Source organism: Panthera tigris, chromosome A3 (assembly GCF_018350195.1).
Source record: "Panthera tigris isolate Pti1 chromosome A3, P.tigris_Pti1_mat1.1, whole genome shotgun sequence".
Lineage (NCBI taxonomy): Eukaryota > Metazoa > Chordata > Mammalia > Carnivora > Felidae > Panthera > Panthera tigris.
Genome location: NC_056662.1, coordinates 43,335,413 through 43,623,770, shown reverse-complemented (window position 1 = coordinate 43,623,770; position 288,358 = coordinate 43,335,413). Strand labels below are relative to the sequence as shown.

Here is a 288,358-nt window from a genome sequence, read left to right as displayed (position 1 = left end):
TCCTTACCATCTAAAAGTCAGGTGCACTGGAGGTATTGGGGCTGCAGGCACACCAGGAGGGAGCTGCCCTTCAAAGGAAACACAGATAGTGTCTTGATAGGAAACCTAAGGAAATGAAAGCAATTATGCAACACTCTGCTAGAGTGACACAGCCTCTACATCTTTTGCCTGATGTAGATATTCAAGAATCTGCTGCCTTCTGTCAACCAAATCCTGGCATGAAGACTTGCCTTCCTCTGCCTGTCAACTGCATTCAGTTCTCATTACAACCTCCCCAAGATGAGCCATGTGCTCCCTGTCTCATTCTGACACGTGGCATTAGCAGCGAGGGCGGACTTTGAGGGGAAGGAGGACTAATTTAGAATTAGCCTAATTCTAATTTAGTCTAACCTGGAAAAAATGGTTTTCAGCACTCACCTAACCAGGATTCCCTATGAATCTGGCCCTGACCTACCCTTCCATTGCAAATATAATAGCTGGTAAGTATTGAGTGTTATCTATGTGCCCAAGATGTGTTAGGTTTCTTCCTACTTAACTACCTAACTAATTTAGCTTTCACACCAACTCTATGTAATAGACACTACTATTATTTCCCTTTTACAGGTAAGAAATGGAGGCTCCAGGGGGTTAAGGGACCTATCCAATGTCACAGCTGGTAAGCAGCAGAGCTGAGATTCAAACCCCAGCAGAACATAAGCTTCTGACCAATAGACTCTACTGCCCATGTGAATGGTAGTCTCATTAATTCCCTTGGCATATGCAGGATTCTAAAGTTTATATGTCATTTAGTTTATATGTGTCTGCTTCAATCACATTTACCTAGTGACAGCCTATTTTGAAAATTTTTTCATATATATGTGGTAGTATGGAAAAAATAGCCAGAATATTTTCTAGAAGAAAATACTTTTTTTAAGTTTATTTATTTATTTTGAGAGAGAGAGAGAGAAAGAGCAAGAGGGGAAGGGGGGTAGAGAGAGAGAGAGAGAGAGAGAGAGAGAGAGAATCCTAAGCAGGCTCCACGTTATCAGTGCAGAGCCCGACACAGGGCTCAATTCTACCAACCATGAGATCATGACCTGAGCCAAAATAAAGAGTCAGATGCTCAACCAACTGAGCCACCCAGACCCTCTATGGAATCTGCTTAATCATAGAACACCAACAAGTAACTTCCTTGGACTGCATGGCAATAACAGTTTCCAAAGATGAGGCCAAATTTTGCTTTTGTGTGTCTTCACAGATATGTTAAAGGGAAGAGAAAGGAGGAATATCAAACAGAGCTACTAAAAAGTCACACGACACTAGGAGGCTCCCATTATGCAAATCAATGTTGTTAAAATTTATGTTCCTTGCTAGCCTACTGGGTCTGGGGTTTCAGAGTGAATAAATCAAACAGTCTTGATCTAGAGCCTTTTCTAGTGATGACAAGGATACCTCCAATCGGACCTCCCTTCCTATACTCAGTTCAGTCCATAAACAAGCTCAGGAAATTGTTTTTAATATTTTGTTCAGAAAAAATATTAGTGAGCTTTTTGGCAGTAACCACTAAAGCAGAACATAGATACTCTATGACACAATAATTCCAACTCTAGGTACACACCCAACAGAAATACATACTATGTTTACCAAAAGATATATACTAAGATGTCTGTTTTTAATAGCCCCCAAACTAGAAACAACTTGTGTCTCACAACAGCACAATGAACACATAAACTGTTTTGTATTCGCATAATATCACATACTATAAAGCAATAAGAATGAACAATCTACATCTACATATAATGACTAAATGGAAGAATCTCACAGATATGATGTTGAATATAAGTAAATTATTCATACTGTATGATGCCATCTGCATAAATCATGTTGTAGTTATGTCCTGCTGTGTAACAAATGATACCATAGTTGGTAGCTTTAAACAACCTTTGTTTGCTCATGAATCTGAATTTGGGCTGGGCTCCATAGGGCAGCTCATCTCTGCTTCACTCTGAGGCAGAAGGGGACACTGGGAAGCTGAAACCTGTATCATCTGAAGGCTCCTTGCTCACACATGTGATGGTTGATGTCCTCTATCAGCTGGATCCTCAACTGGGACTGTGGTTGGAACATATACATGTAGTCTTGCAAGTGGCCAGGTTCCAAGGGTAAGAATCCCAAAAGGATCAGCAAATAGTCATACTGCCTTTTATAAATTAGCCCCAGAAGCCACGTGGTGTGATTTCCACAATAGTTAACAGGTCCACACATATTCAAAGGGAGAGAATGGAGATCCCACCCCTCAAAGGAGGAAGGTCAGCATCACATTTTCAGAAGAGGTAAGATGGGTTACATTAGTACATTCATCTTTGAAAAACATACCTACCATAATATACAAAATAGGCAAAACCAATCTATGGTTTTAGAAGGAAAGATAGTTATTACCATTAGGAAGAGGGCAGTGACTAGAAAGGAACATGAGAGGGGCTCTATTTTCTGAGCCAGGGCTGATTCACTTTGTGAAAATTCATCAAGCTGCACTGATTTGTGCACTTTGTGAATGTATACTATAATTCAGTAAGAGATATTTTTTAAGAATGTTAGGAATGGTATCTTGACAAAGCTTGGTGAATTCAGTGGGTCCAATCCAAAATTTCCTCAACAATAGCCCCAGTCACTTTCACTGGGATATATGATCATAAGGTAAATAAAAGCACTGTGGTAGGATGTTGGCCCTCTTACTACTGACTTACAAATTGTTGGCATGGAACCAATGGGTTTCCTTTTCTCAGGGCCAGAGAAAGGTTAAAGTCCATAGTGATAGTTAATTTTATGTGTCAACTTGGCTGGGCCACAGTGCCCAGACATATGGTCAAACATTATTCTGGACATTTCTGTGAGAGTGTTTTTGGATAAGATTAACATTTAATCCAATTAACATTTAAATTGGTGTACTTTGAGTAAAGCAGATTGGTTTTTTATGTGGGTGGGCCTCATCCAATAAGTTGAAGGCCTGAACAGAACAAAAGACTGACATCCTCCAAGCAAGCAAGTGGGGATGTTGCCAGCAGGTCATCTTTGGACATGAACTACAACATTAGCTCTTTTCTGAGTTTCCAGTCTCCTGGCCCACTGCAGATTTTGGACTCACTAGGCTCCATAATCACATGAGCCAATTCCTTAATATTCTCTCTCTCTCTCTCTCTCTCTCTCTCTCTCTCTCTCTCTCTCTCTGTCTCCATACACATTTTGTTGGTTTTGTTTCTCAGGAGAACCCTAACTAATACATCCATATTTTTGGTGCCTGGCTTATGTTCCTTCTATGACGTAAACTAGATGTCAGCTGGGTGGTCTATGCCTCTCAAGAAGCTGATAAAACTTTCTCACCCCCAATTTCCATGTCTGTGTGAGGTTTCAAAGCTCTCCCTATGGCCTCTCTTCATCTAGAGGTTTCTTCTAAATGCTTCTTTCTCTCTTAATACTGTCTTATAATTCATACACAAACCCAACCCCTCACTGGTTTCCATTAAAAAAAATTATCTCAAGCATTTCATGAGTTCATTGACTTTACTAAAATTTTGAGACAGTAAAAAACAGATACTTGGATTAGTCAGCTATTGCCACAACGTGTTGTGTAACAAACATTCCCAAAACACAGTGGCATACAATAAGAATTTATTCCCTGATCACATATCAATGGAATGGCTGGGGTTTGGCTGATTTAGTGTAGACTTTAAGTAGGCATGGCACATATTGTGGATTGGGTACAGGTGTGTTCCACATGACCCTCATTGCCCTTGGTCTTGCATATGTCCAAGGCATGTTTTTACCATGGTGAAAATGAGAAATGCAACACAGCAAAATCCCTGCCCAAGAGCATTTTAAGCTTCCATTCATGTCATATCTGTTAACATCTCATCAACCAAATCAAGTTAAGTGGACAAACCTAAAGTCAAGAGGTGGGGCCAACACTCAGCCCCCCATCCATGAGGCCACGGCAAAGATGTGGCAATATAACACCAGAGGGGGGGGGAGAACTGAGATTAGCTATTCAGACTCCCACTGTGGGGTCTCCTGCCATCCCTCAGCCCCACACCACCTCCCTCTACTTTCCTCTTTTCACTTCACCTCCCTCCAGGGCTCCAGAAAAAAACCTCCTCTTCATCTCTGCAAGATGGTTTCCCTTTCATTCAGACCTGAAGCATTGTTTCCTTCTCCAAGCTCAGCACATCTCCTTAGTACAAATAGATCTCTCCCACCCATCTCCAGGAAACTTGCTAAAAAATTAAATTTACCTAAAATGTACATGTAGCTTAGGCAGAGCCCCTCAGTCTGTGGCTATTGATGCTGCTGAGCCATCCACTATGTCACTCTACAAAGAAAAATAAGCCATCACCGTCCACCCTCCAAACTCTTTCACTTGTGAGCTTTCAAGTCAGGGAGACGAATATGGAATTTCCAGACTCCCAAGCCATTCAAAATAAAGAGTCAGGTTCCCCTGGGGAATTGCATGAGTCTCTTTCTGAATGAACCTCTGTCCAAAAAACAAACAATACAAACTTCTTTCATAGGAGTCTCAGGGGCAACTCTTTCATGGAGCAAATCCATCTGCTAGCCCTAAAGCATATCCCCAGGCAAGCTGGGAAAATCAAACAGAAAATTAAGCCTGTGCTCCAGCTCCTCTCCCTGGCTGGCCCTCCATCCTCATCAGTGCAGAATGTGGCTCACCCTACTAGGAGGGCCGGTGTGTTGAAGGCCAGGAGTGGGAGTGGGAGGCAGCATCCCCCCAACCCTCTAGGGGCTGCTCTGATGCTGACTCGTTTCACAAAAAGATAATGAACACACCCACAGCTCCTCTGGGTCTGAGGGCTGACATTACCTTTCCATTTTGCTCCAGAAACATCACTGAGCTGTGTTACTAGGCTTGTTTTGGAAGAGTGTGGGGAATGGAGCGACATCTATTGCAGACAATATCTTCAGGAGCCATAGAAAAGTCAAGTGTGCAGACACAGGCTGTGATCATGACAAGGCAGCAGACTTGTGGAAGGTCTGGGTCCTGGGAGTCGGGGAGCCAGTCTACAGGCAGCCATGGGGATACGGTGAGGCACTGATTCTAAGACGGACTTGGTGGGGAGGGAAGATGGAGGCGTAGGAGGACGCTGGGCTCACCGCGCGACCTGCTGATCACTTAGATTCCACCTACACCTGCCTAAAGAACCCAGAAAACCACCAGAGGATTAGCAGAACGGAGTCTCCAGAGCCAAGCGCAGACGAGAGGCCCACGGAAGAGGGTAGGAAGGGCGGCGAGGCGGTGCACGCTCCACGGACTGGCAGGAGGGAGCCGGGGTGGAGGGGTGGCTCCCCTGCCAAGCAGAGCTCCCGTATCTGGCTGGCAAAAGCAGAGGGGCCGGACAGACTGTGTTCCGACAGCAAGCGCGACTTAGCGTCTGGGAGGTCATAAGTTAACAGCTCTGCTCAGAAAGCGGGAAGGCTGGAGGACAAAGGGAGGGAGAGCTGCTGAGCCCCCGGAGGGCAGAGCTCAGCTTGGCAGGGAACAAAGGCGCTCGCCAGCGCCATCTCCCCCGCCCATCCCCCAGCCAAAATCCCAAAGAGAACCAGTTCCTGCCAGGGAACTTGCTCCGCGCAAACACCCAACTCTGCCTCTGCGGAGCCAAACCTCCGGCAGCAGATCTGACTCCCTCCCGCTGCCACAGGGCCCCTCCTGAAGTGGATCACCTAAGGAGAAGCGAGCTAAGCCTGCCCCTCCTGCCCCCGTGCACCTTGCCTGCCCACCCCAGCTAATACGCCACATCCCCAGCACCACAAGCCTGGCAGTGTGCAAGTAGCCCAGACGGGCCACGCCACCCCACAGTGAATCCCGCCCCTAGGAGAGGGGAAGAGAAGGCACACACCAGTCTGACTGTGGCCCCAGCGGTGGGCTGGGGGCAGACATCGGGTCGGACTGCGGCCCCGCCCACCAACTCCAGTTATACACCACAGCACAGGGGAAGTGCCCTGCAGGTCCTCACCACTCCAGGGACTATCCAAAATGACCAAACGGAAGAATTCCCCTCAGAAGAATCTCCAGGAAATAACAACAGCTAATGAACTGATCAAAAAGGATTTAAATAATATAACAGAAAGTGAATTTAGAATAATAGTCATAAAATTAATCGCTGGGCTTGAAAACAGTATACAGGACAGCAGAGAATCTCTTGCCACAGAGATCAAGGGACTAAGGAACAGTCACGAGGAGCTGAAAAGCGCTTTAAACGAAATGCAAAACAAAATGGAAATGACGACAGCTCGGATTGAAGAGGCAGAGGAGAGAATAGGTGAACTAGAAGATAAAGTTATGGAAAAAGAGGAAGCTGAGAGAAAGAGAGATAAAAAAAATCCAGGAGTATGAGGGAAAAATTAGAGAACTAAGTGATACACTAAAAAGAAATAATATACGCATAATTGGTATCCCAGAGGAGGAAGAGAGAGGGAAAGGTGCTGAAGGGCTCCTTGAAGAAATTATAGCTGAGAACTTCCCTGAACTGGGGAAGGAAAAAGGCATGGAAATCCAAGAGGCACAGAGAACTCCCTTCAGACGTAACTTGAATCGATCTTCTGCACGACATATCATAGTGAAACTGGCAAAATACAAGGATAAAGAGAAAATTCTGAAAGCAGCGAGGGATAAACTGCCCTCACATATAAAGGGAGACCTATAAGACTCGTGACTGATCTCTCCTTTGAAACTTGGCAGGCCAGAAAGGCTTGGCACGATATCTTCAGTGTGCTAAACAGAAAAAATATGCAGCTGAGAATCCTTTATCCAGCAAGTCTGTCATTTAGAATAGAAGGAGAGATAAAGGTCTTCCCAAACAAACAAAAACTGAAGGAATTTGTCACCACTAAACCAGCCCTACAAGAGATCCTAAGGGGGATCCTGTGAGACAAAGTACCAGAGACATCACTACAAGCATAAAACATACAGACATCACAATGACTCTAAACCCGTATCTTTCTATAATAACACTGAATGTAAATGGATTAAATGCGCCAACCAAAAGACATAGGGTATCAGAATGGATAAAAAAACAAGACCCATCTATTTGCTGTCTACAAGAGACTCATTTTAGATCTGAGGACACCTTTAGATTGAGAGTGAGGGGTTGGAGAACTATTTATCATGCTACTGGAAGCCAAAAGAAAGCTGGAGTAGCCATACTTATATCAGACAAACTAGACTTTAAATTAAAGGCTGTAACAAGAGATGAAGAAGGGCATTATATAATAATTACAGGGTCTATCCATCAGGAAGAGCTAACAATTATAAATGTCTATGCGCCGAATACTGGAGTCCCCAGATATATAAAACAATTACTCATAAACATAAGCAACCTTATTGATAAGAATGTGGTCATTGCAGGGGACTTTAACACCCCACTTACAGAAATGGATAGATCATCTAGACACACGGTCAATAAAGAAACAAGGGCCCTGAATGATACATTGGATCAGATGGACTTGACAGATATATTTAGAACTCTGCATCCCAAAGCAACAGAATATACTTTCTTCTCGAGTGCACATGGAACATTCTCCAAGATAGATCATATACTGGGTCACAAAACAGCCCTTCATAAGTTTACAAGAATTGAAATTATACCATGCATACTTTCAGACCACAATGCTATGAAGCTTGAAATCAACCACAGGAAAAAGTCTGGAAAACCTCCAAAAGCATGGAGGTTAAAGAACACCCTACTAACGAATGAGTGGGTCAACCAGGCAATTAGAGAAGAAATTTAAAAATATACGGAAACAAATGAAAATGAAAATACAACAATCCAAACGCTTTGGGACGCAGCGAAGGCAGTCCGGAGAGGAAAATACATTGCAATCCAGGCCTATCTCAAGAAACAAGAAAAATCCCAAATACAAAACCTAACAGCACACCTAAAGAAAATAGAAGCAGAACAGCAAAGGCAGCCTAAACCCAGCAGAAGAAGAGAAATAATAAAGATCAGAGCAGAAATAAACAATATAGAATCTAAAAAAACTGTAGAGCAGATCAACGAAACCAAGAGTTGGTTTTTTGAAAAAATAAACAAAATTGACAAACCTCTAGCCAGGCTTCTCAAAAAGAAAAGGGAGATGACCCAAATAGATAAAATCATGAATGAAAATGGAATTATTACAACCAAGCCCTCAGAGATACAAACAATTATCAGGGAATACTATGAAAAATTATATGCCAACAAATTGGACAACCTGGAAGAAATGGACAAATTCCTAAACACCCACACTCTTCCAAAACTCAATCAGGAGGAAATAGAAAGCTTGAACAGACCCATAACCAGTGAAGAAATTGAATCGGTTATCAAAAATCTCCCAACAAATAAGAGTCCAGGACCAGATGGCTTCCCAGGGGAGTTCTACCAGACATTTAAAGCAGAGATAATACCTATCCTTCTCAAGCTATTCCAAGAAATAGAAAGGGAAGGAAAACTTCCAGACTCATTCTATGAAGCCAGTATTACTTTGATTCCTAAACCAGACAGAGACCCAGTAAAAAAAGAGAACTACAGGCCAATATCCCTGATGAATATGGATGCAAAAATTCTCAATAAGATACTAGCAAATCGAATTCAACAGCATATAAAAAGAATTATTCACCATGATCAAGTGGGATTCATTCCTGGGATGCAGGGCTGGTTCAACATTCGCAAATCGATCAACGTGATACATCACATTAACAAAAAAAAAGAGAAGAACCATATGATCCTGTCAATCGATGCAGAAAAGGCCTTTGACAAAATCCAGCACCCTTTCTTAATAAAAACCCTTGAGAAAGTCAGGATAGAAGGAACATACTTACACATCATAAAAGCCATTTATGAAAAGCCCACAGCTAACATCATCCTCAACGGGGAAAAACTGAGAGCTTTTTCCCTGAGATCAGGAACACGACAGGGATGCCCACTCTCACCGCTGTTGTTTAACATAGTGCTGGAAGTTCTAGCATCAGCAATCAGACAACAAAAGGAAATCAAAGGCATCAAAATTGGCAAAGATGAAGTCAAGCTTTCGCTTTTTGCAGATGACATGATATTATACATGGAAAATCCGATAGACTCCACCAAAAGTCTGCTAGAACTGATACATGAATTCAGCAAAGTTGCAGGATACAAAATCAATGTACAGAAATCAGTTGCATTCTTATACACTAACAATGAAGCAACAGAAAGACAAATAAAGAAACTGATCCCATTCACAATTGCACCAAGAAGCATAAAATACCTAGGAATAAATCTAACCAAAGATGTAAAGATCTGTATGCTGAAAACTATAGAAAGCTTATGCAGGTAATTGAAGAAGATATAAAGAAATGGAAAGACATTCCCTGCTCATGGATTGGAAGAATAAATATTGTCAAAATGTCAATACTACCCAAAGCTATCTACACATTCAGTGCAATCCCAATCAAAATTGCACCAGCATTCTTCTCGAAACTAGAACAAGAAATCCTAAAATTCATATGGAACCACAAAAGGCCCCGAATAGCCAAAGTAATTTTGAAGAAGAAGACCAAAGCAGGAGGCATCACAATCCCAGACTTTAGCCTCTACTCTAAAGCTGTAATCATCAAGACAGCATGGTATTGGCATAAAAACAGACACATAGACCAATGGAATAGAATAGAAACCCCAGAACTAGACCCACAAACGTATGGCCAACTCATCTTTGACAAAGCAGGAAAGAACATCCAATGGAAAAAAGACAGTCTCTTTAACAAATGGTGCTGGGAGAACTGGACAGCAACATGCAGAAGGTTGAAACTAGACCACTTTCTCACACCATTCACAAAAATAAACTCAAAATGGACCTGACGTCGCTCCTTATCAGGGAAATACAAATCAAAACCACACTCAGATATCACCTCACGCCAGTCAGAGTGGCCAAAATGAAGAAATCAGGAGACTATAGATGCTGGAGAGGATGTGGAGAAACGGGAACCCTCTTGCACTGTTGGTGGGAATGCAAATTGGTGCAGCCGCTCTGGAAAACAGTGTGGAGGTTCCTCAGAAAATTAAAAATAGACCTACCCTATGACCCAGCAATAGCACTGCTAGGAATTTATCCAAGGGATACAGGAGTACTGATGCATAGGGGCACTTGTACCCCAATGTTTATAGCAGCACTCTCAACAATAGCCAAATTATGGAAAGAGCCTAAATGTCCATCAACTGATGAATGGATAAAGAAATTGTGGTTTATATACACAATGGAATACTACGTGGCAATGAGAAAAAATGAAATATGGCCTTTTGTAGCAACGTGGATGGAACTGGAGAGTGTGATGCTAAGTGAAATAAGCCATACAGAGAAAGACAGATACCATATGGTTTCACTCTTATGTGGATCCTGAGAAACATAACAGAAACCCATGGGGGAGGGGAAGGAAAAAAAAAAAAAGAGGTTAGAGTGGGAGAGAGCCAAAGCATAAGAGACTGTTAAAAACTGAGAACAAACTGAGGGTTGATGGGGGGTGGGAGGGAGGGCAGGGTGGGTGATGGGTATTGAGGAGGGCACCTTTTGGGATGAGCACTGGGTGTTGTATGGAAACCAATTTGACAGTAAATTTCATATATTAAAAAAATAAATAAGTAAATAAATAAATAAGACGGACTTGGTTCCCCATCTGAACAACCCTGAGCTGGGATGCATCCTATTATCAAAGGTTCCTGAAAAACACTCCCTCTAGGAAGTAGTCGTCTAATAACTGTGGCCTACATGTGCTTGAATGTCAAGAGCACCAGTATCAAACCTGGCAGGGTGGTGGCAGCCAACAGCAGAGCACCCAATTGGTGGGTGTGGGAAGAAGGTGAAATATGGGCTCAGCAGCCCCCCATAGAGCAGGAATTGAAAGCAAGCTAGCTTTCCATAATGACAAAACCAGATTATAAGCCCAAAGCCAAGGGCTTTTAGTTCTTGTATGGATTACATCTAGAATTGCTACACCAATGTATCTCTTGAGGACACTGAGGACAATACTTCTGGAGAGAGAGAGGGAACCAGTCAAAAGTGAGTCCGATTAGTCGGACTTAACAATTAAGTAAGTGTTAAGAAATCTAGAGTACGTTCACCAATTTGTTTTGCTTGTATTTTTTTATGTTCACCAAAGAGGAATATATGATAAAATCTTCATGTAATTTAGTCTGAAAGAGTGCTTTCAATAAGTTAAAGATAAATTCTGAATGATAAGAAAGCAGGATGCCCAAGTATTCATGGCAATGCTTTTTCTTCATTGGTGAGACAGCAATAAAAATGCACTTTAAGACCAGGTGGGGTTAAAGACGGTGTTTTATACTGGGCTTCACCAGATCCCAGATCTAATCTCTCACCCCAATCACAGTGCTCAAAAGGGGGCCAGATGCAGGCAGAACCATGAGCCACATTGAGTTCCTAGTCCACATCCCCACCCTCACTTTATGTCACTTCCCTCTCCCTTCCTTCTTAAATGAAAAACCTCTTCCCTCAGATATCAAGTACCACTGGATCCCTTGTCTGAGTCAATTCTCAGAAAAAGCTTTGTTCCTTTCTTCTCCCTGGGAGACAGAGGACATGGAAGGCTCAAGAGAACATGTGTTCCCTAGCATACTTGCATTTTAGCAGTGGCAAAGGGAAAAGCCTCTAAGAATGGGATTCAGGCACTGGCAGTCAGAAAGGAAGGTTGGGGGAGTGAGGAATGAGTTCTTACCCACCACTCCTTGAAATCTGGTGAAGTGAGCCAATGAAGACACATGGACAGCCTGGACAACCTGGGGGGAATGGATTTGAATTTACAAAAGAATGTGCCTTCTCACCTTCAGGTTCCAAGTAAATGTTGTAGGTGTTTCGGAAAATGTTAAATAATCTGCATGCCAGGGAGATAGACAGAAAGCAAATCCGGAAACTACCCACCAACAGTAGATTGGATAAACACATTGCAGTATATTCACAAAAGGAAATATGGTGCAACAAACAGGACAGACAAGTCAAAGAATGTACAAGAAACTCATGAACGGCACAGATAGCACATTGAGCCAAAGAATCCAAAAGCATAAATCATAAAGAGTGCATGATTCTGTTTATATAAGAAGCAAAAATAAAATTAAATAAATAAAAAGCAAAAGCTGGAGAAACTAAACAATGTTATTTTATGTTGTGATTGCTGTTTCCCTTGGTGGGGAGACCAGGAAGGGACTGGGAGGTGGCATAAGGATGCTCGGAATAGTCTGGGTGTGGTTACTTGCATATGTTCACTTTATGAAAAGTCATTGGGCTGTACACTTACAATGTATGGACCTTCTTCGTGTATGTATGCTTAAAGGGTTTCTTTTAAGTTTTAAAACTTAGTTTTAATAAAAAGTGTTTTAAAAGGGAAGATTCCTTTGGTCACTGAGACTAGAGAGAAACCCAAACAGGCTGCCTATAGGATCTAGAGAAAGGAGACAACCCTGACTCATTGGTTTCCACTTCCATCATCCTGCCTGAAACTAAAGCATCACTCCAAGCTAATTATATATTGTATGTCACTACAACTTAATGAAACAAGGCTCAGCAAACAAAAAAGAACTCCCTTGACAGCCCTCAGAAATGCATTTCACACATGTGTCAATCAAGGCTTTGAAAGGCGTCAGCTTCCTTCCCCGGGGCCCCATTTTTATTGAGCTGTTATTGACATATAACGTTGTATTAGTTTCAGGTGTACAACATGATAATTTGAAGTATGTATATATTGCAAAACAATTACCACAATAAGTTCACTTGACACCCAGAACCTCACCTGGTTACAAAGTTTTTTCTTGTGATGAGAACTTTTAAGATCTACTCTTTTATCAGCTTCCTTTTTAAAGGAAGACTTCCAGCATATGCATGCACACGCACGTGCACACATGATGCACTCAAAACCTCTGATAGCTATAATGTGCAACTTAGGCTAAATCATAGCTCTGTTTCATTCATTCCATTTGTCTGTTTGGTGGCCCCCAATCTCTTTCCAGCAAGTTTTTACTTTCCCTTCCTCCAACATTCGTTAAGAATGTTAAATTACTCACTGTTAAATTTAACAGTGAGCGATTATTTATTCGGCCAACATTGACTAACACCTGCCATGGCATAGTCCTGTGCTAGGTGTTTGATATAATCTGACAACAATCATACGAGGCTGGAAACATGGCCATTTCACAGATGGAAAAACTGAGGCACAGAGGGCTCACAGGGCTTATCCAAGCACAGCAAGAAGGGGAGCTGTGATTCACCCAGAGTTCCATTCCTTGTTGGAAATTATAACCTTGATTTTCCAGTTATCTAATACTGCATAATGAGCCACCACAAAACAGCAGCTAAAACAGGAATTTGCTTTGCTCAGAGTATGAGGGCTAACTGGCTCAGCCCGGCAGTCCTCACTCAGGGTCTCTGATGAGTTTGCAGAGAGATGTGGTATGACTGCGTTCATCTCCAAGGACCCCTTGCTGGGGGTCTGGGGTCCTCAGGCAGGTCTCTCTGTATCCCCATGTGGCATCTCCATGCAGTGACCTCGGGGTGGCAGGACCTCTCACATGGGCTGAATGTGTCCATGAGACCCTGGCAGAAGCCTAGGAAGCCATGCAGCATCACTTCTGCCACTTTATAACCAACAGGGCAATCACAAGGGCCCCCCAGGTTCACAGGTAGGGGACCGAGATTCCACCTCTTCATGGGAGGAGTGTGTAAGAATTTGAGGCATGTTTTAAAACCACCACCACCCGTACATTATAACTGTGGATACTGACAACAATTATTGCCCCAATATTTCACTCTCCTCCCACACTTTTTTGTTTTATTTATTTATTTATTACCATTTATTTATTTATTTATTTTAATTTTTTTTAATTTACATCCAAATTAGTTACCATATAGTGCAACAATGATTTCAGGAGTAGATTCCTTAATGCCCCTTACCCATTTAGCCCATCCCCCCTCCCACAACCCCTCCAGTAACCCTCTGTTTGTTCTCCACATTTAAGATTCTCTTATGTTTTGTCCCCCTCCCTGTTTTTATATTATTTTTGCTTCCTTTCCCTTGTGTTCATGTGAGAGAGAGAGAGACAGAGAGCAGGGGAAGGCAGAGACAGAGGGAGATACAGAATCTGAAGCAGGCTCCAAGCTCTGAGCTGTCAGCACAGACCCTGACGCAGGGTTCGAACCCACAAACCGCCAGATCATGACCTGAGCCCAAGTCGGATGCTCAACCGACTGAGCCACCCAGGTGCCCCACCACCACCACTTCTGATTGCAGAATGCACTTCCCTACCTTCTGATTTTGGGTATGGCCATGTGACTTGCTCTGGCCAGTGGGATGTTAGTGCAGTGATGTGCCCATGAGATTGGAACAGGTTTGTGCAAGCAGGCTTGCCATCACCATGGGTGAAACACACCTGGTAGGGCCAGGCTGCTGGTTGGAGGAGGAGGAAAAGGGGTAGGGACCGAAGCAGCACAGTCAAGTCACCCCAGCCACACCTGGCCAAGATTAGAGGACCCTCAGCCAGCCTGCAGACCCAGGAGAATAACTCAGCATCGGTCAAGCCACAGAATGTTGACATAGCCTGTAACACAGGGCTTTTGTGGTTCTAAGTAAATGGTGCACCGCCACACAAAAATGACATGGGGCCCATTTCAGAAAGAATATTTAGGAAATGTGAGAAAGCCTTATGACTAATAGTGTGTGAGAGCACTGGCTAAGATGAAGACATCGTAAATAGGAGACAAATTAATATGTCAGCCAGGCTGGTCAATGACGTTCCAGAATGAAACTACAGGGTGGATTTGTCCAGAGAGTCCCATCAAAGCCACTGCCTGAGTCCTGCTCATACCTGGCTGCCTTGAACCAGCTCACTGATAACCTGCTCATCGTGATGCTTGAGTCCCAGAGGGTATGGGATACACATGTATGTGCAAGTGGATTTTGTGCTGTGTGCAGAGTATGAAAATGGGACAGCATCTTTGGATGATTCTTTGTAATGACGAACAATTAAAATTCCACAGTCACTAGTCCATTGTCTTGAGCTCTGACGCTGGCTATTTCTTTAAATAAAAGGGAAAAAAAGAAAGAAAAATTTATTTGACCTTTATTAAATAAACTTCTCTCAGAAAAATGATCACCTATGCATTACTGATTCACCTACACAACCCCATCCCTTATGGGACCGGCCCCTTTCCACCACCACAATGTCTTTCCTACGAGACAGGGGAAATAGCTCAGCGAGAAGCATCTGGAATCAGAGTTAGAGAACTCTGGCACTTGCAGGAATGTGGGAGTCCACCTAATCCAACTTATCTGATTCCCTGAGAAAGGCAAGGCTGGAGCTCATGGAGGGCAAGTTTCCTCCTGGTGGTCACACAAGTGAGGCTGGGAACCTGCTTGGAATAGAGCTCAGGTCCACCTTTAAAAGATTCCCAGGAAGACCAGTAAACCCCTGGGATTACAACAACCATAGCCTTGCATTCTTCAGTCCTCTGGATTTAAGTTTATTCCACTCTGAAAGGTAAACCCAGGATTAGGTGAATTTCAAAGTCCTATCTAGCACTTTGATTTTTGTTTTTTAAACAATTCTATGGGAGGAGGTTAAGGACACTAAACCTCTCTCAATAAGGTGTTTAGAGTCAAACGTCCCTATTTTCAAATCCTGTCCCCACCCTTATCTTGTGCCCTTGTCCAAGCCACTCAATTTATCTTCCCCTAGATGACCCAGATGACCCAGCAGGCAGAGTGAGTCCCTAGCACGGCCACATGCAATTCAAAGGCACTCGGGGTTTCTCTGCTTCCCAAAAAATAATTTGCTATGTGGCATTTGTATTTATTGGAAAGATGCTCTCCTGAAGACCTTGTGTAAATCCCAGCTCACATAAGGCAAGACCCTCACAAAAGTTGGTGGGTTTTCGCTTTACCAGCTCAAGCAGCCTGCTGCCATGGGCAGTATCTTAAACGCACCTTACAAACCATTCTTTCTTGACAGCTTTCAAATTTTGCAATTCCCAACCAACTTTAATGTAATGATACTCTATGTTTGTATCATGAAGTGAGACTTTGTTATAACTTTATATTAAATGATTTCAGAATCACGTCTCTCAAATTCACATTAAAAATAACTAAAATTATATGTAATAACATTTCAAAAGACATCAAACTAGTCATCATGGAGAAAAACCCAGACCTTGGTCTATCTTTGTGCTTGATTTATAGTTTAGCACATTTTTTATTTCTAATCACATGTGTTAAGCGGGAGGAAGCGCCATCATCTTTTTGAGGCCTAGCCCTTGCCAGGTCTTCACCCTCCCAGTAGAAATGCAAATAATTTCAGGACCTCTCCCAGTGGAGATGACAAGGGACTGAGGTGACTGGCACCTAGACAAATGTGCCCAAGATGCCACCTCACTCTTTTCACTGACCTGACATCTCCTTTCCCAGGTAACTTTCAAATACTGACTCTCTCTTTTTTTTAAGAATTATAAATGTCCAAGGCAAATGGGGATCAGCTGGGGTTGTGTCTCCCATCACAGGCTTGAAGAGAAACAGGCCCACTGGGGATGGAAGGATGGCATCGCACGTCTGGTTGGCCATAGAACCAGGATGACATGGCATTCTCTGACCCTCTTACAGCTTCCCACTGCCTCACGTCCCCAGCCTGCCTGCTGCACACCATGGCCTTGCCACAAATTCATGGCTTCAAGGTTCCTTTAGACTTAGGAGAAAAGATAGTGCCATTGGGAATGGGCGGCTTTCTTTCTCCCCTTGGCTGTTTCTCTTCTTTTTTTAACATCTTATCTTTTATTTTTATTTTTGGAGAGTGGGAGAGGGACAGAGAGAGAGGGAGAGAGAGAATCCCAAGCAGGCTCCACAAAGGGCCTGATCCCACAACCCTGAGATCATGACCTGAGCTGAAATCACAAGTCAGACACTCAACAAACTAACCCACCCAGGTGCCCCTGTTTCTCCTCTCGAGCCTATTTACTGACACATTAGGCTGCAGCCTGGACAGACACTGATACAAAACCCTCAGTTTCCTGGAGCAGAGTCTTATATTTAGGTCTTTGGTCACTGTCCCTTCAGTGATGTCACAGAACCACCTTCATCATGAGGTTTACCAACAGAGCCTGGAGGAATCTGGGGTACCAAAACCTGTATCCTCTGGAAATCCCAGCTTTATGAGTCTTTGGACCCAATTTGGAGAGTAACATCCCCCATCTGAACCTACTCTTCCATTATACAGGGCCAGCCAACATTGTGTCCACATCTTTGCAGGCATTTCTCAGACTCAGATCCCGTGAGGAGGACAAGTCCTATCACCAGACTAGAAGGCCATGCTCTGGCTGGCTCCCATGCCTGACCAGCCTTCTGACAATATCCATCACTGACCACCATGCTCCAGCCCCACAGGCCTGGTCTTCTGTTCCTGGAATTTATCTTGCTCTGCCAGCCACAGGGCATTTGTACATGCTGTTTCCTGTGCCTGGAATGGTCTCATCTCTGCCCCATCTGAAGTTACCTCCCACTCACTCCTCTGATCTCATTCCCCAGGAAGCCTGTCCTGACCCCCATGCAGGCTGCGAGAACCCCCTCAGCTTTTTCTTATGAGCTCTCACCACAATGTGTAGCCAGGGATCACACTGGAAGTTCCCTGAGGAGAGGAGGGGTCCATGCACTGCTCACCACTGCATCCTTTACACTCAGTACAAGGCCGAGCAGACACATTACATAGTAGGTGCTCAGTAATTATCACTGAATGTATGAATATATGCTTATGGGTTGGCAACATCAACAGTTTGTGCCTTTTCCTTATGCAAAGAGCAGGATTCCCAATGAAGGAGATAGTCAAAGGGAGAGGTGCCAGCCTTGAACTGTCTTCCTAACTCCCAACTTCTCATCAAACTCCCCCAGAGGCCCTTCTGAATCCCACCCCCCAAAACATTTGTGCTTTGGAAGCACTCCTGAAGACACCCATGTTTGAATGGAGTCCTCAAGCCTTCAGAGAAGTTTTGAGATCACTTGCCTGTAACAGGTTCCAATCCTGTTTTGCAGGCCACCAGGGACTCAAATAAACTTGAAAAGCTAGGGGATCCTTTTGTCTAAAAAAGATGTCTTCAACCATGCTCTTTTCTTTATCCTCGAGGAGAAAGAAAGCATACACAGCTCCACCCCCTTATTGGTTAAAATCCTGACTAATATATGTAATTCCCCGGAAACAAGCGCGAACATCTCCAGAAAAAATCTACCAGTCCCCCACTTAGTACACTCAAGCTACAAAACAATGAAAAAAGGTACTTAGGGATGAGGCACTTTCTGATCAGTTAAGGGAAAGCCTTCCTCACCTGGAAATGTTCCAGAGGCTGCCAGACAGAACCATGGAGATAGTCACTACTCCAGTGACTACTCCAGCTGCCCCAGTGAGCCAAGCAGCCCTCCATCATGGTATTTTCCTCAACTCCTCACCCCACCCCCATCTCCAGATCACTCCACACTCCTCCCTCCTCAAGCTGTGGGAGCATCCTCAGGGGCCTCCTTCCCATCTGGGTTCACTGGCCACCTGCAAATCTCGTCCTGGACTTCAGGAGCCCCCAGCTGTTTTTCAGAGTTGGCTAAACATGAACTTAAGTACACTGCTGGGCTATATAAATATTGTGCTCCACAGAATGGTATAAAGCAGATATTTTTAGGAGGTCACAGATGTTTCTTGTGATTAGCCAAGTCACAATTCTGGAAGAACTTTTTTTCCACAAAGCAAAGTTAAAAAGGATCTTCAGCAGCAGCAGCTTGTGGGTACTCCATGAGGTAGGCCAGTGCAGGCACTGGGCAGAGTTCTTTCCAGCTAGAAGAGTTTCCCTTCAAAACCCAGCAAGTGGGGTCCAAAGTCCATGACCATGGAGCAGGTCAGACAACAAGTAAATCCCATGCCCAACCCCAACATGAGCTATTTCTCTACCTCTGGACTTGCTCCGCCTCTCAATTCATGCCACAAAACATTCATGAAGTACCTACTTATGCAAGATGCTATGCCACGGCTGTCTTTGCAAACTCAGATACTAAGTGACAGAGAAGGACTTCTGGTTACATGGACCTACAGGAAGGCTCACAGCAGCACTATTCAAAATAGCCCTGGAATCAACTGGAAACAATCTGAATACAATGAAACACCACTCAACTGTGAAATGAACAACGTAACTACACTGGACAGTATACATGACTCTCAGACACAGAATGCTGGGTGGAAGAAGCCATTTATATATATACAAAAAGAGGCAATACTAAAATCTACAATGTTAGAAGTCAAAATAGTGGGTACCCTCAAGGAGGAAGTAAGTAGGAGGCAGCATGAGAGGGGGGTTCCTGGGTACTGATCTGTCTTATTTCCCAACCCAGGTGCTGGTTATGGGGGTTTATTCCATTTGGGAACATCTGTTGAGCTGCACACCTAGGATTTGCAAGCTTTTCTCTACAAAAAGTGTATTTAAAAAAGTAAATGAATAAAAGCAATGTGCCCAAGGTGCCACAGCTAGGAAGTGGCAAGGGCAAGACCCAGCCCCACGCAGTCTCATCCTAGAGTCCAAGCTCTTTCCCTCAACAAGTTAGAGTCCTGCTAGGGTGGCCAAACTCAGCACCTACTACGGTCCATTTTTGGGTCTCACTATCACTGTATACTCCAGTTGATTTCCACCTGCTTGAGAGCTTTCTTAGGTGCCTGGAGCTCACTCTGCCTGGGAGCCAACAGCCCCTGGTCCAGGAGCAGCTATCCACCAAAGGCTGATGGAAGTTGGTTTAAAAATTCCACAGCCTTTCCTTGGTGAGATGATTCTCTCTAAAGTGTATCTCCTTGAACATCCCCATGGGTTCAATTACAAACAGGAATCTCCTGCCTTCCTGTCCAGTCTCATAGTCCCCATTCCGTGACAGGTGTTTCCCAGGACTGCCTTCCAGGTAAGCTGCTGTCAGTCAAATCTTTGCTCTGTGGTCTGTTTCCAGGGCATCAAATTCAGGCAGCCCCTTCTCAGAGAGACCTTCCTTGACCACCCAGCTCCCCGTAGCTACATTACCACTTTTCTCCTTTTCAGTTATACAGTCAACCCTTCAACAACGTGAAGGTTAGGTGCACTGACCCCCCGCCATGTAGTAAAAAAATCTATGTATATCTCTGACCCCCCTCAAAACTTAACTACTAATAGCCTACTGCAGACTGAAAGCCTTCCCAATAACATAAACAGTTGATTAACACATATTTTGTAGGTTATATATATCCTGTATTCTTACAATGAAATAGAGAAAAGAAAATGTTATTAAGAAAATCATAAGGAAAAGAAAATATATTCAAAGTACAGTACTGCATTTATCAAAAAAAAAAAATCTACATGTAAGTGGACCCGTGTCCACTGTGGGACAACTGTGCTCACCTTCTGAAATCATTTTGCTTGGTTATTTGTTTACTGTTTGTTTCCCCACCACCCACATATGGCCCCCATCCAACAATTCGTCCAACAATGAAAGCCTAGGAGAAGAGGAACCTCTGCTTGCTCAGCACTTGTCCCCTAGCACCTAGAACCAACAGTGATTTCCAGAGTATTTAGTAACAAGTATGGTAAAGAAGAAACCCATCATAATGGGGTCTGACCAAAGGGAACGAATCCTGGTCTCATAAATCACTGGTGTAATACCAACATAATATCATTAGTGTCTAACAAATGATAAGTGCTCAGCAAATATTTATTAGATTACTGGATTAATCAGCCTATGAACAAATGAAATCTGGCAGCTCACTGCTAAAAATCCAAAATCTGCCCTAACTTAAACTCTCCAGAACAGAAAGCTTGCCCTTGTTGCTGATGCTTTCCTGGATATCATGCCTAAAGACATGTGAACAAACCTACCTTTGGGAGCTGAGACTGCCATTTCCCCTCTGTGGAGCTAGGAAATCAGCTGCAAAACAGTAGGAGCCCTAACAGTTGCCACAGGTTCCAGAACCTCAGGCTGGACTATACCCCAGCATGGGTAATCAGAGAAACCTCCATGAGGGCCATGGGGGCCATGAGTCTTTTGCCTCATCCCTTCCAGGCCCAGAGTAGGCTAAGTCTTTTCTGAGCTGAAGGAGGTGGATCCCCAAGGAAGCTCTTTTAGCCCAAGCCCTGACCTAACTCCTTTCTCCAGCCGAACCTCAGCATACTTTAGCCTCTCTAAACCCAAGATTCCTGCCCTGAGGATTGTTTCCCAATGAAGAGGGGTCCACTTTGCAACCTTCGCCAGGAAAGCTGCCTATTGTCAGGTTTTCCCTAAAGAACACAAGGAAATGTGAGACAAGTTTCAGTTGGGTAAGTCAAGTGGAACCCTTAATGCTTCAGGAGGGCACTCTTTGAAGAAGGGATCTATGTGTAACCGTTTAGAATAAGTTAAAATGCAGGATGGAGGGGGTCACCTGGGTGGCTCAGTTGGTTGAGCATTGACTTCAGCTCCAGTCATGATCTCACGGTTCGTGAGTTCAAGCCCCAAAATAGGGCTCATGGCTGTTAGCACAGAGCCCACTTCAGATCCTCTGTCCCCCTCTCTCTGCCCCTCCTCCACTTGCACTCTCTCAAAAATAAATAAAACATTTTTTTTTTAATGCAAGGTGGAGAACAGTCTCTGTGGTCAGCTATTGTTCCTGTAAAAACAAAAAAGTGGAAATTGGCACATGTACATTAGGGGGATTTGTACCTATCTGGGAGAGCACACAAGAAACTGGTAACTCTAGGTGCCTCTTGGCATAAAATTAGGAGAAAGGAGTCAGGAAAAGTATGAAGAAGCAAATTTTCTTCACATATTCTTTTGCACTATTTGAATTCTTTTTCCATGTGCATAGTTTTCAAAAAAAATAAGGAGTTTGTTTGTTCATTCTACAAACATTTAGGGAATGTACAGTGGGTAGCAGGCATTGAAAGGATGAGACAAAGTGAAACCAGGCCCTGAGTGATCCCTACCCTCAGCACTGTACCAGCACAGGGAGGTGTGCAGGCCAGCCACATCTCCCATCATCCACGCTGAGACCCTTCTGAAGGAGGCAGTGCCACAAACCGAACATCAAGCCAGAAATGTAAAATGAAACTGTGCTGAGCAACCCAAGGTGCCTGGATGGCCCAGACAGGTCAGGCACCCACAGTACGTGGGCTGGAAAGAAGAGGGTCAGAAGCACTGCGGGAGAGGAAGCTGACAGTGGAGTTGGGGCAGCTTCCTGGAGGAAGGGTGGGTAGGGTTTAGATGGTAGATTTGGAGGGGTGGGGGGAAGTGAGCAGAATATGGCCCCAGGATGATTCTATGCCCTAGTCCCCAGGACTGTGGATGTGATGGCATGTCATGCCCATGAATATACTGCCTGTCAGCTCAAGCTGCCATAACAAAAGTACTGTGGACTGGGTGTTTTTAACAACAGATAACAGATACTTATTCCTCCAGTCCTGGGGGCTGGAAGTCTGAGATCAGGCGCTAGCATGGTCAGGGGCAGGTGAACTCTCTCCTCCTGGCTTGTAGGTGACATCTTCTTGCTATATCCTCACATGATAGAAAAGAGGGAGCTCAGATAAACTTGGGGGAAGGAGGCATAATCATTCAGTCCATAGCATCACCTTACATGGCAAAAGGGAATCCATAGATGTAATTAAGGTGACTCATCAGTTGACACAAAAATAGGGAGATTATCCTGGATTTCTGGGTAGGCCCAACACAATCCCTCAAGTCCTTTAAAAGGAGGCAGAAGATGAAGGCAGAAGAGGTCAGAGAGGTCTGAAGCCTAAGAAGGACCTCCCACACCACCATTGGCTTTGCAGATGGAGGAGCCATGTGACCAGGAATGTGGGGGACCTTCAGGAGCTGACAGAGCATCCTTGACTCACAATCAGCAGGGAAACACTGGCCTCAGTCCTACAACCACAAGGAACTGAATAAGGCCACACCCAGATGAGCTTGGAGCAGATTCTCCCCCCAAACCCCAGATGAGAGCCCAGCCTGGCCAGCATCTTGACTTTACCCCAGATGAGAGCCCAGCCTGGCCAGCATCTTGACTTTAGCCCTTGTTAGATGACACCAGAGCAGAGAACCCAGCTGAGTCCACCCACACTTCTGGCCCACAGAGACTGTGAGATAACAGATGGGCACTGTTTTAAGCTGCTAAATTATGGTAATCTGTCACACAGCAATAGAAAACTAACGCCAGGCATTTCCATTAGGGGGAAGAGTAAGACCATGTATTGTGGGGAGGTGCAGTCATGAAGGCAAACACCTCCAGGGGCCCCAGCAAACCAGGCCCAGCTGGAGGAAACGACAGCCCAGGCTCAAGGGCAGAGGGCCACCAAAATTCATCTTGGGAGTCAAGAAGACAGTGTGGAGCGTGGGGCCCAGGCTTGTCCGGAGAGTCCACCCCATTCTCTGTTTCCTGAGCTGTTGTCTGGCAGGAGTTCAGGCTCAGTGTGACCAAATAATCCAAATTTTCAGGAGAACCCAGAAATCTAATTTTTATATAAAATATCTTCATTCAATCTTTAAAAACACTGTACTAACCAAACTTGTGCAGACCAAGCAACATACAGATGTGTGTTCTGAGCTAGATGTGACCTTCTGGGGCATCAACTGAGTGTAGGTGAAAAGGCAGAAAGAAAGTCTCCCAATATGGACTTTCTTGGGAGGCAGCAGGAAGCCAGGGAAAGTCCCCTCTTCCCTCTCATCCAGAAATAATGGAACTCACTTACATAAGCATGGAAAACCCACCTGGGCCAGTGACTACACTGAGCATGACCTACTAGGAGCTACCCAACAACCTGATGTCATAAGACCTAGTGGCCTCATTTCTAGATGAGGCAGCTGAGGTACAGGGTGGTTCAGTAATTCCCTGTTATTACTTGGATGTGAAGTGGTAACCCAGAGCCCAAAACCACGTTTCTCATTCTAAAATCTGAGTTGCTCCAGCTATTCCACATGGCATCCCAGCACTGTGCGATTTGAAAAGGGGTTTGCTGTTGTGTTTCCCAAGGTATGGATTCTTCTCTCAGGTGTGAACCAGATCACTTTTCTTATTCAAGGCTTTGGCTCTTCCAACTCCACCTAGTACCATGGTGGCTGCCCATCCCCCACAGCGCCTTCTTCACCTACCCCCAATACCCCACATCCCAGCCTTTCAGATGGATTCCATTCCCACTGCTCACCTGTAGCTCAGCCTTTCTGCTTCTCACTTCCAAATCCCTGAGAAAGGGATCTAATTGGCTTGGGACACATTTTGACCCAAGCCATAATGGGTCGTAGGTCACTGTCCAGTCTATGTGATGGGCCTCCCTTTGGTCAGATGGCAGCCTAGTCATGACCCTCTGCAACCCTTCCCTGACTCTCACCCCTCTCCCCCTCCTACCTCATCTCTGAGCAACCCCCATCTCAAGGCCAGCCCCCAGAGGCTAGGACCAACTCAGGGAATGAGCTTGAGCAAGCCATATCTGAACACAGCATCCCAAACACCTGCCTGGCTATGCCTGACAACTCCTAAATATGGCTGTAATGGAGGTGCATGGACCAGGCAAGCTGAGTAGTCACAACAGCACTCAAAATCAGTCAGAAGCCTCTGAGATGCCCACTGCTCCCCTAGGCAGGGGCATTGGCAGGATCCCCACACACATCATCTACCTAATGACGAGGTGAGGAAAGAGACCAGGGAGTGCTCCACATCCCCACTCATAAACCCTGAACAGTCCCTTACCACGGAGCTGAACACGGACTAAACAAAGGGCCTCTTTGTTTCCCACTGAGAGAATGAGATTTTGTTAGCAACAAGCCCTCACTCTGCCTGTTTCTGACAAGGGGAACTTAGGAAGGCCTCTACAGAGCCACCAAAATCAGTAATGGCTTGGAAAGGAAGGCACATGATGAGGTCAGAGGACTTGTGCTGAGAGAAAGGCAGAGCTTTAAATACTCTTTATAAAGCCTTCACTTTGGACAAGGATGGCAGGTTGTCCAGTGTTGCTGAGTTTATACTGACACAAAATAAACTGCCTATGTGTATACAAAGTATACAATTTGATGTTTTACCTATATATGTACCTCTGAAACCATCATCACAATCAAGATAATGAACCTATCCATCATCCCCATGTTTCCTCATAGCCATTTACAGTCGCCCCTCCCAAACCCCCCTGCTCCCCATCCCTGTCTCTTGGCAACCACTGATCTTCTGTCCTCACAGTTTGCATTTTCTAATATGTTACATAAATAGAACCACATAGCCCATACTTGGTTTTCTCTGGTTTCTTCTACTCAGCATATTCTGACATTCATCCATGTTGTTGTACATCCAAGTAGTATTCCAGGGTACAACATAGCACAATTTGTTCATCCATTCACCTATTGATGGACTTTTGGCTTATTTACGGTCTGGGACTATTGCAAATGCAGTTGCTGTGAACACTCAAGTACACATTTTTGTGCCTGCACACATGCTTTCTTTCCTCCTTGGAAAATACCTAAGAACAGAATAGCTGGATCATTTGGTAGGCATATGTTTGAGCACACTGTTTTAAGGACCCTTTCGTGTGGGTTTCACAGTATAAAGGTATGCATGGTAAAGGTATACACAGACCACATGGGAATAAATGTCACCCATAGAGGTCACATCAGGCAGCAGCTGGCTCATTCCAGTCCTCCCAATGTATGGACAGGGCTCCCAGAGGGAAAATCTCCCAGGATGACCTTTGGTTTTGTAAAATGCTCAGTGCACAAGCTTCTGACACTTCAGAAATGGCCCATGGGTGTGGGGAGATTCTAAGAGATCCTTTAAATAATGGCAACATCTCAACGGTCTAGAACAGAATGGTTTTGGTCAGTCCTGAAAGCTGCAGCATGAACTAAGGCAAAGGTTCTCCAGCAGTGATCCCATCAGCATCACCTGCGAACCTGTTAGAAATGAACATTCTCCCCAGCCCAGACCTATGGCATTGAAACCCTGAGGTGGACCCCAGCAGGCTGTCACCAGTCTTGCAAGTGGTATGATATGGGCTCTAGTTTAAGATCCAGCAGCCTAGAACATCTTCCAAGCCCTTGGATTCTCTTGGAATTAAGTGCATCCAAAGTCATGATACACCAAGACCTCTAGACCTTGCTCCACCCACACAGCTATGGAGCCCACCCTCCCAGAGCTCTGCAAACTTAAAATTTCCTCCAAGAACCAAGTTACCAACTGGCATGCAAAACTACACAGTGATAGTTGGCACTTCTTTCCCCAAAGCATAAAAAAACAAACAAACTTCTCAGGAACTCAATCGTGAAACCATCTAAATCCAACTGTCAAAACCACCCATTTTTCTGTATGGCTTTCACCCTAGCACATTATAGCATACATGAGTCTAAAAAAAGAAAAAGACAAAGATTTTAGGTGATGTACTCCAACACTCTTTACTGCTCTAGAACCCTCACTAAAAATGAACACATCAGCATGAAAATTAATCAAACTTGAATAGGAAGCATTTGAGTAAAAATAATGGATACTTTTGCTTTAATCTTCAGTTCAAGCATGATTTCTGCTCAACATAATCGGAGAGAAGTTCTGATCATTTCCTTGTTATTTTACATGCTTAAAATTTAGCCCAGTCTTTGAAAACCCTCTCCAGCTTCTGACCAAGCAGAACTTTGCCACTCACTTTGAACTTGCCGGCAAGGAAAGCCTTCTGAGGGTTCATTTTGCCCAAAACCAACTCCATAAAGATGGGTTCTGGGATTGTGAAGATAGTGTCTGCTGGGAGCCTGGCAGGTCCTGGATACATGTCCCCAGAACCATTCTTCAGATCGATGGTCCACTGCAGAATGGTCTTCCCATCTTTGGTGATGTCCAGCTGAAAGATGGCATTGACTTTCTTTACCAGTTGGGCCCCCTCTTCTTTGATGTGATGGCTAATGTCTTCAAACACAGGAAAGCTCTGGAATTCTGACAGCTCTAGAGCGTGTGACATGGCAGGTTCCTGAGCTGCACCCAGTTCTTTGAGCTGGGCTGCCTGAGGTCCATCCCCTGCTTTGATTTTGGGTTGATGGTCAATTCTCTTCCACATCTTACTGTGCTGCTCCTCTTGACCTTGCCGTCTGGTTTGTGAGCAGCTGTGGCCAGATTAATATCTATAAGTCAGATTGTGACATCAAAGGTAAGGCCCAAGCAAGGAATGAGGCCAGTGTGTGTGCTGCAGTCTTATTGGTCAAACAGATACTAAAATGTGACATGGGGTGAAGTCTCAGATAGGTAATTGTGAGGCATATCCACACCACCACTCCCTCAAACCAATCAGGGCTGTTAGTCTCACAAGTCTGGAAAATTCTGGACCCCATGTTAGGAATAAGAGAAAGGGACCCCAGAAGGTTCTTCGGTGATGTGAGCTCTGTCTTTCCAATGCAGGCATCTCTGGTAGCAATCTTAACTCAGAGAGCAGTTATTTTGATTCCTTCAAAAGTGGATAATCCTTAATGCACAGATCCTGATGTTGGATTTGGCATTACCTGGCTGCTGACGGAAGGGGAAATGCTTTTAGAGAAAAATGGCTGGTCAGAGAAAGAATCAGCACCAGGACTTGCATCAGAAAGTTTCATAGGCACAGTGAGAGAGGGGGGAGAAAGGAATATCCCTAAGATCAATAGAAGATGCTGCTGACCTCACACAATAATTGCATGTAATAATACAGCCCTTACTGTGTGAAGGCACTGTTGTAGGCATGGCACATGTACTAACATTTTTAATCTTCATTACAACCCTCTGAGGTAGGTACTATATTTATTCCCATTTTATAGATAGGGAAACTGAGGCAAGGAATGAAATGACTTGTCCAAAGTCAGACAACTAGTTAGTAGGGTAGCCAGGTTTAAACAGAGGTAGAATGACTCTACAACCCAAGTATATGTTTATTTGTAAATAATGTCAGACTTAGAAAAAGTTTCTAAAAACAGTACAGATTTTCTGTATCACCTGCATCCCATTTCCCCAAATATTAATCAAATGTTAATATTTTACATAGCACAGTACTATGATCTAAACCAGGAAAGAAATGTAGATACAATACTATTAACTAATCTACAGACCATACTCAAATTTTGCCAATTGTCCCCCTAATATCTATTTTCTGGTCCACAATCCACCTTCTTGTCCAGGGTCCTGCACTGAATTTAGTTTTTATGTCTTCCTAGTGCCTTCCAGTCTGGGAGTTCTTCAGTCTTTGTCTATAATGACCTTGAGACTTTTGAATACTGGCCAGTTATTCTGTAAAATGTCCCTCATTGGGGTCTAATGTTTTTTAATGATCAGGTTGAGGTTATGCATTTTGGGCCAAAGTACCACAGAGATGATCTTGTGTCCTTCTCAGTGCATCATATCAGGAGCTACATGGTATTGCTGTGTCCCATTACTGGTGACACTGACCTTGATCACTTGGTCAAGGTGATGTCCACCAGTTTTCTCCACTGCAGTTACTGTTTCTCCCTTGTAATAAGTAACTTATAAGGAGATACTAAGACTTTGCCAATATCCCGTTTCAGATCATACTTCAACCGTCTCCTCTTTGCATCCATCAGTGGTCCATCAGTGTGATGTGTGCCAAATGGCCATTTTCCATCTCCATCACTCCCCTTGGATTTAACAATTGAAATTCTGCTGTAAGAATTGCTGTCCCATCTCCCCCATTTCTTTATTTGTTCAACTATATTTTTATCTCAGTATGGACCTGTAATATTTGTTTTATTCTGTGGGTCATAATCTATTACTATCATTATTTATTTTCTTGCTCACACTGTCCCATGTTTGGCCATTGGGAGCTCCACCAAGTGGGTGTCTATGTCCTTTCCTAGCCATGCTGCTTTTATATGCAAGTGAAACTATATTAAATGGAGTTGCTGATAGCTTTGTTCTCTCTGGGAGGAATGCAGAAAATAAAAAAAAAAGGTTTGGTATATTTTCTTTGGTACATGATGCATGAGCTGGTATTATCAACATGGAGCAGTTAAATAAAACCCAGTGGCCTCCAAAACCAAGACTTCACCTTGAAGCCACCTGGTATGGACATTTGCATAGAGAATTTTAAATGAAGAGGTGAGCAATTCCTCAGTAATATTGCTGTGAGCCATCAACAGTGAACTGGCCCCATTGCCACCCACCCCATCCATAACTGCTTTTCCTCAGGACAGGGTTGTTCCTTCTGAATTATTCACACAGGTCCACTCCTGCCTCAGCATGTCAGAGGGGAACATAGTTCCAAGCCCATATCTGTCCCCTTCATGAGTTCCTATCTTTTACAACTAAGTATTTCTACCATTAAAGAAATTTCAGTATGCGGGCACCTGGGTGGCTCAGTCAGTTAAGTGTCTGACTCTTGGTTTTGGCTCATCTCATGGTTCATGGGGAGCTGCATGGGATTCTCTCTCCCTCTTACTCTGCCCCTCCCTAGCGCGCTCTCTCTCTCTCTCTCTCGATAAAAAAAAAAATAAACTTAAAAAAGGAATTCCAGTATGAATGGCCAATATACACATGGAAAGGTGCTCAACATCATGAGTCCCTGAGGACATGCAAATTAAAACTATAATGAGAGATTTCTTCCCGTCTACTAAAATCGCTAATATTGGAAAGACTGACAATGGCAAGTGTTGGCAAGGCTGTGGAGCAACTGGAGCTCCTGTGTATGGCGGGTGGGAGTGCACAAGGTTGCTGCAGTTGTGGAAGACTGCTTGGTAGGGTGGTCAAAGTCAAACATACACTCATCACACAACCCATAGGTTCTCCTCTTGGGTATTTATGCAGTAAAAATGAAAACGTGTCTACAAAAAGACACATAACAAATGTTCCCAAAAGCACTGTCCATAAAAGCAAAACAGAGGAGATAATCCAAATATTTTCTTATGTCCTTCCTCTTGGATACGAAAATTGGCATAATCATAGAATGGAATACTATTCAGCAACAAAAGGGAATGATCTCTTGATTTACTCTACAGCACACATGAACCTCAGAGGCCTTATGCTGAGAGAAAGAAGACAGATTGAAAGGATGACATACTATATCATTCTATTCATATGACTCTCTAAAAATGGCAAAACTGTAAAAACAAACAAACAGAAAAATGAGCGGTGGGTTAGGGGTAAAAAGTGAATTTGTCTACAAATGGCCAGAGAGAATTTTTTTTTTGGTGGGCGTGGAGTGCAGTGATGGAACTTTTCTTGATGGTGGTGGTAGTTACACAATTGTATGTATTTGTCAAAATGCAGAACTGTAGGGGCGCCTGGGTGGCTCAGTCAGTTAAGCGGCTGACTTCGGCTCAGGTCATGATCTCGCGGTCCGTGAGTTCGAGCCCCGCATCAGGCTCTGTGCTGACAGCTCAGAGCCTGGAGCCTATTTCGGATTCTGTGTCTCCCTCTCTCTGACCCTCCCCCGTTCATGCTCTGTCTCTCTCTGTCTCAAAAATAAACGTTTAAAAATAAAATAAAATAAAATATAATAAAAAAAAACAAAATGCAGAACTGTACACTAAAAGGGATACATTTAAATATGTAAACTATACTTCAACAAACCTGGCTTTAAAAACAAAAAGAGGCATGTTGCTACTGGTATGAGCTCTGTCTAATGCAGAGGGCACAAGCCCTCTGGAACAGTGGATCCTTTTTTATTTAATTAGTTCCTATATCTATCAGTTGCTATTATTGCACTACGTTGCATAATTTAAACTTTTTAATTAAGTCTTATATCAATTAACTCTTGCTATATTATGTGGCAAACAAACAAACTCAGTTTTTAACATTAAACAGCTACTTCTCACACGTCTTTTGGGTGGCTGGGGTGTGCTGCCCTCGGCTGAGGATGAAGTTGTTCTTCTAGGACACATGTGTCTCTCACCTCTCTGCAATCAATGGGCCAGCCAGGCATGTCCCTCCTGTGGTAATGGCAGAAATACAAGAGCTGCAAGCAGAAAGGCCCAGGCTCGGCCCTGGCTCAATGCCACTCCTGCCCTAGACTAGCAGCAAAAGCAACTCTCAGAGCCAGGAGCAAAGTCTAAGGTTGGGGGAGCACACCCTACCCATGAAGACACCATGATGGGGCAAGAGGCAGGGAGAGGAGAAAAGTTAGGACCAACAATGCAATCTGCCACAGCTACTGACATATAAAAAAAGAGAGAATCCACATTTTAAGATGCAGATTTGTGACTTTTTTCATATGCATGGAGAGATTCATAACCTTGGATCCACATCTTCATCTGGCAACAAATTAGTCAGCGTTGAAAAAGGAGAGGCATTGGGGCGCCTGGGTGGCTGAGTTGGTTAAGCGTCCGACTTTGGCTCAGGTCATGATCGTGCAGTTCAGGGGTTCAAGCTCCGCATCGGGCTCTGTGCTGACAGCTCAGAGCCTGGAGTCTGCTTTAGTATCTGTGTCTCTCTCTCTCTCTGCCCCTCTCCCGCTTGTGCTTGGTCTCTCTCCCTCTCTCTCAGAAATAAACATTTAAAAAAATTTTTAAAGAAAAAGGGGAGGCAGCTCACTTCAGGCAGGAAGGGCTCCCCACAACTCACTGTCATCATTATCATCAGGATGACCTCTTTGTAAAGGTCAGGTGTTCTGAGGAAATGTCCCAGAATTCCTGAGATCTTTTCTTCACTAAATTTCATCAAAATCCTACAAGAATTTGGATAATGTGAGTATTCAAGGATCCTAAAGTTTGCCATCATATCCATCCACTCAACATATTTGTTGAGCATCTACTATGGAAAGCACTGGGCTAGGCACTGTTAAGAATACACACAGATAGAAAACAAATGTTGGTTAGGATATGGAGAAATCTGAACCCTTGTACACTGCTGGCTGGAATGAAGAATGGCGCAGCACTATAGAAAACAGCATGGTGGCTCCTCAGAAAATTAACCATAGAATTACTATATGCTCCAGTATATCATATACTTCTGGGAACATACCCAAAATAAGTAAGGGCAGGCACCTGTACAGATATTGGTACATCCATGTTCACAGAAGCATTTTTCACTACAGCCAAGAGCTATCCAACTACCTATCAGCCCCACTCCTGGGAGGCTAATGCCTGGGGATTATAGTGAGGGGCCTACCAAGGGAAAGTTCTGGACGTGGAGGAGCTTAGTTTATACTTCCCAGGTTTAACACCCAAAAAGAATCATCCCAAACATCATGAGAACAACCCTCAACAAAGCAGTTTTACAGGGAACATACCTCAACATAATAAAGGCCTTATATGAAAAACCTACAGTGAACATTATACTCAATGGGGAAAAACTGAGAGCTTTCCCCCTATGGTCAGGAACAAGACAAGGATGTCCACTCCCACACCACCACTTCTATTCAACATAGCACTGAAAGTCCTAGCCATATCAATCAGACAACAAAAAGAAATAAAAGGTATCCACATTGGTAAGGAAGGAATAAAACTTTCACTACTTACAGATGACATGATACTATATATAGAAAACCTGAAAGATTCCACACACAAAAAAATGGCTAAAACTGATCAGTGAATTTGGTAGTTGCAGGATACAAAATCAATATACAGAAATCTGTTGAATTTTTATACAATAATACTGAAGCAGCAGAAAGAGAAATTAAGAAAACAATCCCATTTACACTGGTACCCAAAATAACAGAATACCTAGGAATAAAATTAATGAAAGAGATGAAAAACCTGTACTCTGAAAACTATAAAACACTGATTTAAAAAAACCAATATGATAAAAAGAAGTAGAAAGACAATCCATGCCCATGGATTGGAAGAACAAATATTTTTAAAATGTCTATACTACCTAAAGCAACTACACATTTAATGCAATCACTACCAAAATATCAACAGCATTTTTCACAGAACTGGAACAAACAATCCTAAAATTTGTATGCATCCACAAAAGATGGAATATCCAAAGCAAACTTAAAAAAGAAAAGCAAAGCTGGAGGCATCACAATTCCAGACTTCAAGTTATATTACAAAGATGTAGTAATCAAAACAGTATGGTACTGTCACAAAAATAGACTCATAAATTAATGGAACAGAATAGAAAACCTGGAAACAAACCCACAATTATATGGTCAATTACTCTTCAACAAAGCAAGGAAGAATATCCAATGGCAAAATATAGTCTCTTCAACAAATGGTGTTTGGAAAACTGCAGAGATACATGCAAATGGACCACTTTCTTACATCAAATGCAAAAATAAACTCAAAATGGATTAAAGACCTAAATGTGAGACTTGAAACCACAAGTACTATAAAATAGAGCAGCAATCTCTCTAACATTGGCTGTAGCAACACTTTCCTAGATATGTTCTTGAGGCAAGGGAAATAAAAGCATAAATAAACTATTGGGACTTCATCAAAATTAAAAGCTTCTACCACAGCGAAGGAAACTATCAACAAACCATCAACTATAAAAGGCAAGAAGGTATTTGCAAATGACATATCTGATAAAGGGTTAGTGTCTAAAATATATAAAGAACTGAAACAACTCAACACCCAAAAAATGAATAATCCAATTTAAAAATGGGCAGAAGATATGAACAGACATTTTCCAAAGAACACATACAGATGGCCAACAGATACATGAAAAGATGCTCAATATCGCTCATCGTCAGGGACATGCAAATCAAACCATGATGAGATACCACCTCACACCTGTCAGAAGGGCTAAAATAAAAACAAAAAACACTAGAAACAACAAGTATTGGTAGGATGTGGAGAAAAAGTAATCCTCGTGCATTGTTGGTGGGAATGCTAACTGGTACAGCCACTATGGAAAACATATGGATTTTCCTCAAAAAGTTAAAAATAGAACTACTCTATGATCTAGTAAGCATTCTACTGGATACTTACCCCCAAAATATAAAAACATTAATTCAAAGGTACATACGCACCCCTATGCTGAAGGCAGCATTATTTATAATAGCCAAATTATGGAAGTAACCCAAGTGTCCATTAATAGGTGAATGGATAAAGGAGTTGTGGAATATATATATATATATATACAAAGGTATATTATTCACCCATAAAAAAATGAAATCTTGCTGTTTGCAAAACATGGTTGGAATTGGAGAATGCTAAGTGAAATAAGTCAATCAGAGAAAGACAAATACCATATGATTTCACCCATATGTGCAATTTAAGAAACAAAACAGATGAGAAAGGAGAGAAAGAAAGACAAACCAAGAAACAGACTCTTAACTAAAGAGAACAAACTGACGGTTAGCAGAGGGGAGGTGGTGAGGGGATGGGGGAAATAGGTAATGAGGAATAAAGAGTACACTTACCATGATGAGCACTGAGTAACATATAAAACTGTTGAATCACTATATTATACACCTGAAACTAATATAACCCCATATGATAACTATACTGGAATTAAAATTAAAAATATTAAAACAATAATTCAGGAAATTAGAACACTTGCAAATTTTCTATAATTGAGATTGTTTCAAAATAAAAATAAAATAAAACCAAGTAAAAAAAAAAAAGTCCTCTCATTCAAGTGAGTAAAAGGGTGAAGAGAGGCCAGAAGTGATCCAGGGAGAAGTTGCTTTGGAGGGGATGGGGGCATCTGGGTGGCTCAGTTGGTTAAGCGTCTGACTCAGGTCATGATCTCATGAACCGTGAGATCAAGCCCTGCATCAGGCTCTGCCACTGCCAGCGTGGAGCCTTCCTGCATGGGATTCTCTCTCTCTTCTCTCTCTACCCTTCCCCCACTTGCATGGGCATGTGCACGTGAGCGCACGCACACACACCCACACACATACACACACTTTCTCTCTCTGTCTCTGTCTCTGTCTCTGTCTCTCTCTCTCTCTCAAAAAAAAAATAAACATTAAAAAAAGTTGCTTTGGGAGGAAATCCCTTCTTGAGGAAAGCAGAGTAGAGACCAGCTGTGGGCTCTGTCCTCTAGCAAAGCTAGCTCAGCTGCAGTGGGTGTGGGGAGGGCAAGTTCAGGGGCACCTGACCAATGCAACACAATTTTGCCCAATAGTCTCTCTTTGTGCTTCATTTTCTTCTTTTAAAAAAAAATTTAAATATTTAGTTTTGAGAGAGAGAGAGAGAGAGAGAGAGAGAGAGAGAGCAAGCAGGGGAGGGGCAGAGAAAGACACACACACAGAGAATCCAAAGCAGGCTCCAGGCTCCAAGCTGTCAGCACGGAGTCTGACACAGGATTCAAACTCACTAACCACGAGCTTGAGACCTGAGCCAAAGTCGGATGCTCAACCCACTGAAACACTCAGGCACCCCACACTCAATTTCTTCTCTTTACCCTTCAAGTTTTTTCGGGGATTTTACAACTCAAACTGAGGGATTCTCTCAGCTGCCCTCACTACCCCCGCCAAGTCTCACTGCATGGATACTCCTTCTGTCAGTTAGTTTTGTAACCTGTAAACTAAGAGAACATTTAACATTGTAAATGTCAAAACAGGCTAGCTTCAGTTTTATCAAATATCTAGAAAACAATAATTCATTTTTCCCAAAGGGTACAGATTGAGGGGCTGTCAGAATCAAGCAGTCAGCAGAAACTAGAAGCTTAGACAGAAAAGATGTTGTAAATAAGAAATGTGAACAGAAGCACTGAGACCGCACTTGCCCAATAAAATTTTCTGAGATAATGAAAATGTTCTGTATCTGTGCTCTCCAAAGCAGTAGCCGCTATCCATCTGTGGGTGTTGAGCACTTGATATATGGCCAGTATTACTGAAGAACCAGATTAATTTTATTTAGTTACAATGAATTCAAATTTAAATAGTCAAATATGATTTTGCATCAGCACTCTAGGAAACAAACCCAATACTGTCTTAACCACCATAAGGAAATTAGTGGATGCTGTCCCTGAATTTAATTGCTGAATTACACCAGACTCATATAAAAATCCCCAATAACTCCCTTGAGACTATTATACATGTGGAACAGAGACCAGCTCCCATTAGTGGGATCTGGTCCATGTGAAGGCATCCCATTTTTGGACAAAGCTCAAGATAGATCTTTAAAGACCTAAAGATAGATCTATATCTATATAGATATAGATACCAGATATAGATATAGATCTATACTTAAAATGGTACTGGTTTTTTTTTAATGGTACTGTTATATTTATCTTTGAATAGAACATAAGCACGCCCAAGTGAGTAATTACTGGGCAACTTCTGAGTTAAATTCTACAAGGTATGACTGTCTGTAAAGCCAACACATTCAGCTCCTCCAAACTGTCCCTGATGGATAAAAGATGGCTTTAGTTATCCATTACTGCAATAAAGCTGTGTAATAAAACACCCCCAAACTCCCTGGCTTAAAGCAATAACCATTTCTTTCGCTCATGAGTTAATGGGCCAGTAATTTAGGCTGGGCTCAGCTAGGTGATTCTTCTGTCTCCTCTGGGCTCACTCACATTTGGCAGTTTGTCTTTCAGTTGGTGTGGTCATGCCATGTGACGCTCGTTCCCTAACAGGCTAACCTAGGCACATTGTCATACTGGAGGCAGTGCATGAACAATCCCAACTATGTGAGTACTTTTCCAGCCTCTGCTGGCACCTATTGGACAAAGAACAACACCAGGATAAACCCAGTCACAGTGGGAGGGCACAGCCTACATGGCAAAGGGTGTTATTATGGACTCAGTGTTTGTGTACCCCAAGAATTCATAAAATCAAATTTTACCACCATAATTTGTTAGTATTAAGAAGCAGTGAGGATTAGATGAGGCATGAGGGTGGGCCCTCATAAACGGGATTAGTGTACCTTATCATTACAGTCACACAAAACTTGCTTAGCTTGCTTCCTTCTCTGCTCTCCACCATATGAGGCTACAATGAGAAGTTGGCAGTCTGCAACACAGAAGAGGGCTCTTATCAGAACCCCTCCATGCTGGCATCCTGGTCTTGGGACCTCTAGCCTCCAGAACAGTGAAAAATAAGTTCCTGTTAGGTATAAGCCATCCAATATGGTATTTTTGTTACAGCAGCCCATGCTAGGACAGGTGTAGACACAGGAAAGGGTAAAGATCAATGATGCAATTAATCTTCCACACCCACAGGAGGACAGTGTCAAGCCCTAGAAGCCTTTATTTCTGGGGGGAAAAATCAACTAAACGACACCAAACTCACCTACAAATATATTCTTAAAGTCCCAGTAACTTATTTAAGAATTTTATTTTATTTTATTTTATTTCATTGTATTAGGACTTCAAATTCTCTTTTATTTAAGTGTAGTTGATGTGCAAGGTCATGTTAGTTTCAGGTATACAACATAGTGCTTCAACAATTCTGCATGTTATGCAGTGCTTACCATGGTAAGGGTAATTGCCACCTGTCACCATACAAAGTTACTATAGTATTATTGAGTATGTTCTGTACCCTGTGCTTTTCATCCCAAGGTGTTATTTTATAACTGAAAGTTTGTTATCCCTTTTTTTATATGTAATTTACTGTCAAATTTGTTTCCATACAACACCCAGTGCTCCTCCCAACAGGTCCCTCCTCAATGCCCATCACCCACTTTCCCCTCTCCCCCACCCCCCATCAACCCTCAGTTTGTTCTCAGTATTTAAGAGTCTCTTATAGTTTGCCTCCTTCCCTCTCTGTAACGTTTATTCCCCCCTTCCCCTCCCCACTGGTCTTCTGTTAAGTTTCTCAGGATCCACATATGAATGAAAACATATGGTACCTGTCTTTCTCTGACTGACTTATTTCACTTAGCATAACACTCTCCAGTTCCATCCACGTTGCTACAAATGGCCAGATTTCATTCTTTCTCATTGCCAAGTAGTATTCCATTGTATATACAAACCACATCTTCTTTATCTGTAAGGGTTAAATTGTAGTGTAGGGCTAATGCTTAGCTTGAAAAATAACAGCTTTGTGTTGACACTGAAGGTTAAGAGATAACAGCCTTGCTTTGCTCTGGTAAACTACGCCTCATACCCTTGTAAATTAGGCTTCACCAATTAAGGAAACAAAAGTTCAAAGAAAAGAGCATCAGAGGCAGGGTCAAGGAGATCCACTGGTTGCAACTTAGAGGCAGAAAGTCTAAAGTAAACACCTCATTAGGCAACTGTTAACTCATCTGGAACCTGTTTCTTTGTTTTGTTCCCAGGTGATGATAAAACGATGTGATTGGTTATAAAAACTCTGTCCCCCGGCTGTTCGGGGCCGCACTCTTATCAAGAGTGTTGGTCCCGATCGGTCGGCCTTGCCTCTCATTGTAATAAACTTTGTTGTGACTGTCACTGGTGCCCGTAGCATTCTGTTTCAGGAGTCGTGTGGATGCAACATATCCATTCGTCAGTTGATGGACATTTAGGCTCTTTCCATAATTTGGCTATTGTTGAAAGTGCTGCTATAACTTATTTAAGAATTTTAATCATAAAGAACAGAGATCACCCCCTCCCTCCCTACCCAAAAGGCATCACTTCATTGGCTTTAAGGGCACTCCTATTTTAAGAGGAAGCTACATAAAAGACCAAAGACATGTAAATACCTAAAATAGAAGTTATATTTATCTTGTAATATATCATAGGCATGTCCAAATGGTAATTTTTTTCTAATTAGGTAAAATGTATTAAGTTATGCCTGCCCATAAATTAGTAACACTGATTTTGAATAAACGAAACTGACACACAAGTAGTGTCTAAGATCAGTGGCGCTTTTCTAATGATGTTGCCTTTACACAAAACAGGGTTTACAGTGTCTCTTTTATAACTGCTCTCAGAAACAAAAGGCACATTCTTCTACTGCCCTGTAACCGTTCAGAATGCTTTCAGCTACACGCACCAAAACCAGCCACAACTCACAGGGCTTAAACAGTAAAGGGAATTATTATCTCACATTGAAGTCTTGAGGCAGGGGGAGAGTGATCCCCATGGCGCATACTCAGGACTGAAGGGCTTCTTGGGACACAGGACCTCCAGCGCTGAACCTGGGAAAGCCCTAGACAACTAGGGATAAGCTGGCTATTTCAGGTTTGGTTTCTTGAGCAGCTCAATGAGCTTTCAAGGGCCAACGTCCTTCCTTCCATCTTCCCATAGCATGTGCCTTGTGGAAGCAACACTTTGGGGCAACATCTAGTAGAACAACACAAAGCCATTTCCTCCCATATTTCTCTCTTTTATCCAAATGGCTTATTCTCTAGAAGTCCTTCAGTGACTTCTCCCCCATCCCGCAGGCTAGGACTGGGTCCATTACCCTTAGCAACACTGGCTTAGGTTCACCAAGTCACCTCTGAAGCTGCGCTCATCCAGCTTTCCCTGAATCTCCTAGCTGCGTGGAGGAGTGTGAAATCCTGGAACCAAACCTGGGTGTTAGGGAGGAAAAGAGAGAACTAGCAGTGAACGCTGCACATGCTCTGTGGCGGGAAATCACTCGGGATTCAATCAGAGAGGCAGGAGCGTCAAGAGTAACACAGAATACGGGCCGTGTGGTACATTTGTGGGAGGGAGCTGGCTGCACCGCTTAGGCACAGCTGTTGCTTCGGTGGCGCCCGGCAAGCCGCGCAACAGGCAGCCTGGCCCACAAGTCAGGGAAGCTGATGGCAGTTGCTGCTGGCCTACCGCCGCTCAGCTGTCGAAAGGGCTGCAGGAACGCGGCGACCGCCCGCTGTCCCCCGCCCACCGGTGAGCCAGGGATCTAACCCAATCCCAAGACCTGCTACAGCACCCGAGCCGCACCAGCACCAGCCTTTCAAAGACTTAAAGACCCCAGCGTTGCGTCACTTCCGTCTTCCCAAGCTCGCGAAGTCGCAAAGCGGTCCGCGCTAATCCCGGAAGTCTGCAGGGAATGGAATTCTGGGAAACGTAGTTCCAGCTTAGCTAAATTGACCCGGAGCAAAGCCAGGAGCCCGCCACACTGAGTGTGGCTTTAATTTGTAGTTAAATTAGTTAAATCCTCAAGCCAAGTCTGAGGGATAAGGCACTGGCTTTTAGCTACTGTGGAAGAAGACTGTCACTTTATTCTTATTTTCTTTCATTTTTTTACCACTCACTTCCATGGATTCTGGTTGCCCAACCAGAGCCGAGCAAAGTAAGAAAGACAACTTGCCAAGGCTTTCAATCATTCCCACTAACCCACAGTTTGGACACACTGTTGTGAGTCCTACGAAGGATAAACTGCTGATGACCCCTTAGGGAAAAGTCAGATGCAATTAATCCAAAGAGCTCAGTCAGCCCCTACATTTTACTCAACTCAGTAAATCAAAAGCACTGTGCCCGTGGGACAAATCTCAATAAATTCCCTCAGCAGTTTTGAAAGATTTATCAACCCTAAAGAGAGGTGGGTGGGGAGAGAGAGTGAAACCAAAGGACTAGATCTGGAACAGACAAGCAGGAGAGATGTCTGTTTCAGAAGGATGTTTGGTTCAAGTGTATCACTCAACAGTGGTTACTATAATTGTACAGACATCACAGAAGCCCAAAACCTTAAGGTAAAGAGAACCCTCAAAGATCTTGTCTAATTATTCATTTAAAAAAATTTTTTAATGTTTTTTATTTATTTTTGAGACAGGGAGAGACAGACCATGAACAGGGGAGGGTCAGAGAAAGGGAGACACAGAATCCAAAACAGGCTCCAGGCTCTGAGCTGTCAGCACAGAGCCCGACGCAGGGCTCGAACTCACGGACGGAAAGATTATGACGTGAGCCGAAGTCAGCCGCTTAACCGACTGAGCCACCCAGGCGCCCCTAATTATTCATTTTAAAATGAGGACCCTTACTGATACAACAACACGCCAAATAGAAGCTGGACACAAAAGACTACATAGTGTATAATTCCATTTATACACTAAACCAAGGTAACACTTATCTATAATAGAAAAAAGTCAAAATCAGAATAGTCTTTCAGTGGTGATGGATATATGCCTTTGTCAAAATTCACCATCAGGGTGATGTATACTGATATCTGCAACTTATTTCAAAATGCATAAAAAATAAGATGGATTGACAGAGGGAAAGAAGGTGTGGGACCCAAGGAATTTAACAAAAATCCCCTACCCCTGGACAAGCAGAGCAAGACTAACTCCATTTTGTGCTACACCCACCATCTCATGTATAACCCCCACATGACCTACTTATTGCTTAAGACACTCTCCCACCCTAGTCAAGCCGCTGAGCACACCCTTACTGGAAACCGGCTCATATAGGAATGTGGAACCCCTAACCGCCAAAGAATGTAAACCCCGCCTTTTGCTCGCCAAACTTGCGCGCCAATTCTTAAACCCCACCTTTTTCCCGCCAAACTTGCACGCCAATTCTGACCAGAGTGATAGGCTAGTTCAAACAGTTACTATAGGGTAAATTGTAATTCAACTGGCCACCTGCGTGTGGACTGACATGACTATGCAACTTTCTGTGTGTGTTACAATCTCATTGGCTACTGGCCCCTATAAAACTGCTACGCCTCTTAACCTAGGGGTCCAAGTCCCTGCTCCGCTGTGTCGGGTATACTTGGGCCCAAGCTCGAGCTTGCAAATAAACCCTCATGTGTTTGCATCAGTATCAGCTCCTTGGTGGTCTCTCGGATTTGAAATCAGGGGCATTACAAAGGATGGACAGACAGACATGCAACAAAGCAAATACTGCAAAATGCTAATTGTAGAATCTAAGTGGTTTTTACATAGGTATTCATGGTTCAGCTCAAGATCGAGTCATAAGGAGATGTCAACATACTGACTGGGGAAGAGATGGGAATGAAGCCATTAGAGAAGGATTTATAAAAGTTACAATTAAGAAGAAAATATCAACAGGCAGGCCTGCCATTCAGAGCACAGTGTGATTCACTCCATTCTTCCTCAGATATATGAAATACAGTCACCGCACTGAATTCAGCTCCTCTCACAGTTATGAGGTGCTTGCTGTAATGACTACCCCAAGCTGAGCGCTTTTGCAAATTGTGTCTACAGCCCACTAAGAATCTCTCTCTCCCTATCCCCCTTTCAATGGGCCTGTATCAGTCAGCTATAACATAATGCACCACATAACAAAACACCACAAAATTCAGGGGCTCACAGCAATAAGCAATTGTCTCTTGCTTACATGTTTGCAGAGAAGCTAGAGATTGGCTGGTCTAGGCTAGGCTCAGTTGGACTAGGCTCCAGGCTCCATATGTCTCTCATCCTCTTTGACCAGCAAGCTCCCTGAGGCATGTTCTTCTCATGATGATGATGACAGAAATACAAGGCAAGACTTCCTGTAGAAGTACATTTTAAGACTTTGCTCACATGATCTCTGCCAAAATTTCACTAGGTTAGAGCAAGTAACACAATTAATCTAAACAATCCTGGGCCCCCATACACCCACATATGGAAATGAAGGGTTCACTTCCAGCTCTTTACTTATCACTGCAAGAGATTCTGGGGCTTCTTTGGTCCCAAGGGCTAGGCAACATGAGCTAGAACCCTCTTCCTGAAACCTCCATCTGCTTGGATGGGGTTTCCGTCCATGCAGTAAAAACAAACCTTAAGAGTGTAACTCTATTAATTCAAGTGAACTGTTGTATGTTGCCTCTTCAGCTTCCCTCAAGGTAGAATCCCAAGGGGACAATTACAAACATCTGGCCACGAGAAGGAATACAGGGCACTTGTTTTTCTGTTTTAAAAGAAGTCAATTACAGTTTCAATTTCCACTGTTAAATGTCACCTTTTTACAACATCCTGGAGGGAGATTTGGCAGCCCTGTCATTGGGGGAATAAAAGCTCTTTCAAGGAAAGGCTTATTGTCTAAAAAGACACGGAAGGGTCCAGAGATTAAAGGACCCTCTCAGGCTGCCTGAGTTTCCCAGAGCTCTCGGTTTCTATTTTGAGCTGAACATTTGGCTTCCCTTGTAGCCTCCAGTGAGCCTTTTTAGCCTTCCTGCACCACTTTTCTACGTTTGCAAAAAGGAATAATAAGACTTGCCGCTGGGTAATGCATATAAAGTACACTGAGGAGCTTGGAAGGAAGGTAGGCTTCTCGAGGGGAAAGCTGTCAGCCTGTTTTCTCCTGATCTCTGGATATTTTCTGTGTCTGCTACCCCTCATTAGAGCATCAGGCCCTTTCTCAGAGAAGTTAGACGAAAGCCAGAATAAGTGGAGCGCAGAGGATTCCTTCTTTTGCCTCTGCTGCAAAGGAGATATGTCAAGTTTAGTGATGAATGATTACTATTCTTCACTTGCTAACACTTTGTACCCTATTTTCGAATTAAGGAGCACACTGTTGGCACGCCTGAAAGGTTAAACACTCCCACTTCGTGGCTGCAGTCACTAATTGGTGTTTTATCACAATTTCTGTGGAGGGAACATTTTGTCTGCAAACCCTTCCTCCATAGAGCTGGGTGAGACTTTGAGAGCATTTTGAGTGTCTAAAGTTAGATCACAAATCACTCTCTTGCTTATAGGGGGGTGTTTGGCACCTAAAAAAGACCCCATCTGTTAATTGTCTGCAACTTAGTTTGAAATGCATCAAAAAATAAGATGGATTGACACATTTTTAAAATTCTTTGTAAAATTCTTCACCTTTCATTCTTCTTTTATAGGTGGACTCATTTCCTCCCTATCCTGGTATTTCACCTTCATGTATAGAACAGGAACTTCTGTCTTTTCCACAGTATAAGGAGGCAAGGAGGGGGGCAACCAGAACTCTCATAATGTTGCCAGCGGGGGTGCCAAACAGTTCCACTTTGGAAAACAGTTTCAGTTTCTAAAACTGCTAGGCATTTTTGTTGACTGTAATTCTAGAAGTAGAATCACTGGGCCCCAGGGGATATTTCTAGGGATACATCAACCTGAAATAACTGCATATTTTCACAAAAGGCATATATTAGAACGTTTCAAATAAGCCAAAGCTGGCAACTACACATATGCCCATCAACAGTAGAAGGGAAGTAAATTACACGGTATTCACAGAGTAGGATACTACACAGCAATGAAAATTAACAATATAAATCTATACACAGCATGGTGAAGCTCACAATCATAATTGTGAGCAAAACAAGCCAGAACAAAAAAGACTCCATAGAGCTTCTAGGGAGCTGGTAATTTTCTTTTTCTTTTTCTTTTCCTTTTTTTTTTTTTTTTTTTTTTTTTTTAGAGAGAGAGAGCATGAGGAGGGGGAAGGGCAGGGGGGAGGGAGGGAGAGAGAGAGAAGAGAGAGAGAAGAGAGAGAGAGACAGAGACAGAGAGAGAATCTTAAGCAGGCTCCATACCCAACACAGAGCCCAGAATGGGGCTCGATCCCACAACCCTGGGATCATGACCTGAGCCAAAATCAAGAGTCAGACACTCAACTGACTGAGCCACCCACGTGCCAGAAGGGAGCTGATAATTTTCTGAGTCTTGATATGGTGCTGGTTACATGAGTGTTTTCAATTTGTGAAAACGTATTGAGCCACACACTTATGATGTGTGCTCTTCTCTATATGTACATTATGCTTCAAAAAGAAGTTTAAGAAATATATGCATTGAGAAAATTGCAAAAAAGTCAAAATGGAAAGTATTGGGGAAAGCTTCCACCTAACCTTCTGTCTGCTCCCAACTGCTGGTGAGGAGGGAGGAGGAGCCATAGCCACCCACAGCTTGGGTGGCCCTTTATCTCCCCGTTCCTGAGTCCTGCTCTGATCCTTCTGTCTTGACTGCCATGACCTGAAAGTGAGAGGCAACAATTCTCCTTTTGTCTGGCCGGGCTGGTGGATTGCTCTGCAGACCCAGGCTCCCCTCCATGGACAGCCCAGTTCTGTCCTGAGGGGAAGAAGCAGGAAGGCCTGTCTGGCCGTAGTCCCAACCACATTCTCTGGTCCAGCGCTGCCAGCAAAGAGGTGCCATTCTGACCTCCAATTCCCATGCTTGCATCTATTTCTCAACTGATTCCAAAGATGGAAGGGGAAGAGGCATAATTAATTATCAGCCCTTAAACCTCAGCAACCTCTTTCTCGGCAGTTAAGAAATGAAGACAAGAATAAATGTGTTGCTTTTCTTGTACGGGACATTAGGACCAGAGGCTGTGAGTTCTTAATGCTAGGGTCTGAGGAAAAGATCACTGCCCCTTTGGAATAATACCAACTGGGTAATGAGAAAAGAAGAATGAGATTACCTAATATCTTTTCTATAATATTTCCCCGCATAACTGCTTTTCTGGGTGCCCCCCTGGGGTGGGGATTGAGAGTGGTTTAAAGGAACGTCAGAGATTATCCCTTTCCTGAGTTAGACATCACGTTCACCAACTGCTGTGAATGGGAAAGTGTGGTCACAATAGTTTCCTCCTCTAAGCAAGAAGTGGAGTTCATTTCTCCATCTCTACAGTCTGGACCTGGCCATGTGACCTGCTTTAGACAATGGGATGTACCAAACATAAGTAGAGCCTTCAAAAGTGTTGCACAATTGGACACGCCCTCTCTTGCTGTTAGAATGCTTTCCACCATGTGAAGAAGCCTGGGATAGCCTGCTGGAGGATGAGAAACCACATGAAACAAGGTCCCCCCCACCATTCTGGCCAAGGCCCCAGAAGTAAAAGTGAGAACACCCTAGACTATCCAGTCCCAGCTGAGCTGCCATCTGAGAAAAGCCACCTAGACAACCCACAGAATCTATGTGGGGCACCTGGGTGGCTCATTGGGTTAAGCATCCAACTTCGACTCAGGTCATTATCTTGTTGTTTGTAAGTTTGAGCCCCGCATCGGGCTCTGTGCTGACTGCTCAGAGCCTGGAGCCTGCCTCAGATTCTGTGTCTCCCTCTCTCTCTGCCCCTCCTCCACTACGCTCTCTCTTCCTCTCTCAAAAGTAAATAAACATTTTAAAAAATTAAAAATATGTGTCACCACTACACACTTAATAAAATGACCAAAATCCCAAACACTGACAACACCAAATGCTGGCAACGATGTGGAGGAACGGGAACTCTCATCATTGATGGTGGAAATGCAAAATAGTATAGCTACTTTGGATGAAAGTTTGGCAGTTTCTTTCAAAACTTACCATATGACCCAGCAGTCATGCTCCCTGGTATTCATTCATCATTATGTCCACACAAAAACCTACACATGGATGTTTATAGCAGCTTTATTCATAATTTTAAAACTTGGAAACAACCAAGATGTCCTTCAGTAGGTGAGTGGACAAATAAACTGGTACATTAGACAATAAAATACTACTCAGGGATAAAAAGAAATGAGCTATCAAGCCATGAAAAGGTATCAAGGGAATTTAAAATTCATATTACTAAGTGAAAGAAGCCAACCTGAAAAGGTGAAATGAATGATCCTAACTATGTGACATTCTGAAAAAGGTAAAACTATGGACACAGTGAAAAAACCAGCAGTCGACAGGGGTGAGGGGGTGCAAGGGAGGGATGAATAGATGGAATGTGGAATTTTAAGGCAGTGAAACTACTCTGTATGATATTATAATGGTGAACACAGGTCAATATACATTTTTCCAAACTCTCAGAATGTACACCCAGAGTAAACTCTAAGGTAAATTATAGCCTTTAAATGGTAATGACGTCTCAGTGTAGGTTTATCAATTGCAACAAATGTACCACTTTGGTGGGGGATATTGACACTGGGGGAGGCTGTGCATGAGGGGGTGGGTAGGAGTGCATGAAAAATCTTTGTGCCTTCCATGTAATTTTTCTGTGAACCTACAACTGCTCTAAAAAATACAGTCTATTAAAATATGTGTTATTCGATGCCACTAAGTTTTGGGGTGGCTTGTTACATAGCAAAAGCTAACTGATACACTGGGTCAGATCTTGGGTGGGGAGGGGAATCAAAGAGAAATCAAATCTGTCACCTCAGAGTCACCTACATACATGAAAAAACAGACAATAATACAGCAGTCATGGAATTCAGGAATGAGTTATAGACATACCTACAGTGTGGCTTGTTAGTTAAAACCAGACAAAAGGTTGGGTTTGATATTTTACAAGAACACCACACTTTACAGGCCCCACTGTGTGCTGTTTTAGTTTCTTTCTTATTGTGAAGGGAAGGGATTCCCTGCACGGAGGACTGACAGCAAAATTCCTATTTCTGGAAGTTTCAAAAGTGGAGCACAAGATAAGGAATGCAATTCCTGTATCTACTTTCAAAGGGGCAAAGGGTATGAGATGCTTCAACGTGAGCAAGTTCACCACATGCCTGTCCTTCTTCGGTCACTGGATCCCAAAGAGTCCAGTCATCAGCACCAAGGAGGAAAGAAAAGACAACAGGAAAATTTGAACTGATGGACTACGCAGAAATAATTTATTTGGTTCTCTGTAATGGGTGAACTCACCACCCCTCTGCCACCTCCCTCCCCACCCACCTTGCTCTCTATCTTCCCCCCAACACACACACCCATCAACACAACACAACACGGTGCCCTAGTCTCTCCATAAAAAAGAGCCTGACACTAATAGGCAAGGATTTCTCTGGATGTCAAGGATCATGTGTTTGAACATTGCCTTGGAAGGTGAAATGAGAAAATCCCCCTCAGACGAAAAACTAAAGTTGGGGTCCTGTGGTCAGATTCCAACTTCAGCAAGATTTGGGTCATGGTTGGCATGCAGGTGGAAATCCTCTCACCCAGCTCTGCAACAGACTTTAGGAATCAGGGAGGAAGCTTGGGGAAGGGGTGGGGGGAACAGAACAGAATTAACAGAGGAAGCCAGCATTAGTTTCAAACGAGCACAGCCTCCTGAAATGCTAAGAATTCTATCAAGGCCATTGATTAGCCACTAACCATATGCCTCTTGTCTTTAAATGTGCCTCCCAATTCAACATGAAAATAATGGCTAAAAGCGTAAGAGACTCTTAAAAACTGACAACAAACTGAGGGTTGATGGGGGGTGGGAGGGAGGGGAGGGTGGGTGATGGGTATTGAGGAGGGCACCTTTTGGGATGAGCACTGGGTGTTGTATGGAAACCAGTTTGACAATAAACTTCATATATTGAAAAAAAGAAAAAAGAAAATAATGGCTAAATTACAGACTGGTCCAGACACTCAACTTCTGTACGTGAGCCATTTTATTCATAGTTTCCTCCCCCATTCAAAGGACAAATTCAGGGGGTGCCTGGGTGGTTCAGTCAGTTGGGCATCCAACCCTTGATCTCTGCTCAGGTCATGATCTTATGCTTTGTGGGTTCAAGCCCCACATCAGGCTCAGCACTTACAGTGCAGAGCCTGCTTAGGATTCTCTCTCTCTCTCTCTCTCTCTCTCTCTCTGCCCCTCCTGTGTGCTCTCTCTCTCAAAATTAATAAAGTTAAAAAAAAAAAAAGGACAATTCAGGGTGTGAAGAAACGTGCCCTGCACCGATGATGAGGCAGCTCTGTCCCCAGGCCATCCACCCACCTGGAGAGAAGACAGGAACAGTTAGGGAAGCTATGTTTACAAATTCAGACATGTATTTCTAGTTTAAGTCAAACAATAGCTTGCAGATTTGCCTAAATTCTTGATCTGTACTATATAGGCTGCTAAAAGAAAGAAGTTATATTCACAAGACCCAGTCAGTGTTAATAAGACACATGCTTTTTTTTTTTTTTTACTGTAATGTAAGGTGTGTGTGTGTGTGTGTGTGTGTGTGTGTGTGTGATCTTACCTCCTATTCAAAGTCATATTATGATATTGGAACATTTTTAAAAATTACACAGTTTCTTTTACCAACATCAATCAAGTGCTGACAAAAGCAGGTGCTGGCAAGGAGAAAGAGCAGCTGAGACACTCACACACTGCTGGTGGAAGTGCAAATTTTCCCCCAAAGAGCCTGTTGTTCAATGTCTATTAACATAGAACAGCACTGAGGGAGACAGGGAGTGTTTGTATCAGGCAGGGGTCTTAGTTGCAGACAACAGAATCCACTCTAACAAGCAGAAAAGGCTTAGTCCATTAGGTATCACACATTTCCAATGCCAAGCACCAAGTGACATATAGCCAGGAGATGCATACAAACTTCCCTAGCAGAAACCCTGATGCTGCCACCACCCACAGAAGAAGCTCCGGTGCTGCCCTAGAAGAACCAAATGCCTTGGACACAAGATGTGGCACCCGCATGGCCATGCATTCAGCTTCCATAGAGCCCCATCACTCACATCACCCACTTATGCCTCTCATGCCTCACGCGGAAGGGCCTGTTGGTGGAAGCCAATCAAACATGGCTCCCTAGCTGCACGGGAGTTTGAGAAACATCATTTTTATCTTTCCAGACTCTCCAGTACAGAGAGGCATGCATAAAGGGATTGCAGTGGGTGCTGAGCAAGCCACCGTGTGGTATCTGTCATAACATATTCTGGAGGGAGAGCAGGCTGAGGCCAATGGATTTGGGTGGAGGATTCCCACAGGAAATTGAACGTGGGAAGTAGCGACGGCTTAATGGGAGATCAAGGAGTCGCCTGCAGGGAGATGGGGAGTAAAACAGTTCAGAAAGGACACTGAGAACAAAGGAGAGTGAACGATAGAACATTGGGGAACACTTGCCTTTAAGAAGTTAGGTCCAGTGGGACAAAAGTTAATCTAAGATTACATTTTGCATGGAGAAGGAAAAAAAGCTTAACTTTTCATTCTTGGGGGAAGGATGGGGAGGGGGAAGAAGAGGCATTGAGACAGAATGATATTGCTCATAGAGAAGTGACTGTCAGGCCCAATAGATCCAAATAAGCACCCACAGGAACTGGTCAGGAATCAATAGGCAGCTGACACTTCTGCCTGCCTAGGCCCTCTCCCACTTTTCACAGTTCCTGGCTGTTCTGCTGGGACACCCACCTCCCCCATTCCAGGTGATCCAATCCATCAACTTGCCCAGCTACAACTACCCACCCAAGCAGTGTGAACATGTCCCGAGTCAGCTCCCCAAGGAATCTGAATCTTGAGCCAAACGACACAAAGACCAGAAAAAAAAAATCAGCTGGAACTAAGTTATTCCAGTGGTGGTTCCCTACAAAGGCTGTCCATCAATCCCTGCTTCAGAGACTGCCCCTCCACCTCCCCAGAGCTGCTCTCTTCCTCTCACTTTTGAGGTCTCATTGTAAAACTCTTCAGTTGAGTCTGGGAGACTCCTGATGGCTTCTTACTACATGACTGTTCTGCTTAAGTTAACTAGAGTCTGTTTCTCTTGTTTGCCACCAAAGAACCCTAGCTGCTGATAGGCAAGTGCAGTAGCAGAGAGAGGCTTGCTTTTTTCCTGTTAGGGGCATGTTTTGGTTAATCCTTATTTAGCAGATCATGGAGTGTAGTTGATCATTATGATAATGGTGGCCAGTGAGTCTGTGCCCCTTTGCAATGGGACACTGCTGCCCCTCCCATCAAGACTCCATCCTTGGGGTCTATTTCTCTATCCCTCTGGAATTGGGGTTGTTTTTATGACTTGTTTTGATCAATAGCACTTGGTGGATGTGAAGTTGCGTAGATTCATGAGGCTGGGCCTTACAGGGCCTCACAGCTTCCACTTTCACCTTCTTGGAACCCTGAGACCACCATGTTGTGAGGAAGCCCAGACCAGCCTACTGAAGGATTACAGGCCACTTGGAGGAGAACCAAAGTGTCCTGCTAACCTCCAGAGAGTGAGGGTATCTCAGGCTCTTGAGGCCTGGCCTTGTCATCAGATGATCTCTGCCACATACATGAGCCCAAGTGAGATCAGCAGAAGAACTGCCCAGACTGATGACCCACAGAAAGGTGAGAAATAAATGGTATTAAGTCACCAGGGTTTCAAGTGGTTTATTACACAGCAGTAGACAACTGATCAATGCGGAAAGAAAAGGAGCACAGGGCCCTGCAGCTTTTGAAACACTCTGGTAACTATAACAGAAACATCATGTACCAGGCTAAAAGTGGGTGTATGTATGTGTAGGGAAGGAAGACTGAAGGTGAAATGGACTCTAACTATATAAGAAGCAGTCAGACTTGACTGCTCGCATGTGCTCCTGGAAGAGGGGGCCGGCCAGCTGACAAAACAACTGAGCTCCTGGCTCAGCATGGGAGGTGATGGGGCAGAGGCCAGAGGCCCTGGCAATACCAGGAGGCATGAGACTTGGATTTTAGGCCTGGCCCTGCTGCCGCCTGGCTTGGAGAAGCCAACTCCAGTTTCTTCATCCCCCAAATGGGCCTAATAATACCTTCCTTGCCTACTTCACAAACTTTAAAGAGTAGATGAGATAATGAATGCAAAAGCCCTAAACAAACTTAAGGGCCAGCTAATCATGCAACATCAAGAAGCCACTGGGTCCTAATATTCTCAGAATATTAGCATATGTGCAAACAATTGCCAATCACACCATTATAAGGGCTTCTGCCAGTGTATGGGAGGCCAATTCTCCTGGGGATGTTCCATGGCAAAAGCATGACCTTATTGGTATATATTTATAATGAGCTTCCTCCATTAGAGTACCTGGAAAATGTCTAATGTCCATGCTGGTCACATGGTCAGCCTTGAAATTTCTATTTTGCTTCCTCCAAACCAAGAGCAACACCTTAGCCCCACTGTTCATGAGACTGTACTGAGGGTCTCTAAATCTCTTCCTCACATGACTGTTAGCCATGCCCTCCATTAAATTCATTCCTCTTCCTTCCTGCCCCCAAAGCCAAAGTTTCCCTTTATAACTACTTACTAGCTATTGATAGATCTGGATTTCTCTTCCAATCCATTCTAAGTTCTCTTTAGCCTCCTTTGACCACTGTCTTTTCCTGCTCCTGGCTCCATGGTCTGCTCAGCCCGATAGCAGCCCCATCTCTTTTAGAAACCAGAAAATGGCCACACCTTATTCAGAACCTTGTCCTTCCTTAGCTCATCCTTCTACTCTACCCCAACAGGGCAGTTATATGATTTCCTAAGTTTCTCCTGTCAGGGTTGCAATGGATCTCAAATGTTAGGAGAGAAAGAAGGCACAGAAATGGCCAACCCACAGTTCTTTAATAACACTCCACTGCATCACCACCCTCACTGCCACACATCCATTATTTGGAGTTTAAAGTTCTGGCCTCTGCAGTCCAGTTAAAAAATTCACTCAACCTGGCCTGTACAGGTATCTGCATGGGGTTTCTCCAATCTCCTGATGAGAAAATGCTACATTTAACTTTATGTCTCTTTCCACTGAAACTGCTCCCTCATTTGCAAACACAGCAGTTTTAAAACATGGCTCTAAAATTTATGATTCTCCCTTCATGGAGAGAGAGTAGGAGAGTATTTCTCCTTCCTTTGAGTCTAGATGGGCTTGTGACTGCTTGGAGCAATAAAGAAAAGCAGAAATGATGCTGTGTGACTTCCAAGACTGGATCCCAAAAAAGGCCATGCAGCTTCTGCCTTGTGCACTGGAACACCAGCACTGGGAGTCTGCCCTGCCCTGAAGAAGGTCAACCATGTCAAGCCACCATTTTGTGAGGAAGCCCAGCCACATGGAGAAGCTGCGGTGAATGCTCCAGTCCTAAACTTTAAGTCTTTCCATCTCAGGCACCAGACATGAGAGCAAAGGAGCCTTTGGATGATTCCAACCCCCACCACCAGCACTGAAATCTTCCCAGGTAAGACCTTAGACATTGTGAAGCAGAGCCGAGTCATCCCTGGCAGGCTCTGCCTGAATTCATTAAGTATAATAAAATGGTTGTTTCAGCGGCTAATTTTGTGGGTAATTTGTTAAACAGCAATTGTAACTGGTGTGGCAAGTTATAGTACAAAAAAGCATGTATATAACAGAGTGGTATTCTGAAATTCCTCTTGTGATACAGGCAGAGTCCCTGGGGGCATCTTAGGGGAAGGAATCTAGCCTCTCAGCTAAACATCTGAACTGTGGTGGGGGGTTGAACTTGAGTGTCAGCGCCTAAAAAAGTAAGATGGCTATCTCGCTCTAGCATGCACTCCCTGGTAAGACCACTGATACCCCCAAAATAAGATTCAGCTTGGCAATGTTTTCAAATTACGAGGTGAGATCACTTTGAGGGTTTGGCTTTGACCCACTTGGGAGGGCAATGAGAGGAGACCCTGTATGCTTCTGTTTTTCAAGGCCTCTTTTAGTTTGACCCAGCAAACATAAAATTCAAAAATCTCTACAGAAGAGACTACTTTGTACTTGGGAAAGAGTTTGAACATTGTGAGCCTCTCTTAGGGTGAAAAATGCCACAAGAACTCACAGGTTTCCCCTTTAATTACAGATAATACTCATGGCTTAAAAAAATCTGGTAAAACAAGAAAACTAAAACATGGTTTGGGCATATGCGGTAAGATAGAAAAATCAGTTTATCAGTGAAAAATCAAGTAAAGAGGCAATAACTGTACAGACCAATGAGGCCACAAACTACTCTGCTCAATTACCCAGTAGACTTACAGCAAAGAGGGATCCCAGAGGCTGCCTCCTCTGGGTAACTGTTCCAGCCAGTTCAAATTGGGTCTGAATTCTTGGGAGTAGTTTGAACCATAATTGCTTGATCCTAATGTATCAGTAGGATACAAGGGTACCAAATAGCATCTGGTAAAACCACTTCCTTCATCTTCTCATAGAGATCTGCAGGAAGTAATCCCACTGTCACAGGTTTCTGGGTGCCCCAATATCCTGTGTTTCTCTCTTGACCCTCTCTCACCTCTGTAGTAAGTCCTTTCATTAAAGTCTCTTACATCAGTTAAGATGGATTCTAATTCCTGACTGATGCTAAACCTTTGGTCGATGTAGAGTTTAGAAAGCCAGATAGTCTTTCTGACAAGATTCTCCATGAGCTTCCACATCATTGAGCCTCCTGGTTCTTTAAAAAGAAATGTCCTGCAGATTGGACAATTTATCACTTAGGTATTATCTTCAGCTGCTGGAGAGAAGAAAGAAAAAGAAGCAACGGCTCAAAGGATTGGCAAACTTTTTCTCAAAGGGCCAGAAAAATAGTAAATCTTTCAGTCTATGGGACAGAGTCTCTGTCACAAGTACTCATCTCTGCCATTGCGATGTAAAAGCAGTCATGGACAATACATTTTTAAAAATGCATGTGGCTGTGTTCCCATAAGACTACTTACAAAAACAGGCAGCCAGCCCATGGGCTGTAGTTTTCCAACACTTGGCTTAGACAAATTAGTAGTTTGTTTGTTTGTTTGTTTGTTTGTTTGTTTGTTTCATGTAATAAGAAGGTATGAGGTGTGTGGTTCTGGTGACACTTCAGCAAGTTGCTAGCTGATGCTGCAGTCATCTGAAGGCTCAACTGGGGGTAGAAGGATCTACTTCCAAAGTGGTTCCTTCACATGACTGGCAAGTTAGTGTCAGAGTCAATTCCTCTCCTTGTGGAGATCTCCATGGGCTGCTTGAGTGTCCTTGTAACATGGTGCCTGGATTCCTCCAAAGCAAGCAATCTAAGAAAACAAGGTTGGAGCTGCCAGGTCTTTTCTGACCTACCCCTGTAGCCCCTATCGTTAATTTTGCTGTGTTCTACTGCTCACAGGGGCCAATTCTGATTCAATGAAAGAGGGGACTACACAAGAGCCTGGAAGCCAGGAGGTGATGAAACTGGAGGGCCATCACTGAAGCTCACTACCACACCACTTGAAAGGCTGCATTGCTACAGTGCATGCCTCACACCTGGACAGCAAACAAAAGGAAAGGCAGACAGGGCTCCAACATCTCTGGAGGGGAGGACTTTCTGTGTGCCAGACTCCCCTTGAGATACTTTCTAACCACAATTAAGCCCAAGCCTGCAGTCTCTTGACATCTCTGATGAAAGCTGGAAAAACCCAGAAGGAAGGTCCCTCTACCTTGTGGAGTTGACCAAGATTAAGATGCTCTGACAGCCCAAAACTAAGTGAAGTAACAGCTTTGAGAGGCATCTTTGGCCACAGACTGCTAATGCCTGTGTGGCCTCTGGCCTCTGCCATGAACCAGACTGACCCTGGAAGGCCTGACTCCTCAGACTTTCCCCACTTTGATGCTCAGAACAACCTTGACTCCATTTCCAGAACCATCGTTAGGCAACAAACAATTATTAGACCCATGAGACCAGTAGTTCTCAATCCCACCTGCCATTCCAAACACCTTGAGAGCTTTTAAACATTCTCAGTCCAGACCTATTGAGTCAGCATCTGTGGAAGTAGGGCCCAGGCATCCACAATTTTTAAATGATTCTGATGTGCTGTCCAACTTAAGAGCCTCCAGCACAAACACCACATCCCTTTCAGTGCAGCTAGAGACAGAACCAGATGTTTTGGCAGCTACATCGCACTTCCAACCCATTGGTAGCTTGTGGTTTGCTAAGCCCCAAATTCATTTTCACAAAAACTGTTCTTCACTCAGGTCCTGCCTACTCTATATTTTGCAAGTTTTCTGTTACCCAAATATCATGTAATTGTATTTAACTCAAAGTGAGCTCTACATGTTGGCATCACTTGAGGCTCTCCTTTCAACTCTGTGGAATCTGCCATTTGATGAGCTTGACTTCATCCAAGACATTGATAAATGTACTGTCTGGAGCCCAGCCTTATGGCATTCAGCAAATTCTTATGGAGAATTTATCCACCACAAACCTCCCGGAGCATTCCTACCCTCCATGAGTTCTCAAACATTAATAACAGCTTCCCTAGGGTCATAACTCATCTGTACACCCCATGATGGCATCTTTGGTCTGCCCTTATATACTTGACATATTCCTGGTCTACCTACATAAATTGTTCTAGAAGACCGGTCATTGTTCTTCTGGAGAAGACAGACACAGAACAGGAACTGAGTGGTTCTGCCTCTTCTGGAACCAGGCTGCCTCATTCAAATCCTCTCTCTTCCTCTTAGTAGCCATGTGTCCTTGGGCAAGTTATTAACTGGCTCCTATGCCTCAGTTGTCTCATCTGTGAAATGGGGATTCCTCATAGGACTTACCCACCTCCTAGGGTTATTGTAAGTATTAAATGTGTGAGTATATGAGAACTGCTTTGAAGAGCAGCTGGTACATCATCACTGTTGATGCCATTGTTACTATTATTATCACACTTATTCCTCCAGTCTAGTAACTTTGGGGGCGAGGGGCTGAATAGATATTTAATTTCTTTCCTTCCACTTGCCTTAGTTTTTAATTACTCTTCCTTCTTTACTTTCTTAGGATGGAAGCTTAGGCCATTAATTTCAGCTCTTTCTTCTATTCTATTATATGAATTTTAATGCTATAAATTTCCCTCTAAGCACTGCTTTTGCTTCATCCCACAAATTTTAAGAAGCTGTATGTTCATTTTCATTTAATTAAAAACATTTTTAAACTTCTGTTAAGACTCTTCTTTGACCAATGAATTCTTTAGAAGTATGTAGAGTTTAGGGGCACCTGGGTGGCTCAGTCAGCTGGGTGTCTGACTTCAGCCCAGGTCATAATCTCGCAGTCAGTGAGTTAGAGCACTGCATAGGTTCAGAGCCTGGAGCCTGCTTCAGATTCTGTGTCTCCCTCTTTCTCTCTGCTACCCCCTCCCCCACTCATGCTCTGTCTCTGTCTCTGTCTCTCTCTCTCAAAAATTGAATAAACATTTAAAAAAAATTTAAAGAAGTATGTAGTTTAATATCCAAATATTTGGGGATTTCCTAAATATTTTTGTTACTGGTTTCTAGTCTAATGCCATTGTGGTCTGGCAAATGATTGTGTATGGTTGCTAATCTTTTAAAGTTGTTAGTGTTTCATGACCCAGAATGTGGTCTATCTTGGTGAGCTTAAGAAAAATGTGTACTCTGCTGTTGGTAGATGGAGTGTTCTATAAATGTCAATTAGATCAAGTTGATTGATAGTGCTGTTCAAGTCAACTCTATCCTTATTGATTTTCTGCCTGCTTGATCTATCAATTACTGACAGGGGGATATTGAAGTCTCCAACTACAATAGTGGATTTGTCTATTTCTCTTTTTAGCTCTATCAATTTTTGCCTGACATATTTTGATGATCTGTTGTTAGGTACATACATTGTTATGTCTTTCTGGAGAACTGACCCATTTATTATGATGTAGTACCCCTCTTTATCCTTGTTAATCATTTTCCTTGTTCTGATGCGTTCTCTGTCTGAAATTAATATAGCTGCTCTAGCTTTCTCTTGATTATTATTAGCATGGTCCATCCCTCTCTATCCCTTTATTTCTAACCTATCAGTCTTTATTTTGAAAATAGTTTTCTTATAGAAAACATATAGTAGTTGCCCTATAGGTTAAAATACACATTTCAGAGAGTTTTCTGACTGGTGAACTTGTGGCAGTGTGGGGGCCAGGGGGACATGAGAGCTCTGTGTCCTTTCTCCATGCCTGCCTGCCCTATGCACCTCTCCATGCCTGCCCCTATGTTGTTTCTGAGTTATATCCTTTTATAACAAACCAGCAATCTAGTTAAGTAAGAAAGCAAGTAATAAAATGTACATTTTTACCAATCTAAGTTCACCATCAAAAAACACTATTCTGTTCCTCTTGTAGTTCAGGTACGCTGTAACAGATTTTTCTCCCCCCCCCCCCGCCTGCCCCCAACATGTTTGGTGACATTGCTATTGTTCCTTTCACTTATCCATATGCTGTGATGACCAAATACATTTTTACCATTGTTACTTTAGACAGTTACCTTTGTGATCTCTTAGAGACCAGACTAGAACCTTTAGATTTGTTTCCAATGCCAGCAGTCCTGTTTTAAAGAGGGAGGAGACACAAATGCTCCCTCAAATAGAAAACTAGTCCTAATCCTTCTGGAAAGCGGACTTCCATTAAACATCTAAAGAACACCTTATTACGTAGAACACTGTGCTGGACACCCCAGGCCATCAGATAATCACAGAACTCAGATGTCAGCCACTCTGGCTCCCATATCTTACAGATGAGGAAACTATGCCACAGTGGGGTAGTGCTCTGCTAGTCTGGAAGAAAAAGAAGCTACAGAAAGGCAGCCTGATCCTAGACTGAATCCAGTACTGAAAGGTAAAATGTAGCAACAGAGGACATTAATGGGTCATTCAACAAAATTAGAATAAGTACATTAAAGAACATTAAACTGAGGTTGTGTATATCTATATGTATATATTTAGGTAATGTGTATGTTTATGTATTTGGGCAGGGAGAAATGATAAAGCAAATGGGGCAAAATGTTAGCAGTAAGCAAATTTGGATAAAGGATATATGGGTTCTTTGCACTATTCTTTGCACTATTCTTGCAACTTTTCCATAAGTTTAAATTATTTCCAAATAAAAGGCTTAAAAAGTAATCCTTTAAACCACATAATAAAATAATAGGTTGCAATTCTACATTCCTGGAAATCCAGGGATTTTTTTTCCTTCATATTTTTAGTCTCTCCGTATCACTGGCCCCAAAATGCCAAAATATAGTGTATTTACTTTTTGTTAATATACACTGCTTTTCAGAGAGGTGATCTAACTAAAATGCGTAACTGCCATCTTGGGAAGGAAGGGCATCTGGAATAAGGTATGTCGGGGGGAACCAACCCCACTCTATTCAAAGGTGAATGGTTGCCGGGGTTGAACACAATTATGCCTGAGGCCTTGTTCTCAATCAAAGCACAGCTTGGTTTGGTTCTCTCTGGGACTACCCCCTGGGCAGGGAGGGCCTCTTCTTTCCCTGTCCTTATTTGGATACATCCCATCTTGAGGAAGTAGGGAGAGACGTGGAAAGAACATTGCTTTGCTGTCAGTTATCAGTGTGGAATTTCTGTTTTCCTTTTGAGCAGCAATACTTGCATCGATGTATGCCAAAGAGTAACCCAAAAATTGAAGTCAGCAGGATGCCCGCAGAGACCCAGCAGGCTTCTCTTATGCCCTCTTGCTCCCTGATCTGATCCCAGCCCATAACTTTCAGAACCCAAGTCTAGGGCCCAGAGTTTGCAGGGAAAGCAGGCAAAAGCCCCCTACTCCCAACCCTGTCCTCTCTTCTGCTGCCAACCATCAGTGGAGCAGCTGCCATCTTGCTGTACCTGTCCCCTGACATAACAGCCTTGAGTCTCACATGCAAGAGGCACAGCCACCTTACAGACAAGAAAGAGACTCAGAGGTAAAAAGGCTGAGAAACTGCATAGGATGAGAAGCCAGACTTGGGGCTTCTGACCAATGCATATTGTTCTTTCTGCTCAATCTGCTTCAAATGCCACCCCCTAGGCCACCAGTGGCTTTTCCCATATCCCATACAGAGCCTCTGGGGGTGAGGAGCACCCATTCATTATACCACAAATAAGGCAAAGCCTGCCTCTGTGCCTGGCCCAAGAAGAGACAAGACCCTGAGACCAAAGCCCATTTCTTCTCAATACCACACCAAATGGTTCAGAGCTTAGAGTGCTGGTGCTGCCCTCAGGATACCACCCAGACCACCAACCAACCTTCCCTGGAAATCCCCCTCAAATGTCACTTCCCCAGATGTTCTGGAATGCTTGCTCAGCCATCCTCAGAGGCCTTTGTTGCTCAATGTACTGAAGCACTCATCACCGTGCTCTGGTCTCCATCTGCCTGTCTGTCTTCTCAGCAGATTGTGCATCCTGGGGTCAGGGCTCAGTTACATTTGTCTGCATGTGCCCAGCAGCTAGTACAGTAGTTGACAGACTGCTGAGTGAATGAACAAATGAAAAAGTAGTGAGTCCCAACAGGATCCCTAGGTTCAAGCCATGGCTGCATCACTATTTCTTTGCTCTCAAGCAAGTCAGTTTCCTCTTGGTGACCTCATTTACATAATGGTGATGATTCTTCTCTGGTTCTAGCACAGAACTGTTCAGCACAGGGGTCATGTCTGCAAAAGCATCAAAGAGATGTGGATCCTACTAACTACCTCACCCATAGGCCAATAGAGATGCTTCACCTGTAGATCCCCCCAACTGGCCCACTGGCACCCCAATGTTCTGCACACCTCACTCACATAACCCGTCCTCCACGGACAGCTCCCTGTGTAGTTACCAAGGGCAGCAACAAGTACAAGCCTCTGTAGACAGCCAGGGATCATGCACAGAAAGTTGGCCAACTCTGCAGGATCAGGAGATATCACACAAACCTGGTGTTCAGCTCTGCCCTCGGAAGGCATATGGGAGGCTGTCAGCACCTGGCCTGGTTATGCAGTTTGTTGGGATGCAATTGTTCATAGTTATCTCTTACAATCCTTTGTATTTCTGTGGTATCAACTGCAAGGTCTCTCATTTCTGATTTTACTTATTTGAGTCCTCTTTTTTTGTTTTTTGGTTTGTTTAATGATTTGTCAATATTGTTTATCTTTTCAAAAAAATAGCTTTTAGTTTCATTGATCTTTTCTATTGTTTTTCCAGTCTCTATTTCATTTATTTCTGCTCTGATCTTTGTTATTTCCTTTTTTTTCTGCTTTGAACTTAGTTTGTTCTTTTTCTACCCAGACTGAATCATGAAGAAATATAAAATTTGAATAAACCAATTACTAGTAAGGAGACTGAATCAGTAGTTAAAAACCTCCACAAAAATAAAAGGCCAAGGACCTGATGGCTTTATGGGTGAACTCTACCAAACATTTTTAAAATGTTTTATTTATTTTTGAGAGAGTGAAAGTAGGGAGGAGCAGAGAGAGAGGAACAGAGGATCTGAAGCAGGCTCTGTGCTGACAGCATTAGCGAGCCCAATGTGGGGCTTGAACTCACTAACCGCGAGATCATGACCTGAGCCAAAGTCAGACGCTTAATCAACTGAGCCACCCAGGTGCCCCTGTACTCTACCAAACATTTAAAGAAGATTTAACAATCCTTCTTGTACTCTTCCAAAAACTGAAGAGGAGGGAACACTTCCAAACTCATACTATGAGGCTAGCATTACCCTGATACCAGAGCCAGACAAGGACACTACAAGAAAATTATAAGCCAATATCCCTGATGAATATAGACACAAAAATACTCAACGATATACTAGCAAATGGAATTCATCAACACATTACAAGGATAATACCCATGATCGAGTTGGATTTATCCCTGGGATTCAAGGATAGTTACAACATATGCAAATCAGTGATACATTAACAGAATGAGGGATAAAGTCATATAATCACCTCAATAGGTGTAGAAAAGAATTTGACAAAACTTAACATCCTTTCATGATAAAAACTCAATAAATCACGTAAATAAGAAATGTACTTCAACATAATAAAGCCCAAATATACAAGCTCATAGCTAAAATTAGACTCAATGGTCAAAACCAATCAGGAACAAGACAAACATGCCCACTATTCCCATTTCTATTCAACACAGTCCTTGAAGTCCTAGCCAGAAAAAAATAGGCAAGAAAAAGAAATAAAAGATATCCAAACTGGAAAGGAAGAGGTAAAATTATCTGTTTGCAGATGACATGATCATATATATATATATATATATATATATATATATATATATATGGAAACTCTACCAAGAAACTGTTAGAATAAACAAATTCAGTTAAGTTGCAGCATGCAAAATCAGTATATAAAAATAATTTGCATTTCTTTTTTTATTTTGAGAGAGTGTGTGAGAAGGGGAAAGTGGCAGAAGTGGGGGGGGGGGTAGAGAGAAAGAGATATTGACTGACTCTTAAGCAGTCTTCACACTCAGCATGTAGAATGCAGGGCTCAATCCCACAACCCTGGGATCATGGCCTGGGCCAAAATTAAGAGTTGGACACTCTACCGACTGAGCTACCCTGGCACCCCCATTTGTACTTCAATACACTAACAACAAATTATTTGAAAGAGAAATTAAGAAAATAACCCCATTTACAACAGCATCAAAAATAGAAAATACTTAGGAATAAATTTAACCTATACATGGAAAAATATAAGACACTGATAAAAGAAATTGAGGAAGACACAAATAAATTAATAGATATTCCATGCTCATGGATTGGAGAAATTAATATTATTAAAATATCCATATTATTCAAATTGATCTACAGATTTAATGCAATCTCTATCAAAATTTAATTGGCATTTTCCACAGAAATAGAAAAAACAATCCTAAAATTCATATGGAACCACCAAAAACCCCAAACAGCCAAACTAATCTGAAGAAAGAAAACAGCTGAAGCATCACACATCCTGATTTCAAACTGTATTACAAAGCTATGGTAATCAAAACAGTATGGTACTGGCATGAAAACAGACATGGAGATCAAAAGAACAGAAAGCCCAGATACAAACCTACATAAGTCAACTAATATTTGACAAGTGTGCCAAGAACACACAAAGGGAAAATGATAGTCTCTTCAATAAATGGTGCTAGGAAAACTGGACAGCCACAAGCCAAAGAATGAAAGTGAACCCCTATCTTACACTACTCGCAGAAGTAACTCAAAGTGGAATGAAGATCTGAGTCTAAGATCTGAGTCATACAACTCCTAGCATAAGGGGCACCTGGGTAGATCAGTCGGTTGAGCATCTGACTTTGGCTCAGGTCATGATCTCACAGTTCATGAGTTTGAGCCCTACTTTGGGCTCTAAGCTGTCAGCACAGAGCCTGGAGCCTGCTTTGGACTGTGTGTCTCCCTCTTTCTCTCTGCCCCTCCCCCATTCATGCTCTCTCTTTCTCTCTCTCAAAAATAAATAAACATCAAAAAAAATTAAAAAGAAAAACAACTCCTAGCATAAAACATAGGAAAAAAACTTTCTTGACCTTGGCAATGATTTCTCCAAAATCACAAACAACAAAAACAAAAACAAGTGGGACTAAATCAGTGACTATAAAGATTCTGCACAGCAAAAGAAACAGTTACCAAAATGAAACGGCAAACTTATAGAAGAAAATGTTTGTAAACTATATATGTGATAAGCAGTTAAATCCAAAACATAAAGAACTTTATACATGTCAAAAAAAATAGCAAAAATGATGATGAGGATAATGATGATGATGATAACAATACTAACAACCTGATTTATGGGCAGGGGAGCTGAATGGACATTTCTCTAAAGAAAATATACAAATGGCCAACAGGCACATGAAAAGAGGCTCAACATCACTAGTCATCAGAGAAATGCAAATCAAAACTACAATGAGATATCACTGTGAGGGTAGCTAATATCAAAAAGACAAGAGATAGCAAGTGCTGGTGAGGATGTGGAGAAAAGGGAACCCTTGTTCACTGTCCATGGGGATGTAAATTGGTGCAGCCATTACAGAAAACAGTATGGAGGCTCCTCAAAACATTAAAAATAAAACTACCACATGATCCATCAATCATACTTCTGGGTATATAAGCGATGGAAACAAAATCAGCATCTTAAAGAGACACCAACATTCCCATATTCATTGCAGCATAATTCACAAAAGTTAAGATATGAAAACAAGCTACGTGTCTGTTGATGAATACATGGATAAATAAAATGTGGCATTTTTATTTTATTATATTTTTAATTTTAGAAAGAGAGAGAGCACATGAGTGGGGCAGAGGGAGAGACAGAATCTTAAGCAGGCTCCACGCTCAGCAGAGAGCCCCACGTGGGACTGAGCCGAAATCAAGAGTCAGATGCTCAGACTGAGCCACCCAGACACCCCTAAATTTATTTAATTTTAATTAATTTAGTGACATGTAACTAGGGGGCTACTAAATTGGACAGTGCAAGTCTAAAAGTTCTGATATTTGGGTAGAAACCAAGAGACCTAGGGACACATGGGGTGTTACCATCTCTTCCTTTAAGTGAGTTTTAGGGGCACCTGGGTGGCTCAGTTGGTTAAGCATCTGACTTTGCTCAGGTCATGATTTCACAGTTCATGAGTTTTAGCCCCATGTTGAGCTCTGTGTTGACAGCTTGGAGCCTGGAGCCTGTTTCGGATTCTGTGTCTCCCTCTCTCTCTGCCCCTCACCCACTCACACTCTCTCTCTCTTAAAAATAAACATTAAAAAAATAAATAAAAATAAGGTGAGTTTTAGAAGAGGAAGAAGGTCCAGGCCTTCTCTGGTCTGCAACACCAGGGCAGCGAACACTTGAAATGCAGGACCTTGACTGGGGACTTCAAAGCAAAAGGGGAAAGGGGGCTCAGGTAAAACCATTACACAATGTACGTGACATAGGAAGGACTAGGAAAGAAAAATCCCCACAATTTTTCAAAGAAATTAACCCTGAGCTGGCAACAGCCCTGTGGCTTCAATCTCAGCACGCAGGCACAGTTGAGGGGGCTGCACATTTCACAGAGAAGGAAACCCTGAGACAGGGCAGCTGGGCCACGGCAGCAGGCTGTGGCATGGGGAAGGCAGGGGGAGCTGTGGGAGATGGCTGCCTGGAAGGGTTGCGGCCTTGGCCTTCATGGAGGGAAGGAGCCAGGAAACCCACACCAAGCCTTCATTCTCTCAGTCCTCAGAGCATCTGCTGATGCCTCCCCTGGTCCGAACTTGACAGGAAGCTGGAAGTAAGCACACATGGTCAGCCTCAGGGAAGAGCAGAGAGGGGTTCTGGACACAGACATCGCGAAGTGACGCGGCATGGATGAAATGAGTGGTAAGGAAAGGAGGGATGAGAACGATGTCAGGTGATGAGAACGGTGTGTCAGGAGGGCACCTTCATGTTGTCATGGCAGTGGCCGTCCATTAGGGTCTGCCAGCCTGGCTCTGAACCCTGACTCCACTACCTGCTCACGGACTGATCTGGGTGACGGGGTGACTGATGGGGTGACGACACTCATGGTCTCTGGTGTCTCTATACATCTTGTGAGCACAGGTGTTGACTATCTTTGCTTGACTATATTTCTGAGGATATTTAAGTAGCAAACAGCCTTGGAAGAGAGACAGTGTATCTCTCTCCAGAGCAAAGGTCAGGCATCATAAAAGATTTGGGTTTTCTGGGTTCTTCTGTAGCATAACCCGCTGTGTGTGAGGCCTCACCTGGCCCTCCTCGGTGTCATCTATGGAAGCTGGGGTGCAGGGAGTTGGCACAAATGCTGACACGAGCTCCCACTAGTGCTGTGAGCAACAAAGCTCAGCCCTGTCTTGGACTGGGGCCTCCTGTGTGCTGCCGGCACCCAGGAGACTTTGTGTGGCAGGCCAGCTGGCTACTGTGTCAACAGGGCAAGATCTCAAGCCCTTCGCAGCTCTTGACAGCTCACTTCTCTAAGTCTCAGTTGCCTCAGCTGCAAAATGGGAACAACAAAAGGGCTGTGGGGATTTCAAGTGTTGATATACATAAAGGACTCAGAATAGCTTTCAGTCCCAAACACATGCTCAAGTTAAGGTAGTGATTTTATCTAGTACTGTATGGCAAATGTTTCAAACTTCAAAAAGAAAAAGAAATATCATAAAAGGGGACTTGAAGCCCATGGTGGGGGAAGAGACAGACTTACTAGGGTCTCTGAGTGAACTGAAGTTTCAGAAGTCCTGAAATTACCTACAGAATTGATCATGGAACAGACGTACTACTTGTAACTCTGAAAAATAGTCTTCTGAAAAGAAAAGAGGGGAGAGAAGACCAAAAATGTCAAAAATCCCAGTTTCAAAAGACAGATTCCAGGCACAGCACACAGGCCAGTGAGATGCAGATTCCTGAAAACATTCTAGAATGAATGATGAAGCAGATGGTCTGTGAGCCTGTGGTAAAGAACACAGGGAACGCTAGAAGCCAGCACGAGTTCACAAGTAACGTGCTGTATGGTACTAATATTTTTTCTGACAGGATTACTGGGTTAACCACCAAAATACTGTGAAAACAGTGTAGCATGATTTCCGCAGAAAAGGGTGACATGGGATGGAGGAAAGGGGGTTGAATGGGAATATAAATAATGCAGCTACTGACCTGAAAGAAGGTTTCTAATGAAGGGCCAACTCTATCCCGTGCATTGGGGTTAGCCTAGACTTGGACAAAAACACAGAAAATAGGTCTGAAGATGACACAAAGCTGGGAGAAATAGCCAGCATACCATTTGAAATATTTCCACAGCCTAGCCCAATAGGAACAGAATTCAGTTCTTCATGTGGGTTCCTCACAGGCCAGACAGTGGCTACAGGAATTTAGTTAAAAAAACAAAAGCAAAAACAAAAATTAAAAAAAAAAAAATGGGATTGGGGCACCTGGATGGTGCAGTTGATTAAGCATCCAACTCTTGATCTTGGCTTAGGTCATGATCTCACAGCTTGTGAGTTCAAGCCCCTCACTGGGCTCTGTGCTGATGGTGCAGAGCCTGCTTGGGATTCTGTCTCTCCTTCTCTCTGCCCCTCCCTCACTTGCATGTGCTCTCTCTCTCTCTCTCTCAAAATAAATAAACTTAAAAAAATTTAAAAACAACAACAACAACAACAACAGCAAGATTTTAGTTACTTGAAGGTTTGGTGAGAGCCAGAGACATGATGCAAGCCACTGAAAGAAAGCAGCTTCAGTCACAATGAGATGCATTATCACAGGGATGTGGCCCGGCATCCCAAGTGTGTGCCGGCATCCCAAGTGTGTGCCGCCATAAGGCACCATGCCCAACGCCTTGTGTACATCTTATTTAACCCTAACCATGCCCCAGACACACGGGAAGAGGATGAAGTTCAGAGAGCTGAAAGAACATGTACGCTGTGCCGAGATCATGGGGCACGTCCACTGCACAGCCAGGATGCAACTCCAAGTCTGGGCCACCCCTTGGCCTGTTGAGACCTCCACACTACTGTCCAGTGGCCTGGGTCACCCCACACCAGCAGAGCTGCACCCAGTCCTCCAGGCAGGTCACTGTCAAAGCTGTGCCACGTGAGAAACTACAGAGGAACTAGAACAAGTCAGCCTGGAGAAAGAGGGAGACGGATGAAGCCTAAGTACATAATCACAACTCACCAGACCTCTGCGGGTCCTGTCCCTGCTCCCCACCTGTGTCTGTCCATGTCCCTCCACATGCCTCCTGTCTCCCTGAATCCAGCCCCACCGGCCTGCTTGAGCCCCCCTCTGCTGCACCTGATGGTTTGCCCTCCTCCATGGCGTGCCCCTTTCAGTTGGCCAACTCCACCCCATCCCCCAGACCTCAGCTCCCTTTGGGAGATGGCCACCTTAGACCCAGGCCTGGTCTGAGCCCACCCCCTGCTATAGGATGACGGCGGAATCTCTTTCAACAGACACCTCAGCACGTTTCCTGCTTGATGACGGAGCCTCTCATGCACCAAATCTTGGGGAAGATTCAAAAACAAGCAGAGTTATTTCAAGGGCCACTACATATATGAACTATGTTATCAAAAATTGTTTAATAAATCTAAAATACCATCACTAATAGATACTTTGGTGATGGGAATTTAAGGTTTTGTTTTCCAGACCTCTACAAATTTAATGCATGTGTTGGCACCCCAGAAGAGGACAAAGACATTAGCAGCAGCAGCAGTGAGAGGCAGACCTGCCTCAAAATCGTGATTTTCCATCTTCTTCCTGCATATGATCAATGGGAGGCTCTACCTCTGATATTATTCCAGGACTTCTAAAATGAGGTTAACTCTACTCCTAAAAGAGCCAAATCAGTAATGAATTGCAAATCAAGAATTCTGTCAGTGCCTGGCTGAAAAAGGGCAAGAACTCTGATAAACCAGTTGGACAGAAAAGGTCACCTCCCTGGTTTGGGAGTGACTAAAACGGCAGCATGTCAGAGGAAACAGTGTGTTTGCGGAATGTTTGTTCCCTATGATCAACTCAATGTAATAGCGCTTTCTCCATCTGCCAGTGTGCACCCATCTCTGCAGGATGCAACTTGGTAGAGAAAATGCCTTCCTAAGGACCACCAACCATGAGGGGACGCTATGTCCAGCCCCAGGACATGCCTTTCTTTGGTCTATGCTGTGTGTCTCCCAAGAGCTTGGTCTCCTATAAAGTAAGCCATGAAAGGCAAGATGAAACGGACCCTGCTACCCAGTGTTATCAGACAGTGTTCTGTTTAAAGTACAGGCCTGCAGTCTGCCAAGCCTTCTCAGAGAAGCCATACAAGGGACGATTCTCCTCTCCCATCCCCATTCAAATGATGTGTTAATGGACCATAAAAAGCAAGCTTAAAAATAAGCAGAAAACAGGAGGAGATGTTAGGAGGGTGTAAAGACTGAGTTTTATACTCCACAAGAGGAACTGGACCCCAAATCTAATTTTAGCCATGAGTTCCACAGTAAGGGTTAGAAATGACCTTCAGGGGGCGCCTGGGTGGCGCAGTCGGTTAAGCGTCCGACTTCAGCCAGGTCACGATCTCGCGGTCCGTTGAGTTCGAGCCCCGCGTCGGGCTCTGGGCTGATGGCTCGGAGCCTGGGGCCTGTTTCCGATTCTGTGTCTCCCTCTCTCTCTGCCCCTCCCCCGTTCATGCTCTGTCTCTCTCTGTCCCCAAAATAAATAAAAAAAAAAAAAAAAAAAAAAACACACACACACACACAAAAAAAAAAAAAAAAAAAAAAAGAAATGACCTTCAGAAACAGAGCGAAGGGGAGGGGGAAGGCAGAATTAACTTCTTTTTGGATGCAGCTGTGGGTTTCATGGGGATTCATCCTGAGCTTTCGGGTGTTTTTGTTGTTGTTGTTTTGCACAACCTTGGCCTGTGGTTAGACCCTATGGAGCCAGTCTTTAGTGTACATGCTGCTGCTTCTGTTTCTAGGAGCTTAAAGTGGACTTCAGGATGAGGGAAAACCTTCCTCCAATCCAGTGCTACCTACAGGTTCTGACAATCACTACATACTATCAGGGAGGAAAGATTTTTTAATTAAAATTCTCGCCACATGTAAGTAGGCTCAGAACTTCTGCCCAAATGCTGAACCGTCCTGACATCGACATCTACTTTTGAATCATGTTGGAAAGCGTTACCTTATATCAAGCCAGCATCTATGTTAATGCAACTTATACTTATTACTCCTATTTTGCTCCCGACCCAAGTATCTTGTTCGTATCTTTCAAATATTCAGAGTTTGGTTTCTCCCCTTCAGTCCTTCTTCCTTTATGGTTTTCAGCAAACGACCCACATGACTCTGCTTATGCCCCAATTTGTCTATGTCCCTTTAAAATGAGATCCAGGAACTGAACTGTGGGCTCCAAGGGTCTTTATCATTTTCCCACCGTCCAGACGTCAAGTACATTAGCTATTCTATGTCATCCTCATTCCCCATTAGCACAAGGACAGGTTGCAGCTGTTCAGCAAGCATTAATTGGTGGTGATAAAATGTTGTGGCAGAGAAATGTCTGACAAATGTGTTCAGCAAGTCCATGACCCTAAGCCAAGTTTACAAAACTGTAGTTTGGAGTATCTTTAAAGTGAATTTTAATTCATTCTGTAAAAGCCTATGTAGATAATTCAAACAGGAGAGCTTCTTGGACCTCACTGCCCATCCAACTGGGCATCCCATCCCTGACCAGGGATTTGCATCTGGAATGTAATGATTTCAAATCCAGAGTTTATTGCTATCATGGATTATCCCAGACCACCTGTATTGGTTCAGAGAAAGGCAGTCTGGCAAACCCCTTTCCAATTCCATATCCTTGTACTTGAATGCATATTAGAGGTGTAATTTGAGCTTTCTTTTCCTCACATTTTCTAACTATGTTTTTCTTTGAAGTAGACAACTGGGTCAGATTAGACAGGCTCAGTTATAAAGGTCACAGATAGAATTTCAGCATTACAAAAATGCCAAATAAAAATGTCTCCTTTACAGTTGGGCAAGAAGTATTTCAAAAGAGGATAACTCTGTATAAGCACTAAAATACTATAGATGTCATATAAATATATATTCCATATAATAATATATATGTAACTGCTAACATCATATAATGTCTAAAAACGACCAGTACAGCTGTGCCACTAATAACAGTAAAATTAGCTAAGAAACTCTTTGGCAGAATACAGTTCCTTCTTCACAGAACTGTGAGAATACTGGTTGGATATATGGACAACCATTCAGCTCCTGGAAAAGGGGCATCTGTGTGGTCCAACATGCTGTGGCCTTTCTCCACCTCCCAATGCTGGATAAATGAGAGATTGCAGCCACACTTAGTCTCCATCATTTGGCCATTCTTTTCCCTTCCCATGTTGGAGTAAAATGTCATCAACTACAAACTGCCACTGATAGGCTCTCACCATGGAATCAGAGGCCTGTGTGGGCCACTCAGGGAACGCCTCTTGCAACAGGGTTATTTAAAACTAATATGCACAGAGTGGGGTCAGACACATTGTATTTCTACAGATAAAATCATTAAGCAGAAACACAGCAGGATTTGTTTAATAATAAAGTGGTTTGTTGAGGTTTGGAATTTTATTATTTCTTTTTAGAAAAATGAGAAAATTTACAAGATGCAAAGGTCTTACACAATACATTATCACTAAAGTCTGTTCTCTGTACACCTTAACACGGGCTCTGGCTAAGGCGGTGTTGGGAAGAGCATGGACAGCATGAATTGCAGTTGCGACCCATCATGGACACGCAGAAATACACCACAGTGTGAAAGGAGGACTCGGTGACAAATAACGCTGGACCAGCCTGTTCCAAAAGCAAGCCAAGAACTCACAGGAACCAGCAAAGTCTTTCTGTGGGGGGAGCATGGGTGTCTGTCCTGTTGCAATACGCACGGGGTGTGCTCCCCTGCACTGCCGGCACCCACCTTTCCGTCAGACCACAGCAACAACAGAGAATGGTAACGTTCCTTTGGTGGTGGTGTTTGGTTTCATTCTGCTTTGTTTTTGCAGGGCTACTCAGGTTCCCTATTTCTTCTTTCTGTCTTCCTTTTCATGATTCAGTTCCAAATTCTTAAAGCAGTGTAGGTACTTAGCATCTTCCATGAATTTTTCAGGATCCAGTTCCACCCGATGATAATGCACTAAAAAGAACAAAGATAAGACACATTACAGGAAAAGGTGCCTTCAAATCCTATTTTAAAAATATTACCAAGCATTAAAAAAATAGCTGAAGATACCCTTTCAGTCCATACAATGACAACACCGTGACAGAGTTTCACTTTACTACGAAAAATCTGCCAAGCTGTCACATATAAATCCAAACACCTCATCAAAGTCTCCAATTTATTAGAACCTCATTCTTAGAGCTCAGAAAGACACTAAATACCTGGGAATTAACTCACTTCTAAATGGCCTTTGATCAAAGAGAAATCACAAGGCAAATTAGAAAATAGGTTAAAACGTGACTGTGAATGAAAATGCAACATATCACAATCTGTGATACTCCCTAAAGCAGCACTTAGAGGGAAATTCATAGCATTCAATGGCTACCTTAGAAAAGAAGATGTCACATCAATAATCTGAGTTTCCACCATAAGAAACTAAAAGAATAAAAGAGTAAACCCAAGGCAATAAGGAGTAGAATAGAAACTAATGAAATTTCAAGCAAAAACAAAAAATACATGGAAAGATCAATAAACCTGATAAACCTCTTGCCAGACTTACCAAGAAAAAAGAAGGCATAAATTATGAATATCAGGAATCAAAGAGGCAACATCACTACATGTTTTATAGACATTAAAAGGATAAAAAAGGACATACCATGGTGTAATTCCCACAAATTAGACGACACAGATGAAATGGACAAATTCTTTGAAAAAAGATACAAAACCTTATTTCCAAAAACTTTTAATAATGAGGGAGGCAGAGAGGAACCTAAATAAAGCACAGAGACAGGGAATAAGCTAAACACTTGCTTTTGGGATATTTTTAATGCTGCTCAAAGGATAATGGTAGGCTCTTCAGTATAAAATCTCCAAGTGCCTCAAGTTTTCTTCTGTAATTCTGAGGCTACAACAAAAACCAGCTGGTCTTGCCAAGATCTATGAAGCAGGCAATTGTCAACCAAGAGTCTAAACCCCAAACTTAACACAGCAGTTTCTATTCTCTCAGATCTAAAATCTAATTGGATGAACTTTGGTAAAAGCAGAAGATTCTGGTAATAGTGGGTTGCACAGTGATACCACATCTGTGAATATGCTTCTGGGTACACTCAGCACAGGTCACATTCTTAACAAAGGGTTGTATTATGAGCAGATGCCTCAATAGAATTAACAGCCTTCCATTCCTGTGCCCAGCTTGACATGGAGGCCCATGGGCCCACACCAGAAAGGCTAATTATAACTTCAGCTATGTTCTTCAGTTCTCTAGACCCACACAAGGAACTAAAATTTCCCCCAAGGCCTACCCTCACGCTCTAAAACCCACCATAGTGTTGCACTATTTCTAAGAGATCTCAAAGACCACAAAGGAATAGGGATTATACAATATAATTCCTGGGGACCATATTTAGTTGTATTTTTAAGTCAAGAAAAGCAGTCCATTTGCTCCTATATTTTAATCAAGATAGTAACCCAAACATAGGCACCTGGGTGTATTAAAGCCTCTTTCCTCATCTGCAATAGTAATAACTGAAATCCTGAAACTGGATCTCACATTGACCCTTGGGGAACTTCATCTTGGTGCAGATTAAAACCTTTGTTTTGAACTTAAAATGAGCTTTGGGACCCTGCTTTAATATATTATTCTTTTACAATTACTTCAGATAAATATCCTAGATGTTTTAAAGCTTTGAGATAATAAATTTATGCTTCCAATGTTTGATGTGCAGATGGAAATGATAAGGTTTACATAATGATAATGTTCACAATATTCCATTAGATGATGAAAGCAGTGGCATTATATATACAGTCTATCTTTAAGTACGTAAAATTAGAGAAAGATACAGAATTATCTGATTAGAGAAATTGTTATAAAAGCATTATGTTAATAATGATTATCTTTGATGAGATGGCGGGTGACTTTTATTTTCTTTGAGCATTCTGGCATTTTAAAAAATTTTCTGTGATGAATGAGCATTAGTTCTATAATACAAAATGGCTTTCAAAAGAAATTTTACGAGGAAGACAATTTAGAACTTCTAGTTCCCTACCAGAGAATCACAGAACTAGAAGGGATCCTGAGAGGTTTCATGCCAGGGGTTCTCAAAGTTTACAGTAAACCACTTAGGCCTAGGGACTACATTAAGCACTGACCCTGAAGGATTTGAACTAAGAATTCCTTCAAGAATTAACTGTTCCAATACTGGAATACCCAACAGGTGCACCTAATCATAACATCAACATTAATATTATGAGTGACGAGCTCCCAAACTGCATGCAAGAGCCTTCTGGCCAAGCAGTAGACACTGTCCCACCTGAAAGACACTGCCCCCTGCCCCTCACAATACATGGATTGGTCAAATAGATGCCACTTTTACTTTCGATCTCACTTTTAACAAATGCTCCTTCTCATTTTCTTAAACATGACCAAGGAAAAACCTAGAGGCCAGGTTGCTGGCTGTCAAGTGGGAGTGGCTGGAGATCATAACACTCACACAGCTAGACATATGAAAAGGGAGGTGGGGAGGAGCTGTGAGGTCCACCTGCCACATCAGAAGCACTGAGTGGAAGTCATGTGCAAACTGACAAACACAATTCTGCACAAGAGGGTGTCAAAATTTAGAAACCCTGGAGGAAGGGTAAGGTGCCTCCATATGAGAGCTCAACAGAGGATGGCATCTACTCCCTGTGAGTCAGGTGAGCTATCTCAGGGCAGACATGACCCGCAGGCTGGAGGCAACAGGCAGTAGTAAGCACCTGAGATAACAGCACCATAATTTCATAGCCTTGTGGAAAGAAGCTTCTGGAATGGTTCTCTTTTATTGCCTGCAAACATTGGGGGCAGTGGGGGATAATCCAGCACCAGAAGCAAGGAATTCCTCAACAGCCTGTTCGAGTCTCTCAAAGATGCTGATTTCCAGCCGATCTGCTTCTGGCTGTAGGCCATTCGAGCAACCACAGATGTAAGTGCTTGAGTTAAGATACACAGACCACAGACCTGCTCTCCAAACCACTGTCAAAAGAACCCAGATTTTATATATTTATTTCAGGCCACAGCTAGGAATCCAATCTGAATTCACTTACCTAGAAAAGAAAGGCTGTTCTATGAGAAAACATGGGTTGCTGAGAAGTCCACGTTATCAGAGAAGGATTCACTCTGACCTAGCATTTATTGTGATTCCAGTGAGCCTGCACTGAACTGTCAAGGTGAAGAATCTCTTCCTTTACTCGAGGCTGATGGTCCTGACCTGGTGATGTGTATAAGGGGCCAGTGATCTGATTTCCCCATTAAGACAGGAAACCTTGGTGTGGTGTACTAAAGGAAGAAACTCCCAAAAGAAATTAGTTTTTAATTTGGGCTTAACTTCTACCCTATTTCTCACATATATTTGTACGTATTTAATCATGCCTGTCTTACAGAACTGGCAGTGATTCAGAATTTTCACTTGTCCAACTGAACTTTCTGCAATGACAGGGTTGTTCTACCTCAGCACCATCCAAGATAGCAACCGCTAGCCAGATGTGGCTACTGGGCACTTAAAATGTGGCTACTGTGACTAAGGAAATGAATTTTAAATTTTGCTTAATTTTAATTAATTTACACTTAAGTATCCATACATAGGTAGTACCTACTGCATCAGATGGCATATTTCTACGTTATCTGTAAGCTTAGCTCAACACTTCAGCAAAAAACAGAATCACTAACTGTGGCCAGCTTCTTGCCAATTTATTTTCTAATAAATGAAACTGAGGTGGAAGCTAGGTATGCAGAAAATCCAATTCTACTGCTGGTAAAGAAACATAATGTGCCTACTGTGCATCAGTGAGGAAGCAGTTCAGCCTCATGTATAGCAATGGCCAGAATAACACTAAGGTTTGGAAACAGTAACCTCCTCTAGGTTAGAAGAAAGAGAACGGGCAGAAAATAATCTCTGACAAAAGACTGCTTAAAATTTCCCAAACGTATTGAAAGACAAACATTTACCAGTTCAAGAAGCTCAGAAAAGTCAAAGCAGTCATCAGAGTGAGACTCAGATGTAATACAGATGTTGGAATTATCAAAGAAAAACAACTATGATTAATATGTTAAGGGCTCTAATGGACAAAGTAGACAATATACAAGAACAGATGGATAATACAGCAGAGAGATAGAAATGCTAAAAATAAAAAACACCATAACAGAGAAGAAGAATGCCTTTGATGGGCTCATCAGTAGACTGGACATAGCCAAAGGAAGAATCAGTGGGCTTGAAAATAGGTCAATATAAACTTCCAAACTACTGAAATGCAAAGAGAGAAAAGAACGGAATTGGAAAAGGAGGTGGGGGGGCATGAGTGCCTCAGTTGGTTAAGCATCTAACTCTTGATTTTGTTTCATGGGGTCAAGCCCCATGTCAGGCTCTGCACTGATAGCATGGAATCTACTTGGGATTCTCTTTCTCTGCCCCTCTCCTGCTCACTTGTGTGCACGTACACACACACACACACACACACACACTCTCAATATAAATAAATTTCAAAAAAAAAAAAAAAGAATGGAGGAAAAAGGGAATTGACCAACCAGGACATGGGGCAATTACAAAAGGTACGATATACATATAATTGGAATATCAGGAAGAGAGAGAGAACAGAGCAGAGTGTTTGACATAATAATGGCTAAGAACATCCCAAACTGGGAAAAAATAAAGAGAGAGAGAGAGAGAGAGAGAGAAATCCCTGAAAGAAGCTGAGGGAAAGGGGTACGGGGGAGGGAGGAAGTGGGGACACTGTTATTAGCATGTGATAACATGTGATACACGTGAAGCTGTACAGGTCATCTGAAGGTGGACTTAGGTTAAAACTGCATGGGAATGCAAGCTGGTGCAGCCACTCTGGAAAACAGTATGGAGGTTCCTCAAAAAACTAAAAATAGAACTACCGTACGACCCAGAAATTGCACTAGTAGGCATTTATCCAAGGGATACAGGTGTGCTGTTTCAAAGGGACACATGCACCCCTATGTTTATAGCAGCACTATCAACAATAGCCAAAGTATGGAAAGAGCCCAAATATCCATCGATGGGTGAATGGATAAAGAAGATGTGGTATATATATACAATGGAGTATTACTCAGCAATCAAAAAGAATGAAATCTTGTCATTTGCAACTACATGCATGGAACTGGAGGGTATCATGCTAAGTGAAATTAGTCAGAGAAAGACAAAAATCATGTGACTTCACTCATATGAAGACTTTAAGAGACAAAACAGATGAACAAAAGGGAAGGGAAACAAAAATAATATAAAAACAGGGAGGGGGACAAAACAGAAGAGACTCATAAATATGGAGAACAAACTGAGGGTTACGGGAGGGGTTGTGGGAGGGGGGATGGGTAAGGGGCACTAAGGAATCTACTTCTGAAATCATTGTTGCACTATATGCTAACTAACTTGGATGTAAATTTAAAAAAAAAATAAAAAAATAAAACAAGTTAAAAAAAATGTGTACTGCAAATTTTAGGGCAACCACTACAAATTTTTTAATTAAAAAAAAAAAATAGAAACAGCATGTCAGAGGCATAGTTAGTTTTATACATGAAACACCACCACACGTTGACACAGGAAGCAAAATGAAAGCTGTGGAAATGAAAGAGATTCTACCTTCTACAGGGGAAAAACACAGTGAAAACATGACTATCCTTTAACAGAACACACACACACAACACACAACACACACACACACACACACACACACACACACACACCCTGCTCTAGCTCATTAGGAAGAAATGTGCTCAGCCAGATATGTCTTATTATTCAGACAAAGGTCAAGTTGAAAAAGCAAACAGATGGCAGTTTCCAAAACACTTTCCTTGCTTGGTTTCAAGTATGTTGACATTTGAGGACAGAAATGTGGGGTGCTGCTCAGGAGCACGCTCCTCTCACACCCTAATGACAGCAGCCAAATAAATATGCAAATGAGGCAATACTTGACCTTGCAATCAAAGGCAGAGAGCACATGGTCCCACAGAGAGGCTGCCATAGCTAGCACAGGGGGAAATGGGAGGTGCAGCCTCACAGAAAACCTTGAGACCTCCCAGCAAGGTGAGTGAGCCTGAAGGAATGAGGCAGAGGACAAAAACAGAGGTGCACTTTAGCACTTCCATGTTCATTTGATAAAATAAGAAACATCTGCAATGTGACAGAAATGTCAACACCCTGGGAGTATCCTCTAAAGGTTTCTCATTTTCAAAGAAAAATATGCCCAAGCTCATGCAACTTCTCACTCCACTTTCTTCTGCCTTTTCTTTCTCTCTCATGCCTTGGAAGCTCCAAGCTGCTCCCTTAGGTCCTGTGAAGCTCCCTAGGGCTCTTCCTGTTTGTAAAGAAAAGCAAATGAAAACTGCAGCTCCCCTCACAGAGGCAGGGGTGGGGCTTGCTGTTTTTCTGTGGAGCACAGTCAATGCCAAGGTCACCTTCTGTCTGTCACTACTTAATTCAGCTCTTACAGATATCTGAATATTCGGTGGTGATTTTGGGGGTCTACTGGGATGACAAATTTCAGCAGATGGGGCAACAAAAGCCCATGGGCAACAAAAACCCCAAATACATAACTGGAAGACCATCTGTCATTTACTCCTGGCCCCCTTTAAGGTCTTCAAATCTGAGTACATGTCTATAATCCCAGAAAGGTGCAGGAGAGGGGGTGGGTGCCCCAGCTCCTCCCTGATCCTTGGCTGGCTGCAGCAGAGGTGCCTCAGAGGATTCCTCACATCTGTCCATACCTGGATGTCAGCACCAGCCACCCGGCCTCTGCTGTCATCTCTGGTTTGAATTCCAACTGGACATCCACCTTAAACTGCCAATAAGCAAATGGTTTTCCTCATGAACTCAGTCAAAAACCCAGACAGTGCTACAGTGCTAAATATGCTAAATATGCAAAGAAAACACGGCTTCTGTATTTTCATGGGCCCATCTAAATGTCCTCACAAGTCTCCATCCCGCTGAGTAGCAGCAGGGGAAATCTTGAACGCACAGTAATTCTGCTCACCTGGGTGTTGGAACAGCTGAGTCCTCAAGTGGCCTTTGTGCCTCGGTGGCTGGTGTGGTTCAGCACCTGATGCTGAGCCCTGGGGCACACCACTGAGCAGCACCTGATTGCTCAGGGGCCAGAGCCCCCACCCCTGTCTGACCTGACCTCAATTCAGCTCTCACTAGCACTACAGACCCCTCACGCCTTACCCTGGGAACCACATGGAGATCGTGGCTGAGACCTGCAAAGACTCAGTGCTATGAAGAGCTGAGGTCATGACCCTCCTGGCTTTCTGGGCACATTGGCCTCTCTCGGCCTCTGGGGCAGGCTCACCTCACCCCTTCTAATAGGACCTATGGCCAGCCCAATGAACCCCCACAAACCTCTCTTCTGCACACCTCACAAGGCAGGTGAGACCCTCTACTAGCTCCTGCTGCATCCTGATGCCTAACCACTTCTTGCTGCCCCTTCTACTCAGCTGCAGCAGTCTCGTAGAGACCTGCAGCCATCCTACACAGCAGTCTCCTTCCAGAATTCCCACCAGGGACCAGAGCACCAGGACCGCAGGCCTCCAGCTCTCCCATCAACCTAACCACCACCCCAAGGACTCTAGCCTGGAGCCAGAACACCAAGTGCGGCCTTGGGCTTCTCCTCCATATGTCCCTTTTCTCTCTCCCACTGTGTCTCCTAAACTGAAGCTCTCCTTCACCTTCCCTCCTACCAGACAGGGCCCCTCTACATCATTCTTCTGCACTCACCCTCTCCCTGCCTCATCCCTAGGGCCATGATGATGACAGCTGCAGTGAGCTTGATTTACAGGGAAAAGGAAAACACATCTACTGTTTTCAAAACACTGTGCCCTTGAGTTTGCTTCCCCCACTACTGCATCCCCTCTCTGGTTAGTTCTTTTTGACCCTTGAACAATATGGAGGTTAGAGATGCCAACCCCTACACAGTAAAAGTCCATATAACTTTTGATTCCCCAAAAACTTAACTACTAATAGCGTACTGCTGGCCAAAACCTTATTGATGACATAAACAACACATTTTCTGTATGTTATACATATTATACACTGTATTCTTACAGTAAACCAAGAAAAAAGACAATGTTATTTAAAAAATCATGAAGAAAAAATACATTTATAGTCCTGTACTGAGTTTATTATCACCAGTTTTCATCTGTTAACAAGATGCATTGTCAGTACTTACATCATCATCCTACATGATACAAAACACTATACACTTTATACGTATTACTAATGCTAGACTCAAAAATGAGAAGATAATGTGAAAAAGAAATTCATATTTATTTACAGGTGTAATGATTCATGCATTAATAATGAAGTAGTAGCAACAGGATTGCTTTATGGTAGGCTAGCCTACACACTAATGAATGAATGGTTATGAAATTTTTGTGGCATATAGTTTTACGGTCATATTCATAATACAGTACTGTCAAGACCACTTTACCACTGTGACAATAGGCCAATATGCAGTTTCTCCAATCATAAGAGAGAGGGGCATACTGTATAGCAATTCTTTGAAAGAAAAGTTGTAAAACAGTAAGAGAACAAACACATTTTCAATTTCATATCAACTATCACTCACCTTACGCCTCTGTAAGGACAGGTTCTCCACCTCCACACAGGTCTTGCACACAACGTTCTACATGATGAATACGTAGACAATGAAGATGATGACAAAAAATGTCTCATACAATTAATCGGTTTTCACACAAGGACACACACATAGACAACCCTAAGTTTATTAACTGTACGGATGGCATGATGATGACTTTCTATTCATTAAGCGGAAGTGGATCATCATAAAGCTCTCTGTCCTCACTGTCTTCACGCTGAGTTGGCAGAGGAGGAGGAAGGAGGGCTGGTCTTGCTGTCCCAGGGGCGGGAAAGCAGAGGAAGTGGAGAAGGTAGGAGGGGAGGCGGATGAGGCAGGCACGCTCGGTGTAACTTTATGGAAATACCAAACATTGTCATTTCTGTCTGACTTGTTTGCTTTTTCTTTTCTGTTTTCAAATGTTTCTATATGGCACCAATCATTCTTCCACCTTTGCTTTAGTTTCAGTGTCCAATCATAAAAGAAGTCAAAAGTAGTCATGAATAACTGGAACCCTTCTGCCAGACGAACAATTTGTTTTCTGGCACTGCTGCTTCTATGCCTTCTTGCTCATCATCTGAAACTGTTTCGGAAGCATTCATCTCTCTCAAGTCGTCTTCTGTTAATTCCTCTGTGGTGCCTACTAGTTCTTGAATTTCTCCAAGATCCATATCATGAAACCTTTCTACCACCCTCCCCCCCAACTCACCTTTTTTAAAACCATATCGATAGTCTCTTTCATGATTTCCTTGGTTGGTTTTGTTATAAATCCTGTGAAGTCATGTACAATATCTGGACAGAGTTTTCTCCAACAGGAATTTATCGTTTCAGGCTTGATGGCTTTCACAGAATTTTCTAGAACAACAGTGGCATCTTCAATGGAGTAATCTTTCCAGACCTTCTTGATGTTCTATCAGAGTTCTCTTCCATAGCACTAACAATGTTTTCCATGGAGTCCCGTGTGTGATGAGCCCTCAATGTCCTCATGACTCCCTGATCTACAGCCTGAATTAGAGATCATGTGTTTGGAGGCCACAGACCAATTTGATACCTGCAGTGTTGGACTCACGGGGTTCTGGGTGGCCAGGGACATTGTCCAATACCAAAAAAATCTTTAAAAGGCAGTCCCTTCCTGGCAAGGTACTCCCGTACTTCAGGAACAAATCATCAATAGAACCAATCCAGAAAAAGAGTTCTCATTGTCCAGGCCTTCTTGTTATACAAGCAAAAAGATAGCAGCTGGTGTGTGTTTATTCCCCTTCAAGGCTTGGGGGGTTAGCAACTTTATAGATTAGGGAAGTCCTGATCATAAACCCAACTGCATTTACACAAAACAGCAGTTAGCCTCTCCCTTCCTGTCTTAAATCCTGATACTTGCTTCTCTTCCTTACTAATAAATGTCCTTCGGGACATTTTCTTCCAGAATAGGGTACTTTTGTCTGCATTAAAAACTTGTTCAGACAGATATCCTTTCTCTTCAATGATCTTCTCAGTGGCATCTGGGAACTCATCTGCTGCCTCTTGATCGGCAGATGCTGCTTCTCCTATTATCTTGATATTTGTAAAGCCAAACATTTTTCTAAAATTATAAAAACCATCCTTTGCTGGCATTAAATTCTCCAGCTTTAGATCTTTCTCTTTGCTTTTGCTTTAAGTTGTCACATAATGATTTCACTTTTTCTCAAATCATCTTAAGAGTCTATAGGTATGCCTTTCTTTTTTTTAAGTTTATTTATTTTTTGAGAGAGCAGGGGGAGGGGTAAAGAGAGAGAATACCAAGCAGGCTCCATGCCGTCAGCATGGAGCCCAATGCGGGGCTGGAAACTCAAGAACTGTGAGATCATGACCTGGGCCAAGTCGGATGTTTAACCACCTGAGTCACCCAGGTGCGCCGGTATGTCTTTCTTATAGCAATCCTGTACCAACATAAAAGCTGCATTACCAATATGAGATAAAAGGATATTTCATAAAAAGTGCAAGGCTTTCAGGCCTGCTGGCATTGCTACAGCAATGGCTACGCAAATTTTTTTTTTTTTTTTTTTTTTTTTTTTTACAATGTTCCTGATGCTGGATTCATTATCTTGAGATGGTGGGCACTGAAGCTTCAGACCTAAATCCATGAGACATATTAAGCAATTCAACTTTTTCTTGTGGTGTTATGACTTTTCTCTGCTTCTTGGGAGCACTTCGAGCATCACTAGTGGCACTCTGGATGAGTCCCATGGTGTTATTCAAGGTTTAGGGTATTGTACTAATAAACACGATGAAAAGTACGCAAGAATCACAAGGTATCACATTTTACTACAATACATAACTTACGGCAGGGACAAACTGTTTGCGCAGAGATGATTAGCGTCACGTGATATTTTAAGTGGATACTCACAACACCTGAGCTCACGGTAATAGCAACAGTGGCTAGGAAATTATTATAGTAGTATATAGCACGTACTATAGCTAATTTATGCAGTTATGCATTTTCACTTGTTTGCATTTCTCTCCACTGCAAATGGTGCCACATAAGTGTTGGTGTGTATAAATTTTGATAAATTTTAACTTTTTATAATAGATGTATGTATATTTTATGGTAGTAACTGGTAAAATAGACTGGTACTTACATAGATTTTTTTATGCATTCATGACATTCCTAACATTTTCTTAATTTCTTTATATTTCTAAGGCTACACAGTTTGTCTGCAAGCTTTTGCAAATTGTTGTAAATCTCCAAAAATGTTTCCAATATATGGAAAAAAACAAAAAAAAAACATGCATAAGGAGACCCACACAGGTCAAACCGTGTTGTTCAAGAGTCAACTGTAGTAGGATTTACCCCAAGTTCTACACTACCCAATCAGCAATACCTTGAGAATAAATATGGTTACAGTTTTTAACTTTTCCATCAATTTTAGAAAAGCAAAAATAGATACCTACCAGTCTATAAGAAATTTCACCTCTTAAACTCTGGGAGATGTTGGAAAGAGATGCCCACTTTCACCTCTTCCCTTGTTTTCTTTTGTGAATGTGTCCTCTAGCATGTTCTGTGACACACAGTTACTGTCTCTTTCTCTACACATGAGGCATTCAGGTGTTTTTCTTGCCCATAGAGATGGCAAAATCACTCCCAAGCTACCCACTGGGTACAGGAAACTAATGTCCAGGATACCTTTCTACTGGGATTATTCTAAGGCCAAAATCTAACTCAAATAGAAAGTTATGTTTTGCACTGTTATAAAGAGTAGAATTCAACAACACCCCTCAATAAACAAAACAAAGATTTGTAGTACTGAACAGACACAGTTACATCAAAAATCAAGACATTAAATTTATAAAATATATGAGCAGGTTGATAATATAATCAAGAAAAGATGCAACTAGGTGGCATAAGAATTTTTTAAAGCCATTTTGAAAATACAAGGTCCAAGGCACATCTGAGTGTGTGTGTGTGCACACACATGTGCGCGCGCGTCCATTTAGGTTGATAAGCTGTGCTTGGTTACTGGGAGAGGAGTGATTATATATTTATTACTTTTCTATGCATTGAGTTCATCATGGGAGTCTGAAAATTCAATTTTTAAAAATTTACTGTAAGGTCCCAATACTCATTGAGGAAAAAGCTATTATTTATAATCTTAAAACTACATGGAAAAGACATGGTGCTGTGTCAGAGTAGGGCCATAAGAATAAAAAGCCATGTAGGCTGGGCAGCTGCCCTCAGTTCAAGGAGCAGAAATAGAATATATTGGGTCTGGATTTTGCTTCTGAACCAAGGAACCACCCACTATAATGAATGTCATCCCCTGCCCATCAGATTAGCCAGTTCTTCATCCTTCATCCAGGGGTCAGGAGTGGATGCTGGGATGCTCTCTCCAACACAATCGCCAGGGGGCAAGGGAGGTGCCACAGAAACATAGGGAGAGTCCCCTTCAACTTGCCCCTCCCACCCCAGCCTGCTAGGACTGTCACCAGGCATTATGGCTTTACCCGCCTGACATTCACAACACCACTAGTGAAAGGAATGAGTTTGACTCTCTTAGTTAATAAAGAAAACCAAGAAAGCAAAGATTACATAACTTAATGTCACACAGAAATTGGCAGGATGGAAATAAGAACTCAGTGAGATCCTGTGTGACCGCTGGACCCACTTAATGAGCATAACTGTAAAAGTAACTTAAAAAGGCACTCTGCGCACTGTCTTTGCGTGGTGCAATTCACCCCTCAGAAATTTAGGGTTAGTGAACAGACTGTAAGTCAGAAGCACTAGCAATATTTGTGATGACAAAACTCACAGCTAATATGAGCAAATCATCACAGAAATTTTAAGGGGGTGGGAATGGAAGTTTTATAGGATATAAATGCCACATAAAATATTACTGTGTATTTGTGAATTATTTAGACACCACATAGCAAGCTTCAGAAGACTCCCTAACTCACACCAACTGTGTCAGTTCATGAATAAAAACCCATGTCGTTAGGTCAAGGCCAAGAAAAGGGGGAGCTTGTGACTGTGACAAATGAAGCAGAGTGTGAAAAAAACTTCCCTCTGATTCCTGCTTTGCTTTCCCATTAGTGTGAGAAAAATCAGCCAAGACAAGTGACCATGGCTCTGTTGCTCCCGTAGTTACTTGGAAGGAAACAGAGTGATTAGGGGAAAAGTCAAGAGGACATTACAGGATTTATTATCCAGTGTCTCCCTCCCCTTAAAACTGTCAGTGAATCAGGGCTCCTGGGCAGCTCAGTCAGTTGAGCGTCCAACTTCGGCTCAGGTCATGATCTCATGGCTCATGAATTCAAGCCCCGCATCAGGTTCTGTGCTGACAGCTCAAAGCCTGGAGCCTGCTTCAGATTCTGTCTCCCTCTCTTCCTCTCTGCCCCTCCCCTGCTCGCGCTTTATCTCTCTCTCTCAAAATTAAATAAACATTGAAAAAAAAAACATCAGTGGATCAACAACATAACCTTCCTGAGCTCTCTGTTCTGTTCCTTTGGTCTGTTTATGTTTGCAAGCCAATTCCACAACACCCAATTATCACTACAGACTCTCTAATATATCTCAGTGTCTAGTAGTGTGCATCCTAAAGGTCATTTCACAAACAGACTTCCCTTTCAGAAGGAAAGAGAAGGCAGAAAACCATCTTAAGAATGTTCTCCTCTCTCACCATTCAGCATCTCCAGGATGAACCCATATGCTGACATGGTTTGAACCACAGACTATGTATAAGCTGAAAGCTCTGAAATGTATGGCCAGACCTTGCTCCTCTCTTGATTTCTGCTACTACCTACTAACTGGCCTGATGGTTCCAGCCTCACTCCCCATGGCTGCTGGAGTCATCTCCTTAAACTTTGCACGTGATCATGTCATTTGTATCCTTGAACCTTCAGAGGTTCCCTGCCACCTCAGGATGAAACCCAAATTTCCCAACTGCACACCAGACCCTTATGACCCATAATCCTATTTGTCTGATTTTACAGAAGCTCCCTGGATACCCCACTGCCCACTTGCACGCAGTGTTCTAGCCACTCTTCTCTACCTCTGTTCCAAAACTCTCTGTCCTTCCCCACACCAAACAGTGTTTGCATCTGCTTTTCTCTTGGCTGTGGCAGCTCCCACCTCGCCCCTCGTTTGCCCATTTCCACACATCCTCCCTTCCGCGGAGCCTCACATTCCCACCACCCCCACAAGAAACCATGCTACAATTATTCCTTTGCTTCTCCCTGAACTTGTAAACTCCGGCAAGTATGAGGCTCTCAATAACATGCTCACTGGGGGAACAAACTTGAGCAAAGGGCCATCAGACAGCCAGGTCAAGGTTTAGATGCCTCTGACCTTCAGGCAGAGAGGGAGACTACTACTACAGTGAGCTGAGAGGCACTCCTGGGTGTGGAGGTGACAAGGTGCTGTGACAGGCAGAGCAAACTGAAGGATGGGGTGGGCAGCTATGAGAGGAGGTGGCTGCAGGTGACTGTGGTTCCCGCTGGAGCTGCCGAGAGCAGCAATGGAGAGGAGGGCGCAATGGCCAGGAACGGTTTGGGTGAGGCTCCAGGTCCGGATCACACATCTGCGAACACTCTGGAAATGCTCACAGTAGCGGCAGTTGTTAGCCGACAAAGGCAAGTGAGGAAGGAGAACACTCCAGGCTCATGGGTACCCCCAACCCGACCCCGCACCTCAACTTTTCTCTCCATCCAGGAAGGCGGCAGATTTCAGGAAGCTATGGATGAATGTCCATAAAGTGAATTCTGCCTCAAAAGCCATTCTGTCCTCAATTTGTTACCATTTGCCCAAAATGTCAGAAGATGGAGCTATGCAGGGAGGGGAGGCTCCTACCTGAGTTCCATCCTTAAGTCTACGGCTCCCGCTCAGAAGACACGTCGCCCTCTGCCCCGCTGCTGGCACTGCGGTCTTCTTTTCGGGGGGCGTTTCTTTCTTTGCTTGATTCGGAAGGCCCCTTGGCTCTGGTCTTTTCTTTCCTCTGCTGCTGTTTTTCAAGCTTTGACAGCTGATTATAAAAAGTAAAAAGATTTGTTTTACAAACGTAAACGTGTGCCTGTATATCCAAAACACCGATTACTTCCCACGTAGCAACCGATGAAAGTGCTTCTGTCTGATAAGCCTGTGTGCCGTGACGGTTCAGATGTGCCAAGTGGCCAGCAACACGTACGTTAGTCAGTCAGGCACCTGAGTCGTTGACACAGATTAGTCACGTGTGTGATCTCTCCGAACTTTCCCCACCCATAACTCATCTTGCCATGTGCTATTTGAAAATGGTCAGCTAACAGGCTTCTCTGATAGGCTGAGATGAGAAGAGCTCTATAAATAAAAGTCTTTTATCCGGTTTTTTTCCTCTGATGTTTCTCCAGCTTTTTCTAAGCACATAGTCTTCCCACTTACTGTTTTCTAAAGACTGAGCAAAACACTCCACTATTTGCTGAAGATAACAGAGAAGGCTCCGAATAAAGTACATTAAGTACATTTAGACATCGTCTCAATTCTCAATTTATTCCTTGAGACTGAACTTATCCACAGCCAAAACCGCAAGTGTTCCTAGTAGGCCACGTGGTGGCTACACACGGACACTGGCCACAGGGAGCCCTCTCAGACTTCCTTCAGGCCGGCTGGGGGACATGCCTCTGGCACCCGACTCCGGAGGAACCAGGGTCCACTTCTCCAGTGGAAACCACAGACTAGACAGTTGAAAGAAACTTAGATCATCTGACACCCTGAGCAACAGCAAGTCCACTCCAGAAAGGCCTGCTGAGAAACTTGTCAGAGCACATTGGCCAAGTGTGAGCCCACAGGATTTTCTTAGACCAAAAAAGCCATCTGTAACAAAGCCCGAGAGACAGCAACACCCAGTTTCATCTGCCTCCCAGACAAAGACTGCAAACATTTCATAGTTCACATGGAAAGAGGGAAACTAAATGAAGGGCTGGCTTCTTCTCCCTGCCGGTCCACGTCCCACATCCAAACACACAAAGAAAACTCCCTACAAGCAACCTGCCATATCATCTCTTGATTACAGACAGACTGAGCAAAACCTTAAGATCAATCAATAATCAGCTGCTCTCAATTTGGTCTAGAAAATCACATTTATTAATGGTTGACTTAAAACACTATCTTTCCCACTTCCCATTTACCTGAAAAGCTCTAGTAAACAATGAGGTTGGTTAACATGCTAAGTAGATTTTGTGAATGAAGACATCACTTTACCTTTGACCCATCAACTCTCCTCCCAGGTAACTCCTCTGGAAAAATTCTCATTCGTGTGCACAGGAAAGGCTCACAGAAATGAGCAATGCACTACTGTTTGTATCAGCAAAAACCCAAACAGCCTAAATGTCAACTGACATAAGGATAGATAAATGTAATGTGGTATATATGCTCAAATAAAGCAATACCATAACGCAGATCTACATATATCAAAATGGGTAAGTCTTTAAAATCATGTTATGCAAACCAAATTAAGTTTCAAAGGCTATATACAGCAGGATTCCATTTACACAAAACAACACTATATATTGCTAATGGGCTTATGCAGATATGGTATGAACTAGGTGAATACAAACCAATTTCAGTACAATAGTTAACTATGGGGAGACAGAGGAGAGAATGCGATCACAGTGGAATGAATATACATGGGTTCACACCATAACTGTCAACTTTTACTTTTATAAAAACACACCAGGTATAGAACAGGGCTGCTGACCAGTGCTAGTATGTGAACTGCTTGCTACCAGCACTTAGACCATCCCACCAGTAAAATGCTTGCACCGGGATGTAAACCAACACATAACTTCCTTCATCAACAAAGCCTTGCTGTGAAAGTATCAGCTACTGAACCATGTACTTGGTGGCATTTTTCTCTGTACTATTTTACCACAGATAAAGGAGGAATTTCCTGTATCTAAGGTGACAGCCTTCCATCCCCATTCCTCTTTTGGAATTAAAATGCTCCTTTTCTTTATGAAATGATGAGGATAGTAGATGGGTGTCCTTCTGTCTTGCTCCTTTTTTTTTTTGGCAAAATGATCTTGGATTGCACAATGTGAATGTACTTACCATTATTGAATTGTATATTTAAAAATAGCTAGGATGGTAAATTTTATGTGTATTTTATGACAATTAAAAAAACTTTTCATTGTGCTATATATAATTGACATATAATATTACAAGAGTTTCAGGTGTACACATGATTTGATTTGTATATACTGCAAACTGATCACCACGATAAGTCTAGCTAACAGCCATCACCAAAAAAAATTTGTTAGTGATCTTAGAAAACACAGAGTTGGCACTCTATGCTGGACGTCCCCCCCCCCCCAATTTCTTTTTTATCTTTTTATATTCCTAGTTCATGAAATCCAAACATCTGGAAATCAGTGTTCTGCAGTGAACTGTGATAAGTTGCCTTCTGCTGCCAGCAGCTTACATTTACATCAGTGTCTATGTATGTGTTTATACATGTATGTATAATATATGCGTATCTATAGACAAATTATACACATACACATAGAAAACCATGAACATGTTCCAAGTTAGACACTAAGAAAGCATGATTTTTATTTTAAAAAGAGACTCTCCCCATTATGTTTCCCCTCTTTAGAGGTATAAATACAGAAAATGTGAACATCACCAATGACTTAACCACACCAAGCCTCCCCCCACTGCTAAGGTTCAATCTCATGCAAAAGCCTGTTTGTCCCAACCTGTTCTTCACTTTCTGCTCTTAAATGCTGGTGAGAAACCAGCCTCTGGGAGAGTGACAGGGAATCATTCCCAATTAAAGGAGGTTTCTCCGAGGTTCCTTGGGTACCTGCAGTACCTATCTGATGCTGCACTGACTCAGAGGTGCCATCAAAAGAGTGTGAGACTGTGGAAACATCAGTTTGACCTTTCACCCCAACCCTGTCCCCTCCCACCACAGACCACACTTGTAAATCATGTGTGATAATTATTTAAATGACAAGCATAGCCCGAGTTTCTATAAATGATGTGATGCTGATTCTCTTACATTATTTATCTAAATACAACCCAACCACATATGGTTCCATGCCTCAAAGTTCTCTGTGAGAACACTGTGAACTAACCTAATAAATTGAAGCCTTTTCTCAGAAAACTTGGAATCCAAGGCAGACAAAACTTGGAATTTGCATCTCAAGGCAAGAAAGCAGTTGGATTTTTTTTTTTTAAGAAAACAAATGAGAAAGAAAGAAAAAGCAGAAAAGAAATTGGTAATGCATATGGAATTATGTAGAATGTCAACAGCTTTCAAATTCACAGGGAGATGCATGTCAAGGAGAATGTAAACCAGTACAGGCCCTGTGAACACATGATCCACAAACACTGAAATGGAGTACTTTCGGGTTTTTGTTTGTTTGCTTGTTTTTTAATTAACTGATGAGGGTGTCCATAATGCAAAGGAAACACTGTCCAAACCACATAGGCCTTAGTTTCACGGGGAGAAATCCAACCTTCCCCTGGGCACACAGACACTGCCAGGGGCCAGATAACTGTCCTATGGCCAGCCTGTACCTCTCATGGTAGATCTTGGCAAGCTGGGGGTTGGGGGATGAAGCAGGGGGGATGGGAATATCTAGATCCCAAACACCCCAACTCATGATTAAATCCACTGAGAAAATAAAGGATTTTCTTTGTAGTTAAGATTTCCATGCTCAAATAGCAAAATGCAAGAATAAACTAGTTGAACACAGATACTAACGTAGGGCTTGCAAACCTACATACCTTGAAGGACCAGGCAGGTAGCAAAAGAGGGAAGTAACAAAGCATGAGACAACAGGGCATGGTGGAGACTGCAGCCACACTGGAGAGGACAAGCCCCACCTAAGGACATTCACATTTCTTTTTAAGCATCTGGACAAATGTAATGTCAATGAGGCAGATATGAGCCACCTGTTAGGAACCTCCACTTGGCACATCCACCTGTGTGATCCCACTTGCTCTGAACAACCCATAACAGTGGTATTATCATCAATGTCCCACAGAGAAACCACTGTCAGGGCTCCTGGATGGCTCAGTCTGTTAAGCATCTGACTCTTGGTTTTCTGCTCAGGTCATGATCTTGCAGTTCATAGGATCAAGCCCAACACTGGGCTCTGGGATGGCAGCACAGAGCCTGCTTGGGATTCTCTTTCTCCCAATCTCTCTGTTTCTCCCCACTGCTTGCTTGCTCTCTCTCTAAATAAACAAACTTGAAAAGGGGAGGGGAGGGGAGGGGAGGGGAGGGGAGGGGAGGGGAGGGGAGGGGAGGGGAGGGGAGAGGGGAGGGGAGGGGAGGGGAGGGGAGGGGAGGGGAGGGGAGGGGAGGGGAGGGGAGGGGAGGGGAGAGGAGAGGAGAGGAGAGGAGAGGAGAGGAGAGGAGAGGAGAGGAGAGGAGAGGAGAAGAGAAGAGAAGAGAGAAGAGAGAAGAGAAGAGAAGAGAATTGAAAAGAGAAGAGAAGAGAAGAAAAGCAAAGCAAAGCAAAGCACTATCAGTTGCTGGCACTACAGGTCTTCCCAGCTTCTTCCTCCCTCCCTGCTGACCCCAGCAACTTGCCACTTCAGAAGTGACAATCTCTGACCCTCCTATCTCATGGGCATAATAATGGAGATCAAAGCCAACAGGACCTGAGGGGCCTGTGGGGGCAGGAGGGGTGCAGAGAAAGGTTTCTCTCCCTAATAAACACAGGTTTATCAACCAGCCTTGTTCCAAGCTGATTAATGTTGAGTTATTGTGTTTGAGCTTTCTGAATTCTTCAACCATCAAGACAGAAATGTACAGGCAAAACCTGCAGCAGCTTGTTGCTAAACCACCAAGGAGCTAGACCTGCATTTGGACGAGTTTCTCTTTAATTTGGCACAGAGATGGCCTTGAGGTCCCTGTGTATTTTCTAGCAAAGAAGATAAAAGCAAAGAAGGATCACAGACTGGCCTGCTGTATGCTACAGGCAGAGTGCCAAGGATTGACAGCACCCCCAGCTTTCTCTGCTTTAAAATGGGGATTATAATATTACTCTTCATACATATCAAGTGCTTAGAACACTGGCTTGTCATGAGTGGACATCACCAACCATATACCTGGTGGACAGTCAGCCCCAGGAAGTCAGGGGGCCTGCTTGGTTTGCCTCTGTGTCCCTCAAACCTAGAATGGGGCAGGACTCCTAAGCCAGTGCTCAATATATGTGTCTCTTTTTTTTTTTTAATGTTTATTCATTTTTGAGAGACAGAGAGTGAGCAGGGGAGGGACAGAGACAGGGGGAGACACAGAATCTGAAGCAGGCTCCAGGCTCTGAGCTGGCAGCACAGAGCCCGATGTGGGGCTCGAACTCATGGCTGGTGAGCCACCCAGGCGCCCCCGGTCTTTTTTTTTTAAGTTATTTATTTATTTTGAGAGAAAGAAAGCACAAGTTGGGGAGGGGCAGAGAGGGAAGGGAAGGGGAAGGGAAGAGAAAGGGAGGGAAGGGAAGAGAAGGGGAGGGAATCCCAAGCAGGTTCTACACATTGTCAGCGCAGAACCCAATGCAGGGCTCGAACTCAAACCGTGAGATCATGACCTGAGCTCAAATAGGATGTTTAACCAACTGAGCCACCCGGACACCCCTCAATATACACCTTAAATGAAGTTCACCAATTAAGCAAGAGAAGGCATGTGGCTCCCTGAAAGCAATGTGGAGTTTGGTGACTGTAGGCCTAGAGTCTGGTCCCATCTCAGCCACTTGCATGTTGTGAAAACTTACGCAAGTTACATAACCTACTGAACACCCATATTCTCATTTAGTTCAGTGGGCATTTTATGAGACACTCTGCTTTCAGCTGCTAGAGCTATAAACCTACCTGAGTATGGCTTAAAGAGGAAGGAGCTGGATGACCTCACCTATAGGATAGTGGCACCCCCAGCTCGGCCCTGCCACAGCTCTACAGAGGCTTCTGCATACTTCTAGACACCCCTTCCTCATTCTGAGAGCTGCCACCATTGCAAAACTGCTCAAAGCAACAAGGTCTAGAGTTAGTTCTCTGATATCCCTGGCACTGGTCCTCAGGAAAAGACCATGTCACCCTGTGTGGCCTGTCAACAGCAGTGGGAGAGGCAGACCAGGCTGAGAGAGAGGAATCTAACCCCAGGCCCATTCACTGATACATGACAGATACAGAGCAGGAAACAGTCTGCTGCCAGCATCAAGAGAATGCAGGCAGGACAGGGGCTCTCGAGACCCAGCTATGAGCAGGAGGGGTGACCAAAGCAAGCAGTCAGTATCGGAGAATCGCAGCAAGGAACACAGAGTAGCCAGAGAGTGGTGGGTCTCAAGGAGGGGCAAGCCCCAAGTTCAGGGAGGTCAGGAAGGAACTGGCAAAAGCAGGTCAGCGAGGGCCAATGGAAGCCATGGCTGAGGGTAGGGTCGGGTCAGTGTCCTGTAGGAGGGCTAGAAGCCACATGAACTCCAGAGCCCAGCAGCATCCTCTGTATATTGATTCTTCAAGAACAATGAAGATTCTTCAGACACATGAAGGTGGAAAGCATAGGCAGTGCAGACCACCCGAGCAGAAAACGACAGGCAGAGAGGACAGAAGAGAAGGAGAGGATGAAGAGCAAGAGGCCAAGGTGGGGCAGGGACAACCCAGGAAAATACAAGAAAGAGTGAGAGGTGAATTCTGGTGAGAGTGCCCCACCGGCAGAAACCAAAGTGTCACCATCCGGGAATGGCAGGTGAGTCAACACACTGCTGGTGGGAACCATCACCAGAGACTTGGGGGACAGACCAGACAGAGCAAACGGCAGGCTGGGGTGCTGCTGGTATGTGGGAGCCCTAGGAACAAATGTTCCCCCAAGTTCCCCCCTAGCTAAGACAGCCACAGTAATGTGACTTGCATGGTGTGGCACACAAAACCCTGGATGAGTGAGTGCAGAAATGAATGAACAGGACCTGTTGTTTGAAGAGTGACCAGGTGACAGCCCCAGAGAGAAGGGACACTCAAACTGTTGCTCATGTTACCTCTGTGCCTGAACAGCTCTTTCCCAGCATCCGGGGGGAAGGAAACAGTGTGAGGCCCCCGCCCAGCAGCACATACTGAGTGTCAGCCCTACCAGTGAGTCTGGCTTCTGGGGCAGACAGCTGTCTCTTATGCAGGTAGCAGCTTACTGGAAAGCGAAAAGGAGGCGCTTCTGAGCAAGCCACTTATCCTCCACACCTCCATTCGCTTTTCTGTAAATGCTACATGGTTATCCGCCCAGTCGGCCTGCCCAGGGCACAAGTGAGGACACTGTGGCACGGGCATACGAGCTGACATGTGGAAAGCACCAAACACACAGGGATCATTCTTACCTGCTCTGTCCTTTCACACACAAAACAGCACTTTGGAGGGATCTTCAAAGACTGATCATTTCGCACTGTGGAATCTTCCAGTGTGACAATGTCATAAAACACAAAACGAGTGGGTAACTTCAGGCTTCTTTGGACACTAATGAGCTGCCAGGAGTACCCTGATGAGAAAATCTGAGAGCTCAGTGCTGTGTGGGCAGTGGGACTCCAGGCTCCCCTAGACTCCACCCACTCCAGGAGAAGCTCAGGTGAGGGACACCCACGTGGGCTGGAAGGGTGTAAGCAGAGCTGATCCACATCTGTTGTTGCTGTCACTTCTGCCTGCTTCTCTGGGGAACATCCAAGCCTGCCAGGCCGCTAGGTGCCAGATGCAGGTTTGAAGGGGCCCTAGAAAACCGACTTCTTTGCAAATCATTTCAGAACAAAACAGGTGCCCAAGAATTCTTGATGGAAGGATCACTCTTAGAGTGATGGTGTCTTAAACTTGCTTCCAACGTGGTTTGGGGTACTACTGGTGAAAAACTACAGCTTCTTATAGATGTCCTCACAAGTTCCCACACGGGCCATGAAGACCACTTCACATATTCCCCTTTCTTCTTTTTGAGCCTACACTAGACAGAAGAGAGCATCTCTTTCCTCCAAGGCCCCATGGACATAAGCTGAAAATTTAATTTCTGTTCTTGAAGTCTTTCTTCATGCTCGGGAAATAAATGACCCCTTAGATTATGACAACCAGTTTGCCACCTTTAGCATTCCAAGAAGTCAAGGGGAGATATGATTCCCAGATTGCTTTTGGGCACTACAGAGTCAAAGTCAGTCAAGAGAGAGCAAACCCAAGACCACATCCAGTCATCTCCCAGGCTAGGAAGAGCACCAGGTCTCTGGACTCCTGGCCAAGCCTCCAGTCGACTTGCCCCTTTTAGGAGCAAATGTTCACCAGGACAGGAGCTCCCGGGGTTAGCCACAGGTCCAGGGCAGCAAACCTGGTCTCTATTCTTGCTAGCGCAATGCTGAGCCGGCCCCCATGGCCCCATCTTTGAGTTATTTTAATGCTCGTTATTTCCTGCCAGGCTATTCTGTCCCACATATGAGCAAAATCTAATTAGAGAGTGAAGAAAATAACAAAAGAAAAACTCAAGCCCCATGAAGTCAGTTACTATGATTTTTATAGACCGTAGTGTAGATGGAAAAGTTCTGTTCCAACCAACCCCTTGCAAAGATTCCAAGAAAGTCTTATGGTGCAAGTTATAAAGATCAAATGTCTCCTCTGCAATCACTTTCTAAAATACCACAAGGTATTATTATTCTGAGGGCGCTGGCCCACACCTGTGGCCCTGCCGGTGTCAGGAGGCACAACTGGGTCATCACAGGATGCTGCAAAGGAAGGACATGCCCAGCCAGGCTCCCTTAGAAGTAAGGACATGAGTTAAAGGACAAAATGCCCCAAACCAATCAGCCCCCTTAACTCATTTCAATAGTTTTAGAACTTTCCACAATGCTCTTTCCTAAGTGTCCAGCAACTCCCACTGCTACTAAAAAATGTCCTGACTCTGTCAAGTCATTTAAACTGCCTGTGTGATCTTCACTCACCCTGCAGATAAACAAAACAAGCTGACACTAGATATAAGCTTTGTTGACTAATAATTCCAAGGTAATGTATAAGTAAAGCACTGTAGAATACAGAAATATTCAATCAGCAGTGAACCTCCTGAGGGTTAGGCTGAATTACTGGACTTCCCTGTGCCTCAATGTGCTTTCCTAGACCACATAAACCGGGAGGCAACCTTGCATTACTACCGTGGAGATGCAGTAGAGCCCATAGGGGCTAGCACAGTGATTGGAGCCGTCGGCTACCCTTCCAGAATGGACTGGGACACCTTTAGAAGTGGATTCTTCAGGGAATGGCACTCTGGGAGGGGATACTTCACCTACTAGTCCAACACTGCAGATCAACTTGGTATAGACTCGCTTTGCCTTCAGAACAGGGACTGGAAATCCCTCAGCTTCTCCTTGTTTCTTTATACTGCTTACAGGCGAGAGTGGCAGAGGGTGAGAAGGGGAAAGAAGAGAAGGCAAATTCCAACCAGCAAATGATATGGGTAAAATTTGAGAAGAAAGAAGTGTGAATCTACTGTGGCATTTTAAACAATCTGTAAAACTTCTACAGACTGTCTCTAATTGACCAGGTCATTTTCAAAAAAGGAACTGGAATTTGTATTTGGGCAATTTGTTTTATCAAATTGTAATTTGATCTAATTTCGTATTATGTGATAATTCTGAAAGCTTTTTAAAAAAAAAAATTCCTTCTGTAATGGAAAACCTGACAGAACATTCGAAGAGGATGTTTCCATATACACCACAGCGTCTGCCATTATGTCAACTGTCGTGTTATTTTTAAATCAACGGGCTGCTTAATAAAAACATTACGAAGCAAAGTACACACATGGTACCTAATTTTCATACATTATTAACTCTGCTTGAGGTTTTTGTGGGAATTAAAAAAATAAAAAGCAAGCAGGCAGGCATCTGTTCCCATCTGAAATCATGCAAGCTAATTTTATTTTCTAATTCCCCATTGTTTACAAAAACCCTCTTAGGCATGCAAAAATGACGGAGGGTTGAGGATGGGGGTGTTCAGTGGTCTTTCCTATTATTTCTACCTCACTAAGTCCCCTTCGGTGTACTCTCTCACCACGCAGGCACACACTTTAGGCCCCAGTGGGGCTTATTTTAGGCCATTGTGGGATGTACCAAGAGCTTCAAGGTCAGCCCAGGCATGTGTTTCTCTATCGGTGCAGCTGCCCTCAGATCTCCAAGTTAGTCCCCCGCAGCAGATGCTACCAGGGCCCGCCGTGTCCCCCAGTCCAGAGGTCACTCCAGTGTCAGCGGGACGGCCTGCAAGCCCATGACTTCCGACCTACAACTCTCTGCCTCAGGACACCCCCTGGCCATGGGCAGGGGTGAGGCCTGGGTGCAGGGCAGGCCAGAATAATCAGGAAGTCAACACCACTAGGAGTGAGCTCAGTCACCAAGAAATGAGACTTGAAGGGTTCAAAACCTCAGCTTCCTCACCCATCATGCCAACTCTGAAATATGTTCTACATAGTCCCCCAGAGGGTCCCAGGGATCATCAACACAGCCTTAATAGGCTTTTCTCTGTCCTGTCTCACTATGCTTCCTGGAAGCAAATTAACTACCTTCATCTAAATCCTCTTACTCTAGGAAGACCCAAACCTGAAACATTTCAATTCTTCAAAATAAGCCGTGTTTTAACGTGATAATTCGCTATGTGTAACTTGTTACCTGGCCCCCTACTAACCAGTATCCTACACTGGTTTACACACTTGGACACTGGAAGGCAGTGGCAATGCTTAGGATTCCAACCCCACTCACAGCCCTAAATGATGCAGACACGTGAAGGGACAACTGAGCAAGTCAGGAGTGTAATCCTGTGACATTTTATTACATATACTGATGTTGTGAACACTGATCACCCATCTACATGGCACACTCCATATTCTAGTAGCCAGGGTTTTTATTATGTTGCACTCCATTGCCTAACTCTACTGGAGAACAGGGTTATCACTGCACTTCTAACAATCCTCAACTCTTCATTATATCAGTGACCTGGGCTTTTCCTTCGATGGGGGCTAATTTTAAAATTTCAAGAGTTACGGAAAAGAAGTAAGCACTTCTCCTCCACCATAAGGGAAGGAACAACCCACAGCATTTGGGAGTCCAGAGGCTGGCCGTCTTCCACTCCACACACCAAGCAAATGGGTTCTTTCCTCCTCCGTGCCTATGTGCATTTATTGTTTTTTAGGCCATAAGCTATGTGAGGGCAGAAATAACAGGCAACTCTTTGGTCAACATCTACTTTAGAATGAAGTCAACATCTATCACGCTGTTGGCACATGTCTGGTTCATAATCATGAACTGTAGCAAAGTTTAAGGAGACACTAAAGCAATTTCAGTCTTGCTATTCCAGGGCATAATTGGTAACAGAAAACTGTTCACAAGCATTTCAAATCAATAGTGTTCTTTAAATGATTCAAAATGTTTCTTCAATTTGCAAGTCTTTAAAAAGGGGGAGTGGGACATTTTCTCTGCCCCACTTGGTCTATATGTTGTACAAATGCCAATGAAGCAGATTGGGAACAATGAAGAATTACTGTACAAAATAACAATAATCCAGAAAAGAGGAAGACATTGGACCCAAAGAAACAGTGGACATTCTCTGGGAGAGAAATCATGGCCAGGCTTAGGCAAGATGAGGGCTTGGCAGCCTGGCGAGTGACCCATCCATGGGGAGCAGGGTGAGGGTTTCAGAGGTGAGTTCTCAGAGAGGGGATGCCTGGCAAACAGCAGTTTGGGAGAAGGAGTAAATACAGTACTTTCAGTAAAATTTCAAGAAGAGAAAGACAAGTTCATACTCCCAGAAAAGCAAAAGGCTGAAAAGAAAAAAAAAATCCTAAAATACAGTTTGACTCTGTGGTAACTAACAGTTACAGAGTCATGACAGTGTAAACACAATTTATTAATTTAATTAAAAATAATGTTATCAGGGGTTCCTGGGTGGCTGAGTTGGTTAACTGTCAGACTATTGGTTTCAGCTCAGGTTGTGATCTCAGGGTTCGTGGATTCAAGCCCTCCAATGAGCTCTGTGCTGACAGAGTAGAGCCGGCTTGGGATTCTCTCTGTCTCTCTCTCTCTCTCAAAAATAAAGAAATAAACCTAAAAATATAAAAGAATAAATAAATTAATAATTATATAATACTAGAGAGATGGAGAGGGTAGGAGGTGAACAGTGCTAAGTAGCATGAAATAATGCCAGACTTTAATATATTAAGAAACAGTAAAAGGTTATTATTTAGGGATAGAGAAGAAAGTACCAAAGGAAATCGCTTAAAATATGCTAAAGCTGCTCATTTGGGTGGATGAGGAAAAGCAGGCAAAGGGAGTTATTACCTGATTTTTAATTATGCACATAATTATTTTATTTATTTTATTTTACATCCAAGTTAGTTAGCATATAGTGCAACAACGACTTCAGGAGTAGATTCCTTTTTTTTTTTTTTTTTTTTTAATATATGAAATTTACTGTCAAATTGGTTTCCATACAACACCCAGTGCTCATCCCAAAAGGTGCCCTCCTCAATACCCATCACCCACCCTGCCCTCCCTCCCACCCCCCATCAACCCTCAGTTTGTTCTCAGTTTTTAACAGTCTCTTATGCTTTGGCTCTCTCCCACTCTAACCTCTTTTTTTTTTTTTTTTTCCTTCCCCTCCCCCATGGATTTCTGTTACGTTTCTCAGGATCCACATAAGAGTGAAACCATATGGTATCTGTCTTTCTCTGTATGGCTTATTTCACTTAGCATAACACTCTCCAGTTCCATCCATGTTGCTACAAAAGGCCATATTTCATTTTTTCTCATTGCCACGTAGTATTCCATTGTGTATATAAACCACAATTTCTTTATCCATTCATCAGTTGATGGACATTTAGGCTCTTTCCATAATTTGGCTATTGTTGAGAGTGCTGCTATAAACATTGGGGTACAAGTGCCCCTATGCATCAGTACTCCTGTATCCCTTGGATAAATTCCTAGCAGTGCTATTGCTGGGTCATAGGGTAGGTCTATTTTTAATTTTCTGAGGAACCTCCACACTGCTTTCCAGAGCGGCTGCACCAATTTGCATTCCCACCAACAGTGCAAGAGGGTTCCTGTTTCTCCACATCCTCTCCAGCATCTATAGTCCCCTGATTTCTTCATTTTGGCCACTCTGACTGGCGTGAGGTGATATCTGAGTGTGGTTTTGATTTGTATTTCCCTGATGAGAAGCGACGTTGAGCATCTTTTCATGTGCCTGTTGGCCATCCGGATGTCTTCTTTCGAGAAGTGTCTATTCATGTTTTCTGCCCATTTCTTCACTGGGTTATTTGTTTTTCGGGTGTGGAGTTTGATGAGCTCTTTATAGATTTTGGATACTAGCCCTTTGTCCGATGTGTCATTTGCAAATATCTTTTCCCATTCCATTGATTGCCTTTTAGTTTTGTTGGTTGTTTCCTTTGCTGTGCAGAAGCTTTTTATCTTTATAAGGTCCCAGTAATTCACTTTTGCTTTTAATTCCCTTGCCTTTGGGGATGTGCCGAGTAAGAGATTGCTACGGCTGAGGTCAGAGAGGTCTTTTCCTGCTTTCTCCTCTAAGGTTTTGATGGTTTCCTGTCTCACATTCAGGTCCTTTATCCATTTTGAGTTTATTTTTGTGAATGGTGTGAGAAAGTGGTCTAGTTTCAACCTTCTGCATGTTGCTGTCCAGTTCTCCCAGCACCATTTGTTAAAGAGACTGTCTTTTTTCCATTGGATGTTCTTTCCTGCTTTGTCAAAGATGAGTTGGCCATACGTTTGTGGGTCTAGTTCTGGGGTTTCTATTCTATTCCATTGGTCTATGTGTCTGTTTTTGTGCCAATACCATGCTGTCTTGATGATGACAGCTTTGTAGTAGAGGCTAAAGTCTGGGATTGTGATGCCTCCTGCTTTGGTCTTCTTCTTCAAAATTACTTTGGCTATTCGGGGCCTTTTGTGGTTCCATATGAATTTTAGGATTGCTTGTTCTAGTTTCGAGAAGAATGCTGGTGCAATTTTGATTGGGATTGCATTGAATGTGTAGATAGCTTTGGGTAGTATTGACATTTTGACAATATTTATTCTTCCAATCCATGAGCACGGAATGTCTTTCCATTTCTTTATATCTTCTTCAATTACCTGCATAAGCTTTCTATAGAGTTCTGCATACAGATCTTTTACATCTTTGGTTAGATTTATTCCTAGGTATTTTATGCTTCTTGGTGCAATTGTGAATGGGATCAGTTTCTTCATTTGTCTTTCTGTTGCTTCATTGTTAGTGTATAAGAATGCAACTGATTTCTGCACATTGATTTTGTATCCTGCAACTTTGCTGAATTCATGTATCAGTTCTAGCAGACTTTTGGTGGAGTCTATCGGATTTTCCATGTATAATATCATGTCATCTGCAAAAAGCGAAAGCTTGACTTCATCTTTGCCAATTTTGATGCCTTTGATTTCCTTTTGTTGTCTGATTGCTGATGCTAGAACTTCCAGCACTATGTTAAACAACAGCGGTGAGAGTGGGCATCCCTGTCGTGTTCCTGATCTCAGGGAAAAAGCTCTCAGTTTTTCCCCGTTGAGGATGATGTTAGCTGTGGGCTTTTCATAAATGGCCTTTATGATCTTTAAGTATGTTCCTTCTATCCCGACTTTCTCAAGGGTTTTTATTAAAAAAGGGTGTTGGATTTTGTCAAAGGCCTTTTCTGCATCGATTGACAGGATCATATGGTTCTTCTCTTTTTTTTTGTTAATGTGATGTATCACGTTGATCGATTTGCGAATGTTGAACCAGCCCTGCATCCCAGGAATGAATCCCACTTGATCATGGTGAATAATTCTTTTTATATGCTGTTGAATTCGATTTGCTAGTATCTTATTGAGAATTTTTGCATCCATATTCATCAGAGATATTGGCCTGTAGTTCTCTTTTTTTACTGGGTCTCTGTCTGGTTTAGGAATCAAAGTAATACTGGCTTCATAGAATGAGTCTGGAAGTTTTCCTTCCCTTTCTATTTCTTGGAATAGCTTGAGAAGGATAGGTATTATCTCTGCTTTAAATGTCTGGTAGAACTCCCCTGGGAAGCCATCTGGTCCTGGACTCTTATTTGTTGGGAGATTTTTGATAACCGATTCAATTTCTTCGCTGGTTATGGGTCTGTTCAAGCTTTCTATTTCCTCCTGATTGAGTTTTGGAAGAGTGTGGGTGTTTAGGAATTTGTCCATTTCTTCCAGGTTGTCCAATTTGTTGGCATATAATTTTTCATAGTATTCCCTGATAATTGTTTGTATCTCTGAGGGATTGGTTGTAATAATTCCATTTTCATTCATGATTTTATCTATTTGGGTCATCTCCCTTTTCTTTTTGAGAAGCCTGGCTAGAGGTTTGTCAATTTTGTTTATTTTTTCAAAAAACCAACTCTTGGTTTCGTTGATCTGCTCTACCGTTTTTTTAGATTCTATATTGTTTATTTCTGCTCTGATCTTTATGATTTCTCTTCTTCTGCTGGGTTTAGGCTGCCTTTGCTGTTCTGCTTCTATTTCCTTTAGGTGTGCTGTTAGATTTTGTATTTGGGATTTTTCTTGTTTCTTGAGATAGGCCTGGATTGCAATGTATTTTCCTCTCAGGACTGCCTTCGCTGCGTCCCAAAGCGTTTGGATTGTTGTATTTTCATTTTCGTTTGTTTCCATATATTTTTTAATTTCTTCTCTACTTGCCTGGTTGACCCACTCATTCGTTAGTAGGGTGTTCTTTAACCTCCATGCTTTTGGAGGTTTTCCAGACTTTTTCCTGTGGTTGATTTCAAGCTTCATAGCATTGTGGTCTGAAAGTATGCATGGTATAATTTCAATTCTTGTAAACTTATGAAGGGCTGTTTTGTGACCCAGTATATGATCTATCTTGGAGAATGTTCCATGTGCACTCGAGAAGAAAGTATATTCTGTTGCTTTGGGATGCAGAGTTCTAAATATATCTGTCAAGTCCATCTGATCCAATGTATCATTCAGGGCCCTTGTTTCTTTATTGACTGTGTGTCTAGATGATCTATCCATTTCTGTAAGTGGGGTGTTAAAGTCCCCTGCAATGACCACATTCTTATCAATAAGGTTGCTTATGTTTATGAGTAATTGTTTTATATATCTGTGGGCTCCGGTATTCGGCGCATAGACATTTATAATAGTTAGCTCTTCCTGATGGATAGACCCTGTGATTATTATATAATGCCCTTCTTCATCTCTTGTTACAGCCTTTAATTTAAAGTCTAGTTTGTCTGATATAAGTATGGCTACTCCAGCTTTCTTTTGGCTTCCAGTAGCATGATAAATAGTTCTCCATCCCCTCACTCTCAATCTAAAGGTGTCCCCAGATCTAAAATGAGTCTCTTGTAGACAGCAAATAGATGGGTCTTGTTTTTGTATCCATTCTGATACCCTATGTCTTTTAGTTGGTGCATTTAATCCATTTACATTCAGTGTTATTATAGAAAGATACGGGTTTAGAGTCATTGTGATGTCTGTATGATTTATGCTTGTAGTGATGTCTCTGGTACTTTGTCTCACAGGATCCCCCTTAGGATCTCTTGTAGGGCTGGTTTCGTGGTGACAAATTCCTTCAGTTTTTGTTTGTTTGGGAAGACCTTTATCTCTCCTTCTATTCTAAATGACAGACTTGCTGGATAAAGGATTCTCGGCTGCATATTTTTTCTGTTTAGCACACTGTAGATATCGTGCCAAGCCTTTCTGGCCTGCCAAGTTTCAAAGGAGAGATCAGTCACGAGTCTTATAGGTCTCCCTTTATATGTGAGGGCACGTTTATCCCTTGCTGCTTTCAGAATTTTCTCTTTATCCTTGTATTTTGCCAGTTTCACTATGATATGTCGTGCAGAAGATCGATTCAAGTTACGTCTGAAGGGAGTTCTCTGTGCCTCTTGGATTTCCATGCCTTTTTCCTTCCCCAGTTCAGGGAAGTTCTCAGCTATTATTTCTTCCAGTACCCCTTCAGCACCTTTCCCTCTCTCTTCCTCCTCTGGGATACCAATTATGCGTATATTATTTCTTTTTAGTGTATCACTTAGTTCTCTAATTTTCCCCTCATACTCCTGGATTTTTTTATCTCTCTTTCTTTCAGCTTCCTCTTTCTCCATAACTTTATCTTCTAGTTCGCCTATTCTCTCCTCTGCCTCTTCAAGCCGAGCTGTCGTGGTTTCCATTTTGTTTTGCATTTCGTTTAAAGCGTTTTTCAGCTCCTTGTGACTGGTCCTTAGTCCCTTGATCTCTGTGGCAAGAGATTCTCTGCTGTCCTGTATACTGTTTTCAAGCCCAGCGATTAATTTTATGACTATTATTCTAAATTCACTTTCTGTTATATTATTTAAATCCTTTTTGATCAGTTCATTAGCTGTTGTTATTTCCTGGAGATTCTTCTGAGGGGAATTCTTCCGTTTGGTCATTTTGGATAGTCCCTGGAGTCGTGAGGACCTGCAGGGCACTTCCCCCGTGCTGTGGTGTATAACTGGAGTTGGTGGGCGGGGCCGCAGTCCGACCTGATGTCTGCCCCCAGCCCACCGCTGGGGCCACAGTCAGACTGGTGTGTGCCTTCTCTTCCCCTCTCCTAGGGGCGGGATTCATTGTGGGGTGGCGTGGCCCGTCTGGGCTACTTGCACACTGCCAGGCTTGTGGTGCTGGGGATGTGGCGTATTAGCTGGGGTGGGCAGGCAAGGTGCACGGGGGCAGGAGGGGCAGGCTTAGCTCGCTTCTCCTTAGGTGATCCACTTCAGGAGGGGCCCTGTGGCAGCGGGAGGGAGTCAGATCCGCTGCCGGAGGTTTGGCTCCGCAGAAGCACAGAGTTGGGTGTTTGCGCGGAGGGAGCAAGTTCCCTGGCAGGAACTGGTTTCCTTTGGGATTTTGGCTGGGGGATGGGCGGGGGAGATGGCGCTGGCGAGCGCCTTTGTTCCCCGCCAAACTGAGCTCTGCGGTCCGGGGGCTCAGCAGCTCTCCCTCCCTTTGTCCTCCAGCCTTCCCGCTTTCTGAGCAGAGCTGTTAACTTATGACCTCCCAGACGCTAAGTTGCGCTTGCTGTGGGAACACAGTCCGTCCGGCCCCTCCGCTTTTGCCAGCCAGACTCGGGAGCTCCGCTTGGCCGGCGAGCTGCCCCTCCGCCCCGGCTCCCTCCCGCCAGTCCGTGGAGCGCGCACCGCCTCGCCGCCCTTCCTACCCTCTTCCATGGGCCTCTCGTCTGCGCTTGGCTCCGGAGACTCCGTTCTGCTAATCCTCTGGCGGTTTTCTGGGTTCTTTAGGCAGGTGTAGGTGGAATCTAAGTGATCAGCAGGACGTGCGGTGAGCCCAGCGTCCTCCTACGCCGCCATCTTCCGGACTCCCAGGAGTAGATTCCTTAATGCCCCTTACCCATTTAGCCCATTCCCCCTCCCACAACCCCTCCAGTAACCCCCTGTTTATTCTCCATATTTAAGAGTCTCTTATGTTTTGTCCCCCTCCCTGTTTTTATATTATTTTTGTTTCCCTTCCCTTATGTTCATTTGTTTTGTCTTTTTAAATTTTTTTAAAAAATGTTTATTTATTTTTGGGAGAGAGACAGAGCATGAGCAGGGGAGGGGAAAAGAGAGAGAGACACAGAATCCGAAGCAGGCTCCAGGCTCTGAGCTGCCAGCACAGAGCCCCATGCAGGGCTCGAACCCACGAACTGTGAGATCATGACCCAAGCCGAAGTTGGACGCTCAACCGACTGAGCCACCCAGGCGCCCGTGTTTTGTCTCTTAAAGGCCTCATATGAGTGAAGTCATATGATATTTGTCTAATTTTAGTTAGCCTAATACCCTCTAGTTCCATCCACATAGTAGCAAATGGCAAGATTTCATCCTTTTTGATTGCTAAGTAATACTCCATTGTATATATATATACCACATCTTCTTTATCCATTCATCCACTGATGGATATTTGGGCTCTTTCCATGCTTTGGCTATTGTTGATAGTGCTGCTATAAACATTGGGGTGCATATGTCCCTTCAAAACAGCACACCTGTATCCCATGGATAAATACCTAGCAGTACAATTGCTGGGTCATAGGATGGTTCAATTTTTAGTTTTTTGAGGAACCTCCATACTGTTTTCCAGAGTGGCTACACCAGCTGACATTCCCACCAACAATGCAAAAGAGATCCTCTTTCTCTGCATCCCTGCCAACATCTGTTGTTTCCTGAGTTGTTAATGTTAGCCATCTGACAGGTGTGAGGTGGTATCTCATTGTGGTTTTGATTTGTATTTCCCTGATGATGATGATGTTGAAGATTTATTCATGTGTCAGTTGGCCATCTGGATGTCTTCTTTGGAGAAGTGTCTTTTCATGTCTTTTGCCCATTTCTTCACTGGATTATTTATTTTTTGGGTGTTGAGTTTGATAAGTTCTTTATAGATTTTGGATACTAACTCTTTATCTGCTATGTCGTTTCCAAATATCTTCTCCCATTCTGTCGGTTGCCTTTTAGTTTTGCTGATTGTTTCCTTCGCTGTGCAGAAGCTTTTTATTTTGATGAGGTCCAAGTAGTTCATTTTTGCTTTTGTTTCCCTTGCTTCTGGAGACGTGCTGAGTAAGAAGTTGCTGCAGGCAAGATCAAAGAGGTTTTTGCCTGCTTTCTCCTTAAGGATTTTGATGGTTTCCTGTCTTACATTGAGGTCTTGCATCCATTTTGAGTTTATTTTTGTGTCTGGTGTAAGAAAGTCGTCCAGGTTCATTCTTCTGCATGCCGCTGTCCAGTTTTCCCAGCCCCACTTGCTGAAGAGACTGTCTTTATTCCATTGGATATTCTTTCCTGCTTTGTCAAAGATTAGTTGGCCATACGTTTGTGGGTCCATTTCTGGGTTCTCTATTCTGTTCCATTGATCTGAGTGTACGCACATAATTACTTTAATAAACAATTTAAAATTTGTTTAAGAAAGAAAACTCATATAGTGGCTATAGTAACAGATCCAATACCACAAAAAAAAAGTTAATGATTCAGGAAAATCAAGTCATGTAATCCTTCCAATATCGAGAGGAAGAGACAGTAAGAAAAAGCAGAAACTGAGAAGTCAGCTGTAGGACAAAATTTGTAAAAGAAGAGATCAGAGAAAATACAGAAAAAACAATAAGCAAAGCCATCACCAGAGGACAACCTCAGCTATGGAAAGGCTCAAGCATGTCCTAGGAGAACCAACCATCAGAGAAATTTAAAAGAAATCCAGAGGGCACAATCTTCTCTTCCATGCCACTAAATGCCACCAGGGAATCAGGACACAGGAACAACTAACAAACAGCGTGTTGGAGCAATGAAAGACTGACTGCATGATGAAAGACGAGTGGACAAAGGGAAAGAAGAAAACCAACCAAGCATCAGGACAATGCCTGCAGGGTCTGAGGGTAAAAGACAGTGACCCAAATATTCCCTATTGACCAGGATGTCTGCAAACATGCAAGTATTCAGAAAGTATTACAGCCATTCCTATCCTTAAAAGAAAAAAAAGGTGTAAATAAATTACTCATAGAATTGGAGCCTCTTGAGAGAGTAATAATGGAAACTGTGTTAAGTAATGTAACCAATAAAGTGAGTTATATAAGTTCCAGAACTAGCTAGTGAATTAAAAAATGCAAATGAGAAATTAATCAAACTTATCAGGATCCAAAAATCCAGACTCACATTTTTTTAAATGTGAAGAAATGCAAACACGTAATAAGTTTATGAAAAAGATGTCCAACTTCACTAGCAATTAAGTTGACGCAAATAAAAACAGTAAGATACAATATATGATTATTCATCAAGTTGCCAAGGATTAAACAATGATAATACTCAGCCTTTGAAAGGGTTTTTGGAAAAGAACATTATATATTATTGGTGATGGAGACTGTAAATTTGGGCCTTTGGGGCAAAAGTTGGCAATGCCCATTTCAAAGCACTAATAAGCACAGTATGACCCAGTAATTCCACCTCTTCAGATCTATCTTGTGGAAAACAAGTGGCTTAGTACACAAAGATAACATGCAAAAATACGTTCACTGCACTGGTTTTTACAATAGTTAAAACTGTGGGGCAACCTAAAACTCTACTATAAAAGGGATTCTTTAAATAAAGTATGGGACATTCTGTACAAACTGATTCACCTGATTTGAGGTGTTGCTATAAAAAAGTCTGTGACTGCAGTCATCTGAAGCTACAATTCTCATCTCTTTATCCTTAAACAAGAAAGCCACACACTGCCACTTAGTGATACACATGTGCTTAAAGCCATTTTGAAAGAGAGGAACAGAGCTGACTGCCACAGGATGTGGTACAGTGGTCATAGCCGGGCAGGTGAGGTGGGAGACAGTGGTGAAGGATGGAAACAGGAAGGCCCCCTGCGTAGGGCACATGCTCTACTCTTAAGCTAGGAGGCAGATCCTTGGGTGTTCATCTCAATGTACACACATGTGTTTTATATACATTCTCTTCCAGCTATCAAATATTGTGTAATAATTTTTTTAGAACACAAGAGTGATGACACTTCATCTTTAGTCACTCCTTTGCCCAAACAGTTCCAACAATCTGACTTGGCTCCAAAGAGAGTATCTACAGAGGAAAAAAACTCCTGGTCACAAACTTACAGTTCTCAAGGATACAGCCTATCAGAGAAAAGGAAGTGCTCTTCAATAGTATTATTCCGACACTCCCAAGGATTCAACTGCAACTTCAGCTCCGAATGCCCCTGCAACGTGGCGGGGCTTGCTTACTTAGTCTCAGCGTCCACATGCAGAAAACCCACTAGAAGCCAGAACTGTAGTAGGCAAACTTTCTCTGAAATCTGATGATTGCTATCATTACTATTTACCTCTATAAAGAAATGTTAGCAAGCCATCACTAAAATGCTCATGAATGCCATCTGTGTGGGAGAAAACATTTGTACTAAGCATCAGCTATAGTTTCAGTACAAATGAAAGCTGCTCCACCCCGCTTCAAGATAAACTTGTAACTGGGCACAACTCATTTTTCAGGATGCTATCAGGAGTATCCCCTCCTGAGAGGAAATTTGCTAACAATGAAATCAGAGAATAGAAGCATTGCTCATATAGCAGTCCTACTGTTTTGATTCCCCTGCCTCAAAATACATATATTACTAAACAGACCCAGGGAACAGTATAGGTGCTTCTCCTAACGCATCAGCCCCACTCTGCACTAGGAGGAAGACCTATTGCATCCTAATCAGGTGCTGTTGTCAAGCTTCTTATGCCGGTAAGGTCCTAAAAAGACAACCTTTGGTTATTCTGCTTCCCTCTACTTTCTAAATTCCCACATCCAGACACCAAAAGAAAAGAGGCTGAGTGGCAACAACCTGTTTGGAGATGGGTCCACCCAGCTTCCCCAGCCGCTCCAAGATGCTCCAAGCATTTCCTGGGAGTTAGAAGGAAAGACAGACTCTCTGGTCCCACCCAGACCTGCAGTATCAGAGTCTGTGTTGGAACAGACCCTCCGGGGGTTCATGTGCACCTTAACTTTGAGACACACCGGGCTAAAGGGCTTATCTTAATCTGAGGATGTAGAGGAGCACCGTCTTCAATTAGATCGCAGTGAGCCAATTTGGAGAGGGGCTAATGGAGGTTGTGGAGGGAAGAAGTGACTCCCACCCCCACTGACCAAAAGCCATCCACCCCACTCTGACTGCCTTCCATCTTCCCACACCTCCCTGGGACCTTTCAGCCAGTTTATCCCACCAGCCTTATAGTTGAGGGGTTGCTACTACTCACTAAGTGGTCTATGCCAGACAGGGAGGCAGGGGGCTACTAGGGGCTCATGAGACTCTGAGTCAATGACTTTCACCAAATCGAAACCCCTCCAGGCCTCTCCCCCTCCACCCCTTGTAAATACATAAACACACACTCTGTTCGAAGCTCTGGCTTTCTTTCCTGCGGCCACATCTCTCATCCAGGAACTCCATTCCATGGTATACACAGGCCCCTCTTCTACAGTAGCCTCCCCTCTGCCTTACCTTAGGCCACCTGTCCCGTGTGGATTATGCTTCCTCCGAAGGCCCCCCAGGGCAGAACTTCCACTCCACCTTACCCTCCTGCCCACCACCCACTAGGAGGCCTGCCTCTCCCTGTTTCCCTTCCTCCCCAGGCTGTCCCCAATGTATTCACTCCACCCCAGGAAGTGCGGAGTTTATAAGCTGGGGCCACACCACCTTCTATCCTTCTTCTTCTGACCTCCAGACAGAGCCCCCATCACAGTCTCTGGCCCAGGCCTCACTATCACCCTGGGCAACACTATTTCTAATCAAGGTCCACCCAGCTTCCCAACCTCGTAGTTCCCAGGGCTCCTTATTCCAATAGCTACCCCCTACCCAGAATTCTCACCTTCAGAAGAGTAAAACTCGGTATGCCACTCTCAGCCATCAGCACCTAGGCTCTGATTCTCCCAAACTCTCCATTTCATTTCTCTTGGCTCTTGGCTTCTTCCTTCTCCTCCAGCCAGTCACACTGCCCATGGGAACCCCTCTTTGACCAATATGACCAACTTTTGTAACTTTTCAAAAAGCAACTACCACCACCGCCACCACTATCAGCCCCACAGAAGGGAGATGCTGAAGGCAAGGGATTCTAGGCCTCCACACCACTGTCAAGGGTAGCTCCCTTTAATCTGTTTTCTACACTCTGTTTCTGCATGGATTTTAGCTAAAACCCAAGATTCCACACCTAAAGAATTGTGGAAAAGACTTAGAGACTTCTGTAACTACCTAGCGATATTCCCTGCCTCATCTTGTCCCCTTCACACCTTTTCTGTACTCAGCAAGAGATGTAGTCAAAATGACAGTTCAATAGCCTGCAAATAGCACTCGCTAGCAGCATTATTCATGATACCCAGCAAGTGGAGGCAACACAAATGTCCATCACCTGATGAACGGATAAAATTTGGTATGGCCATCCAACAGAGTATGATTTGGAAATAAAAGGACTAAACTAGTGATACATCCTACAATATGGCTGAACACTGAAAACATTATGCTAAGTGGAAAAAAAAAAAAACAGGCACTGAAGGCCATATATTGCATGATTCCACTTACATGAATTGTCCAAAGCAGGCAAATCTGTAGACGCAAAAAGTAAATGTGCTGTTTGCCTGAGGTTGGAGACGGAGGGAATAGGGAGTGACAGCTAAGGGGCACTGAGTTTTGTGGTGATGGGAGTGTTCCAAAATCCATTGTGGGAACATACTGAACATACTAAAAGTCACTGAATTGTACACTTTAAGTGGGTGAACTATGTATGAATATTATCTCAATAAAACTGTTGAAAAAATAAAGTCACTCCCCATTTAGATCCTTTCCAAGGTGCTCCATTTCCAAAGGACCAAGTCAATGCTCCTCAGTGCTTTACAGAAAGTTCTCCATGAACTGGCCTCAAACTGCTTCGTTTCCCACTTTCACCTTGTCTTTCATGCTCTAGGATTTCTAAACTCTCCCAACCCCACCCTATCACCCTGTTTCCTGCCCAGGCCTATGTCCATGCTTGGACTCTCATGCTACCCCGCTCCTAATGATCTTCAAAGCCTCAGCTTCAGCATCTTGGTCTTCTCTGGGAGCTTGACCGAGAACCCTCCTCCAGGTTCCCCGAGGAGTGTAGCCCCCCACGTTCCAGGGGCTCAGAGAGCATCCAGTCTGGCCTGCAGCTCTAGAGCTCACAGTTAGCTCCGACCAGGCCTATGTGCATGCAGTCAAACACGGGGCCCGATACCACCACCCTGTCCCAGCACACCTAAGGAAGGGCCACACCATCCCCCTACCCACTCCCCACCACCACAGGCTCCAGCACACAGAAGCCAGATACCATCCTCACGGGTTCTCAGCTCACAAGGCCAACGAACAGCCTCCTGGAATATGAAGATAGTAATTTTCCAATTTCAGTCTCCAACATTTCCCTTCTCTGGGAAAGTCACTCCCAAGTTCCTTCTCCCTACCCCTCCACTGGCAATTAACTTCTTAAGAAAACACTGTGTCCCCATCTCCTTAGTCTGGACTGGGAGCAAAAGTGCAACAGATGGCAGTAAATCATACCAAAGCCACAGGGCTAAATCTGGATCCTCCTCAGCAGGCAAAGAGGCAACTATCTCTACTGAAACCACCTTCCTGAAGGTGAATTCCCAATCATCCAACAGAACATCCCTCAGAAACATCTCTAAGGTGTCACTCTCTTCACATCCATGCACAAAGCACCTAAATTTTAGTGCCAGCAGCTGATGCGTACACTGATAACTGGCTGAATTATGTCAGCACCCTGTAAGATTGTGGATTGGCATGCACCGCCCCCCCCTTCATTGATGGTACTTAGGGTGTTAGATCAGTTTACAATGCAATTTCACAATGAGAATTAATGTAAATATGGACTCACAGGAGGACAAACAAATTGCGTGGCTTTCAGTGATTAGATCAAGATCAGGAACATTTCTGTACCAATAGATGAAGAATGAGTTTGATGAAGCATGAAAAGAAAATGCCTCCGCTGTCACCAGAAAGGTCAGGCCAGCAAGATAAATGTCTAAATTTCAGGTTCTATCAGTTATTCATAGACTGGCTCTGCCAGAGGCCTTCCCACCCCACACCCATAAATTCAGAAACATCCCTGAACCCGTGAGGACCTTGAACAAGTGAACTTGAGGACAATCCAATGTTTTGGCACCAAACGACCTCCTCCACTAAAACAAAACCATCCAGATGGAGGCAGCAGCACACAGAGATGCCAGTTCTCTAGAACCAACCACAGCACCCATCTGCCTGGAAAGAGTCTGAGAGTAGAGGGGAGTGAGGAAGGCATTCAGGGCTCCTTGACGTCTGCCTCCGACCACCTAGGAAGGTCCACCTGAATTCCAAGGGACAAACACCACACCAGACACAGACCAAGATGTGGGAATGAGAGTAAGTGTTGACCATGCCTTAGAGGTTTCCGCCAAAGCACAGTATAACTGGGAGGCCGAGTCTGAGAAAATGCTGATGTAGTATGATAATGACATGGACTGTTGTCACCCAGAGAGAGATGTGAGTCAACTGAAAACACACTGTGACTAGGAGCTGAGGTCTAAGGAGTTGAGGTATAACCTGAGCCAACCTAGAAGCACCTCAGAGAGTTCAAAGTGAGACTATCATGGCACCTCACTCGAGATGACTACAGTGTCTTACAGAAAATGTCATCAAAAAGTGGCTCCTACCAAGGCATGATGAACTTGTCAGGTCAGAGAACTAGAGCCAACAGAACTGGGCCTGATAGAACCAAATTACGCCAAATTTCTGACTTCCCAACAGAGGCTGAAGAATAGGTTCATAACTATTTTCTCATAAACTACAAATAAAAATATAAATCCATTTATCATCCGTTCCATTACTAAAAAAAAAGGAGGGGGCATGCTAGTCCAATTTCTATTATTTAAGAACTAGCTTACTCTGGGAGGGCGTACAACAGGTCGCTAATGCTTACAGATCTCCTTCTTTGGAAATCTTACACAAAAAATGAAATAGATCCCGATTTATCTGAAACTAAAATAATATTTTCAAATACTTTAAGTCTTGCCAGAGGAAGGGAGGGCTCTTCTTTTGAGGACAATTTGGGGGAAAATGAAAAAATATATACAATTTAGTGCACATTCAGATCCCAAATCACATTCTAGGTTAGAAACATAATATACAAACCATGACTGAGCTGTAGGGTGATATTCACATTATTGTCTGTTTTGATAATAATATTTACCAGTGGAATTTTGAAATCTAATATCACATAGTAGGAGCCAATTTATTAAAAACAATCAGCAATTATGGTGGAAGAACTGAGGTTTACGGCCATGGAATTCTCAAATAAGGCTGAGGACAAATCACAGACAAAACACAAAAGGTCAGGGAATACAAGTCTTGGACCACCACCCCAACCTCTGTTTCCTAGCTTTTTCTTTCCTGAGCACTTGCAGGCCTACATATCCATTCCTTTTAGGTACATGATTCTTACTACAGATTTCTGAACATTGTGAGGCTTCCTGGACTTAAGCACGGTTTGCTGCCTGGTGCTTTAATTTTTATCTTCTTGAGCACAGCCCTGTCTCTTCACATGCCCCCAGCAGACATGGACCAGAAGCTGGCACCAGGCAGTGAGAGTCAGGTAAATGAAGAGGAGCATCACATCCCAAACACTGATCATGTTTAAATCTGCATGGCATTTCCTTCCCCAAATTTTCCAATGTGAGAGTCTCCTGGAAAAAAGAACCCCCGAGTTCCACATCCCTAAACTGGAACCATCTGGATGAAGTCAACATGCTTGAGGCTAGACCATCCTCTACATGCCCCTTGCTTGGGCTAAAAGTGTCCTTAAAGAAACAAAAGCACATACCCACCTGTCTACCTCCCTCTCTTCCTCTTTCCCTTGCTTCTCCTTAAGAGAAAGGACTCTGGACAAAATTCCAAGCTATTGCTGGGGTCCAATTTGCTAGCAAGAAGGGTCACTTGGCATTAAAAAGTTACACATGAAGCCTCTGTCTCTCTTTTCCACTTCCTTTTTTTTTTTTTAATATGAAATTTATTGTCAAGTTGGTTTCCATACAACACCCAGTGCTCATCCCAACAGGTGCCCCCCCTCAATGCCCATCACCCATCCTCCCCTCCCTCTCACCTCCCACCTACCCTCAGTTTATTCTCAGTTTTAAAGAGTCTCTTATGGTTTGGCACTCTTCCTCTCTAACTTTTTTTTTCCTTCCCCTCCCCCATGGTCTTCTGTTAAGTTTCTCAGGATCTACATAAGAGTGAAAACATATGGTATCTTTCTCTGTATGACTTATTTCATAACACTCTCCAGTTCCATCTGTGTTGTTACAAAAGGCCATATTTCATTCTTTCTCATTGCCACATAGTATTCCATTGTGTATATAAACCACAACTTCTTTATCCATTCATCAGTTGATGGACATTTAGGCTCTTTCGATAATCTGGCTATTGTTGAAAGTGCTGCTATAAACATTGGGCTACAAGTGCCCCTATGCATCAGCACTCCTGTATCCCTTGGGTAAATTCCTAGCAGTGCTATTCCTGGGTCATAGGGTAGGTCTATTTTTAATTTTTTGAGGAACCTCCACTTCCTTTTTCTATGTAGTTCAGATGAGTACCCAAGGCTGGTCTTCCCCATGACAACATAAGCCACTTTTAAACCTATGTCAACATGTATAGACTCTGAACTTCAAAGGCTGATGCCACCCTTCAGGTAATAATTGTTCTAACCTGTGCTAATGTGGGATATTCTTTACTTCCTATGAACATCTGCAACCACTGTCTTAATCACTTCCCTACTTTGTTACTCACTGCTGCTATCTTGTCCTTGTTTGTGGGATTCTCCACGCTGTACCTAAAATTGGCATTTATACTCCCACGTAACTTTAATGTTTATAATCAAGAGCTCATACAAAAATAGAAAAATATGAAAACTTTGTTTATTAAGGCAAGAAAGAACATCACTCTTCTGTAGAACAGGAACCCCACAACCTAGCTGTATTTCTTGAATTAGGACATGGTGCTCAGAGGCACCACTCCCGACATACCTCGGCAGGAGGCACTCTCCTTTCCTGCCCACCCACTTTTCTCAGGGGTCCCACTTTAAGCCAATATGGCCTATGTACCCCCTATATCTTGACAGGTATTGACTGAGACAAAAGTATGCAACAGAATTCTGGCCAACACACATGAAGGAAAGTTTGCTAGAGGCTTTGGGGAAGGTCTTAAAAAGGGACATGAGATGGAGATGATCCTTTTTCTGCCTTTGGACATTACTGTCTGTCTGCATGCAACACATGGAAGTACACTTAGGTGAATAAAGGCGGGGGAGCCTGGATGGCTCAGTCGGCTAAGCATCAGACTCTTGATCTAAGCTCAGGTCTTGATCTCAGAGTCAATGGTTCAAGCCCCCATGTTTTTTAAAAAAAAAAAAAAAAAAAAAAAAAGTCAATGAAGGCAATGTACTTAGAAAGGTAAGTGGAAAATGAAAGGAACCTGGACCTGGAGGACATTACTTGAGTCATTGTATTAATGAAGCCTGACCACTAAACATTTTGTTATGTGATACAATAAATGCTTCTATCATTTAAACCACCTAAACATTTTTTATGCCTATAGCCAAAATATACAAACTCATAGAACCGTTAAGTGTAGGAAGCAATAAGTTAAATGCTTTTACTCTACAAAAGAACTGGAACCAATATGCATGTGATGAATGCAAATTCACCTGTAACAATCTCTTGTGTTACTAAATAATTCAGTCTTTATTATACACTGCACATTACACAATTACACATGCGTATCACCATGCAGAAGTATATACATAAAACCAAGTATAATGCAATATGAAACCCAAACCATGTGCTGAGTATCAGAGCTAACTACAGAAAATAATGTTTGGAATATGATGATCATTTCTTCTTGTGATCAACCTGGTAACAGACTCTATTCCACAAATTAAAATCTTGGGAACACTGAATCCTTTGGAACATGTCTGTTTTGGTGAATGCTTTAGATAAGCAGTATAAATGAAGCTGGCTAAGTTTTCCAACATACAACTATTGCTATCACTAGTCTGTGCCTCACGACACAGCAAAGTAGCAAGTACAAAACAGCAAAGCACCCAAGGTGAGCACATGAACAGCAAAGCATCTAAAACAGTGCTTCTCACCTGGAGGGGACTTAGCATTCCTCCTGCCTCTCCAGGCCTTCCCCTGGGGAAGGGACTAACATTTGTCAGTGTCTGGAGACATTTTTGCTTGTCACAGCTGAGTGGAGGAACTGCTGGCATCCAGTGGGCAGAGGCCAGGGATGCTGCTAAACATCCTGCAATGCATGGGGCAGCCCCCAACAATAAAGAATTATCTGGCCTAAAATGGAAATGGTGTCAAAATTGAGAAGACTGGGTCTAAAGCGATGTGACTCCTTCCACATGCCAGACACATAAAAAAACTGATTTCATTAACTTAATTAAATCTCCACCATTTATTTTATGTTGTTTCTGTGTTTCAGCCAACTAGAACAGAATTTTTAGATTTCAAGGGAACTTTACATACAAATTTCAGGCATGCCTGAAATCTGCTTTATCTGAATGATGATTTTGCAAAGCACCAATCTACCATCTACATTTCTACACTACAACAGCCCATTCTCTGAAAGCATACTTTGCAGACTCAGCAGGTCGACCTACCTATATGATGTCTCTTATTCTGCTCTCAACAGTGCAGCCTTCAGAGTGTGCTATGATGAACAAGCATGGTCCCCAATAACACAGCTAGATTGTTTCACACAAGTTAACAAAATTCATGTAGATGGATAATGAGTCAATAAAAAGTACATTTCATCTAGGCCAGATGAACCCAACATAAAACTGTAAATCTCTAATCACGCATACAGTCAAGAAAAATGATCAAATATGGTGGGTATCTTAAACACACCTGTAAAATCTTCCCATCCCCTCCTACATGACCATCCCACTCACCTTCACTTAAAATGCATGTGCCCAATTCCATACGCCATGCCGCACCTCACCACATCATCCCTATGCCTTTCCACCACTGGATTCTAAGCAAATGTCCCAGATATGTTAGGATTCCAAGGGATGCAGAGTGGCTGGGACTGCGCAGGCGGGGCAGGGCCTACCTCCAGGGGACCCCATTCTCACAGACTATAGTGTGAATGTGTCCACTAGAGCTGTAAGAACATGTGACTGTGCCAAAGGAAAGGGTACAGGGAAACAAAAGGAGGTGTGAATGAGGTCTGAACTGGACAACATGTGTGTGTTTAAGAATGGGTGGCCTTGGGGCGCCTGGGTGGCTTGGTCGGTTAAGCGTCCGACTTCGGCTCAGGTCATGATCTCACGGTCTGTGAGTTCGAGCCCCGCGTCAGACTCTGTGCTGACCGCTCAGAGCCTGGAGCCTGTTTCAGATTCTGTGTCTCCCTCTCTCGCTGCCCCCCCACCCCCCCGTTCATGCTCTGTCTCTCTCTGTCTCAAAGATGAATAAACGTTAAAAAAAAAAATTTTTTTTTAAAAGAATGGGTGACCTAAATATGGAAAGAGCCCAAATGTCCATCAATGGACGAATGGATACAGAAGATGTGGCATATATATATACAATGGAGTATTACTCGGCAATCAAAAAGAATGAAAACTTGCCATTTGCAACTATGTGGATGGAACTGGAGGGTATTATGCTGAGCAAAATTAGTCAGAGAAAGACAAATATCCTATGACTTCACTCATATGAGGACTTTAAGACACAAAACAGATGAACATAAGGGAAGCAAAAATAATATAAAAACAGGGAGGGGGACAAAACATAAGAGACTCTTAAATATGGAGAACAAACAGAAGGTTACTGGAGGGGTTGTGGGAGAGGGGATGAGCTAAATAGGTAAGGGGCATTAAGGAATCTATTCCTGAAATCATTGTTGCACTATATGCTAATTTGGATGTAAATTTAAAAAATTAATTAATTAATTAATTAAAATGTAAAAAAAAAAAAAAAGAAGGGGTGGCCTGTGGTGTCTGGGTGGCTCAGTCAGTTAAGTGTCTGACTCTCGATTTTGGCTCAGGTCACGATCTCTTGTTTCGTGGGTTTGAGCCCTGCATCGGGCTCTGCACTGACTGTGTGGGGCCTGCTTGGGATTCTCTTTCTTTCTCTCTCTCTCTCTCTCTCTCTCTCTCTCTCTCAAAAATAAACATTTAAAAAATTAAATAAAAATAAAAATAAAAATAATGGGTGGCCAGAGCAGACTTGCTTGTCATTTGGAGCCTGGCTAACAGATGTGGGTCAGATGAAAAAAATGCCAAGACCCTCAAGGAGCCCCAGGATGGCTCCAACTCAATTCTAGAGAGCTACCTGAAGAGAATGGTGTCTCCTCGTCTCCCATGATGCACAGATGCTGATGTGACCACCTGTCCCTCTTTTAGGACAGAGCCCAGGGCTGGAGCTGAAGAAGGACCATTACTGCCTGCCTAACCCCTGCAGCTTCCTGTCTGTCTCCACCACCATCCCAAATGACCTTCAGAGTCTGTAGAAGTTTTTTTTTTTTAATCTTTTTTTTAACATTTATTTATTTTTGAGACAGAGAGAGACAGAGCACGAGCAGGGGAGGGTCAGACAGAGAGGGAGACACAGAATCCGAAACAGGCTCCAGGCTCTGAGCTGTCATCCCAGAGCCCGATGGGGGCTTGAAATCACGGACCACGAGATCATGACCTGAGCCAAAGTCAGACACCCAACCAACTGAGCCACCCAGGCGCCCCTGCAGAAGGTTTTTAAACCCAAAAGGAACCAAGTATGGCTTTGAAAGTGGAGGCAAAAAACACCTCCCACAAAAAAAAACAAACAAACAAACAAACAAAAAACCACAGTCCAGACAGTTTTATAGATATTTTCTACCAACATTTAAGGAACAGATCATGGTAATCAGATACAAGCTTCTACAGTAACAGAGAAGAGAGAAAAAGAAAGAACACACCCAACTAATTAATTCTAAGAAAATAATATTAACTCAATTACAAACCAGATAATAATACAGCCAAAAAAAAAAAAAAAAGGAAAATGATAAGCCAAGTTCACTCACAAACACAGATACAAAAGCCCTATGTAAAATATTAAGCCAAACCTACCAAATGGTGATATATCATGACCCAAACAGGCTTTTGTCAAGAAATGCAAGGTCAGTTTAAGACTAGATAAGAAAATTACTCCACTGCATTGACAGGTTCTGAGGGGGGAGGACCCATGTGGCTGCCTTAAATTGATGAACACTATTTGATAAAATTCAACATTCACACATATTAAGAAAGTGGGAACAGAAAAGGACTTCCTTAAATCCGAAAAAGAATATCTATTAAAACAAAACAACCCTATAGCAATCACCACCTCAATGGTGAAACAAGAGAAATATTCCCATTAAAATTAGGGAAAGACAAGGGAGTTTGCTCTCACCAATTCTGTTCAGCACTGTACTGAAATATTAAGTAGTATGCTAAGATAAGAAAAGGAAATAAAAAGAAGAGAGATTATAGTGCCAAAAGTAAAAATTATCATTATTCTCAGCTGGTATGACTATCTACACGGAAAACCCAAAATAATCTACAGTCTACATATTTTAAGCTATTGGAAAGTTTGTTTAAAAAGGTTGTTGTATGGGGCGCCTGGGTGGCTCGGTCGGTTAAGCGTCCGACTTCGGCTCAGGTCATGATCTCATGGTAAGTGAGTTCGAGCCCCGCGTCGGGCTCTGTGCTGACAGCTCAGAGCCTGGAGCCTGTTTCAGTCTGTGTCTCCCTCTCTCTCTGACCCTCCCCTGTTCATGCTCTGTCTCTCCCTGTCTGAAAAATAAATAAAATGTTAAAAAATAAATAAATAAATAAATAAATAAATAAATAAATAAATAAAAATAAAAAAAATAAAAAGGTTGTTGTATATAATAACTAAATTAATGTGTCCTTAGAAATAAAATTTAAAAAAATGATAAAAATAAAAATAAATAAATAAAATAAAGTAAAATAAATTGAAAGAAAGAAAGAAAGAAAGAAAGAAAGAAAGAAAGAAAGAAAGAAAAAATACAGTACAGGAAATAATTAAAATCACACCTAACATGTGAATAAACTTTTAAAAATAACCATTTGGGAGTAGAAATGAGAATCTGCTGATAAAACACTAAAAATACAATAAGGATGAAGAGAAATGATTAAAACGGAATAAATTAAACAAATATTTCCTGAAAATTTTAGGTAATTCGGGGGAGAAAGGGCCAAGTTTATCTTATATTTCTCAGGAAGAGGTCTGCTGGCTTAAAGATTTTCTGCAGACAGGTGCAGATGAAGTGATCTGGTTTAAACAAATGTTTCATGTCTGATCTGCATTGGTGTTGTTAAAAAAAGTTCTTAACACGCAATGGCGAAAAATCTATTGGCCATTTTCCTCCCTGCTAAACCATACAGAAATGATTACTGGTAAAACCTGAGTGTGGCATGTGAACCATTGGATCTAACACTTTACAAACCAGACAGGCTCTCCATGCAAATCAGAGAAGACTATAATGTTACTTACAGTTTGATGTTATTATACTTTGAAGTCTAATATCTAAAAGAAAATTGTCACCTGTTTGTTGTACAAGAAATCTTTAAAAAGCTGCACTCCATGCCCTCTCAGCCTTTGAATAAAGTGTGGCTCTATTTTAATCAACAGTAATAAGACCAGACTCTTCAAGAATCAGAATTCTGGAATGTCAACAGATCACGACTTCATAAAATGTCCCACTCTCTGACAAAACTAGTTATTCGGACAAAATGATTTAAATGCTTTGTTACATCTTTATATAAAAATAAGCGTCACTGGGGCATCTGGGTGGCTCAGTCAGTTGAGTGTCTGACTCTTGGTTTCAGCTCAGGTCATGATCTCACAGGTCACAAGTTGGAGCCTCACATCTCAGACCCAGGTGACTGTGAAGAGCCTGCTTGGGATTCTCTGTCTCCCTCTGTCTCTGCTCCTCCCCTGCCCGCTCTCTCTCTCTCTCTCTCTCTCTCTCTCAAAATGAATAAATAAACATTAAAAAAATAATAAGCATCATAAGTCATTAGCAAGGGCCAGTTGTTGGAATGCTAGCACCCTTGTTATGACATAAGGGACACTTTCGGCAGGGAAATAGCAGTTTTCCCTGTCCCTCACATGTTCCCCTTGGAGGCTTAAGTCTTGGTATACAGCTTCAGTCTCCGGCAGCTTGTTTTGGAAAAACAACTCAATCCATAAGATGCTATGCTCTTATGCACAAAATAACACCTGCTTTCATAACTTCTGTCCCAACAGTTCGTCATAACGTGATGTTCTACCACACCCATTTCATCTAAATGTTCCAGCCACTCAAGCTGACGGAAGATTTTTAGCAGCAAATCCCTCAGAAGCCACATTTTAAGGAATCATTTGTGAAACTGGTCTAGGATGTGTCTTTAGATGTGCATAAATAAGTAACTCTGCCTAAGGCAATGTTAGAAACTAGGTTAGGGCAACAAGAGATGTGGAGAAATACACAGGTATTGAAAATATTCATATATACAGAAAGTTACATAAAAAAATGAAAACAGGAGACATGCTCCGCAAGCAATGATAAAGGCTTATAGCTCTCTGCTCACGGCAGACAGGGACCCAAGTCATGCATCTGGTCTGGCCTCTAGCCAACGTGAAGAAGAGAGAGTCCCCACCACCATCCTGCCTAACTCTGGGTTCCTATGTGGGCCAAAGGGAATGTGCGAGAAGTTTGCCTTAACTTGGAGAGGTCTAGCTACCAAGCTGGTATCTTTCCTCTTCAACTTCTTTTTGAGAATTTTCTGAATTTACACTTAACATTATATTAGATTGAGTCATATAAAATTGCAGTATTGGTGGTAACATATGGTCAAAGAGCAGCAAGGTCATATAGTTCAACCTAATATAATCTATGTAGCATGCATTATCGTATATTACACATTATCAAAATTAAATATTAAATACAAATATAACATTGCATTGATTATTGGTATCCTAATGGCTTTGTTCTACATTTCTAATTTTGAACAATCTAAGCTTCATTCCATGAATAAGCATAGATTTCCAACTTTTCATCCAAAATAAATCTCTTTATTAATGTTACCTGAATCTTCAAAGCTCATTGAATATTTTTAAAGAAATAAATTCAAAATCCACTCGGAGAAACTAATAAAGACTGGTTAAGAAAACCTAACTCTAATCCTAAACTGAACCCCTTCCCTTGTTGCTTCTTTCCATTCAGTTTTCTTTGGCTGTTTTCCCAAGAGGCTTATAGACAAGTTTCTTAGAAACACAGACAGATCTTCTCTTTTGTCTACATTCTCCTAGCTCTTTTCACCTTCTAAATTTTTAATCCTGGACTAGAAAGTATCATATTTTTTTCCAGCTTAAAGGAGAATGGCATACTAATTTCTCCCCTTCCACTGACAACGCTCTGTAGAGGAAGTTTGAATAAACACAGAGTAGCTAGTTAAGTAAAAGGCCTCACTGATTACATTTAGCTTAAGCTCTAAACTTTCCAAGGGGATAGTCAGAAAGATTAAAGTAACAGGACCTCTTGGCAATCACAAACCCAAAAGGAGATAAACTGGTTTCGTTACCAAAAAATGAATTACCCTTTTACCTAAATCAAAATTTATAAAATCATAAGTTGGCCTGTTATGCTATTTTAAAAGACTGTAAAATCTCCTTTCAGAATAGAGAAGGCCCCAAATGTCTCAGACAGTTTAGGTCTACTCCTTTTAGGAGTCAGAAAGCAGACCTTGGATGAGTCCATGGGCCTCCTCCTAAGATGCGGGGCTTGCCAGGCAGATGTCTGAGAAGTTTATGTGTCACTGTCTGGCCTCTATGTGGAAGAGCCAGGATGATGTGACAAGGCTGCCCAACCAGTCAGGCCCCACATGCCACAAACCAGAATCTGGAAACATTTTAAAGCTCAGGTTCCCTTTTAGTCTTAAAACATTGTTTCTCCTTTCTGGAAAGTGGGGAAACATAATTTTTTTTTTAAGAGAGAGAGGGGAATCTAAATTCTTCTGGGGTATCAAAGGAATCAAAAGAATCACATGGATTACATTTACTGGAAAAAACACAATGGAGGGAGAAGGTACCACTGAAATGTGCTGGGTTTTATTAAATGCCAAATGCCTGAAAAATAGTTGAAAAGCATGGCAGGACTGGCCTTTCCTTATCAAAATCTCTTATAATAGTATGTCCAACTTCAAATTACTCGATTTGCATTTCAAACATGACGTAAACTAGGTCAGACAAGAGTCAGCACCAATGACGGATTCCAAATACACCTAGAATATCCATTCACCAGAGATTCAACACCAAAATCCTCCCAAGGAAAAAGCGGTGAAAGTAATGAACCCCTGCTGTTTGCACAGAACATAAAGCCTGTGAATTAGAACCTGATACACTAACCTTTAGAAATTTGGGGAAATTTTCAGAGTCCAAAGAATTTGTAATGAGGAAAGAAAGCAAAAACAGCTTTGCCAACTTTTGATTAGTCTTCATTTTATAGCTTATATCCACAGAAAATCCCAGAGTCTCATTTTAAACAATAGTGTCAATCCCTTCCCACACCCAAACAGAAGTTCCAAAATGTCTGACTCTGTGACTTGGGTTTAGTTTGGTGTTCTCCTCTCATGTTCTCTACCTACTGATGCTGTAGCCTAGCCCAGGGCCAGGAGACAGGTGGCGTGGGAAGAGCCACACCCTAAAATGAAGCAGATATGCAGATGAGCGCCCCAACTTCTGGGGCGGGTGAGAAGGCCAGTGCAGCATGCCTCATGCTGTGGACAAGCAAGGCCTAGGTAAAGGGAACGGTCTGGGGGACAGGCATTCTTCCACAAGAAGGTCTCTCAGGGTTTGACCTCAGGGACAGGCTGTGCTGTATTCAGGCTCCAGAGGGAATGGGGGAAGGGGAAAAGGTGTCTGGCAGTACTCAGGTAAGTACCAGGGCACAGGGCCAACACCGACTATCAGAGCTGGAGATGAGGTGAAGGCAGAGTCTCACCTCATCCACCCCTGAGGTCCAAGGTCAGGACTGATCTTCACACTGTGACTGAGCATGCAACTAGGGACAGGAAGATCCTCGGAGCCTGGGATCCAGGATTGGCCTGGACACTGGAACCAGAGACTTCTTAAAAGCCCTGTACACTAGACACTGGTTCGTATCATGCACGGGGGTTTGGCTGAAGGGGCAGGAGTGTCAGCAGTCCAGTCTCCCTTTGAGGTGCTGAACGTACAGCCTATTTTAACAAATCTTCTAGTTGAAATAAGAAATAAGTTTTGCTCTGAGGGAAAATTTTTAAAACTTCTCCAGGCTTAGATGATGAATCACATATAATACTCTTAACTGCTCCTAGCTGAGCAGGACACCAAGCAAAGGGGCCTGAGTCCTCCTACAGGATGGCCTCACTGGGCCCAACCTAGAGGATAACTGCTGACCAGGCTGGCCTCCACCTTGGTTCAGGGCAGCACCGAAGGAAGCAGAACTCATTGAACCCATCACCCGGCATCTGTGCTTAATCAGCCTGTTGTAGGCCAAGAATCACTGAATTGAACCAAGGGAAAAAACCTGCTTATCCTAATTAGTCTACCTGGAACCACAGGGTCAAGGAAAAGTTCCAAAGCTAATTTCAAGCAGAAAAAAACTTGAAGTGAAAATAATTATCCCTATAGCAGAAGTCATCCACACAGAACAGGGGGATTCATGTCAGCAAAAACAGCTTCCATACAACTCACGTGGTAAGGCAGTAACACATGAAGCCTAGTGACATGGGACTCAGGTCAACAGTAAATACATAAACAAACCTACAAGTAATGAGAAATGGGAAAATCAAACAAGCGATTTGGTTCAAATATATATATCTAGGACAGTCTTCTGATTTCACAGGTCAGAAAAGTGGAGCCTGAGAGGTTAAGTGACTTGATATGAGAACACTCTGTGTTCACCTGAGACCCCCTCATCTCCCATCCTTTCTTTGGAGCCTCACAATGACCTAGGGGCTGAGTAGGCCTCACTATCATCCTCATTTGATAGGCAGGAGAAAAGAAGGTCAGAGAACTCCGTGCCTTCCCAGGTTCACATTTCTAGAGAACAAGAGAGTAGAGGCCTGAGGTCAGGCTTCCTGGGCGTGAACTAGGGCTCACCCACATCAAGACGATGAACACATCTAATGACAACCCACTCTATCCATAGTCGTGCCAGGTCCAGAAAGAGATGCAAAGCCAAGGAAGGCAGACCCTCAAGAGAACACCAGGCACTGCTGAGGACAGTCTAAGGCAGGGCCCTCAAGAATGGATGGAGCCCAGATTAGCAGGAAGAATTCTCAGTCCAGAGGCAAAGCATGAAGGAACAGAGAGAAGTAAATGTGAAAAAATGATCAGGGATGAGCAATGCAGAAGCAGCAGCCTCATGCTCCAACTAAGGAGTGATGAGTGATGTGGTCAGATAAAGATGGGGACATGAACCCAGGCTGAGGATCCTCCAAATCTTTACTACTGCACCAAGGACCCACTTCAGAAATACTGAGAATCTCAACCAACCACACTCACAACATCGTGATCCTGTCGGGTCCTTGCCCCAGCCCTTAAGCAGAACATAATGTCCTTAGAGGAAGCAGGATATGCTCCTACTGGGCTAGCTCATCCAAGGAAACTGGAGAGTCGAGTCCTCAACCACACACAGGGACTCCAGGAAGATTTTAACAAGAGGACATCTCTGAAAGGGCAAAAAGGTTTAGGGAAGAAAATACCTGTTTAAAATTAAAGCTTTTTCTATTGTCTTTAGGTACACACAAAGCCAGGCACTACGTGAAACAGCTCCTAAAATGCCAAGGGGACGTGCACCAGGAAGAAAGAGCAGTTGGAAGAAGAGGCATCTTTCAAAGAGTGACTTCTGCAAAGGATGCCCTGTGGGCCAACCTCGGCAGGAGGCCACGGAGGGGCAGCAGAGGCTTTGACAAGCCCTGAGAGCAGCTCTCCAGCAGCCCCTTCCGGCCAAGGCACCAGGAACAGAAGGAGTGCTGGGGAAATGGAAATCCCCAGGCAGGGGAAGGACAGAGAACACATTAAAACGATAATCGCATTACAAGGAGATCTAGTGACAGTCAAACCTCGAGAGCTGTGCCAGACCCCTGTGCTGGAATTGGTACCTCATGTAGGGTGGCAAGGAGGGGGGTCTGCACACGAAATGCCTTGTGTGGACTGAAGAAAGAAGACTCCAGCGTCGGCACAGCTACTGGGAAAATAGGTTCCATGTGAGTCAGTGTTAAGACCATGACCACTTTAAACTGAGATAGAGCCACAAGAGAAAAACACCCGGTATGCTTACAGATCTTGCATGTGTGCATTTGGGGGCTTTATTTCCACTGGGGACCTACGCAGATGCAGTGAGCCCACTGCTGCTTTATTAAAAGGCCTGTGAAAGGGGAATGACCTAATCTGACCGTGTTTGTATCGATTGTTAAGGTTTGGTTTTCATAAGGTCCCTCAGGTGACCTTGCTGACTTGTGACCCAACACTCACATGGTAAATAAAAGGCCGCCTGAGGCAGACTGAGAGAGGCTGCTGTAACAGTAAGGATGGTCGTGTTGACATCTGACTGTGCGGGGAGAGCCATTACTGCGTCCCAAACCCACATGCACAGAATATTTCTCAAAATGACATTCTCTGTGCATTCTTTGGCCACAAAGGCAAGTATTCCCATGAACAAGTAGCTGCTACTGTTTTCTGGGCTTATTCCTCAATACGAGAGACATGAGAAAATATAAACAAGGACCCCTGGAAAGGCAAGATCTAATCACTGTACAGATAAAGATGAAGTACTGCAGGAAGGCACACCACTGGCTGCTAACATCTCTGAGTTCTTGAAGACAGGGAAGCCATGCAAACTGGAGCCAGTGAAAAAAGATTTGCGGGAGGAAGCCGGACCTGGGCTTGTTCTTACAGAAGGTATGAACCTAAATAAGCAGCACAGAGAAGGAGGGACTTCAAGGCAACCCAGACACCACCTTTGACTTAGAGAAAGGACTGTGAGCCAGAACAGTTCGTAAGAGGAAAAAAGGTTATAGTGAATCAAGACTTAAAAAAAAAAAAATCATCCTGAGACTTCTGCTTCTTTCAAAGACAGAGCAACAGGAAATAGATATACCTTTCCACCTGAAGAAAAAAAAAAAGGAAATGAAGAAAGAACAGACTACTGTAAGAAACCACTGTTTTCACGACACTGGACCTAAGGCAGCAAAGGTCAGTGATGATGACACAGGAAATAAACAAGGAGAATCCTGTAGCAGCACCAGCCAACAACCTTGAGACTTTCCAGGCTGCAGTACAGAGAAGGGAACTGAGGCAGAGCCTGAAGCCTTCCTGAATGGAGAAGATGGAATTAAGAATCCTGGAGGCCAATGCAGCTAAAGCACTTGGGGCAGAGCACTGGACCAGAGACAGCTGCATGGACAGCCTTGGAGATCGACAGAGACTGAACACTCGACAGGGCACCAGGCAGTGCCTGTGGGTAAGGAGACTTCTCAAGGGCTGGAAAGAACTGCTCAAAAGCATTAGAGGTTACAGTATCTGGTGCTCACATAGGGCTGAGAACAGTGCCTCTTCCTACCCACCAGGCGGAAGAACCTCCTAATACACAGGGCAGTAGGTAGGGTGCTCGGAAAGGTCTTGCCTCAGTACTGAGGAACAACTGGCCCTAGAATGAGCAATGCTCTGGACTCAAGAAATCATAAAAGCAAGACCCAAGAGAATCAAACTGATTCCAAGCAACTCAACTAAAAGCTCAAGAATATTTATAGGAATACAAAAATATAGGAATACAAAATATACAGGAATGTTTTGTATAGGAATACAAAAATATAGGAATTTATAGGAATACAAAAAATCTGCCCAACCCACAAATGGCCACACAAGGGAATGCAGAGAAAACATAAGCCATTACTCTCAATGCATGGAGCCCCTTCCTGACTCTGCACAGGAAGGCACAGGGCTTCAATGGGACTATCATCTGGGTTCAGAAAGCACATCAGTGTGCAGTCCTATCAGTGGCATTTGTCACTGCTGGCCCCCTTCATTTAAGGGCTGCTGTTTGAGAAATAGTGCAGTGAATCTTTCCCTACAGCTTTCTAAGCTTAGACAAGTCTTAATTACTCGGCTGTTTCTCACACTGGAACAATTTAATATAATGGAGGTGCAAATTTTTCCTTTCATATTTTATCAAGCTTATCTTACAGAACAAAATTCTATATCATGAGATAAAATTTTATTAGAAATACCCATCCTGTAAAAATAAGCTGATTATTAAAGATTTGAGTGATATCTATGAATCTCTGAGGTAATTTCAAACAAGTAGCTTGCTTTACACATGAATTCTCCACAAGATGAACCACTGTCACTATTTACCTCTAAATACTGTCCATAAAAAAATTTCTCAAAATAATTTAATAAGATTCTGAGAGTATAATGCACGGCTTATCAAAAACTCCATTTTTTGTGAAATGACCTTGGTATAGATTTGTTTCATAAGACAATTTACATAGTTTTTTAAATTTCTCTACTGTATTATAATACATATTTCTATAATTGTTATTATTTCTATTATATTATGAGTTCCTATTACAGAAAGATTATGAGTACCTAATCTGAGTTCTATCAAAATTGTTCTCAATAAAAAAAACTAAACAAACAAAAACAAAAAAACCACACACATTTGCTGAATTTAGATGACTAACTCAAACTGATCTTCATAAGCATGGTGAACACACATTATGGTTTGCCCAGAACAATCAAAGTTCATACCTACTGTCCTCTTTCTTCTCAAAAGTGCCCCAAGTTTGGACAGTATATTAGGGTAGCCCTATTCATAATGGAAGCGAGCATACTGTACTTCTTAAAGTGACCTAATCCTCAAATATAACCACAAGAAGTGATTGAGCCTAATGTATCCCAGAATCAAAAATAAGATCAAAATGAAGGCCCAAACTTTCCAGATTGCCCATTTTCTACAGTTTTCCAGGCATTTAAATAAATGAATGAATGAATGAATGAATAAATAAATAAATAAATAAAGCAAAAAAAGAACAGTCACAAGTGAAAATGCCCCATCCCTTCCTAGTCCCTAACTTCTGCGTGTAAGGTGGCTTAGTAAGTCCTTACCAGCTGCTTCCATTCCCTTTGTTTGACAGTAAGGTTCCCCAGGGAAACTTTTAAGATTTTTTTTTATGCCAAGTCTACACCAGTATCATCAATTATATCATAGATACATTTAATTTACAAGAATTCAACTACCTGGCACTCAGAAAAAAAGAAAGGAATTCAGATTCCCATAGGCCAAGACTTCCTGCCAACCATCACCTTTGGTGAGAATCTGCCCGTAGCAATGGCAACAAGGGACCACCCATCCATCTGAGGAGACCTGTGGCTAGAACTCACAGGTCTTGGGCAGAGATTTGACCTTTAGGGGCCAGGCAGATGGGTGATAAGGCTCCTTCAACACCTTCCAGGAAGACAAGAAGGAATAGAGGGTCATAGAGAAACAATGACCACGGGAGAGTAAGGAAAATGATTAACCATGTTTATCCAAACACAATGATGACAACGAAGAAGAACGGCAGCCCACTGATGTCACCATTAGTCACACTCTTATGGACTTCACCATGTTCACCAGTGCATACCAAACAGATTTACAGAAATATGCTCTCTACTGTGGAGGCCCATCTATACAAAACCATGGGTCACTGAGACCATACCCAATTTCCTCCTTACATGATGACCTTGGAAACTGATCCGTGCTCAGACAAGAGTTCACTACCAATTAACATCCCCAAAATTATCAGCAAAGGCATATGAAATCAGGGGAACCAAAATTAATGCCTCAGGGAGATGAGGAAAGTAAAGCCACACACAAAGAGGGCAAATGTGACAAGACCAAGGGCATCTTGCAAAAAGAGGCAGCTGTGACTCAAGGGCCAACAACCCACTGCCATCAGGATATCCATGGAAGCCAGATTCTTGGACGGGGGAGGGGGACTGAAAACTTGGAACTTTTTATAACAATAGCAACAAGTTTTCTTTAAAGGTATACATACTGACTGGCCAAACACACCTGTGTGGGCTCCCAGTCTGTAAGCCTGAGTCTCCAATACTCAGGTCACCACACTTATTCTATTAATTATGTCTGTACTGCCCATGGCCCATAAGTACACAGCCTGAGCATTCACCTTACCTAATCAAATCCCCTAAATAAAATTAGAACCAGTCTTCAAAATACTGTCTTAAAATAGGGTCTCGTCTGGGCACAACAAACCTTTGGTAAGCGACAGTTAGGTGGGTACTGCACAAACTGTAGAAAGCTGTGGAAATAAGAATATAAGCTATGCCTAGACCTCCACAGACCCGATGGGAGTCATAATGTACATCAGTCCATCTCCAAGGAGACATGTGCTCTTCCCTTACCAGAGAAATTCAACAGCCAAAGGGCAACAGGAAGACCACATTCAACCATCAAGTAAGAATAACCAGTGCTATCAAAGAATGTAGGTACAGAAACCCATTTGGTGGACAATTGTTCTAAATTGAGCAGAGAAGCCATGGAGGTGTTGTGACCTCCGTGACAATGCTCCCTGGTTCTATCAAGTCTGGACAGGAACAGGCCCACTGGATCCAGGAAAACAACCGCCCACCCTACAGACCTGAGCAGGCATCAAACACCAAGAGAAAAGCCAGTCACATCACTTACAGAAGCTCCCTGGAACATGATGAGGCTAAAGAAACAGACTGTCAAGGAAGGAAAATGTCTTTCCAAACTTACAAGATAGCAGGGGGTTTCTCTGATCTGCTTTTTAAGTAACTTATAAATAGAAGTTCATTTGTATATAATGAATAAGGGAAGTTTGATGATGCCTGTGAAAGTAAAACTAGCTAGCCTCTTCCCGAAAGACCAAAAATTTCTCTGAGCAAATGGGGATTTTCTTTATTGTGTATATTTCTTTCCGTAAGTGTCTTATTCTGTGAGAGAGAGGCTAGGAAATAACATACTCTGTACATTCCTAAGTCTTTCTTTCAAAGCATGTGAAGACTGAAAGTCTCAACCAGTAGTCTAAAAGAAAGCACATTTTTCCTAGAGGTAGCAAGCAGGAATGGCTCCAGAATTTCTATTTACAAGGGGTTTGTTTGGCTGTGCCAATTCAGTGGAGGGAAGAAGGGGGGGGCTTGTCTTGAAGCCATATGTGCACTGCAAACCCTTCACTTTGACTTACATGACGTATGTACTTTGAACAGCTGGCAGGATTGATGGAGACCCAGGAGGTGGGGGGGGGTGGTGGGCTACATATCTCACAGCCACTCGTAGGGCCACTGCTGTTGCAGATGAGGGGGGACCGCATCTCTATCTTGACAATGCTGCTGGAAGAGACTGCCCTCTAAGACAACACTATTCAAAGGAAAGGCAACAGACCACTGCCTGCCCTAAACTGTGCAGTTCTGTGAGGATGTAAGTACAAACAGTGAGAGTGCTCAGAAGTTTTTGCAGCAATTTGATGTTGCTGTGCATTTTTATATTGGTCCCCAAGAGACTGGACATTAAAAACAAACAAAAACACTAACAAAAACAACAGCAACACACCTACACTTCCCCACAGTGAGAGAAGCACCTCTCTAACTAAACAATCCATCCCTCCACTTAACTCTCCTTGGGCATTCGGGCCCAGTCAGTGAGACTTAGACCGTAAGCTGGTCTGGCATGAGTGGGGACACGGGGCAGGGGAAGAGGACCGGGAGGGTGGGAAAGCATAACTGCAGGCCCACGTGATCCTGAAACATCATTAAGTACCCTTTAGAGTTTACAAGAGTAGAAAAGGCCTCAGGGGGATCATGAACACTAAAGATCAAATAAGCCTGTTCTACTGGGAAAGAGGAAAAAACTAGCCAGAATTTGGAAATGGAACCGAAAGATAACTGGGCTGTCCTTCAATGTTGTTGTGCAGCATGGTTTAGCAAGACCGACCTCACTCTCAGGGCATGTAGCTTTGTGTGACTTACTGGTCACTACTGACCCTGTGAAGTTAGATATTAAAAGACTGAGGGAGGACCTGTAAATGACTTCTGTAGAAACAGAGACATTCCCAAGATTATGGTTTGATGGCCATTCACCAATTCGTATTTACCTTAGTGCCCTTACTCTAACGTTCTGTAGCTAACTGCTCATTCCCACCTCTCTCTTGTTGCCTCTGCCGACTCCACTGCCATCCAACCGGCTACCTCACTCAGGAGTTAAGTAATCCTTCACACCTACTTACTGTACATTTGTAGGAGAATTAGGTCTCAACTTTTCAAAAATTATAATTTGACCATTAATATGAAAAACTGTTTTTCCCTCTGAACTCGCATTCTCTAGGTAGCTGACGGATACATCCTATTTACCTGAACGGCAGCAGAACAGTATCAAGTGGAACAAAGAGGGGACACGAAGAATCATTTCAAATGAACAATTAATTTCATTTGATAAAAAATTCTGAAACTACATTCCTCTTTTTAAAATGAATAACCAGAGCACCTGGGTGTCTCAGTCAGTTAAGTGTCTGACTTTAGCTCAGGTCTTGATCTCATGGTTTGTGGGTTTGAGCCCCGTGCCGGATTCTGTGCTGACAGCTCAAAGCCTGGAGCCTGCTTTGGATTCTGTGTCTCCCTCTCTCTCTGCCCCTCTCCCTTGTGCTGTCTCTCAAAAACAAATAAATGTTAAAAAAAAAATAAACCAATAAGCCAGTGATCAGTAAAATCACCTCCTTGTATATAAAAACATTTTTATTCAAAGAAACTTTACTTCAACAGTAAATGCACTTTCTTGCTCTCTTGAGATTGAAACATTTTACTACATAATTAATTTTCATATGATTTTCCCACAACATACCCTAATGAGATGTAGAGAAAGAGTTGTGGAGAGAAGAAAGGTCACAGTTTACAATTAAGGTTTTAGTCATTTTATTCTCAAAGTCCTAGGCAATTTACATGCATCCATATATGACTATATCTACATGCAGGCACACATACACAGAAACACACATTCCTTGCTTTTATTGTAATCTTCTCATTAAGAGTCGCTACAGATGACACCCTTTTGTTAAAGACCAAAAGCCAGCACATACCATTGTGTCAAGATGTACTTTGTTCACCAGACTGTCCTTGATAGCAATTAGACACTACAGGCCTTAAAATCAGTGCTGTACAACAGAAACATAACACAAGCCACAAATAAGAGGCACCAATATAATTTTAAATTTTCTAGTAGGCACATTAAGAAAGTAAAAGAATGGGGAGCCTAGGTGGCTCAGTCAGTTGAGTGTCCCAACTCTTGATTTCAGCTCAGGTCACAGTCCCAAGGTTGTGGGATGGAGTCCCGAGTTGGGCTCCATACTAAGCATGGAGCCTGCTTGAGATTCTTTCTCTTTCTCTCTCTTTCTCTCTCTCTCTCTCTCTCTCTCTCTCTCTCTCCCTCTCTCCCTCCCTCCCTCCCTCTGCCCCTCTCCCCCTCTCACACTCTCTCTAAAATAAAAAATAATAATAATAAATAATAAAAAAAGAAATTAAAAGAAAAAGTGAAATTAATTACAATACATATTATGTAATCAACATAAAAATTATTAATGAGATATTATACCTTTGCTTTTTATTAACTTCTTGAAATCCAGTATATACTTTATACCTACAACACATTTCAGTTAGGACTAGCCACACTTCAAGAGACAGACAGAAAGTCCCATCCTCCCCAAGCTCCTGACCACCCTTTATGTGCATGGCCCACAATCCTCCAAGCCCTGCCCATTCATTAGAAGGTTAGCTGCACAGCTAGGTCTGTAAAGGTGTTCCTTGCACCACAATTCTCACATAGACACACTCACAAGACCTCTGTCCTAGAAGGCCTGTGGGCCAGTGGCCAGGTATTGGGGGCTGGAGCCTGGGCCCTACAGGAAAGTTCTGTCCTGCCTCTGGCCGGGCTGGACACCAAGTTCCTGAGGATCAGCAGGTCATGGGGAGGGCCAGGGGAAGGAGCTCTAAGAAGCTGTAGACCTTTGCTCTCTCTACCCTTCTCCCGGCTAGAGAAGAGACAGCATTAAGATATGTGTACATGCATGCATACACACATGTATGTTATCATGTATTTTAAGATTTCCAGTGGCAAAATCTACCTGTCCAGGGAGAAAAGAACCAGATCTAAGATCCACCGTCAACAGTGGATCAGTCTCCAATGGGACTAACACATGATGTTTCGAGGAGGCCTTCTTGTGAAGAGACAGCCACCAGTTCACCTTGAAGAGAGTCATTAACCCTTTCAGGCAACCAGGGCTCCATTATATTACACAGTACTCTTTGGCCTAAGGAGTTGGCATGTCCCCAAGACACTGACCACCACAGCTTCTATTTTGTAAGACCAGGTACATGTATGAAAGAACAAGATTAGTCCCAGACATAGAGTGCTCAAGAAATAATCTATCCTAATGCATTCAGAAGCATTTTACTTAGACAACAACTATGTGTGGTTTTAAACACTAAAGAGGTTGTTTAAACTGAAGAACTTGAGCTGCGACCAAGTAGGTCTCTGGTTTCCCATAATCAATTACCATGTGCTTTATCCAAGAAAGCTCTCTTTCTGAACAAACTGAAATCCTGATAATATCTGAGGAAGCTAAGAAGATTGGAGTTATCAGGATTCTGCACCTCTCTCATGAAGATATTAACTGCTTAAAGGAGATGAACACCAGGTGAAAAATGGCAAGCCACACAAGAAAAACACAATGTGCAGGAAGCCATCTAAAATCAGGCCCTTTCTTGGCCCTGGGCTCACATTGCTGTTCAGCCGCCTTGGGCACAGCACTCTCGATGGGGCACACCTGATGGGTATGATGGCAACACTCAAAAATGCTTCACCTGAGGAATGCTGAAACATTCAATTAAAATATGTAAATGTACCACTACAGAGATTAAAAAGAACTCAATTACAAAGGCAGTGCTACCTTTCAGAAGCTTAAACACCAGGACAGGGCTAATTACAGAGCACTGAGTCACACTGCTTCCTTGGGTATAATTCACACAAAATGTTTTTCTGCCTACAAATGCACTCCACTTGATCTGCCTCAGAGAACAGAACGAAAAGGTCATTCTCTGTGTTATTTTTTCAACAGATTAGCTATTAATCTAGCTCCTTGGAGGCAACTTCCCACATCACTGTCAAAGCGTCAAGTCTCATTTTTAAAGGTAGTGGATCCTCCACTGGTAAAGAAGTTCCAATATTCTTTTTCCTTTTCCAAAGTCAACCATGACCTCCTGAACTGCCCAAACCAAGAGCAATCCCACCCACTTGACAAGATACCTGTTTGGAAATCAAAGGAAAAAGATTCTATTCCACAACACCACAAGGAGAAAATCGAAAGCAGTAGCAAAGAGATTTTATCTTTTAATTTTTCTTTTTTTACTTGCGATTGCAATGGTGTCCTTCATGAAGAGACCTTTCCAGGTACTAAAGAAGAGCAATGCCCCCTAATAAACTCCCATGCAGGAAGGCAAATCTACCCCCATGAACACAGGGCATGGCCAGCATAAACAGCACAACCTATAAGCACAACCACCCCGGCCTTCAAGGCCCCTGATGCAGGGAAAGAGTTCCGAAAGCTCTGGTTGGTCAACAGCTGTTAAATCTCTACCATCAAACCCCAACTGCTGATAACAGCTCATTTAATCTTTAGCCTCTTTATCCAAATCTAAGGGGAAAAAAAAAGAGAGAGAGAGAGAGAACTGAAGAAAACTACAAACATTAAGCCAGTCCCCTTTTCTAGTACAGTCTTAGCTCAAAGTTTGATCAGTTGTGGCTCTACCAGCAGACAGTCAGGGCAAAAACAGTGCAAAAGAAGAATTCAAAAGGTTGTGCCTTTTAAAGGACACTGGCTCAAACACCAGCAAACACACTGAGAATGAACTGGGCTACAAGATCAAATTTCCATTTCAGAACGTATTTAAGATTCCAATACTGCTTCTGTCCTTTGGCATTTTGTCTCTAACATCTCCACACTCAATTCTTTTAAGTTCTTTCAAAGTCTGTAAAGGAGCAGAGTATCACTGCCTTCTCCAGGAAGAAAAAGTACACCTGTAGCAGACATATGTCTCTACACAGGTGAAGGGAAGTGGGGGCTCATGGAGTTCCCTCGTCTTTGATTTGGTCATTCTCACATGAAGTAGATCTCCTAACTCATGGCGACCACCATGACAGAGCTAAATCACTTCCGTCCATCTCCTCCTTTCCACTGAGACATCTGTGTTTGAGCTCATCATGTTATTAAAGTGTTCAGATTCGTGAGCATCTTTTCAGGAAAATATGGAACTCTCACCTTCCACAATAAGCTATCTTATCGATAAGCTACACTCCTTCTCACATGTATCCCCCAGCAAAGTAGCACTTGCAAAAATAAATGTATTCTTTCCAGTGAATGTTCATTTCCTCTACTATCACTGATTAGTTACTGGCAGTTTGAGAAGGTCTTGCATTCACTTCCTTTGTCTGGGGTGCTCACCCTGACTCCAAATCTGATATTCTACTGGCACCTGAATGCAACTTGTGATCTGCTATAGACCTTTGCTCTACTCTTCTCCTGGCTAGAGAGGAGACAGCATTAAGACATGTGTGCCTGCAGGCATACACGCATGTATGTTATCATGTATTTTTAAGATTTCCAGTGGCAAAATCTACCTATCCAGGGAGAAAAAAACAGCTCTAAGATCCACCGTCAACAGTGGATCAGTCTCCAATGGGACTAACACAAGATGCCTCAAGGAGGCCTTCTTGTGAAGAGACAGACACCAGTTCACCTTGAAGAGAGTCATTAACCCTTTCAGGGTCAGCACTATCTCACAGACACCCACTTGGTAAAAGATGCCTGAATATGACATTAGACCCCCTAGAAGAACATCCAATCCAACAAGACATCATGGGCTCAAATGTGGCTGGGATTATAATCTCTACAGCACCCTTGGACTCGGCACCGAACATCTTTGTCCTGAACCTTCCTGGAGAACTTCATGAATCTAAAGCTGCCCTCACCTTCCATCTACTTGAGTTCCATCCCTCTTCATATAGGAGCTATGAACCAACAGTGCAGAAATGGTACAGGCTGTAGGCAGGGGTTGCTATGGGTCTGTGAGTAGGCTTCTGGGGTGGTGTGGGGAGTGTAGTACAGATATCTGTCTACGTGTGAGGACACTGATAAACTCTGATTAATCAGTCTGTTAAAACGAGAATTTGTGCCAATTGTAACCTCTTTCTAACTCCCCTTATCCCCTGGTACCTTGAAATACAAAACTAAATTTTGTAACAAACAGCGCCCCTTCTAGTCTTCAAATTCCTTGAAACATTCCCAATACTGTCTAGACCAGCTCTGTAAAAGAGAATTATCTATGATGATGGAAATGTTCTATCACTGTACTCTCTAGTGCAATAGCCACAAGTGGCTGTTGAGCACAAGAAATGTGGCTAATGCAACTCTATTAAAGTTTTTATTTTAGTTCATTTAAATAACCACTTGTGGCTAGTAACACTGCACTGGACAATGTCTAGACATCTTTTTTTTACAAATTCTCTGGGATGGAAACGTTAACTTACCCAAGTGTCTCCCCTTGGCAGCATGGACAAGCAAAACAGAAACTGACACCCTACGAGACATGCTTCCTGACATCCTTCACCCTGCCCTGAGATCCTCCTCTGCAGTAGCATTTCTTGACCTCAGCACTACTGACATTTGGAGCCAGAGAATTCTTTGATGTGAGGGCTATCCTGTGAATTCTGGGCTGGTTAGTAGCATCCCTGGCCTCCACTCACTAGAAGCCAAGTAGCACATCTCCTTTCCCCAGCTGTGACAACCAAAAATGTCTCCAGATAATTACCCGATGTCCTTGGGGTGCAAAATGATTAAGAACAATTATAGTAGAAATAGCTTTAAAAAACAAACACAAACAAACAACACCAGCACTGTTCTTAGAATACCTGTAACCTTAGACTTACAGGTATTCCCAGACTAGGCTACTGTCTCACACTTGCCCTTGGTTAGGTACCCTTTTTCACTCTTTGCACATCCCCCTTCAAAATCAGAGTCAATCAAAGCACCTACACTGTTTTTCTGAGGTTCTTTCCCACATGTGCACACAAGGTGAGCATCCAGCTGCCCTCCTGTTCAGGGGAGAGGCCCACTGAAGACCAAAATGACCTACCTTTGAAACTACTCACCAACCACCTGTATTAATCTACTTCACTCAGCACTCTTAAGTATGGACACACAACCAAAACATCCAGATATTTGAGGGAGCATCCATTCCTCAAAAGAGAAGGATCAAGCAAAATAAACAGAACTGACTCCAAGATCTAATTCAGCAAATACAAATAAATGTTTTAAAATTCCAATTAGCCTCTTCAAAGAGTATCAGAGAGATAGAATATCCCTAGAAACAAAATAAGCAAACAAAACAAAAACAAAAACTAGCAAGCATTAGAACAACAAAAAAAGAGTTCCTGGCTATCTGAAATATGACTGAACATTAAAAATTCAGGGTCACCTGGCTGGCTTAGTTGGAAAAGCATACAACTCTTGATCTGGGGGTCATGAATTCAAGCTCCATGCTGGGTATAGAGATTACTGAAAAATAAATAAACTTCTGGGACACCTGGGTGGCTCAGTCAGTTAAGCGTCTGACTCTTGATTTCGGCTCAGGTCATGATCTCACAGTTCATGAGTTCAAGCCCCACATTAGCTGCTTGGGATATTCTCTCTCTCTCTCTCAAAAATAAACAAACATTTTTAAAAAATTTAAATAAAATAAATAGGGGTGCCTGGGTGGCTCAGTCAGTTGAGCTTCCAACTCTTGATTTTGGTTCAGGTCAGGATCTCAGGGTTTGTGAGATAGGCCCTGCATCAGGCTCTGTGCTGTCAGCACAGAGCCTGCTTGGGATTCTCCCTCTCTCTCTCCCTCTCTCTCTGCCCCTCCCCCAATCACATTCTCTCAAAATAAATAAATAAATAAATAAACAAACAAACACATACATAAATACATAAATACTTTTAATAAAATAAACTTTAAAAAGATAAAAACAAAGTTCAATAATTGTCTAACAGAGAAAAAAAAAAAAACAGAAAAAGAATAAGAAAATATTGAGAAAATTTAAGGCAATGGACCAATCTAGGAAGACTATCAATTGATCTCTAAGCTTTCCAGGGAAGAGAACAGAAAAATAAATGGAGGGGATAAAACAGTAATAGTGATAATAAGAAGAAGAAGAACAAGGAGGAGGAGGCAGGGGGGAGGAGGAAGAAACAACTTCCCAGAGCTAAAGAAAGGCAAGAATATTCAGATTTAGAAAATCCTAGATTATCATTAAACAAGATGAAAACTGAACAATCTTTGTGAAATTTCAGGACACCAGAGAACAAAAACAGGATCCCAGAAATAAAAAAGAAAGGCTACCAACGAAGCAAGCAATGAGAACGTGGTCTGCAAACATCATTGCATAATCACCTAACGACTGGGAATTCTAGAGAAAACAATTTTGAGCTTAAATCTTACATCCATCCAAGCTAACAATCAAGTGTAAGGAACGATATAGATATTTCAGATTTTTTTTAATGTTTATTTATTTTTTGAGAGACAGAGCATGAGTGGGAAAGGGAGAGAGAGAAAGAGAGAGAGAGAGAGAGAGAGAGAGAGAGAGAGAGAGAGAAAATCCAAAGCAGGCTCCAGGCTCTGAGCTATCAGCACAGAGTCGGAGGTGGGGCTTGAACCCAGGGACCGTGAGATCATGACGACCTGGGCCGAAGTCGGACGCTTAACCAAATGAACCACCCAGGCGCCCCAACATTTCAGATTTCTAAAGAAGTCATTTCTTCCTAGGAAATAACTACTTGAAGATGGACTTCAGCACAAACAAAAAAGCAACCCAAGAATGATGAAGAAAGGAGGGGACCCAGGGTGCAGGTACAGGGGCCTGGGACTGTCTGTGAGCAGCAGCAGGCCCGGAGGCCACTCAGCCGGGGCCAGGTCAGGGTGCTCAGGGAGGAAAACTGGTCCCACAGGAAAGGAACCAAGGCTGACAGGGAGGAATATGGCAAAGATATGTGCTAAGAAGCACATTAGTTTGCCAATTCTTTTAAAAATGTGTATAGGGTACCTGGGGGGCTCAGTCAGTTAAGCATCCCACTTAGGCTCAGGTCATGACCTCATGGTTCATGGGTTCAAGTCCCATGTCAGGCTCTGTGTTGACCATGTGGAGCCTGCTCATTCTCTCTTTCTCTGTCCCTCCTTGACTTGTGCTTTCTCTCTCTCCCAAAATAAATAAACTTGAAAAAAATAAAAAATATGTGTAAACAATTCCCCTTTTTGCCTACTCCAGACATGATTCGTCCTGCAACAGAAGTAGGGGTAGCTTTGCAATCTGATCTCCATCTGATCTCCATCTTTTGTGATGGCCCTGCTTACTGTGGCACCCTGCCTCAAGTACTGACACTGCAGGGCAGGCGTGCCACTGCAGCTGATTGCCATCTGGGACCTCTGGTGCTTATTACCCCAGCGTGGCTCCTCCAGTCTGCCTTGGACTTGGATCTTTATTGCACACCACTTGCTAAACCCACCAACCTTCCCAAGTCATGCTGGACTCAATACTTGCCCAGGCTATGAAGTGGGAAAAGGGGAATTTAAAACAGGGAGGTAACTAATGGCACCCAACTGAAGGGCTGCATTGCCAAGGAAAGAAAAATTAAGGAAGGAGAGCCTGTTACAGAGAGGAAGGGAATGAGGAGAAAGGCGGCATCATACACAGGTGGGGAGACTTACAGGCTTTGGAATGGAAACCAAAACCTTTCTTTGAAAAGATTATCCTCTCTTCCCTCTCTTGGCTCCAGGGACCAATGAAGGATCTCTACTTTTACCACTTCTGCTTCACCTTTGGTCTCTTTTGAAGGACAAATAGATGCGTATTCTAAAAACCCCTGATATGGAAGTGAATAAGAGGACCCCTAAATGCTTATTATGCCAACAGATTAAAGTGATTATAGGTAAATTTCTCCTATCAACAATGATAAGGTTACCTTAACAGGACCTTAAAATGGACATCGGGCACATTGCACTACATTAGCTCTGTGCAAAACAAGCAACTCTAAATGATACTTTAAATCAACCAGAAATGAGTTCTGTTCCTATTCAGAATCATCAATTTACTTTCTACATTTTATCTGATAGATGTACAAATCAGCAGTCAGAAAGACTTATAAATTATTCTTTAAAAGCAGAAGCCAAAGTATACACACAGAACATCACTCACTCAGTAAATATTTACTGAAAGTTAGCCTACTACGTCTCCAGCACTGGGACAAGGCAAATGATAATTCCTAAGTGAGCCATTTGATTCCATCCTAACTGTGCTGGACACTCCAAGGCCAGAGGGATTCCTTGAGTGAATTCAGTTCACACAGGGCAGCAGAACCAAGTGCCCTGGAGATATGTCCCCTGATCTATTACTCCAACCTGCCTGCAGATTATACATAATAAAGGAAAAGTATAAAGTCTTAAGGGCAAAAACTCTATTATTGAAAAGGCCTAAAAAGTTCAAAGAATATTGCCAGGGTCTAGCAAATGGCACAATGAATTATTAGGAGCTAGCCTATTTAAAGAAGGCCATTTGTAATGTTTTTAAAGACATTTGCTATATGTTCCCTTTACTAGGGTACCTGTTGGTACATCTCATTTATCAGGAATTCATTCAGCCAAGTCTGTTAGGCGACACATTCTCTCTGTGGCCCAGGGACCTCACATACAGAAAAAGTTGTGTTCTTGTGGGAGGCACCAGGTAGGGGACAGAAAACCTGCCAGCATTCCCCATGACAGCAACTCTCTGGGGCTCATAATCCCTGATGGGAAAACCCAGCATCCCCTGAGTTACTTCATAATGAATAAAAAAAAACAATCAACTTGTGCTTTACTGATGTACTGACCTTTGTTAGGAATGCTCCAGAAAACACTGTGGGAAAACATAGGTAGCTTTTCACTTCATAACATTACGCACTACTTTAGTGCTACCTTTAATCTGTACAGTGCTTTGTACTGGAAGTAATTTTATAGCCATTCTCCACACAATCTGTCCTGTGAAAGCCTTCCTTCCTCCCTGTGCTTTGCTCTAAGCCTTCTCTTCCCCATCAGGCTTTCTGGAACCTCCATTCACATACCAGGCTCCTACAGCCGATTCTCAGCTCCACCACTCTGTTGAAACTGGGTCAAAAAAGGTCACCACTGTGTATACAGGAAAATTTTTCTAGAGAAATACGTAAGTAAGAGAATTTTCTTTTTTTATGGTTTTATATTGTTTGACTTTTCTAACCAAGGGCATGCTAACCTTTTTTTTTTAATATGCCAGCAGAGATTACTGGGGATGGTCAAAAGATGAGCCATTTTTTAAAAGCAACTGTGTTTTTTTTAAAAAGCCTGAGAAATATGCTTCTCAAAAATAAATAAAGGAACAGTTACTCTACAGTGGAGAAACCTAGAAGATACCACCTTGATCAAATGACTGATCAGAGTCAACATCACCAGTAATAAGACATATTGATACCCAGTACCCCTAATGTGATGCACAAAAAGGACCTATCAATTCTGTGGTGTTCCTGCCAAACACAAAAGCTGAATCATGACAAAATATCAAATAAGCCCTAAACTGTGGGCCATTCTACATAATACCTGGCCAATGCTCTTCAGAAGTGTTAAGATCATGAAAGACAAGGACTGAGGAACTGTCCCAGATCAGACGAGACTAAGGAGACACAATCCCTGAATGCAACGTGGGATTCTAAGGTGGATCTGGGACCAAAACAAGGACATAAGAGGGACAACGGACAACTGAGGAAGGTTGATAGATTAGTTAATGATATTAGGTAAGTTGCTGGTTTTGATCACCACTATAGAGAAGTGAGGTGTTAACAGCTGGGGAAACTGGGCAAAGGGTATATGGGAACTGGTTCCATTTTTGCAACATTAGGTCTGAAATTATTTCAAACATAAGTCCTCTCACAAATATGCTATGCATATATGAAATTATTATGTTGTATACCTTAAACTGCTACAATGTTATATGTCAATTACATCTCAGTACAGCTAACTGGGAGAGAAGGGCTGGAAAGATAATATGAGCCTTCAGTAACAAATCAAGCCTCCAGTCTTGGTCATCGTGTATTAACAGGTTGTTTAGCCAGATCATCTTCCCATCCAACTTGGAGACAATGTCTTTTCCTCTGTTACCCAAAATTGTTTCAACTTCTTAGAAATTTACTCAAAAGAGTCTGCATTAAAATGGGAGGGTCCAACATGACATATGTCTCTCAGTCAGTCTCTTCCTGAGGCTTCTAAGGCCAGATAAGAGAGTGTCATGCACGTTTTGTAGTAAACTGGAATTTCTCAATTGGAGCTTGGGAAAATAGCAGAGTAAGAGGACCTTGAGCTCATCGGCCCCATGTTTACAACTAGATATCATCCACATCCAAATCCACAAAACCAGAGAGGGATCCAAACACTGACAGAACAAATTCCACAACTAAATACAGAGAAGAAGCTGCATCTGGAAGGTTAGGAAGGAAAGAAAGGCAGATGGAGGCTTCCCGCAGAAGGGAAGGACCTGTGCACCCAGACAGGACAGAGAAATGGGCTCTCGCATCAGGAAGTTTACACGGGGAAGACTAGTCTCCATAACATTTGGCTTTAAAAACCAGAGGGGCTGAATTCCATGAGTTTGTAAAAATAGTGGAACTTGGAGCCTAGAGCTTTAAAAGTCAGCTGACTCAGCACTGGGTGAGCTGAGAGTAAGAGTGATAGCTGGGTCGCTGCTCTTAAAGAGACAAGCAGCCTATGCAGACAGGCAACATAAAAACAGCAGTTTACACAATGCTCAGGGGCAAACAGGAGGAAGATCTGTTCACACTGATTTCAGAGTATGGTGGGAGAACTTCTCCAAAAATAAGGGAGCTCGCAGGTGCCATTTCCCTACCCCCCCCCCCACCTCCAGCATAAACAAAGAGTCACCTGCAAGAGGTAGGGCTGCAGAGACCCTTATAGCCTTGGCTCAGGGCAAATTCTGTTAAAGTTGCATGTGCATCCCACCCAGCTGCCACATCACACCCACCCACACATCTCCAGCAACCATCATGCACCAGGACCAGCCACGCCCAGCCATCCATTTTCACACGCTACACCCAATCTCATGCCCCAGGCCATCCTGGTGCACAGCCCCAGCCATAGCAGCATTTTGGAGGCTCCAAAATAGGTTTAACAGCCCAGCACAAATTTTGCTAACACCATCACCCCGCTCCTCAGAGCTGGACTTCATGGGTCCCACCAACACCACAGAAAACAAGTACAGCCCACAATAGGCAGAGAGTCAGCACAGATGACTTCACTGAAAGGAAAAGTGACTGAGACACAATAGCAGGGCATAAGCAACACACATAGGATACTCTCCAGAAGTGCCAGGTTCTGGTGAACAGGGGACACTGCACTGCAGGGCACTCCAGGACCTCTTCTTCATAAGGTCACTATGTTCTTTTTTTTTTTTTTTTTTTTTTAACATTTATTTATTTTTGAGACAGAGAGAGACAGAGTGTGAACAGGGGAGGGGCAGAGAGAGAGGGAGACACAGAATCTGAAACAGGCTCCAGGCTCTGAGCTGTCAGCACAGAGCCCAACGCGGGGCTCGAACTCACAGACCGTGAGATCATGACCTGAGCCGAAGTCGGACGCTTAACCAACTGAGCCACCCAGGTGCCCTAAAGTCACTACTTTCAAGAGCAGAAGACATAGCTGAATTTCTTAACACAGAGAGGCAGACAAAATGAGGAGACAGAGAAATTTATACCAAATGAAAGAACAGGACAAGGCCACGGCCAGAGATCTAAACAAAACAGATAGAAGTAACATACCTGATAGAGGATTTAAAGCAATGATCATAAGCACTGGACTTGAGAAAAGAGTGGAAGACATGAATGAGACCCTGAACACTGAGATAAGGAATAACATAGCAGAGATAAAGGTCTCAATAGATGAAATAAGAAGTACGTTTGATGGAATAAATAGTAAGATGTAGGAAAACAGAGCAACAAATCAGTGACCTAGAAGACAGAGTAATAGAAAGTAATCAAGCTGAACAAAAGAGGGGAAAAAGAATTACACAAAATGAAAATAGATTTAGAGAACTCAGTGACTCCGTCAAACATAATAACACTCCTATTATATGAGTCCGAGAAGAAGAAGAAGAAGAAAAAAAAAGGAGAACAGAAAATGTATTCGAAGAAATAACAGCTGAAAACTCCCTAATTGCAAGAGGAAAATAGAAATTTATATCTAGGAGGCACAGAGAACTCCCCTAAAAATCAACAAAAGCAGAACCACACCAAGACATATTTGCAAAATATAACACTAAAAAAAAAAAAAAAAAAGATCTTAAAAGCAGCAAGACAAAAGAAGACAGTAACATATAAGGGAAACTACATAAGGCTAGAAAATTTTAAACAGAAACTTGGCAGGCCCAGAAAAGTAGCATGATAAATGGCATGACTGGGAAAATCTGCCGCCAAGAATACTCTATCCAGAAAGGCTATCACTCAGAATAGAAGGAGAGATAAAGAGTTTCCCAGACAAAGAAAAACTGAAGGAGTCTGTGACCACTAAACCAGCCCTGCAAGAAATATTAAAGAGGACTCTTTGAGTGGAAAGGAGAGACCAAAAGTGACAGTTTAAAGACAGAAACCACAAAAGCAGTAAAAATGAATATTTTTGAAAAAATTAGTCAAGAAACTCACCACAAAAAAAGGATATGAAATATAATAATATATACCTAAAACATGGGAAGGAGAGGAGAAAAGAATGGATCAAACTTAAGCAACCATCAACTATTAGGTTATATACAAACCTAATAGTAACCATATGTCAAAAACTACTAATAAACGTGCAAAGAATAAAGAGAAATAAATCCAAATACATCACTAAAGTAAATCAGCAAAACATGAAAGGAAAACAAAAAAGGATTAGAGAAAATCTTTAGAAACAACCATAAAACAAATAATAAAATGGCAGTAAATACACATCTCTCAATAATTTCTTTGAACGTAAACAGACTAAATCCTTCAATTAAAAGACATTAGGGTGACAGAATATAGAAAAATAGTCATTAAATTAATTGCTGGCCTTGAAAAAAGCATAGAGGACAGCAGAGAATCTATTGCTACAGAGACCAAGGGACTAAAAAAGTCATGAGGAACTAAAAAGTGCTATAAATGAGGTGCAAAATAAAATGCAGGCGGCCATAGCATGGATTGAGGAGGCAGAGAATAGGTGAATTAGAAGATAAAATTACGGAAGAAGAGGAAGCTGAGAAAAAGAGAGATAAAAAAAATCCAGGAGTATGAGGGGAGAATTAGAGAACTAAGTGATGCAATCAAATGGAACAATATCTGTATCAGATTCCAGAAGAAGAAGAGAGAGAAAGGGGCTAAAGGTGTACTTGAACAAATCATAGCTGAGAACTTCCCTGATCTGGGGAAAGAAACAAGCATTGAAATCCAAGAGGCACAGAGAACTCCCTTCAGATGCAACTTGAATCGATCTTCTGCACGACATATCATAGTGAAACTGGCAAAATACAAGGATAAAGAGAGAATTCTGAAAGCAGCTAGGGATAAACAGGCCATAACTTATAAAGGGAGACCCATAAGACTAGTGGCAGACCTATCTACTGAAGACTAGTGGCAGGCCAGAAAGGAATGGCAGGAAATCTTCAATGTGATGAACAGAAAAAATATGCAGCCAAGAATCCTTTATCCAGCAAGTCTGTCATTCAGAATAGAAGGAGAGATAAAAGTTTTCCCAAACAAACAAAAACTGAAGGAATTCATCACCACTAAACCAGCCCTACAAGAGATCCTAAGGTGGACTCTGTGAGGACTCTTTGTTGCAAGGAGCACAAGTACCAGAGACATCACTACAAGCATGAAACCTACAGACAACACAATGACTCTAAACCCATATCTTTCAATAATAACACTGAATGTAAATGGACTAAATACTCCAATAAAAAGACATAGGGTATCAGAATAGATAAAACAAAAACAAGACCTATCTATTTGCTGTCTACAACAGACTCATTTTAGACCTGAGGACACCTTCAGATTGAAAGTGAGGGGATGGAGAACTATCTATCATGCTACTGGAAGTCAAAAGAAAGCTGGAGTAGCCATACTTATATCAGACAGACTAGACTTTAAATTAAAGGCTGTAACAAGAGATGAAGAAGGGCATTATATAATAATTACAGGGTCTATCCGTCAGGAAGAGCTAACAATTATAAATGTCTATGCACCTAATTCGAAAGCACCCAACTACATAAAACAATTACTCACAAACATAAGCAACCTTATTGATAAGAATGTGGTAACTGCAGGGGACTTTAATACTCCACTTACAACAATGGATAGATCACCTAGACAGAGAATCAGTAAAGAAACAAGGGCCCTGAATGATACATTGGACCAGATGGACTTGACAGATATATTTAGAACTCTGGATCCCAAAGCAACAGAATATACTTTCTTCTCAAGTGCACATGGAACATTCTCCAAGACAGATCACATATTGGGTCACAAAATAGCCCTTAATAAATATAAAAGAATTGAGATCATACCATGCACACTTTCAGACCACAATGCTATGAAACTTGAAATCAATGAGAGGAAAAAGTCTGGAAAACCTCCAAAAGCATGAAGGTTAAAGACTACTAAAGAATAAATGGGTCAACCAGGCAATTAGAGAGAAATATAAAAATATATGGAAACAAATGAAAATGAAAATGCAACAATCCAAACGCTTTGGGATGCAGTGAAGGCAGTCCTAAGAGGAAAATACATTGCAATCCAGGCCTACCTCAAGAAAGAAGAAATATCCGAAATACAAAATCTAACAGCACACCTAAAGGAACTAGAAGCAGAACAGAAAAGAAACCCCAAACCCAGGAGAAGAAGAGAAATAATAAAGATCAGAGCAGAAATAAACAATACAGAATCCAAAAAAACTGTAGAGCAGATCCATGAAACCAAGAGTTGTTTTTTTTGAAAAAATAAACAAAATTGATAAACTTTTAGCCAGGTTTCTCAAAAAGAAAAGAGAGAGGACCCAAATAGATAAAATCATAAATGAAAATGGAATTATTACAACCAATCCCTCAGAAGTACAAGCAATTACCAGGAAATACTATGAAAAATTATATGCCAACAAAATGGACAACCTGGAAGAAGTGGACAAATTCCTAAACCCCCACACACTACCAAAATTCAAATGGGAAGAAACAGAAAATTTCAACAGACGCATAACTAGTGAAGAAATTGAATCAGTTATCAAAAATCTCCCCAAAAATAAGAGTCCTGGAGCAGATGGCTTCCCTGGGGAATTCCACCAGACATTTAAAGCAGAGATAAGACCTATCCTTCTCAAGCTGTTCCAAAAAATGAAAAGGGAAGGAAAACTTCCAGACTCATTCTATGAAGCCAGCATTACTCTGATTCCCAAACCAGACAGAGACCCAGCAAAAAAAAGAGAACTACAGGCCAATATCCCTGATGAACATGGATGCAAAAATTCTCAAAAGATACCAGCAGTTCAAATTCAACAGTATATAAAAACAATTATTCACCATGATCAAGTGGGATTCATTCCTGGGCTGTAGGGCTGGTTCAATATTCGCAAATCAATCAATGTGATACATTACATCAATAAAAGAAAAGATAAGAACCATATGATCCTGTCAATCGATGCAGAAAAAGCATTTGACAAAAGTCAGCATCCTTTCTTAATAAAAACCCTCGAGAAAGTCAGGATAGAAGGAACATACTTAAACATCATAAAAGCCATTTATGAAAAGCCCACAGCTAATATCATCCTCAATGGGGAAAAACTGAGAGCTTTCCCCCTGAGATCAGGAACATGACAGGGATGTCCACTCTCACTGCTGTTGTTTAACATAGTGTTGGAAGTCCAGCAGCAGCAATCAGACAACAAAATAAAATCAAAGGCATCAAAATTGGCAAAGATGAAGTCAAACTTTCACTATTTGCAGACAACGTGATACTTTACACGGAAAACCCAACAGACTCTACCAAAAGTCTGCCAGAACTGATACATGAATTCAGCAAAGTTTCAGGATACAAAGTCAATGTACAGAAATCAGTTGCATTCTTATACACTAATAATGAAGCAACAGAAAGACAAATAAAGAATCTAATCCCATTCACAACTGCACCAAGAATCATAAAATACCTAGGAATAAACCTAACCAAAGATGTAAAAGATCTGTATGCTGAAAACTATAGAAAACTTATGAAGGAAATTGAAGAAGATACACAAAAAAATGGAAAAACATTCCATGCTCATGGATTGGAAGAACAAATATTGTTAACATGTCAATACTACCCAAAGCAATCTACACAATGAAAAAAATCCCAATCAAAATTGCACCAGCATTCTTCTCGAAGCTAGAACAAACAATCCTAAAATTTGTATGGAACCACAAAAGACCCCAAATAGCCAAAGTAATGTTGAAAAACAAAACCAAAGCAGGAGGCATCACAATCTCAGGCTTTAGCCTCCACTACAAAGCTGTAATCATCAAGACAGTATGGTCTTGGCACAAAAACAGACACACAGACCAATGGAATAGAATAAAGAATCCAGAATTGGACCCACAAATGTACAGCCAACTAATATTTGACAAATCAGAAAATAGTATCCAATGGAAAAAAGTCTCTTTAGCAAATGGTGCTGGGAGAACTGGACAGCAACATGCAGAAGAATGAAACTAGACCACTTTCTCACACCATTCACAAAAATAAACTGAAAATGGATGAAGGGCCTGAATGTGAGACAGGAAACCATCAAAACCCTAGAGGAGAAAGCAGGAAAAAACCTCTTTGACCTCAGCCGCAGCAATTTCTTGCTTGACACATCCCCAAAGGCAAGGGAATTAAAAGCAAAAATGAACTATTGGGACCTCATCAAGATAAAGAGTTTCTGCACTGCAAAGGAAACAATCAACAAAATTAAAAGGCAACCAACGGAATGGGTAAAGATATTTGCAAATGGCATATTGGACAACAGGCTAGTATCCAAAATCTATAAAAAACTCACCAAACTCCACACCCAAAAAACAAATAATCCAGTGAAGAAATGGGCAGAAGACATGAATAGACACTTTTCTAAAGAAGACATCCACATGGCCAAGAGACACATGAAAAATACTCAACATCACTCCTCATCAGGGAAATACAAATCAAAACCACACTGAGATACCATGCCAGTCTGAGTGGCTAAAATGAACAAATCAGGAGACTATAGACGCTGGCGAGGATGTGGAGAAACAGGAACCCTCTTGCACTGTTGGTGGGAATGCAAACTGGTACAGCCGCTCTGGAAAACAGTGTGGAGGTTCCTCAAAAAATTAAAAATAGATCTACCCTATGACCCAGGAATAGCACTGCTAGGAATTTACCCAAGGGATACAGGAGTGTTGATGCATAGGGGCACTTGTACCCCAATGTTTATAGCAGCACTTTCAACAATAGCCAAATTATGGAAAGAGCCTAAATGTCCATCAACTGATGAATGGATAAAGAAGATGTGGTTTATATACACAATGGAATACTACTTGGCAATGAGAAAGAATGAAATATGGCCATTTGTAGCAACATGGATGGAACTGGAGGGTACTATGCTAAGTGAAATAAGTCATACAGAAAAAGACAGATACCATATGTTTTCACTCATTGTGGATCCTGAGAAATTTAGCAGAGAACCATGAGGGAGGGGAAGGGAGGGGGGAAGGTTACAGAGAGGGAGCGAGGCAACCCATAAGAGACTCTTAAAAACTGAGAACAAACTGAGGGTTGATGGGGGGTGGGGGAGAGGGGAAAATGGGTGATGGGCATTGAGTAGGGCACCTGTTGTGATGAACACTGGGGGTTGTATGGAAACCAATACATATATATATGTGTGTGTGTGTGTGTGTGTGTATATATATGTATATATATACATATATATATAACCTATATATGTATATATATATATATATAATACACAACATATATATATGTATGTGTGTATATATATATATATATACACACACAATCCCACTTACAATTGCACCCAAAATAATAAGATACCTAGGAATAAACCTAACCAAAGAGATGAAAGACCTTTACACTGAAAACTATAAAATACTGATGAAAGAAAATGAAGATGACACAAAGAAATCGAAAGACATTCCATGCCCATGGATTGGAAGAACAAGTATTGTTAAAATGTCTATATTACCCAAAGCAATCTACACATTTAATGCAATCCTTATGAAAAATACCAACATTTTTCACAGAACTAGAACAAACAATTCTAAAATTTGAATGGAACCACAAAAGACTCTGAATATCCACAACAATCTTGAAAAAGAAAAGCAAAGCTGGAGGCATCACAATTCCGGACTTCAAGTTAGATTACAAAGCTGTGGTAATAAAAACAATGTGGCAATGGCACAAAAACAGACACCTAGGGGCGCCTAGGTGGCTCAGTCAGTTAAGCATCTGACTTCGGTCAGGTCATGATCTCACGGTTTGTGGGTTCAAGCCCCATGTCGGGCTCTGTGCTGACAGCTCAGAACCTGGACCTGCTTTGGATTCTGTGTCTCCTTCTCTCTCTGCCCCTCCCCTACTCACTCTCTGTCTTTCTCAAAAAAAAAAAAAATATATATATATATTAAAAAAAAATTAAAAAAAAAAAACAAAAACAGACACCTAGATGAAGAGAACAGAACAGAAACCGCAGAAATAAACCCGCAACTATATGGTCGGTTAATCTTCAACAAAGCAGGGAAAGAATATCCAACAGTAGAAAAACATTCTCTTTAACAAATGATGCTGGTAAAATTGGAAAACAACATTTAAAAGAAAGAAACTGGACTACTTACACCATACACAAAAACAAATTCAAACTGGATTAAAGACCTAAATGTGAGACCTGAAACCATAAAAATCCTAGAAGAGGGGTGCCTGGGCAGTTCAGTCAGTTGAGCATCCAACTCTTGATTTTGACCTATGATCACAGGGTCGTGGGATACAGCCCATGTCAGGCTCTACACTGAGCATGGAGCCTGCTTAAGGTTCTCTTTCTCTTTCTCTTTCTCTTTCTCTTTCTCTTTCTCTTTCTCTTTCTCTCTCTCAAATAAAAAAAAATCTTAGAAAATAACACAGGCAGTAACCTCTCTGACACTGACCATAGCAACTTTTTTTTAGAAGTGTCTCCTAAGGCAAGGGAAACAAAAGCAAAAATAAACTACTGGCACTACATCAAATTAAAAAGCTTCTGCACAGCAAATGAAACAATCAACAAAACAAAATCAAGGGAACCTATGTAATGGGAGAGGATATTTGCAAATGACATATCCAATACAGGGTTAGTATCCAAAATATATAAAGAACCAATACAACTCAACACTAAAAAAACAAATAATCCAATTAAAAAATGGGCAGAAGACATGAACAGACATTTCTCCAAAGATGAGATCCATATGGCCAACAAACACATAAAAGGATGCTCATGATCACTTACTATCAGGAAAATGCAAATCAAAACTAAAATGAGATAGCACCTCACACCTCTTAGAATGGCTAAAATCAAAAACACAAGAAACAACAAGTGTTGGTGAGGATGTGGAGAAAAAGGAACATTCGTGCACTGTTGGTGGGAATGCAAACTGGTGTAATCGCTGTAAAAAACAGTATGGAGATTCCTCAAAAAATTAAAATAAAACTACCCTATGATCCAGCATTTGCACTACTGGGTATTTACCCAAAGAATACAAAAACCCTAATTCAAAGAGATACATACCCTCTGATGTTTATAGCAGCATTTTTTACAGTAGCTAAGATATGGAAGCAGTCCAAGTGTCCATCAATTGATGAACAGATAAAGAAGATGTGGTATACACACATGTATGCATGTGTTCACACAATGGAATATTATTCAGACATAACAAAGAATGAAATCTTGCCATTTGCAATGACATGGATGGAGCTAGAGAGTATTATGTTTAGCGAAATAAATGAGAGAAAGATTTCACTCATATGTGGAATTTAAGAAAGTTAAAACTTTTTTTTTAGCGTTTATTCATATTTTGAGAGACAGAGCATGAGTGGGGGAGGGGCAGAGAGAGAGGGAGACACAGAATCCAAAGAAGGCTCCAGGCTCTGAACTGACAGCACAGAGCCAAACGTGGGGCTCAAACTCACAGATCGTGAGATCATGACCTGAGCTGAAGTTGGACGCTTAACCGACTGAGCCACCCAGGCGGCCCTGGAATTTAAGAAATTAAAAAAAAAAAAAGAGCGAACGGAAAAAAAAGAGAGAGAGAGACAAACCAAGAAACACCCTTAACTATAGAGAACTGATGATTACCAGAGCGGGGGACTGGGGGGCTGGGTAAAATAGGGGATGGGGATTAAGGAGTGCGCTTGTCATGATGAGCACCATATGATGTATGGAAGTGTTGAATCATTATGTTGTACACCTGAAACTAATATAACACTGTATGTTAACTAACTGGAATTTAAATAAGAACCTAAAAATAAATAAATAAACTATCTTTTCTCTAGTTTTAAATTTTTTAAATAAAAAGCAATAAAAAAATATAGTGCACCTAAGAGCACAGTAACTTTCTAGACCGCTGGAACATGTTATTCAGTCTCATAAATTTCCTCACTAATGCACATTTCAATTACCCCAACAGGGCTCCCAAATCGAGGGTGGGCACATTCAGGCAGCATGACCTAAAGGGGCAGGGGAAGACCTAACAAAATCTAAGAAGAAAGACATGAAAACCACAGGTGTCATCTTTCCTCATCATGACAAGATCATGTCATCCCCACTTTCACTCACGATGAGACTGTCCTGGACAAGTGACATGATTTGCTCAAAGACACGCAGTTCTGACTGGTGAAGAAATGTCCTGGGACCAGAAGTAATGCCTACATTTTTCTCATTTCTGGAGAAATCTAGGAAAGATTCATGAGTGGAGTTGTGCTCTTTACACAGAGTTCAATGGAGCCTGGATACAAATATCAAAACAACATCCATAAAAACATGGTCAGAATATGCCAAGTGTCCCATTTTCAACAGGGATTTCATTGGAAAGTGTTCTTGCTAGGTGGTGCAGTCATTTCTCATGGACAGTTCGAGGCCAGCTCCATCTGACCCCACTGCTCCTGTTCCTGGAATAGGCCTCCCTTCCCCCTGCCTCTGCTGAAGTTGCTTTTTAAGCTTCTAAACCATTTTTATGATGGAAAAGACTAGAGTAATAATAGCTTCAATTTATTTAATGCTGAGTGCTGAGCACTAGGTTTTACAGAGATCTTTTTTCTTTTAACCCTCACCACTGCTCCATAGGACAAGTACGAAAAACCCCACTATTAAAATGGAAGAAAATGAGACTCAGAGAGGTTAAGAGATTAACTGCAAGGCACACACTGGGCTCAACTTCTTTGTACTAATCATTTTCCTCTTTCATAAAAACACTGCTTAATTATCTTTCTTCCCTGCCAAGGAGAGAGAGGGATAGGATCCCCAGAATCATCATTGTGTCCCCAGGGAGTGGTGGGCACAGAAGTACTGATATTTATTACGTGGGAATTTCTGGTTGAGCTTCTTGCACCTTGCTCCTCACTGAAACAGTAGCTCCATGAGGGCCAGGCCTTGCCTTTCTTTTTCCTCACAGTGTCCCTGTGCTCAGAACAGGGTCTGACAAGGATAAGATATTCAGCACTATCTGCTGACTGGACAAATAAAGCGCATTCCAAAAAATGGCTACCACAGCACTATCCAATACTTTCTCTGTGATGGAAATATCCTATACCTGGCTGTCCAGTAGCCACTAGAGACATGTGGCTACTGAGCCTTGAAATGTGGCCAGTGGGACTAAGGAGGATTTTCTACTTTATTTGATTTTCATGACTTTAAATTTCCATGGCTACGACTACCCCCTTGCTGGACTCAGGTCTAACCTCTCCTGATTTCCCAAAGAACACCAACATTCCCTGGTGATGCTTCCCATCTCTGCTCTAGGCTTTACTCCCGCTCAAGTCTGATTCTCTGTGAACATGCTGGCCCTGCACACATGGTGGATATTAAGGCTGCTACTTTCAAGATGCTTAGTTAAGGAACTACAGGAGAAACTAAATGAATCAAATAAGCATGACTCATGCTGAAGACACAAGTTTGGGACTACAACAAAAGCTGGTGGGAAACAACATTAGTCACTGATCACTTTCTCTTCATTGACATCAGTGAGTCATGAGAACAAACGTCACCTCCCTTCCTACCTGCCACCAACCACCACAAGAAAGAGTAGGAAAAGGTCAAAAAAAAAAAAAAAAAAAAAAAAAGCAAGTAACAATTTTGTTACCAAATATACCAGTTATCAAGAAATTTGAGTCATGGTTACTCAGGTGCCAATTAATAGCAGAAAAGATGAATCAATATCCATGTCATGTTTCCAGAAAATGTTCAAATATATAAGTAGAATATATCAAATTAAAAGAGTTCAAGGTATAAGACATTTCAAGAAGGAAGAGTATTGACAGTATCGGTTAGTTCATGTGCAGCTCTATCCTGTGAGGTAGAAAGACTGTGAGAGGTGGAAAGTAAACATACCTTCTAGGCCTATGGTGCCTACCACCAAGAGCCAAGGCTCAGAGCCACGCCTCTCCATTTCAGGCATGTTGGCAGGGCTCCTTCCAACTCCAATCTGGCTGATCCCCCCCTCTAGCACATCCCTTTGAGCTACTAACCTCAGAGATGACTAAATCTTGGCTGGCAGAGCATCTGTATTCTACTCTATATGATCCTACCTACCAGTGGGGTCTTGTTCTAGCCCTGAAGAAACTGACTTTGTGATAAAGGCAGAGGAGATGACCTCTCTTCTTCTTCCACTAGCCTGCCCCAAGTGCCCCAGATGAAAGGCACTCCCACTGAGAAATAGCTAAAGGAAGCAAAGATCAAAACAGTTTATAGCTGATAAAAATATTAACATCCAGGGCTACTGGGCAGCTTAGTCGGTTGGGAGTCCAACTCTTGGTTTCAGCTCTGGTCATGATCTCACAGTCGTGAAATCAAGCCCCACATCAACTCTTGTGCTGGGTGTAGAGTATGCTAGAGATTCTCTCTGGCTCCCTCTGTCCTTACCCTATGAACGTGCGCTCACTGTCTCTCTCTCTCAAAATAAAATCTTAAAAAAAAAAAAAAAATCAGTAGCCAGGGATGCTTAAGTGGCTCAGCTGGTTAAGCATCCAACTCCCAGTTTGGGTTCAGGTCATGATCTCACTCTTTGTGAGTTCGAGCCCCGCGTTGGGCTCCATGCTGACAGCACAGATCCTGCTTGGGATTCCCTCTCTCCCTCTCTTTCTGCCCCTCCCCCATGCTCTCTCTCTCTCAAAATAAGTAAATAAACTTAAAAATATGTATATTAACATCTACATGCCAGAGACTTTCCTCTAAGAAGTTAGAAACCATTTCATTATCTCCATCACTGACAAACATCCAATCTGCACACTCCCTGTCTCAGATATCATGTTAGTATTTAATTACACATGAAAGAGGAAAATCTCCATTCAGTCCTTGCATTAGCCAATGTGTACACTAACTGAAGAATAAACTACAGAAGAGAATACAGTTTGGGTCTGGCTCACACATCTTTGGTATACAGTAAGCACTCAATAGAAGTATGTTCTTTTATACATTCACCACCACACCTTAAGTTGCAAGCAAGGTGGTAATTTCTGACACAGGCACAACCTCTTCAGTCTTCTGCCTCTATTCATGGCACTGACACCATGGTAGTAGTGGGTGGTTGGCAGTCCACAAGCTGGCTTGATGTTTTACCAAGTGTAAGATTCTCCAAGCAGTGGGGGCCAGGGGTAGAATGGGAGTAATCCACCCCAGGTTCAGGCAACAAGGTGCGGCACTGCTCAGCCCTGCACTGTCCAATACGGTAACCACTGGCCACATGTGGCTATTTAAATTTAAACTTAAAAAAATTAAAGTTCCACAATCACACTAGCCACACTCATAGTGCTCATCAAACACAAGTGGCTAATGGCTAATGCACCAAACAATGCGGACACAGAATACTTCATACATCACAAAAAATTCTATCAGACAGCACTGGTCTAGATAGTTTTGAAACAATAACAAAAGTGACCGAAAGTCATTCTGGTTTTTATTGCCAATATGCACTGGCAATTCTAAACAATATTAGTGATACAATACTCCTCTCTGTTCTCTTGACTCTCCCAATATGCCACTGTCCAAATAAATCTGCCTAGTGACAGAGGATAACTCTAATGAAGGAGCACACTAAAATCCTGGCTGTATTACTGCTCAAATAAATGCTAAAAGTGAAGAAAAAAAAAAAAAAGGCTAATGTGTATTCCATTCCTTTTTTCTGTCCCTAACAGAGCTACCTTAAAGAAAGTCTATAGCTGATTCTATGAAAATATGGAAAGAAAACTGGCAAAAGAATTTATAATTGCCACACTGTGTACAGCCCCTGAAAACTGCACATAACATATACACAAAGGGGGTGAGAGGCAGATAACCCAGAGCAAACCATTTTTCTTCTATCAATATACCTAGTCATGTAGGAGAGAAAAAGCAACTCAGACCTCAAGGGCTCTCATTCCATGGCAGAATCCAGTTCTCAAATACAGGCCTAAAATAGAACCCAACTTCTTTTTTTCTGGACAAGTCTGGAACAAACGGAGCCAGGGAGAACTGTTCAGCTCTCTATTACAGGCCGTGCATTAAACATTAATATGGCTAAGGTCTTTTTCCTAGCAGGATATTAAAAATGCACACAATGTTTCTAATTTCAATTCCCATAATGGTCTGTAATGCTTTCAGAGGGTTCTGAATTTTTTATTTCTCATTCGGTCATCCCTCCTGGCGACTGCTGGACACATGTTCTATCTCCTTCCCAACCCCCATCAATAGCAAACGGGGGCCAAGACTTCCAAGCTCTCCAACACAGTGCTCTGTTGGCATTTCCCCCAGGTACATGTGTTATCCAATTAAACACCACTTCCCTAAGAAGAACATCTTCACTCAGGTAATTTCTGGGAATGCATCATAGCTAAAATACCAAACACTAGAAAATAAAATGAGAGCAGATGACAAAAATAACATTCGGCTATCCATTATAGTAAATTGCTCCAGATAAGGAACCTTCCAGATGCTCAAAGGGGAGCTGTTTATGCCCCCAAAGTGTATTTAGCTATGTCTAAAGACTATGACACATTTCCCTGCTATTATGTAAGAATACCCAGAGTTAACCTGCAGTCTTTTCTTGGGTCCTTTGCACAGGGTGCCCCTGCTCCCTGGAATGCTCCTCCCATCCCACTTCTCATTAACGCCCCTCTGTCTTTACCTCAACTTCACTTCCCTAGGGAAGATTTCCTGACACTCCAGATGAGTTCCCCAGATCCACACTCTCGACACCCTGTATTTACACTTCATGGCACTCATCACAGTTTATAATTACATATTTACCTACAAAACCATTTAGAGAATAATATAATAATTATTATTTAGAGGGGCACTTAGGTGGCTCAGTTGGTTGAGTGTCTGTCCGACTCTTGATTTTGGCTCAGGTCATGACCCCAGGATTGTGGGATGGAGCCCTGCATCAGGCTCTGTGCGGAGCATGGAACCTGCTTAAGATTCTCTCTCTCCCTCTCTCTGCCCCTCTCCCTCGCTCACACATGCTCTCTAAGATAAATAATAATAATTGTTGTTGTTGTTGTTGTTGTTATTATTATTATTATTATTATTATTGTTTTGAGAATGTCTACCTAACCCCCATAAGTCTGAACAATCAGTGAGGAGTAGTTCTGTCAATTCTGTTCCCCCAAAGCCCAGTACCATGCATGGTATAGCAGGTAATCAATAAATATTTAAAGATGAACAAATGGATTAGAGAATGACTACATATCTTCTGAGAATCAGGGAAATATGTTCTTGTACTGAGATGTAAGTTTAGCTTTACACAGAGGTGTGGGCAAACCACCACCCTGAAACATGGAAAGACAGGTACATCAAGAGACATTGCCAAGGTCTGCTTACCTGGAACAGAAGCCATCAGAGCCATAAACTGGTAGCAACACTTAAATGGTAATATTAGTGAACTGCTGGAGACAGCGTGTACACTAGTGTAGGGGAGAAACTCTAGGGGGCACAGCATCAGGGGGTTCCTGCACTCGTGCACCTTATCACCAGGAACTGAACCAGAGTCTCACAGTGAAGGACTTCTCCAGAACCAAGGCTTACTCTCCAGGAAAGCACACTTTGCTGATCCTTATCTCAGCTTTGAAAGGAGAGTTTCTCCCATTCTAGCCCCCTCCAGGTTCCCTAAGTGGGGGAAAATATTGTCAAAAGGGTGAGGGCTCCAAGGAAACAGATTAGGAATGCTGCAGGCAGGGGAGGGAAGAGGGGATGGAGAAAAACACCCCACAGCCCAAGACACAGGTTCACTACAGAATTAAAATTTAATGGGAAGATTATAGAACGCTCCTTCCGTATTCCTTACCACCACACCAACAGGGCTCCAGTATAGTAACAATGATTTCTAGCTCAAAGAGTTGGAAGACACAGACTTTCTCTGAGAGGAATACTTAAGCCCAAAGTCAAGAAAACAAAAATAAGGGCAATAGGGAAATTTGAAGCCTCTGGTATCTTTTACTACAACAACTGTTAAACAAAGCCAACTCTAATCATACTAACGTAAATCCTTACATTAAAGGTCTATTTAGAGGCACCTGGGTGGCTTAGTCAGTTAAGCACCAAACTCTTGATTTTGGCTCAGGACATCATCCCAGGGTCAAGGTATCAAGCCCTGTGTTGGAGCTTGCTTGAGATTCTCTCCCCCATAACCTCCCCCTCTTCCCTGCTCGTGTAGTGCTCCCTGAAACAAAGAGAAAAGATCTATCAGATCTATTTACCTCAGCTCCTAAACCCTAACCAACATGTGTGGCTGTCAATAAACAATAACAAGGTGTGCATAAAAGGGTTAACTCCACAAGCCTGGGTTGCTTAAACCCTGCATATGTCCAGGAAAGACCCATTTTCATGACTAGCCATGGGTAGCTCCTGGGAACTGAGCCTTTGTAGATCTTCTGTATAAGAATGTTTTTGCATGCCCGAGGCCTTGCAACACTGTAAGCTTACCCACATAGTTCATAATGACAATGTCATTTGTGGGGAACACTTGCTCTCCTTCTGGAGGCATGGACCTCAGGCCGTACCTGAGGTCGGCCACAAAGGTTCCCTATGCCTACAAACTGACATTCAGTAAAAAGTTTGGACACTCAGGTGGAGTAAACATCCCTGGATGGCAGCACTTTGCACATATTGTCACACATTGCTGCTGGGGGAATTAGACATTTGGAGGACACTTAGAAGCTTATACCTGGTTTCCTCCAGACTCCACTTTATGCACTTTTTCCCTTTCCTAATTTTACTCTGTATCTGTTCAATGTAATAAACCACCATGAGTGTAACTACTCAGTCCTGTGAGTCCTTCTCGAAAAACAAGTCTGATGGTGGACCTGGAGACTCAACACAGAAGTAAGAGGTGTCAGAAGTGGGATTCACTAAAATGACTCTAACTCACTAGGTTGTGGCAAAAGTACTGCTTGGGAAAAGGATGAAGGAGCAGTGAGGACAAACCTTTGATATCTGATGGCAAGAGTCATCCATGGTATAGACAGCAGCTGCATTCTGATCATTGGTGGAGGTAGGCTTCCCATGGAATTTAGAAATGATGGCTCTAACTCCTAAGGAGTTGGTTCACTGGATACATAAAAAATGCAAAATAGGGATGCCTGGGTGGCTCAGTTGATTAAGCATCTGACTCTTGATTCTGGCTCAGATCATGATCAGGTTATGGGATTGAGCCCCCGTGTGGGGCTCCAGGCTGAGCATGGAGTCTGCTTGGGATTCTCTCTCTCTCTCTCTCTCTCTCTCTCTCTCTCTCTCTCTCTCTCTCTCTCTTTCTCTCCCACTGCTCCTCTCCCCCACTCTCTCTCTAAAAAAGAATGCAAAATAATGAGAAACAGGATATATGTACAATCCCTGGATTGCTGTTAGCTATGATAACTAAAATGAAACTAAAGGACAGCTTTGGAACAGATCTTGGCATTACATCAAGTCTGAGTCTCAGGCAGTCCATGCTACAACCACTAACCTCATGGTCACTACCAAATGGAAAAATTGTGCTGAAACAATAGAAAGCACCTCTATGACCTTTGGCCACCAAAGGTAAATCAGGTGGCAAGGGGTGGGGAGCAAAACCAAGAAACTACTAAAACTGAAACCAGGGGGTACACAATGAAGGAGCGTTCTCATTTTGTGGGTCAATATTGCCAGCTTCCTGAAGAACTTAACTAAAATCAATTGGCTCCTTGGTTCTAACTACCACAGAACAGAGGAGCATGTCTGGATTAATGCTATACCCACAGCTTAGTAGTGAACACTAAACAATTACAGATACTTGACGTGATACGAACACACAGTGGCCTGCTCCCAAGGGGACAGCCAGCCTGGTAGACAGAACACAGGCTACTATAAAGTTTGTTGACACAAAAAGGATAATTATCCTGCCCCTCCTTTACTTTTTTTTAATTTTAGAAAAAGAGAGAAAGTGTAAATTGGGAAAAGGGGCAGAGGGAGAGAGAGAGAAGCCTAAGCAGGCTCTTGATGCAAGGCTCAGGAGGTCTGCCCCTCCATTAAATGCCAAATAGCAAGCCATTCTGGATTGGCTTTATGACTGGGATGTTCACCACTTTAATCGTTACCAAGATCATGAAAAAACGTTGGTATTAAGAAGCCCCTTGACACAGTCCTCATGTAACCTCACTGCTGTAGAATCAGGGAACACTTTGAGAAGCTATATCAGATTTAATAGCTCAGCTTCCCCTTACAGGTCTTAAGAATGCTAAAAAAATTTTAAAAATTAAAAAAAGGCAGTTCACAAGAAAATGGGGAAAGATAAAGAAGATGGCCAAGGGACTCTCTCAACAGAGTGGAGTCTCTAAACTGTTATTAAGAAATGAATAAATTGGGCACTGATGGGTCAACACAAAGGCCTTAATATAACATTATCACAGGTTGGGCCAACTGATGGAAGGGTCCTCTAATATTAAAGGGACCTAAATAAAACTGCTCTATTTACTACTGTTTGGATGAATTTTAAAAGCCAGAAGGCGAAGATGACAATGAGAAGCCTGACCTCCCAATCACTGGGGATAATAGGATGACTGATTAACCAGAATTACAAGTGAAGGAGCAGGGCACCTGGGTGGCTCAGTCAGTTAAGCATATGACTTCGGCTCAGGTCATGATCTCACAAGTTCATGGGTTCGAGCCCCACATCAGGCTCTGTGCTGACAGCTCAGAACCTGGAGCCTGCTTTGGATGCTGTGTCTCCCTCTCTCTCTGCCCCTCCCCTGCTCATGCTCTGCCTCTCTCCATCTCTCAAAATAAATGTCAAAAAAATATATTAAAAAAAAAAAAGTGAAAAAGGAGCCAGTCTCTTGGCCTGACTCCTGGCTAAGGACCCATGGCCGTAAGCACGTGTGGGTAAAATGACCAGGGAGTGAAGGAGAAATTTTTCTGAGCTCCTTGACACAGAAGTCCAATTCTCCATGATTCTAGAACCTGCTGGTGAAGTCCTGAAAGGGGCTACAATTAGACTGGGAGGAAATGGGGATGCAATGGTTGATGGGATTAAGATAAAAGGTCAGATGGTAACTGGAGTGTTTGGACAGACTTGATGTGAACTGGCTGTGTCTCCCTTACCTGAATGTACTGTTGAGATGGATATTATGTCTGACTGGGGAACACATTCTCTACCTAGTATTGTTAATTTGAAACAACACACAATACCTGGTAGATGAAAAGAAATTATTGCCTTAATGAATGATATTTTATTAGTACCAGCAAGTGTTCTGTATAATAGTTCTGCATGGCCTGTGAAAAAGATAGATGGCTCACGGAGACCAACAGTAGATTACTGAGGCTTGAATAAAGTAGTACCACCTATAGCATCACCAGTTCCTGATATGGTTTTGATGGTGCACAAAATACAAACTATAGGAGACTGGTATACAGTGACTGATCCTGCAAACGCATTTTCCTCAACACCTACCTCAAAAGAGTCAACTGCAATTTGCCTTCACATACAATGGATCCCAATTTACATTTACTGTGTTGCCACAGAGTTACTTGAATTCACCAGCTTACTTTATGATCTGGTTAGGCAGGATCTGTACTCAACGCAGGTCCTGAGTGTGATGGTACTCCACACTCCTATCATAATAGAAACTGAAGAGCAAGCTAGAACTGAATTAAATGCAGTGATGACACACATGACTAACACAGGCTGGCTGATAAACCCAACAGACATTCAAGGGCCCAACCAAATAGTAAAATTCCTAGAAATAACTTTGGCAGGAGCCACCTGTGGTATTCCACAGGCAACTAAAAGTAAAGTGCTGTCCTTGTCTACCCTTGGAACTAAGCAAAAAGCACAGTGCCTGGGCAGGCTGCTCAGATTTGGAGGACAAGTATCCTACATCTGGCAATACTGCTAGCCCCTAAACATAAAACTACCCAAAAGAGGGTCATATTTTATTTGAATGCAAGTTTAAACAGTATCAGGCTATGTCAGAGTTACAAAAAGCGGTGGCTTTGGGCCCCCGGATCCAGATTTAGATTTTGCACTTACACAGACTAGAGTGTATGGCAAAAACCCATAGTGCCACTAAGCAGTCACCACTGGAATTTAGGAGAAAATCTCTAGATATGGTGGTATGCTATATGCCATCTGAGATATAATTATTGGCTTGCTACTGGGTATTAATTAAAATGGTCTCTATGAATGAAGGACATAAAATAATCTTGAAATCTCAAATACCCATGTCTTAGGTAAAGTCTGAGAAACACTCTAATAAGGAAAGTAGTTACCAGAAAAGAGCCATCCTAAATGGAAATGGTTTATGCAGGAATAGGGAACTGGAGAAAGGTAGAGTTACTGCCTTCATGAGCAGATAGCCTGATTTTCCCTAGCAACAACTTTGGAACCATCTAAAGAGCTAGCAGAAGGGCACCTGGGTGGCTCAGTCGGTTAAGCATCCAACTTCAGCTTAGGTCATGATCTTGTGGTTCATGGGTTCGAGCACCATATCAGATTCTATGCTGACAGTTCAGAGCCTGAAGCCTGCTTCAGATTCTGTGTCTCCCTCTCTTGCTGTCCCTCCCCTGCTCATTCATTCATTCTTTCTCTTTCCAAAATAAATAAACATAAAAAAAAAAAATAGAGCTGAGCACATGCCCTATGAAAACTCCCAATTGACCAAGAGCTGCTTGGTTTTCAGCTGGTATTCTAAGATAGATGGACAGTATCCTGTTTGGAAACATATCACACTACAACTAACTCATGGAAATAGTCTGATTAAAGAAGGTTAAGGATAAATCAACTCAGTGGGCCTAACTGCATATTGTTTTCCTTAAAATAATGGAAGAATTAGACAACAATAAGAGCACTAAACTTTGAGTGTATACAGACTCATGGGCAGTAGTCAATGGTTTGCCACATGGTCAAGCAGACGGGCATGGAAAACTAGTCTATTAAAGGGATATCCATATGGGGCAAGGGCCATGAAAGCTGCAGTGGAAATTTAAGGGACTTAATGGACATGTTCATGCCCACAAGAAGAACCTTCTTCCAGGATCAGAAGGTGACTGAAACCAACAAGTGGATATCCTGGTGTACTCACTTGGGATAGCCAGCCAGCTCCATGAAATAAATGGATACAGTGGAGCTACAGCCATGTGGAGATGGTCTGACTGTCAACATATTCCTCTTGTATCCTCTGAGGTACAACATGCCAACAAAGACCATCCTTAACAAGAAAGAGACTTGGGAAGCTCTTGGGAAGATTCCTCAAAGGAAGGTCTTGCATGCAGCTGGCAAATGGACAACAGGGATTGCTGCCTATCAATCTAGGATGCTATAAATAGGTCCTGATGTGAACATACACTTAGTCTGGATTGGGCTTTGCAGACTGGGTGGCAGATGCTAAGGCTCGAAACACTGCTGAAGGACTGAAACAAAAGATACTTACCCACCTGGGCCACCAGGTTACATTTCTTCAAACCAAGCAAGACAGTTTACAACACATAGTGTCCAACAATGGGCAAGAAATATCACATCAAATGGACCCATATCATGTCACATCACCTTCAGGGTAGTAGACAGACCAAGAATTGGAACAAGGAATTGAAGTATTTGTTGTCTAAAATAGAAAGAGATAAACACATGTCTTCACAAATGTGTGCTCACTCTCTCAATGGATGAATTATATTTCTTTTTAAAACTTTTAGTGATTACCCTGGAGCTCACAACATGCATTTTAAACTAACCTAAGTCATCTTCAAATTAACACAATAGTGTTAACATGTGTAGTGCAGGTCCCACATAACAGAATTCCTAATTCCTCTCTCCCATCTCTTATGACACCTCTGTCATTCATTTTGCTTGTCTACATACTCTCATTACTGGTATTGGTTTGAACAAATGGTTAACTTTTGGATCCACTGAGAATAAGATAAAACATTTCTTCCACCATAATTGATTCCTTCCCGGATACTCTTCCTTTCTTTATGGAGACCCAAGTGTCTGACCTACATCATTTTCCTTCTGCCTAAAGAACTTCTTTTACCATTTCTTACAAAACAAGTCTGCTGACAATGAATTCTCTCAGTTTTTGTGTGAGAAAGTTTTTACTTCTCCTTCACTTTGGAAGGGTAACTTCACAGAATGTAGAATTCTAAATTAGTGGGTTTTTCTTTCAACACTTGAAATATTTTCCTCTACTCTCCTCTTGCTTACACAGCTTCTGACAAGAAGCCCACTCTAATTCCTATCCCTATTCCTCTCTAGGTAATGATGTTTCATTTCCATACTGAAAGCTTTCAAGCAAAACACCTTCCTCCAAAAACAGAGGATCCCAAAAAATGCCCAATGAGGTAAAACCTGAACACTACATGCGATCCAGGCAAATTAACTTGGCTCAAGTAGAGGACATCTTGTCATGAAGGTGTCTGTGAAGGGCCTCACCTAATTTTCACATCATAATGCTTAAAATAAGTCCACACCTTGCCAGCAAACCAGCCTGTAAACAAGTCTGCTCATAAAACGTCTCCAGTTGACAACTCAGCAGGCCCAGCTGTTGTGTGACCCAGAGGTAACAGACTCCCACTCTCCATTGGAAGGCTCCTGCATGAAGGTATATGGCTCAGTACTCAGGACCACTTAAACAAATAACTACTAGTCACTTGCCAGGCCTAAAAATAAAAATAAATCACTAAGGGGTGCCTGGGTGGCTCAGCTGCTTAAGCGTCCAACTCTCGATTTGAGCTCAGGTCATGATCTCACAGTTCATGGGATTCTGTGCTAACAGCACGGAGCCTGCTTGGGATTCTGTCTCCCTCTCTCTCTCTGCCCCTTCCCCGTTTGAGCACGCTCTTTCTTTCTCTCTCTCTCTCTCTCTCTTAAAATAAATAAACTGAAAAAAATAAATCACTAAGATAAAGAGTAGATGATGCTTACTTCATGTAGCTGGTTACCTGTCACATTTATGGAAAGACTGGTTAAAAACTATTATGAGCCAAATAAACTACTGATACACACTCAAACAGAAGCCAGTCTATGGTGGCTTTAGGGATAAGGAACAAACTGGAAGACTTTTATTAAGTGTAAAAAATTATCCTTGTGATAGAGATAAACTCATTAATTCATGGAACCACCTTAAGATAACCTTGCCAAAGCTGAACCCATCATCCACTCCAAACTGATTCACTTTGTACTCTGACCTCCTGAAGTATGAGCTCCCCCACTTACTCAAGGTCACCTTATATAAGACAGCTGCCTCCAAATGCCATAAAAAGTAGGTGCATGATTGGGCACCTGGGTGGCTCAGTCGGTTAAGCGTCCGACTTCAGCTCAGGTCACGATCTCGCGGTCCATGAGTTCGAGCCCCGCGTCGGGCTCTGGGCTGATGGCTCAGAGCCTGGAGCCTGCTTCTGATTCTGTGTCTCCCTCTCTCTCTGCCCCTCCCCCGTTCATGCTCTGTCTCACTCTGTCTCAAAAATAAATAAAAAATGTTTAAAAAAAAAAAAAAAGTAGGTGCATGACTTCTTTGCTCTCTCCCTTCAGCAGAGACACTGAGGCCTTGGCCAAATGGGTTGCCAATTATTGACATGGCAGGGGTGGGCAGCCTGTATTCTAATCAGGGCCCCCATTTCAGAGACCACACCACCACCGGCTTCATTATCCACACCTTGGCCATGGCTGTGTTATGAGAAAATGAATGTCAGAAGTGGGCCTTCAGTAGCAAATGAGTGACTGGTTAATCCACATAACAGCTATTAGAAATGGATTCTCACCCATCTCACCACATCATGAAACGTGGAATGGCTACAGTATTTGAGGCAAACTCCCAGGACCCTGCACAAACAGGGTGTGAGAATCTACCCAGGTCTGTAGCCTCTATGCCTGAGAAAGGGCCCCTAGCCTTAATTCCTGAGCAGTGCTATCTACACTGATCCTGGATCACGATCCTATTATAGATCCAGGGGCCTAACATAGACCGTACAGGTAGTAGTTCCTGCCACTAAGTCTAGAAGAAGATACGGCATCTTCTTGAGCACTAGTGCTTTAGCAAGCTAACAGAACAAGTTATAGGAACAGTTTTGTGCTGGCCTGTTAATGCATGTCTCTTTAATAAATCCTATAGAGCAGAATTTGGTCTGATACTTACTTCCATCACATCTGAAAGGGAGGTGGGTGGAAGGAATAATTAACCCTAACACACCTCACACATTTTGATGGTGATTATTACCTACCAAAAAAGAATCTAAGAGCTGGCAAGGCCAGGTTGATTAGGTCGGTTCTCAAAAGCGGTTTATTCATTTTTCCTTCTGTCAATCAGACAGGTCAGTGTTACATATAAATCATACCAGGAAGGGTAATTATTTAAGATCTCACTTTTAATATCTGTTCTTCAAGAAAAGTACCTCAAGTTCCAGACTCCTTAGAAAATTAAAGCCAGCAGTGGCAGATTACAAACACCACAGTTGGAATAGGTGTCATGTAGGCTCCCAGACTATAATCAGACTGAACAAGGTTAGGGTCAGTCACTTTCATGTGCTTTAGAACAGGACCTCATTCCACACCACGAATAAATAGGCACCTGGTGCTCTCAATAATGGTGACTGCCCCGCAGCACTAACCACAAGTATCATCCCCATAGCAACTGTTGTCAGGCCAACAGCCCTTTTCAGATGCAATCAAAGAAAATGTAAATCAAGAAACGCTTTGAGAACTCAAAGTATGCTCTCAGGAAAACCAGAAAGAAGGCCCTGGCTCACTCAGGGACTTGGAGAAGGATGTGGCTCATTGTGGGTCTTACTCTGCTAACAAATCGGACATTTCTTTAGTATTCAAAGATAACCCATGACATGAAGTCTGAGGTCTTGCCAGCTTTTCCTTCCACTCCTCAGAAGCCATCCTACAGATGGATGGTAAGATTAAATGTGGAGGAAATAGCTCTCCTAGAAAGCCAAGGGAAAGGACATGAGGAGACCTGTATCCAGAAGAGTTTACTGATTCCAAGCCCAAAATATCCTCAAGGGAAATCAATTCTCAATGGGAATCTGGGGTGAACAGGGGAGAGATGAGGTGATGCAGGCAGAGGGGATGAGGTAGTGACAAGGGGCTGGACAGAGACAGGTATGGGGAGATAAACACAAAAAATAAATATGGGACCAAAAAAGTAAAATGTTTTTTTTCCTGGGGGGGGTTAACAGTTCACTTGAAAAATTTCACCTCAACATCAAGCATTTAGATAAATGTGTAGAATTTCTGACATATTTTTCAGATCTCTTCTTTCAGAAAAGATCACAGTTATAATATGGTCCCATAATCAAGTTTCAAAACATAAATTGCTTGAAAATTATTATGATGAGTTTCCAGAAAATGGTGTCAGAATGCAAGAGATACTACATCTCCAGGGAGATGTGGGGAAAAGTAGACAATGTGTTAATGTAGAAAGACTTAAGTTTCAAAGAAAGAACATTTCCAGACAGTAAAGTTGAATTACCAGTGGAGGTGTTAACAGCGCATCCCTTGCCTAGACACCTCTTAAAATGAACTCTCCTTCCTCCCATCAGGTGGCTGGCGCAGTGCACCTGCAGACGACGGCCAGCTGAGAGAGGTGGCTACAGGCTTCTCAAGATCCCTCTAAACCCGAAGCTGTCCACATCAGATTCCTCAACATACAAGCAGATTTCACTTCCTTCTTGCTTTTGCTGTCCTGCATGTACAGCACCTCTTGCTCTCAAATTCTTTTCTAAGCCTTTCTTCTTCTAACCTTTTCTAAGCCTTTCTTCTTCTAAGGCTTTCTAAGCCTTTCCACTCATAAGGCTCTCATATCATCTCCAAAACCTCAGGAAAACCTGCATTTATAATTTATTCCACAAAGACCAGAGCATCAAGGAGTGCAGTGTTTTAGAAACGAGCCCTTACTTTCCTCTAGCCAAGCGTATTTTAAGATTACACTAGGGGCGCCTGTGTGGCTCAGTCGGTTAAGCATCTGACTTCAGCTCAGGTCATGATCTCATGGTCTGTGAGTTCGAGCTCCGCATTGGGCTCTGTGCTGACAGCTCAGAGCCTGGAGCCTGTTTCAGATTCTGTGTCTCCCTCTTTCTCTCTCCTCCCCCGCTCATGCTGTCTCTCTCTTCTCAAAAATAAGTAAACGTTAAAAAAAAATTTTTAAGATTACACTCATATGTCCAGTAAGGAGAGCTGAGGCTTACTTTTTTTTAAAAGAATCAGCTACATTTCTCAAATTATTGCTTAAGACTTTGGTAGACTGGACGCTGCTGAATTTTGCCTTTGTTTGTAGACATACTTAGATAAAAGTTGGGTAAAGTCAAGGAAAGAGAAGAAAAGAAGAGGGAGTTTGGGCTCTAGTTCTCATCTGACTCAGTCTCCCTGTTTCTCTGTCTGCCCCATCAGTAAAATCCAAGCAGGTCTACTTTGAGACACAGGGAAATTTAACAAACAGTATCTGTGGAAGGTTCTGAATGCTTTGGAAAGTAAAACATCTTCATTAAACAGTATTTGCTAAACATCTAAGGCACAAGGCACAGAGGTAAGCATGGGCCTTCTGGAAAGCATTCCCTGGGAGCAGATTTCCACAAGAGACAGCAGAGCAGCACTGGGTGGACATTCAAGGCATGTCTGATAATCTCTACCACCCTCCCCTAACCCCTGTGTCCAATATTCTTAAATGATAGAAAACAACTCCAAGATGAAAACAAAACAGTAAAATACAGCGGACTCAACACAGATTTCAATTGCGTGGGTCCACTTATATGCAGATTTTTTTCGATAAACACAGTACTATAATGTATTTTCTCTTCCTTATGATTTTATTTTTTTTTTAAGTTTATTTATTTATTTGAGAGAGAGCACAAGTGAGGGAAGGGCCGAGAGAGAGAATCCCTAGCAGACTCTGCAGTGTCAGCATGAAGCCCAACACAGGGCCCAAACCCACATACCGTGAGATCATGACCTTAGCTAAAGTTGGATGCTTAACCGACTGTGCTAGCCAGGCGCCCCTCCTTATGATTTTCTTAACACTGTCTTTTCTCTAGCTTACTTTATTGTAAGAGTACAGTATGTAGGGCGCCTGGGTGGCTCAGTCGGTTGAGCGTCCGACTTCAGCTCATGATCTCGCAGTCTGTGGGTTTCAAGCCCTACATGGGTTCTGTGCTGACAGCTCAGAGCCTGGAATCTGCTTCAGATTCTGTGGCTCCCTGTCTCCCTGTCCCTCCCTTGCTTGAGCTCTGTCTCTGTCTCTCAAAAATAAATAAACGATAAAAAAAATTAAAAAAAAAAAAAGAATACAGTATGTAATACGTATAACCTATAAAACGTGTGTTAATCGGCTCTGTTTATGTTATGATTATGGCTTCTGTCAATTGTAGGCTATGAGTAGTTAAGTTTGGGGGGAGTCAAAAGTTACACATGGACTGTTGTCTGCAGGGGTATGGCTAGCACCCCAAAACTCCATGCTGTTCAAGGGTCAGTTGTAAACTAGGAAATGAAATTTCACTGAATGTTCCCAAGGTCATTCACAGCTGCACAGAGACAACGTGGATTCTTAGGCAAGCAGTTCAAAGTCAGGGCTCCAGTTCACACACACACACGCGCGCGCAAAAGTTAGCATGTTATCTCCTCAATGAAAGAAGTTGTGTATGTTTTCCTTACATTTATAGAAACAGCAAACTGAAACCTCAAACCATTTAAATGCACATGGGCTATTAAGGGTTGTAAAACTCTTGAATCAGGCAGAGAAAACAAAGGCCCCAAATAAGAAAATATTTACTTGCTCATAAAGTTCATGTGTAAGAGAAATTTTTTAAGTTGTACGTTATTTATGACCATGAGTAACTACTTTGTCACTTGAGTAAAATAATGTATACAAAACGCCTATTTCTTTTCCTTCTCTGGAAGGGTGAGGGGAATTTAGTAAAAATAAAAACAAGAGAAATGCCTGGCAAGTAGGAGTCAGGTGTTGAGTAAGTTCCCTTCTCCTTCCCATCCCTGCCCTTTTCGGGGCAGGGGGGCTGAGACGGAATTATCAAAGTGCCAACAAGTATGTGTCCAGTACACACAAGTAGGAGACACTGGACTGGGAGTCAAAGGTCTGTCCGTCACCCAGCCCTGCATTAACCACCAGCAGATACTGAGAATAAATATGACCAAAATGCCACCCTAATAACTAGTGGCAGTCAGCAAAGGCACATAGGACATCACCACCTTCAATGCTCTGAAAATAAACCGATCACCTTGGTGATGAGCACCCCCGTGCTTTTGCTCTCTGCTCTTGCCTGTTCTGTGGTTCCGCAGAACCATCAGATTTAGAGTGGGCAGAGATAAATGAAGGATGAAACATACAACAGTCAATTTTCCAATTTATTGGCTTCAGCGCAGGTGGAGAAAACAGCTGCTTGCAGGGGAGGCTACTTGAGTTTCTGCCTGCATTGCCTGGCAGATCATTCTACATGGCCAGGTCATTCTTCACCTCCTCCCTACTATACCTCCATACAATTTCTTTGGACAAACAGAAATTAACTGACTTTTTATTTTTTTAAGTGAGACATCCTCCAGATAAAATTTCTTTTTCCGTTTTTTAATCTATCAAATTGGCAAAGATTCACATTGATGTGCTCAGCCCAACTCTCAGCAAGGGGCACCTGGTGAACTCTGCCAGCTAAAGGCAAACTCTAAAGATACCTTGGAGCGGGGCGCCTGGCTGGCTCAGTCGGTGCAGCATGCAACTCTTGATCTCAGGGTCATTGAGTTCAAACCCCACGCTGGGTGTGGAGCCTACTTAAAACAAATAAGTAAATAAAAATAGGGGGGCTATCAGGAGGGGGGCTTCTGACCAAAAGCATCAAAACCTTGAGTATGTCTCTGTTCTCTGCCCCAGCAGTTACAGGTCTGGAAATTCATGCCAAGAATCAACCTAGGATACACAGCAAGATTTAGGACACAATGCAGTTTGCTGCAGCACTGCTCCTAAGATGGAAAGCTAGGACAAAACTTCATTCCAACAATAGTGAGTTAGGTAAGAGACTACACCTCTTATGACACAGTGGTAAACTCTCATCACAAGTGAGCTTGAAAAAGATTATTTGAAGATATGCAAAAATGTCCATGATGTTAGAAGTGGAAAAATACAGTGTGATCCCATTTTGTAAATATATAAGTAGATATTGAAGGGCATGTGCTAACATAGGCACAGAAAAACAGGACTATGTGGAAAAAAACTAAAAGCACTTGGGTACTGTGGAGGGTAGAATTAATAGGATTTCATGTTCCTTGTGAAAATGGATTAAGTGTTATCACTGATTTTAAAAGGACTTTGAAGAAAACCCTCCTACCACACACTCAGCAAAGATAAGCTTTTCTCTATTATGTCTAGTCAGCCATCTCCACAAGCTTCCCAGAATATGATTCATTACAGTGTCCATACACAGTATGGACAATCATCTCTACCTTCATGATGGGTCAACAGGATGGATTCTACCAAAAGGAAGGCATGTTTGGGATGGTGCAGCAGCCAGCCTTCAAGATTCCCCAGTGATTCTGGCCTCCTGGTATTCGTGACCCGTGCAGTCACAATAAACAGGCTCATATGTGTAACCAACAAGATATTGCAGGAATGACAGTGTGTTACTTTGAAGGGTAGGTCTCTGGGAGGAACCAGTTGTCATATTTGATGACATTTGAGCAGCCCTGTAGTTAAATTTGCATGGCAAGAAACCAAGGCCTCCTGCCAACAGCCAGCACCTGCCTACCAGCCTCCTGAGGGCCACAGAGAAAGCAGGCCCTCCTGCCTGTCCTGCTGACACTGTAACTGCACGAGAGACCCCTGACCAGAACCACTCAGCTAAACGGTCTGAATTCTCGACCTGCAAGAAGCTGTGAAAAGTGTTTATTGTGTTGAGCTGCTGAGTTTAGATTAATTTGCTACACAGCACACAGATGGTCTGACTTACACTACGACCCATGTGACCCAGCCAGAATTAACTTCGCAGGGGCTGAGGTTGAGGGTCTTTCACCAGCATGGCTACAGGCAGATGCCAGGAAGGAGGTCTCAGCACCGGCATGTATGCTGCTCAGCCAGAAGCTCCAGTGAGAGCAGAGGCAGGGATACATTTCTATCACCCATGTCTAGGGCTCCTCCAGTGACACCCGGGAAGCCAGCTAACTTCCAATATGACTCAGTGCACACTCTAACTGGAATAGAAGAGGGATACTACCTCCTCCAAAGGAGACCACACCTGACCTTGTCAACAAAGAGGAATTCCCAATCAATCCAGGAGTCACAAGATCACACAGATCTGTCATCCCAGATTACAGGCAAACCCACAGAATGGATGACAATCCACAAAGGAACACTTAAAATGGTGCATGCTGTCCAGTAATTCCTTTGATGCTCATTTGGACTTTTTGATATTCACTTTTGAGGTCCTCCCCAGATAAATTATTTTTAATTCTCAATAGTATGACCATATTTTAAGGGACTTGGGGTAACTGCAATCTCTATGTAATGCCATAAGCAATTTGTAATTCAAGCAGCATTTTTTCCATTCCCATCCTATCCGCCCCCCTTTTCTCTAATCATAAACTATTGGTGATGATCCTAGGGTTGTCAGTTACATAAACACTGTTAGCAACCAGTGGAAATCAAGACAACTCAGGCTTTCAAGTCAATAAAATTATTACTGCTCAGAATATTTCAATAGCAACAGTTTCCACATATATGTATACCATCAAATCATTAGTAAACCGAAAAAAAAAATCACCAAAGTAGGAGTGAAGCACCTCTAATACAAATTTGCATGGAAAAAACAGAAAATTTAGCAATGCAAATACAAGGAAAAAATGGAAAATCTGAGACACTTAATTTGGTAACTTAAGAAGAGAAACTAGGGGGGCACCTGGATGGCTCAGTCAGTTAAGCATCCAACTTCAGCTCAGGTCATGATCTCGCAGTTCATGGGTTTGAGCCCCATGTCAGGCTCTATGCTGACAGCATAGAGCCTGGAGCCTGCTTCAAATTCTGTGTCTCCCTCTCTCCCTGCCCCTCCTCTGCTCATCCTCTCTCTTTCTCTCTTTCAAAAACAAACATTAAAAAAAAAAAAAAAGAGTTGAAGAGCTCTTTTGAAAATAAGTGACAGTATCTCAAAGAAACTACACTTTTTTTTAAATCAACTGAGATAGACATTATTTTATGAAGGTCAAAAATCACAAACTCGACAAGAATAATTTTCATCACTCTAGACCTTTCCCTCTATGTTATATAAGAGTAACAACCTGCTAAGAATTAATTCTGTCCCAACCTCTACCCCAATAACATGTGAAAATGAATAACAATCACAAAAGAAAATATGATTCCTACATATGCTCTACCATGTGCTTTGATCTGTACCATTTTTCAACCCAGAAACAGTTTAACATTTTATTAACTCTAAAATGTTTTAGGTGGGTACAAAATACCAAAACAAAAAAGAAAAAAGAAAAAAAAAAAGATTGCTCAATTGATCTCAAATGGTCTAAGATATCCCATAAAAACAAAAAGTCCTACTACCATTCAAGAAAACCTCATAATTTCAACTTCAGGCTTAAACATACTGGACAGATTAAGTAGCTTGGCTATCAATTAACACTCACAGATAATAACACCATGGAAACCAGGTGGCACTCCAGCAATATGCTACCCCCAGGTACAAATGACATCTGGTCACTTGTTAACTCTTTTGGCAATTCATTAATTAGACAAACAGTTACTGAATGCTTGTTATGCACTGAACAAGTCCTGTGCAATGGCAAGAAAAACAAGGCAGAACCCAGCTGGATGACAGAACATGTTCACTTCCTGGCTCAGAATCAAGAGGCATCTACATCAAGGAAGTTCAGATTACAAGTTGAGCAACATCTGTCTGGCTGACTGAAATAAACATTTTCTGTACAGTTGTAATGGTACAGCCCCAAATCAGCTACTGTATTAACCATAGAAGGAAATTTGCTAGACCACAGGATCCGTCATGACCACTTCCAATGACAATGCCTGTTGACTTATTAGGTGTCCGCTTTAGGTTTCACCAATGGAGTTCTCCCATTTACCCAAGTTTGTAAAAGGGCAGATAAGAGGATTCAAATAATAAAAAGAGTAAAGAACCCTTAAAATAATCTTTCCATCCTTAGAGACTTCCTCTGAACCTACAATTCTTCAAAATACTAAGCTACATTATTATTTTGCAAACCTTGTTATGAAATAGCAATTTAGCAAGTATATTTTCACCCATATATGGAAACAAATATTTTTTGAAAGTTAGTACTGATAAGCCTTTCTATGAATGCTCAAATTCAAACAGCCAAAGATAATCACTGGATTCTTTAGCTAGAGCATAGGAACCAAGCTCATGTCCAAGTCTGAAATTGGTTCGATGCTTCACAAAGGTTATCAGAGTTGTGAAAGCTTTAACTGGTTCATAAGCTCTCTCTAAACAGGTTGATAATTTTCTTTTTTTCTTTTTTTTTTTTTTTTTTTTTTTGAGAGAGAAAGAGAGAGAGAGCATGGGCATACATGCGAGCAGAGGAGGGGCAAAGGGAGAGAGACAGAATCCCAAGCTGATCAAAATCAAGAGTTGGATGCTCAACCGAGTGACCCACCCAGGTGCCCTGACAATTTTCTTTTTAAATTTTGTCAACCTTAAAACCCCGATAAATTGGCATTTTGCATTCTTTTTTTTTTTTTTTTTACATTTATTTATTTTTGAGAGACAGAGCACAAGTCGGGGAGGGGAAGAGAGAGAGAGGGAGACACAGAATCCAAAGCAGGCTCCAGGCTCTGAGCTGTCAGCACAGAGCCCAACGTGGGGCTCAAACTCACAGACCATGAGATCATGACCTGAGCCAAAGTCGGACGCTTAATCAACAGAGCTACCCAGGCACCCCAGCATTTTGCATTCGTAAAAGCTACCTTTCAAGGTGGTTTGACATTTGGATTGATATTGAATGTTCTACTGACTGTACATGGAGAGGTTTCTGCATTCTGGTCCTGGGTTTTCAAGTGTATGGTTCTTTCCCTCAAGCCTCTTTCCCGGCAAAGCTCCCCCTGGGATCCTCAGTATTTCTCCTTGGGACCAGGTCTGGAAAGGGCCAATGGGGTTGCTCTGCTCTGCTGGTCCACAGCTCCTTTTTTTTTTTTTTTTTTTTAATATAAATATAAATGTCCTGCAAGTCATCAGAAATTAAATAAGCAAATACAGTCATGCCAAAATATTCCTTTTAAAACATCTGTTCTAATAGCAACCAGTTAAAGTGAGGACAGAGCCCACAACGAGTAAAACAAAGGACCGCGTTGGTGCTGTTTTTACTGCCTCATGCAATAAATAGCACAGGAGTATGCTATCCAGTTTACTCTGGCTTCAGCCTCTCGGTTATATAGTCAAAGCTTTAAAAAGTAGCATAACTCACAGTGCAATCGGCCAAAAACATTAAGCTGTTGCACATTGATCAAGATGGGATAAAGGCCTTGAGAAATAATGAAAAGGAGGCCCTTCACCAGGGAGTTCAACTCATTCGTTCATCATATGGATCAATTAAGACCTCTGCATGACCCCGGATTCTTTACAACTGCAATGTTTTAAACATTTTTTTCATTGAAATGTTCTCAATTAAATAAGCTGCAAAATTAAGAGAACAAGATTTGAACTATAATGAGACCAAGGTCTCAGAATAAAATAAATACTAGAGAATGAGAAGGAGCCCTTCAGTCTAAGAATGTCATGTGAGGGGGCAGCCTCTCTCCTAGAAAGCAACAGAGGCCCCTATACTCTGCAGATTCAAGTGCACTTACACAGTAGACTGCGTCAGCACACTACTAAGGGAGGACAAAGCCACTCTCAGTTCCTCTTTCCATGAGGCTGTCAGCCACTGCTACCCCAAGAATCTGGAGCTGGTCCACACCATAAACATTAGAAGAAATGATGTGAAATAATTAATTATGAATGCCACCAGAACCCCAGACTTAATTTTTCTATTAATAGATAATACTGATAATGATGTCAGTGTTTTCACTGTCCCAATGTACAGAAACCTTAGGAAGTGTCACCACTGGCTTCTTGTTCTTCTGCTTGATTAGTTCAAAGTGAGCCTCTCACAGGGAACATCAATGCAGAACAAGGTTGGAGAACTAGGAATACTGTGTTCTCATGCAGTGACAAAGCTTCATCTCAAGTAACGACTTTCTTTAGGGCTCTAATAGGAAGCAAATATTTGTCGACTCCCTGCTCTGTGCACTGTCATGGAGACTTTGGGGAGATTTTTAAATTCTGGTTCTCTTATAGAAAGTTCCTAATTTAATGGCATCTTGAGAAGTCAAATGCAAATGACTTACATTTCAAGGCAATGAAAGTGATAACAAATGGCTGTACATGCCAGCACCATACATACACAAATAAGACAGGCCTGCCACTCAAATGCAAAAGCAAGAGACACACTCCTGCAAGAAAAGGAGAGCAGGAAAAAGGTGCACTAATTTGCAACCATGTAGGTCAAACAGTTTGAGCATGGTCTTGGGAGCCAAAAAAGAAGTGTGTGTTCTTGCTGATAATTCCTACAGAGAAGGCTGGAGACCCAGACCTGTGCTGGGCTCAAGTCTGATCTTTAAGAGAAGTGAAGGCAGCAAGGATTCTAGAGAGGACTGCTGTGATCAAAGTGGTGAAGAGATATTAATCAAACCCTGGTATGCAAGACACACTACAGAAAGAAATCCCCAGCATGCAGACTCATCAGGGGCATTTAGAATAGTTCCAGTGTGAGGCGAGAAGTGAACTCAGGTTCAGCAGTGATTCAAGAAATGGAATTTATGGGTCATCCGCGCCTCCCGTGAGAAGGCTGGGGTGAGTATGATAACACAGTGAAGCACTGACAGCAGCCTCACACTGCAACGGCTCCATCAACACTGGCCACTTAATGCTGTTTTAATTATCACCAAGACACTGATGAACAGGCCCTGGGTACAGATGAGTAACAGGAGGCCAGGGAAGAGGGGCAGGTGCCAAGACCCTGAGCCAGTGACAGATCATGAATACAGGAGGGAAAAGAGAAACACAGTAGAAGAAATGCTGAGACTGACTGACTTCCCAGCAGAACTATCTGGCCTCTGGTGAAACGTAGGTCCAAAGCTCAGAGAGGTGCTGGCCTGAGAGAGGCGGGCGGCACCAAGGACAGACCCTCGACTGCATGAGATGACCCTACCCAGAAATGCTCAACCCCAGAGCTGTGGCTTCCGGGCTCTGTGACCAAGGGCTCCCCAGAAGTGGCATCAGAGACACCCCTACCCACCACCTCCTGCAGAAACAGCTCTACACCCTCTGTTGTCTCACTATCCCAGTCCCCACGTCACATAGCAGCTCACTCATTTTGGTCTTTTATTGCTGTTCAGCATATAATTACATGTCTACAAAGAGGTCCCCTACTAATAAAGTTTGAAAACAAGTGTTCTGTGGAGAATCCTTGCCTAACTACTAATAAGGATGAAGCTGAGCCACCCCAGGTGAGCTGTGCCTCTCAAAGACCCCCTCTAGAGGGGGATTCTCTGCACCTCCAAGACGCTCGTTAGCCAGAACTCAGGAAAACAAATATCTGAAAACAAGGAGCCACAGCTGCAAAAATGTTCAATTCACTAACATTAACACCGAAAAGAAAACCTTCTGCTGACCTCATATTCTGCTATAAAAACGAGCAGCAGAAAATCTGGAAAAGGGTAAGTAGAGCTGTTTCAGTTTCCTCATAAAAGAACAGGGAGCAGTTCAGAAGAAACTGTGATCTCTGTAAAAACAAGACGCTGTAGCTCATTTCACTCAGCAATTCCTCTGTGGTTCCAGACACAGAAGAGCACTGACTCCGAGAGGCACACCTCATAACAATTACTGGAGGGCTCTGTTCCTATGCCGCTGACCACGGACAGTTGGAGCCATGGCTGCCATAAGCTGCTGGGCCACCCCCAGGATGGGGGCTCTGCTGACAGTTGTGGGTCAGGTTGACTTTACCGGCCAACCAGGAACCAGAAATGATGCCACTGTCCCAGTACCCTGCTCCTGGCTTCCTCGTGTCTCAATGGAGCAGAATCTGGCTGTCCTTCTTCAGGGCTTAGGCTTTCCTTCCAAAATCCTCACTGAAAATATAACTGCCTGCTTTTTTAGAGCTGTGAGAGACTGACCTCACTGTTTACAATTTGTGTATTTCACATGCTGGCATCCAATAACCAGAAATTCAAGAAAATTCAAAACTCAAAATACCTTGCCAAAACATACCCTACAATCAGGTAGCACTCAGCACTCACTTCTATAGCAATATCCCAAAATGTGTTTTTAAGTTTCAAAACAAAATTCAAAAACATATAATAAAAACTAGTACTACAGACATGTGGTATCTTAAGAAATATAAACACATGGACAAACATATGTCGTTCTATTCAGGAAGATTATAAAAACCAAACACAGACATCCGTAATACCTTCAGGAAGCTATATTAAAAGTGATGCTTCTTAATGTCTTATTAAAAAGAATTGGCAGCCTCAGACTAAATGTATTAACACTACACAGGTATGAATATTTTAATAAGTTGCCCTGGGCACCTGTAAGCATTTCTTGGGACATAGAAATCATTCCAGCCTAAGGTGGGTATTTGTTTACTCCCCACGTACCCAACCAGGACTTTCTGCAGGTTGAAGACTGTGCCTGGTGCCAGAGATGAGATGGCAAAGAAAGGCTCTTAACAGGTAGAGGTGTGGGCAGCCCCATCCTGGTGGGGAAAAAAGAGACGGTAGTAGGGTCGAAGGAAGTATTGGAGACTTTCAATGGAGACCCAAAAGGAATCAGACCCTGTAGCCAGGAAAACTGATTTAGGTTAAGCAATGACAAGTGAATGGCGTTAACAAGGCAGATGGGGTTTAGTTTAGGTAAGGGAGATAGATCCATGTCACAACTTGCTGAAGATTACCTGAACACGTGGCAGAGCAAAGAATGAGTGCACTCACCTGGTTTACAAACATTTAATAAAACACCTAGTGTGCCAGGTAGGATCCCGCCTTTAAGTGACAGGAACCCTCTCAAGTGCCATCCTTTCAAAAGAACTGATAAGAAGGCAACGGTCAGTAGGGCAGAGCCACATGCGGTTAACCAAGCTCCAAAACTTCCTCTCTGCCTGGCCCTTCAGCTCTGGGAAGGCTTGTCAGGGTCCCTGAGACAGCTGCAGTCTCTCGTCCAGGAGGAGCTGAGCCACCCTTTGACTCTGCAGCCCCTTGCCGCTTCCCAGAACACCTGCTGCTGCTGAGAAGCAGGCCCTGGTTTAATGGGTGTCAGCTGCTGAGAGCACACCACCCGAGGAAATCATGCTGCAGAACTGCCGCTTTGATGAAATGCAACCATCTGATGGGCTAGGTGCACTTCAGGAAACGAGAGGTCTGGTTTTCTTTTGAAAGGAAAACTACATGGATTCCCCTCGGCATCTCCACCACCCCAGTCCACCTTCACTTCCACATCCACTTAGTTAGCATGCTCTCACACCTGCCAGAAGTCAGGGATCTTAAGCAATCACAAGTGCCTCACACTGCCAAGTTCAGCCAGAATCCATGTGCTTCCTCCCCCTGGGGCTGCTTAAGTAATAGCAGAGTCTCTTTTCCCTACACCTCTCAAGATCCACACTTGGAAATTCAGGGCAAATCTCTTGTTCCCTTCATCTCTGGGTTTGATTTATAGAGGTTGGAAACTAATGTGCTTTTTGGCTCATGTAATGAGAAAAATCCTTTGATTAAACACACACAGTAATTCATTTTTGAGCAAAACACAATTATTTCCACGCTGTTTTAAAAGAAAATTAAATAGACAAAGTACAAGCACTAAGTATATCAAACTCTGCTGAAGGATGACAGAGAGTAGGAAGAAAACTGTACCAAGAAGATGGTGGAACCAAACTAAAAACCAAACATGGGGAGTGGGGGGAGACACTAATTTTTCTTACAGAAGAATCCCAAATAATTAGGGTTGCCAGATTTAACAAAATAAAGGATGCCCAGTTAAATTTGCAGTTAAGATATCATAAGGGACACACTTACACTAAAAAATTATTCATTTTTTATCTGAAAATCAAAGTCATCTGGGTGTCCTGCAACCCTACAAATAATACATGTAATACTTCCACCTCTAGAAACTGGAGCTTAATCCTCCTAAACTGCTTTGAGGTAACGTGTGCTTCAGGGTTTACTTAGAAGAACTAAAGAGGGAAAGGGAAAAATAGTATCACCACAGTGGAGAGACCTGGCCAATACTACATCAACCAGGTGATCAGGTTCACATCACTGGGGATGTCACATGAGTGTCACAGATCCCCTGATATGATGAGATGAAAAGGACACTTCACCTCTGTGATGCTCTTTCCCAAACCCATAATCCCAGTCTAATCACAAAATACATGAGACAAACCCAGATTTGAAGCCATTCTACAAGATGCCTGGCCACTACCCCTCAATGTCATAAATAGTCACAGACAATAAAATGTAAGGTGGTGCCCTGGACTGGACCTGGAACAGAAAAAGGATACAAATGGAAAAACTGGTGAAATCCAAATAAAATCTGGATGTTGTTAATAGCAATGTGTCAATGTCAATTTCCTAATTCTGACAAATGAACCATGGAAAGGTAAGATGGTAACAATGGATATGCTGGATGCAGGGTATTCAGAATTCTGTATCCTCAGCAACATTTCTGGAATTTATATATATTTTTTTAATTTTTTTAATGTTTGTTTATATTTGAGAGAAAGAGAGAGATGGAGCACAAATGGGGAAGGGGCAGAGAGAGAGACAGACACAGAATCTGAAGCAGCTCCAGGCTCTGAGCTGTCAGCACAGAACCTGACACAGGGCTTGAACTCACAGACTGTAAGATCATGACCTGAGTTGAAGTTGGATGCTTAGCCAACTGAGCCACCCAGGTGTCCGACACACACACACACTTTATATATACATGTATATACATAAACGTGTTTTTATAGAATCAAATGTAAGGAAATGAGAGGGTACCAGGGAAATGTTTCAAAACTCTCCAGCAAAACACAGGAAGGGAATTAATAAACCAAGAATAATAAAATACTGGTAACTATAATAAAAAAAATTAAATAAGGATTTCTTTAAAAAGGAACACAGCAAATGGCAGAAGACTATGACTAGAAACTTGGCACTGGGAATCTTGTAGATGTCACCAATCCACATCATCCTCTGTCCCAAGTAGGCCCTTTACAGGGCAACCAACCGTCCCAGTTTGCCTGAGACTGTCCCAGTTTTAGCACTGCAAGTCCCACATCTCAGAGAACCCCTCAGTTCTGGGAAAACCTAGACTTCTCAGTCTCTGTCTCCCTGTGTGTATGTATGTATGTGTGTCTGTCGCAGGTGCACATGCACACACTCATGCATACACACAAACACACACACACAGTGGGTTGAATACACAAAAAATTGGGCACAACCCCAGAATCCAGGTAATGAATTCACTTTTACAGAAAACTCTAGAATAAAACACCCTCCCCCACCAATCCACTTACCACCACTATATATTTTTACCTAATATCAGGCCTAGAAAGAAAAGAATTCCTTGCCATAGTCTATATACACAGAGTGTCACCTTTGCATGTGCCCTTCCACAGCCCTGGCACTTCTAGAGAACCCCAAGAGTCTTGGGAAAAGCCATCCCATAAGCAGTCAGGCTACCCGAGACGGTGTGGCTTATTACTGTGCATAAACTTTGAACAGTGAGATCTGGGATTTCTCAGGCTTTGCGTAAAGCATCTGTGATAGAGAATACCACACCGAGCCCCACTCCTGCACCAGACATCCGGACACTGAAAACAGATGCTTGTGGCACACAGTCTGAGGCACTTTCCCATCTCACACCTGCATTTAAGTAAACTAGAAAGCATTTCTCCACAGGTGCCATGTAAGGAGGACAGTAAGCTCCAAAAGTAACTAAAGAATACTGGTAGCATACCAATGACCATGCTTCATTGACCATCAAAACAACAGCAGCTAGTTACTGAGTAAGTACTATGTGCCAGCCATGTAACTGGCTATGACCCAGCAGAAGAAGCCAGGTCATAGCTGGGGGGCAACAGGGACTTTGTGAAGAAAACAAAATTACATTCAAAGGATTTCTACAAACTCGGGTTTACACATTTTCAAAAATATAAAATGGAGACTGAGGCACTGTCCCAGGATGACAAATCCAATGTGAGATCCTGGATTGGATCCTGGAACACAAAAGGGACACTAGTGGGAATATCAGGGAAATTCTAGTAAGAGTTGAAGTTTACTTCAACTTTGTACTTACTTCGACATTATATCAATGTTCATTTCTTGATATGTATATCAATGTTCATTTCTTGATTTCTTGATAGCTTTTGATAACTGTGCTATGTTCATGTAAAATGTTAACATTAAGGGAAGTTAGAAGAGGGTACAAAAACTCCTCATTACTATTTTTACTACTTTTCTGTAAATCTAAAATTATTTCAAAATAAAAGGTTAAAAAGATATTTTGCAAATAACATGCAAGAGATTATAAAAATAAGCTCTGTGGACCAGATGCATTCTTTTGTAAAGATACTTCAAAGTTACTGAAAAGACCACAGAACTGACTTTTATTTTTTTTTTAATTTCAGACTACAAAGTACACCTTGCAAACAAAGGCTGCACAGAATGGGTACCTTCATCAAAGACTAAAAACTGTCATTCTTCAGGAACAGAGGTCCCAATTGCTAAGAACATTTCACTTTGTTATCAAAGCTACTTCTCATGTTTTTAATTCAGGAGCACCATTCAAACACAGTATGGGTGACCAAGGTGAATAAGCCAGGATCCTCCTGGAACTCAATTTGTCATTGGGGCCCCAGGGCCTAAATGACAGGTAGTGGTAGCCTCCCTGGGGTCCTGACTTTGGACACTGTCAGGAAGGAATCTTCAGCCATGTTGGCCTATTATGTATAACGTGGGGTGTGGGAAGGCAGAAGAATACTACATGCTAGGCACTGCGCAAGGCCCTTCCATCAAAGCACCCTGCAGAGGTGGCCCACCCTTGTTTTACAAACCAAGAGGAGCCCTCAGAGAAACTGAATGACCTGCATAGGGAAGAACTACCAATGCTTCTAAGCCTGATGTCAATGCAGGTATGACCCTTGAGGCCAGGAGATACCTGAGAATGGCTTCCCCAGTGTGACCCTGATCACAAGGGGCAGTTGCTAGGGGCCAGCCACCACCAAGGGGCTAAGTGGGCACCATGCCACCACAGGTCTCCTGAAGACAGTGCTGAGGTGCGGCAGGGCCTCTATGAAAGCACCCAGTCATGGAAGGTGACACTGGGCACAACTGCCGATCCTGCCCCCAACTCCAGGACCAGCCTCCCTCTTAGTGATGATCTACCCTATTGGTAAAAGACACAGGACACATACTCCCAACGATGTACACTCACTAACTTACAAGTTATATACATCTTCTGCAGTACTCACATGCTAAGGACATCATAAAATAGTCCTAAAAATAGACATCTTAAAAAATGAGATACATACAAATAAAAGTGGTAATATTTACTTCTCATACTCCAATTGACTTTTTTTTTTCCCCCACACCCTACCCTGGAGGCCACTGGCTTATTAAGTCTATAGCCTCTCCAGTTGGTGGGAATGTAAATTGGTGCAGCCACTCTGGAAAACAGTGTGGAGGTTCCTCAAAAAATTAAAAATAGACCTACCCTATGACCCAGCAATAGCACTGCTAGGAATTTACCCAAGGGACACAGGAGTACTGATGCATAGGGGCACTTGTACCCCAATGTTTATAGCAGCACTTTCAACAATAGCCAAATTATGGAAAGAGCCGAAATGTCCATCAACTGATGAATGGATAAAGAAATTATGGTTTATATACACAATGGAGTACTACGTGGCAATGAGAAAGAATGAAATATGGCCTTTTGTAGCAACATGGATGGAACTGGAGAGTGTTATGCTAAGTGAAATAAGCCATACAGAGAAAGACAGATACCATATGGTTTCACTCTTACGTGGATCCTGAGAAACTTAACAGAAACCCATGGGGGAGGGGAAGGGGAAAAAAAAAAAAAAGAGGTTAGAGTGGAAGAGAGCCAAAGCGTAAGAGACTGTTAAAAACTGAGAACAAATTGAGGGTTGATGGGGGGTGGGAGGGAGGGGAGGGTGGGTGATGGGTATTGAGGAGGGCACCTTTTGGGATGAGCACTGGGTGTTGTATGGAAACCAATTTGACAATAAACTTCATATATTGAAAAAAAAAAAAAAAAGTCTGTAGCCTCTCCAGTCTGTATGGCCAAGTCTCCCTTATGGAGAAGGAGGTAGGGGGAGGTGGGATTTACCACAACTGGGGACTCTAACCCAGCTCCAGGTGCTCCAGGGAGGGTGAGACCTACAGAACATCTAAACAGACCACCACCAGCAGCCCTTGTGTCACACATCTACCTTCCGCCCCCAACACACGCCACACTTCTACCAGAGCTACAGACTAAAAAGCACACTGAGCATGTCATTTGCCTGAGTAAAATCCTTCCAGGACTCCCCAGGACTTTGAAGATAAAATACAAAGTGCTTAAAATAGTGTCAAGAGCCTGTACCGGGATCCCCACCCTAATCAGTGGGGGTGGCCCCACTGATATGGCTGGCCTATGTGGCCAACAGGACATTGTCAAATGATAGTATGGGGTTGTCACTGCATGACACTGTGAAATGACCAGCAAGGCTAGGTCACAGAAGACATTGCAGCTTCCACCCTGCTCTCTCTTGGATCACTTGCTCTGCGGAAGCTGGCAGCTTGCTGTGAGGACAGTCATGCAGTCCTAGAAAGAGGCATCAGGAAAGGAGTTGAGATGTCTTGCCAACAGCCAGTATCAACCTGCCAGCCATGTAAGTGAGCTACTTTGGAAGCAGACCCTCCAGCCCTCGTCAAGTTTTTAGATGGCTTTGGCCCTGGCCTGACACCTTGCCTGCAACCCCACCACAGACTCTGAGCCAAAACCACCCAGCTAAACTGCTGCTGAATTCCTGATGCTCAGAAAGCATATAAGATAATAAATACTGTTATATTAAGCCACTAAGTTTTGAGGTATTTCGTTACCTAACAATAAATACCTAATATGCTATGCTCTCTCTCCCTGTGTCTTTGCAAAAACCTGTCCCTCACTTTGAAACGTCCTATGTCCTTCTCACTTACCCATACACAGATCCTTCCTCCCTCCCTCTCTCCATCTATCTCTTAAATATACACTAATACACATACAATACACTCTGCCATAGTACCCTGGACATTCCTCTCTTAGAAAAGCTCCTAAAACAGGCTAGAATTACTTGTTTCTCTCAGCTGGGACACTGGGAGAAACTTGTGGGCAGAAGTGGTCTGCAAGGACACTACAACCAGACTACAACCAGAACTGGTGGCTGGAGAAGCATGTGCTCACCCGCCACCCCTAGCTCTCCAAGAAGGCTGACCTACAATGCATCCATTGCCCTGAGATCTTCATTGATGAGAACACAACCACAGAAGCCACACCAAAGTGATGCTCCATGTGCCCTGAGCAGTTCTCCTCTTTGAAGGGCATCTACTGCCACCTGGACAGCCACTAGCAGCGTGACTCCAACAACCAGAGTGTCAGTCCTGACCACATGCTGGGCAGGGTGGCCTACGTGAGCAGTACCACACCAGACTCAAACACCTATGTAGAGCATGGCTCCACCCTGACTCCATATTGAAACCACTGCAGGACCAGAAGAAGATACAGAATAATGAACAGGGCTGGTCCAACGTGCTCTATAGCTGCCCTTCTTGCTCTCAGCAGGACTTCAACAGCCTGGCCATGCCAAACACAGAGCCTTAACACAGTAGATACTCAACGAATACCGCATTGATGAAGGGATGCCAGGATGTTAGGATGGATGGATGGACAGATGGACAGACAGAAGGACGGATGGATAGAGAGATGATGGATAGGAAGGCACTGAAGTATGTGGGGGAAAGGGACCAGATCTGGACTCCTTCACTGCAAAGGATAAGAGCCTCACTGGCCCACCCAAGGGTGCCATTATTGCAACAGCTTTGGCAAGAGCAGGGGAAAGAGCTTCCAATCAACTTTACATTAAAGACTAAATTTCACCTACAAAGAAATCACAAGAAGCAATTTTCTGAGTCTGATCCTCCAGTCCAGTCTCTTCTGCAGCACTGCATCACTACAGAATCTGGGCCTTGCCTTAGAAGGACACCACAACAGCATGGAGCTGAGCCTCAAATACCCACGTTAATCAGAAAGCACTAGCACAATGGGCAAGAAAATGGCCAGCCCTCTCCTGACTGAGATATCTTCAAGAACCTACTTTCTTACGCTCAGAGGTAGATACACTGTGTTCACTGTCTTACTCCTTCTTATTTGTCTTAAATAATTCATAGTAAAATTTTTTAATTGGAAAAGAACATACAGGAAATGAGCTCTGGTCACAGAAGTTCTGTTCTGATGTGTCTTTGAAAAAATAAGTATTTTGTTTTATTAAATGTAATGATCAATTCATTCTGATAGGCATATAGATCAAAGTATTTACTCAACTGTTTCATGATTATCTTTTATGAAACTTTTCTCCCAACTGCATCAGAAAAACAAGGCTCCTTCAGATGCCAGCCCTATTAAGACCCTGTCAAAGAAAAGGCCATTCCTCAAAGAGGTTAGCAATGCCCTTTTAACCTGAGTAGGATAACAAAGGGCCAGGGCACTGACAGGATGAGACCAGTAGACATAGCCAGAGACACATCATTCCTGCCTGAGGCACAGCCCCCTCCCCACAGCCCTGGACCTTTATTTCCCATTTTGGTACACCACGAAAGCAATAAAGATGACTTCAAGATAAGAACCATAAAAACAAAGTTAATTTATCAGTAATTTTAGACTCCCTGGGCCACAATGTAATTATCTGAAGCAGCTGTATCAGTTCAACAATGTGACAGGAAAGTCAGAATAAACCAGATGGCCAGTTTATATCTGTTTAAAAGCAAACTAGAACTAAAAACAGGAGAGGGTATAATTTGACTTCTTTCCTATTCTTACCTAATTTGAATGTCAGTACAAATAGGCCAGCCTCATTCTTTTTTTTTTTTTTAATTTGTTTATTTTGAGAGAGAGAGAGAAGCAGAGAGAGAGGGAGAGAGAGAATCCCAAATAGGCTCCACGCAGGGCTCAACCCCATGACTGCGAGATCATGACCTGAGCTGATATGAGGAGTCAGATGCTTAGGGACACCTGGGTGGCTCAATCAGTTAAGCATCTGACTCTTGATTTGGCTCAGGTCATGATCTCACAGTTTGTGAGTTCAAGCCCCACATCAGGCTCTGTGCACTGACAGTGGGGAGCCTGCTTGGGATTCTCTCTCTCCCCCTCTGTCTGCCCCTCCCCTGCTTACTCTCTCTCTCTCTTTCAAAATAAATAAATATACTTAAAAAAAAAAGTCAGATGCTTAACTGACTGAGCCACCCAGGTACCCCTCAGCCTCATTCTTTTTTTTTTTAACGTTTATTCATATTTTGAGAGACAGAACGTGATTGGGGAGGGGCAGAGAGAGAGGGAGACAGAATCCGAAGAAGGCTCCAGGCTCCAAACTGACAGCACAGAGCCCAACGTGGGGCCCAAACTCATAGACCATGAGATCATGACCTGAGCTGAAGTCAGACGCTTAACCAACAGGCCCCCCAGCCTCGTTCTTTTTAAATGGTGCACAGTATTCTACACTATAGATATGATTTGTCTAACCTTTCCTTTACTGATGAGCATTTTAGCCATTTCCATAATGCCATACTGAGCCCCCCTATACCAATAACTTCATGCACATGTGCACAAACTTCTGAAAGGGGTTCAAAGAAGTGAAATTCCTCAGGCCACTTATGTGTGGTTCAAATTTTGATCAACATTGCTAAACGCCTTCTAAACAGTTTTCACCAGGTGACAGAATAGACAACAAAGCAAGACCCACCTTCATGCTACCTACAAGAGACTCATTTCAGTCCTAAAGACACAAGCAGATTGAAAGTGAAGGAACAGAAAAGCATTTATCATGCAAATAGAAGTGAAAAGAAAGATGAGGTAGCAATACTTATGAAACAAAAAAGACTAAAACACTGTAAAACAAAAACGACAAAACGAAGACTGAAATAAGAGATGAAGAAGGACACTACATTATCATAAAGGGAACAATCAAAGGAGATACAACAATTGTAAATATTTATGTGCCCAACCTGGAAGCACCCAAATACATAAAGCAGTTAATAATAAACATAAAGGAAGTGATCAATAGTAATACAATAATAGTAGAGGACTCCAGGGGTGCCTGGGTGGCTCAGTTGGTTGAGCATCCAACTCTTGATTTCGGCTTAGGTCATGATCTCACAGTTCATGAGTTCAAGCCCCATGGTGGGCTGTGTCCTGGCAGCGCAGAGCCTGGTTGGGATTCCCTCTCTCTCCCTCTCTCTCTCTCCCCCCCCCCCCGTCCCTCCCCCACCTGTGCTGTCTCTCCTTCTCAAAATAAAAATAAATAAATACTTTAAAAAAATAGTAGAGGACATTTAAAAAAATTACAAAAACACAATAAAAAGGGCACCTGGGTGGCTCAGTTGGTTGAGCATCTGACTTCAGCTCAGGTCATGATATTGCAGTTCATGGGTTCAAGCCCCACATCAGGCTCTGTGCTGACAGCTTGCTCAGAGCCTGGAGTCTGCTTCAGATTTTGTGTCTCCCTCTCTCTCTCTGCCCCTCCCCCACTCACGGTCTGTCTCTTAAAAATAAATAAACGTAAAAAAAATTTTTTTTTAAATTGTAGAGCATCTTTTCCAACCACACACTATGAAACTTGAAATCAACCACAACAAAAAATCTGGGAAGACCACAAATACATGGAGGTTAAATAACATGTTACTAAACAATGAATAGGTCAATCATTACATCAAAGAGGAAATTAAAAAATTCATGGAGACAAATCAAAATACAACAGTACAGTATCTGTGGGATGCATCAAAAGCAATAGCAATAAAGGCCTACCTCAAGAAGCAAGACAAATCTCAAATAAACAACCTAACCTTACACCTAAAGGAGCTAGAAAAACAAGAACTAGCAAACACAAAATCAGTAGAAAGAAGGAAATAATAAAGATTAAAACAGAAATAACTGAAATAGAAACAAACAAAACCAGATCAATGCAACCAGGACCAGGTTCTTTGCAAAGATCAAGAAAACTGATAAACCTTTAGCCAGACTCGTCAAAAAGAGAAAGAGAGACAGAGAGAGGGAGAGGGAGCGAGGAAGAGAGGGAGAGAGGGAGAGAGGGAGAGAGGGAGAGGGGGAGAGAGGGAGAGAGGGAGACAGAGAGAGAGAGAGAGAGAGAGAGAGAAAGGGAGAAAGGGAGAAAAGGAGGGAGAAAAGGAGGGAGAAAAGGAGGGAGAAAAGGAGGGAGAAAAGGAGGGAGAAAAGGAGGGAGAAAAGGAGGGAGAAAAGGAGGGAGAAAAGGAGGGAGAAAAGGAGGGAGAAAAGGAGGGAGAAAAGGAGGGAGAAAAGGAGGGAGAAAAGGAGGGAGAAAAGGAGGGAGAGAGAAAGGACTCAAACAATATCAGAAATGAAAGAGGAGAAATAACACCCAATACCACAGAGATACAGAGGATTATAAGAGAATATCTGAAATATTTGAAATATATCTAAAATTACAGGCCAACAGATTAGACCACCTAGAAGAAATGGATAAATACCTAGAAACATGTTACCTCCCAAAACTGAACCAAAGAAATTAAAAATTTGAACAGATCAATGAAATTGAATCAGTAATCAAAAGACCCCCAACAAACAAAAGTCCAGGAGCAGAGACCAACATAGGTGAATTCTACCAAACATTTAAAGAAGAGTTAATATCTTCTATTCTCAAACTATTCCAAAAAAATAGAAAAGGAACGAAAACTTCAAAATTTATTCTATAAAGCCAACATTACCCTTATACCAAAGCTAGATAGAGACACCACAGAAAAAAAAGAACTACAGGCCAATATCACTGATGAACATAGATGCAAAAATCCTCAACAAAATACTAGCAAACCAAATCCAACCAAAAATCAAGGGCACCTGGCTAGCTCAGTCAGTTGAGCATGCAACTCTTGATCTTAGGGCTGTGAGTTCAAGCCCCATGTTGGGGGTAGGGTTTACTTAAAAAAAAAAAAAAAAAAATGTATGTATAAAAAAAATCATTCACACACGATTACGTGGGATTTATTCCTGGGACACAAGAGTAGTTCAGTATTCACAAATCAATCAACAGGATCAATCATATCAACAAGAGAAATGATAAAAACCGTATGATCATTTCAACAGATGCAGAAAAAGCATCTGACAAAGTACAACATCCACTCATGATTAAAACCTTCAACAAAGATTTAGAGGGAACATACCTCAACATAATAAAGGGCATATATTAAAAGCCCACAGCTAACATCATCCTCAATGGTGAAATACTAAAAGCTTTTCCCCTAAGAACAGGAAGACAAATATGGCCACTCTCACCACTTCTATTCAACACAGTACTGGAAGTCTTAGCCACAGCAATCAGACAACAACAACAAAAAGGCATCCACAAATTGGTAAGGAAGGGGCGCTTGGGTGGCTCAATCAGTTAAGCATCCAACTCTTGATTTCAGCTCAGGTCATGATCTCATGGTTTGTGAGTTCAAGCCCTGCAAAGGGCTCCATGCTGACAGTGTGGAGCCTGCTTGGGATTCTCTCTCTCTCTCTCTCTGTCCCTCCCCTGCTCATTCTCTCTCTCCATCTCTCTCTCTTTCTGTCTCTTTCTCTCTCAAAATAAATAAAAATCTGACTCTTGATCTTACCTTAGGTCTTGATCTCAGGGTCGTGAGTTCAAGTCCTACACTGGGCTCCACACTGGGCATAAATCTTACTTAAAAAAAAAAACATTTTTTTTTTAGAAGTCAAACTTTCCCTATTTGCAGATACAATGACACCATATACAGAAAACCATAAAGACTCCACCAAAAAACTGCTGAAACTGATAAATGAATTCAGTAAAGTCATAGGATAAAAAAATCAATGTACAGAAATTGGTTGCATTTCAATACACCAATAGTGAAACAACAGAGAAATTAAGGAAACAATCCCATTTATAACTGCACCAAAAACAATAAAATGCCCAGGAATAAATTTAACCAAGGAGATGAAAGACCTGTATTCTGAAAACTATAAAATACTGATAAAAGAAACTGAAGACACAAAGAAATAGAAAGACATTCCATATTCATGAATTGGAAGGAAAAATCTGTTAAAATGTGAATACTACCCAAAGCAATCTACACGTTTAATATAATCCCTATCAAAATAGCAACAGAATTTTTCACAGAACAAATAATCCTAAAGTTTGTATGAGTCACAAAAGACCCTGAATAACCAAAGCAACATAGAAAAAGAAGAATAAAAGTGGAGGTATCACAATTCCAGACTTCAAGATATACTACAAAGCTGTGGTAATAAAAACAGTATGGTACTGGCACAAAAACAGACACATATATCAATAAAACAGAATAGAAAGCCCAAAAATAAACCCACACTTATATGTTCAATTAATCTTTGACAAAGGAGGGAACAATATGGAGCAGGAGAAAGTCTCTTTCTTCAACAATGTTGGGAAAACTGAACAGCTATAGAAGAAAGTGTCCTCAACAAATGATGTTGGGAAAACTGGACAACTACATGTAAAAGAATAAAACTGGACCACTTTCTTACATCATACACAAAAATAAACTCAAAATGGATTAAAGACCTAAATGTAAGACCTGAAACCATAAAAATCCTAGAAGAGAGCACAGGCAGTAATTTCTCTGATATTAGCCATTTTTGTCAAAAAACCAACATTTTTCTAGATATGCCTCTTAAGGCAAGGGAAACAAAAGCAAAAATAAACTATTAGGACTAAACCAAAATAAAAACCTTCTGCACAGCAAAAGAAACAATCAAAACTGAATGGGAGAAGATATTTGCAAATGATATATCTGAAAATGGGTTAGTAGCCAAAATATATAAAGAACTGATATTACTCAACACCAAAACCACAAATAATCCAATTAAAAAAATGGGCAAAAGACATGAACAGACATTTCTCCAAAGAAGACATACAGATGGCCAACAGACACATGAAAAGATGCTCAACATCAATAATCATCAGAGAAATGCAAATCAAAACCACACTGAGCTATCACCTCACACCTGTCAGAATGGCTACAATCAAAAACACAAGAAACAGTGTTGATGAGGATGTGGAGAAAAAGGAACACTTGTGAATTGTTGGTAAGAATGCAAACTGGTGAAGCCACTGTGGAAAACAGTATGGAGGTTCCTCAAAAAGTTAAAACTAGATTTACGAGGGGCACCTGGGTGGCTCAGTCAGCTGAGAGTCTGACTTCAGCTTAAGTCGTGATCTCACGGATCGTGGGTTTGAGCCCCACATTGGGCTCTGTGCTGACAGCCCAGAGCCTGGAGCCTGCTTCAGATTCTGTGTCTCCCTCTCTCTCTGCCCCTCCCCTACTCATGCTCCCTCTCAAAAATAAACATCAAAAAAACCTGTTTTTAAATAGAATTACAATATGGTCCAGTAATTCCACTACTGGGTATTTATCCAAAGAATACAAAAACACTAATTGAAAAAGATACATACACCCCTATGTTTATTGCAGCATTATTTACAATAGCCAAACTATGGAAGCAACCCAACTGTCCATCAATAGATGAATGGATAAAGAAAATGTGATACACATCACACACACAGAGGAATATTACTCAGCTATACAAAAGAGTGGAATCTTGCCATTTGCAACAACATGTATGAATCTAGAAGATATAATGCTAAATGAAGTAAGTCAGTCAGAGAAAGACAAATACCATATGATTTTATTCATACGTGGAATTTAAGAAACAAAACAAATGAATAAAGAGAAAAAGAGACAAACCAGCAAACAGACTCTTAAATATACTCACCACAGGGGAGATGAGTATGGGGAATGGGTGAAATAGGTGAAGAGTACACTTACCATGATGAGCACTGAGTAATGTATAGAATTGCTGAATCACTATATCATATACCTGAAACTAATGTAACACTGTATGTTAATTATACTGGAACTAAAAAAAGTAATTAACCTTTTAAAAAAGTCTTCACCAATGGGACACCTGGTGGCTCAGTCAGCAGAGCATGAGACTTGTAATCTCAGGGTCCTGAGTTCAAGCCCCACATTGTGCATGGAACCTACTTAAAAAAAAAAAAAAAAAGTCTTCATCAGCTTTCTCCCACCATCAGCATATCACAGTACCCATTTTCCTTGTACTCTTATCAACTGATAATATTATCTGTTTTATTTTTACCAATATAAACACACACAACAATGGGATCTTATAATTTGCATTTCCTGAACACCAGTGAGATTGAGCATCTTTTCAAATCTTAGAAGCCATTTGTATTTCATACAGGAATTGCCTGAAAATAGCCTTTTCCCAGTTTCCTAATGACCTCTGGCCTTTTAAAAACTGATTTGTAGAGGCTCTTTATGGGTTCCAAGTACTAGTTATTTTTTCATAGAAAAGAAAATATTTCATAAATGGGGAGCCATGTTTCTGCATTAGAAGACTCAACATAGTAAAGTTAACTCACTGCAAAGTGATATACAGGTTTAATGCAATTCCTATCAAAATCCCATCTTAGTTTTTATCAGATACGTTTATTCTAAAATTTATATGGGAAAGCACAGGCCACAGACTCAAACAAGTCTGGAAAGGAGAATAAAGTGGAAGGAATCACTATACCCAATACTAAGGCTTACTATACAGCTAGAGTAATCAAGATAGCATGATAATGGTGGAGGGATATACACCTAGGTCAATGGAACAAAATAAGAGAGCCCAAAAATAGATCCACACAAGCAAGTCCAACTGGTTTTTGACAAAAGGATAAAAGTGGAGGAAAAGACAGCCTTTTCAACAAATGGTGCTGGATCAATTGGACATCAATAAGCAAAAAGAGAAATCACTTACCCTAAAGATAGGTGAACCGAATCTATGTCCTGGCAGTGATATTATACTGTACTTTTATAAGATACTGACATTAGAGAAAACTGGGTGAAGGGTATGCAATATCTCACTGTATTATTCCTTAAAACTGCATGTGAACCTATAACTACCTCAATGAAAAATTCGATTTTAAAATGTTGAAAATAGGAGACAAGGCTTTGGAAATCACTCCCATGATATCCTTGTTTGTACAAATAAAGCTGATTTTGTGAAAGTGAGAGAGAGAGAAGAAAAGATGAAAATATTTTCTCCTAGTCTAACTTTATGTATTTATTTTTGGTTGTCAAATGATCCTTTATTGAAATATTTTCCTTTGTAGTTCCTAACTAGCTGAACATTCCTCTGCACCACTGTCATGTCATCTATGATGTCAGGAGGGCGGTGGCCATCAATATTGCAGCCCACAGACTGAGTAGTCCCCAAGATGTCTTTAATGGTTCCAGAGAGCTCTCTAGCTACAGAACGGTGCTGCATCTGTCGGCCAATGGTGACAATCTCATCAAAAGTGATATTTTCACCATGTTTAATGTTTTTTTTTTCTGTCTCTTGGTGGTTCCTCAATAATCAAGACAGGCAGAACGTACGTACCACTTCAACCTGGGCCTCTCTGTTCTGAATGGTCAGTTTCACTGTAATTAATCCTCAGACCCTTCCAATCACTGGCTGCATGGTGATGTCATCACTAACCTTTATTGGAGACAGACCCAAGAGGCCAATCTTGGGGGCCAGGGCAGATGTGGCACCAATTCCTCAACCAGTGCACCTCAGGTACATGGTTTGATCTCACTGGGGTCGAACTTAGGCGGCTGGTGTCGAATGAACCGAGGAAAGTTGCACCTTGGCCTCCTCCAAGCCAAAAGCCAAAGACTCTCCTAGTCTAACTTTTATCTTCTAAATTTCTTTTCTTTTTAAGTTTTATTTATTTAAGTAATCTCTACACCCCATGTGGGGCTCAAACTCATGACCCTAAGATCAAGAGTCACATGTTCCTCTGACTAAGCCAGCCAGCTGTCCCGATCTTCCAAATTTCTTTATATATATGAAGGGTTAACTTTTATCCAGTCAAATTTACTTCTCTGTGTTTCCTGAATTTATCTAATTTTTTAATGCTTTGCAATCTTCTTGAAGTTGCTAAAAAGAGCATCTATTTTAAAAAGTCTTTTATGCTAAAGGAAGACGTCTTTAAAAGTACTGCTTTAATTAGCCATAAGAAACCCTATGAAAGATAATAAAATTAAATAAACCTAAACATGATCTTAAACAAATGATGTTTTTGTGATCTCAATTTCAGGCTTAATTGATATGACAAGAAAAGAGAAATTAAACATCATGAATAGAATGGAAAAAGCATATGTGTACGTAGCTGCTCATGAAGGAGGGAGATAAGATTCTATAAAGCCAGGTAAATGTTAGAGCACCCCCATTTCCCCCAACCCATATCAGCCTAAGCAGTCACAGTGGGGGCAACAAGGGCCAAAAGTGCAAACCAACAACAGGCATTGCTTTTGGTCAAGTTTTTCAACACCTGACTCAGGATCTGACCCATCAGACTATATCACAGAAAGATGCCTGTTCCATTTTTCTTGTGAGGTACACAAAAAGACCTTATTTTGAAATTGTAGATTCTTAAGAAATCAGCCATGCACATTTGAGTTATCTGTACTTATATGTGTTCTTTTTTTAAAGAACATATTCATTCAGACATCCCAGATATCTTAAAAGCATTATAAATGATAAAGTTCCATTTTCAGTGCCTAAAATGTGCCAGATGCCATTTCGGGTGCTTTACCTACTTTCTACGAGGAAGGGTAAGTAACCTGTCCAAAGCCACACAGCTAGGCAGTGTTGAACCAGATCGCATGCCTTAGAGTGCTACACCTCAAAGTGCAGGCTCGTGTTGCACCACACAGCCACAGCTTCAACTGCTAACCAGTGTCCCAGCCTTAAGTAAGTGGGCAAGCTGGCTGTACCAAAAATTCTGCCTTTGATATTAACATGGGCTAGGTTAGTAACAAATATTATCTCTTAGGGCACCTGGGTGGCTCAGGAGGTTGAGCATCTGACTCCTGACTTCAGTTCAGGTCATGATCCCAGGGTTGTGGAATCAAGCCCTGAGTCAGGCTCTGCACTGAGCATGGAGCCTTCTTAAGATATCCTCCCTCTCCCTCTCCCTCCCTCTATGTCTCTCTCTCTCTCCCCTCCTCTGCCCCTCTCTCCCACTCATTCTTTCTCCCTTTCTCAAAAATAAAAAAGAAATATGAATTGAGATCATACCATGCATATTTTCAGATCACAACACTATGAAACTTGAAATCAACCATAGGAAAAAGTTTGGAAAACCTCCAAATGCATGGAGGTTAAAGAACACCCTACTAAAGAATGAACGGGTCAACCAGGTAATTAAGAAATTTAAAAATATATGGAAACAAGTGAAAATGAAAACATGCCAGTCCAAACCTTTTGGGATGCAGCAAAGGCAGTCCTAAGAGGAAAATACACTGCAATCCAGACCTATCTCAAGAAAGAAGAAATATCCCAAATACAAAATCTAACAGCACACCTAAAGGAACTAGAAACAGAACGGCAAAGAAACCCCAAGGACAACAGAAGAAGAGAAATAATAAAGACTGGAGCAGAAATAACACAGAATCCAAAAACACAGAAAAGATCAATTAACCTAAGAGCTGCTTTTTGAAAAAAAAAAAAAAAAATTGATACATCCCTAGCCAAACTTCTCAAAAAGAAAAGAGAAAGGAACCAATTAGATAAAATCACTACTGAAATTGGACTTATCACAACCAACCATTCAGAAACACAGTTAGCAGAGAATTCTATGAAAAAATTAGATGCCAACAAACTGGACAACCTGGAAGAAATGGACAAATTCCTAGACAACCACACACTACCAAAACTCAAACGGGAAGAAACAGAAAATTTGACCAGACCCATAACTAGTGAAGAAATTGAATCAGTTATCAAAAATCTCTCAACAAATTAGAGTCCTAGGCCAGATGGCTTCCCAGGGGAATTCTACCAGACATTTAAAGCAGAGTTAAAACCTCTCCTTCTCAAGCTGTTCCAGAAAATAGAAACAGAAGGAAAGCTTCTGGACTCATTCTATGAATCCAGCATTACCTTGATTCCTAAACCAGACAGAGACCCCACAAAAAAGGAGAATTACAGGCCAATATCCCTGATGAACATGGATGCAAATATTCTCAACAAGATACCAGCAAATCAAATTCAACAGCATATAAAAAGAATTATTCACCATGATCAAGTGGGATTCATTCCTGGGCTGTAGGGCTGGTTCAACATTTGCAAATCAATCAATGTGATACATCACATTAATAAAAGAAAAGATAAGAACCATATGATCCTGTCAATCGATGCAGAAAAAGCATTTGACAAAAGTCAGCATCCTTTCTTAATAAAAACCCTCGAGAAAGTCAGGATAGAAGGAACATACTTAAACATCATAAAAGCCATTTATGAAAAGCCCACAGCTAATATCATCCTCAATGGGGAAAAACTGAGAGCCTTCCCCCTGAGATCAGGAACACGAGAAGGATGTCCACTCTCACCGCTGTTGTTTAACATAGTGTTGGAAGTTCTAGCATCAGCAATCATAAAACAGAAGGAAATCAAAGGCACCCAAATTGGCACAGATGGAAGTCAAGCTTTCACTTTTTGCAGATGGCATGATATTATACATGGAAAACCTGATAGACTCCACCAAAAGTCTGCCAGAACTGATACATGAATTCAGCAAAGTTTCAGGATACAAAGTCAATGTACAGAAATCAGTTGCATTCTTATACACTAATAATGAAGCAACAGAAAGACAAATAAAGAATCTAATCCCATTCACAACTGCACCAAGAATCATAAAATACCTAGGAATAAACCTAACCAAAGATGTAAAAGATCTGTATGCTGAAAACTATAGAAAACTTATGAAGGAAATTGAAGAAGATACACAAAAAAATGGAAAAACATTCCATGCTCATGGATTGGAAGAACAAATATTGTTAACATGTCAATACTACCCAAAGCAATCTACACAATGAAAAAAATCCCAATCAAAATTGCACCAGCATTCTTCTCGAAGCTAGAACAAACAATCCTAAAATTTGTATGGAACCACAAAAGACCCCAAATAGCCAAAGTAATGTTGAAAAACAAAACCAAAGCAGGAGGCATCACAATCTCAGGCTTTAGCCTCCACTACAAAGCTGTAATCATCAAGACAGTATGGTCTTGGCACAAAAACAGACACACAGACCAATGGAATAGAATAGAGAATCCAGAATTGGACCCACAAATGTACAGCCAACTAATATTTGACAAGTCAGAAAACAGTATCCAATGGAAAAAAGACAGTCTCTTTAGCAAATGGTGCTGGGAGAAATGGACACCAACATGCAGAAGAATGAAACTAGACCACTTCCTCACACCATTCACAAAAATAAACTGAAAATGGATGAAGGGCCTGAATGTGAGACAGGAAACCATCAAAACCCTAGAGGAAAAAGCAGGAAAAAACCTCTTTGACCTCAGCCACAGCAATTTCTTGCTTGACACATCTCCAAAGGCAAGGGAATTAAAAGCAAAAATGAACTATTGGGACCTCATCAAGATAAAGAGCTTCTGCACAGCGAAGGAAACAATCAGCAAAACTAAAAGGCAGCCTATGGAATGGGAAAAGATATTTGCAAATGACATATCGGATAAAGGGTTAGTATCTAAAATCTATAAAGAATTCACCAAACTCCACACCCAAAAAACAAATAATCCAGTGAAGAAATGGGCAGAAGACATGAATAGACACTTTTCTAAAGAAGACATCCACATGGCCAAGAGACACATGAAAAGATATTCAACATCACTCCTCATCAGGGAAATACAAATCAAAACCACACTGAGATACTACCTCACGCCAGTCCGAGTGGCTAAAATGAACAAATCAGGAGACTATAGACGCTGGCGAGGATGTGGAGAAACAGGAACCCTCTTGCACTGTTGGTAGGAATGCAAACTGGTGCAGCCGTTCTGGAAAACAGTGTGGAGATTCCTCAAAAAATTAAAAATAGATCTACCCTATGACCCAGCAATAGCACTGCTAGGAATTTACCCAAGGGATACAGGAGTGCTGATGCACAGGGGCACTTGTACCCCAATGTTTATAGCAGCACTTTCAACAATAGCCAAATTATGGAAAGAGCCTAAATGTCCATCAACTGACGAATGGATAAAGAAGATGTGGTTTATATATACAATGGAATACTACTTGGCAATGAGAAAGAATGAAATATGGCCATTTGTAGCAACATGGAAAGAACTGGAGAGTATTATGCTAAGTGAAATAAGTCAGGCAGAGAAAGACAGATACCATATGTTTTCACTCATTGTGGATCCTGAGAAACTTAACGGTAGACCAAGGGGGAGGGAAAGGGGGTAAAAAGTTACAGAAAGGGAGAGAGGCAAACCATAAGAGACTCTTAAATACTGAGAACAAACTGAGGGTTGATGGGGGTGGGGGGGAGGGGAAAGTGGGTGATGGGCATGGAGGAGGGCACCTTTTGGGATGAACATTGGGTGTTGTATGGAAACCAATTTGACAATAAATTATATATGTATAAAAATAATAATAAATAAGTCTTTTAAATTAAAAAATAATAAATAAATAATAAAGTAAAATAAATATTACCTCAGAAAAACAGAAGCATAAATTTTTAAGTCAATCATGCTTAAACAGTGGGATAAGAAAAACAAATAGTATCAACAAAATGAAAAGACAACCAAATGAATGGAAAAAAACATTTGCAAGTCATATATAAGATAAGGGGTTAATATCCAAAATACATAAGAAACTCATACAACACAACAGCAAAAAAAACTCCCAATAATCTTGTTTTGTAAATGGGCAGAAGACCTTGAACAGGCATTTTCCAAATGCCCAATAGGTATATGAAAATAAGTTCAACATGACTAATCATCAGAGAAATGCAAATCAAACCACTCACACTTGCTGGAATGGCTATCATCAAAAAGACAAGAGATAACAAATGCTGGTGAGGATGTGGAGAAAAGGGAAGGAACCCTTAGTGGTGACAATGGAAACCGGTATAGCCATGATGGAAAACAGTATGAAGGCTCTTCAAAAAGTTAAAAATAGAAAAAACAGAACTATCATATGATCCACCAACTGCACTTCTGGATAAACATCCAAAGGAAATGAAATCACTGTCTTGAAGAAATATCTGCACCCCTAAGTTAATTACAGCATTATTCATAATAGCCAAAACATAGAAACAACCTAAGTGTCCATCAACAGATAAGTGGATAAAGAAAGTGTGATATATCTATCTCTATCTATCTACCTAGCTAGCTAGCTAATGCAATATTATTCAGCCATAAAAAAAAGAAAGAAAGAGATCCTGCCATTTGCAACAACATGGATGGATCATGAGGACATTATGCTAAATGAATAAGTTAGACAAAGACAAATACTGTATAATCTCCTTGTATGTGCAATCTAAATTAACAAAATACTAATAAAGGGATAGAATGATGGTTGCCAGGGGCTAGGGAGTGGGGGAAATGGGGAGAATGTTAGTTAAAGAATACAAAATTTTCATTATAAGATAAATAAATTCTGAGGATGTTATGTACAGCATGGTGACTATATTAATACTGTTCTATAGACTTGAAAGTTGTTAAGAGAATAATCTTAAATGTTCCCGCCACCAAAGAAAACTTATAATTCTCAATGTGGTAATCATTTCACAATATATATGTGTATTTAATTATCACATTGTGCACCTTAAACTTACACAATGCTATATGTCAATTACATCTCAATAAAGCTGGCAAAAAAATGGAGCGCCTGGGTGGCTCAGTTGGTTAAGCACCCGGCTTCAGCTAAGGTCATGATCTCACGTATGGGTTCCAGCCTCACATAGGGCTCTGTGCTGACAGCTTGGAGCCTGGAGCCTGCTTCGGATTCTGTGTCTCCCTCTCTCTTCCCCTCACCCTCTCGCGCTCTCTCTTTCTCTCTCTCTCTCTCTCTCAAAACTAAATAAACATTAAAAAATAATAATAAATTTTAAAAAACGAAATAAATCTGGCAGAAAAAAGAAAAACAGTAAAGTCATGAATCTCTCTTCTTATACTCCTACTAACCAAATTACCTGTGTATTTATTGGGGGTTGAACACAAACTACAAATCATTAGCAGCCATTGAGAAATGAAACTGGATGGCACAATTCCTTCATTTCAGAAAAAAAAAAAAGGCACATTTCATCAACACTTTCATGTATTAATATCTATTGCAAAGACATAAAACATTACAAGCATTCAGTTATAGAAATTAAGCATAAACAGAAAAGAGAATGGTAACAGTTTGATATTTAGACTTAAAATTAAATTTTTTAATAAACTTTAATTGTTTTAATTAAGTAAACTATCCCCAATGTGGGGTTTGAACTTACAACCCTGAAACCAAGAGTCACTTGCTCTACTGAGTGAACCAGCTAGATGTCCCTTTACATCTTTAAATCCACATACAGCCCAAACCTTTAAGCTCTCTCCCTGGAATGCTTCTTCCCCCAGATATCCATGTAAAGGTGCTTAATAATAATAACTTTGTGTGGACAGATGTAACACTAATGAGCAAACCTTATAGCAAAACACTGGGCACCAAATATTTATGATAATTTAAGCTTTTCCTACCTCTAACATGGATTTTCAGAAATCTTTGCCTGACCTTAAGTTCACTTTTTAGCCATTTCTCCAAGATCTGTCACTCAAATCTCAGGGACCATAGCCCACACATTCAGCCATGGACCTCATAAACGACCATTAGACTGAGGCCCCTGAGTGAATTTTTGCCTTCCCACAATGAAAGAGCAAAAGAGAATCCTTAGATTTGAAACACTGATCTATGAAAAGAAGTCAGAGGCAAACATTTGCGACAGGCCAAATGGCAATGGCAAAGAGGGGAAAGGCCCAATCCTAGATAGAATGGCTCTAAAGAAAATTCCAAATGGACTTGTCGCTTGGATTTAAACTTCCTTACAAAACTATGACGGTTCCCCACCCACCCTCCACACACACTAAGCCCATGGCTTTGACCTTACAGCTCCTCATAATAAAGGCACTTGTAGTCACTGGTATTTCTATCCCGCACAAAAATAAATAAAGCTCAATACTAAAACATCTAGTCTGAAAAATACCTCAGTTGCTTCCAAGTTTAAGTACTAAACAAATCTCACTGCATTTTTTAAATCTCTCTCATTATCACGATTGATATTCCCGTAACACACTGCATAATTCATGTATCCCCTCACACTCAACTGCATCCTTCAAAACAGCCCATGAGGTCCACAGGGCAGAGATAACCATCCTCTTTAAGCCCCATGACGATCTTGCAGGCAGCAGAGGTCAATACTGGAATTCAAGCCTCTGACTCAAACTCTCTACTTCTGCCTACCAAACTTCAATGTTAATGAGACCCGTTTTCTTTTTCTTTTTTTTGAGAGAGTGAATGTAGATGCACACACACACGTAAAAGTGGGGGAGGGAGGGAGAATCTCAAAGAGCCTCCACGCTTCAGCACAAAGCCCAATGTGGGGCTCGATCTCACCAACTGCAGGATCATGCATGACCTGAGCCAAAATCAAGAGTCGAATGCTTTAACCAACTGAGCCACCCAGGCACTCCGGCCTACTTTCTTTTGATAGTTCTTGGTTTTGATTTTTCATTAAAATCCAAAATACCACAATGGCCACAAGAGCCAAATATCCAGTAGTATGTAACTGTAATTAATGTTGTTTTCAATAAATGACACATACAGTATTACAGAGCCTTGTCGCTTCTCTATCTCCCACTGTGGTAGCCAGCCGCCAAGACAGCACATAAGAATTTTTACTTCCTGGTATTCAGGCCTTGCATACTCCCTTCCCACAGTGAGTAGGGCTAACCTATGTAACCAACAGATATTGTGGAAATGATGGTGTGTGACTTGTGATCCACTTTGCTCTCTCTTGAACTGTTTACCCTAGGGTAAGCCAGCTGCCACATTATAAGCCACATCAAACAAATCCATAGAGAGTCTCATGTGGAGAAGAATCAAGGCCTCCCACCAGTAGCCAAGCCCAAACTGCCAGTCCTGTGGACCAACTTGAAAGCACATTCTCCAGCCCCAGTCAAGCCTTCATATGACTACAGAGCCAACTGATAACTACAACCTCACAAGAGACCCTGAGCCAGAACTACCCAGTGAAGCCAATCCTGAATCCCTGACTCACAAGAAGTATATGAGTTATTGTTATTTTAAGCCATTAAGTTTTGGGTAATTTGTTCCACAGCAATAAAGCACTAATATACATACCCCTATTTCTTTACAAGGTTCCAGGCACTCAGTAGACTTGAATTAAGGCAGCAGTTAGAATGATTTTCTGCTGAATGATCCAGACTTCCTCAATCTGACCCTTGTGTGTCTAAGCCCATATTTGGGTAACCCAATTAATTAAGGTTAGAGATGCTATCTGTGGCCACAGAGGAGGTTATGGAAAAGTGATGATTAAAGCAGTTTTAGGTCATATTTATCTTAAAAGTCCCCAAGACTACTGGAGGTTCTCTGTCTACTGTCTAATAAATAAAGTCTTTCCTTCCCCTGATTTGTTCTGGCATATTGTCAACAAAGTAGTAATGCATGAACTACAAAAGGCCCAGTGCTAGCTTACATGTTACTCAGCAGTGTGGGCCTAGACTCAAGTACTTGGGGGATTCTCAGTTCATCCTGCTGACTTATAAAGTAAGTGACACCTGTAAGCAAAGACAGACCACCTATGGGTGAGGAGGATGTGCAAACAGGAAGCTGAGAACAACTCTGGTTTTAATATTGATACCACTGCCTATGACAAAATTCAAACAAGATTTGTAGACTAGTATATCCATGTTAATTTTCTGGTTTCAATCATTATACTATGCTTATGAAAGACGCTAATGTTAGGGAAAGTTTGAGTAGGCCTCCTGTGTACTATTTTCACAACTTTGTAAAATAGTAGTCTCCCCTTATCAAAGGTTTTGTTTTTCATGGTTTCAGTTATCCGTGGTAAAATGTGGTCATCAAGCAGATGATCCTCCTTCTGACATTATCATCAGAAGGTTAATAGTAGCCCAATAATACATCACAGTGGCTACATCATTCACCGCACCTCATCACATAGACATTTTATCATCTTACATTACAAGAGGGGTGAGTACAGTACAAGAAGATATTTGAGAGAGACACCATATTCACATAACTTTCATTACAGTACATTGTTATAATTCTTCCTATTGTATCATTAGTTGTTGCTATTAAGTTTTTATTGTGCCTAATTCATAAAGTAAACTTTACCATAGATATATGTCCAGATAGGACAAAACATAGTATATGTAAGGTTCAGTACTATCTGCAGTTTCAAGCATCTACTAGGGATTCTGGAACATATCACCCACAGATGTCTATTTCAAAATTAAAAAGTCTAAAAATTAAAATACATTTAAAGCAACAACAAAAAAGAATACTGCCACTAAAATGTAAATAACACTAAATCCATTCCTTGAAAGGCTCTGATGCTGGACTTACAGAATGTACTTGGAAAGGCTATGCCAAAATGGTCAAAACGCTTGATTTCAAACCACCTATTCCCTGGTGGGCATACTTCAAGTCTGGGAGTGCATTACACTTTATGTTCTCAGCCTCTCATGAAGTGATTCAGATGGGAACATGAGCAGAGGTGATGCATAAGAGTTGATGAGGTGACTCTACTGCTTTCTTCCCCTGCCTGGGAGGCCAGTGTTATAAGCTGGAGGGAGCCTGGACCCCCAAGTCAGCAAATGGAGTAGATCCCCTCCAAACCATGTTATACTTTGGTGAGATTAACTGTGAGTTAAGCCACAGAGATTCTGAGTTTGTGTGCTGTAGCAGCTAGCATTTAAGATAATCCCAATAAAGATACTTCCATTCAGAAAATAACTGACCTAGGGGCACCTGGGTGGCTTAGTTGGTTAAGCATCCGACTTTGGCTCAGGTCACAATCTCCATAGTCTGCGCGTTGGAGCCCTGCGTCGGGCTCTGTGCTGACAGCTCAGAGTCTGGAGCCTTCTTTGGATTCTGTGTCTCCCCGTCTCTCTGCCCCTCCCCGACTCGTGCTCACTTGCATGCACACACACACTCTCTCTCTCACTCTCTCAAAAATAAACATTTAAAAAAAGGAAAAAAAGAAAATAACTGACATAGAACTAATAATAAAAAGGCAAGATTGCTAAAATTGATCAGGTTACAATAATATCTTCATAGGGGAGAATGAAAATATTCAAGCCTCTTTCATATTTAGATGTTCCTTCCATTGTCCTAAAGAAATACACAAAGAGGAAAAGATTTACATACAAGCAAGTTTACTGCTACACTGCCTATCTGTGTTAGGAAAAAAATTAAAACAAACTAAATCAAATAGGGAAGAAGACAGCAAATACGGAAAGAAGACATTCAGTGAAAAATTTTCTGTGGTCTCCACAACAGTCCCTCTCTGATGTGTGTTCTGCCCCATACCTCTCTCCAGCTGAACTCAACCAGCAGGGCCCACAGCCATGCCATGCATACCGGAATACCCAAGAAATGTGAATTTTCTGTAATGGATGATAGTTACTGATACAGGATGATGACTATATGGAGATTTGTTACACTATCCTCTCTATGTGAGTGTGAAGTTTTCTACAGTACAAAGTTTTAAAAATGTGTATTTCAGAAAAAATTGCCATAATTAAAACTGACTAACCCTTGTAATAAACAGAAATTATGATGTTCACTAAAAGAGGCAGGAAAACTAACCCAGGCAAATAAAGCAATTAGTCTAGTACATCAGTGGCTAGAATGGGCTGCTAGCTGATTAACTCATTAGTCTACCATAATCACTCACATAAATTCAGTGGTAATCGAAGCTATTTGTATCTACATTAACTTAAGAGAGTTCCTGAGCTTGTCTGAAAAACAAAGATATTGAATAGGCAGCATTCCCAATGGACCCTCATTTCCTACACTGTACTGCAAACCCTAAATTTCAAGGTTCTTGTCTTGGTGTTACTGAAATTAAATTTAAATGTGATTATCATAACACAGCTAAACATTATAATAACTAAAAAACACTCTTTGAAATAACTTTATAATCTAAATTAAAGATTAAAATAAAATGTAGAAACATGATCCATATACATGTATTCATTTTCTTTTTTTTTTTTTTTTTTTTTAAATTTTTTTTTTCAACGTTTTTTATTTATTTTTGGGACAGAGAGAGACAGAGCATGAACAGGGGAGGGGCAGAGAGAGAGGGAGACACAGAATCTGAAACAGGCTCCAGGCTCCAAGCCATCAGCCCAGAGCCTGACGCGGGGCTCGAACTCACAGACCGCGAGATCGTGACCTGGCTGAAGTCGGACGCTCAACCGACTGCGCCACCCAGGCGCCCCACATGTATTCATTTTCTAAGCCATGATTATTTTTTAAAATAAAAATGCTTGGGGCGCCTGGGTGGCTCAGTCGGTTGAGCGGCTGACTTCGGCTCAGGTCATGATCTCACGGTCCGTGAGTTCGAGCCCCGCGTCGGGCTCTGCTGACCGCTCAGAGCCTGGAGCCTGTTTCTGATTCTGTGTCTCCCTCTCTCTCTGACCCTCCCCCATTCATGCTCTGTCTCTCTCTGTCTCAAAAATAAACGTTAAAAAAAAAAAATTTTTTTTTTAAATAAATAAATAAAATAAAATAAAATAAAATAAAATAAAATAAAATAAAATAAAAATGCTGGGGCACCTGGGTGGCTCAGTCGGTTGAGCGTCCGACTTCAGCTCAGGTCATGATCTCACGATACGTGGGTTCGAGCCCCGCGTCAGGCTCTGTGCTGACAGCTCAGAGCCTGGAGCCTGTTTCAGATTCTGTGTCTCCCTCTCTCTCTGACCCTCCCCTGTTCATGCTCTTTCTGTCTCAAAAATAAACAAATGTTTAAAAAACTAAAGAAAAAAGTAAGTAAAGTAAAGTAAAAAGTAAACTAAACTAAACTAAACTAAAATAAAATAAAATAAAATAAAGTAAAATAAAAAATAAAATAAAATAAAAATGCTAACAATAATACAATCTTAACCAAAAGAGCACTGTTAATATTGAGTAATGTTCAAAAAAGGGGGGTCTTTTAACAGTGTAAGACACTTTTATTTGCATATGTATAAAACTGAAGCTTCCCTTACTAAGCTAACCTTTTACAAAATAAATTTTTTTTCCAGCCTGTCAAACTCAGACAATGCCTCTGACTGTGAGATAAAGAGGTTCTGGAGGCGGACCAGTGATTTCCAGAGCTCTGGCCTGGAGAAATAACCACAGAATGAGTAAGCTCCAAAGAACAACTTTGCAAGCAGATACTGAGGGACTTTGGTCAATACCATCCAACTTTTGGGGAGACCCATAAACCTCAGGTCTCCTGGAGTCCGCTGAAAGACAAAGAAGCACCCACTAGCCTGAGAAATCCTGAGGCTTCATTTGTTTAAACAGACCACATAATAAGTCAGAAAGATGGTAGTTGAGAAAATAAAGTCAGAAATCTGAGGTAGTGCAGTCTGAAAGACTGTCTCCTGTGGCGGCGTCAGTGTGGCTCAGTCGGTTAAAGTGCCTAACTTTTGATTTTGGCTCACAGCATGAGCTCACATTTCATGAGTTCAAGCCTACAATAGGGTCAGTGCTAACAGCGCAGGACCTACTTGGGATTCTCTATCTCGCTCCCTCTTTGCCTCTCTCTCTTTCTTTCTCTCTCAAAAATAAACATTTAAAAAATAAAATAAAAATAAAATAAAATTTAAAAAGACCCTTATGTCAGAACCCAGCTCTCCTACCTAATGGCCATGTCTCATGACCTTGAACCAGTCACTTAAAGTGAAAAGTGAGCTGCTCCCCTCTCACAGTGCTTGTGTGGGTCATGTGGTTGGATGTGGAACTTATCAGTTCTCAAATCTGTTTTTATTAACAATCATAGTCTGGTATTCATCACAATCCTCCTTCATGTATAACAATTTCATTTTTGAAAGGCACAAGTATACCTTTAGAGTTACACGTTTCAAAAAAGAAACCATTTCACAGTATTTCATTTGAAAAAAGGAGTACCTGGGTGGTTCAGTCAATTAAGCTCATGAGTTCGAGTCCCACATCAGGCTCTATGCTGACAGCATGGAGCCTGCCATGGATTCTGTCTCCCTCTCTCTCTGCCCCTCCCCCACACACTATCTCTCTTCCAAAATAAATAAGCTTTAAAAAAAAAAAAAAAATAGGGAGGAGAGACCAAGATGGCGGAGCAGCATGGAAGTTTTCTACTTCTCTCGTCCCTGAAATGCAGCTAGATCAGCACCAAACCATTTTGCACACCTAGAAAATTGCTCTGAGGATTAACACAATCTGCATAATTTGAGCTACAGAACTCAGGAGGCACGCGGCGCCTAGAGGTGAAATGGGAGAGAGAAGCCACGGAGGGTAGAAAGCTGTTTTTGCTTGTGGAAAGAGGACAGAGATGCAGGGGGGGGTGGGGGGAACAGAAGAAAAAGTACTCCCCCTGAAAGCAGCTGGAGAGAAAGAGAAAGAGTGGAAACACCCATAAGGGACTGAACAAGAAAGAGCGAAAGGAAAAAGGAGAAAGGAAATAAGGAGAGGGTTTCAATACCATTAGGACTCTATAAACAGAGGAGCACAGAGTCTGAAACTCCACAGCTCAATACTTGGAGGAGCTCTGGTGGGAAGGGCAAATCCCCAGGGACAGACAGCAAGGTCCGAGGAGTCCTTGGCCCACATAGGAAGAGGCAGTCCCCTGCTGAGAGGACATTTGGTACAGGCCAAGGGGCCTCCCCACAGGCAAAGGTCCCAGCAGACCCCAAAGAACGGCCATGTCTGCTGGTGTTGAAACAAGGACTTCAGGAGGCAGTGAAGCCCAGCACCAGATGTGTGTTAGTAAATCTACCATAATCCCTGAAATGTTGTTGCTACATGATCATGCAAACTTTTTGTGGGGTGGGCTGGCACCCAGCTGCAGTCTCTGGGCACCTGCAGCTGTGCAGTCAAGCAAGCATTCCTGGGGTGGGCCAGCACCTGGCCATTGCTTGGCAAGACCCTCCCCGAAGGGTCTAAGTGGGTCCAAGCCATAGAGCCCTGGGAAGTGAGGGGTTTGGAAACACAGCCACATCTGAAATAAAATTCAGTAGGGAAGTGCCACCTGGCAGGCTGACGGCTTGGTCAGGGACAGTGTAAGAGCAGGGAGTGGATGGAAGCCAAAGACACAGGAGGGGTGCTTGACTGCCAATCTGTGACCGCACAGAGTTCTGATGCTAGAGACTGGGAAACTGGGTGACACCATTTTCACTTCTCCCACGCATGCACGTACATGCATACAGGCACCACAACGATCTACACCAGTAAGGTAAGCAGAGCCATCTAGTGGAGAATGGAGCTGTTACACCAAGCCCCAGCCACTTGCACCAACCAAGCTCTAGAGGACCACCACAGTCTCTCCACCTGCTTAGTTTACAGACTATAAAGTGCTTCATAGTTTGACTTCTATTGGAAACTGGATGTAATTTCATTCATATTTCATTCTGTTCACCGGTCCATCTATTCAATTTTCTTTCCTTTTTCTTTTCTTACTCTTGAATACAGAAGGAAAAAATTTACGTTCATCTTCCATTTTTATAAAAGAAGATTTTTCTTTAATTTTTCCTACTATATTTTTTATAAATTTTTTGTCATTCTATTTTACCTTATTAATTTCACTGTATTGTTTTTTGTATTCACTTTTTTAATTTTTAAAAAATCTCCTACCTTTTTTTCTTTTTCTTTTCTTTCCCTTTTTTCTCTATTCTATCAAGCTTCCTCCAACAAGCAGACCAAAACACACCTAGGATCTAGCTTCCTTTATATGATTTTTTTGTGTTGTTTTAAATTTTTTAATTTTTATTTTTTATTTTACTAATTAGTTCTTTTTCTTTCTCCAAAATGACAAAATGAAGGAATTCACCCCAAAAGAAAGAACAGTAAGTAAAGACAGCCAGGGACTTAATCAACACAGATATAAGCAAGATGTCTGAACCAGAATTTAGAACCACAATAGTAAGAACACTAGCTGGGGTTAAAAAAGCATAGAAGACACATCCCTTTCTGTGGAGATAAAAGTAATAACATCTAGTCAGGCCGAAATTAAAAATGCTATAACCAAGACGCAATCTCAAATGAAGACTGCACTACAGCAAGGATGGATGTAGCAAAACAGTTAATCAGTGATACAGAAGGTAAAATTATAGAGAATAATGAAGCAGAAAAAAGGGAACAGGGAAACAGTCAAAAGATCACAATACAAGACTTAGAGAACTCAGTGACTTACTAAAAAGAAATAATATATGAATCATGGGAGTCCCAGAAGATGGAGAGAGAAAAAGGGGCAGAATGTTTATGTGAGCAAATTATACCAAAACTTTCCTAATCTGAGGAAAGACATAGATATCAAAATCCAAGAAGCACAGAGAGCTCCCATTAGACTCAACAAAAACTGACCATCAACAAGGCATATCATAGTCAATTCACAAAATAGATAAGAAAAGAATGATGAAAGCAGCAAGGGGAAAAAAGAGTCCTTAAACTATAAGGAAAGATAGATCAGGTTTGCAGCAGATCTATCCACAGAAATTTGGCAGGCCAGGAAGGAGTAACAAGATATACTCAATGTGCTGAATTGGAAAAACATGCAGCAAAGAATTCTTTATCCCATAAGGCTGTCATTCAAAACAGAAGGAGAGATAAAGAGTTTCCCAGACAAACGAAACCTAAAGGAGTTTGTGACCACTAAACCAGCCCTGCAAAAAATTTTAAGGGGGACTCTCTGAATGGAGAAAAGACAAAACAAAACAAAAAGACCAAAAGCAACAAAGACTACAGAGAACCAGAGAACATCACCAGAAACACCAACTCTACAGGTAACACAATAGCACTAAACTGACTAAATGCTCCAATCAAAAGACATAGGGTATCAGTCCCCTACTATTATGGTATTATTATCAATGAGTTTCTATATGCTGCTTACAAGAGACTCACTTTAGACCTAAAGACACCTGCAGTTTGAAAGTAAGGGGATGGAGAGGCATCTAACATGCTAATAGTCATTAAAAGAAAGCCAGAATACCAACACTGATATCAGACAATCTAGACTTTAAAATAAAGACTGTAACAAGAGATGAAGAAGGGCATTATATCATAATTAAGGTGTTTATCCACCAAGATCTAACCATTGTAAATATTTATGTCCCCCCCCCATAAAGCAACCAAATATATACATCAATTAATCACAAGCATAAAGAAACTCATTGATAATAATACCATAATAGTAGGGGACTTCAACACCGCACTTACAGCAATGGACAGATCATCTAAACAGGAAATCAACAAGGAAGCAATGGCTTTGAATGACACACTGGACTGGATGGACCTAACATATATATTCAGAACATTTCATCCTAAAGCAGCAGAATACGCTTTCTTCTCAAGTGCACATGGAACATTCTCTAGAAGAGATCACATACTGGGTCACAAATCAACCCTCAACAAGAACAAAAAAGACTGAGATCATACCTTGCATATTTTCAGATCACAATGCTATGAAACTCGAAATCAATCACAAGAAAAAAATTTGGAAAGACCATGAATACTTGGGAGATTAAAGAACATCCTACTAAAAAATGAATGGGTTAACCAAAAAATTAAAGAGGAAATTAAAAGTACATGGAAGCCAATGAAAGTGAAAACACAACAGTTCAAAATCTATGGAATGCAGCAAAGGCAGTAGTAAGTGGGAAGTGTATAGCCATCCAGGCCTTCCTAAAGAAGGAAGCAAGGTCTCAAATACATAACCTAACTTTACACCTAAAAGAGCTAGAAAAAGAACAGCAAATAAAGCCCACTAGCAGAAGGAAAATAATACAGAATGGGGCAGAAATCAAGGATATCAAAAAGACAAAAAACAAAAAACAATAGAACAGATCAATGAAACCAGGAGTTGGTTCTTTGAAAGAATTAACAAAACTGATAACCTCCTAGCCAGTTTGATCAAAAAGAAAAAGGAAAGGACCCAAATAAATGAAATCACAAACGAAAGAGGAGAGATCACAACCAACACCACTGAAATACACACAATAATAAGGAAAATTATGAGCAATTATATGCCAATAAATTGGGCAATCTAGAAGAAATGGACAAATTCCTAGAAACATATGAACTACCAAAACTAAAACAGGACGAAATAGAAAATTTGAACAGACCTATAACCAGTAAAAAAATTGAATCAGTAACAAAAAATCTCCCAACAAACAAGGGTCCAGGGCTGGATGGCTTTCCAGGCGAATTCTACCAAACATTTAAAGAGCTAACACCTATTCTTTTGAAGCTGTTCCCAAAAATAGAAATGGAAGGAAAACTTCCAAACTCATTCTATGAGGCCAGCATTACCTTGATCCCAAAACCAAAGACCCCACTAAAAAGGAGAACTACAAAAATAAAAAATAAAATAGAATAGAATAGAATAGAATAGAATAAATAAAATAAATAAAATAAAATAAAACAAAATAAAATATAAATAAAAAGAACTACAGACCAATTTCCCCAATGAATATTGATGCAAAAATCCTCAACAAGATACTAGCCAACCAGATCCAACAATATATTAAAAGAATTATTCACTGGGGCACCTGGGTGGCTCAGTCAGCTGAGTGTCCACCTTGCGGTCAAGTCATGACCTCACAGCTTGTGAGTTCAAGCCTCTCATCAGACTCTGTGCTGACAGCTCAGGGCCTGGAGCCTGCTTCGGATTCGGTGTCTCCTTCTCTCACTGCTCCTCTGCTGCTCACACTCGGGTCTCTCTCTCTCTCTCTTTCTCTCTCTCTCAGAAATAAACATTTAAAAAAATAAATAAAAATTAAAAACAAAAAAGAATTATTCACCACGGCCAAGTGAGATTTATACCTGGGATGCAGGGCTGGTTCAATATCTGCAAATCAATCAAGGTGATATATCACATTAATAAAAGAAAGGACAAGATCCACATGATCTTCTCAATAGATGCAGAGAAAATATTTTTGTTTTTCACCCTTTCTTGATAAAAACCCTCAAGAAAGGATCATACCTCAAGGTCATTAAAGCCATATACAAAAGACCCACCGCTAATATCATCCTCAATGGGGAAAAACAGAGAGCTTTCTCCCCAAAGATCAGGAACATGACAGGGATGTCCACTCTTGCCACTATTATTCAACACAGTATTGGAAGTCCTAGCCTCAATAATCAGATAACACAAAGAAATATAAGGCATCCAAACTGGCCAGGAGGATATCAAACTTCCACTCTTCACACATGACATGATATTCTATATGGAAAACCCAAAAGATTCCACCAAAAAACTGCCAGAACTGATCCATGAATTCAGCAATGTTGCAGAATATAAAATCAATGCACAGAAATCAGTTGCATTCCTACACATCAATAATGAAGCAACAGAAAGAGAAATCAAGGAATCGATCCCATTTACAATTGCACCAAAATACCTAGGAATAACTTACCCAAAGAGATGAAAAATTTATACACTGAAAACTGTAGAAAGTTTATGAAAGAAATTGAAGAAGACACACACAAAAAAGGAAAAAGATTCCATGCTCCTGGATAGGAAGAACAAATATTGTTACAATGTTGATACTACCCAAAGCAATCTACATATTCAATGCAATCTCTAAAAATAACATTAGCATTATTCACAGAGATAGATCAAACAATTCTAAAATTTGTATGGAACCAGACCCCCCACCCCCACCCAATGGCCAAAGCAATCTTGAAAAAGAAAACTAAAGCTGGAGGTATTACAATCCCGGACTTCAAGATGTATTACAAAACTATAATCATCAAGATAGTATGGTACTGACACAAAAAGACACTTAGATCCATGGAACAGAACAGAGAACCCAGAAATGGACCCACAAACATATGGCCAACTAATCTTTGACAAAGCAGGAAAGAATATCCAATGAAATAAAGACAGTCTCTTCAGCAAGTGGGGCTGGGAAAACTGGACAGCAACATGCAAAAGAATGAACCTGGACCACTTTCTTACACTAGACACAAAAATAAACTCAAATGCATGAAAACCCTAAATGTAAGACAGGAAGCCATCAAAATCCTCGAGGAGAAAGCAGGCAGAAACCTCTTTGATCTTGCCCTCAGCAACTTCGTACTCAACACGTCTCTGGAGACCAGGGAAACCAAAGCAAAAATGAACTACCGGGACCTCATCAAAATAAAAAGCTTCTGCACAGCAAAGGAAACAATCAACAGAACTACAAGGCAACCGACAGAATGGGAGAAGATATTTGCAAATGACATATCAGATAAAGGGTTAATATCCAAAATCTATAAAGAACTTACCAAACTCAATACCCAAAAAGCAAATAATCCAGTGAAGAAATGGGCAAAAGACATGAATAGACACTTCTCCAAAGAAGTCATCCAGATGGCCAACCGACACATGAAAAAATGCTCAACATCATTCATCATCAGGGAACTACAAATCAAAACCACAATGAGATACCACCTTACACTTGTCAGAATGGCTAACATTAACAACTCAGGCAACAACAGATGTTGGCAAGGATGCGGAGAAAGAGGATCTCTTTTACATTGTTGGTGGGGATGCAAGCTGGTGCAGCCACTCTGGAAAACAGTATGGAGGTTCCTCAAAAAACTAAAAACAGAACTACCCTACAACCCAGCAATCACACTACTAGGCATTTATCCACACGGTACAGGTGTGCTGTTTCGAAGGGACACATGCACCCCCATGTTTATAGCAGCACTATCAACAATAGCCAAAGTATGTAAAGAGCCCAAATGTCCATCAACGGATGAATGGATAAAGAAGATGTGCTATACACACACACACACACACACACACACACACACACACACACACACACACAATGGAGTATTACTTATTACTTGGCAATCAAAAAGAATGAAATCTTGCCATTTGCAACTACGTGGATGGAACTGGAGGGTATTATGCTAAGTGAAATTAGTCAATCAGAGAAAGACAAAAATCATATGACTTCACTCATATGAGGACTTTAAGACAAAACAGATGAACATAAGGGAAGGGAAACAAAAATAATGTAAAAACAGGGAGGGGGACAAAACAGAAGAGACTCATAAATATGGAGAATAAACTGAGGGTTGCTGGAGCGTTGTGGGAGGGGGGATGGGCTAAATGGGTAAGGGGCATTAAGGAATCTACTCCTGAAATCTGTGTTTCACTATATGCTAACTAATTTGGATATAAATTTTAAAAAATAAAAAATAAAATTTAAATAAATAAACACAAAATAAAAATATAGAAAGAACACCAGAGCTACTACACAAAGTGAGAGGGCAGATTAGAAGTTTACAAATTTGGAGAACCTGGGTGGCTCAGTCAGTTAAGCGTCTGACTTCAGCTCAGGTCACGATCTCACAGTTTGTGAGTTTGAGCCCCACATCAGGCTCAATGATGACAGCTCTGAGCCTGGAGCCTGCTTCAGATCCTCTGTCTCCCTCTCTGTCTCTGCCCCTCCCCTACTTGTACTCTCTCTCAAAATAAATAAACATTAAAAAATTTTTTAAAAATAAGTTTATGAATTCATGTCTTTCAAACAAGCAAGCTATTTGTTCAACTGATGTGCCTCTCACATTAATTATAAACCTCTGATGAGTAAAATTATTCAGTTTTATAAGCCACTTTAAGAATATTTTTATTTCATACAGAAAAACTCATACTCAACTACTACTTTCATATATTTGTATATATACTTTAGATTAATATTTAAGTTCAAACAATGATAATTTATGGAATCTGGCCACTGTTCTTAATATTAGGTAACACAATGTTCAGCCACAACACACTCATTAAAAGCTACATCCACAGCCAAATGAACCCTTTTTGCTTCAGAAAGTCTCAGCCCCACTGGCAAAAATTAGATTTCTGAGGCACCTGGCTGGCTCAGTTGGAAGAGCACGTGACTCTTGACGTCGGGGGTCATGAGATCAAGTCCCACGTTGGGTGTAGAGATTACTCAAATAAATAAAAGTTAAAAAAAAAAATACTTAGGCTTCTAAGGCAAATCAGCCAGCTGCTCCTGAGCATCTCCCTCCCTGATCCCCAGCGCCATCTTGTCCCTCATATCTGAGGCATGCCACACTAAAGGTGGGAGTGTCCTTTCAGAAGTAAGACCCAAGTGCCAGGTGGGCTGGAAACACTGAACCTGGCAGGGCCATCCCTGACACTCTGCCCAGGGACACACTTCACAAACAGGAACCAGAAGGGTCACTTCATAAGTCCCTGAAAGGGTGCTTGCTCCTGCCCCTCACCCCTCACCACCTGCTAAGTCCTCCAGGCTACCCGACTTGGTCCAAAAATCTTGATGGGCCCATCCAGGTTCAGCTTGCCAGTTCCCAAAAGAAGCCAAACCAGAACCAGAAAGGAAAAGCATTGCTAAGGACCTGACTGGCTTCTAATCTTCCCAGGAGCTACTCTTCCAGACTAAACATATAAAACAGAAATGGGACTTTTCTCTCACTTCTTTAAAGAATATTTTACTCTTACAACTATTATGTTCCAGGTAATATTTATTGACAATCCCACATACTGCCTAGAAGTGCACTTAAATTCTAAGGACAGGGTGCATAAGAATACACAAAAACTTAAATGCAGACCCTTTTGAGTACCATCCCCTTGACCCACCTCTGAACTCAGCCCCAGCTGCTGCAGACAGTTCCATGCCAGCTTCAGCTCAGCTGACAGTCAGACTCCTCAAGCAAGCACTGAGGGTCTTTTTGCCTCAGGGCCTTCTCAGAAGCCATGAAATCCTGCTGACCTTGGATAGCCAATGGGGACAGGAACCAGTGGCTAAAGGCCCACCTCCCATCCTCTGGACAGACAACCCTGGAAGACATTCTGCACTCTTTAATAAGTGGGCTGGCATACAGAGAAAGACAGATACCATATGTTTTCACTCTTATGTGGATCCTGAGAAACTTAACAGGAACCCATGGGGGGGGGGGGGGGGGGGGAGGGGAAGGAAAAAAAGAGAGAGAGAGAGGTTAGAGTGGGAGAGAGCCAAAGCACAAGAGACTCTTAAAAAATGAGAACTGAGGGCTGATGGGGGGTGGGAGGGTGGGGAGGGTGGGTGATGGGTATTGAAGAGGGCATCTTTTGGGATGAGCACTGGGTGTTGTATGGAAACCAATTTGACAATAAATTTCATATATTTAAAAAAAAAAAAAGCTAAAAAAAATAATAAATAAATAAATAAGTGGACTGGTTAAAAATATAGCAGATACACCTCCATCCTTATATAACGAGAAGAATCTGAGCCCTTTGCCCTAATCCTTTAGAGCAGCATTCCTGGCCTACATCTTGTGTTATACCCCAAAAGAAGGAATTTTTACAAGATCCAACTAGAACAGTGGTTCTTAGCATTAGCTGCATGTTAGAATCCCGAGGAGCTCTGCAAAGTCCTAATGTTTGGACCACTTTCCCCAAAATAACATTGACCTGTCTCTGGGTGGGACAGGCTGCCCAGGCTCACCCTTATACCAGGATCCATGAGTTCTCACACTGGCCAGGAGTGCATCTGCTCAGCATTGCAGAGAGGGCCAAAAGATGCAGTGAGGCCACTCTCAAGGGGCCCAATCCTGAGAAGTTTAAGACAGATAACAAAGGATCCATGAAAGTGGGATGCAAATAAATGGACTGTGTACCAACAGTGTTTGCTTTTATATAACTGGAATCACAAGTATTCTTTGGAGAAATGCTTATTTCATACAATAATACAGCCATTATGTTTTCTCACGTAAGTCCATATACCTCTATTGCATTCAATTTTTAAAACTAACTAGCCAGTTGTAATACCTTTGTTGAAAATCCACCTCCTGCCCAATGATCTGAAATGCTGTCTTTATTATATACTAAACTTCCCCTAAATCATTCTTTCAGGTCTCTCATCTAGTCTGCTAATAGTTTCTCTTCTGCTCTGCCAGCATCATCTGTTTTCATTACTGTAGTGTTGTAATACATTCTGATATCTAGGAAGGCCAGGATGCTCTGTGAGATTTTTTTTAATTAATCTCTTTAATTCCACTGGAATTCATTTTAAGGTATAGTATAAAGTACAGATCTAAAATGATTAATTTTCCATAATTGCCAACTGGTTTCCCAATTACTTCTTACTGAGAAACCCTTCCATCTGCTATTAATTTGTAATACCTACTTTGTAACATTATTATACTCTTACACACTAAATATCACATATTCAATTCTCAACTGCCTATTGCCTTCCTTTAATTGATCTAAGATCCCTGCCCCTGAGGAACTTACATTCTAGCAGGGGAAACAGACAGTAAGTTTTTCAAAATAAATAACCCACAGACACAGTTATAATACTTTAGAAGGTGTTAAGCCTTGCAAAAGAAGTAAGAAGTAGAGAGGGCAGGGGCCCTGGATACAGAGCAGGAACAAGGGGCAGGGACAGACTGCAGTCTGAATGAAGTAAGGTGATCAGAGTAGGGGGGGTGGGAGTACAAGGGAGGGAGGGCAGGCTTCACTATGAAGAAGGATGGCAAGGATAGGGGGCCACAGTAATTTAAGGAACAGAGGAGACCTTTTATTTTTTTTATTTTATTTGAGAGAGAGAGAAAAAATGAATACACAATTTGGGGAGGGGGCAGAGGGAGAGAGAGAATTTTAAGCAGGTTCCATGCTCAGAGCCCGATGCAGGGCTCAATCCCATGACCCTGGGGTCATGACCTGAGCCGAAATCAAGAGTCAGACGCTCAACCAACTGAGCCACCCAGGCACCCCTTGAGAAGACCTTTTAAAAATACTACTTCTGGAGTACCTGGGTGGCTCAGTTGGTTAAGCGATGGACTCTTGATCTCAGCTCAGGTCTGAATCTCAGGGTTGTGAGTTCAAGCCCTGCATGGAGCCTACTTAAAACAAAGAAAAAAAGATACTGCTCCTGATGTGGGTCCCCTCTAGGTTGATGATGCCAGCATCCCCTAGTTGCTTCCACCACAAACCCAAGCCACCCATCCTCCACAATAATCAGTCCCCTCCTTTCTGGTCCACTGTCCCCGCTGCCCATCTGAATCACATTCTGATCCTGTCTAGCCTAACCCAGTGTGGTGCTCACCTCTCAGGTCCCCACCTCTACTGTCTTGCCCAGTCCAATCCAAAAGGGTCACAGCTAAAGAGCAAATGTAACCTTCCCATCCTGCTCAACTACCCATGGTGACAGCGCACTGTCAAAGGACCAAGCCCCAAACTCCTTACCAAGACCCTGAATAGCACTGTCATCTTTTCATCCCATCTGCCTGCCTCTCCATCATCACCCTCCTTCCCACATGCAGCCTCTCGCCACAAGACTCAATAGCTCATTATCCCACTGGGTAGATTCAAGCCTCCCTCTCTTTGATCATGCTCTTCCAGGAAGGTGCCAGCTCCTGCCCAATCTTTCAGACCAAGCTGACTCTTCTTCGCCCTTCAAGACTCAACTCGGAGGCTTGATATCTGCTCATGGACACCTGTTCTAATGAACATTCTCCAACCCAAGATTCTGTGTATTCCACTCACTCCCACAACAAACAATGTCCTCTCAGAACTGTCCCTATGGATTTCCGTCTCATTAAAGGACAGGTCCTTGGGGTGTCTGGGTGGCTCAGTTGGTTAAGCATCCAACTCTTGATTTCGGCTCAGGACATGATCTCACAATTCATGAGTTCGAGCCCCGTGTTGAGCTCTGCGCTGACAGTGTGAGCCTGCTTGATATTCTCTCCCTTTCTCTCTGTTCCTCCCCCTCTTGTGCTCGCTCACTCTCTCTCAAGATAAACTTTAAAAAAAAAAAAAAAAAAAAAAAAAGGACAGGCTCCTTGAGGAAAGAAACCATGCCTTATTTCTCTTTCTTGTACCTATGACTAAGCCAGAATCTGGCACATGAAGAGTAGGCAACAAATATTTGTGAAAAGGAAAAAGAAAAGAGGTAACTGGCCCAATTTCTACATATATAGGTACGGATTAAGTATAGACATCAGCCTCCTACTCAAACCAAATAGAAACGCCAATACATTTTGGAAGATGTACATTTTGAAATACATACTCAGAATGCAAATGTTATCTGCATTTGTTATTTGTGCAATACTTGGCCTTTGAGACTTTCAGGTTGGTTGATTAGAGGAGCAGAGAAAGCTGGAATTCTTTTTCTCCACTGTCATGTTTTTACTTTGTTCTGCTGAGCTGAAGTTAAAGCCAAATGTAAGTGGTTCTCTCAGGTCAAGGCTGAAGAACCCAAAACGCAATCAGCCTATGAGGCTCATTAACATGTGATCAGAGTAGGGGCGCCCTCCTCTGCTGGTATCTGATTTCCATCAAGTACACAGAGACCAATGCCTGCACAGTTTCTAATGGTCTCCAGTGGAGACTGCAAAACCATTTGGGGTTGTAGGTTTCTTGTGGCGAATAAAGGCCTAAGGAAAAATACATCAACAGAGAGAGTCAATGAGGGCAGATGAGGAAGGAGGTCTTATAAATGGCCAACTACCAACATTACAGAATCACAGATTTCTGGAAACAGAAAGGGCCCCAAGGATCACTTGGCCCAACCCTCTAACCTGAAATACAAAGACACCAAATATGAGGGGTTCTGTGATATGGCCAAGGTCACCTAGCAGCAGTCAAGCCAGAATTCCCAAGCACCCAACTCCCAGTCCTGCTTTGGGCTACTCTTCTTTTCGTTCCTTCAAACTCCTCAAGAGACTTCAGGAGAGAAAATTTTAAAAGGAGGGAAAATCTATACTCTGTGCTGTGTGTATTCTCCCAGCATTTAATAGAGGCAGGTGGGGTGAACAGTAGACAGTGTACCTGGAAGCAGTCCTGCCCTCCACACCACAGGCTGACCAGTGTTCACCTACAGCACAAGCACAGGGTTCAAGTCCATAAAGACATTTTCCTTCTACAGTGGGCTCGTTAGCCTCTTACAAGAAAAACTGCCAGACCAATGCCAGCTGCCAGCACATAAGCCCTGTAGCCACAAAAGCACAGTTCACAGCAAAGATCTGGCATGGCTGTCCTGCTCTCATCATTTTCCAATGAGGGTTCACTTCTGCCTTGGTCTCTCAGGGCCTGGGGACAAATGTGACTTGGTGCTCATTAGACTGACATCTCCAAGACCAGCAGCAGCAATCTGAGGCCCCAGACAGCATCACTTCAAATGCTAAATACTCTGATTTCCTAGAAAGGATGCAGAAAAAAACCCTCAGAATTCCCATCTACACCACAATCCTAAACCAATGACTGAGACAAGTTATGTCCACTCCACTGAATACTGAAATACTGATATTTCATTTTTATAGTCTTAACATATATAATATCTCAGGGCCACCTGGGTAGCTCAGTCAGTTAAGCGACTGACTTCAGCTCAGGTCCTGATCTCATGGTTCATTGGTTTGAACCCCACATAGGGCTCTGTGCTGACAGCTCGGAGCCTGGAGCTTGCTTCAGATTCTGTTTCCCTCTCTCTCTACCCCTCCCCCGCTTGTGCATTCGTTCTCTCTCTCTCTCTCTCTCAAAAATAAATAAACATTTTTAAAAATTAAAAAAAAAAAAACCATATATAGTACTTCAAATACCGTGGACAAGAAATCTACGAAAGCCCCAAACCAGCTCCTGGTTGTGGTTACTGCTATCTTTCAGGCTGGAGGCCACAGGCCTTTTCTCCAGGAATCATAAAATAAAAAGTGAAAGACACATTACCACCAAACACTATTTCAGCCAGGAATGGGATCCCAACGCAGTGTAAATGTTAAGAATTCTGTGGTTCCTTTGTATTCCACTGTTAATCGACAAGCCAGAAAGAATTTTCCCAAGGATGTTATTTAGCATTAAAAACAAAATCCAGGAAACACCCTCTGACAGTAACACAGAGACTTCGCTTCTAGGTACTAAGACCACATCTCCAAAGCCCCTAGAAGCTGGTGTTTAAGTGGGTCACATTTTTCCAGGACTTACAGGAAAATACAACTGGCCACGTGCCTTAGGCTCTGGCTGAGGGCTGCAAAAGGTCCAAGAGTCCTGAATTTATGTATTTATTTTCTTTAGACAATTCCATTTCCCGTAGCTTCGTAAAGTAAGCTGGGCTCTGACCTGATTCCTTTCCTTCTTCTTCCCTTGATTGGCCTAATGTCATGCATGATTTATCCAGATCTATCCTGGGTACTAAAATAGGCTTGGAATGAATTCCTGGATGTACTTCTCACCTCACTCAACACCAGAGCCAAGGAAGGGATCCAAGAGGAGAAATGAACAAGTTTTTCAGGTCTATTATTCTTAACCTTTCGTGATTCCTCCTCCTGTTTCATTTCATTAAGTTCTATTAAGACAGACATGAAAGACGCCTAAAAGAAAATTTGGCTGAGCCTACCTGGTATTTTATTCACAGTTCACATCTGGGTGGAAGGCCTACATTTTCTGCTTCTTAAATCTGACGGGTTCTCCCAAAATATCTCTCTCTTGAATAAAACTACATACTTTTGAGGCAATCCAATCTGTCATTAATAGTAATTCTCACTCAGTGAGATGCTAACTTTGAGCAAATCCCAGTAAAACTCCCACTCACTGAATAGGATGACAACTTTACCAACTTAAAGATTCAGAGCCAATATTAACATCTGTTAAAGTCGGGTATTAATGTATTATTCTCTATACTTTTTGCATGTTTGAAATATTTCAAATTTTAAAAATTATAAAAATCTTTGCCTAGAAAATCCACATCCACAAAAAGAAATGTAAACAAGGATGATTTTTGCATCATTACTAACAGCAAAAATTGCCAATAACCTTGTAAGTCCATCAAAAAGAGAACAGCTAAACAAAATACAGCATACTCATATAACAGAATCCTTTCCTGCAGTTAAAATGAATGAACTAGTTGTAGATGTAACAAAATAAATGACATTGCTGATTTGGGAGAAGAAGCATGTCTCAGAACAGTATCATTTAGGTTAAGGACATGCACAAACATGCATGCACACACACATACACATGTATACACAAACACACATACATACACACACACACACACACACACACACACAGGATCTAGTCCTAAAGAAACCCAAATTGAGGGACATTTTTCAAAACAACTGGCCTATACTATTCCAAAGAGTCAAGGTCAGGAAAGACTGAGCAACTGCTCTAGAATGAAGGAAACTAAAGACATATGACAATTACATGCAACACATGGTTCTAAACCATTATAAAAGACCAGTTATTGGGATAACCGCTCAAAGGTGAGGACTAGATGGTACTGAAATGGCGATGGTAATTTTCTGTTTTTAATGGGTGCTTTGGAGTTTTGTAAGAGATGTCTTTGTTTGCAGGGATCCAAACACCAATGTTTTCAGGGGTGATAGGACATCAGGTCAGCAACTCACTCCCAAATGGTTTAGAAAAAATATCTGTTCTTCTAACTTGTCTCAAAAGTAAAGCCTTATGATATTTACTTCACATCATACACAAAAATTAGTCAAAATAAACATTAAGAGCTAAAATTTCAGGGCGCCTGGTGGGGGCTCAGTAGGTTAAGCATTTGACTCTCGATTTCAGCTCAGCTCATGATCTCACCATTTCTCAGTTCATGCCCTGGATCAGGCTCTATGCTGACAGTGTGGAGCCTGCTTGGGATTCTCTCTCTCTCCCTATCTGCCCTTCCCTAACTTGCGCACGTGCCTGCACACACACTCTTTCTCTCTCCCAAAATAAGTAAATAAACTTTAAAAGGAAAAAAAAGGCTAAAATTATAAAACTCTTAAAGAAAACATAGGAGAAAGCTTTTATAACCTTCTTATATATTGGATATGACACTAACCGGACAGGGAACAAAAGAAACAACAGATAAAGTGGAATTCATCAAAACGTAAAACTTTTATGTATCAAAGGATGCTATCAACAAAGTGAAAAGGTAATCTACAGAATGGGAGAAATATTTGCAAATCATGTACCTCATGAAGGGATAATTTCCAGAATAAAGAACTTCTACAGGTCAACAACAAAATAATTCAAAAATAAACAAAGCACAAATAGATATTTCCTCAAAGAAGATGCACAAATGGCCAATCAGCACAAGAACAGATGCTCAATACCACAAAGCAAAAGGGAAATGCAAATCACGAGGTCCACCTCACACCTACGGAGATGGCTACTATCAAGAAAACAGGAAATAACTAAATTCTACTCTTGAAACCAATACTGCACTGTATGTTAACTAACTAGAATTTACATAAAATTTTGAAAAAAATAAATAAGTGCCGGCAAGGATTTGATGAAATTGGAACCTTGCCCATTGTGAGTGGGATATAAAATGGTGCTGCCACTGCAGAAAATGATAGGACAATTCCTCGAAAAATTAAAGATATTATGATTATGATCCAGCAATTCCACTCCTATGTATACACCCAAAAGAACTAAAAGCAGGAACTCGAACAGGTATCTGTACACCTGTATTCACAGCAGCATTACTCTTGACAGCCAAAAAGTGGAAACAACCCATAATCTATCAACTGATGAACAGCTAAACAAAATGTGGCATATACCTACACTGGACTATTATTCAGCCCCAAAAAGGAAGGAAGTTCTGACATATGCTACAACACAGATAAACTCTGAAGATATTATGCTAAGTGACATAAGCCAGTCATAAAATGACAAATATTACAAGGATTCTATTCACGTAAGGTACCTAGAGTATTCACATTCACAGAGACAGAAAGTAGAATACTGGTTACCAGGGGCTGAGGGGCATGGAAAGGAATAGGAAATTAGACTTTAATGGGTAGAGTATCAGTTTAGGAAGATGAAAAAATTCTACAGATGGATGTTGCTGATGGCTGCACCATCAACATGAATGTGCTTCATGACACTGAACTGTACACTCAAAAATGGTAATATGGTTAAAATGGCTTTTTTTTTTAATTTTTGGAAAATATTTTGTTCTTTATACATACTATCACACATTGGTCTATTGTATAATGACTTATATGTCTTACATTTGTATTTAATGTTACATAACCAGAATTTTCTTTGGCATGAAAAATAATTCTCATATGTTAAACTTATTTAACATTACAATGATATATTTTTTAGTGAATATTATATTTCAAAAGATCCATGTCTTTTTTTGGTTCATATATAATTAACACACAGTGTTATGTTAGTTTCAGGTGTATAATTAATGATTCATCAATATTCTATACCAGAGAAATGTATTCCTTTTTCTTTCTTTTTTTTTTTAATTTTGGTGTAAATTCTAGCTAGTTCACATACAGTGTAATATTGGTTTCAGGAGAATTCAGTGATCCATCACTTACATACAACACCCAGTACTCATCATAAGTGCCCTCTGTAATACCCATCACCTGTATGGCCCATCTCCCACCCACCTCCCTCCATCAAAACTCAGTTTGTTCTCTATTGTTAAGAGTCTCTTATAGTTTGTTTCTCTCTCTTCCTTGTTTTCCCCTTTCCCATATCTGTTTTGTTCTTAAATTCCACCTAAGAGTGAAATCACATGGTATCTTTCTCTGACTTATTTCTCTTAGCATAATACACTCTAGTTTCATCTGCATCATTGCAAATGGCAAGATTTCATTCTGTTTGACCATCAAGTGATATTCCATTATATATATATACATATATATATACATATATATACATATATGTACATATATATATATACATACATATATATATACACACATACATACACACACACACACACCACATCTTCTTTATCATCTGTTCATGAGTCAATGGACATTTGGGCTCTTTCCATTAATCTGGGAATTGTTGATAGCACTGCTATAAACACTGGGGTGCATGTGCCCCTTTGAATCAGCATTTTTTTATGCTTTGGGTAAATATCTAGTAATGCAATTGCTGAGTTATAAGGTAGTTCTTTTTTTAATTTTTTGAGGAACCTCCATACTGTTTTCCAGAGTAGCTGCACCAGTTTGCATTCCCACCAGCAGTACAAAAGTGTTCCCCTTTTTCCGCATCCTCACAAACATCTGTTGTCGCCGGAGTTGTTAATGTTAGTCATTCTGACTGGTGTAATGAGGTGATATCTCATTGTGGATTTGATTTGTATTTCCCTGATGATGAATGATGTTGAGCATCTTTTCATGTGTCTGTTAGCCATCTGGATGTCTTCTTTGGAAGAGTGTCTATTCACGTCTTCTGCCCACTTCTTCACTGGATTATTTGTTTTTTGGGTGTTGAGTTTGGTAAATTCTTTCTAGATTTTGGATACTAACCCTTTATCTCATATGTCATTTGCAAAATATCTTCTCCCATTCCATAGGCTGCCTTATAGTTTTATTGATTGTTTCTTTCTCTGTGCAGAAGCTTTTCATCTTGATGAGGTCCCAACAGTTCATTTTGCTTCCATATACTTTATTTCTTCTTAATTTCTTGGCTAATCCTTTCATTCTTTAGTAGGATGTTCTTTAACCTCCATGTTAAAATAGTATGTTTATATTTTACCACAAATTTTTTTTAATTTAAATTTTAGTTAGTTAGCAGGGGCACCTGGGTGGCTTAGTCAGTTAAGTGTTCAACTCTTGATATTGGTTCAGGTCGTGATTCATGAGATCAAGCCCCATGTCAGGCTCTGCACTGACAGTACAGAGCCTGCTTGGGCTTTTCTCTCTCTCCCTCTCTCTCTGCGCCTCCCCTGCTTGCACATGCACTCTCTCTCTCACAATAAATAAACATTTTTTAAAAACATACAATGCAGTATTGGTTTCAGGAGTAGAATTCAGTGATTCATCACTCAAATACAACACCCAGTGCTCATCACAAGTGCCGTCCTTAGTACCCATCACCCACCTACCATAATTTTTAAAAAACCTTATGATATACACACTCCCAGAGATACCACATATTTTCTATGAGTATGTGGTAAATGTGGATAAACATATTTTTATGAAGTCTGGAAGAAAAGGCATAAAACTTATAAATAGTGCCACCTCTGGAAATGAGAGATTATAGTCAAAATCATTGTTAGTATATCTTAAACTTCTAATTTTTAAAAGGATACTGATGTTACATATTAGATATAAGAAATTTTTATATGAAAATGGCATATTATGAGCACAGGAGAAAATTTAAAGACAGGAAAAGAACTTCTATAAAAATAACTTCCTACACAGGAATACTATAAAAACTCACTAGTAACAAAATAACATTTCTATATTGGTACTTTCCAGTTAATACACTGCTTGCACAAAATTTAAAAAACAATAATAGGAGATTCTTCCCAAGAGAAAATGAAGGGGGCACAAGCACAACATGAAACAGGAAAAAAAAAAAAAAAAAAAAAAGAATCCACAGAGCATAAGGCCAGATCTAGTCTGGATTTTGAAATGAAATTTTATAGGACTTGTACTTATCCCCTGAGGGTTTCATGACCCAACAATGACACCACCAACAGTTAATAACAGCCTCTGCCCTCCCTGCAGTCAAACAGTGCTGCAATTCCTGAACAGAGCCACTGCTTGGGGGTATTCTGTGGGCATCCTGCTCCTGCCCGAGCAGACGAGGGCAGAATGGAAACAAGGCCACAAACTTATATCTTTTCACTGCACAGAAATTGAGGCTTCTGGGCTCCACTTTCATGCTTAAAAATAGAAAAAGAAATTGACTTCACATTTTATGGAGAGTAGTCAAAGGAATACATTTAATGTGAAGAATCTTAATAGAAGTGCTATTCTTTTTCGTTTTGTATTGACAGAAATAAGTAAGATGGTGGAACAAAGCAGGCAGAAAACGGCGATTATGAAACCCGTGACCTGCTACCAGCAAGCAGTATGCTGGCGTCCACCCGACACAGCAGCCCCCTCCAGCCCTGGACTGCCACTCTACCTCTGGAGCCGCTGCCGCCCTTCTGACAATTACCTCCATAATTTCCAAGATCAATGAATACCAGGAAACATACTTTTCCAAAAATAAATCCTTTTTTTCCTCGACAAGTTCTGAACACTTAGATTTAGAAATTGTCCTGACGACATGAGCATATGTAAATCAAATTCAACATAAATGTTTTTGGGGCTTTTTATGATTTCTTTTTATAATTAAAGTTCTTTGCATTTGGGGAAAAGCTGGCTGATAGTGAAACATGTGGCTTCATGCTGACTTGAAGAAGGGGACCTAAATCCCTGAAACATGCTTTTTCTGTTGTTTGACATCATCAAACAGAGGTTCTGGTTTTATGTCCAGACTGTGCCCCAAGATCACGCAGAACCAGGGGTGAGTATCATACCCCTTGATGTCTAAATGTCTGATCTCATCCTAGAAACTCAAAGAAACTTGTGCCACGGAATCCCCTCACTGTCCTCCACTGGAGGCAGAAATGGGGTCTTTCTAGTAGTGAACTGTGGGAGGTTAGACTTTACAGTATGTCCTACTGCTCAAACCCTCGTATAAAAGAAATTCAAACATGAATCATTTATAGAGAAGTCTTACTGTGGAAGGCAGAACACCAGAATGGTCAAAAGCATCCAAAGTACATCCAGACTCTCTCAAGGCCTCTCACCTACCTGTTGCACGAGCTCCTAACTGCTTTCCCCACTGCCCCTTCTCCAGCTACACTACAGTCCAGCTCAGCCACCTTCACGAACACACACAGATACTCTCAAATTCCAACAACCATCTGGCTTACTGCCTTGGCCGCAAGGCCTCGCACCATTAGGCCTGGGTCACAGTTCTGCCCTCACTGTCCTACCCTCTCCCTGACACCCTCCAAGCTCCGGCCACACTGGCCTTTCTTCCACTGATCACCCCAGAGCTTTGTACCTGCTGCCCCCTCCATCAAGCACATTCTTCTCCCGGGCTTCATGTGCCTGGCTCCCTCTCAGCTCCACCTCCTTCCCTAGCCCTCATACCTAAGGTAGTCCTGACCCCAACAGTATTCTCTATACCTCACCCTGTTTTCTTTATATAATCACAACTTTAAATTATGCTTGTTTTTGTATATTTCTCACTAGAATGCAAAGCTCCGTGAGGGCACAACATCAGCTCAGTACTGTACTTAATATGCAAGGCCAGCGCAGAGCAGGCACCCTATCAGTATCTGTTACACAGATGGAGTGGGTGGGGTAGGTGAGTGGACAGTTGAATGGGTACGTGGATGGATGGACACATGGTGGATAAATAAACAAGCAAACAAACTAACAAATAAATAAGGATGGGTCATTATTTAAAGCATTAACCACTATGCAACCAGTGCCACACCATGCAGCGAGGATTCAAAGGCAGGAAGAGCCTGCTCAGATGGGCCCTGAGGTAAGCATCATGAATGAAGCACTATCTGAAATGGACCTTAAAAGACGGTGGGGGGGACAGCACCAGGTGGAGACAGGGAAGGAGTTCATTTCAAGTGGATGACCAGGAACACAAGCAGGAAAAAAAAAAAAAAAAAAATCAAAAAATAGTAAGCAATCTGCAGGAAACTAATCCTACAATTTAATGTGAAAAGCTTTTACCATGAACTTAACAAGTAATACATCATAAAATATGAACCCCTAACAATGTCCCCTGTGTTTAAAAGTAAATGATTAGCCAACTGCCCACAAAGCCTCAACATTCATGCATTCCATTAAATTGTAATTCTCCCAGCCAAGGCTTGGGTGATGATCACCCTGGGTTTTTATTCAAGTCCCATGAATAAATCAACCAATGAGTAAGCCATGCCTCATACCCAAAAAACCTAGAGAACTATATACTGCTTTTCAAACCAAAACGCTTAAGAGGCAAGCTCATCGAGCCACTGGGCAATCCACACATTGGGTGTGCCTTAAGAAAGAAGTTATTCCACCAGCACATGCCTCAGTGGCACTCGGCAGAGAAGCCCATCATCCATCACTAATGTACTGAGCTGTTGTTCTCTATCGGCTTTTCCCTGACACATTCGCAATTGTGTCAAGAAGGCTCTGGGAATATTTTCATCATCGCTGTGTGTACAGGGGGTAGGGGAGTGAGGAACTGAGGGGACACTGATGAATAAGAGCTGCCTCATATGTGACTTCAATAATCAAGCCCAGCCATCTTGCTTCCTGGCAGCTGCAGGAACACAGGTTGTAAAGTATTTTTAGACACTGCAGCTGAGGGGGGTGGCGGGGGGAGGCAGGGTGGTCCAGAGAGACCAATGCCTGGAGCAGATAAAAATGGCAATGTTCAATTTCCTCTGGTCCAGTAGTTCTCAAACATCAGTGTACTTGGAGAACACACAAAGAACTAGTTAAAAACATCAATATGCTACTCTTCTGCCTTCCACATCTAGACATGCCAGGAACTCTGGTTCAGAAAAGGGGGGGGGGGGGGAGGATGTACCAAGCCTCTGCATTTTAATATGCACCCTGTGCAGCTTGAAGCCCTCAGAAGAACACGACTACCAGCCCGAGTGACTTTGGTGGAAAGAGAGAGTGTGGAATCCCTGCACACAACAGCCCCCAGCCCACCAGTATCTTCATTTCTTTAGGGCCTTCTGAGAATCTGATGAAAGCCCATTTTTTATTTCTATCTCTTCCACATCATTCTTTTCTCTCCACTAGTAATGCGAATGTTTGAACAAGCCCTTCTATAAAACACCACTGATTTGCCAAACATTTTTCTACAATTATCCAGGACTATGAACCTCCTAATAAATTAGCTAAAAAGCTAAAAATTCCCAATTAAAATCTTGAGTCTGTATAATTAAAGTATTGCTGTTGCTCAAAGTATAAATCCATGGAAGGATAAACTTTACCTCCCCCCCTTGGGAAAAAGAAAAGTTAATCTTTGGCAGGTCAAGTCAGTAAGGTAAGGAGTTTGTGTTTTTAACACATCCACAAATAACATTAGAAGATTAAGATAACTAAGAATCTTCCCAAAATACATACACAGGAACAAATAAATAAAGCCCTTAAACTTCAAATGCACTAAAACATTACTGACGAGTGAGTTGTTTAACCTAGTTAAAGATTACAAATGTTTTATGTGTCAAAAACAAAAAAGGAAAGGCTCATAGTTTTTAGTTTACCAGCCATATATACTTTTTTAAAGTAGGCTTCATGCCCAGTGCAGAGCCCAACGTGGGACTTGAACCTGAGCTGAGATCAAGAGTCAAACACTTGGGGCACCTGGATATCCGGCTGTCGGTTGAACATCACAGTTCATGAGTTCAAGCCCCACATCAGGCTCTGTGCTGTCCACATGGAACATGCTTGGGATTCTAACTCTCTGTCTGCCCCTCCCCCATTCACTCTCTCAAAATAAATAAATCAACTTAAAAAAAAAACCAACCCACCTCTTGAAAGAGTCAAACACTTAACTAACTGAGCCACACAGGCACCCCTACCAGCCATATTTCACTAGGAGGGAACAAACTCAATTTTTGTAATTTCAGTAACACATGTTATGAATATAAGAAGATAAGATGAAGGCCAATCAATCGATCAATCAATGAACCCTCAAGCAGAGACACAGTCATATACCTCTTGGAAAGGCCTTTTTTTTTTTTTTTTTTAAGTTTATTTATTTATCTCGAGAGACAGAGACAGCGAGCAGGGTAGGGGCAGAGAGAGAGGGAGAGAGAAAGAAAATCCCAAGCACCCTTCATGCTGTCACTGCAGAGCCCGACACAGGGCTCTATCTGTCGAACCATGAGACCATGACCTGAGCAGAAACCAAGAGTCAGATGCTTAACCGACTGAGCCATCCAGGTGCCCTGGAAAGGCCTCTTCTTAATTCTACGGTGTACCAACTCAGGACAATCATCTATACGGAAACAAATTAAAGACAAAAGCAACCCCTTGCAGCTCCCCAACGAGGAAGAAGCCAGCCTTCTTGGAAACATCTTCAAGGCTCCCAACCTTTCTGTCTGCACGCCCAGGGCAGGGCACCCACACACACATACTGACAGGACTCAGTAGAGATTGTGACTGCTGGTGAGCAAAGGGCAGGGCTGAGGGAGGTCAAGAACCCACCCAGCCTCCACACCCAACTCTCTCCCCAGAGGGTTATGCTGCTTTCCTAATTCAGCAAAGTGAGTGTTCACACTGAAAGAAAATCAAGAGCGATCTTTGCAGCCCAAGAGATCTGGCAAAGTGCCAGCCCTGTCCTGTTGGGAGCCTTCTGTGAGACAGGTGAAGTCCCAGGACTCTGGGTCACCAGCACGCCCACCATGATACCGTGACAAAGATGAACAACAGCAACAACAAAAACTCTGTAATGAAAAAGCTCTGGCTAAGTTTCTGCTTCTGTTTTAGCAACACTTCTGTATAAACAAAGCAGGACTCTTGTCAACATCTGTTTGATAAATCAATGTGACAAAATGAACTAACGACTGGAATAAATGACAGGATCTGGGTACCACTTTGGCAACCAGACTTGGAAGCACACTCCTGTGGCAAGTCAACAAGGTAAGCCTGGTTCAGGTCATGCAAAAATTGAGAGGAAACCAATAGAAACTAGGAACTCAAGCCTTAAAAAAAGAATAAAAAAAGAGAAACCTACATTAAATAAAACTTTTTCTATGAAAACAGACTTACGGACATAAGACATTATTCTGTCTTATAGTCAAAATAATTCTCATTAGATTTGAACCTCAAAGTGGAACATGCAGGAATGAAGAGCCCGCCTCTCTGCACCTGCGACAGGCGGCCACCTGTGTCCTAGTCTGTCTGCCATTTCACCTTCTGGCTTCCATAGCATGTACTACTAAGGGTACCTCGTCTCCGGAAGTACAAATAAATAAAACCAAATGGAGCTCTTTGCCCCACCCACCTCTCTACCCTACATATTTCTTTCTGATCCCACAGAAGCCATGCATGTCTGAAGCTAGGCATTCCAAGGTTCCCAGGCATGGGGATGGATACTTGTTGATAAAACAAGTCTTTGGAGAAAGTTATATATGAAATGATGGTGATATTCAGACAAGCAGAAAATTAAAAGCGCTGGTACCATTTTTCACTGGCCATCTTTACCCCAGCAATGTGTCAATACACACGTGAGCTAATTCAAAGATGTGTATTTCAAAGTTCATTTTTTCCACCTCCTTCTAGTATTTCAATTAAGTGAGGGTTTCAAGCACACTAAATAAATGAGAATATAAATAATTAATGGCAACACTACGAACTAGGTGGGCTCTGGGCCTCAGGGAAGAGCTCCTTAATTACAAAATACACCTTCCCATCTGCTCACATATACATGCAACCCCATCTACATGAGACCCAGGCAAACATCCCCCACTTAAGGGGAAGGGTATTTAATTAAAACAAGAGCAGGAATAACCTTCTACCACCAGGAATGGCTCAGTAGGGGGCTGAAATCTCCCAATATCTAGCCACCCATGGAAGAACTCATGCTCTAGCGATCTTTTCTAGGTAATCATCAGCATGTTCCTACCAGAATCATGTTCTTCCGCAAGAATGCAACAAGGAAAAGAACTTCCGTCTGGTGGTTCTGCTACTGCTTCCATGTCCTGTTCCTTTTGGAAATACCTCTTTCAGAGCCACATAAGGCTCTTCTTCCAACTTCTTCTCACAGTCAGAACATACCGTGGGACCCACACAGCAACTTATAAACGCATGGGGCGTGCTGCCAATGTAACCACAGGAAAGCAGGCAGAAGCTGCAGGGCCCGTTCCAAAAGCAAGTAGAGATCTAGTTAAGGCAGGCAAACCACTAGTCACCTGCACCAGCCCAGGCTTCGCTAGCAATAAGTAGCTGCATCACCCATAGAGCTCTGGCACTCATGGAAATAATCTACCTCTAACTGAAGTGCAAGTTTGGAAACAATAACCAAGAATGCCTCCTCCCCTCAGGGTCCTTAAAGGTCAGTGGAAACCTCCAATCCTCTGGGAGGCCTGCCCAACTTGACTGCAAGAGCAGTGGCATTGGCCTTCTGAGAACCTAGGACATTCGCAGACAGCACAGCTCACCCAGCCCATGACACACCCCGGGCTCAGCTTCCAGGACATGGCAGTGAACAAGAACAAGGGAGCCTGAGTTTTAGGAGTGGGGTAGACAGATAAGGAACAAGGAAACAAGCAGATAATAATAGGAGGCCAAGTGCTATGAAATTAATCATCAGAGCACCGTGAGAGAGTAGCCAGCAGGGGCTTACTTGGGATTGAGGGGGTCAGAGGATCACTTCTGAGGAAGGAGGAGACACTGACATTGAGACAAGAGCCAAAGGTAGCAAAGAGCTCAATCTGTTCTCAGAACAGAGAGGCAGTGACAATAGGTAAAGCATAGGGACTCAGAGGCAGATGGCAGCAGAAGTCTGGGCATTCAGGCCATGGTAAGTGACAGGAGGGAACTTAGATTGTAATCTAAATGCATCTGGAAGGCACTGAAGGGCTTCCAGGAGAAGCATGACATGATGGTCTTGTGACACAGCCTACTCTGCCATATAACTACTCTTTATCCCTCTCTCTGTTATTAACCTTCCAGATTTATATTGCCCTAGAGCTACCACCAGGAGCAGGAACTGGGTCACAGCACTTCTTTCTCTCCCTCAAGTACCCAGTACACTCTCATGTACTAAAATGACACTTGATGCACAAATACACACACACACACACACACACACACACACACACACACACACTGCACATCTGTTCAGATGGTTTAAAGAACCTGTATTTAAAAATAGAAAAATAACCATTTCTCTACAATGTATGTAGTTTTCACTACTAGCTGGGTTATACTGAGAAAATAAAACAGAATTAAAAGCTCAGAATAGAAAGGCATACTTATCTATCAGTGAAAAGAATTTGGCTGCAGTCTTCCTACCAAGACAAAAGCAAACTAGCTATGTGCCCAAAGAGGAACCCCCATCTTACTGAGAATGGAAAGGCAGACACAGACCATAGGCAAAGGCTGGCATCCACCATCACAACAGCCCTCCATGCCTACTTGCTACCACCTACTGGAGAGTGAAAGACACAGATCTGCACACTGTTGCAGGGTCTGAGACTCCCAGGCCAGTTAACTAGTAAAACAAATGAAATTGATAGAGCACAATTCATGCATTTGAAAAGAAAGCTCCTAAAAGACAGCCTCAGAAATAACTAAAATAAAAGACTTTCTGGGGCACCTGGCTGGCTAATCAGTGGAGCATGAGACTCTTGGTCTTAGGGTTGTGAGTTCAAGCGGCACATTACATGTAGAGATTACTTAAAAATAAAATATTTGAAAAAGGTGGGAGGGCGTCTGACATTTAGAATGGAAAAAAAAAAAAAGCTTGACTGAAAATTTTCTTCAAATAGAGTTAAAGCAGAATAATAAATCAGAACTACAAAACAGCAATCAAACCAAACCAGAGAGTAGCCAAAGGCAAGAGGAAAACCAGGAGAGAATGGTGCCCCAGAAAAGAAGGTTCAAGACCATGTCCAGGGGCAAGCGGGCCACAGTGGCAAGAGCTGCTGAGTGGCCATGTCATCAGGGCCTGCCAGCCCCGAATCAGACAATGTGGAGCTCAGGGGGCCTTGGTGGGGGCCTTGGCGGGAGCCTCTGCAGGTTACAGTATACACTGAGCAGGCAGCAAGAAGAAAGGAAATAGAGGCATTTCTCAACTGGAAATACTCAAGAAGGTTTAAAAGCCAAGGGAATCAGATGGATGAGTGAGGGAGACACACTGACTGGACAAGATGACAAAGGGCTTAATGGAGGCTGCTGGGAAGGGAGGAGGTTGGAGAAGGCGCCACAGCCCAGACTAGTCTGGCCCCATCCTATGAAGTCCCATGGGGCCTTACATGTAGAAGGGCCCACCCTTGGCTTAATGCTCTGCTGTCACCATCCTGAAATTCTTTATTATTTTTTTTTAACAAGGGGTCCCTCCCTTTCATTCTGCACTAGGCCTCACAAATTACAGAGCTGGTCCTGGCCTAGGAGAGGCACTGGCCTCAGCACTGAGAAGGGCAGTTCTGCCCTTCTTCTCTGTGGCTTCTTTCTCTGTGAAGCAGAAAGACAGCCATCTCCTATGAACAAGCAAGAGAGCAGACAAGGAGGAAAAGGTTAATATTCCATGTAGGGTGAAGAAACTTGGTAGACTTCATCTTAACCCAATGATCAAGGGTAACATCACCTATACTAAGACAAATCAGTCTCGTACTTCCTTATGATGCACTGAGAAGGGCACATCACTTTTGTGCTATTTGCTATTCCTGTCAAATACATAACCTCAATGTAAACAGAGAAAGCCCAAATTGAGGAATATTCTACAAAACAGCATACCAGTACTTTTTTTTTTTAATTTTTTTTGAAACGTTTATTTATTTTGGAGACAGAGAGAGACAGAGCATGAACGGGGGAGGGTCAGAGACAGAGGAAGACACAGAATCTGAAGCAGGCTGCAGGCTCTGAGCTGTCAGCACAGAGCCCGACGCGGGGCTCGAACCCACAGACCGCGAGATCATGACCTGAGCCAAAGTCAGACGCTTAACCAACTGAGCCACCCAGGCGCCCCTAGCATACCAGTACTCTTAAAAATTGTCAAGGTTATGAAAGACAAGGAAAAGCTAAGGAACTGTCCTAGATTAGAGAAGAGAAATGACAATTAAGTGCAATGTGGCATCACCCTGAAATAGAAAAAGGACATTAGAGGGAAAAAAAACCTAGTGAAATTTAAATAAGGTATGTAGTGTAATTAATGGTATTATATCAATTTTAATCTCAATGTTCAATCAGTGGACATGATTATGTAAGACAGTAAAATTAGTGCAAGCTGGGTAAAGTATACATGGGAAATGTGACACTTTTCTTTACATCTCAAATTATTCCAAAATAAATTTTAAATTTTCACGTAGATTTTTCATTTGTGATTTTCTTTAATGTTATCAGTAATTCCAGGAACCTTGATTATCACCTTTGAAGTCCAGCACTACCACGTCAGACGTGTTCCTGCTTCTCTATCAATCCAAAGAATCAGTAACAAGAAAGAACGGTTATGTTCCCCTTAAAAATTATAACTTTGACCTAAGAAAAAAAGACAACAGCTAAACTATTTTTAAAAAATCACTCATGGGTAAACTGCTTATTTTTTTTTTAGTTTAAATACACTGAATAAGAATATAAAAATTAAAAATAAACCATGGCCCCCCCAATGCACAGGAACCACAGACATTTTTCTCCAAAAAAGGCTGGGAGGTGGCAAGCATTCAGAGACTACTAGATATCTCTTCAAAAACAATGTCCAGTGACCTCAGATTTTAGGCAATAATTTTCTGCTTTCTGATTTTTAAAACTGTGTTTGAATCCTAGTTCTGCCTCTTAGCAGCCATGTGACCTTAAGCTGCTGCTTAAGCTTTGTGCTGCAACTTCCTCAACATACCCAATGATAAAGATTAAATTACTTAACACATTAAAAAAAAAAACTGAGAGCAATACTGGCATATGGGAAATTATATTGGGAGAGGCAGGGATGAAATTAGGAGGACACCAGATTTTGGCCTGGATGACAAGATAAATGGTAGACAGAAGGAACATTCTGATGGTGGGGCGGCAGGAGTTTAGTTTTAGTTTTCTGCATTTGAGAGGACCATCAGCTGCAACCTGTGAACGGACCCAAGCCAGTTTGATTTTGCGTAACTATTAGGTTCTTCTTGGTTGATAACAATAAGGGCCCAAAATGGATGGGAGTCTGCTATTCTCCTATAGACTAGTATCAGGTTATACTAATGGCAAATCTCGGATCAACTTCTGCCATTCTGCAGTCTTTGATATTTAAGATAAGAATTTATTAGCAAACAGGCACAAAATAATTCACACAAACTGTTTTGTAAGGCTTACAGAGCCTTAGTACTCTGTCCCAGTGGCTGGACTGGGGACTATGTGGGTTTCAGACACTGTCCGTGAAGATTCAGGCTATGGTAGCTCCGTTGGTTAAGCGTCCAACTCTTGGTTTCGGCTCAGGTCATGATCTCAGGGTTCGTGGTATCGAGCACCACATCAGGTTCCCCACAGACAGTGCAGAGCCTGCTGGGGACTCTCTCTCTCTCCCTCTCTCTCTCTGCCCCTTCCCCACTTGCGTGCGCACATGCACTCTCTCTCTCAAAATAAATAAATAAACTTAAAAAAAAAAAGATTCACACTATGGACTCTGTCATTTCTCATACTGTATTCTTGTGAAGAGAGTATCTCAAAAGTATTTTATTCAATAAATACCAATGAAAAAAACATTATAACTTTAAACAGGTGACATACAGCTTTAAATTTATATACTACTTCTCCCACCTACTGCATCATTCCACTTCATAGCTTTCTAGCAAGGGAGGGAGAGACAAGGGGAAGAAAGAAATGTCCCTTCAGTTCTCATTCCTCTGCCTACTTGAAGGCTAAGTGGGCACATGAATTAAAGCCTTAAGAAGTGTTAAGCATCTATAAGAACCATTCAGGTTGCAAGAACTATCACAGATTTCCTTTCTCTATTTTAATTAAAAATTTTCCTTGAAGCTTAGAGAGAGCTGGCAGCAAATCCTGGTGATACAGTACTTTAGAAAAATGAGGATTTACAAACAACCTCAGGTGACACATGTACCGACACCTGGGACAAAACCCACTCCAGGAAACCATTCCGAACTGGTGAACAGGCCAGTCCAGGGCTCAGTGGAGTTATGCCGCTACTCTGCTGCCACCCAGTGGCGTGTAGGCACCAACGCACCTCACGGGGAAAGGAGCCCAGAGGAAGAACTTGGCTCTTGTAAAGGACATGTTCTCTGGAACACAAAGTCAAGGGAGAAGTGCTGTCAAGCCTACCACAGCACCAAGGACATGCAGTGTAAACAGATGCATTCTTGGCAAGGGATGCATTAAAATAGGTATCAGGTTACTACAGTGAAGTCCTTACTCCACCTCAGACTGAGAACTGCTCCAGGGATTCCAGTGAAACCAAAGCCAGAAGACAGACCCAAGAGAGTCCAGGCTTACCTGCTTTGGGTCAGAGGCAGCAGCGCCAGGTGCCGGGGACTCCAATTCTACAGTCACAGGCCCATCATTCTGAATGTGGACTTGCATGTAGGCACCAAACTTGCCATCTGAAAGAGCAATGCAAACAGTTATGAGAGAGGGAAGCCCCAGGTTACTCCTATCTAAAAAGCCACCCAGATCAATGGGATCAGAAACGGGAGGAGTACGACTAGACAGTAACCATGGGGAAAGGTGATCAACTCCAAAAATAGGGAGGGAAATGCAAAATTAAACAGCAGGGGTGCCACTGCATGCCCTACAGACTTGGCAAGAATGAAAAGATCTGAGAACACCAGGGTGGGGACATGTGGGCTTATGGGACTATAAAATAGCAGGAAGGTAAATTGGTTTAACCACTTTGGAGGGCATGGTGGTGCTTGAAGAAACTCTACAAGTCTGGAATTCCCCCCTGAAGAGTCTACTCAGAAACTCTTATACAAAAGGAATGTTTAAGGGTGTTTATTATGGCAGTGTTTATAACAGAAAAAGTGGACACATTCTGCCCCTCACTGGGGGATAAATGCATAAACTCTACTTTAATTCCTCAGTGGAATACTGTGTGGCACCCATATCCATTATTTAATTAAATAATAATTAAATTATTTATTATAAATATTAACAAATTATATATATTATATATATACATATTATATATATATGTGTATATATATATGTATGTGTATATATATATATATATATATATATATATATATATATATATAATATGTATATATATATATCTCCAAAAAAATGTGAGCAGGAAAGGTGAATGCCAAACACAGGACAGGAGCCACATTCATACTGAAGAGAAGGCAGAGGATGGTGGGATTTGAGAAAGACAGACCTCAGATAAATATGACTAACTGGCTAGTGAGTACACTAGTATCTACTTTATGCATGCTTCATAATTTAAAATTTTCAAACAAATTAAATAGAAAGGGAAAAAGATAAGGTGAGGAGGGAGGTCCTGCTTCCTCACTGTTGGAACCATTCAGCTCCCTAGGACTCATTTCAAAATGGCTATGGGCTGCCCCAGAAAAGGGCACCTCTCTATGTCCTATTTCAAACCTTCTAACACTCAAACCCACTCAATTGTGTCTATCAATCCCCAAATGCTAAATTACACTTATAAAGAAAGCCAAGGGGTGGCTGGATGGCTTAGTCGGTTGAGCATCAGACTCTTGTTCTTGACTCAGGTTAGGTTTCATGGTTTGTGAGATCAAGCCCTGCATCAGGCTCAGCACTACCAAAGTAAGCCTGCTTGGGATTCTCTCTCTCTCCCTCTGCCCCTCCTCACCTCAGTCTCTCTCAAAATAAATAAATAAACTTAAAAAAAAAAAAAAAGCCAAGAATATGCCTTGAGAGATGATGCCATGGAATATCAGAATGTCAACTCCACACATCCAAGTACCAGTGTTAAGCCCTGGGCCTAAACACTGTTGATGACACATACGGATGCTTACTCAAAGTAACACACTGGTCAAGACAATTTCTCTCTAATAAATCCAAAGTAAGAGAAGAGCTGGGTCCTTGGGGCACCTGGGTGGCTCAGTCAGTTAAGCATCTGACTCTTGATTTCAGCTCAGATCATGATCTCACAGTTTGTGAGTTCCAGCCCTGAGATGGGGGTCTATGCTGACATCAAGGGACCTACTTGGGATTCTCTCTCTCTCTCTCTCTCTCTCTGCCCCTCCCCTGCTCGTGCATGCATTCTCTCTCCCTCTCTCTCTTCTCTGTCTCTCAACATAATCAAAACTAAAAACATTTAAAAAAGAAAGAAAGAAAAGAGTTGGGTCCAGAGTGAAACAGAAGTCCTCAGAAACTGAGAACCATCAGGAACTCTTCTGCTGCCACCCACCATTAAGGAGCAAAGAGAGCATATGAGATCCAGTCCACATTTGAAAATCGCTCACCGCTTTTCACTCATAGCAACCCTGTGCCAGGCATGGCGCTAGAGATCAACGACTCAGCTCAAAGGCACAGATAGCCCTGGCGCTCATGAACCCTGTGGTCTAGTATGGAAGACAGTTGGGCACATTGTGGTGACAATGCAGCATGGCAGAGACCTTGAGGGATTCTGGCTCTGCAGGCCAGAGGAGGGTCCAAATCCCCCTTGGGGAATTCTTGGATGAGGCTTCACAAGGTCCAGGACTTGAAGGACAACAAAGACCCAGGCTGGAAGAGGACAGGCCCCGCCCCAACAAGTTCTGAGTCCTGGGGCAACTTTCCTGACCTCCCAATGGCTCAGTTTCTTGCCTGTATCACAGGGATGCTAACAAGAGGGCATAAATCACAGGGAAAATGTAATGAAACAGTGCATGCAAGTGCTTAGGACAGCGGCTCACATATGGTATGTGCAAAACCAGCATTTGCTCTTGTTATTATAAGAAGTCATGTTTGAGAGGCTCCACACAACCAGAACCATGCTTCCCTGTGCCCTGCCAGGTATGCCTTGAATAAAGAATACCACGGTCACATACTTTTGGAAAACCACATTTGTTTGAACTCTCCCTTAGAGAATCACAAAGCACAGCAGCAAGTAATAGGCTGTCAAGACATCCTTGAGTAGAGAAATCTGTTTCGTTTCTTTACCCTGGTGGTTCCCAAACTCCCCTAGGCAAGGAGCTCTATTTTCACACAAAACATCCTTTACAGGGCAAACGACCCTCTGGGAGAGGTCAAGGAAAAGAAAAGCACCAAATGGACACACAAACACAGGGCAGGCCAGCTTGGAGCCTTTCCGGCTCCTTTCCTTCCTGAAGAGCAGCTATGCTCTCAGGTGCTGGGGTCCCTCCAGTACCAGACCCACCATTGCATGAGGAGATCTCTGTGAGCATTTGCTCCTACCACAACTGCACAATTTTCATCTCTGATTCTTTCCCCTGGTATCGCTCCCTCCAAAGATCCTTACCCTCATGGAGGGTCTTAGCAAAATGGGCACACCAAAGTTTTCTTCAACGTACAGACAGCAGCATTAGAAACTACATTAGAAGCACCCACGTTGTTCACAACTTTTACAGGCAAGATTAACTTAGTTCCTACTGGGTAGCCCAATGTGCTCAAACAATGGTGACTTTTCTTGAACTCCTATCAGATTAAAGTGGCCATTCAAATCTACAGAGCGTTTGTTTTATCCATGTCAGACTAGCAAAAAAGACATCAGCTGGGAAGGAAATCATGTGTTTAATTGCATGCTAAAATTATGGCTACAATTAGTAGCAAATTTCAGCCGCTGCACTCCTAAGGGAAGCTGAAGGCAGACTCAGGAGGAAAGGAATTATTTCCGACCTTGAATTTCTGTTGCCAGGATTACAGCATATGCTTCACCGTGTTTATCATTCCAAGTAGTGAGAAATTTATCTTCTTTCCTGTTTTTCTTCAGTTATGAACAGAACTATTATCTGAACTTCCATTTGTACAGACAATAAATCCAAAGACACGTTTTAAGAGGTCTTAACATGGGTACATTTTTTATAGTTCAGATCAAAGAGTAAAGCCCCATGAAAAATTATACTGGCCAGGGGAAATAAAAACATTTTTAAAAAATAATCTTAAAAGACAGCAACAAATCTGCAAAACTACATCTGGGCTCCAGTGGTGATATGATCAAGTCGTCCTTAAATATAAGTCCCAGGGTTCTATCCAGAGCTGGAGGAGAAGCACGTGTCAGGCATGTTTGTGCCACATGCTCCAGCTGGAAAACTCCCAGCTATGAGCCCCAAACCTGCTGTGACCTGGTTTCCAGCAGCCACTATCCAAGGGCCTTACCAGCTCCAAACCAATGCACCCCGTTAATGTGCAAAGACTGACATCCCTCCCTTTCAACAATGCTTGACTGACAGTCACCACTCCCTGAGAAGCCCTGCCCTGCCTCTCCGTGCCCGTTTGTTCAAGGATGATAGCAGGATAGTCACCACAAGGAAGATGCATGTTAGTATAGGCATGGCACTGGGCCCACAGCCAGGCAGTCAGAGTACAGGAAATCTGAGTCTCTGTTACTACTGTCATTCCCACCACTCTCCATGGTAGAATATGGACAAATGGGGGCAGGGAGAGTGCAGAGGGCAAGAAAACCACACCAAAAGAACATGCTACTGAAGAAAAATGGAGAACAAAAGGCATGATGGTCATTTCTTGGCCTGGCTGGGAGCAAGCCCACTCATTCTGCTTTCCAGAGCCAGCCTGCAATGGCCAAGATCAGGCTAGGACTCAGCCTACCTCTAGGGACCAGCCTACCTTTGGGCCAGTCCATCTAAGTACATCCCCAAAGGCAGCTCCCTCTGTCACTAAGGCAAAGTTCTCACCACCAAGGCTACCTCTTTGTTCTACCTTAAAGCTATTCAGAGCCTGGGCAGGCACAGAAGAGGGTTATTTTTTTTTTTTTAATGTTTATTTATTTTTGACAGAGAGAGACAGAGCATGAACAGAGGAGGAGCAGAGAAAGAGAGAGAGAGAGAGACAGAATCCGAAGCAGGCTCCAGGCTCTGAGCTGTCAGCAGAGAGCCCGACACAGGGCTTGAACTCACAGACTGCGAGATCATGACCTGAGCCGAAGTTGGACGCTCAACCGAGCCACCCAGGCACCCCAGAAGAGGGTTATTGATGGGGGACCCAACATTGGGTGCACAGGCTGGGAACCAAGAAATCAAGAAAATGTGTGGAAGTGAGGTACTCAAAATAAGCATGTGGCAAGGCGAGGGCCACTGCAGCTAAAGGAGTGTGGTCTAGACCCACAGGCTTGCATCACACCTGGAGCCCAGAGGAGTGTGACCCTGGTGGGCCACAGGTACTATGGCAGCTCTGTCCACCAGCATAGAACTGCTTCTCTAGAGTGCTCCTGGTCCTATATCCCCAGAGGGCTCAGCCAATTCAGGGTGCCACCAGTAGGGCACGGATTCCCCGGTGGGCTGATCTGGCTCAAGGGAGCCTGTAAAGCAGAGGCATGGGCTCTGGGAGCCATCAGCAAAGACCAGCAGCTCCAGCAATGGCACTTCCTAAATGACTTAGCTGGGAAATTATTCAGTTATCAGAGAAAGAGTACATGGCAGGCCCTGCCAGCCAAGTTTCTCTGAGAATGAGAGCCAAGCCTAGGTCGACAGCATTAGAACCACTGTCAGATTCCATTCCATGTCCAGGCCCATGGAGGGAACTCAAACAGCGATCCCTGGAACTTGTGGCTTCTCCTCAGACTCAGTCCCCCTTACCAGTGGTCTCTGCTTATCTGTGCTTATCTCTGTTGTGGTTCAATCCACTCAAGAGAAATACCTCCTCTGAGCAGCAGATGTCTCAGGTGTGGGATTCCATGGCCAGAGAAAATGGGGAACGAGTCCCGTGGCCCAGGATGGAAAGTGCCTACTCCCAAGAGTCAGGGCACCTGTCACCAAAGGGGGCCAGCCCAATTCCAAACCAAAGAGCTGGAAACAGGGGCTTCCGGGGGAAATGGCCTACAATTAATCTCTCACTAGGATATTAAACTCTCATCTGAGCTAAAGTTCTGAAGTCAGATTCAAGGCAATTGTTATAGCCCTCCTTGCATTACAAGGAAGCTTAAGGCAAAGTTTTCTCTGACCATCAGGGCTTTGCTTGGATATCTCTGAGCTCTACTGGGGTCCCAGGCATCATTCTATCTGGGATAACTGCATGGAAGGCTACCAGGTCTCCACACTGAGGCACCAGTGAGCCTGTGTGGGGACAATGTAATGTCTGAGGCCCCAGCGGACCTACATGGGCCTTGTGCAATGCCTGTGCAGACCTACTGAAAGAGCCTGATCCCATGGGGCAAGGACACCCTTCCACCACCATATCATCACTCAGGGGCTCCCGTGAGGCTCGGCCAGTTAACGTGTCTGACTCTTGGTTTCAACTCAGGTCATGATCTTACGGTTTGAGGGTTCAAGCCCCACATCAGGCCCTGTGTTGATAGTTCAGCCTGCTTGGGATTCTATCTCTCTCTCCCTCTCTCTGCCCCTCCCCTGCTCATTCTCTCTCTCTCTCTCTCAAAATAAATAAACATTAAAAAAAAAAAAAAAAAAGTCTGCCCAGCAAACAATCCCTTAAAGCAAGGTCAAAGAACAAATAACAAAATGGATGAAAAATATCTACAACTCACAGCATATATTAAAAGCTCACAGAAATAGGGGTGCCTGAGTGCCTCAATTGGTTAAGCATCCAACATTGGCTCAGGTCATGATCTCATGGTTTGTGGATTTGAGCCCTGGGGGAAACTCTATACTGACAGCTCAGAGCCTGGAGCCTGCTTTGGATCCTGTGTCTCCCTCTCTTCCTGTCACTCCCACACTCGTGCTCTGTCTCTCTGTCTCTCACAAATAAACGTTTAAAAAAAACGGAGCGGGGGGCAAGATGGCAGAACAGCATGTAAGTTTTTTTGCATCTCTTGTCTTTTGAAATGCAGCCAGGTCAACACTAAACCATCTTGCACACCTTGAAAACTGATTTGAGGATTAACACAACAATTAGCACAACCTGAACCACAGAAATCAGCAGGTACATGACATGGAGAGGTGAACTGGGGGATAGAGAAGCTGCGGAGGGCAGGGAACTGTTTCTGCTTGTGGAGAGAGGACAGAGACGGGGTGGAGGGGGGAGGGAAGTACAGGAAAGCACCCCCACATCCATAAGCAGTTGGAGAGGAAAGGAAAAGTATGCAAGGGACTGAACAACAAAGGGAGAAAGGCGAAAGGGAGGGTTTAAATTCCATTAAGACTCCATAAACAGGGGGAGTGCAGAGTCTGAAACTCCACAGCTTGATAATTGGCGTCGCTCTAGTGGGAAGGGCGAATTCCCAAGAGCAGAGAGCGAGGCCCAAGGGGTCCTCGGGCCACAGAGGGAGAGGCAATTCCCCTGCTGGGAGGACATTTGGTAGAGGCTGTGCGGCCCCCCAACATGCAAAGGTCCCAGCAGACCCTGGGGAACCACATTTGCTGGTGTTGGAACAAGGACGTTAAGGGGGAAGTCTCATGTCAGATGTGTGTTGTGATTTTCCATAATCCCCGAAATGCTGCTGCTACACGATTGTGTGAACTTTTTCTGGGGCAGGCTGGCACCTAGCCACAGTCTCTGGGCATTGGCCGCAGCATGATCCCACGAACATTCCTGGGGTCAGGTGGGCACCCAGCCATTGCTTGGTGAGATCCTCCCTTGGAGGGTGAGAACAGGTCATAGCCGCAGTCCTTCAGATGTGAGGGGTTGGGAAACAGCTGCATCTGAGATAAAACTCAGGAGGGAGGTGGAGCCTGGCAGCCTGACGGCTTGGTCACAGACAGTGTAAAAGCTGGAGTGGACAGAAGCCAAAGACAAAGGCAGGTGCTTGATTGCCAGGAGGGGAGAAAACAGAGCTCTGATACTAGAGACTGGGTAGCTGGGTGACATCATTTTCACCCCTCCCATGTATGCACATACACGACTACATGCACCACAACGGTCCACCCCGGTAAACTAAGCAGCGCCATCTAGTGAAGAACAGAGCACTAAGCCCCACCCAACTGGGCCAACTATGCTCTTGAGGAACATCACAAGTCTCTCTGCCTGCTTAGTTTACAGACCATAAAGTGCTTCATAGTTTGACTTCTAGGGGAAACTGATGTAATTTTAATAATATTTTAGTCTGTTTGCTGGTCCATCTATTTAATTTTTTTCTTTTTCTTATTCTTGAATACAGAAAGAGAAAAAAATTATTTTTATTTTCCATTTTTATTAAAAAGATTTTTCTTTAATTTTTTTCTAGTATGTTTTTTATTTTTTTGTAAATTTTTTAAATTCTAGTTTATGTTCATCATTTCGTTTTGTTCTATTTTACTGTATTCATTTTTTCAAATTTTCAAATGTTTTCCTTTTTATTTTTTATTTTTTCCTTTTTTTTTTTTCTTATCTTTTCCTTTTTTCTCTAATCTATCAAGCTCCTTTCAACAAGCAGACCAAAACACACCTAGGATCTACCATCCTTTATTGATTTTTTTGTGTTGTTTTTAATTATTTTTTTTCTCTGTTAATTCCTTTTCTTCCTTCAAAATGACAAAATGAAGGAATTCACCCCAAAAGAAAGAACAGGAAGAAATGACAGCCAGGGACTTAACACAGATACAAGCAAGATGTCTGAACCAGAATTTAGAATCACAATAATAAGAATACTAGCTGGGGTTGAAAACAGAATCCCTTTCTGTGGATTCTAATTCCATCCTAAAGTAGTAGAATACACATTCTTCTCCAGTGCACATGGAACATTCTCCAAAACAGATCACATAGTGGAACACAAGAAGTAAAAATGAGTCAGGATGAAAAAAAATTCTATAACTGAGCTACAATCTCAAATGGGAGCCACAGCGGCAAGGATGGATGAAGCATAGAAGTGAATCAGCGATACAGAGGACAAACTTCTGGAGAACAACGAAGCAGAAAAAAAGAGGAAGACTAAGGCAAAAGAGCACGATTTAAGAATTCGAGAAATCAGGGACTCATTAAAAAGGAGTAACATCAGAATCATAGGGGTCCCAGAAGAGGAAGAGAGAGAAAAAGGGGTAGAAGGGTTATGTGAGCAAATCATAGCAGAAAACTTCCCTAACCTGGAGACAGACACAGACATCAAAATCCAGGAAGCACAGAGGTCTCCCAATAGATTCAACAAAAACCGACCATCAACAAGGCGTATCATAGTCAAATTTACAAAATACTCAGGCAAGGAAAGAATCAGGAAAGCAGCAAGGGAAAAAAAAAAAAAAAAGTCCTTAACCTACAAGGGAAGATAGATCAGGTTCACAGCAGACCTATCCACAAAAAGTTGGCAGGCAATAAAGGAGTGGCAGGATATATTAAATGTGCTCAACTGGAAATATGCAGCCAAGAATTCTTTATCCAGCAAGGCTGTCATTCAAAATAGAAGGAGAGATAAAAAGTTTCCCAGAAAAACAAAAATTAAAGGAGTTTATGACCACTAAACCAGCCCTGCAAGAAATTTTAAGGGGAACTCTCTGAAGGGAGAAAATGCAAGGGAAAAAAAAAAAAAAAAAAAAAAAAAAAGACCAAAAGCAACAAAGACTAGAAAGGAACAGAGAACAACACAAGAAACCTCAACTCTACAATCAACATAATGGCAATAAATTCACATCTTTCAGTACTCATTCTAAACGTCAATGGACTAAATGCTTCAATCAAAAGACATAGGGTATCAGAATGGATAAGAAAACAAAATCTGTCTATATGCTGTTTACAAGAGACCCACTTTAGACCTAAAGACACCTTCAGATTAAAAGTAAGGATATGGAGAATAATCTACCATGCTAATGGTCACCAAAAGAAAGCCGGATTATATCAGACAATCTAGACTTTAAAATAAAGACTGTAACAAGAGATGAAGAAGGGCATTATATCATAATTAAGGGGTGTATCCACCAAGATCTAACCATTGTAAACATTTATGCTCCAAATGTGGAAACATCCAAATATATAAATCAATTAATCACAAACATAAAGAAATGAATTGATAATAATACCGTAATACTAGGGGACTTCAACACCCCACTTACAACAATGGACAGATCATCTAAACAGAAAATCAACAAAGAAACAGGGCTTTGAATGACACACTGGACCAGATGGCCTTAACAGATATATTCAGAACATTTCATCCTAAAGCAGAATACACATTCTTCTCCAGTGCACATGGAAAATTCTCCAGAATAGATCACACGGTGAGACACAAATCAGCCCTCAACAAGTACAAAAAGATCAAGATCATACCGTGCATATTTTCAGGCCACAACGCTATGAAACTCGAAACCAACCACAATAAAAAATGTGGAAAGATAACAAATACTTAGAGACTAAAGACCATCCTACTAAAGACTGCACAGGCTAACCAAGAAGTTAAAGAGGAAATTAAAAAGTATATGGAAGCCAATGAAAATGATAACACCACAGCCCAAAACCTCTGGGATGCAGCAAAGGCAGTCATAAGAGGAAGTATGTAGCAATCCAGGCCTTCCTAAAGAAGGAAGAAAGGTCTCAGGTACACAACCTAACCTTACACCTTAGATAGCTGTAAAAAGAATAGCAAATAAAACCCCAAACCAGCAGAAGACAGGAAATAATAAAGATTAGAGCAGAAATCAATGCTATCAAAACCAAAACAAAAAACAACAACAACAACAACAAAACAGTAGAACAGATCAATGAGCCAGGAGCTGGTTCTTTACAAGAATTAACAAAATTGATAATCTCCTAGCCAGTTTGATCAAAAAGAAAAAGGAAAGGACCCAAATAAATAAAATCAAGAATGAAAGAGGAGAGACCACAACCAACACAGCAGCAATACAAACAATAAGACAATATTATGAGCAATTATACACCAATAAAATGGGTAATCTGGAAGAAACGGACAAATTCCTAGAAACATACACACTACCAAAACTGAAACAGCAAGAAATCGAAAATCTGAACAGACCATAACCAGTAAAAAAAAAAAATCAGTGACAAAAATCTGCCAAAAAAGAGAGTCCAGGGCCAGATGGCTTTCCAGGGGAATTCTACCAAACATTTAAGGAAGAGTTAAAGCCTATTCTCTTGAAGTGTTCCAAAAAACAGAAATGGAAGGACAGCTTCCAAACTCTTTCTATGAAGCCAGCATCACCTTGATTCCAAAACCAGACAGAGACCCCACTATAAAGGAGAACTGTAGACCAATTTCCCTGATGAACATGGATGCAAAAATCCTCAACAAGATACTAGCCAACCAGATCCAACAATACATTAAGAGAATTATTCACCACAACCAAGTGGGATTTATACCTGGGATGCAGGGCTGATTCAATATCCACTAAACAATTAACGTGATGTATCACATCAATAAAATAGAGGACAAGAACCACATGATCTTCTCAATAGATGCAGAGAAAGCATTTGACAAAATACAACATCCTTTCTTGATAAAACCCTCAAGAAAGTAGGGATAGAAGGATCATTCCTCAAGATCATAAAAGCCATACATGAAAGATCCACCGCTAATATCCTCAATGGGGAAAAACTGAGAGCTTTCCCCCCTAAGGTCAGGAACATAACAGGGATGTCCACTCTCACCACTGTTATTCAACATAGTATTGGAAGTCCTAGCTTCAGCAATCAGACAACAAAAAGGAATAAAAGGCATCCAAATCAGCAAGGAGGTAGTCAAACGTTCACTCTTCGCACACGACATGATACTCTAATGGAAAACCCAAAAGATTCCACCTAAAAACTGCTGGAACTGATTCATGAATTTAACAAAGTAGCAGGTTATAAAGTCAATGCACAGAAATAGGTTGCATTCCTATACCCCAACAATGAAGCAACAGAAAGAGAAATTAAGGAATCAATCCCATTTACAATTTCACCAAAAACCATAAAATACCTAGGAATGAATCTAACCAAAGAGGTGAAAAATCTGTACACTGAAAACTATAGAAAGCTTATGAAAGAAATTGAAGAAGACGCAAAAGAGGAAAAATATTCCATGATCCTGAATAGGAAGAACAAATATTGTTAAGATGTCAATATTACCCAAAGCAATCTACATATTCAATGCAATCCCTATCAAAATAACACTAGCATTCTTCACAGAGCTAGAATAATCCTAAAATTTGTATGGAACCAGAAAAGACCCTGAATAGCCAAAGCGATCTTGAAAAAGAAAACTAAAGCTGGAGGCATCACAATCCCAGACTTCAAGATGTATTACAAAACTGTAATCATCAAGACAGCATGGCTGGCACAAAAACAGACACTCAGAGCAGTGGAACAGAATAGAGAACCCAGAAATGGACCCACAAACGTATGGCCAACTAATCTTTGACAAAGCAGGAAAGAATATCCAATGGAATAAAAACAGTCTCTACAGCAAATGGTGCTGGGAAAACTGGACAGCGACATGCAAAAGAATGAACCTGGACCACTTTCTTACACTAGACACAAAAATAAACTCAAAATGAAGGACCTAAATGTTACAACAGGAAGTCATCAAAATCCTCAAGGAGAAAGCAGGCAAAAACCTCTTTGACCTCGGCCACAGCAACTTCTTACTCAACATGTCTCTGGAGGCAAGGGAAACAAAAGCAAAAATGAACTACTGGGACCTCATCAAAATAAAAATCTTCTGCACAGCAAAGGAAACAATCAGCAAAACTAAAAGGCAACCGACAGAATGGGAGAAGATATTTGCAAATGACATATCAGATAAAAGGGTTAGTATCCAAAATCTGTAAAGAACTTATCAAACTCAACACCCAAAAAGCAAATAATACAGTGATGAAATGGGCAAAAGACATGAAAAGACACTTCTCCAAAGAAAACATCCAGATGGACAACCGACACATGAAAAAATGCTCAACATCATTCATCATCAGGGAAATACAAATCAAAACCACAACGAGATACCACCTCACACCTGTCAGATGCCTAACATTAACAACTCAGGAAACAACAGATGTTGGCGAGGATGTGCAGAAAGAGGATCTCTTTTGCACTGCTGGAATGCAAACTGGTGCAGCCATGCTGGAAAACAGTATGGAGGTTCCTCAAAAAATTAAAAATAGAACTACCCTATGATCCAGCAAATGCACTACTAGGTATTTATCCAAGTGACAGAGATGTGCTGTTTCAAAGGGGCACATGCACCCCAATGTTTATAGCAGCACTATCAACAGTAGCCAAAGTATGGAAAGACTACACTGCCCATATGGAAAATGTCCACTGACCAATGAATGGATAAAGAATACGTGGTATATATACGTACATATGTATACATATACACATATGCATATACATACATATGCATTATATGTATATGTATACATATGTACATATACACATACATATATACATTTATACATACATGTGTACATGCATACATATGTACATACACATATATACGTATATATGTATGCTGCACACACACACACATATACACACAATGGAATACTACCAGGTGATGAAAAAGAATGAAATCTTTCCATTTGCAACAACGTCGATGGAACTAGAGAGTATTATGCTAAGCAAAGTAATTCAGTCAGAGAAAGAGATCATATTTTTTCACCATATGTGGAATCAAGAAACACAACAGATAACAGAGGGGAAAGGAAGGAAAAATAAAGGATTTTTTAAAACAGAGAGGGAGGCAAACCATAAGAGACTCTCAAATACAGAGAACAAACTGAGGGTTGCTGGAGGGGAGGTGGGTAGAGGAATGTGTTAAATGGGTGATGAGCATTGAGGAGGGCACTTTTTGGGATGAGCACTGGGTATCATACGTAAGAGATAAATCACTGGGTCTACTCCTGAAACCAAGATTACACTGTATGTTAATGAAATTGAATTTAAGTTTTAAAAAATAATAATGGTGAGTTGAAAGATACCGAAAATTTGTTCTTATAAGCAATAGATACTCTTACTGCTTCAGACAGAAAACTGGTTGATATAAAATCAAAAGGACATCATGATGATGTGGTAGTTAGTTAAGAGCAGGAATCTATAACTCAACTGCTTGGCTTGAATTCTAGCTTTGTCATTTGTGATTTTTGACCTCTCTGTGCCTCAGCTTTCTCATCTGCAACACAGGGATAACACTGTAGGGTTTTCATGAGGACTGAATGCAGTAACAGACTACAACCTAAAGCATAGTAAGTGCTACATGAATGTTGGCTATTGTAGTTTGTGGAGTTCCAGGGAAATTCCAAGCTCTGACAGAGCCATGGAAGAATTATTTGAAAAGTTAAATGAAAATACTGAAAAGACAAGCTATCATCTGAGGAAGGTGTTCTATGTTGGAAAAAAAGTATTTTAGAGGCAAACATCTTAGAAATTATGTATATCCAACTAAGAAAAATCAGTAACAATTATAAAGCAACAAATGATTGATAATTGGTTGGAAAGAAAAGAGAGGAAGAAGAGAAGAAAAAGGAGGAAAAGAATAGGTTGCCAGGGAAAGTTTTTCTGTTATTTATCATTCGAGAATTTCAAAGGCATTCATAAACACCAAAATCAGAAATAAATAATGTTGGAAAAGACAACTTTAATTTTTAATACTGTTAAAAGGTGCTTAGACAATGAAGTTCTTTGTTTCTGGAAACAGATTCCCAATGAAGAGATATCTTTTGTTTAAACTTCACTGGACACTTCCTTTTCTATATAAGGTCTTTAGGATCTTACAGATAGATATTTTATATTTTTTCATATATATGATTTATTACATATGTGATACATACATAAAGAAGTATAATAAAAAATGAACATGTATGGAACTGTCATCCACTTAACAGTTGGAATTGTATCTATACGTGTCCTTTCCCTAGCTCATTCATTCCCTAGCTTCTTTATCAATATACTGTTTAGCTGTTCTTATTTTTAAGCATTTTTTTTAAATGTTATCATGCTGTATGTATTATTCTATGACTTATTGTTCTCATTTAGCATTCAAGTATTCATCTATAATGATACATGAATGGTAACTTCATTTATTTTCACCTACATTGAAAAGATATTCCACAATTAATCATATTCCTGTCAATGGCATTTTGATTGTTTCAGATTTTTTGCTCTTACAAACAGTGCTACTTGGAACATTCTTGCATTTGTCTTTTTTTTCTAGCTTTATCAATCTATAATTGACAAATAAAAATTGTATGTATTTATGGTTAAAAAAAAAAAAAACAGTAAAGAAATAGGCAGAAGACACAAATACACGTTTTACCAAAGAAGACATCCAGATTGCTAACAGACACATGAAACAATGTTCAACATCACTTACCGTCAGGGAAATACAAATCAAAACCACAATGAGGTACCACCTCACATCTGTCAGAATGGCTAAAATGAACAACACAAGAAACAGGTGTGGGCAAAGACACAGAGAATGGGGAACCCTCTGACACTGCTGGTGGGAATGCAAACTGGTGCAGCCACTCTGGAAAACAGTGTGGAGGTTCCCCAAAAAGTTAAAAACAGAACTACCCTACAACCCAGCACTATTAAGTATTCACCCAAACGATACAGATTCGAAGGGGTACCTGCATCTCAATGGTTATAGCAGCATTATCCACAAGAGCCAAATTATGGAAAGAGCCCAAATGTCTACTGACTGATGAATAGATACAGACAATGTAGTATACACAAAGACACACACACACATACACACACCACTCATATACACAAAATGGAATATTACTCAGCCATCAAAAAGAATGAAATATTGGGGCGCCTGGGTGACTCAGTCGGTTAAGTGTCTGACTTCAGCTCAGGTCATGATCTCACAGTTTTTGAGTTCGAGTCCCGCATCAGGCTCTGTGCTGACAGCTCTGAGCCTGGAGCCTACTTCAAAATCTATGACTCCCTCTCTTTCTGCCCCTCCACCGCTCATGCTCTGTCTCTGTCTCTCAAAAAATAAATAAACATTAAAAAATTTTGTTAAAAAATGAAATCTTGCCATTTGCAATGACGTGGACTGAATTAGAGTGTATTGTATCACATGAAATAAGTACCTATGATTTCACTCATATGTGGAGTTTAAGAAACAAGCAGATGAACACATGGGAAGGGGAGGGGAAAAAAGATAGAGGGTGCCTGGGTGGTTCAGTCGGTTGAGTGTCCCACTCTTGATTTCAGCTCAGGTCATGATTCCAGGGTCATGGGATTTAGCTCTGCACTGCAAGTGGAGCTTGCTTAAGATTCTCCCTCTCTCCCTCTTCTCCTCTCCCCAGCTCCAGCCCTCTCTCTCTCTAAAACTTAAAAAAAAAAAAAAAATTAATATTTTATCAAAAAAAAGAGAGAGAGAGAAAGAAAAATGCAAATCAAAACCACAGTGATGCACTTCACACCCAGCAGGATGCCTATAATCATTTAAAAAAAAAAAAAAAAAAAAAAGGAAGTAACACATGTTGGCAAAGATGCAGAGAAATCAGAACCCTCACTGCTGGTGGGAATGCAAAATGTCACTGTGGTAAACAATTTGGCAGTGCCTCACTAAACTAAACAGAATTACTGTATGATCCAGCAATTCCACGTCTGAGTATATAACCAACAAAATGGAAAGTGAGTGTTCAAACAAAAAGTTGTACACGAGTTTACAGCAGCCCTATTCACAACAGCTAAAAGGTTGGGAACAAGCTAGGTGTCCAACAATGAATGCACAGATAAACAAAACATGATATATTCATGCAATGGAATATTCTTCATGCAAAGAAATGAAGTACTGATAAATGTTACAATGTATGCATATAGACACGCACAATGTATGTTCAAAGGATGAACCTTGAATACATTATGCTAAGACAAAGAAGCCAGACACAAAAGGCTGCATATTGTATGGTTCCATTTGTATGAAACATCCAGATGAGGCAAATCCATAGAGACCAAAAGCAGATTCATGGTTTCTAGGCCTAGGAGTGGGGGAGAATGGGGAGTGATTGGTTAATGGGTACAGGGTCTCCTTATTTAGGGTGATGAAAATGTTTTGAAACTAGACAGTGGTGATGGTTGCACAACACTGTGAATACACTATCACTGAACTCTATGCTTTAAAATGCTTCATTTCATGTTACGTGTATTTTACCACAATAAAAAAAAATAAGTTAATTTTAGAAAGAAGAATACTGAAAATAAAAAATAAGTGACTGATTTAAAGCTCAAATGACAAGCTAAACTCCAGACTGGACACAGTCAAAGAAAAATTAGTAAACTGGAGGATCCCCTCAGGGCACAACAAAGAGAGAGAAAGCAACTGAGATACCATATCATGTACACTATTCATTTGTTTTATAGACCCTTTGCATAAAATATAAAGAGGGCCAACTAATGTATCAACATTTCTGAATTTGTAGACCCCAAATCAATACGGTTTTAAAATATTCCTATTTTAAACGTCACTGCACAAGAAAAAGGGGCTGACCCCTCAATTCACGACAAAAGTATGAAGAGGGCTCAGGAATTGAAATAAAAGGGGTAAAGGGGAATAAAGACAGGTGGGAGAAGGAGCCCAGAGAGGAAGCAGCTGAATGGGACAGCAGAGCCACTGCCTGTCCTCATCACCCTGGGCCCAGGGACGCTCGTCACACAAAATAACTGAGTGCCTACAGTGTATAAGGCACTCTGCCATTATGCAGGGTACTGGACCACCACCACAATGATGACACTGGTTTTAAGGGGGCCCCAGACAGTTAGGTAGGGGAAGGAGAACTGGTAAAAGGAGGCTGTTGTTCACCTTGGAAAATCAACTAAGCCAATCAAGGAATCATGAAAAGCTAGGATTTAAAAACAAAAACGGATATGGTTTTGCCATTTGGGCAAACGGAATGTAAACTGTAGCCACAGAGATGATGCAGTTAGTCTAAGTCTGAGACCTAAAAGAGACAGGCAGAAATAAATAGGGAAGCTGGTTAGCCAATCACTGAAGAGAATGAATGAAAAGGAAGGAGTGACAGAAAACTAACTGATTTGACCAACATCAGTCACACATATGCATCACACTTCACTAGAGCCATCGGCCTGTGTCGCCATCCACCAGTCTTGCCATTTATTTACTATTATTTTTTTAAGTTTATTTATTTACTTTGAGAGAGAGAGAGAGAGACAGAGCACATGAGCAGGGGAGGGGCGGAAAGAGGGGGGGGTGAGAGAGAATCCAAGCAGGCTCTCTCTGCACTACCAGCACAGAGCCCGACATGGGGCTCAAAACACGAACTGCGAGATCCTGACCTGAGCCAAAGTCAAGAGCCGGACACTTAACCGACTGAGCCACCCAGGCGCCGCTTGCCATTTATCATCAATGAAGATGTGATCCCACGTTACGATTTCCTAAATTTACATCAACAGTAATGCCTCTGGCATCACAGCCCTTGCCAAAGTATACAAAACAGGCTTCCACTGAAAGCTCACTCAGGCTGCTAACGTGCTTTATGCAGTAAAAAGAGTAGAAAATTAAACAAATCTATAAACTAAATTAAACAATAACCACAAGCAAACACTAGATGTGGGCTTCCTCCTCCTGTGCTTTCTCTTTGCATTACGAACCTTTAGGAGACCTGGACATAATGGATGCCCCACGGAGTGAACAGAGCTGAGGCAATCACAAAGCTGCTGCACTCCTGAAATGTCGTTCAACGTTTTTCTAGCCCTTTGCAGCCCACAACAGATCAGTCCCCACAGAGAATACACAGGTAGCTCTTTTTAATGTCATGGCAGCTTTGGATTTGCTCAACGAAGCCTGCAGGTGATTGCTTTCCTAGGCCCATTACAAATGTCTCAGAGTTGGAACAAGAAACAGAGATCTTGAGAGCAGAGATCTCTCTTTTCAATTATTCCATTTTGGTATAACACTTACTTTTTCCTAACTATAAAAGCAATGCATGCTCAATACTCAACTTTAGGAGCATTTAATGCCTCCCACTGAACATTACTTTCAGCGCCCATCTGAAGGATGGGGATTCCCAAGGGGCTGCTGAGGGGCACATTTGAAACCAGTTTCCTGGGTCCACTCAGTCTGAGTGTCCAATAAAGCACCCTTAACCTCTGGCTCATCCTGCAGTAGAGGGCAAAAACTGATGAATGTATGCATTAGGTTTATCACCCCTAAAGCAATTACTGGAAGAAGAGCCAGAGAACAGGAAAAACCCTTTGAAAGCACCAGAGTTATGAACTGTGCAGGATTAAAAATGGCCACAAACTCTGACATTCCTTCTGTTGCAAGGTGGGTCTACATCCCTCTCCTGGAATCTGGATGGGCTATGAGACTGCTTTGGCCAATAGCATATGGCAGAACTGATGCTGCACCCCTTTCCGGGCCTGGCCTCAGGGGGCTGGCACTTTCTTCTCCTGTCTGTTGAAACACCTGCTCCTGGAGTGCTTGTAGTGGGAGAAGCCAGCTACAATGTTAGAAATCCAATCACCCTGGGGCGCCTGGATGGCTCAGTTGGTTGAGCATCCAACTCTTGACTTTGGCTCAAGTCATGATCTCACAGTTCGTGAGTTCAAGCCCCCTGTACATCTCTGTGCTGACAGTGCAGAGCTTGCTTAGGATTCTCTCTCTCTCCTTCTCTCTGCCCCTCCCCTGCTTGCTCGCGTGCACTCTCTCTCAAAAAAAGGAAAGAAAGAAAGAAAGAAAGAAAGAAAGAAAGAAAGAAAGAAAGAAAGAAAGAAAGAAAGAGAGAAAGAGAAAGAAAGAAAACTACCCTGTGACTACCAGGCTATGAGAAGCCCAAGTGATGGGGGGAGACCCTGGAGGATAAGGTGGGAGGAGGGGAGGAGCAAGATGCACACAGGCCATCTTAGAAGTAGATACCCCAGCCCCAGCTAATATTAAATGGATCAGAGACAAGTGCCCAGCCAAGCCCCCCCTCAATTCCTGACCCACAAAAGGAAAACAGAATGGTTATTTTTAAGCCACTGAATTTTGGGGTGGTGTGTTATGCAGCAATAGCTAACAGGAGCAAAAGGCAAGGTAGGCAAGTTCTTGAGAAGAGGAGATGCCCTCACAAAGCCAAAGGGTCAGGCGGCCAGCCAAATGAGAGCAGAGTGGGGGTGTGCCACAGCAAAAGCAAAGAGGGTTCCAAACAGACTACACCCAAACAGGCCAAAGGTGCTGAGAATTCTGGTCATGTAGGTGTGTGGGTCAGCCTGGTTTTCAAGGACCAACTCAAGGCCAACTGGGGCAGAGCAGGCCTCAAAGAGCCATTTGGGGTAATTATGCCACTAGCCCCTCCCTCCCAGGTGCCCAGAAAAGAGACACAGGTGAAAAGGACACCCTCATTAATTGCGCACACATCTATGACAGTCCCCTCTCCATCCCCTCTATCCCCACTGCTAGGACTGCCTACTCCTCTTGCCCACACCCCTTCTATTTATCCCACCTCCCCACGGCTACCAAAAAAGCAACTGAAAGACATACAATGGCACTTTCAGTAGCCTTCCAAGAGCCACTTCTTCCATCCCCCTTCCCAAGAGCTCCAGACCTCCACTGTGACTCCGGTGATCCTCAGGAAGTCAACTCCATAGGCCACGAAACACATGACCTAAGCTGAGCCATGCAGTCCATCCCATACTGGTTCAGAGTTGACATACAACCTACGCTGGCCCAAAGTGACCTTCAGGACTTCTGCTTGACATGAAGAGACAAAGGCTCGTTCTCCTTGGGATGGTAAGTTGTGAAGACTGCAATCATCATGGCCATCCTGCAGAAGGCCAGCCTGAAGACAAGGCTAACACACATGGGAGAAAGCAGGGCTCAGCGAATCCCAGAGAAACAGTCACAGCAATGACAGAAGGAATGCAGTGCAAGCTGAACCTGAACTCATCATACCTCTGCATTCTTCAGTCATATAGCAATACACCCTGTTTCATTTAAGTCTGGCAGGGGTCCAAGTGGGCGGGGGTCCAAGTGGAAGAGTTGTGGCTGGTGAGGAAATGCCTGAAAGCACATGAGCACTGGGTGTGAGCACTGGGTGGGAGGGACAATCTTCCCTCTATTCAATCCTTAAAAAGTAAGAGAAACAATAAAATTTAAAATAAAGTTCAATCACTGAAGAGGAAGGGAGTGAAAATAAATGCTAAATCTAACTAAATCAACAGCCAACACATGAAAGCAAGCTAAGTGTCTACTGATAGATGAAAGCATAAAAAAGATGTGGTCTGGGGAGGGGGGCGGGGGTGGGGGGGCTTGGGTGGCTCAGTTGGTTGAGCCTCTGACTCTTGATTTCAGCTCAGGTCATGATCCCAGGGTCGTGGGATCGAGCCCTGCATCAGGCTCCATGCTGAGCGTGGAGTCTGCTCTAGATTCTCTCTCTCCCTCTGCCCCTCCCCTGCTCGTATGCTCTCTCTGAAAAAAAAAAAAAAAAAAAAAAAATTAAGAATAATAACAAAACCATTTTAAAAAAGGATGTGATATATATACACAATAGAATACTATTCAGCCATAAGAAAAGAAGGAAATCCTTCCATTTGCAAGAACATGGATGGACATTAAGGGCTTTCAATCAGACAGAAAAAGACAAATACTATACAATCTCACTTATACATGGAATCTAAAAAACCAATCTCATGGATACAGAGAACAGATTGGTGGTTGCCAGAGGCAGGGGGTGGAGAGTGGGTAAAATGGATGAAGCTGGTCAAAAGGTTCAAACTTCCAATTGTAAGATAAATTCTGGGATATAAGATATGGCATAATGACCAAAGTTAACAATACTGTATCACATATTTGAAAGTTGCTAGGAGAGTAGATCTTAAAAGTTCTCATCACAGGGGCGCCTGGGTGGCTGGTTAAGCATCCAACTCTTGACCTTGGCTCAGGTCATGATCTCACAGTTCGTGAGTTCAAACCCCAAGTTGGGCTCTGTACTGACAGTACTGAGCCTGCCTGCGATTCTCTCTCCTTCTTCTCCTACTGACGCTCCCACCACCCCCCTCAAGAATAAATAAATAAACTTTGTTCTGGTTGAATTACTTATTTTTGAGAGAGAGCATGCATGCATGTGTGCAAGCGGGGGGGGGGGGGGGGGGGGGGAGGGAGAGAGAGAGAGAAAATGAATGAATGAATATCCCAAGCAGGTTCCACGCAGTCAGTGCAGACCCCAACATAGGGCTCGATCTCACAAATCATTAGATCATGACCTGAGGGGAAATCAAATGCGACACTTAACTGACTGAGGCACCCAGGTAACCCAAATAAATAAAGCTAAAAAAAAAAAAGTTCTTATCACAAGAAAAGTAAAACTGTAACTATGTGAGATGATGAACATTAACTGAACATTAGTGATCATTTCACAATATACCCACATATCAAATCATCATGTGGTACAACTAAAACTAATGCTAAAACTAACATATGTCAATTGTATCTCAGTAAAACTAGAAAAAAATTTTAATTTTTTCCAAAAAACAAATTAAACTACTTTAAGTCTTAAAATTGCTGAAGTGGCCCTGAGAATCCTAAAATAAAGAAAATATAGGGGCACCTGGGTGGCTTAGTCGGATAAGCATCCGACTTCAGCTCAGGTCATGATCTCACGGTTTGTGGGTTTCAGCCCCACATCAGGCTCTGCACTGATAGCTCAGAGCCTGGAGCCTGCTTCAGATTCTGTGTCTCACCTCTCTCTCTCCCCTCCCCCACTTGTGCTCTCTTTATTTTAAATAAAATAAACTTTAAAAGAAAAAAAAGAAATAAAATGTATTCATTAGCAATTTGTTTGTGTTCCAACATCCCTTCAGCTCTCGGGGGGGTGGGGGGGGGCTCTCCATATTGGAGCTGGAAGCCAAAACCTCAAAATTAACCAAAACATAGCAAGTGTGTACAACATGCTCTCTGCATCTTGTTCCATCAAAGACCACAAAAGAGATAAAAAGCTGAAAGAACAAGAGAGACCCTACTGATATCACTGTAGTTGTTTCTGAAAGCCTGAAGGACTTGGAAATAAATTGATTAAAACTTTTTGTATAAATCACATCAATTTTTCATCAAAACAATCAGATATATCATATCCCCACAAACTTAAACTGTGACTCATTATAAAATTATATTGTTAACAGTACACTGCTTCAGGCACTTCACAGAATTACCTGGACAAAATACACATCATTTCAAAAAGTAAAAGGCACATGGGTGCCTGGGTGGCTCAGTTGGTTAAGTGCCCAACTCTTGATTTCAGCTCAAGGTCATAATCTCACAGTTCATGAGTTCGAGCCCCACATCAGCTCCATGCTGACAGTGCAGAGCCTGCTTTGGATTCTCTCTCTCCCTGTCTTTCTGCCCCTCTCCGACTCATGCAGTGCTCATGTGCTCTCTGTCTCTCTCAAAATAAATAAGTAAACTTTATTTAAAAAGTAACAGGAACACAAAACACCTAATACTACACAAAACACTCCTCTTTAAGGACTCAGGTGAATGCTCATTTGTTTTCACTTGGGCATTCCTTAACAAGCACCAGTGTTCCGCCACCTAAAATGCCTTCACTTACACTCTTATGGTATTCCTTGTGCTCGTCCTTTCAAGGGACTTCAGAGTGTTCCAAAATTTGTCTGAGATTACTCAGCAATGGGATGATTCTACAAATACCAATCAGAGGAGACAATGATGATACCATTTAATCCCCAGCTCAGCAAAGAAAAATAATTATTCAGAAGACTTAACTACTGAATTTTGGAAGAAATATGTTTGCAGCAAGGCCATGCAGAAGGAACCCCGTTGACACAGGGTGGGAGAAAACACTGGAGACATCCATGACCAGACTTGTGAATGGAGCTCTAAACTTGGATTATTTCCAGAAGAGGCAAATACATTCCGTTCAACCAGGACCCAAGTAAAGAGTGGGATTTAAGGCAGGGATGTCCTGATCATGGCAAAGAGACACCTTACACAAGTGAGAAATAAGATAAAAGGAAATGCCAAACAGGAATAGGAATATCACTCTTCTAAACGTAAGTAATCTGATGAGCTGATAATCCTCAATGTGGGGCTTTGCTACAGAGCTTCAAGATTAGGCAGTAACTTTTCTTACTTAAGGTTGAAAACAGATACAATAAATAAGGGATCAGGGTTTGTTTCTTCCAGAGAAAGTCAAAGTATAGGAGATACCACAGAGTTAACTTGTTAACAACTCTTAGATGTCTATAAAAGGGTATGATGGCAGCAAAAGAAACTGTAATTAGATATTGAGACATTCTTAGGAAAGTCTCACACTGAGATGTATTACCAAAGGAGGCTAAACATTCTAATAACTGAAGAAAAAGACAAAACATGATGGTATTAAATGCAATCTGCCCTCCAGAAACCTGAAAACAGACTAGAAATGAATGGTCCCCTTTTTAAAAAGACACATAATTTCAGATTCATAATTCTCCCGTAAACCAAGACCACTAGAGCAAGGCATTTTCTAGACTAAATCTCAAACTAGGTTGGCATTCCTTCCAATAAACAGTTAAGTAAAGACCTAAACCTTCACTATCCAATATGATAGCCATTACACACACACAGCTATTGGGTACTTGAAATGTGGCTGGTCCAAATTTAGATGGGCTATATGTATAAACTACACACCAGATTTAGATGACTTTAGCACAAAAAAAAGAATGAAAATTATCTCAATAACTTTTTATATTGATTAAAAGGTGAAATCATACTATTTTGGATATACTGAGTTAAATAAAATATACTTTTAAAATTAATTCCAGGGGCGCCTGGGTGGTTCAGTCAGTTAAGCATCTGACTCTTGACATCAGCTTAGGTCATGATCTCCCGGTTCGTGATTTCAAGTCCCACATTGGACTCTGCGCTGACAAGTGTGGAGCCTGCTTGGGATTCTCTTCTTCTCTCTCTGCCCCTTCCCTGCTCATGTTCTTTCTCTCTCTCTCTCTCTCTCTCTCTCAAAATAAGTAAATAAACTTTTAAATAAATAAGTAAATAAAACTAAATAAAATTAATTTCACTTGTTTCTTTTTACTTTTTTTTAATATGGCTACTAGAAATTTAAAATGACACGTGGCTATAGGGCGCCTGGGTGGCTCAGTCAGTTAATCGTCTGACTTCGGCTCAGGTCATGATCTCACAGTTCAGGGATTTGAGTCCCACATGGGGCTCTATGCTGACAGCTCAGAGTCTGGAGCTTGCTTCAGATTCTGTGTCTCTGTCTCTCCCTGCTTCTCCCTCACTCATGCTCTGTCTTTCTCTCTTTCTTTCTCTCTCTCTCTCTCTCTCAAAAATAAATAAAAAAAATTTTTAAATAAAATGCCACTTGACTCACATTTGTACCTGCATTGTCTTCTCTGTCAGACATCATAAGCAAGCAACATTAAACACCACTATATCAAACACACTTCTGGGTTGCTAAATATTTCAAATGTGAACAGAAGAATGAAAAAGGGTGGGGTGCCTGGGTGACTCAGCTGGTGAAGCGTTGCCTCTTGATTTTGGCTCAGGTCATGATCTCACGGTTCGTGGAATCACGTCCCAAATGGGGCTCTGCGCTGACAGCAAGGAGCCTGCTTGGAATTCTCTCTCTCCCTCTCTCTGCCCCTCCCTCACACATGCAGGCACTCACAGTCTCTCTCTCCCAAAATAAATAAATAAACATTAAAAAAATAAAGAATGAAAAAGAGTAAACAGTATCCGTGGCATTCAGAGAACTCCTACCACAACAGCAGTAGCAGCAGCCACTACGTTGTTTTAAGTGATAAGCACAAACAACAAACTTTCTGGAAAAAGAGATGCCATAATCGCAGATTCTCTTTTCGACCTGCCTAGAAGTATGCCAGAGACTCTCCTCTTGGGCAGCTCACCCTTCTGCCTACCTTTGATGAGCTCCGGCCTGTAGGTCTTGCGCAGCTGCTCCAGGAAGCTGTTGTAGAAGCTTTCTGCCTGCTCTGTGGGCATTGCCAGGTGAAAGTCAGGCTTGTTCCCCTTGAGCACGCACTGGAGGGTGAACTGGCTGATGCACAGCACCTCATACTGTTTGTCCATCACACTCTTCGACCAGTGTTTCCCACTCTCATCCTCAAACACACGCAGGTTTAAAATCTTTCTGACCCTAAGCAGGAAAACAGTGGTTAGAGAAACCTGAAGAATCATAAGCTCCCAACACACTCCATACCCCCAAAGTGTCACCTGTTGAAAAAGAACATAACGACAAACTCCTCTACCTCAGTAAAAAGAGCACCAGCTTCCAAGTCAGGTAGCCTAGATGATTTTTTTTTTAATTTTTTTCTAATGTTTATTTATTTTCGAGAGATAGAGAGACAGAGCATGAGCAGGGGAGGGGCAGAGAGAGAGACACAGAATCCGAAACAGGCTCCAGGCTCTGAGCTGTCAGCACAGAGCCTGACGTGGGGCTTGAACCCATCAACGGCGAGATCATGACCTGAGCCAAAGTCAAACACGTAACCAACTGAGCCACCCAGGCGCCCCACGTAGCATAGATTCTAATTTGAATTCAGGCTTTTTGCTAAATACATGTTCATGATCTTAGGCAAGTCAGTGAATTATCAGAGCTCCAGACCCTATGTGTAAGATGAACAACTGGACATTTTTTAAATGGATAAATGGTGCCCAGATCATACTGCTCAAACTGGAAACAGAAATCATTCATAAGAAAACAAGTTCCGTTTTGCATTAAGAGAATGGTTCATGGATATAGCAGCAAATAGGGACCGAGGCTGTTGGGTTCAGCTCTGCTGCTGACTTGGTGGGTATCATCTGACAAATTACTCTTCCTTGGCCCCCTCATCTGAAACACAGAGATAACCACATTAAATCAAACAGGACAGACAAAAAAAGTAACAGGGGCTCACTTCACAGAAACAAAATATCATGGAAGTTCCCAGTGTATGTATATACATAATTCAGATAGCTAGGCAGGTAGAAATACAGAGCTACAGATATATCCAGTACATATCCCATTCAAACAGAAATGACTTAGAAATCCGCCTCTTACATGTGCTCCAGTTCCTTCTGTGTATCTTCCAGAGAAATACCCAGCAACACACAGATTCCCCGTCCAATTGCACTTATTTGCTCTCCTCCAACTAGAAAGGAAACAAAAGAGGAAAGAAACTCAGAACCAAACAGGTGCCATGATGAACTTTTAAGTAACCACAAGAATGTTTAAACATCACACATACTTCTTAGAACTTCTTTGGTAAAGTCAGTGGGTATTGAAAAATGAGTTTCATAAATGCAGTAAGACTATCAAGATTTAGGTCCTTTCTGATTTTATATCTGGAATGAACGAGCTAACAACCATTAAGCTAACTTTTAGGGCCACATTTTCTTCTGTGTTACCTTGGGCAGGATACCTCAAACTTTCCATGATAGAGTTTGCCTATCTGTAAAAACACAAGAGTTTTCCTCCCCAGGGAATCCAGCCCAGCTGCACTAATTCTCTGAAAGGAGATGCTTGCTTTTCTTCAGAATTAGCAAATATGGTACATAATATACAGATAGTACAAAATAATAAACATTTATGTCAGAAAAAGAATTTTTCTACTTACTGCAAGAAGATAAATATATACACAAACCATAGTTTAAAAGTTAAGCTTCAAGTCAGCAAACTTCTATTATGTCCTAGTTTAGTACTCAAGTTTGTATTCTAAGCCAATGACCTCCAAATCCCTTTCAATCATGTACCTCATCCACAAAAAAACAAATCTCTAAACATATATTCCAAACATTTGTGCATGTATTTATAGTCAAATGCATAGCTCTACCACCATTAGGCAGTATCTCAGTGCTGGTTCAGTTCTTAAGCTAAGATCCATCATTGTTACAGTGAACCTAAATCCATATTTCAAATGTTAATCTTCATAACTGTCCATATTTTTGGCCAACTTTTTGCCAAATCTCATCATGTTACTGACATCTTGTTATTTTACCATCTATTAACCTAACATTCCAATCGGGAGAAGGGTCAACTCTGCCATTTTCTTGTTTGCGTCTGCTAGATAATATCTATAAATATATCTGAAAAGGCATCATAGACTGTAACATGTTATAATATCCAGCAAGTTAAGGAAAGAATGAGAAACCCCCCCCCTTCCTTCACCCTGACAAGGGATCACCTGCTATGCAGACCCCAGGGAAGCATCAGCATCAACCCATTCCAAACAAAGTATCAGTAAAGCTTAATTTCTCTTCTTTTTATGCTAAAAAAATATTTTCTTCTGTGCTACTTTTCTTACAATGGACTATGAATGATTTACTGTCCTTTGAGCCAATGACTCAGAAGCTGAAACAGGAATAATCTACCTGAAATAAGCAGTAAACAACTGGGGTGGCTGGCTTGTTGCTTTAGAACACAATCAAGCTTTATTTGTGCTTTAAATAAATCAATATTATTTTCTTACAATATCAAAATATTTTTCAAATTTTCCCCATAGTATGTTTTAAAAGCTTAAAAAGAATGGTTATTGAGTTATATCCACCATTAAACTAATGCATACACAACATAGAAAATTTGGAAAATATAAGAAACAGGAAGGAAAAAAGAACACCCAAAGACAAGCGCTTCAATATTTCAATAATTTCCCTTTGATATTTTCTCTATTCATACGTTTTACTTTATATTTGTTTTCAATTACTGCAATAACATACATAAATTTTTGTGTTCCACCTTTTCTCTTAACATTGCATAAGGATTTTTTCACGTTATAAGATTTTCCTAAACATCTTTTAATAGTTGCATCCCATCAAGTGGAACAGTTGCATTCCATCCAATGGACCAACTAACCATCTCATTTGGCTGGATATATGGCTTGTTTCAAAATTCTCACTTCAATAAATAACACTGTGGTGAAAATCTTTGAATACTAGACTTTACATTTTACAATTTAAAGCAGTTTTAGGTTCACAACAAAACTGAGCAAAGGTATAGAGATTCCCCTATACTCACTGCCCCCATAATGCATAGCTTCCCCATTGTCAACATCCCCCACCGAAGGGGAACATTCCTTACAACTGATGAACCTGCACTGGCACAACATTATCATTCAAAGTCCATAGTTTACATTAGGGTTCACTCTTGATGTGATATTCTATAGATTTGTTGGACAAATATATAATGGCATGTATCCACCTTACATTATCATAGAGTAGTTTCACTGCCCTGTAAGAATGCTCCATGCTCTGCTATTCATTCCTCTAAATCTTTTCCTATAATTAGGATTCTCTTCTTAGAATATTCTCAAAAGCAGAATCAGTATTTAAAGTGATTCAAATCACGATCTGAGGAGTTTCAACATTTTTATAATGTATTATTGCTTTAATAAGAAACAAATTATGCCCCAAAGCCTGTATATGACACAGTTAGCTGCTCTCTTATGCTAGAGTAGTTTTGCTCCCCACCTCCAGCGACAAGTAGAAGAACCAGAAGGTTCAAAAGGATCTTTTATTATAGGCAAATGGATTTTCAAGGGAAAAAAACTTGAGAATCGCCATTTTAGGCAACAGATCACAGGACTAGAAAAGACCTGAGATCTTTGGTCAATTTCCCATGTATACTGGCATCACCTCTGACCACTTCTTTGAGAAGAATTCACAACCTCTCAAATTAACTCATTCATTCAAACGCATTTCAGAACCTCTTCCCAACATGATTCTATTCAAATTTTAGCTGCTGAAGCTGAGGAATGGGACATGGTTACCACACTTTGCTGCCTGTGTAACCAAACAAATACATTTGAAGTGTTCCATAATAAAGCTTTTAAAATTAGATTATCACAATAACCATGCTAAGGCATCAAAATGTGCTTGACCAATCTCATTAAGTGAGCCTGCCATATAATAAAATATGAATCCTAACACTGTAGTCTGTCCCAACCATAAAATCAGAAGTGACATTTTAGAACCTCTGAAATAAAATGCCATTCATGTACAACCACATTTCAGTGAAGCCAGTCACATTCTAAAGGAATCAGAAAATGTCTTTCCATTACAATTGAACTAGAAGGCCTGCCTACCTTGAAGGTCCCTCCAGCACTGAGAAAGAATTCCATTTTATTCAAAACCTTCCCACAATTAATACCTGTATCTTTTTTTAATACCCTTAACTTGTTTAACAGGCAGGTTTGTTGGTTTTTAACAAGAGCATACAATTTAAATTGTAAATTAAAATCAAACAATTTAGCAAATCTCACAAAACACATGTTTTCAATATTCCAGATCAGCAGAATGAAGAGTTCAAGTAAGAGAAGATTAAAACTCTCCAAACTTCACTCATTGGTGATGACCATATGGAGTAGAATGTAAAATTTTGCTCAAAGAGGCAAAAAATCTTCTCATCTACTAATTTTCCCCGTTTCCGTGAATTTAAATATTAACTGAAATGCCAAAAAACCTTCGTTTTAAAATCCCATAAATCCCAATGCTATTCTGTTCCTTGCTATTTCAGGACCATATCCAAAACGAGTTAACAGAACAACTTAGAAATCACTAGGCAGGGTTGAAAAGTAGACCCTCTGAGGTAAATATATGGTTTTCCTGGGTTTGGTTGTTTCTTTACGGGATTCTGTTGCTTCGGTTTTTTTAGATTTATACTTTTATGGACATAAGAACATGTACTTGGTGTAGACTCTGCTGGAAGAAAAGTCTATCTGGAAATACTTGGACTGAGACAATACTATAATTCTGCAAAAACAAAACAAAACAAACCTGAGTCTAGAAGACAATCTAAAATTAGTCATTAATTTTTTTTAACATCTTTTTAACTGGGTTTGTTTTTAAAACGACTACCTTATATACATTAATCATCTGCACCCCTGATGTTCAAACTAGACTACAGTAGATCCAGCGATGACTAATGGTCGGGTGGCTTGGTCCACAAGAAACTGGTGGCAAAGAGAAACATTTCATCCAAGATTCTTTAGATTCTGACCCCATCCCTGCAGGGTTAGGCGAGTGAGAGGTGTCCTCACGCGGGGAACATTCTGTCTTATGGGGCGCTGGTCACGTGTACATAACTGTCACAACTCAACCGTAAGAACAACTCTTCATATCTGTGCATTTTATTGGCAGTCAAGCTCCATAAACATTGGGACATTTAGACAATGGGCAAAAATAGGAAATTTAAAATAGAACATTATAAAGGGGAGGGGGAGGGGGTCCTTGCTCCGGAAATGCTGCCTACGTGTTGTTTGTGCAACATTCCACCGAAGAACGGGCCGCGGGGATGCTCGGAAATTCTGCCACCCGGTAGTCAAGACCAAAACAAACAAACAAACAAAAACAAAAAACAAAACAAACAAAAAACGGTAATAATAAGGCGCGTTTAGCGTGAACCCAAAACGGAGCCCTGCAGCCAGGGCCGCGCCGGGGCCCGCCGGGCACGTGGACGGCTCTGCAGCCGCGGCGACGCCCGGAGCCGGCCCGGGGACTTGGGGCTGCGGGGGCCGAGCTCGCCAGGGCCGCTGGCGGCTGGAAGGGCCCCGGGGACGGCGCGGGGGAACCCTCGCGGGGGCGGCCGGGGACAGCCGGGAGCGGGGTCAGGGGTGGCTCCTCCCGGGCCCGGCCCCGGCCCCGCCCGACTGACCTGTGACGCTGGCCCGGGTGACGCGCTGCACCACGGCTTTCATGGCGGCGGTTGGGGCGAGTGGGGCGGCGCCGCGCTCCTTCCGGCCTCGCGACTCTGCGTGCGGCTCAGTGGCCGGCGCCCTCTGGGGGTGACACCAGGAAGCGCGCCGGATGGCCCAGTCAGACCCGGTTGGCGGCGGCCCTCCTACGTTGGCCACGCCCACCTACAGGTTGGCCTCGCCTGCATAGGTCACGCCCACCTGGTGATAGGCCCCGCCCCTCCCTCAGTCCCGCCCAGGCCACAGGTGGGCCCAGCTCGGACCCTGGGACCCAGAAACCCGCGCCCAGCTGTCACCCCCTACCCAGACTCAGTTGTGCCCAAACCGCAGTTTCTGCACCGGATGTTTCTCACATCTCCGACCTAAGAGCCAATCATCCCTAAATCCCAGCTTTGTTCTGAATCCTAATCCCGTGTTCCTCCTTCCACCCTTCCGTCCAGATGTTCCCAAATTCCTTTTCTCTTGTTTTCCTGCCTCAGTGCTTCTCAGAAACCAGACAGAACAGAATCTGCTGCCTAAAATAGCCATTTAACTACAGTATGTAAGTATTCATTCGACTTAACCATGCCATGGTAGTGCGGAGATACATGATCCTGTAATACTCGTTTCTCTAATACTAATACTTAGCAGCTCCCCCATCCAGGGTTGTTAGAGGAGGTTTAAATAAAATAGACTGTGTAAAAATGATTTGAAAGCCGCAAAGGACTGTACAAGTATTACCCTAACAAATTATTATCACTGATAAAAATAAAGCCCCTTTCCGTGTGCCTTCTAGTTATTACTGGGTATTAAGAACAGGCTATCCCAAAACATGGCACGTTGGCATATTGAATACTTTAATGGAGCTTGAGAAAGAGGCAGAAGCAGGAAAGTCACTCTGACCTTCCTCCCACCCTTCTATCCTGAAACAGGCCATAAACCCATAGGTGAGAGGTGCACTCGTATCTCCAAAGACAAAGGGATGGCAAGAACAAACAGGCCTTTCAAAGTTTCCTCCAGTTTACTATGCTTACCTCATACTCCTTGGCCTGTCATATTCCTCCATGATGTCCACTCTCCATCAAAAATAGCGTAAAAGGGGTGCCTGGGTGCCTCAGTCGGTTGGGCGTCTGACTTTGGCTCAGGTCATGATCTCACCATTCATGGATTCCAGCCCTGTGCTTGAAGAGCATTCGTTGGCCTCTGTGCTGACAGCTCAGAGCCTGGAGCCTACTTTGGATTCTGTGTCTCCCTCTCTCTCTGCCCTCCCCTGCTCAGACTCTGTCTCTCTCTCTTAAAAAAAAAATAAACATTTTTAAAAAATGTTTAATAAAATAATAAAAAATAAATAGCATAAGAATACACAGGTCTAACTGTTTCTTCAGGTCTTCATTTTCTTATGAAGGCCACTCTGTCATGTAAAATTTAAATAACTATTTGTACTTTTCTCTTTCAAAATAAATAAACTTAAAAATTTTTTAAAAACTTGAAAGGGGTCTTGAGGTAAAATGTTTAAGCTCTGCTGATTTAATGTAAACAAATTTCAGATTTTAAGTTTTTCTCACTCCTAGGGTCTCTGGCTGGGTCTGACAATTAAACTGACAAAGATTAACTGGAGAACCAGTGCGTTGGAGGGGGCTGGACAAAGGATCCGAAGAGGGCTCTCAGCTGAGGGCTCAAACTTACAAACTGTCAGAGCTGAATCAATTAAGCAACCAACTGAGCCACCCAGGTGCCCCATATTTTTAATTTTTTTTAAGAAACTCTGCCCCCAATGACTCCAAGAGTCACATGTTCTACCGACTGAGCCAGCCAGGCACAACCACGTCAAGACCCCTTTACATTACTAAAAACTATGGAACACCCCAAATAGCTTTTGCTTATCTAGCTTATATCCAAGGAGATTTACTATATTACAACTAAGAAAAATTGTTAAATATTGATTTCTATAATATTTACAAACAACACTAATAAGGGGCACCTGGGTGGCTCAGTTGGTTAAGCATCCAACTCTTGATATCAGCTCAGGTCATAATCTCACAGTCATGCTGGGCATGGAGTCTGCTTAAGAGTCTCTCTCTCCCTGAAAAACAAATAATCCAGTGAAGAAATGGACAGAAGACATAAATAGACACTTCTCTAAAGAAGACATCCAAATGGCCAACAGGCACATGAAAAGATGCTCAATGACACTCCTCATCAGGGAAATACAAATCAAAACCACACTGAGATACTACCTCATGCCAGTCAGAGTGGCTAAAATGAACAAATCAGGAGACTATAGACGCTGGAGAGGATATGAAGAAACGGGAACCCTCTTGCACTTTTGGTGGGAATGCAAACTGGTGCAGCCGCTCTGGAAAACAGTGTGGAGGTGCCTCAAAAAATTAAGAATACATCTACCCTGTGACCCAGAAATAGCACTGCTAGGAATTTACCCAAGAGATACAGGAGTGCTAATGCATAGGGGCACTTGTACCCCAATGTTTATAGCAGCACTTTCAACAATAGCCAAATTATGGAAAGAGCCTAAATGTCCATCAACTGAGGAATGGATAAAGAAAATGTGACTTATATATACAATGGAATACTACGTGGCAATGGGAAAGAATGAAATATGGCCTTCTGTAGCAACGTGGATGGAACTGGAGAGTGTTATGCTAAGTGAAATAAGTCACACAGAGAAAGACAGATACCATATGTTTTCACTCTTATGTGGATCCTGAGAAACTTAACAGAAGACCATGGGGGGAGGGGAAGGGAAGGAAAAAAAAAAAGTTAGGGAGGGAGGGAGCCAAACCATAAGAGACTCTTAAAAACAGAAAATAAAGTGAGGGTTGATGGGGGGTGGGTGGTGGGCATTGAGGAGGGCACCTGTTGGGATGAGCACTGGGTGTTGTATGGAAACCAATTTGACAATAAATTTCATATTAAAATTTTTTTTTTCTTGTTAAGTAATCTCTACACCCAACGTGGGGCTCGAGCTCACAACCCTGAGATTTGCACATGCTACGAACTGAGCCAGCTAGGCATCCCTTGTTTTGTTGTTCTACCATTCTTTAGGAGTTGTCTTTATCCGAATGGTCTAGTCAGATGGCTCAGGCCCACCTTCCTGCTCCTCCAGTGGGAGGGGCCTCAGGAAGAGGAGCCCATGCCCAGGAAATGGCTCATCACTCACTCACACCCTCTTACTGATGTGGCCCCACTTTCCTTTCAAAGAGGCAATAGACTTTGACAAATACTCCTGTGGAAGAAAAAGTCAACAGTCTCTGCCACAAATTCCAAATAGGAGTACTTTTCTGAAGACACTGTGTTAATGAACTGTCCATTTCCAGCCATTTTAAATAGAAGATGTTATTAACCTGATATAAATCGTAGACAAAGAAGTAACTGTTCATCCCAGAACCTGTGAGTTGTGCATAGAATAATTACTTTTACATTCCCTCCAGGGTGGTGACTATGGTAGGTACTCTATGGACGTGACCTGAATAGGTGAATGAACAAATGAAGAAAGAATAAGTGAAAAATGAACTAGACAGCTTCTGCTTCTGAGTTAGTTGTGCTATGGGAGATATTTTTTGTGTATAGTAATATCTGGATATGACATATTTTAGCACTAGAAATACACGTAATACTAAAAATTCCCTTTGCACCTTCATCCTTTCTCTGATGATATAGGATGCTGCTCTGTCCCAAATCATCAACCACCATTCTATTAGATAACATGTAATATAGCCAATGGATAGAATATGTGGCCAAATTGCTAATTATCTTAAATTCACTGAACTTTTTTTTCAAGTAGGCTTCACACCCAACATAGGGCTCAATGCGGGGCTCAAACTCATGACCCTGAGATCAAGACGCGAGCTGAGATCAAGAGTCACTTAGCTGAATGAGCCACCCGGGTGCTCCTGAACTTCTGTTTCTAATAGAACCCTGATGGGGGAGGGAAGGGGCACCTGGTTGATTCAGTCAGTTAAGCATCTGACTTTCGGCTTAGGTCATGATCTCACGGTTCGTGGGTTCAAGCCCCACATCAGGCTCTGTGCTGACAGCTCAGAGCCTGGAGCCTGCTCAGATTCTGTGTCTCCCCCTCTTTCTGCTCCTCCCCCACTTGCACTCTGTGTGTGTCTCTCTCTCTCAAAAACAAATAAACATTAAAAAAATAAATTTAGAACACTGGGTAGTTTTTCATTTGTGATCTGGCTCTCACAACAGCATAAAACATTCCGGTAACTTGAACTTTCTGGCATTTGGATTCTAGAAAAATAAGAAGTTTTCAGTGTTTCTTTTCAAAGCTTATAGTCAATAGCTCCCTCTCTGCTTTATGAGAGGAGGTTGGTATGACGCAAAAAGCTTAAGCTTTGGTGCCAGAAAACCCTTGCTTTCTGTCCCAGCTCTACGCCTTTCTGTGTGACCTTAGGAAATATGGTTTAACCTCATTTGGCCTCAGTCTTCTTATCTGTAAAGTGAAGATAATATCTTATCTGGATTGTGGTGAGGAGTAAACATAATACAGGAGATCTCAAAAAAATGATCTTGAAGCAAATAACCTAAGCGTATTTTTACAATTACATATATCCATCATATCTGTCTGGGCCAAATCTGTCATTTTGGAAATGATGATAGATCATGTAATTCATCTTAAAAACTCTAATTCAGTGCTTAAGATTCTCTGTGTTCCTCTGCCTCTCTCCCCATCTTGCGTTCTCTCTCTCTCAAAAAAAAAAAAAAAAGTTTGAATAAAAGTCTAATTCAGGGTAAACCAGAGCTCCCCTGAGTGTTTAAAGTCAACACTCTGCATGCTAGAGCACTCTGGAGCACAGTGTCCCCCCAAAAGCTTATTTTTCAGCCCCAGTAGGTGGATCTCGATGGCTTAGGAGAAACTTAACTGTTGCTTCTTTGCTGCCACTTAGATATATTTCTGGTTCCATCAGTACACAATTGGGTATGATTTTCTTCTCTGAAAATAGACAAAGGTCAGGAGAGTCTCATGTTCATTTTGACATATGCTGAATCTGTGACAGAAAAAATACATAAACGTGGCAAGATAGCCCTCTGATACGCTATCACCAGAAAGACCCTGTTAGAAATAAGCCCATCAACCCAAAGGAGAGACATGGAGACTCAGAGCATGGTGAAGTGAGGCTTTAATCAACATTCTTGTAAGAGCAGGTGTCTGATGGACAGGCACACTCCGGGCAGTTACAACAGACAATTTATCTCCTAGCATGCAAGTCCCTCCCCTGGTTCCTTATTGGCTGAGTACTACAGAGGTTACAGCCTTACCCAGATGTTGCTTATGCGCATGTAAGGCAAAAAGTAGTCCGACTGGAACAAATGTACATTCCCTGAGGTGATGTAGAGACTTTCAGTCCCTCCGCCCTTTGTTCTTTGGCGCATGCTCATTGCAAAGCCAGCAAAAATAAGCCCACAAAAGGGAGACAGGAAGAAGAACCTGGAAGTGAAGTGTCTAAAGGTTTGGGACTCCACGGGGGGGGGGGGTTGTACATATTTCCAATAGGTTGTAAACCTATTATTAATTAGACAGCATAGCTTTTATTTGGTATTTCTGAAAATGAGTCATCTCCCTTACATCTCAGCCCTGCCTATCTGATCCCTTCCACAAAATCCTCTCAAATTACTTCCTTACCTTGGATGTGACCCTCAACTCACCTGTGATGTTTGGTGAGGCAGCAATTACCAGGCAGGGCTGGAAACTGAGCCCCTGAGTCCTGACACTGCCAATGACTGAGTGCTGTCAGGACGCTGTAAAGAAAAATTATCCTAAACTTGGAGTATCAGGCAAAAGGAAGGTAGCAAGTACTTTTTAAATTTTTTTGTTTAATGTTTATTTATTTGCAAGAGAGAAGGAGACAGAATGTGAGCAGGGAAGGAGCAGAGAGAGAGGGAGACAGAGATTCCAAAGTGGGCTCCAGGCTCTGAGCTGTCAGTAGAGAGCCCAACGCAGGGTTCCAACTCATGAACGGTGAGATCATGACCTGAGCCGAAGTCACTCGACTGAGCCACCCAGGTGCCCCTAGCAAGTGCTTTTAATGTGTTTAATAATCTGTGATATTGTGATTTATAATAAGAAATATATATTTGGTCTTCTTTTATTCCTGGTACAGAGCTCCTAAAATCCTTGGAATTTCCTAAGTGATGACAGTGATAAATGTGTCTTTTGTTACATTAATGAGGTGATTTTTGGACTCCACCTAAAGATGAGGCCTGGTTGTCAGGAGATCCAATCATGTGATTACAGGGTTAGAACTTTTAGTCTCACCCCCAACCTCTGGGGAAGGTAAAGGGGCTGGAGATATGGTTCCATTGACAATGGCCCAGGATTTAATCAGTCATGCCTATATAATGAAGCCTCCATAAAACCCTAAAAGGATGGGGTTCGGAAAGCTTCCACATTGGTAAATGCATGGATATTGGAGAGACATGTGCTCGGAGAGAACATGGAAGCTCTGCTCCCTTTCCCCACACCTGGCCCTGTGCTTCCATCTAAAACATTAGATGGTTGGGGCGCCTGGGTGGCTCAGTCGGTTAAGCGTCCGACTTCAGCTCAGGTCAAGATCTCGCGGTCCATGAGTTCGAGTCCCGCGTCGGCTCTGGGCTGATGGCTCAGAGCCTGGAGCCTGCTTCGGATTCTGTGTCTCCCTCTCTCTCTGCCCCTCCCCCGTTCATGCTCTGTCTCTCTCTGTCTCAAAAATAAACGTTAAAAAAAAATTTAAAACATTAGATGGTTGATTGGAATAAATGTACATTCCCTGAGTTACTTCCCTTCATACTAAGCCACTCACCTAGTCAGTAAAATGTTTCCCTGAGTTTCTGTGAGCTGTTCTAGCACATTAATGGAACCCAAGGAGGGGGTCATGGGAATCTCTGATCTATATATAGCCGGTGGGTCAAAATATAGGTAACAACCTGGACTTGAGACTGGTGTCTGAAGTCCAAATAGAGAGTTGGAAGTGTACTGCCACAGGCAGAAGCACAGGTGAGAAGGAGCTGTGCTCCACAGGCTGTGACTGGCAATTGGGGGGGAAGTGACAGTCTTGCAGGATGGAGCCCTTGATCTGTGGGATCTGATGCTCTCTCTGGGTAAATAGTGTCAGAGTGGAGTTGAACTGTAGGACCCACAGCTAGTGTCCGAGAATTGCTTTGGTGTGGGGAACCTCCCCCCTCGACACACAATTGGAATTAGTTTCCACTCAAAGATTTTTTACAGGCCCACTCAAAAGTTCCTTAATTATCTAGGGGAATGCACCTTTGTTTGACCCATCATTTACCTATGATTAAAAGGTTACACATCAACTTGTAGATTTTTGACCAATGAGGATAAAAGTGATTCCTGTCTAGGAAACAAACAAACAAAACCCCTAAATATAGGTATTTACCACCCTGTAGAATATTAACCAGAAACCTTATTCTAACATTTTTCTCCAATGCCTAAATTATCCCTGTTCCCCTATGCTCCTTGAACTAGCTTTATCATCCTACTGTTTTTTTCATTGAGTAGTTGAACAAGTCTTTGATATTTGCTCATCTGGTTTTACATTAGATTCATGTTTTTAACTTTTTGAAAAGTATATATATATATATATATATATATATATATATATATGATTTTATTTTTAAGTAATCTCTAAGCCCAATGTAGGGCTTGAACTCACAACCCCAAAATCAAGAGTTGTGGGGTCTACTGTATAAGCCAGCCAGGTGCCCCTTGAAAAGTGTATTTTGACAATCCTCAACTTTAGAATAGCCATCCTTCCGTATCTAGATGGACTTTGCATTGGTAGTGTGCGCAGGGTCCCCAGGACCACCCCCAGGTTTGGTGATTCCCTAACAGGACTCCCAGGACTCAGCAGATAGTCATACTCATGGCTATGACGACTTACAGTGAAAAGATACAAAGCAAAATCTGCAAAGGAAAAAGGCACGTGGGACAAAGTCCAGAGGGAACCAGGCCCAGGCTTCCAGACTCTTCTTCTGGTACAGTTTTCCGGTGCTGGATTCCTCTGGCATCATGTGACATTTCCAAAGTGTTTACCAGGAAGCTCGTTAGAGACTCCGTGCCCACAGTTTTGACTGGGGACTGTTGATGTAGGTACCTTCTTGTAGAGGCTGCTTTTAGGAAAACAGGCTTGAGCAATGGAATGTGGAAAGGGCCCACAGCGACCACCTGGCTGAATACAGACAGGCCCTTCAGGTGACCCACCTCAAAATATCCACAGACCCTAAATGACCAGTGGACTACTTACAAGTAGGCAGTTACCAGAAAAGAGAGAATTCCATACATCGCCGTATCTCCTCTTCTTCCCCCTTTAAAAACAGCTCTAACCCACTGTCTCGTTGCAGACAGCCTCTCCTCTGCTATCCAGCCTGCCACTCCCTGGCAGTGTATTCAGTAAACTTCTATCCCCTTTGTTCTGCCTCAGGTGAACTCTTTCACCTCGAGCATCACCGACTTCCACCTGATCGTCGTCCCACATTTGGGGGCACCCATCCGATCAAGAGACACCCCATTTAGACACCACACTTCTGTCTAGCATGCACCAAATTCCCAGATTCTCAAATGGAAAGGAAGGTATTCCGCAAAGAACCACATTGTTTGCACAGTTTAGCAACAGGGAGCCAGTTTTATCAGAGAATGGTAGAAACTCGGAGGAAATCCAAGTTCCTGGATGCCAGCCGAGGACCTACCTGGCTGGCCGGTCTCTTTAAGGATAGCCATGTAGGACTGCTCTCTCGACTCTTCTGCACAACTAGGTTACACACTTATAAAGGACACAGATGAAAGGCCTCCTCGGGGACTCCAAGGCAGATTGCCAAGTTGCCACCCCAAATCTGTTCTCCCTGTCTACCTTAGCAACAGAAGAGCAATATGCCCAGTTACACAAGTGCATCGCCAACTCCCATCAGCTCAGGGTGGCCAATGAGATGTAAGCGGAAGTTGTCAGGTGGGACTCAAGGAATGCTCAGGTAAGAGATGGCAGGCAGCTACCATGTCCCTTTGCAGCGCTCCATTCCCTCCTGTCTGGGAGTGTGGAGTCTTCAGCAGCCATCCTGTGAATGAGAGGATGGAAACCACTTTCTATGAATGGAGAATCAGAAGGACAGAAGGATCCTGGGCCCCAGATGACTCCATGAATCCCTTCTACCAGCCCTGGACAGCCTACTGCTGGAAGCTCCCATGAGAACAAACCCTTATGAATGTAAGCTGCTGTGGTCAGGCCACAGTTACTAGCAGCAAAAAGCAACCCCCACTTTCTATAAAGCCTATCTTTTAAAAAAAGAAAAGTTACTCAGTCAATACTGCCAGACCTCTGAATTTAAGGAAGCTGGTTTCCAAACCTGCGAACTTTTCTCCAACAGGCAGTTCCCAACTTCTGAACGTACATTTAAGTTGCATTTGCAACATGGATGTTTGGAATTCTTAAAACTTCTTCCCAGAGAAACATTATAAATTATATTTAGTTGTTAGATTAGTCCACAAAGGTCTATTTAGGCCACAATTTGGCTAAACTGTAGAAATCACTGTGGCTCCAGGCTGTTTGGAGCCACAATTTGTTCTGTTTTACTGGTTGGTTAGAAGTGTTGTGGGGTGCCTGGGTGGCTCAGTCTGTTAAGCGCCCGACTTCGGCTCAGGTCATGATCTCACAGTCTGAGTTCAAGCCCTGCGTCGGGCTCTGTGCTGACAGCACAGAGCCTGGAGCCTGCTTCGGATTCTGTCTCCGTCTCTCTCTGCCCCTCCCCCCACTCACACTCTGCCTCTCTCTCAAAATAAAATAAAGAAATAAAAAATGTAAAAAAGAGAAGTGTTGTGGAGGAAGAACATGATCTTAGCACAAGCAGTTGGGGTTGAAGTGTTTTAAACAAGAAGAAAATGTAAGCAGATATATCTATCTATCATCTATCTATGAAAGCTTTTAAATTTTTTGAGTAGAGCTGACACTAAAAATCTTCTCATGGGTAAACACAAATTTCCACTTTGATGAAACTAGGAGCCACATAATGGAGGGGAAGAACCAGAATCCTTGGCGCTGTTAAAGAAAAAAATATTCAATTACCCTTGTTAAAATACAGTAAGGCAGACTTTATTCAGGGCAGGGAGAGAGAGGGGGCTCAACTCTGAATACAGCATGGGCAATTGGGAATTTCCAGTCAAGGAGCAGAGTGGGAGTCAGCGGATGGGAAATTACCAGAAGGAAACATCAGCAACAAGGAGGTTCTGGTTGGTTAAGCTGACCTAACAGGATCCTTGCTGAAGACAGGCTAGGCTGCTCTGGCATCACCAGACAGATGGTGGAGGATGAGGAACCTGATAAGATATCAAGGTGATCAGGTATTAAGTGTGGAGAGTTCTAGTTAAAATGACTTAGCAGGGTTCTTGCTAGAGCAGGATTTAACAAGGAAATGCACAGAGGGGCCTTGGAGAAGTTTCAGGAGCCCAACTTAAGTTTTGTCAAGCAAAGAACCTTTGCCAAGACCTGCAAAGAGAACACTGATGAGAAGCCAGATATTTAGCCTCACAGAAACTGGAAAGATCTCGGTAACTGGGGGCAGCAGAACACTGGAGGTAGAGGTGGAGAGGGAGGGCTGAAAACAGAAGGATGCATGGGTCTGTATAAGCAGCTGGACCCCAGGTGCCCACCACCACTTCAGAGCCAGTAATATCCTTGCCCTTTATTCAGGAAAGGTGGGGTTTCTGCTTGGGGATACTCATGGTAGCAGCCAGAGGACAGAGCACTGGACTACATGGAAATATATATTCTAACCAAATACCCTAAGCCCCTCCCCCATCCAGCTCCCAGAATTCCTACAGCCAGGTGTCTACCTGCAGGTAGGAAACTAGAGGAAATTCTCTGGGGAAAATGATCTATATACAAATGCTGGCATTTTGGTACTTCCCAATAAAAGTCTGGGGCACCTGGCTGGCTCAGTTGGTTAAGCATCCGACTTCAGCTCAGGTCATGATCTTGCAGTTCCTGGATTTGGGCCCCATGTCAGGCTCTGTGCTAACAGCTCAGAGCCTGGAGCTTGCTTCAGGTTCTGTGTCTCCCTCTCTTTCTGCCCCTCCCCTGCTCACTCTGTCTCTCTCAAAAATAAACAAACATTTTAAAAAAAAAGTCTGGCTTACTGCCTGGAGTGGACATTTGTCATGGTATCTGCTTGCCCAGAATTTTTTGAACATCCTTTGCATATCTGGAGAACTTCCCCCTGTAAAAAATATTTCTTTAAATGTTTATTTATTATGAGAGAGAGAGAGAAAGCAAGAGAGAGAGCGATAGCACATAAGTGGGGAAGGGGCAGAGAGACAGAGAGAGAATCCGAAGCAAGCTCTAGGCTGAGAGCTCAGGGCAGAGCCCAACGTGAGGCTCAATCTCACGACTGCAAGATCATGACCTGAGTCCATATCAAGAGTTGGATGCTTAAGTGACTGAGCCACCCAAGTGCCCTGAACTTCCTCCCTTAAAAGTCCATGAATCCCTAGTACAGAAGCCAGAAATTCACTTTCCCAGCCTCCTTTGCAGCTAGGGCCCAGGCATGTGATGCTATCAGTTAAGTATCACTGCACAAAACAGATTGATTTTTAATTTTTTTAAGTTTATTTATTCATTTATTTTGAGAGGCAGGGGAGGGGCATAGAGAGAGAGAGAGAGAGAGAGAGAGAGAGAGAGAGAATCCCAAGCAGGCTTCGCACTGTCAGCAGAGCCTGATGCGGGGAACAATCTCAAGAACCGTGAGATCATGACTTGAGCTGAAATCAAGAGTCAGATGCTTAACTGACTGAATGACCCAGGTGCCCCTAAAATCTAATTTATAACACACTTACCAAGTGCTCAATACTACCCAAAGGGTTTCTATAAATCCCTAAATGTAGGTGGGGACTTGCTGAATATAACCTTAAAGGGACCCCTAAAGCCGTGTCTTCCAGCAACATGAAAGAAATACAAAGTTACATGAACTAGTTTCAGAAAACTGAGCTTATGGAAGCTCAATGTGAAATTTCACTTCAACCTTTCATTCATGTATTGAGGGACACCTCATATATGCGAGTTTACTTTTCTTCAAGGAAATATTTATTGCATATTACTAGTGATTATATTTCACAGCAAAATTTAAATTAAATGGATACACTTTTCACAAACATAAACTGGAAATTAAGGCATCCATCAAATGTATATGCTGAACCCAGTCCCGGTTTTCAGCTTTCAGCAGTTAATCAGGATTCTGGTCCAGGGCCACCAGTCCATGATTTCCAAAAGTTGAGGATCCTGTCAGTGACTGGAACAAAATCTTCTTTATATGTGACAATTGTTTCCACGTAAAACCCTTTCGGCGGCTCGAGCATTTCATTTCTTGCGACATCCTTTTGCTCTACTTCATTGCCTTTCAAAAAAATGGAACACCTGAATGATGAACTTTTAAGACAGCAATCCGTCCTTAAATTAGTCAAGCCTCAGAAATCAAATAAACTGAGGTGAGAACTACCCCCACCCCCATCAGATTTCTGACACCGTATTTCCTTTCTGTAAAAGGAAAAAATAAATATGACATGAGCACGACAGACACTGCAATGTTTTCAAATGCTCAATAATGGACACTAGTATTCTCAGGCCACTGATAATCGTCATCACCAATGTAATCTTCAGCAGTTATCACCTAACAGCTTTATCCAGATATACTTAACATATCGTACAATTAACTCCTTTGAAATGTACCACTAAATGGCTTTCATTCACAAAAAGAAACCCCATTCCGTTTGGCAAGCCCCGCCCCCCCCTTCCCTTCAGCCCAAGGCAACCAGAAAGTCTTACAGATATCTATAGATTTCCAGCATATTTCTGAAGGCTCAGGGATTTCCTTTTCCGCCCAGTAACTGGGAAGGTTTTAGTACTCGGCTGGCGGGGGTGCTGAAGTGTTTGCTCGCCAACTACAACGGGGGGGTACTAATGTAACCGAGGCATCACCTCTTTAAGTCATCGTCCAGGGTCTTTGACATTCCCTCTGAGGCCTTAAATAGATTCTTCAAATTCTAAGTGTAAAAACGGCCTCCATCAACAAGACGTAGGCAGGACTTAAAAAGTAGTTCCGGGTAGATTCCATTATAACGAATGGCTCTAAGCAATCGTTCCCACTGGTTTTGCAGAATAAACCCGGTGCTTGCGGCACAGCTAAACCGCTTATATAACCCCCTGGGGACGCCTCACCGAAGGCTGCCGGAGAACCGTACCTGGTACTTTGCTCTTTTTCCGGCCTAAAAAAATCAAGGAGCCTAGCAGGGTCCAGGCGCCCAGCGCGTAGACCGCGGACATCCGCCGGTACCAGGACGTGGCCTGATCCGGACGCATGGCGCTACTCGGAGAAGGCTTTGATCCCGGGAAGCTCGGAGCGGAGGCGAGCCTTCCAGTCGGCGCGTCACAGCCCCCGCCACCGCCTCCAATCGACAGTCGACTCTGGGAGGCCGCTTCTCGCGTTGGCCCCGATGCATTCTGGAGCGTGTAGTCCCGAGAGTCGCGCCGGGGATTGGACTCTGAGTTGTGGGGTCTAAGCGGCTTCTGTGCTGTGCTATGCACCCACTGCCTCGCATACCACGTGATGGGGACCAAATGACAATTTCTCGGAGCAAACTTCTCGCGTGGAAAATTGTAACACCTGCGTTACGCAGGATTCAGATGGTAATTGTTTAGATTAATTTTACTCCTCCAGCTCTCAGATATGCGGGAATACCTGTCTTCCAACTCAACTCTTCTCCATTTTCCTTTCTGGAACCCAATCTGGGTGAGCCTTGGGTCCCTCCTTGTCAAAGCTAATCCCTCCACTGGGCTCTGGGTCCAATTCTTTTTTTTTTTTTTTTTTTTTTTTTTTTTAAGTAGGCTCCACGCCCAACGTGGGGCTTGAAATCAGGACCTGGGTCCTATTCTCTACAGCCTTTTCAGGGTCTTTCCCATCAATTACACTACCCACATCTCAAAAACAAAACATCTTCCACTATGTCCACCTTCAACTTTTCTCTTACCCATACATTTCTTCAAAGCATAATCTACCCCCACTCCAACAGACCAAACAACTTGAGAGCAAAAGCGATGTGCTTGGCACAGAGTGGGCGTTCAGTAAATTGCCATATCCAGTAACTACTTTTCAGCCATAATCAAATTTGCCTTCTAAAGCACTTGACACCACTGACCCCACCTGCTTCTTTCACTGCTTCAAAAACATAATCTTCTTTAGTGTCTTGGTATCCTTCCAGGATCTTCTTCCACCCTTCAGAAATTGCTTTGCCATACACACAAAATTAACTCTAAATGGACCATAGGCTTAAATGTAAAAGCTAAAACTACAAACCCAGAAGAAAAGACAGGAGAAAATTTGCCACCTTGGGATAGGTAAAGATTTTGTATAATACAGAAAACATGATCCATAAAACCAAATATTGGTAGAGGCACCTGGGTGGCTCAGTCTGTTAAGTGTGGGACTCTTGGTTTCCTGTCAGGTCACCATCTCGATTTGTGAGTTCGAGCCCGGCTCTGGGCTCTGCATTGACAGTGCAGAGCCTGCTTGGGATGCTGTCTCTCTGTCTCTCTCTCTCTCTCTGCCTGTCCTGCTCTCTCTCAAAAGAGGTAAATAAACTTAAAAAAAAAAACAAAAAACTCAAATATTGGTAAATTGGATGTTTTCAAAATTAAAGCTTTTGCTTTTCAAAAGTCGCAGTTAAGAAAATGAAACAAACCACAAAATTAATTATTCAGATACCTATATTTCACCAAGGACTTGTGTCCAGAATACATAAGGACAACTTACAACTCGATTACAAAAAGACAACCCTACTAAAAATCCTTACACGTAAGATGTAAATTCTAGTCATTCTAATAGGTGTGTGGTGGTGTCTTGTGGTTTTAATTTGCATTTCTGTGATGAGTAATGATATCCCTGAGCGTCTTGGCCATTTGTGTATCTATTGTTAAGAGTTTGTTAAAATGTGTTGCCTTTTAGTAGGTATGTGAAGGATTTGGAGCTATCAGATCTCTTACTGGTGGGAACATAAAATGTCACAACCTCTTTGCAATACTGGCAGTTTCTTAAAAAGTTGAACATACACATACCATATGACTCAGATCTTCCATTCCTATTTATCCAAAAGAAATGAAAACATATCCACATAGACATGTACACGGATGTTCACAGAGCTTTATTCATAAGAGCCAAAACAAGGAAACAACCCAAATCGGTATCAACTAGTGAATGGCTAAATGAAATGTGGTATAGCACTCGGCAATAAAAAGGAACTACTGACACATGCAACTATGTGGTGAGTATCAAATGGGTTATGCTAAGTGAAAGAAGCTAGACACAAAACCAGACAAAATTCTAGAAGCAAACTAATCTACAGTGGGACAAAGCTGACCAGTAGTTGCCTACTAAGGAAAACTTTGGGGGTGATGGAGATGTTCCATCTGGTGGTGGAGGTTTCACGAGTGTACCCCTGTCAAAACTCATTGAACTGTATACTTTAAATGGGTGCAGTTCATTGTATGTAAGTTATACCTCAGTCAAGTTAAAAACAAAACAAAAACACTGATATTCTGTTCCAAACTCGTTTCTCTTCTCATCCTGAGCAACTTTATTCATGTTATTTGTTAACGATAGAAATCTGCTCCAAATTCTCCTGAAGGCAAATTTCTATTAATTACTTCCAACCTGCTGGACATTATTATATCTCAAAAGCGCCTTTAAATGTCCAGGACTGAATTTATCAATGCTAGGAAAGAAAGAGGAAAAGAACTCTTTCCTTCCTTTTGTGTAATTCAGAGAATGATTGACATGATCACCCAAGCCAGAAACCTGAATTCAGACTCTTGCCTAATATCCTATCTGTCACCTCTGTCTGAGCACCTGCCTCTGTTCAGGCCTCACCTAGATTCCAGCTTCCTCCCATCCATCCTGCCACTCTCTAGTGTTTAAAAAAAAAAAAACCCTAACTGATCCTTTCCCCTGCTTAAAATGTCAGAGGCTTTCCTTGCCTTGGAGAGGAATTTCAGAGTCCTCATTAGCCACACTAGGCTCCATGCTTCCCCACTCAGGATGGCTGCTTTCACACAATACTACCCCCCACCTCCATGTTCTCTCTGGAAACAGCCACCAGTACCCAGAGGTGGCACCTGCACGACCACGTCTTTGATGTTGTCACCCAATGGTGCCACCTCACCTCAGCACCTGAACTCATGGTCACTGAAGAGAACACCAGAGCAAGGTGGGTCTACCACATTCTACCTTCTGTTAATTTGAAATGGAAAGGACCAGGTGGAACAGTTTCAACTTAAATCTGTATATGCAGTTTTATGTACTCTTCTATTTGATGTGTCTCAATTAAAAATTATTTCCAAAAAGAAAAATATTCTATGGAAAAGATACATAAAATAAAAGCCCTTGGCATTTATTTATTTTAAAAAAAGTTTTTTTAACGTTTATTTATTTTTGAGACAGAGACAGAGCATGAACGGGGGAGGGTCAGAGAGGGAGACACAGCATCCAAAACAGGCTCCAGGCTCTGAGCGGTCAGCACAGAGCCCGACACGGGGCTCAAACTCACGGACCACAAGATCATGACCTGAGCCGAAGTCGGACGCTCAACCGACTGAGCCAACCAGGCGCCCCAAGCCCTTGGCATTTAAAATGTAAGTGCTAGGGAGCCTGGCTGGGTCAGCTGGAAGAGCATTCGATTCTTGATCTTGGGGTCGTGGCTTCAAGCCCCAC

The 288,358-nt window shown here is 42.2% G+C and overlaps 3 protein-coding genes and 3 long non-coding RNA genes across 7 annotated transcripts in view; 3 read left to right on the top strand and 3 right to left on the bottom strand.

The window, feature by feature from the left end:
• The window catches only part of LOC122236994, a 1,763-nt gene extending 400 nt beyond the window's left edge, over positions 1-1,363 (top strand). Inside the window, exons 1-3 of the long non-coding RNA XR_006215186.1 lie at positions 1-479; positions 604-655; positions 1,238-1,363. The exon at positions 1-479 is cut by the window's left edge and continues 400 nt beyond it. This is a non-coding gene — a long non-coding RNA (uncharacterized LOC122236994). The remainder of the gene's footprint in view (positions 480-603; positions 656-1,237) is intronic.
• A 25,052-nt stretch (positions 1,364-26,415) lies between these two features.
• On the bottom strand, positions 26,416-27,137 carry SCP2D1 (SCP2 sterol binding domain containing 1). The gene has a single exon (XM_007096554.3). It carries the CDS (start codon positions 27,082-27,084, stop codon positions 26,614-26,616), a length of 471 nt encoding a protein of 156 aa, XP_007096616.1. The 5' UTR covers positions 27,085-27,137; the 3' UTR covers positions 26,416-26,613.
• Positions 27,138-57,572: 30,435 nt separating this feature from the next.
• Positions 57,573-64,466, top strand: LOC122236993. The gene is made up of 3 exons (XR_006215185.1): positions 57,573-57,840; positions 58,282-58,342; positions 64,187-64,466. It is a non-coding gene; the product is annotated as an uncharacterized LOC122236993 (long non-coding RNA).
• Positions 64,467-70,001: 5,535 nt separating this feature from the next.
• Positions 70,002-271,743, bottom strand: DTD1 (D-aminoacyl-tRNA deacylase 1). Its single transcript, XM_042980969.1, has 6 exons — positions 271,573-271,743; positions 266,986-267,076; positions 265,847-266,082; positions 240,497-240,603; positions 85,584-85,755; positions 70,002-70,618 (listed from the first exon to the last, which is right to left on the bottom strand). The coding sequence occupies exons 1-5, from the start codon at positions 271,613-271,615 to the stop codon at positions 85,603-85,605; spliced, it is 630 nt and encodes a 209-aa protein (XP_042836903.1). The 5' UTR covers positions 271,616-271,743; the 3' UTR covers positions 70,002-70,618; positions 85,584-85,602.
• On the top strand, positions 195,626-208,985 carry LOC122237270. Of its 2 annotated transcripts, XR_006215613.1 has the most exons (4): positions 195,628-195,928; positions 196,640-196,750; positions 204,414-204,664; positions 208,672-208,985. It is a non-coding gene; the product is annotated as an uncharacterized LOC122237270 (long non-coding RNA). The 2 variants fall into 2 exon arrangements; XR_006215612.1 differs by lacking the exon at positions 208,672-208,985 and having other exon boundaries at positions 195,626-195,928; positions 204,414-204,747.
• An 11,716-nt stretch (positions 271,744-283,459) lies between the features above and the next one.
• SMIM26 (small integral membrane protein 26) lies at positions 283,460-285,048 on the bottom strand. The gene is made up of 2 exons (XM_015543990.2): positions 284,838-285,048; positions 283,460-283,993 (listed from the first exon to the last, which is right to left on the bottom strand). Exons 1-2 carry the CDS (start codon positions 284,953-284,955, stop codon positions 283,827-283,829), a joined length of 285 nt encoding a protein of 94 aa, XP_015399476.2. The 5' UTR covers positions 284,956-285,048; the 3' UTR covers positions 283,460-283,826.
• Positions 285,049-288,358: the final 3,310 nt, after the last annotated feature.

Excerpts from the sequence above, each read along its gene's own strand:
- SCP2D1 (XM_007096554.3), bottom strand. The coding sequence starts at position 27,084 with ATGTGGAAGAGAATTGACCATCAACCCAAAATCAAAGCAGGGGATGGA.
- SMIM26 (XM_015543990.2), bottom strand. The coding sequence starts at position 284,955 with ATGCGTCCGGATCAGGCCACGTCCTGGTACCGGCGGATGTCCGCGGTC. Across the intron at positions 283,994-284,837 it reads GAAAAAGAGCAAAGTACCAG|GCAATGAAGTAGAGCAAAAG; the intron begins GTACGGTTCTCC and ends TTTTTTTGAAAG.
- DTD1 (XM_042980969.1), bottom strand. The coding sequence starts at position 271,615 with ATGAAAGCCGTGGTGCAGCGCGTCACCCGGGCCAGCGTCACAG. Across the intron at positions 267,077-271,572 it reads CACCCGGGCCAGCGTCACAG|TTGGAGGAGAGCAAATAAGT; the intron begins GTCAGTCGGGCG and ends TTTCCTTTCTAG. Across the intron at positions 266,083-266,985 it reads CAGAAGGAACTGGAGCACAT|GGTCAGAAAGATTTTAAACC; the intron begins GTAAGAGGCGGA and ends TTTCCTGCTTAG.